A 279,914-nucleotide genomic window follows, 5' to 3' on the forward strand; every position below is an offset into this window, starting at 1 on the left:
AAATGTTAAAAATGGAAATTGGATACCCCTCTCTGTTCTTGATTCAAATCCAATACTTAAAATATCTGTAGATTTATATTTTTCTTCTTTTAAAGAAAGTTCTCTTGTGAATCCTAACTCTTCAGATTCACCCATATAACAAATATTTCCTATTAACTTTTTAAAATGCAAAAATGCATTATTTAAAAAAAGAAAAAAGAAAAAAAGAAAAAAGCAGTAGTCATATCTAGCTTAATTATAGAGATATCTGTTATTTGGGAACATGTAGCACAGTGACAGCAATAGATGACATTCAGCATTCTTCCTGTTTATACTGGTTGTGGGCTGAGAGCTAAAAACAGGCTCTGCCAACACGCACCCAGCATAAGACTATAGTTGGACATCTTCCTTTCTCTAAGGCTGAATCACCCACCTCTTAATAATCAATCCAAGCTAAGTAAGACTTCCAGTACTGGCTCTTACATTGCAATATGGTCACTTAATTCCCACAGGAATCCAAGAAGCAGTTGGATGTGCATAAGTGAAAACTAACTTCAAAGTAAGCACTTGTTGCATTTTGACAGGATTTGTTAGATTACCAGGATAATCTAATTTGTTCTATGACTCTAGTGATGGTGACCTTTCTGGCCTACCAGAAAAAAAAAAAAAAAAAAAAAAGGCATTAGGGTGTGTCTGCCTTGTACAATGCCCTATTGTACAGTGCTCTCAGAGTGACGATCCACAAACAGCAGTTTCCCTTACCCACACTGATTCCAAACCCTGTGCAGTATCTCCCTCCAGCACTATCCTGAAAGACAGACGTGATGTATTGAAGCTGAGAACAGGGTGGATAAAAGAAATGTGTATCATTACCACAGTACACCACTCCAGAGTGTCATATGCCAACTTTCTTCTACATTAAGGATACATTTCCAGTTAAAAAAAACACTGCCACGAACACATTTTCACAGAGACACATTAAGAGCGACGAATAACTGATACCTGCTGGTAAAATAATTCTCAGCACTGTTTTTTGCATGCTTACTGTTTACTGTAATTCATACAAAGAGCTAAATGGACTCTTCACTTGACTGCTGTAAGAGCTCCCTCTGTTGTTACGCAGGAAAACTACCAGAAAACCTATTCCATTATCCTCGTGTCTTTTTCATCTTCAAGTCGTGAATTATCAAACACTCCATCCTGTGAGGTGAGGACTGACACAATTTTCTGAGATAACTTTTCATGCTTATTTTCTGCACAGGTAACTGCTATCTTATTCCAGTCTTCCAAAGTGCTGACAGTGTCACTTAGAATAATCTTTTCCAAAGCGTCTAAAGGAAATAAAAATAATTAAAAAATTGAAGGAAAAGGAAAAGGAAAAGGAAAAGGAAAAGGAAAAGGAAAAGGAAAAGGAAAAGGAAAAGGAAAAGGAAAAGGAAAAGGAAAAGGAAAAGGAAAAGGAAAAGGAAAAGGAAAAGGAAAAGGAAAAGGAAAAGGAAAAGGAAAAGACCCTGCATTTGCCTCAATAAGCTTTGTATTAATCATATTAGGGATACTGCACAAATCAGATGGATCATTTTTTTCAGACGGATTATAAATTCTATGATTGAGTAAAGAAAAACTGATCAAATTAAAGGCTTTTAAGAAAAACAGTCTTTAATTTAAAAGGATTAAAGGCTAAAATCTTTGATTAAACTCAAAATCATTTCTGAAACCCAGAAGAGCAATAGAATGACAGAGAAGTGGCAGACACCAAAGTTAAGAGCAGTTAAGGGCAAGATACAATATATACAATAGATGGAAATAACCATTCCTGAATGGAGATAACCTACTTTGCAGAAACATTATCTTTAGATTTAAGCACTTTTCTTGGCTAAGTCTAGGCAAATAAGCATTACTTTCCCTGCAGAGTCTGCAGCACATTCTGCCCATGTGGTTTGTTGCAGCTCTGGGCCTTTGGCTTGAGCTCACGTTGCCTGAAGAGCTTCTGCACCTGGCATTGTAAACGCTCTGGGAACTTACAAATCTTACATCAAAGTAGGATTTTGGTTATTTCTTTTTTATGTCCTAAGCAGTAAATAAGTTACTGGTTGTCCAAGAGGCAGTCTACAGAGTCCCTGCTAGAAGCAAACAAAGTGCCTGCATAATTATTTCAGTGGTTGGGTTGCCCCAAGGGGTGCTCTGTGCAACAGCGAAGACTGAACCTGTGTGTGTGAGAGCAGGCAGGATAGGCTGTGAAATCTGACATGAGTGACCCTCATCCCTGTGGAAGCTTCAGAAGATGCAAGAATGCACAGTTCAGCTTGCTATGAAGGAAAAGCTTTTATTTAGTTTCCATTATAAACAAGGAGCACTGAATCCAAAGTAATTTATAGCCTGAAACTGGACTTGAATTAAAATGTCAAGTTTGAAAGTTTGTTATTCAAATTTTACTGTGCTTACTTTTATTGTTCATTTCCTCCAACAGCTGAAAGCCATGCTTTTTGTGTTCGGCCGAGATAAAAGACAGGATTGTAGCCCCCATTGATGAAAACGGTGGTTTTCTAATCCACTGTTGACTGAGACAGCGAATTAATGCAGTGCTAGGACAGTTTTCCAATAAGAAGTAATCATCTGAAAATAAAACACCAAGATTATTATAAATTTGCACATGGTCACCTCTCCCCTTCCTCACTATAAAAGAACACAAGGATTTTCCTAAACACTGTGGAAAAGCTAGTATGTGATTAAAATCTAACCTTCATTTACTTGGAAAAAAAATCTTTTCTGTAATTATTTTAGAAATCTCACAGAATGAGAAAATGAGCACACAGCAGAAAAGTACTTAATATTGAAAATCCACCTTTAACATGATTTGGAATATGGTCAGTGAATAAAATAAGAAAAAAATAAGAAAATAAGAATGAAAAACTGTAACTTAACTGAGCAATAACATTCAAAGCAAGAAGACACATAGAAGAAAAAAATTTCACAGCCAGAAGTCACAGAAGCTAAGCAGAAAGGAGCCTAAGAAAGAACATAGGACACCCTTCTTTCCTTTCATTGTTGGATTAATAAACTCATGATCCAACAGAGGGCTAAATCTCTGAGATTTCCTGCAGGCCTCCTACTGGGGTTTTGGGAAATCCCTCCAGTGATTTTCAAACAAGTGTACAAAAAGAAATTCCTTATTTCAGAAGATCACGCATTGATATTATGATAACGCTGACAGGGTCTTTTAATCAGAGTTCTTGAGGTCTACTTAAACATGATGACAAGTTCAGACTGATTCACTTCAAGTTCCTTCTGTACAAATGTGGTCCAAAGCATCATCATTAAACCTAAAATAAATAAACGGTAGAACAATCATCAAAGGCAATACAAGCGCCTTATTATTTACCTAAAGAAAAATGCTCCACTTGCTGAATATAATCCACTGCTCCAGCAATTCGGCCCTGTTTACACAGGCACAACGCAACTTTTTTGTACGCACCAGAATGACCATACGCGGCCTGAGCCAAAGCCAGGCATTCCAACATGTTGTTTGGCTCCTCTTTCCCATAATCATAAATAAGGTCTCCCACTGCCTCAGAAAAAGTTAGCCTGAAGAAGACAAGGCAATAAAACAGCATTCCTAATATGCTTTGTAACTTCAGAATATTTCAAAATGACCTCCAGCATAAGTGGATTGTATAGATGGGCATATTTCTGCACGTATAACTATTAAACTGTTCCCCTTCTTCTTTCTGCCTCTCTTGCAGCCTTAATTCTCTACATTTTAAAAAGTAGCCTCTTCCTTCTCTTTCTTAATGTCTCAACTGCCACAGAAAGCAATAGCAACCAATGGGACATGTCTTTTAGAGATTACTGCAATTCCAGGCTGTGGCAGCTGGGAGGAACATTCTTACATTCTTCCTGAACATGGGAGATTCAAGACTGCTTTCAGAGAAAGGGAAATGCTCACATTTCTGACATCAAGAGTAGAATGAAAGAAACCCATCTTTCAGTAATTACAGTTTTCTTAATCCACAGTACGGTGTGAAAACTTTGCATCTGCATAGTTTTAACTACAGCATAAGAGAAAAGAGTCTCAAACAAAACTGGGGTCTGCAGTGCTGCCAGAATGGTTCACAGCAACGAAACCAAAATGTGTTCTTCAGAACTTGCTGTTGATAACACTTATTTGACCTATGCTCATATTGAATTTAAGATTTAACAGTGAGTTTAACAGCAGAATCAAAAAGGACACCCACTGGTACTTTTGGCTGTGTTTTGTTTCAAAGGGTTTAGTTTGAAGAAAAAGAAAAGCCTCATGGACGTCAGTGCAGAAGAACCACATACCTTTGCTGTGTAACCCAATGGTTTACCAGGTTTAATTGCTTTTCAGACAATGCACATTTAATTGCTTCCAGAGTTACAGGTAAATTTGGAAGGCGTCCAGCTGCAGTACTTGCATTTATGAGAGTGTCAAAATACTTCAGCAAAGGCAGATTTCTTCCTTCAAGACAGCTAAGAGCTAAAGGGTTGAAAACAAAAGTCACCCAGAAAAGCACAAAGAGAAAAGTAACTTTCACTATTTAAGACTTCCTAAGTTTTAGTCTTTGTTTGCTGACACACGCCAAAGGCCTCTGACACAATCCTTAGCAAATCTCTGAGGTTGTGTCATATGCGATGCTACATTAATCACTCAAAATGAAGGTTGCTCAGAACTGAAGGCACAGGAATCATGACAGTATTTTACCAGTGACAGGTAAAGGTAAAAAAGGTAAATCTCAGGGGGAGAGATGGTTGGGTATTTAAGGCATATAGGTTTTCAGGTGAAAATGCATGAAATAACATTGTAAATGCCTTTGTACTGCTTTTGGAATATAAGATCTGCTAAGACTGATTTGTAATTCAGATCCCACATACTAGCTTATTGCAGTTCTTCTCTCTAAAATTGAATGAAAACCAATAAAAATATGCACACACACACAAAAAAATGTTGATCTTGTAAAGTTCGACCACGCCCCTATGATTCCTCCCAGATTAAGAATAAAATATTCAGCTGCTCATATCTCTGATACCACCAATACCACTGAATTTTGTATTTCCAAATACAAGGCAAAACATTGAGACAAAGACAAAATTATATAGACTGTTTTTCATTTACCTGGGAAATTTAAAATCAGCAATAGTTTTTATGTATCTTAGATTTCAGAAACTATTTTTAATGCAGCTAACTGGAATATTGCTTTACAGCTCAAAAGGCTAGGCTTAAGTAGTTAACACACATAACAGTCAAACTAGCAGGTGGACTTTTGTTCTTGTCTACTACATGTCACCCCTCAGTAGAAACAAAAACAATTTCAGCACAGCTTTAGGAACAGCGTTACACTAGACCTTAAGACCATGGTAACAGGAATTTATACTTCTGCAGACCCTGAGTCCCAGAGTGACGGAAAAGGCCTTGCCTGTAACATAATGAAGTCTATTAGCTAGTTGTAATTTCACCAGTCACACATTTTTGAAAAGCTTACATGACTGTTTATGTTCCATTCTTTTCCATAAACCACTGCTTACCCCAGTGCTGCTCCAACAGTAAAAACAAAAACAAAACAACAAGTGTTGTAAACTAGCTATCTCTTTTCCTGCCTTTCAGGGCATGTGCTTAACATAGAACAAAGGAGAAATAAAAAGCCTTACAAGTTCTTTGTATTCGATTTGGAATTTTAAATGCAAGCCTCAAACCCCCACAAAAAAATCTTGTTTGATAAATCCCAAGATCCTAAGCACTAAAACAACTAGCTTGACATCAACTAAGATCCTGTAAGAATGGATCCAATTATCAAGTTCTTACATTTAAGATTCTTTAGAGCCTCTTCATTACAGAGAATTTCTCCAGGAGAGTTTATTGCACAAGTTGCTGCAGCATCATACTGACCACTTGAAAATAATTCACTGAAACTAGTAAAAAGGAAGAAAAAATACAGAGTATATGCTATGCAAACACTAAATAAATACACATAAACAAAATGGCTGGCTTTAAATAGCAATCCAGTCAGGAATCCTAAACTTTAAGAATACACAGCTTAAAACATATATATTTTAACCTAGTACATCTTTATTGCGTTTTCCAGCATGAAGCAGCAATTTTCATTCCCTGCACATCCAGTTACGTTTCTTCTGCCTCACTACCTAGCGCTTTTGAAAACGTCCATAATGAAAATTGAGAAATCTAAGAGGGAGTTACCTGGACAATTGTAAAGAGAAATCAACTGCATTTTAATATAAGGCTTGTAAAAGATTGTGATTTAGGAGGGACTAAGAAAATTAATCAATTGCCAGAAACAGAAGCGAGTTACTTCTGTTTAGCAGTTACACAGCAGGCTATATGAGATCAGTTGATGAACTAATTCCTATTTTTAAGATCAAGCGGTTATTAAGTGATGAGATCTAGGCATCTAGAAGTAAATCTCTGCATTGGATGCTTTAGAAAAGTCCAGTAATGTCCAATTTCCTTCAGGTATCTGGACACTTTTGAAAAACCCTCATTTTCATCAAACCCTCAATTTTGAAAAAAAAACCTACATTTTCACTCGTAGGTACAAAACCTATAATATTTAAAATTAGCTTGTCAGCTTTCACAACACAAGGAAGTAAGCTAATCATACACCTCAACAGCTGGTCTCTTCAATGTCAGTCCCTTTAGAAAAAGGACCAAAAAGCCTCTGAAAGTGGACAAACCTTTGATTTAATGTCTATGTCTAAATGGCAGCACTTTTTACAAGCTCCAAAAGGGTCAAAAAAAAAAAAAAAAAAAAGAAGGACTGCATTCAGGCATTCAGTATGATATATTAGCTCCAGTGTTGTAAACTGCTAATACAGAGCACAATAACAATATTCTTTTTACCTTTCAAAATATTCAAGTGAATCCTCAGCCATTTTACTAGGGACATCAAGAGCTGGAATATAAGATATGGCAGTGTAAGGTAATCACAGTACTACCTCAACAAGCAAATCAGCATTAAAAGTGCTAAAGCATTTAAAAACAAAACAACAACAACAAAAACTATCAACTGATACATTTATATGAAGGCATATAATTTAAGCTGAAAATATTTTCATGTATTTTTAAAGAATTGAAACAATCTCCTTAAGTGCATGATTGTTTAAGACACACCTTTTGCCACATCAGTTAAACTCTAAAGACAGTTTTCCCACCAGTACCCTCAAAAATGAAATATCTCTCTGGAAAGATGGAGAAAATACTATCTTAAAGACCAAACTCTTAGTTCACTACAGCTGTCTACACTCACACTCTCATTCTTGACTGTTCTGACATTTTATTTTAATGACTTTACCTCTTTCATCATTTTTCGTGATCTGAGAGAGGACATTTTGCAGGGTGATAGTCTTGTCTGATTTTGCACAGGCAGAAATAGCATTTGCAACTAATGAAATTCTAGTGTATCTACAGATAGTTGAAGAGGGAAACAGGTATGTTAGCAGAAGAGTTACATGAATGCAGAAATATTCATCATAGGATCTGTGGTATCTGTATTAATAATTGATTCATGTACTGAGGCTTAATCTGTAAGACTTTAAAAAATGTCTATGTGACAGAAAGAACATATCAAAAGGAAGTGTTGCAGATGCTTGTGAACCTGAGCTTCAGCTTATCCCTCTTTGCTTCAGCTGTATCTCTTATGGCCAGTAAGTGCAAGAGTTCTTGTTCTAACTTCGTCTTTTTCTGACGAGGGACGTACTTCCCGTCCCCATCTTTTTTCAGTTCCAGCAACCGTCTGTCTAACTGAGAGAGATGTTTAGAAAGAGAATCCAAGCTGAGAGATTCCTCTACACTCAGACCTGTGGGAGAACAAAATGCCTTTCATGAGCTCTCCTTGCAAATCTCTTCCAGGTCTTTCTTTTGAGGAAGTCCAGCAATAACTCTGAATCATAGAATCATAGAAAATGCTGAGTTGGAAGGGACCCATACGGATCATCAAGTCCAACTCTGCTGGACTTTTTCAAGTCACGAGACACAAAAGATACAGAGGTTTGATTATATATTCTATTTTGTTCTCTGCTTCTCCTCTAAGTAATTCCTTACACTCATTTTTTGTTGGTTTTGGTTTTGTCTTTCATGGAGTTTTGCTTTCATGGAGCAGATGTGATGCTCAGTCTTACAAGGTTCTCCTGTTGCAATTCACACTTGGCTCACATCCTTGCCATCCTGAATACCTCAGCACCATCAGGAAAGATGATACTTTTTGTTTCTACTCTTCATTTCCTATCTTTTAAACAAATATTTATACAAGGAAAGACTTCGCTTCTTATGCTGCCTGACTTACTTCAAAGATTTACCTGATGCCTTTTGAAAAATCAAGGCTGTGTCATGTCACCCCACCCACATTCTTGTACCTCCCTTCAAAAAATGATGTGCAAAAAATGGATGGACTACCCCCAACTGTTGGGAATTGGCACAAAGGGCATGGACATGAGTCCGTGGAACAGTTGTTCAATCTGAGCTTGTCTTAAGCAACCAGGAGTAGGCCTTAGCAAATCCCATGGCCTGCTGTAGCTGAGCAAACCAAGCTACCAGGGCAACTATGAGAAGTTCCCATGACAGTGTTCCCACGTCGCCCAATTGAGGAATTCAGAAAAATATTGTTACCAGCAGCTGGCTTCAAGGACAAGGTCTACGTGACTGCTAATCACAAGGGGGTTGTTTTCTTGCAGGTGGGGTTGTTTTCTTGTAGTTGTTTGTCTGAGTGCTTTTGACCAATAATCGTGTGTGAAACACTGTCCACCCCTGTTAAGTTCACTATAAAAGTTAGGCTATTTGGGCAATAAAATGGAGGAGCATGATCTGACTCTACTGGTGTCTGTCGTGCTTTCGGCCATGCATCCTGTAACACCCAACCAAAGGTAATGTTTGCTCTTTCCAAACAAGCTGTATTTAGGCACACATCCACTTAGGCTGCATCTCTTATTATTTTTCCTGTTTGGACTTTAGTCTTGCAGATCTGTAATTCTCTGAATCTCTCGCATCCTTACTTCCAACAGGCATCAGATTTGCCACCTTCTGGTCCTCAGAGGACCTAGTCAGTAGCCAAACTGCATACTCCCATAACCATCTACTGAGAGGTGCCTATAAAACACCATAAAGCAACCCAAGGACACATTTCAATTGGTGTGAGATGGGGCCAGTTACATCCTTCTGCCTTGTTGAGTCCTTATTCCTGCAGATGCCAACGAGATCCGCTGCAGACGGGTTTAAGTTGGAGCTTTACAGAATGCCCTGGCTTGCATGAAAGACCAGAACAATCAGCTGCCGCAGATCCAGCAAGCACAACCAACTCTCTCTCTGCCTGCCCTGGGGTAGATTTAGCCCTTATAAGTCTTCAACTCCTGCTTGTCATCCCAAATAAGTGAGAGGCTGAGCTGGTGGTAACTCCCTCTTTTCTGGGCAAAAAATAGTAAAGCCGCCTGATGACAGGAACACAGGCTGATTGGCATCTCACTGATAAACTGCAGTATTCTGGGTGGCTTGCCTATTCATTTGGTAATCATTATTACTTAAAAACATACTTAATGTAGAAGAAATGCTCACAATAGCAGAACCTTGGATTTACCTGGGATGGGTTTAGCGGGATGTACTGTTTTCTCTTGTGTGCCAAAGGTTTCAGAGGGCACCTTTCCCATATTTTGAATTTTTAATATTTCATTTTCAATTTTTGCAGAATTCTTCTCAATAGCTTTTATTCTGGGAAAACAAATGAACAAAAACCCCAAGCAAACAAAACAGGAACTGTTACCTGGTCATTTTTAATACATCAGGCTGCAAGAATATTAGTTACAAAAGCTTCTGAACTTGCTTGGTCTCACACTGTTTTGCTGTTTTCTGCCCCCTTGTTTGCCATATTCTATTTCAGACTGCACATAGCAAGATAATTGGCTCTTTGCAGAATTCTACTAGATAAATGCAGCTATATAGTATCTTCTTAATATAAGACTGTAAACTCAGGAAAAGTTAGTAATTCACTTTCTTTTCTGTATTTCTCAGCATCAGACAATCCATTTTAGCAATGACTGTTCAGAAACATAAAAAAGTGTGAAAGTCAACTACACTTAAATTATTTACGTCCTAATTAAAACAACATATTTTGTTCTAAGCATCATGAAAGAGAGCTTACTTGTCTTCAAGCTCCATTGCTCTTTTCCTATAGTATAACAGAGCTGTGGACTCAGATTCCAGAGCTTTTAATCTCCCACGAAGAAAAAACACATTCCTTTGGCCATTCTTAATTCTTGTAATAAATGCCTCATATTCCTGTTTGATTGAAGTCAGGATGTTCTTGTACGCACTAACATACTCTATTATCTGTGAACGTATTTTTGGATGCAATATTTGTGGGAAGAGAATCAACAACAAAAATCTTTCTGGAACTTTCTAATACACATTTTCTTTAAAAGAAAATGGCTAGACAAAGCAATACGTCTTAGATCAAGCTTTACACCACCACATAATAAAAGATATTATTAACATTAAAAAACAAACAAACAAACAAAAAAGCTTCAGAAACAGGCTTGGAAAACCAAAGGTACAGGGGCCACATGTTAGTATGCTAAAATAAGTGAAGATGTAAAAGTAGACAGAGGAACTTTCATTCCTACTTATCCAGAAAGCTAGGTGTGCAAGGGTGCTTTATTTATTTATTCACGGCATCTTCCATTTCAGTCAGAATCTGAAAAAGGCAGATGAAGTCAGGCAGGAGTCCTTCACAAGCTTCAGCAACAACTTTTCAGCCTAACTGAAGAGCAGCTGATGCTCATACAGGGCATATGGGGCAAATGGGGTAAATGTCATGGGTCTTTATAGTCAAACAAACAAACAAACAAAAAGTTAAGAAAAGGGGTTATCAAGCATGAACCCTACTGTAATATAACTTCTGGTACTATGAATTCATCATAATGGTTTCTATTTGACTATAGTGTACGTAGTGGGCATAAAAGAAATGGATAGAAATGTACCAACCTCTGATCTGTGTAGCAATACCTACAGTTCACAATTGGTCTGTTTATGTATTCTTCCTCAGAAAACAAAGCAGCAAAGCACGCTTAGTGTGAGCTCTATTAGTCTTGCTCATTTACCTGAGAAACATGTTACCTTGTCAAAAGCGTTACTGTATATGATGTAGCGCTCCTCAGAGGGCCCTGGCTCAGCACAGCCCACTTTTTCAGTTTCTGTCAATATGTTTCCTCGAATGCTCTCCAGAAACCTCCTGTCCTTCTCCAAAAGGAAGGGAGGGTTTCTCTGCTGCCCCTCCATGGCTTAGCATAGCAACGTGGCACCTTTCTGACAGAGAATCTAAACCTCTCTCCTGCTTTATTTAACGTGTGCTTCAGGTCAAAACCTGGAAGAAAAGCTGAAAATGTTAAAATTGCACCAGGGATTTCCAAATTAACGTGACTCTCAGTACTTTTCCGTACCTAATTTACCTAAGAGTTTTCTAATTCTACGGATATTTGCCCAGCAAACGCAGGCGGGATTTGTCGGCGTTTAAGCTGCCTTCACGGAACTAGGAGGAGAGGAGGGCCCAGATTTCTGGGATTTCGCGCTGCAGCGCCGCCTTGTGGAAACACAGCTACCTGGGGGGAAAGGAAAAGAAAAAAAAAAAAAAAAAAAGAGAGAAAAAAAGAGAAAAAAAAAAAGAAAGAAAGGCGGTCCCTGAAGCGCCGGCTGTGTGTGCGTGCGCACGGCCCCGCCCTGAGGGGAGCTCGGCTTCGCACCGCCCCTCAGCCTCCCAACGGCCGCCCCGAGCCGTTGGCGCCCACAGCGCGAGAGGAGCCGCGGTGCATCATGGGGGCTGCAGTTCCCCTCCCCTCGCGGTCCCGCCCTCCGCCTACGACTCCCATGGCGCACTTCGGGCGTGGGAGGCGAGACTACAACTCCCAGCATGCCGCAGCGCGGCTGGCGGCGGCGAGGCACGCCGGGAGCCGTAGTCCCGAGCACGGCCCGCCCCTTCCTGCGGCGCGGCTGGAAACCCCGTGCGGGGCGGAGGGGCGCTCTTTCGGGGCGCCGCCATTCCGCGAGCAGGTCGGGGAGGCGCGCGGTGCGGCGCGGCGGGGCTTCGCCATGCAGATCTTCGTGAAGACCCTGACGGGGAAAACCATCACCCTCGAGGTCAGGCTGCGCCCCCCGCAGCGCGCACACCGCGGCGCTGGGGCTGCGGGGGGCCGGATGGCCGCGGCGTGCCCCAAATGGCTGCTTCCCCTGCGGCTCGTGGTGGCGAAGCGCGGGTGCGAGGTTGCCTCACGGCCCCGCTGCTCTGTCTCCTAACAGGTTGAGCCGTCAGATACCATAGAAAATGTGAAGGCGAAGATCCAGGATAAGGAAGGTGAGGCCGCGGTGCTTTCTGCGCGGTGGGGGGGGGGCGCGGTTCGCGTGCCTCACGTGTTGCTGCTCTGCCGCCCTCAGGGATTCCTCCTGACCAGCAGCGGCTGATCTTTGCTGGCAAGCAGCTGGAGGATGGACGCACGCTGTCGGACTACAACATCCAAAAAGTGAGTGGGAAATGCTGGGAGGAGCGCGGTGCCGGCTGCTGCTGAGCCTAAAAAGTGCTTCAAACAGATTGAAAGAAATTGACGGGGAGGAGGGGTAGCACTTCTCGCTTGGGAAGTGCTGATGCTAAGAGTAGAGCTGGCAGTGGAGGTCGTATCTTTAGGTCAGAAGGAGACATTTCTGAGAGTTGGCACTTTCTGATGAGCGATTTTAGGGTGGGGTTAATGCTGCTGACTTCGGTCAGATGAGCAGCAATGCCACCAGAAAACAAGATTATTTTTACAGTAACAAATTGGTGATACATTGGCTTAGTCGCATCATGAACCTGTATTCTGCAATTTTAGTCAAAACTGAGGAATACATTCACAATATTTTTATTAGTATTTGTACCTTTAAAGCTTTGGGATGTGACAGCACACAATTCTCTGGTGCCTGCTCATTTGCAGACTACGGAGTGAAAAATCCTTTAAGAGTTTTCCTAGTTGGCTGGAGGTTGAAATTCTGCTATTTAAGTATTTGCTGTAGATAAAAGGCATGTTTAAATACTACTCACGGCTTGTGAAAGCATTTTTAGTCTTTCAAATGGTATTCAAATTTTCTTACTTTACAAACAGGAATCAACCCTTCACCTTGTGTTGAGACTTCGTGGTGGTGCTAAGAAAAGGAAGAAGAAGTCTTACACTACTCCCAAGAAGAACAAGCATAAGAGGAAGAAGGTTAAACTTGCAGTGCTCAAGTACTACAAGGTATGTAGAACTAACTCGGTGAAGCTTGATGAATGCTTTGCTCTCACCAGGAAGGGACTAGTTACAGCTTACAAAGGCTGTGACTAGTCTGCATGTCACCCAGTGTTCTTAAAGTCCTTCTGTTTGCAAATACCCCATCTGTTAAATAAAACAGAAGTTTGACTGTTGCAGTCAGGCACTTCAGAACTTTGTTTTTCTGTCAGATTTTTGAAAGAAATCCCAAAAGCTGCTTTGTCAAAGAAAAGTACTTGAAAATAATTTGTGCTAAAAGGTGGTGAGTGTATGAGATGTTGCCTCTTGCCCTTGACAGGTGGATGAGAACGGCAAGATCAGTCGTCTGCGCCGAGAGTGCCCCTCTGAGGAGTGTGGAGCAGGAGTCTTCATGGCTAGCCACTTTGACAGACACTATTGTGGCAAGTGCTGTCTGACGTACTGCTTCAATAAGCCAGAGGACAAGTAAATGTACCAGACAATAAAAATCTGAAGTTCTGTACTGTTTAGAGATTTATTTCTGCACTGTATTTCCTCTTCACTGGTAAGAAAAAGACTTGTTAAGTCTTGTTCTATACCTCTTTTTGGGGGCGAAATTCTTTTCCCAAGGAAAAGGGGAAAAAACAGCTATGCAAAGACCGCAGGAGAATCCTTTTCAGAACTCTGAGTTCTGAAACTCATTTAACATGAATATTTAGTGATTTAGTACTTCAAATATGAACTATGCAAGCACCATTCCTATTTTTTTTTCCAAAAATATTCAATTCTCCCCAGTTACAGTCAGCCATGAAAGTCTGATTTCTGACCTGCTTTTCACAGCATTAGCCAGTCATGAACAAATATTCCTACAACTGTATAAGAGGGAAGCAGGGTGTATTTGCTTTTTTTGTTGTTCTGCCATAGCTAACTCTGACCTCTAAGCGGTCTGTTCTCACATGAGTAGATAGCACTGCGATTCTTATCAGGAAACCTGGGAGACCAACAAGTCTGAAATCATACACAGAATCAGCACTAGAGCAAAGGAGGGTCCCCACCATGAAGACCATATACTGAAAAAATAGTACCAGCACCCTTGTAGGGGAAGAGAAAGAGGGCTCAGCTATTTTGAAATCAATAAATTTGGAAGTATTTACACCTTGATGGCTTTACACACACAAAGTGCTTGCAGTTAGGGTCATTCATCTGGTGCTCCCGTGAGGTACGTTGGTTGCTTGATGAGGTTTAAACAGAGAGATGCACATAAGCTTCTTCATAAGCTCATTTAATGTAAAGAGTTCAAGGCCAGGAATAGTACATGTCCTTGCTGGGGATTCAGATGCATTTTAAAATCCTGGATCCCACGAAGTTGTCTGTTGAACTTCTTTTTCTTCATAACAGACAATTTCATCTCCAATATTGAATTCTATATGCTTGTCCAAACTTAATCCACAATCCATACCTGTTTTTATTACCTGGACATCATCTTTATGATGCTTCAGCGATGATAAAGATCCTACAGAGAGGAAAAAGAAAGAAAACCCAGTTGACAGAGTATAGATGTGTTTTGGTTTCCCCTTCTCACACAATTCAGGTTTCACCACATAGCTACAAAACAAAAGCCAGACAACCTGGAGATTGCAAGTGGCTGCAGCTGATTAAAGTCAAGCATCAGTCCTTTTCCATAGGCAAAGGCTGTGATAACTACTTTTCTACCAGAAAAGCGGGGGTTAGAAAGAGGTCTGGATAAGGAGAATGATGACATTTTACAGCTTTCTCTGCTTTGAATGATTCCATCCTAAACAGCACCCGTAATTAATTGCCTTGTGATTAGATGCACACTTTCTGCATTAATTTCACCGGGAACTAACTAGTCACGTTGTAACACTGAGCACAAACACTAGTTTTGCAGCTAGTTACTTACCTTTCCAAATAACATCCCCTTTACGGATTAACTTAAATTTCATCTTTTTGTCAAGTTGCCCCTTCTGTACTCTGCACCCAGCTACTGGAATTTTGCTTTTTCCTACTGTTACAGAGAAGATGTCAAGAACAGAAGCTGTCCCTAAAAGAAAAAAAAAACGTAGTAGAGTTCTAAGAAGTACAGGAGAATAACAAACACATAAGAAAAACCAAGCCATGCTCTTCCACCTGCTAAGCTGTATAACAAAATAGAAAGGCAGCTACAGAGGAGCATTAATTATTTGATACAGGAGGAACGCATCATCGGAGTGCAAACCTAAAGCCATACAGCACAGGAAAAATGTAATTTAATACTCCCTGAAAACTCACCTATTGTATTTTCCACCACAGATGGAGGCAGTCTGCTATTTAGCTCATCTTGCAAGTCTTCAATAAGTTTATAGATGACGTTGTGAAGTTTTATTTTTATTCCCTTTTTAGCAGCCAGTTTTTTAACAGTTTCATTGGCTTTCACGCTGAATCCATAAACAACACCTGGCAAATATAATAATCAGCAACTGATAACATAAGAAATTATTACACAATAAGTGAAAGCATTTGGCATCTCCTGAAATGTTGAACTTGCAGCACAGGTTAAAATTAGCATTACCAGTCAGCAATACAAGAAACATCATTTCACTACTTCCCTTTTAATGGGGGACCATGTACCTCCCCCACTATCACTGCAGTCAGCACACCCACTACTACTCGCCTCATATCAAAACAAATGGGCTCAGAACTCCTCACAGAAAGTTCCCTCATGACAGAGATGAAGTTATCAGAAATTACTGCATACACAGAGCCCACCAGAGTAGATGGCACCACACACACACAAAAAAAATAAAAAATTCCCCCATTTTTGGGCTGGGAAAACAATTTGGTTGCCCGGTATACGCTGGAAATGAACTTTCTACATTCTCATGCACTCGTGGAGCGTGTTAGGTCCTGCGACCCCCTCACATTCTAGAGCAGGTGAGAATCATGGCGCAAAAAGGGGACCAACTATTGATACAGGTGTTTCTTTTCAGTGACCTCCCCGAGCAAAAGGAAATTCTGTTGTGTGCTGCTTTTCTGGCATTGCCCTGCTCAACATCATAAAGCAACTTAAGTGAGAAGTTGAGATCCAACCATTATCTGCCATTAATAATTCAGTTACTGACAATGGCTGTCACAGTCCTATTTCTGTGATATTTCTAGCCTTCCCTACCTGCATTAGTATTTGATGTTAAAGGTGTTACTTGCTATTATTAATATACATAAGTTTACATTATCGATGCTGTTAATTATTAAAAAAAAAAAAAATAGTATGAGATCTACTGATTTCAATGGAGAGAAGTTTCTACTAATTGTACATTAATTTTAAAACATACACTCACCATTAAATGCTTCAGCAAGACTTATGTCAGTTTCGCTGATATCTCCCATTCCAAAATGGATGATATCCAATCTACATTCATCATCAGCATCATAGCTGTCCAGAATGTTCAGAATAGCTTCGACAGATCCATCCACATCACCTGGGTATATAAACGGTAGTGCTGTTGACTTTGTATCAATCAAAGTGATACTGAAGAAGAAGAATTAGGGGAATGAAAATTCCACATTATGCAATATAATCAAAAGCTTGGATATTTAGCATTCTTTTTATATTTCCAGCAGTATATTAGAAGACATATGAGAAGTCTTTCTATCACAAAAGTGAAGTGAATAAAGACAGCAGGACCAGAAGCTCCACATCTGCTGCCATTTCTAGGTCAAGTCTGCATAGTTTTTCACTTACTACTGCACGTATACCACTGAACGTAAGGTCAAACCGAGTTCCTCCTGCCCCACTTTAACTAATACACAGATGTTCTTTTCCTCCATTCTGCTAATGCAGTACTGCTGTTCATATAACTTACACACATGTGCACACATGCACTTGTATGGCTTTTATTCAGGAGTTCCTGGGTAAGGGTTTGGGCCCCTAAGATTTCATCTTGCTCTGACCCTTCTGGAAGCACATTATTCTGACCACGGGATGATTTCTGATGACTCTCCCGTTCCTGAGAGGCATTCGATAATTTGTTCAGTTTTAAATTGATCAAACTTCTGCCAACAACATTTTTGTTAATTATTTAGAACTACGCTGCAGACTGAGCATTTGAGAAGCACGGAAACATTGCAGCAGTAAACAGAACAGAACGGTACCTTTAACAATTACTGACAGCACGTTTTTGTCCACTTCTGTTCTCTCTTTAGGCTTTGAGAACATTAGATGCTTGTTGGTCTTGTAGAGCAATGCCCTTCTCTGTCTCCAGGTCAGATGGGCTAGCTGCTGTTGCTTCCTCTCATATTCCACCCTGTGTTCCTTTTGCTTTGCTTCAATAACTTCCCCATCTTTTCTCATCTTCTCTTGCTGTTCAACATAGGTTCTCCAAGCTACAACTTCATGTGCCCTTTGCTGGTCAGGAAAAAAAGAAACGATCTTGCAATAGAGAAGTCCACATTAACTCTCATTTACCCTTCTGTTTCTTCTCTACCATCCTACTCATTTTCTTTAGCATTTATCAATAGATTTTGCTGCTATGATGACAAAGAATCAGCACAATGACTTCCTCCCGTGCTACAACAGCACAACTCAAGGCATCTCTGCATCAGAGAAAAGAATTATTTTTTATTTTTTCAAGTGGTATTTGTCCAGCTCCCACAACACATATTTCAAGATAAATTTTTAAGCAGTCTTCTGTCAGAAACTAATTCTCTCATAAAATTACAATACTGATACTATTAAGTACTGGATTGTTCTCCGGGTAGGGTCACAGTAATTTATATATGAAAGTGAAAACAGCTTTTCGTGCCTTTAGAAAGGACACACATTAGAATGTATCCCAGGTTATCCCTGGAGCAGCCATTTAAGACTACATTCATTGCAAACATATCACAGAGGAAGGCATAATGACCATGAGAAGTAAAGGGTATGAACCAAAGGCCACTCTTTATCTCCCCTGGCAGCCTGCTTTCTTCATGTGATTGTAAAGTAGATTAATTTGGATGCCTGGAGAGGAGAGAAGAGGATGTAACAGTCCAGCAGGAGAGAGGTGGGGGCAGTGGAAGAGAAAGAAAGAGGCAACATGCAAATTCTCATTCCTCTTACAGAACACCTAGCTCAGGCATCTTAATACCCACGCTCAGCCTTCATCTTTCATCAGTTTACCTTGGTTACTTAGAATGAAATGCAATTCTATTGTGATTTACTTATTATTTTTAAACTTGGCTCCTTCCTTTCTACCTTACTGCAGTATGAATTTTCCATTAAACAGTGCTTTCTGTACCTCAGATTCTACTTCAAGGATTTCATCTCCCGCCGAAGGAACTTCCTTCCAGCCCATGATTTCCACAGGGATGCTGGGAGAGGCTGCATCTACAGCTTTTCCATTCTCATCAAACATGAAACGCACTTTTGCCCAGGTCTTCCCTGCAACCAGAACACAGCCTTTCCTCAGGGTTCCTCTTTGGACAATGGCTGTGGTAACTGGACTAGCAAAGAGCAGAGAGGAAAATAACAAAATTAAAGTGACCATTTTCAGGCTTAGCATAAGTAAGGAAACACAAAACATGATGTACTTGCAATCAATCTCAGGCACAATATTCCTGTGACTCATTCTCATCAGCATGCAAAGAAAATTTTGAAGTGCAAAAAGCCCCAAACCTGTACCGTACTCTTCATTTCTGCAGATCAATACAAAATTTGGCATCTTGAACCTCTCAGCAACAGACTGATTTCGCATGTTAAGTGAACACCCATTCCATTCTCCCCCCAAAATTTCCAGCCTTCAGTTCATTTTTAAAGAGGGCAGAACACGCCTTCTTCACAGAGGACATGCAAAATGGCTAAAATACTTTGAAGTGTAAAATGTCATGCAGTTTTTGATAAATTGTATCTATTTATTATATTATGACTATGAACTTCATCACCTTTACTTTTAAATGATGTTAAAAAAATACATCCATTCTAACATTTTAGAGTATTTCCTGAGCTTACAGGATTTCATTTCAGTGATATAACTTGTGTTGTATCAGTTTATAACCTCTTTTTCTGTACGTCATGCTGTAAAATAATGTTTTAACACTTTATTTACAAGTGCAGCAAAGAAACTGCAGTTTTTTATCTAATTCCAAACAAAAAAAGTACAATATTAAACCTAAGTACTACAAACCACGTGAACAGTATTGCTGCATTATTACAAATTGCTTCCTTGAAGTTGTAAAGACAACAAATAACTTACCCTTTCCCTTTGTCTTTGCGAGACTCAATTATAGTCCCCTCTACCAGACCTGTGTAGTCTGCCTTCAGTTCTAACATCTCTGCTAAAGCAACAGTTGCTTCTGCCAAAACCATCAGGTTTTCACCCTGTATAAAACCATACCAAACAAAAAAAAAAAAAAAGAAAGTGCCCAATTAAAAAAAGATCAGAAGTTGAAATCTTAGTGCCAACATCTCCCATTTAATTCAGAACTTCTAACAATGCAATACTATCCAACACCATGGATTCCTTCACCTTTTAAGGTAAAATGGTACTGAAGTAATGAAATACTACGACTGGTGGTCCAGAACACAACATAACATTAGCAAGGACAGTTTCCTTACTTTCCTCTTCACAGCATCATAGTTAAAAATGCAAATTGCAATATTCTGCTACAGAGGTGAACGGAGAAACCATTTTTATGCATAACTATTTTGAAAAAGCATAAGGGAACAACTTCAAAAGGTCTTGAACTTGGCTGAAATTTTAGAAGATGACTGATGGAATGCATGTGGAAGGACAGCAATAAGCCTAAGATACTGCTGCATTAGTTTGGCCACCATAAAACTATAAGCAAACATAGTTTACTTTTTAAGCTATCAGTTGTTCACATGATTTACTATGTTATCCTTGCAAGTTCACTACAAAACTATGTTCCTGTAATAAGGCATGTGTTATAAAAATATTTACCTTCGTTTGAATTTCTCTCTTCATACATGCCATTATCATTGACCTTGATTTTGCACAAATAAACAATCATGGAACATATGAGGAAACAAAAACTAGGATTAACCTGAAAACCAGCCACTACATTTCCCAAGGAAGAAAAATAGTTTCTAGTGCTCACTGAAGGGCTGAGCCTCAAAATACGACAGGATTATGTTTCAAATGATCCTGGTGAGAGGCAGCAGCACTTAGCTCATGGTAAGGTGTCAAATACCAGAAAGATAAGCATTCATATTCCAACCACCAAACAAAAATGCGGGTGTATGCACATCTTAGGCATCCATGAACACCATCATTTGTTTCAAAACTTTACCCTGAGTGCTGAAATATTTACAGCTTGAACATCCCCTCCAAACTCTTCACAGATCACATCGTGACCCATCAATTCCTTCTTCACTCTTTCAGGATCAGCTTCAGGTTTGTCACATTTGTTAATGGCAAGGATAAGAGGAACTAAAAGAAGGGAAGAAACATATTGTTGACCTAACAAAAACTTGGTGCTGCTAGAATAGCTGCAGTAAGATGTTAGAACAGCTTGTGACCACTTAGAACAAATCATCTCTCTTGGCACCTATTTCCTGAGCAACCTTAATTAGAGACTTGGCATTGTTATTTTGATATAGAAGAAAAAAAAAAAAAAAACAAAACAAAGCTACCTACACACTACTCATGCTTTTCTGGCAAAACTACAAATCCTGCAAAAATTTCTTAATATTTTTATGTACTAATATAATATTTGGTATGTATTTTCAGACACCTTCCTGGGGCAGAAGGAGGCAGGATAGGACAGCAACTTCACAAAGTCCATGGATTTTAATTCAAGGAGTTTCCTTTGAGAGGCGGATAAACAATTGCAAGGTGCTCCATATTTGAGCTGCACAGTAACACACATCTCATGGATTAACTTTATGCACTGGGCTTGCCACTTTGTTCCAAACGTAATGTTAAGAAGTCAAACACTGTACCTCCTGCGTTTTTAGCATGTTGAATGGATTCTACAGTTTGTTGCATCACTCCATCTTCCGCCGCTACAACCAGTATGACTATGTCAGTTACAGAGGTACCTCTTGCTCGCATGGCTGAAAAAGCTGCATGTCCAGGAGTATCAAGAAAAGTTATCTTTTCCCCAGACGGCAGATGCACTGTGAACAACACATTTCACACAGTTTTATTTGACTTGCTGTAAACAGAGCAGTCAGTTATTTTATGACTTTTTTATATATATAAAACAGATTTTTTTAAGGCAGACAGATAACTGGCATGGAGGTTAAAGGTACTTCTTCTCAGGGAAGAAAAAAGCACAGTAGAATCTTTCATAATCAAAAATAGTCTAAAATTATTTCAGTTGTACAATCCACTTGAAAGTTCCATCCACACAGTTGTAAAAGTTTGCCTCGTTTGGAGAAAGGAAGGCTAACTGCAAACCTCATTGCTCTACAACTTCCAGAGGAGGGGAAGTGGAGGAGGAGGCACTGTTCTCCTCCCCCCGGTAACCGATAACAGAACACGTGGGAACAGCACAAAGCTGCACTAGGGAAGGTTTGGACTGGACATTAGGAAAAAATTCTGGAGAGCAGTCCAAACACTCAACAGCCTTCCTTGTGAGGTGCTTGATATTCCTTAATAACATGCTCTACTTTTTGGTTAGCCCTGAAATAGTCAGGCAGTTGGACCTGATGATCTTGGTAGGTCCCTTCCAAGTGAACTATTCCATTGCAGTTATCACAAGTTATGCTTTCCTTTTTCACTGCTTACATATAAACCGTGTATGCTGCAACATTTCCCCCAATAAACTGTCAGCAAGTCAGCCCATTGTGTAAGAGAAAATTGCTTTACACACATGCACGTACACTTGGATCATACCAAGAAAAGCACCGATGTGTTGTGTAATGCCTCCTGCTTCCATTGATGCCACTTGAGTTTTTCGTAGGCTGTCAAGTAAAGTTGTTTTCCCATGATCAACATGGCCCATTATAGTAACAACTGGGGGCCGTGGGGTTAATAAAGCTGGGTCTGCAGGGGGTCTGCAATCAAAACAAAAACACCTTTCATAAATTCTAAAAAAGTTCACCAAGCCACCATCATGCCCAGTGTGGCTAACGAAAAACCATTTACCAGAACTCAGTGATGAAGAGGTAAGCCTAGCTTCTCCCCACAGTAACTGCAAATCCTAGCTATAACACAGTTTGCCCTCTTAGTATTCAATCTTCCTGCTGCATCAAAAGATAAAGTTGGCTTTTATTCAGAAAAACACATAGAAAAAACTCACCTAAAACAAATCACACCTGAACATCAGTTTAATGCACAAAAATCAAAACAGTAAACTCTACCTTATAAATATTACACTTTATGACCTTATCAGGTATCATCAACATACCATTAGAAGAAAGAAAACACAGTATATCAATAGCTGGTGCAGAAACAAATAGGATAAAAAAGAGCAAAAAAGAATAGTTCACAATTTACCGTTTTACAGCATCTGTATTTTCTCTTTCTTTCTCTTCTTTCAGTTTTGCTGACTTATACTTCATTCCTGATTTTTTAACAATTAGCTTGATATAGTCCTCATTTAAAATGGAATCTGGTTCTACGGAACCAAGATCAATATCTGTGTACAGCAGGGCTTCATAAACATGATCTAGGGAAGAAAGAAAGATACTTAACAACTCACCCAAAAAAAAACCACAACAACACAAGGGACAGAAACACACTGTTTGTTAATTGTTAAATACAATTTAAGATTTTGGGTTAGTAGGTTATATTGTAACAGTAAGTTTCATTCACAAAGCATTTTTGCTTTAGGTAGATTTATCTAGAAGTTGCTACAACCTTATTTTTCACTCAAATTTTCACAGCTTACTTTCCTACTTGAAACTCGTCTAAACTAAATAGCTAAGAAGTGATTCAAGGAGGAAGAAAATGTGATAAATCTGTTCATTTGTGACTTTCTCTGGCAGAAGAAATACGGGACAAATAGTCAACGATTGTTCCACACTGACTTCAGCACCATTACTAATCTCCCTCTGAAACATATAGAGACATGACAGACTCTTGTTTCTCTCCTTCCTACTGCGAAAGAAGTTTGCCAGAAAAAAATACATGGTTGAGAAGAAGAAATTGGCAATAGGACTGTTTTAATGGAACACAAATTGCTCCTGAACCCAACATCCTGCTCTCAGACAAATATCTCAGGCTGAAGCTCTTTTGTACCTTTTCTTTAGCCCCGAATTCTTTACGTAGCAGCTCTCACCCCGCTTCAACAAACCAGGGTGCAATGTTTCTCCTACCGCAATGTAATCTAGCATTTTGGGAGAAGTCATAGTGTCCTGTCCAATAATTTGGGTGGCCTAACATTTTTTCTCCTTAGACTGGCATCATGCCTACCCACATGTTCTTTTTCTCCAGTTAAATATTTTTGATTAAAGGAGTTACTTTGGTAATGGGCACAATCCACCTTGCCAAGGGAAGGATTAGGAACAACTAGTACCATCTCAGAACATTTTTGCCTTGACCACACATGGAAGCGTCGTGGCTGACTAAAACACAACAGTTAAAATACACCCCAAGTAACAAAGCAGGCTCCCACCTATGTCTTTGCCCATTGCTTGTGCAAGTTCCTCAACAGTCATCTGCTGCTTTATTTCCACTTCACCTTTGGTCAGCGGCAATTTCTTCTTGTTCTTTTTCTTCTCCTATATGGAATTAGACATGTATATAGGAACATACAGCTGGCATAAACTAAGAAATAGTAAAAACAATATTAAAGAGACAGTGGTCTCAAGCCACATCTTTTTGTCTATAATATGAATGAATTACAATAAATTAATGACTTAAAACATCACACTGAATATTTAAAATGTTCTTTCTGCCCTTAATTTAAATAAAAATTAATTCTGCCCTTAATTTTTTTCCCCATATTAGTTCAAAACAAGGGGAAAAAAAAAAAGTTCTCCTGCCTCTTCAAGATTCATGATGCTGCTGGTATAAATACTTCAAGTCAATATTTGAGAGGAGTAACAATGTAGTCTCAAATAAGTACATTTTGGCTCATAAACTTAGAATAGCTTCTGTAAAGTTCTCCTTTTTTGTCATAAAGCGCTCAAACTGATTTTTTGTACTTTGAAATTTCACACAGAATCAGAGATTATTGGATTTTATTAATTACCTCCTTTGTAGCTAGATATCTGTATTGAGATAAAGTGGCACTGCTTGATTTGTCTTTTTGCCAGAACCGTGGATACAGATGAACAGACCGTACGGGATACGCAGATGACTGCACAGGCCTCCATTGTGCTCTGTTGACTTTCCTGTAGGAAACAGTACGCAGCTGTCGGCAAGCACCACGTAACTGGACCAGATTTTCAAACTTCGCTATCAACCCTCGATTCATTTCTTCACTGAAAATAAAAAGGACACATTGAAATCAGTCTCAAGGCTGGAAGTTGTTCTTTGCTATGACAATATGCACAGGAAAACAAGGCATAAATGCTACAATGCTTCAAAGCAGGTTTTTTGATACTGACAATGTTAAACTACTTAGTAGATCTGCTCATATTTAATTTTCCTGCCACTGTCACTATTCCAGTTCAGACACACAGATCTACTGATGTTGTCATAACTTACAAGTCTTCCGCCTGTCTTTGCTGATCTTTAATGTAAATTACTAAACTCCTAACTCGAGGTTCTTTGATACTACCTCAAAGAAGTGACATCTGTACCGTACTGACAGATACCCGGTGCAACCTACCCGGTGTAACCTACCTCTCCCGCCAGTAAAACAAATTTGCAAAATGACACTTACACGAGCACATACCTCCACTAAGAGACTGCAGTATTCTAATGATATTGTTTTAACGATACGATTCCATGATAACAGTGTTATTGTGTGCACAGAGACGTTTTTCTATGCTAAGGCTTGGCTTAGCAATTAAGCTTTTCAAGACAGCTGTCAGATCCTCCCGCATCTTTTAACCACGTTAACTGTGTTTTGAGTCATTTTGCTACCTACCCTGTAGCAGAGTCTCCTGTTCAAGCTACTCTTCTCGTTCAGTTCGCTATTTCGTGGCTCCTATCTACCTGCATTCCCGGCCCGTTCCCAGTACCTTCTGTGTGCTCTCACAGGCGGTGCTGTACCATCCTCCAAGCAGCACGCGGGCAAGGCGCTATCCTCAGTCCCTCTCCACACGCCCACGGTCGCTTTAAAACCCCTCCACAGCGCCTACAGGGAGCGAGCAGAGGACGAAGTAACCAACCAACAACTCCTTTTTTCCCCCTTAAAGAGCGCTTTAAGGGGCAGAAACAGCCGGACACGCTCGCAGAGGACAAATGCCCTGAGCGGTAACCGGGCAGACGCCGGGCTCCCCTCACACCCCGCGGCCCCTCACGGCCGGGCCCACTGCGGGCGCCCCAACGGCCCCCAACCGTCCCCAACGGTCCCCAACGGCCCGCCCCGCCGTGCGCAGGCGCGGCTCGTGAGGGCCCGGCGCTTGCGTGGTGCCGGAGCCGGAGCGGGGCGGCCCCGGGGCGGCCATGGCGGCGGCGGGGCTGCGGGCGGCGCTGGAGCAGCGGCTGCGGGAGCTGGGCATCGCCGCGCTCACCGCCGAGCACCCGCAGGTACCGGGCCCGGCCCCCGCCGCTCCCTTCTGGCACCCTCGAGCGAGCGCGGACGCGTGTGAGAAAGGAACGGGAAAGGGCGCGGGAGCAGCGCCTCGCGTTTTATTCGGGTTCTTGGGGAATTTCTTCATCAAAAGGCAGGGTTTTGGGGCTGAGCGGGACATGCGGCGTTTGTTAAATATTTAACGAGCTGCCGGTGAGGCTGCCTCACACGACGCTCGTTGTGCTCCGCAGGTGTTCACGGTTGAGGAGATGATGCCACACGTCCAACACCTGAAGGGAGGGCACAGCAAAAACCTTTTCCTCAGAGACAAGAAGAAGAAAGGCTTCTGGCTGGTGACCGTCCTGCACGACAGGCAGATCAACCTGAACGAGCTTGCCAAAAAACTGGGCGTTGGCAGCGGAAACCTGAGGTTTGCTGATGAAAACGCCATGCTGGAAAAATTGAAAGTGGGCCAAGGCTGCGCGACGCCGCTGGCCCTCTTCTGCGACCAAGGAGACGTGAAGTTCGTGCTGGATGCCGGCTTCCTGGAGGGGGGCCACGAGAAGGTGTATTTCCATCCCATGACGAACTCTGCAACCATGGGCTTAAGCCCTGAGGACTTCATGAAGTTTGTGAAATCGACAGGCCACGATCCCATAATCATACATTTTGATGAAGACAGTAAATAGGAGAAGTTGACGTTTTTATTACTTGGCAAAGATTTTTATAGAGCAAAACTGGTTAATTTTTTATTACAAATACAATTTGAAAAAATAGGCATCCTCCTTCTTATGTTGTATAATCTGGTGAGGAAAAAATACTGCATTTCAGCTGTTAAAAGTTTTAACAGAATATTCTTACAAGGAAAAGATGATTGCGATGTACCTGTAAGTAAACAAGTAGAAATGGAATTTATGTTGTAGTGTTTATTAATAAAATGGATGAAGTGGAACTTTTTGTGTGTGGTAGTGGGCTTGAAGATCTAAATTAAGAAATAATGAGTTAGCAGGTCTAAACTATTTGTTGACACTTCTGTCCTATGTGCTTTTTTTTTTTTTTTTTAAACTATATCCATTTATCCCCTACTATGTTACCTTTTATTTTTTTTCCTTATTTTTAATCTAGAAAAAAGTAACTTAGTTGCACTACAGAAAATGTACTTGATTGTCTACATTTTTAGCTGCATTTTCACTCTCCCAGTATCCTCCCTTCAGGAACTAACTACTAGGTCTTCTGGTAATTCCCAGATGATGCGACTACTAGCGGCTGCGTTAGGGCAACGAGAACGAGAAGGAGACGTCTGAAAGCAGAAAGGGGTGCAACAAAGGAAAAGAGCTTTAAGGAACAGTGTTATTGCAGTTTCCTGTAATTGCAGTGTTACCTGGTGATTCCTGGGAGGAAAGTAAATACAACCTGGCACTGCATTCATTTTTGTGTGCAATTTCTACTGGTTCATGGGGAAGATGTGCATATTCTCTGCTCCACTGTACCCTTTTAACCAGGTGCCTACAGAAGTGGAAAGAACAGTGGGACAGCAGACATACTTGAGTTTCTCCCTTCAGAAGGGGACTGAACATGCAAACATCCCCATGTTTAAAAGGTTGTGGGGAGGTTGATTTTGCTTTAAATACAGGATATAGTTAGTATAGAAGAGTATCTACTATCACAAGAACGAGACCAGCACATTCTCAACATTGAATTTCTAATCTTTCTCCTCTCTCCTACCTAAACAAATAAAACTCCCTTCAAAAGACTTTCTTTGTATTAAGACAGAAGAAGCAGAAACTCCATGGAGTCCAGCAGAAATACTGTGGCAATGAGTACCCCTTAAAAACCAGACACAGGAGTTGTGAACGTGTGAAATTTGAAGATGACAGGGAAAAGGGCTTTTAAACACAGCCTAATGAAAGTGTCTGTTGTGCGAGAACAATGCCTAAAGGCAAGCAATAGGGTGAGCACAGAGAAAAATGAAAAAAAAAAAAAAAACACCACAAAACCAACCAGTCATATAAAAGGACTATTTGCTACCGTATCGTGCTAAAGGATGCAATACTAATAGTGATCAAGGGAAACACTTTAAATCAACAAAAGGCAAAAATCACCCAATTTGACTCAGTTTTATTATATATAGCTAAGGCAATTCTAGGAGCTGAGAACATGAACAGTTCTCCCAGGCCCCAGTGAAATCTTGAAAATTAATAACTTCCATTAACTGAGTTAATTAAGAAAAAAAAGCTTCTTCTAGGACAAGACAAGGTATTTCAAACATTGTTAACATGTTTTCCTTTATTTCAGAGAGATTTGGCACCTGTTCTCACAGATATGAACAGAACTACAGCATACTTCACGATATAGCAGTTTAAGTTCTCCTTGTCTACTTTGGAAAGACAGAAACTGATCCCATCTATAATGGCAGTTGGCTCAAATGAGAAAGAAGCGACCTAAAAATGCTGAGTAGATAGAAACCTGTATAAGAGTCACAAAAAGATGTCCAGATACACATGGCTGTATACTTTTTGTTAAATCAAAGACTAAAATGAACATCTGTTGTTTGGGAATACTGCGTTGATTAATGGACTGCCCGGGGAACTTTGGGTTGACAGATGTGTTACTGAAATACCTAGATATTAAGATACAGTCTTAGGTATCTTTAGAAGTGAAATTTATCTTACCCTCTGCCTGCCACTCACTCTCCCTTCCTTTCAGGGTTTCTTCTTTGTGCTACCCCCAAAATCCTTTATCACTTCCAAGAAGGAAAAAAAAAAAAAAAAAGAGTAAATGCAACTTGTCAAGTTTAAAAAAACAGAATTTAAATGTGAAAGATGAGTTTAAAAGACATGCACAATAGCAGTTTACTATGCTTCACGAATCTTAAAATCTGTACAACTTAAACTTTAACTACCTTTATCTTTAGAAGAGATTCTGAGACTTGTTCCAGCAAAAATAACGACCAAGCAAAACTAAAGCATCAAATACTGCACTTGGCAAATATGCAATGAGTTCTTATTGTATGAAATTAGTGTTGTGTTTTTTTTTTTTTAAATAATATTAAAATAATGTATAGTTAAAAGCTACACAGATTTTTACAAATAAGCAACACAAAAACAAACTACACACTGTCCAGAAAATTTCTGCTACAGTTTTATAAGTTTCCTTCCAGAAGAAATAGTCACTAAACACATTACCGTCAACAACGCCATTACTTAACACCAATATTCTTCCAGTAACATCAGTTTCCAGAAAAAGTGTGTATAAATGTACACACAAAATAAGAATAAAAATTATTTGGTTCGGCATTTTAATAACATCATTAATAAATGTATACAATGGCAAACATTAAAAAAATCAGTATGTAAAGGAAATTACAGTTTTAAATAAGAGCTTTTTAAGTTTTGTTTCACACCTAGGTACATTCCTTTAAGGCAGTTTTATTAATATCAAAGCATTATTTACATATACATTATCATCTACCTCTAAGAATCATACATGAGCTCCTTTGTTTAGGCTGCATCATGTCTTGGAAAAAGTTTAAAAATAATACACGTGGGAATGTTACTAAATCCTCAGCAGACTACCAGCAAAGCAAATGAAAATTACACATTGTACGGTATTAAAACATCTTTTGTAAACTTGAACTAACAGGGACACATTTGGCAACTCTTAACTCTTGCTGAAAACAGCTATGTACTCTTGTTGTAGGCTGCCCACCAGCTGCTGTGTTACTCTTCTGGGAGTCTGTGCTTCAAAAAAAGGGGTCGTGGCTCCCAAATTACATTGGTGGTTTTGTTTTTTTTTTAATTTTATGGGCACAGACTGGAAAGATTAAGTGCGTTATGTAAGTTTTGTACCAATTCAGAAAGGAAAAAAAATCATCATCATCATCATCAGAGCACAGAGAACATCCGGACAGCTCTTCTGCTCTGAAACTTCTCCGCAGAAGAAGGTGCTGGAAATATAACCCCGGTGCTGCTTTGGGATAATTCAGTCAACACAAACCAAAATCCCCTCTGCACTGATGCAGCCTGAGCGCCTTGAAACCTGCTTGTGATGGCGCAGATGGACACTAGCGAGGCCTCTGGCATGCAGATGCACCTACGCTAGGCTGACCTAGCAGGATGCATTCTGTTGTCTCGCCCTCACATTCATGCTGATTCTCTCAGGCAAGGAAGATTTACCGAGTTTTTTGGGTAAGGGGATTTCACTTCCAATACGTGCCATCAGTTGAATAGTAATTGTAATGTTTGTGACTAAACATCCTGGTTGTGACTGCATAGCCATTCTTTAAGATGTGACAATATACAAAAAGCAAGCGTAGGAAGCTGTGATGGGGTATCTTGGACAACTTCAGGAATATAAAAAAAAGCTAATAAATGAAGAGTCAGGAGATGCCCCTGTGAAGGAAATGGCACAGCCACATGTGAGAGCACAAGGTTACGTGTGTCCAACAATGTTCCCTGCAGAGAAGCGTGCTGTGCATCAGTCATGGCAACACACCTTTCTCTCACACATTCCCAGGGTCTTCGAGTACATGGTATACCTAAGCACATACAACTGCACAGATTCTGTGAATACAAAAAACATTTGGCACTAGAGGTTAAATCTGTTAATTCAAGATACATGTTCTTCTAAAAATAGTGATGCTACTTCAGTCAGGGTTTAATAGTTTGAAATGCATCGGTCCTCTGTTGTTGAGGAGAGCTTCTGGAAGAATCCACCAACAGTCAGACCCTGAAGCGAGCCTGAAAAGTATCAAAATTCAGAATAGGAGATGCTTTCCTAACATTTACCATATTTCAATTCTCTTTCAGAAAGAGCTGTGCTCTTAGTAAGGGCTACTGGCATTACCCATTTCATGTCTATGAAATGATGTAAAGGCAAGTGTCCCTTCAGAATCTATGGCTGTGCCACTACTGCAGTACAGGAATGGCACAGAGATCAGGCTTGAGACCAAGTTCTTATTGCTTAAAGTAATTTTCTCCTAGAGCACACCAGGGCTCCGCCTGGCTCACTTGGTACTGTGGGAGAAACTCAGCCATGCCCTGAGCTCTGAGTGCATACAGGAACACCCAAGTTACCTGCAGTACAGACGTGCCATGACACACCCTGCCTGTTCTGGCCACTGCCATACATCCCGCCTGCCCCTCTGGTGACATCTGGTAGCTGTCATTGCACAGTTTGGAGTCCTCTGAAACCTTCCCCAAAAGGTCATATTGCCAATTACAGCATGGGAAATTATTCCACGTGCAACTGAGCTCAGCCTGCCTACAAAAGCATTGTGGAACTGGATTTCAGGAATACTCTAGGCTTCAGATCACTCCTGGAGCTGCTGAACACTGTTCATACAACATCTGGACATGGAGAATAAGGGGACCAGAAACAGATCCTAGTATGAGTTGGTAACCAAAGTAAACTAATGAATTTAATAAAACACCAAAAACGTCTTTAGAGGAAGAATGGAAATTCTATATGGTGGAAAGCTGCTAAATTCATCCTATTTTCACTTAAGGGGGTGGGGGAATAAAATTCTTTGTGGAAACAATCTCAGGCTGAACAAAGTGTTTATACTGCAAAACCGATGTTTTGATCTAGACCTTTTAACACTGTCATAAAAAAGTATTTCAGAAAGAAGCTATTTAGAGGAAAAAAGACAAATTCCCATTCTAAAGCTTATTGAACTCTTCCTCTACCCCTCCCTGCTTTTGACATAATTTCAGTAAAATCCAAAAATGACTTTCCAATATGCTTTTAAACCTATTGAACTGCATTCTCTCTCCAGTGGAAAATGATTCGTTTTCAGTTGTTCCTGAAAGCTTGAGACGTGATAATGATAAAACCTGTAAGCCTTGAGAAAAAAAGTTATTAAGTTAAAGAAGTTGCAGTGGCTGTATCACACCACCTAAGCAGCAGTGTGATCAATCTCCAAGCAGTCTGCAACCCAATTTCTGTGAATATTCAAGCCATGCTTACCGGAAGTCAACAGAGAAAGTTGGAGGTGAACGTTTTCTACGCGCCTGTTTGGAAGACCTGACACTAGGAGGTTACACAGTTAACATAACCCTTTAGAACATAAATATGAATGTACCTACTGATTTGTAATATAATAGAATTACACTGATTTTGTATCTGTTACTAAGTTCATCTATGCTTCCTTTGAGCTCCCTGCAAATGCTTTTAAGACAACAAATGTATACAACTGTTGAATGTACCAATTACATTTGCTGACTTTAATATGAATCAATAATGAACAAAACTTATCTTACTAATAAAAGATAACCTTAAGGGGAGGTGATTGTAAAAATGCATGATATTATTATTTTTTGCCATCAAGAAACCTCCTAAGCCACAAACAGCTCATGTCAAAAGATAAACAATAAAAGAAAAAATTAGTCAATACATAAACATTGTAAGACAGTCTTATCCTGGAAATGCCGTTTGTTGAGAACAGCCTTATATTAAAATAGAAGTTACAGAAAAGTCATACCTGACAATTTCCTGTCAAGAAATCTGAACGTACATAGGCAGAATAACTTGGGAATGTGAAAAACACAAATGACAAACAATTTCAGTATAATACGATTATCCCATGACTCCCACTTCTGTTAGTTATCAAATGTTTTCACATATGTAAACAGATTTTTCTCTTGCAGTATGCAACAAAAAAAAAAATCAGCATAAACTTTTTAAAGAGCAATTTCATGCAGATTATGCTAACCAAATAAGGCAGTGAAGCGCCAGTAAGCTGTGAGGTTTTTGTATCTGTATATACAGTCACTTTCAACAAAATACAACAGCATTTATTTTAAATTTACAGAAGTAAATATAAACTGCAAGTTATGTTTTTTGGCTAAGTATTAGCAGAAGCTTAAGCAAATCAGTGGCTAATTTCATAAACAGAAGATTAAAAGTTTTGTTTTTTTTTTTTTCCTGGAGTAATTCTTGAGACCTTAAAATTCTTGGTCCTTAGGGAGATGAGAACTGTCCTTTTTTCAGTAGATCTTAACAGTGCAATGTGCAATAATTCCTAAGACCATCTACAAATTCTCGGCAGTAGACTCCAGTAGAGCTCCTTGATTCAAGGAAGGAAGGTAGGTAGGTTTTTATTTCTTGCCTGCTCTAGTCACGAAGAATGTAAAAAATTCCCTTAATTTTTATTAATGATTCCTACAGTCGCTGTCTTGTTTACTTCAGAAATAAAGGCTTCATACTGAGATACTGAAGGACACTTTTCTCTCTGTGTTCAGTTAAAAGGTAGAAAGAGAAAAGAACATAAGAAAAGCTTAAAGTTAAGAAATATAAAATACAGAGTTAAGTCACTAACAGAACTAACAGCACTAACAGCATGCATTAAAGATGTTTTAATGAAGTCAAGAGAAGGACAGAACGCCAAAGACAAGCTTTATAAAAAGGCAGTTTCCTCATACTATTGAATGCTTTATGAAACAAAAATGTTTTGTTCAACTATTCTTTTAGATTTATCTAAGAACTGATTTCAATATTACTTCTTAATCCAATTTTGTTGAACTTTCTTCAAGAGAAATTTAAAAAATAAAAATAAATGGCATTTTTACAAGCAAAAGGATAAACGGACTGAAGCTCCCTATCTAGATAGGCAAAATAACTGCTCTAAAACAACCTGTTCTGGCTTAACTAATAAGCAAGATAGATGCCAGTTAAGCAAGCAGTATTTACATCTGGTTAATGCCATGTGCACTTTTTCTTATATGTAATGCTGTTAGTTTGTTGTAAATGAAATTAATCTCATTTACATATTGGGCAGGAAACTCACCACTTGGCCCACATCTCATGTAGTGGGTAATAGAATTAGGAGCTTTGTTGCTCCCTAGACCTGCATTTTGAATTTCTGCTTTCTGGGATAGCTTCCACATCTGCAGAGAAAAGCATTTCATATTATTCATTGTGTTTATCAGGACATGAAAAAACCCTCATGCATTAAAACACATTCTACTTATTAGTAGAGCAAAAGGATATACAAACACTTTTTTTTTTTTTTTATAAGAGGAAAGGACAGACAAGAGGGACAGCAGAATAATTCGAAGCACCTACTCAATTATACTCATTAAAATTCATCTTAGCATTTAGAATAATCAGGTATTATTTTCAAAGCCACAATCAGATATACTTAACTGTGATATACGCTAACACTATATTTCTGTCTGTATGAAAAGGAAAAATATCATATTTAATCAAGATTGACTGAATTTAGCTGAGAACTGAACTCCTTCACCTTTTTTTTTATCTGCTAAATGTTTACAGAAATGCTCACATTCAATTCAGAAAAGCCATAAATGATCTTTGCATGCAACAGCTGAACATGCAAAATGCACTATCTCAATTTACTATTCACTTAAAGCAAAGCATCAAGCAAACATTTAACTGCAAGCAAATTATTGAACCTGAACAACAAAACCTTCTTTGGCTGGCAGCCACTATTTAGTGTTTATAATTACCATGCAAAGTCCTGACATCATTTTTAAAGGCAACAGGGACCAAGAAATGAGCAAGGGCATTTGGGTTTTACAGTTAGCCACCTGAATGGCCACGGAGCAGCAGTGACCAGATCTGAAAGGAATTTCACAGACCCTTCCACTACCTAGGCAGAAACCAACAGACATCCATGATGTATGTATGCATTGTTAATGTGTAAAGACCAAAAAACTGACAAAAAATAATCCTTGTTATACATGAGAATATTTCTTTCATATATAATAAACAAAAGCTGACAATTTTTTTTTTTTCCAGAGACACGAAAAAAGCCCATGCTTTTTGTGCTGCAGTGGTGCAAGTATAGGAGCACAAAAATTATTATCCTCAGAACTGAAATGTAATTCATTACAACTTTATAAAACAATTCCAAATAGTAGCTTGAGTTGGACAAGATTATCAAGAACTCCTGTAAGAGGACACAAGGCACCAGTGTTCGATGACACCAGCGTTCAGTTATACTGAAGCCCTTTGTATTAGTGAAAGCAGCTGTTTTAACGCTGCTCCCTCCTTCCCTGGCATAATGCAAGACACAGGCTTTAAAGGCATTCACTATCAGGTATAAATATATGCTATCAGACTTGTTTTGAGTGTGGAAGTTTAGTGCTGTGAAAAGAAATGAAACAATGCAAACAAGTGCTCTGTGAGCAGTGGCAGGAAAAAAAAAAAAAAAGAAAGAAAAACAAAAACAAAAACAAAAAACAACACTTTTTTGATGCCCTCAAAACAAGCTTTTAAGCATTCTCCCCATGAAGTTAAATTTCTCTTTAGATTGGCCTTGCTCATTACAATCGGGGACCAGGGCTTGTGCTGGAAAGTTAATAATAAACATGTATCTGGAGAATATTGCTATTTTTTGTAGCTGTGATAGTCTAAGGGCCTAAGCAAGGTAAGGCTTGCACACAAGAGAGAACAGCGTGCCTGAAATCTTAGCTGATTTCCTCAAACAGCAGCAACTGATTTAAATAGAAGATACTGTCTCTAGCTACAAACCTTGTTCTAAACATCATGAGAAGTTTTGCTGCAAGGCACAACCTTGCAATCAGTTAAGCCAAAAAAGAAAAAAGATACTGAAAGCGTGAGCTTATAGCGCGTACTGTCAGAGCTAAAAAGATTTTCTCTAATTTCTCAATTTATGAAATACAGTATGAATGTGTCACTTCAGATAAGAGCACTATTCATCTCAAAACTAATTCAAACACATCTGTGGATTAATAGAAATGAAGATGAATGATGTGACCCAAGATCAGAGTAAAATGCATGTGAAACTAAGATTCTGCTTCAGATCAAACTTTTTTGTTTGTTGTTTTTTGAAAAGGTGAAATAATTTTAGAGGCAATGATACAGCAGTGATTAGCAGCACATTGTGGACAATGATGAACTGAAAAATTTCTCAACCCAATAATAATGGATGCCTGCAAACATGGTAAAGGATAGCCGCTGTATTTTGAAACAATGAGTTTGCCCTTCACAGAACGTGTTTAAAACATTCATTTTTTTCCCCATCTTGAAAACTAGTTGAAGCTCAGGAAAGGTTTACCTCTGCACTTTGTTAACAATTCTGCTGTATGAAATGGAGAGCCTAGAGACTAACAACATGTACGTCTGCTGCTTTCCCTCCTTATTTCTGCAGTACTTCTATCCCTCCTTAGTTAAATGTGAAGGAATTGAAGTGCAACTCATGCAGCAGTACCATGACTGCTGCAAAACTGCTGGCAAAATAAATTCAATTGGAAAAAATCAGAATAGGATATTTGTTATTTCCAATTAAGTATTTTTCCTTTATATATATATATATATATTTTTTTTTCATAGCCCATATAATTTTGAACTGCAACTGTAAGTAACTATTTCCTCTCAAAAAAAGCACCAACATCTAAAACCTCATGGAATTATAACTTAAGTATGGCACAATTTTAATCTGTTGTTTGTATTTATCATTACAAAGTTTCTAGCAATTGCTTGAAATAGTGGCTTAAGTAATTACTTTTCAACATTAAATTCCAGATGACCAGCTAAACAGTAATGAGTTATTCACTTAAGCATTCTTATATTCCTATAATTGGGTAAGCAAATTTTAAATTATTTGGCTTCTGCAGCACTAAATATTTAACGCAGTTTCTGTTATTGTTGCACCTTGTTTCTTATTACATGAGTGTTACTTTGAGTGAGAAGAAAAAATGAATTTCCACCATAATCAGTACAAGTTTTTATTACCATACATCACCCGGAGTCTCAGATAACTGTGTTACTTGACTCCTACTGAACAGCATACCTCACCACATTTGTACAACAGACGTGGAAAAAACAACGCATATGAAAGGGAAACGGTGGAAAGGGTCATTTTTTCATTGCAAGTGCTGCACACTGTTTACCTCTTAAGAATTATCATTTATGTTCAGGATTATGAATGTTAATTGTAGTTACTTATTAAAATATTTGAATGTTAATCTGAACAAGGATGCATATCTGTTGGGCAAGGTAAGTCACTGAATTATTGGGATATAACTTGTTCCATGTGCGAAGTGACACAGTGGACGTGGCAGAAATGTTAAGAATGAGATCCTGAAATCTCTAAATGAAATGCTAATGAAACGAAGCATTTTTGAAAGAAGGAAAAAAATGCATTTCTACTCCAAATACATAACTAACATGTTACTGATGCATCTGAAAGCACGACCACAACTGAAAAGTACTGTTTTGGACCAAAAATTAATTCACTGTGCCGCTTTTGGCAATGCAGCATGCAACTGGTTTAACATGCATTCAGTTACATACAGGAAAAAAAAAAAAACAAAAACAAAATACTTGTAATGGATGACAAATTAAATATAGCTTGTATTATAAAGAATTTTAAAGGCATGCAAAATATACACAGTGCAATTAACGTTTCATGCAAACTTTGGTGAAATTACAATTTTACATTCGAATACATGCTAGAGTACACAGCTGAATTCTGTGTCATTGTCCTCAGAAAAAACAACAACCCATAGATCTAAAAGCAAATCACTTTTTCATCGTAGTGAAATTTTCTATAAATCCAGTGGACATTGAAAAGAAATCCTACATGTCACATATGATTATATATCTAAAAATACAATTTTCTTTTCATACACAACCATACTCATACCACACAGTTTTATTATCTTCAGAAACAAGCAGCGGGGGTTCAGCCTCACTAGTGTTTACACAAGTGGTAGGAGCAAATTCACTAGTTAGAGCTGACCGTAGGTCACTATGATCAGATTCCTGATTAGCTGAAGGCTGTTCTTGGATTTTCAGTACAGATCTAAATGTTGACAGGTTCACCTGATCAGTTTTTGATGCATACCTTGGAGGCAATCCACTTATATTACTAACTAATTCAGTGTTAAGGGATAAAAATGGATGAGCCACAGTAAATGATCTTGTGCTATCATTGCCAGATACACTGACTTTATCATTAAAGACATTTGTGCTTAAAGTTTTCTCATGAAAATTTGACCTTTCCATCCTTGAAGTCTTAGGCACATCAAAGTTACATCCTAAATTACGTGGTTTAACTGTATTAGTTGCATCACTTTGTGGAACACAATCTACTCTGTAAGCCACACAGTGCAAAACATTAGGGGATAACTGGTGTGCTGAGTACTCACTAGATGTTGCTGGAACACTTCTGTCAGCGGTGGATGGTGCTGGATCAACTGAAACAGGTTGCCTAATATCCTTAGACAAAAAATCATGAATGCTTGTCCTTCGAGTAGTTCCTTCTGCTGTAGAAATTACGCTGCTTGCACGAGGTAAGGTAGCATAAGGATTGCAATCTCTTGATTGTCGCTGTGATACAGTTGCTTGCATCTTTTCTTTAACTGATTTGGTCTTCCCTTGAGTGCCTGATGTAAATTTTATTGGAGAGCTAGTAAAGTAGGCATCCTCAGTTTTACGGAAGCTGGGCCTTACAAGTTGTTCTGTTTTAATGGATCGTCCATCTGAGAAATCAACTGTATTTTTTACACTTAATGACCTCACAATACCACAACCAGCAGATGCCTGTTTTCTTAGCTTTTCCTTTCCTGTCAGCTCAGCAGACTCAGATAAACTTTTCATTACTTCATCTAAAAGATTCTCTTCACTTGCAGATTTCATCTGTCAAAAATATGAAATGCCTTATAAATTTATAATTTCTAATTTTGACTTTTCCTTAAGCAATCTTCAAGGACATAAAAAAGTATTCTAAAATATTTTTAAAGTTCTCAGAACTATAAGTGGTATTATCACGTAAATGTTTAGAGTACACATTTATGAGTTTTCTGTACAGGTTACCTACAAGCAAGTACTTTGAAAACTAGGTGTCAGAGATATCATAAGTAGCTGGAATTAGCTCCCATAATACTGCATAATCCAGTAATTCAGAAGTTGAAAACTTCAAGTTCATCTTCTCACCCACTTTCCCTCTGCCATCACCAATCAATAATTTGCTAAGCAGATCTGTATGTGCTATTATTTTAACTTACACTGATAATATGAAGCTAAAAGTTTACATTCTCTACATATTCAAATAATAAAGACAAGAATCTTAGAAAGTAATACAAAGCACATAACCTTGGTGCCTGAATTTTGATCAGCTGGCTTTCCAAACCTCTCTTTTTGGAGAAAAGACTTCATAAAAAAAAAAAAAAAAAAAAAGTTGTCAGTGAATACTATTCACAGACTCAGAGAAAGACTTCAGTCTTTTTCAAAATGGTGAAGGTGACAATTTGGAAAAAAATCTTAAGCTAAGATTATTAAGGAAAGGCTCCAGCAGAAGGATGAAGAGAGATCTCTTGAAGAGCAGCCTACCAGCCTAAACTATTCTGTGATGCTATGAAAGCGATTTTGTGATTCCTGAACAGCAGTGGACTGACTTGATGACTCAGGTCGTTTCTTTCAGTTCTATTTCCAGAACTGTCTAAGGCTAACGGATAATAAAAGTAATAACAGTAATTCTCTTGCCAGAGAAATCACAAGCGATACATAATTTTAAGTAGCTAACAAAAAATCCAGTGACGTGTTCCAGATTCAAGTCATAGACTATGCTAATCAATTCAGCTATGAATATGTATGTTGCCATTATAATTGTGTAGTCAAAAATAGATGGCGTCTGATCCTTATTCTCGATAGGCCCTAGCCACAGTAACTAATTTGCTTTACCCTAGTGGACTTCTAAGCTTAGGACAGATCTGCTTGAGAACTAGTGATGAAATTAGAATACTGGCAGAGACACGATTGATTCTGAGCTTCTAACAAACTGTCAGTAATTTAGATAAACATCGTCTTATTCCTTCCAGATTTCAATCAGTTTGATGGTCAGCTGTTCAGGTGTTTTGCCAAACAGGGTTAAAAAAAATCTTTATCTGTACATATATCTGTATCTGTATATATCTTCCTTTCTGTAAATATAAGACAGATCTGACAATAGCTACTACTGAAATCAATGGCTGAACTGGAAGGTGAGAAGTGAATTTCCTTTGAGTTTATGGTCTTCCATCTAAACTCTGGTGAGTGTACCATACATCAGTACACCGGATAATTTGGTGCAGTGGAGATTGACTTTCTCACCTAATTCAGCATCCTAGAAAGAGTAAAGCTGCAAAATTCCAAACTGATATTTATGTAATACAACAAGTAGAGTTTATCAGGATACAGTGCACACTACTACTAAATACAGGCATAACCAGAATCTCTACGAAGTTTTAAAGCAATTCTACATGCTTTAAGTACTCTATTCATTCTGTAGCCATACATGGCGTAGGAAGTAATTTTTAAACTAACCTCGCTTGAGGTACTTTTGTTGCTTTCTTCTAAAAACTGCTGCAGGGTAACAACTTCACTTCCAGGAGAACCGTTTTTGATCTGTTTTCCACGACTATCCAGTGTTTCAGGCGTTCTTTGCTGGAGCACAGGACTAGACCTTGTATGACCTTTCAAATACTGAATAGGACTGCTGCTGCTGCTAGACCAAGCCTCGTGTTCATGTAGCAGACTAAATTCTCCACTGCTGTGACTCTGCGGCCTGCTTTGATTGTTAACCACACCTGCTTTTGGAGTAAACAGTATTAAATATCCAATAACAGAAGCATATGAAAGCTGTTAGTATAAGTTTACCCAAATTTGAACACTTTCACATTCAGTTAAAGGCAATTCAATTTAGAATACTAAAAAAAAAAAAAAAAAAAAAAAAAAAAATCTAGTTGTCTTATATTGCTCAAACCAAATATGAGTACAATTTCACTCCCCTGATTTACCTCTTACAGCTTTTTCAACGTGACAGAATAACTTTTGAATAAAAACTACCTTTCACTTACAACGTGAACCACTATCTACATAACATTGTATTCTGTGAGGCCAAATGTATGCCTCCATTCTTGTTCAGCGTGACTGTGAAGTACACATTTTAATGTACTATAAATGAGTTTTACATTAAATGAAATAAAAAAGATGGAATGCAAAACAAGTATTGTCTTCAACATAGTTCTTCAACAAGAACAATTTTAGAATGTTCCTTCTCCAACAGTTTCTGCCATTACTTCTAGTTTATTACAGCTGTTACATGAAGAAGGCATGTGGCATTAAATGCACAATAAATTCTACAACACCATTTCTGCTTATTTTTCAGTAATTGCCAATTGCTTAGAAAATGCTGATGAAAAAATCAAGTATTCCTACTTCGTGTTACTCCTACAAAATGAAGTGAAGTTTGAAGAACGATAAATTGTTTGCAGAAGTAATTTCTAATACTTTATATGAACTAGGGCATGGAGTACCTTAAAGAATTCTTTGTAAAAGGGATTAATCAAACAGACAGAAAATAAATGACTAAAAATCTTAAGCTAGCATTCACCTCTCAATTTCCAGACAGATATTGTTTAAAAAATGTAAATCACAAACATAAAATGGATCTCAAATTGGCAGCATTTTACATACAATGGTCTCCAAGTAACAGTAATTTTTAAAAAACTTGTTGAATGTCTATTACAAAAAAGTATGTCAAGGCTAATAATATATGATTTAGCAATATTTTCTAAATTTCAAGGAATGTTATTAATCTTTTAAAATAAAAACATAACCATTTGCAGGACAGTGTTACATAGACCATTTGTGTGTTTTGTGTTGTATACCATACGACTTTACAGCAGCAGTGCACAGATGTTTGGATGCTAGGAGAAAAAGCAGAGTAACTTCTCTGTTTAGAAATACAAGATTTTAACATAATTTGAGGGGGGAGTTCTTATTCTGCAAGATTGTTACTTGGTAAGCTTTGGCTCAAATAGTTTGAAAGTCACGTCAGTATCATCATTTGAAAATCTATTAAAAATCTAAGTTCTAATACTTGTATTCTTTCCTAATTTTGGGAACAAAGACTGCGGTATAAAAATGCCTAAACAAAAAAGCATGCTATGTTTTTTGTGTTTTTTTTTTGTTTGTTTGTTTTTTAACCCGTATAGACAATCCTACAAAGAGTAATGGAAATTAAGCATGTATGTAAATTCACCTACAGCATACCTTTGACTTCATGGAGTGAAGCATTGTTATTGCTATTGCTAGTGGATGTTCTGCCACTATCAAGGCTGGCTGGTCTGGAAGCTAAATGGAAAATTAGGAGACACCATGATGAATAAAATTTTAGCAGATGACACGGTACCTTTACATTCTGATCACAGAATGCTCTGAGGCAGGAATCATGCACTATTTCACAGGCTGAGCATGCCCATTGTCAACAAAGTGGTTTCTTACAGATCAGAAAGCGAAGGGATTTCCAGGCAGTCCAAGAGGACACTTTAGAAAAGGGCACTACAGGAATAGTAAGGTACAAGGGAGAGGAAGAGAGAAATAGAGTGTACATTTAGAATTGAAACAGATTGGTTAGTGGGAAACCAGGATTTTACAGATGGAAGGAGTGGCATGCAGAAAGTTGCTTGTGATTAGGTCACTTACAACAGATTTGGCAAGGAACCTTGCACATTGTTGAAATGCCACGAACAGGAGGAACAAGAGCATCTGCACAGTTAATGTCCTGTACTCCTATCCAATACAAGGGAAATGCACTGTTATTATCTTAAAAAATGTTTATTGCTCATACTAATTTCAATTATTTTTAGAAGAGTTAAAGCTTCACTTATTACAGCTTTCACTTCATAGCTTTGCTCGAAGGAACATATACTGTATTTTACAAAATCACGAGATGATAAATTTACATTTCACTGAACAATAAACATTGGAAAAGCTGGCCAGATTTCATTTTTTTTTTAAGATTGGAATTGTAATAACTGATTTTATTTTACTATCAACTCCAAATACATTTTTAAAAGGCAAAAAAATTTGATCCTGTTCAGATGCACTTCATAAATACTTTCTACTAGAGATATAGAATATCTGATAGTATTTAAGAAGAAGAAAAGATAGTACAAGCAATAATCTGAAGAAATGATGCTATACATTCAAGAGGTACGCAAATCACAGAAAACATGCTCACTCGTAATTAAACCATTCACGTTTTTTTAGACCTCATTCACATTCACATAATATATCCTTAAGTCATTTAATTAAAATTCACATCTTACCATGAACTCTTGATCCTGTACTAGAATCATCACTAATACCTTGTGGACTTACATCTTCAAAGGATGTAGTATCTATACACAGAGACATAAAAGCAGATGTAAAATAAAATAGATTATAGGCATATTTATTTCATTGTCTATAAAATATATTAAAATAATCGTCAGAGTTTTATTTATGTAACATTCTGTAGGAATAGTCCTGAAACATTTTGTAATTGCAGTTAATAAACCTGTTCAGTATCTTATCACTGTAACTCAATTATTCAGGTTGCCTTTTTTTTATTATATATTTTCATTTTGTAGAAAAAAAATAAAGTAAAATGAAGATTTACAGGAAATTGCTGTTACACATAGACACATCATGGTGCAAAAAGCTTCTACCTGTACCTTTATTATTTAGCAACTGCTTGGATCTGAAGCCTGTAGAAGAGTTGACAGCTGCAAAGTTGATAGCTGTAGTAGAGAAGGCCATAGCTCCCAATTCTTTTCTCCTTTTACCCGCAGATATATCATCAGGACCCTCCAGATGCTCAGAACTACCTGTCCATTGTCCTCCTGCTAGGACCATGGACTGCACCAGGTCATTCATGGCTGGGATGCAAATGAAAGCAAATGATCAGCATGGTCAATGTATTTGCTTTTGTTCTTATCTTGTATTGCAAAATGTTTTGACAGTTTTCTAAGCATTATAGCATATAGAATACTGCAAGGTACAAGCACAAGATCATCCATGTTATAACATGCAATCAGCTCAATGAATGAGAAGTGTTGTAAGTCAGAGACTTCTCTGAATTCAGTATGGTTCTTTAAACTGATTTTATTAGGTATAGTCATCATGCTTGTGCTGCAATGATATGCAATATATATGTTAGAAGCCTTGATATACTGTTTGCAATGATAAGATGGAATGAATAAGGATAAAACGGGCAAGGTGCTAACACAACTATGTCAACAATGACACGGGATCCTTGAACAGTGCAGGTTACTGCAGGGATATTGTATTTTACATAACAAATAAAAAGATCTGAAAAAGATGACTTCTGATGATATTCACCTTTACTTTGCAAAGACAGAGAAAATTATCCACTACTCTTGAAAAAGTAAAATAAAGTAAAACAAATCAATACAACATTTTGGCAACAACAACTGATGAATACTTGAAGAGTGACAGACCACCATACAGCCTTGCACTACTTTTTCTACACTTTCTTTAAACAAAAAAATTGCAGCAGTTTTTGAAGGCTTATGAAATGTGTAATTTAGAACTACTAACATTAACACAGTGCACTGTAAATTTATATACACAAATGTGTATATAGACAAATATGTATACAAATACATGTAATCACAATGCACTGAATATATATATGTATATGTGTGTGCTTGTGCATGTGAATGTGTGGGTACATGTGTGTGCACATATGCACATATATAAGGTATTCAGTGCCAAGGTTTAAAAAAAAGAAAAAGCTCCAGCTCCTTTTATAGTAGCAGGACTTGCACATTGCAAAATAGAAGGAAAAATAAAGCGCAGTCCAGGGAGAGGTTAGTGAAAAATTAGTAATGGAAGCCAGTGTAGCCATTTAAAAGAAGCTGAACTGTCATAAAGTCTTACACATGGAGCGACGGTAGAAGGCCTTCATTTTGTCTTTTTCCTTCGGTCTGTTCCTCAAAAAGGGCAGTCTTTTCAGTGCAACCACTTTTATGTCATAGCATGAGGAAAAACGGAAACAGGGAAATGAAAGAAAAAAAGGGAGAAGAACAGATGGAAGTTAAATGTTGAAACTAAGGACAGAAATGAATGTCTGAGTTTAAGCTATGTATGCTATGCTAAAAACTATCACTCTCATGCTTCTGTGTGACAATGAAATATGAAAACTACACCAAAATATGAAAACTACACTATGAAAACTTTAATATACTAAGAAATGCACCGAAAATAATGGTGAAGAGTGTAACACAGTTTGAAAGTCCTAACTACCATCACAAAAAACTAAACGCAAGTGCTTTGCAGATTATAAAAATTGGCTCTAATTATTTTTACTGTGAAAAATGTATTTCTTGAACGTAAAGAAAAATGTGAATCAGAAAAAGTTCAAAATGAAAGTAATCAAGTATAAACTATACTTTAAAATACGAACATTTCACTGTTTTTGAGACTAACTTTTGTAATTTTTTGCCCACTGTCTACAGCAGGAAATAATCTTCGTTTGTTGTATTTTTTCTCATCACTAATTTTGATCACTTACTGTCTTCTTGAAAAATTACATGGACCTCACACTCAAATAACTATGTTTACTTGCACACTGATTTCAGTATTTTACTGAAATATCTGTAAATCAAATCAAACCTGTAATTAGAAAAATAAAATAAAAATGTGTTGGCAGGAATGATATACACCAAATTTTTGACTGAAAGAATACCCAAGATTCAAAACAAAAAAAAATAGCAAAAGAAAATCCAAATGTGAGTGTTACTGTTATATTTTAGGAAGGATAAAGTAAAGTTAAAACAACATAATTATAGGAGTTAAAATTTTAAGTAGTAATAAAATATGGGGAGTGGGAAATCACAATTAATCTTGTCCTTAGGTTCAGCTGTTCTCCATTAGTAACTGATTACTGGCAGACACCTGCATCTGGAAGCATCAGATAAACGTGTCAGCTGACTGTGAAGTATACAGGAGCCACATGCAAAAAATTAGGATATAAAGATCCAGGAAGAAACAAAAAATGGAATTATTGAGAAAATTGTATTTATGCAAATGTGAAAGCAGTGTAGAACAATCTGTCAGCCCAGGAGCTGCTTATTTTACCTCCTTGAAGTGACTTTTCAGGACGCATGCTTTGTCATTTGCCTTTGTTTTCTACTCAGCCAACAGCTTGTTATACAGCCATTTCGATTTTACACAGGAGTACATATATACATATACATTTACGAGTGCACATGAACTACCTAGAAACAAATACCCCTCTCCATCACATTATTCTGTGTTAGCACTTAGAACAAGCAGACTACAATGCCCTGTATTCTTCAAGCAGCATCCAGTAGTCCAAGTCAAACCACAGCAATACCATGCTGGGCAGCCCAATATATTTCTATTACTTCCATGAGGATGCGATGTGTCTGCTACTGGTACTATTAAAAGACGACAGGCTTAGTAACAGCCTTAATTCCTTGGAATGCTGTTGACGATCTGAAACACCTGAAGTGGAAGCTCACAAAAGTAATCCGTTTTTCTCCACACAAAAAAAGATTCCACTTGCTTGCCTTGAGTTTTCTATGCAAAAACTCAGAATGGTATCCATCCCCTCCAAGAGGAAAGGCTCTGCAGAAAGCAGATGTCAGATCCACAGTATTCAGCTGATTCAATCACTGAATGCAGATGTGAAAAGCAAAGGTGAAACTCTGCAGTCAGGAGCATCCAGCATTCTCACTGCCTGCAGGATTTTACCAGTGCTGCAAATGTTCCCAGCCATACAGGCAGCCCCTCATTTGAGAGTACCTCTGGAAACAAAGAGCTTCAAGCGCTCTGTGAGCAGATGAAAATCTCAGGTGCTGTCTTCCTTTTTCAACAGCATAACCTGATCTTTGCACCAAGATCACCTGTCTTTCTAAGAGAACAGGTCTTTTGAAAACATCTGCATGAGAGTGTCCTGTATTAGGAAAACACTCTGTCTCCACTATCTGCAAAAGAAAAAAAAAATCTACAGATGTCACATAGCTAATTATTTGTCAGTTGTGGTAGCAGAGCAATACATTTGGACATCTGTATCTCCTCACCTCCTCTGACAGAGGGTAAGGAATAGGAAACCTGTATGTCAAAAAGATCATTAGAGGACAGAGAATAACAAAGCTTTTGAGACCACCACTGATTTGTGTCACTGGCTGCAGTCTGGGGAATGAAAATTACCTTCTCTTGCTTCCTGAAGGATATAGGAGGATTTTCCATCTCAACAGTTCCTGCTGGGACCACCTCCATTTGCAGACACAGATGATTAGTGTGGACCAGAACCTGTCCCTTCCCTTGGTGCAGACTGCCTTCAGTCAGTGTGAAAAGCTACAACACCTGAGTAGTTGCTTAGACAGGAGGAAACTTCCTTTCTTATAGTTGTTTGTTTTTTTTTGTTTTTTTTTTGTGGAGGCCACTACTTAGAGAATAGAAAGTGGCCACAGTTTCACAGTACTTAGGATTTACAATCATTCTAAAAGAAGAAGAAATAGACTGCAAAATGTGTGCCACTACTGGTTCTTTTCACACTAGTCCTAACTCCGTGAGACACAGACTGTCTCAGTAAGATAGTCAGCATTGAACTGGCACCTAATTTATCCAAATTCTATCCAAAAATATGGTTTCCGTGGTGACGTGTAATGGACGAAAGTTGGGATTCAGAATTAGACCAGCCCTTCCCGTTTGCACATAAATACATTGGGATTAAAAGGAACATCAACAAGGCCCATACAGTACAAAATTAATGAGGTCTGAACAACTTCAAACTTCTTTTGAGTGTTAGCCACTGTTAACTTCAACCTTGGCTCTAACAAGAGGAAAAGTGCTTTGAGTGTAGCAGCAGCATGCCCAGCTGCACTCTACAAGGTCCCAAGTATCAGTGCAAAGAATATTGTCACATAAAATCATCCTGACCATAAAATCGTTGATGCACCTGACCTGATCCAAAGCATACACACTTGTAAACATCCGCTATAGCTTCAGTCACTCCTGAACTCCACAAGACTTCCAATTTACGTTCCAAAAGCCACAGTTGTGTTTCTTTATTCAGAAATACCTGTTCTGAATCTTTACCAACCACCCTTAGGCTGAAAAATGTTAAGCTCCCCAAAACTGACAAGTTAGCAATGAAAGCAATAGTTTACCCTCAAACTTAAATTTTATTATTTAAAATAAATCACAAATCTGATTTAAAGTTCCCCTGAAATAGTGCTCTTAGATGCCTTAAAAGTTTACGTAGTAACCTTAAAAGAAAAAATACACCATAATAGCTTTAATCATTTTTAATACAGTAAATTCATACCTGGCTCAAAAATATTGATCTGATGTCTTGTGAAACCCAAGACATAAAGAACTTCCTATTGCATATTCAATATCAAAAAACTTCATCACTTATTTTTTGTGATGCTGGAGAAACATCTTCAGACAGAAGATCTGTTTAGGATCTGAAGGATGTTAGCACAGCCACGGCTTGGAAACCACTTTTAAAGACAAGGGGAAGGATGCATGCTGGGACAAGAGGGAGAAACAAAATATGGTGCTTGTGGTGGTATCCGACAATCTATACAAAATTCTGTTCACCTGATGCAGTAACGCTACCTACTTCATCATACCTTAGTAAACATATTTTGACATCTTTATAGCTGCAGAAATGCTAAAAAAAAAAAAAGATAGCATCTGCCCATACACTCGAGTCTGCATGAAGTCAGTATAAATTTGTCACTGATGAGAAAATCCAGGCTCATTTCCTAAAGACCTTCAGAATTAACTGTAAAAAACCTCGAGAACTCATAGGTTTTCTCAGCACCTTTTTATTTTTAAATAAATAAAAAAACATTTAGCTGAGAAGTATTAAAAGAGAATAAATGTTTTGCTGTACTCACTACTACTCTTTTTGGTTCCCAGGGTCTGGCCATCTTCAAGAGAATTTGAGCCCACTGAAGAACTATCTTGACTGTCCTGGTGGGGCAGCTGAAGAAATCCTTCACTGGATTCTGAACGGGTAGGTGTAAGGGTCACAGATTTCAAACGTTCTCGATTAGCATCCTTCTTGGATTTTATCAGCTTCTTCATCTTCAGAGCAATCCAGTTACCCCTTCTGTTATCAATAAGACAATACATTTATTGCATTTATAATACATTACTTAGGTCTTCGTACTTTTCCTAATTTGTATGCAAGAACAGACATGATTCTGCTCCTCTGAAGTTGAACAAAATCTTGTCTTTCAGCCAGAACAGAATGGGTAATCGTGCTTTAGATTTGTGTTTATTTTTATACAATATTCATCACTACCTTCTTGGTGGAGATGGCTCATAAAATTTATACTGATCCATTATCTTCTCTTCCAATTTCTCCTTCTGTCGCCTTAATTCGTTTAGCTTGTCACTGTAAACAGAAATTAATGATAATTTATGTTTGGAAAATGTATACGTAACATGTGAGTAACATGATCCTCTGGATACGTTACTCGAAAACTGTAGGTTTTCATGAGAAATTCTTCCGTAACAGCTGTTTCTTATTTGAAAAATCAAGAAAGTGAGATAAAGGAAACAAGCATTCTTCTGTTTAACACCACAATATATCATTATAAATATTTCCACTAGCTTTGTTTATTATACAACAGAAGTTTGCCTTTTTTTTTTTTTTTTTTTTAAGTAACAATGTGTACATAGGCTATACCAGCATCATTTACACAAGCATATTTTCTCTTCTCTCAAATTCACTAAAATGGTTACAGTTTTCAAACAAACCTATCATCTTCAAATGGGGAATAAATAACATTTTTATTAGGCATTTCACCAATAATGAATGCAGTGGCACTCATCTTTCAGATTTAAAAATAAAATGCTCTTAGTTTTAATTATCTGCTTTTCACACATAGTTAGTTATTTTAAGAAAAGAAACACATGCTACTTTGGAAACATTAATTTCTATATACAATGAAAATGGTTGGTTTTTTGGTTTTGGTTTTTGTTTTTTAATATTATGTAACTGCCCTAATCACAGTAATTTAACTGTTTTTAAAACTCACATGTACTGCCTTTGCTCTACATGGAAGAGATCCTTGCTTTCCATATTCTGCTCAAGTAATGTTCTATTTTGTAGCATTAATGTCTGAATTTGATCTAGTAGATGTCTGTTTTCCTCCTCCAGATTTCCTTTAAGCTGGCTAAGCAGCTGTTAAAATAAATGAAATGGTATGTACGTAAGTATATGTGAACATATTTCATATACAGATTATATTATCAAGGAAACTTAGGCCTACAATGTATTTAGAAAGTCAAATCAAACAGAAAACTTAACAAAATCATGACTCAGTGGGTAAAATCGTCTTTGATGCTTTAAATAACTTACAGTTTACCTAACACAAACTGCAATTTTTTTATGGCATATAAAACAGACAAATTCATTTGTCTTCAGACTCACGACTTTATCTATAATCTAAATGTCAAATTCTCAAGCACTTCATTTTTTATGAATCTGTAAATAAGCTTATACAAACATCGCAACAATACCAGTCCTAAAAACAGGATAATTGTCACGTACCTCACATTGGTTATTTAATTTGGTAGATGTAATATCCAGTTGTTGGTACTGTTCTCTAAGTTTAGAAAACTCAGCTTCTAATCGCGTTTGTTCTAGTTTGGAATTATTCAATAATGTTTTCAGATTCTTATGATCAGTTTGCAGAACTTCATTCTCTCTCAAGAGTTGACTGTATGTATGAGCAAGCCTGGAATTAAGAGAATGTAAAAGAATACACGCATGTAAAAGGAAAGGTATTCATGACCCCACACTGCTCCTGAAACATGAAACTTCCGGACTTTGATGCTACTTCACAAAATACACATAAGAATTTCTTGGTATCACATGCTGTAGGTAAGTTACCTGTAAATCTAAAATTCCTAGGTATGTATCAAATCTTTACCCAAGTATGGGTCTTCAGATTTTTAAAAATAATTAGGATTTCTAAATGTGGACATAAAAACTAGTTTTAAGATGCCACTTTTCAAAATATGAAGATCTCACAAAATAGCTAAGATTTCTTGCCAACACAAAATAGTAAGTAAATAGGAATGGTCCAAATCTTGGTAATTTCATAAGCTGTGTATGGACTCTTAGGTTCCCTTTGCTCCTACCCAGCTCTGGCACGTCCATTTCTAAAAACAATTTCCAGTTCCCACTAATTCTTCTCATACAACATCACAGGCAGTAGACATTTCATTGCAAACATCCCTACCAGATTAACAATTCTTAATGCCTCTTCTTCAGGTGGGTAAGTATTGTACTATGTAAATAGTAATAGTAATTTCAACCAGACTATTTAGGGCAAGCTGTACCTCAGTAGTAGGGATCAAACTGGCCTTCACCATCCACAACACTGAATTTCTACTCCTACCAGCGTTAACCAGTCATTCTGCCTCACGCAACTCACAGAGAATGGCTTGCTCCGTCTACAGCCCACATCCACACAGCACAGTGCATGGCCTGGCATTCTTAAGATGCTATGTGGAATTCAGTATAGTCAGCACGCAATAATTATGCTTTATGGTGTTCGTTTTTTGTGTTTTTTTTTTAAACTGTTCCCTCTTCAGTTTTCCTAAAGTAATTATACCATAGAACAACAGAGTGTGTTTCTGTAAGGTATGGATTGTTAATATTCTGGGGCACAGCATCAGGTTTCCAGATACATGAGAGGATGCAATGCTTATTTAGACTGCACCAGTGTTTTGCTTTACCTATCATTTTCATCACGAAGTTTCTTATATTCTACTGCTACAGTTTCGTGTTTTTCATTTTGCTGAAGCATTTTCTCCTGTTCTATCTTGAGCACTTTCTCCAACTCTTCCAATTGCACTTTCTGTTTCAGCAACTGATTGTACCTGCAAACAAGAATTGTATTTACATTTCTTTTTTTTGGAACAAGAAAACATGGAGTTTTTTTTTTTGTTGTTGTTGTTGTTTTTGAAAATGTGATCTTTCAAAGTTTTAAGATCTTAGTGTTGTGTTTCAGGAATACAGATTCTATTCATCATAGGTATACAGCATTTCTTGCTGTTTAGTGAGGATCAGTCTTCTAATTATAGTCATGCATATTAGTATTTACCTATCTTCTAAGTCCTTATGTTCCACCTCCAGATTTTTGTGTGCAGATTTAAGACTTCCATGTTTAGCAATCAGCGATTCATACTCAGAAGCTTGGCGCTCATGTAGGTGTTCCAGTTTTTCATGATCTTTGAGAAGTGAATCGTACAAGGATTTCAGATCCTCACGATCCTTGAGCACACATTCGTTTTCATTTTCTAGAGCAGACTGTTGGATCAATAGTTGAGCATTCTGATTCATAAGAGATGTACTTTGAGAATTTAGGGTGGAATTTTCAACCTGCAGCCATAAACATTTGACAAAAGTTGCACATTAATTTCATAGACTGGATCATCTTGTCTGTATCATTCTGTTGAAGGATTTCTTGAATGATCAATTCATTATCTCCGCAACCTTCTAATTACTCCATTATCTGAAAGCCTTGAATGGAAACACTTATTTCTTATATCCTTACAGACAACTCCAATTTGTACATGTTGTTAGATCTAACAGAAAGTATTCCTGTGGAAGAGTACCATTTCTCTAAGAGTTATGTCAGAACATTATTTACATCCATTAACACATTCAAGCTTTCAAAATATGACATATAAAAATCTTTAATTGCGCGCTTCTAGAAAAGATTAACATCATCTAATCCTTGGATATCTTAAGGAATTAAGGATACCTGACATGTTTGTCATCTGACCTGTAATAGTCTAGTTTCCTCCTCTTTCCTATTCAAAAAAAGGAGAAAAAAAAAAATCAACTACTAAGGCTTCTAATACCCTCAGGGTATCTGCTAAGGAGAAAAAAACAACAAAACTATCACTGCAATGCATGCTGTTACTAAGGAACAAATCCCTTTCTGTTGGAACTGCAGCACTCTTTGCTACAATGACAAAGCTGAACGTTTCACTGGAAATGAAGTAATGTCTGATGGCAAGTGTATACTGTAAAACTTCAGACTGAATTCCAAGTTCGCTTTAGTATAGAATTCCCAGTCACCCTTTAAGACATCCTTTCTCTTGTTTGTTCTTTATGGGTATCAGGAAGAATACTAGAATTACAGTTGCCTAAAAACAGCCTTGACATAGTCTATGTAGACTTTAGTCTTAGTTCACATTTCAGCTTTAGTTAACAGTCACTCTCATTTTCTTGAGCATACTTCACCTTTCATTTTGATTTAGAGTTAATAGAGAGGTGTCTTGCAAGTGGAACTCCCTTTCTTGGACTGCTGGGTGCAACATCCTCCTGTCATCCCCAGCAATTAAAATTACATTGTTTGGTGAGATTCACCACAAAAAATAGGCAGAAAATGCCTCTCCTTCTAACTCATTGTCCCAGTACTTTGACTTATCTATGGTTGTTTTATTCTCCAGCTTTATCAGACAGGAAAGGCCTCTGCTATTATGCAATCCATGAGGCAAAAAGCAAACTGCCCTAAGATATTCCTGCTATTTTGCCAAATATAATTACAAAATACTCAAAGAGTTCTGAATCCCAGATATATACCCTCATCTGTCTACAACAGTCAAGGATGCCCATGTCCACTAAATTTTTAACAACTAGATGAGGCACACTACGTGCACAAACGTTCTGTTTTGTTCACAGGCTTGCCAGACACAAAGGGGAGTACTGTGCACTAATTAGATTTCAATGTGGTAGATAGAAAGTGCATCTGTGGTACAACTGGGTTCTGCTTTCCAGCAAAAGACAGAAAGATGACTTGAGGCATTCATGAAATGCATTATTTGTTCACCCTTTTAAAGATTCCTTCACTCATGGCTGTCTGTTTTTCATCATTTTTGGCATTTTGTTTACTATTTGTGCTGAACTGTGGATTTCGTATCTCCCCTTTAAGTATTCTTACAGCTCCAAAAAGGATTTGATTCATTAACAAGAATATTTCATTTATCAGAGAAAAAAACATGCATTTGACACTGTTGAAGCATGAAGGATGATATATGAATTTTGGCCACGATGGCTGGAAGATTCTGCAGGCAAACATTTTTATAATTTCCACGGCCACTCGTTACCTTTTTTTCTACCTCTACATTATCTGAATTACATCTTTGCATATTTATTTTTATTCAATTTTCAACGTTTTTACCAACACTGTGTAATTACTAACATCTTGATTTTCCTTTTATGTATGATTTTTATCTATTTATTATTATATCTATAAAAATAGACAAAATAGATTTATTAGTCTCTTTGGAGGTGCTAACCGCTTTCCTGACCTAATTTAGAAATAAAAAAGAAATTGAAAAAAAAATCTTACAAAACTGGGTAACAGTCTTCTTTACTCCTGACTACGAAATCAAGGATTTAAATAGGATAAACACAAAGGATTAAAGCAACTTCTGGAAATTTTATTCTTTATCAGCCATCACAAAATATTAGACTGCTCGTAGTGCGGATTATTTGTATGTTACTTCCTCTTCCGTGTCTGTACCAGAATCGAAACATGATTTGTAGCATTTCTGTTAGCTTTAAAACTTTCACTTGAAAAAACATTAAATTAATTTTGTATTTAAAAATAAAATATTATAATATTACCTGAAGTTTAGCATTTTGAGTTTGTAGAGTTGTATTTTGCTCTTGTAGAGAAACAGTCTGTCTCTGAAGTGCAAGAATCTGAGCCTGCAGATTACTATTCTGTGTTTCAAGCTGCTTTAATTGTGTTTTCAGTGCTTGTTTCTCTGCCTGCAGTGTAGCATTCTTTGAACAAAAAAAAAAAAAAAAAAGAAAGAAAATTTGAGTTCATGGCTGTTTACTGAACTTCAGGTAGAACTGTTTTTCCAGAACAAATAAAGCAGCATGACAGCATGACTTATGCTACTATGATTCTTTATGCTTTACCTTCAGTAGAGAGAAAGGATTTAAAATATTCAGTTATTTCCAGAGGAGAACAAACTGTGTCACCTTATATAACAACGTAACATATAATGATACTGCTATAGATTGATTTAAAAAATGCGCAAGTAACATTAGACCTATGTAGAAAGAATAAAGAAATCTCAATTACTAATGTAAACAAAGATTATATAAGAGAGATTTGTGAGGTATCTGTGGATTCAAAAAGTCAAATCCAGGTTTATATTTTTTCCTTTTAAATACCGGTCAAGTGCTTTATGGCATCTGTCAGTGCAGAATCCAGCTGTATCATACACTGTATTTTATACAGATTATGCTTAGTCTATAAACTAGGTCATAAATTGCACACCTCCTTAAGAATATTCTCATTCGTATTACTGGAGCAGCTCACAACAATACTTAAAATCAGAATAATAGAAAAAGCACATCATCTTACATTCCTTTCAACTTCAATTAATCTATCTTTAACTTTCAGTAATTCTCTAGTAGTTTCCTGATTTTCTTTCTCCCACTTATTGACAGACTGATTCTCTTCTCCACTTCTTGGAGGAGAATTCTGAACCATCCTTTCCTCTTCTTGTCTTTGTTTGAGGGCTTCGTAGTTCTTTTTCACCTAAAATTATTTAGAACAACTTAGATTAGGTTTAAAATTTTCCATTTTCAACATCCTATTACATGACCGTGACACTTTTCAGAGAACAGAAAGTGCAATGTGTACATATCTTACTGTATTTGTAAAATTGCTTTCTGTATATGTTTGATGAGATGATGTACAAGTAACACATGGCTACTTCTAGCTTAACCATAATAAACATTTAAGACAGGTATGACTAGGAGACCAACAAAGAGGCCTCTAGTCTGTATTTTACTTTAGTGCTTTCAACTGTAACCCCGCAACTTTTATGAAGTCCTACAAATCAAGATTGTTTTTTTTGTTTGTTTGTTTGTTTTTTTAACCACTCCACTCAGGCTGTTTAAGGCAGACCAGAAAATGTGACTTACTAAATAATGACTATTGTTGGCATTCCACAATCAAATAAACTTCAGATTATTAATCTACCTGACATATTCAACGACCATTGAATCAGCTCCACCACACCTTTTCATGTGATTTCAACACCAGGCCTGTATTACTGAAGTTTTAAAAAGCAGTCATACTTTTGCCCTGCTTTATATTACTCTACCCCCCCGCCCTTTTTTTTTTTTCTCTTCCCTTTCATTTCTTAAAACTAAAAGGTCAAGCAAAGTATAGAAACAACAATAGCTGATATATGGATCATTTAATCTTACAAAAAAATGTCATTCTCCTTACTGTTTTAAGCTCTTGACGGAGTTGCTGGTTTAAATTTGTTGATTCTTCTAAACGAGCCTCCAAAGCAGCAATTTTTTCTTCTTTTATTTCAAGAGACTTCTTAAGTGTGGATTCTAATTTTGACTCCAGAAGCTTGTACCTACTGATCAATGACATCCCAGAAAGAAAGAAAAATAGTATTTTGGAAAATTATTTCAGGTATTTAAATTTTAAAGAGTTCTGAAACAGCAGCCCTAAAGCTACATTCAAAAACACACGAATGTTGACTATTCAAAAGCATTAAGACACCTTGGTATTAATACCAAGTTCTTTTTCTAAAGAATCACAGAATCACAGAATCACAGAATCACAGAATTTTCTAGGTTGGAAGAGACCTCAAGGTCATCGAGTCCAACCTCCAACCTAACGCTAACAGCCCTCCACTAAACCATATCCCTAAGCTCTACATCTAAGCGTCTTTTGAAGACTTCCAGGGATGGTGACTCCACCACTTCCCTGGGCAGCCTGTTCCAATGCCTCACAACCCTTTCTGTAAAGAAGTTCTTCCTAACATCTAGCCTAAAACTCCCCTGGCTCAACTTAAGCCCATTCCCCCTCGTCCTGTCACCAGGCACGTGGGAGAACAGGCCAACCCCCACCTCTCTACAGCCTCCTTTAAGGTATCTGTAAAGAGCAATAAGGTCACCCCTGAGCCTCCTCTTCTCCAGGCTGAACAAGCCCAGCTCCCTCAGCCGCTCCTCGTAGGACTTGTTCTCCAGGCCCCTCACCAGCTTCGTCGCCCTTCTCTGCACCCGCTCAAGCACCTCGATGTCCTTCTTGTAGCGAGGGGCCCAAAACTGAACACAGTACTCGAGGTGCGGCCTCACCAGAGCTGAGTACAGGGGGACGATCACCTCCCTAGCCCTGCTGGTCACGCTGTTCCTAATACAAGCCAGGATGCCGTTGGCCTTCTTGGCCACCTGAGCACACTGCTGGCTCATATTCAGCCGACTGTCCACCATCACTCCCAGGTCCTTCTCTGCCTGGCAGCTTTCCAACCATTCCTCTCCCAGCCTGTAGCTCTGCTTGGGGTTATTGCGCCCCAGGTGCAGGACCCGGCACTTGGCCTTGTTAAACTTCATGCAGTTGACCTCAGCCCATCGGTGCAGCCTATCCAGATCCTCCTGCAGAGCTTTCCTACCCTCAAGCAGATCGACACACGCACCTAACTTGGTGTCATCTGCGAACTTACTGAGGGTGCACTCGATGCCCTCGTCCAGATCATCGATGAAGATATTAAAGAGGACCGGCCCCAGCACCGAGCCCTGGGGGACGCCACTAGTGACTGGCCTCCAACTGGACTTGGCTCCATTCACCACGACTCTTTGGGCCCGGCTATCCAGCCAGTTTCTAACCCAACGAAGCGTGCGCCAGTCCAAGCCAAGAGCAGCCAGTTTTTTGAGGAGAATGCTGTGGGAGACGGTGTCAAAAGCCTTGCTGAAGTCAAGGTAGACCACATCCACAGCCTTTCCCTCATCCACCCAGCGCGTCACTCTGTCATAGAAGGAGATCAGGTTCGTCAGGCATGACCTGCCTTTCATAAAGCCATGCTGACTGGGCCTGATCGCCTGCTTCCCCTTCAAGTGCTGCATGATGACTCTCAGGAGGATCTGCTCCATGAGCTTTCCTGGCACTGAGGTCAAACTGACAGGCCTGTAGTTTCCTGGGTCTGCCCTCCGGCCCAGAAGGCAGCAGTCCAAAACATTTTTTAATCCTTCATTCTTTGAAAACATTAGGTATATAAAAAGCAACATTCAACTACAGCACTAGACTACTGGCTTTATCTGGATCATAAGCATGTGCGTGATGACAGCACTCTTCCTTCTGGCTCCACTCCAGTGAATCCTGCAGGGACCTGAACTAAATTCGAATGTGAAGTATTCAGAGAGCAAGATTTTCATCAGTTTCAATTTCCTGCCTGCTTAAATAGAGGAGGCAATAGGGAAGGAGAAGAACACAGCTCTTTGCAGGTGCATACTCATTTGATGCATGAATGTGCGAATTGCTCACTCGGCCCAGCTGCTGGGATTTTAAGACTGTTACCACTCCTGATGTGTATGATTCCAGTTTTTACCGTATTTACAATATTGTAGGGTACATAGAAAACCTAAACCACATATTTAGGAGAGAAGTGATAAGGATTTAGAATATATTATTTCAAAGCAGTATCTCCTGAAACTGTCTGTACAATATTCTAATGCATTATTAGTCCTTTAAAAAAAAATTACTTCAGAATTCTACACTCATTCATCACTTTTCAACAGTTCCATCACTGTACACGTGTTAAAAATTTGGAAAACATCCCACTTTTGCCTGCGGTAGGATAAAATACAACAAGCCATAAATATTCCCCTTCCTAATCTCAGTTGCCAAAGAATCTATCAGCTAAGTGAATAGATTGCAAGAGACTCCTGAACTGACAATAGCATTAAATCTAGGCAGGAACTGGAGCAGAAGACCAACGGTAAATAGAAAGATGTCCAAAAACATTATGTAGTAGTATGAGAATTCTAGATTTTAGGGTATGAAAAATAATTTTCAGGGATTTAAGAAATACAGGCATTCTACAATCAGTAGAACAGACACAATTTTATCTTAGTGACCTGAAGCATATATTCAGCTGCAAATGAGAAGTTTCGTTACTGCAAAGTTATACACTTATACAGAAAAGGAAAGAGACTAATAGCAGAGAGCCATTCTCCGCCTTCCTTTTAAACACCTGATTATAAAAAATGGTTACACTTCTAATCCCATTAAGACTTGGGCATTTCAAATTCAGGGTCAGAATCTGCAAATCTGTTTGTCTAAAGACAACAGCCATTTGAAAGATAAGACTAAATGAAGAACACCTTGAAAGTAACTCACCAAAAGTGGTTGGCTTAAGCCCCAGCAAAGAGGAGATTTTTCTCAATTTTATTTCTCTCCGAGAAAGAGAAATGGTGCTTTTTAAATTTGTCACCAAAATGAGAGAGAGAGACCAAAAATACACCAAGAAGTGATTTTGGTCATAACGAACTTAGCTTTCTACAGACCTGATCAAATAATTGCTAATGTCTCACCTTTTGGATACATGAAAAGTTGAGAACACTGGAAAGGCAAGATAGTCGCAGAGCACAAATTCACACCAATCAACCCTTCAACTTTTCAAACAAGGGTTTCCCACTCACAATCCTCCAGCTCTACATGCAGTTGTTACGGGTCAGTCTACATTTTGATTGTAGAAGGGTCTCAAAACAGTAGCTTACCCCAAATTCCTTCACATCTAGAACTATTTGTCATAAGCCTGAGCTGAGAAGCGGGCTTTAGATAATGTTCTGGGTAAGTAAGGTTCAAGACATAAATCTTACTGTACACCTTCCCACCAATCAGCCTGACCAAGGCCAGCAGAAAACAACCCAGGAACAAGTAATATTCATTATATACACAGAAAAAAAAAAATGCACTAACTCCTTGGAGAGAAAAAAACACCAAAGGGAGTATGGCAATTGAAAACTGTTTACTTGTGTAATTCCCACTCTTGACTAACATGGAATCACACACAGAAATGGAAGAGGTCACAACAGTGACCTCTTCTATGTTAGAAGTTCACTTCCAGTTTATATTTTAATTAAACCTGAATAAAACTCCCAATTCCATGGAGGTAAGATAACTCCAAATTTTCTTCTGAATTACAATTTATAGGTCCAATAATATCATGCTGTAAAATGTGGTGGAAACACTAGCTTTACATGACCCAAAGTCATAATTAATATAGCTGCCCAAAGCAACTAACCAATGAGAAGTGAACCCAGAACATCTGAATCTTCGGAAGTATAAGCACTTGCAAGAGACTAATGGCATTGCCTGAAATGTAGACGCAGATTCATAAATCTTTTCACAGAGTATAATTTCTAAAAGCACCTTTACAGAATAATACGTTTTCCCCACAAGAAGTCATACTAGTCAAAGCTCTGAGGGCTTTTTTTGAACTTCTCATCTGTGAGCTGAGAAAGGTAGATTAAAGACCCCAGCAAAAAACAAGAGGTGTCAACAGATTCTCCATACAGGACTTTGGCACCACCTCACTAACACAGCTCTGGCAACATGAAAGGAAAACTGAAGGGAAAAAAAATTAATTTGGTTTTCTTTTGATATAGAAGGCCCCAAATCAATCTACATGTTCACAACAATCAGTGGTAATAACAGATCATGACGCCAGTTTTTTTTTTCCCCCTTCTCCTTTCTAAAAAGGGCACAACTGAATAGCATCATGAAAGAAAGATTGGCTAGACGCCCATACTAATCTGCTTTCCTCCAGTCACAATTTTTCCCTAAATCCCTGCAGGATAAGACAGAACACAACATACAGTAAAGCAAACAGATGTCAGGATAGCAGCTGCTTTATACCGGCAGGTGTGGCAGAGTGATAGAGCCAGTATGAAGTTTTGGAGACACTCAAGAATTGGATACATCCCAGCATGTATAAGAGGGAATACAAGTGATTTCTTTTTTGGTAGAAAAAAATAGAAGAAAATAGCGTCAAGGAAAGCGTGAGAGTTCAAGCTAACCATTATGTGACAGAAGTGTAAATAACATTTCTATCAGTCAAAAAGAAATAAGCCTCACTACGGGCCTGTTTTCTTTTACTGCTACTGTTCCATTGCTAACTACAATATAAGCTTTAATAATATATTAACTGTATCTACTGACATACATCAAGAAATTTCTTAGTAGTAAGAAGTGGTAATTCATTTCCAGAGACAGAACATGAAAGCACATCAGCTACCTTATTAATTTAAAAGAATTTCAAATTCCCTTTTGGGCTTATTACGGTGCATTAAAACCAAAGCATATACACAGTAAGTCTGTAAAGCTGTTTTATTTTTATGAATATAAAAGACCCTCAATTCTATACTATTCCTTGAGTAGATAGGCCTTGACATTCTCACCTGTCATCACTACTCTGTTCATCATGCAAGAGACGCTCTTTGTTTAAGCCTATTTTTTCAAGTTCATGGGCAAGCTTTTCTAGATCATTGTTCATTTGTTGGGTCTTCAATTTTTCACTCACCAAGTCCTTGCACAGAAAAAAAAAAGCAGTGTTATTATACAGATATAATAATGCAGTCTTAATTTTCTTCGCCTATGTACAAGTCTTCTATTACTATGTAAAATTTAACTGTCATTAACTCTCCTTTCCTTCCAAGTGTTAGCTTTTAGCTAGCATCAGGCATTAAGTGTGATTTCAGCATAGCTCTTTACTCCTTTCCTCTCTGAAGAATTGCCCTGATTGGGTCTTGAGCATTAAGATCAAGGGGCAACACTGCAGCCAAAACAAATACTAAGATGAAGAATATGAAAAACATTAATTTAACAAAGGCTTCATGACTGCCTGTATGCATCCTTACAGATTTAAATGTAATGTGACTGCATTTATTATTATGTATTTATTATTATGTAACTCCATCCCTACTGTAACCACTGAAGACACGAACAGCATACACAGAAGAACGCATAATACCTTTCCCTCCCCCCCCAAAATACAGATTACATTAAGAATGGTAACTACTTTCTATTTACCTCTCGTAAAGTGACAAGGGTTTTCTTATCAATAGTAGCTCTTTTCACAAGTTCTTTATTTTCCTTTTCTAGTTCTTTCAGGCGAATGCATGACTCCTTATATACAACTATTTCTTTAAATAGAGATTTATTTTCCTTTTCCAGATTGCTTATTTTTACATTGTTTTCTTCTAAAGTACTATCTTTAATTTCTGCTTGTTGTCGAAGTCTTTTATTTTCTTTTTCTAACTGTTTCTTATCTTTTTCCAGTTGAGAAGTCTCTTGTTCTAACAACTTATTCTCCTTTTCCAATTGCTCTAGGCGCTTACTAGAGATTTTCAACTCTTCTAAGTTTTTCTGCAGAGTCTGATTTTCAGACTCCAAATCTTGTAATTCACTTTCTAGTTGCTGAATTTTCTTATTGCTGTTTTCAAGGGCTTTCTGTAACCTTTGGTTTTCTGTGTCTAGACCTTGGTAGCTGACTTCTAAGCGTTCACTTTTCTTAAACGAGGCTTTCATTAATTCAAGGCTTTTTTTAAGTTGTTCCTTTTCACTCTCCAGTTCCTTATTTTCTAATTGTAGTTGTGCCACTTTAATGCTTGTACACTTCAAAGATTCAATTGTTCTTCTTAATTCTAAGTTTTCTTCGTCAAGTTGTGAGTTTTCCTTTTCCAAGGATTCTAATTGAAAAGAGAGATTTTTTAGGCTATCCAAAGTCTTTTTCAGCTTTCTGTTTTCCGTCTCCAGGTCTGAGTTTTCTTGTTCTAAGGCCTCTATCTTCTCACAAGTAATTTTTAAGTTAGTAATTTTTTTCTGTAATAATTCATTTTCCTTCTCCAGATGATGCAGCTCATTCTCAAGTTCTTCTGCTCTTTCCCCTTTCTCTTTATAATGTTCCAGTTCTTTTCTCACTTGTTTTTTCTCAAATTCAATCTTATTTAACTTACTACTGGTTTCTTTAATAGACTCATGAAGAATTTTATTTTCTTTTTCGATTTCCTTCATTCTCGCTTCAGCACTGATTTGTGAGCGTTGTCTTAGAGAAGCTACAGTTTGATTCAAATGTTCATTTTCTTGTTCTAATAGCTTAATCTAATTTTGGGGAAAAATGTAAACTCTGGTAAGCAACATGCCAACAAATAACCAATTCCATATATAAACTGAAAGCTACTAAGATTACTACGAAGATTACAACATATTTCCCTTTTACTGTAGGTTTTTTAATAGGATTTTCTCTTCTTACACAACTGATATTTATTTGCAGCCTTACAAACACTGCATACGAACCCAAGTGAGAGTTTGACAGTAAAATCCTAAGTCAATGTGACTCCTCAAACACTTTCCTCTTGGACAGAAGACGACACAGAAATAAAACTAACAAAATATAAAACAAAATGAGGCTGTATCTATTTGTTAGCTTTATTTCCTTTTCATTTGTGTTTATTCAGATCTAGTTTATTTTCCTTAAACTCTGTAATTTCCAGAGTGCTCTCCTAGAAACATATAAACAAAAAACAAAACTGTCAAGTTCTAAACCAAACTTCAGATGAAAGGAGGTGAGAGAACTCCAAAAGTATTATTTTTATTTCACTTGAATAAACAGCGCTGATCTGTGGGATATGAAGGCATCCTGATCATAGTAAATCACATTTTGGGAACAAACACAAAGCTACGCTCATTTTTCAGTTAAGAAGGGACATACTGCTTCAAAACAGCCTCCAAAGAAAGTTAATCATTGATAGGACTCAATTATTTTCTTAGGAAACATATTTCCAGACCTGCTTTAAGGACAAATGTAGCTTTTGTATCTTGATTTTTTATCAGGAAAAAATTTCCTGGTTTTTTATCAGGAAAACACAGATCACGTATCATAAGGGGCATTTCAACTGCTTTGGAGAAAAATGAAAGTGCTAGCTGCAATGAAAAACAGCAACCGAGAAAATCATACACTGTTCTTTCATATTTAAGTCTGAATATAGCTATTAATAACAGGATTTGCAATTTGGGTCCTGGAAATGGTCATCTGTTCTAAAATTATAAAAAAAGGTGTCTAAGCCCACTTTTTTTTTTTTTAACGGTTCTTTACATAAATTACTATCTTAGTGAACACACAATTACTTTCTATGAATTCAGCTTCCATAATTCAAACTTAAAAAAAAAAAATCATAATCAGTGCCTCCACGTTTTTTGACAAAAATCGAATGTACTTCAGAGCCCCTCCCAAGAAGTTTCAGCATAGGATTTGTAAAAGACACAAAAGATGCTGCTAACCCAGCACAGCTCCTAAGTACATAATTAAAATAGAATTATCCCCACTGAAGTGTCAGTCCTGCATCAACACATTGAAAACACCATGTGTATCCTTAATAGTTGAACTGGGATTTACAACTTATTACAGTATTCTATAAAGTTTTAGTCCCTTTTTCCCTGGAATACACTTCAAATATGATGTCTGAATGTTACGATTACTGTAATAATGAACATCTAAACAAGACAAGCTAGTTTTGCTTTCAAGTTATCCCCACTTGTCTTTAAATGAATGTAAAGCTTCGATAATGAGCATTTTTGTTGTTGTTAGGGCTGGAATTTGATTTTTCTGATTAAATTGGTCCTGCAAAAATTTTCAGAATTTTTACAATATTCGGTATTCCAAAATAGTGTACTTTTAAAATTTTAAGTTCAGCCCAGAACTGTTGATCTGACCAAGAAATATCAGTAGAATTCATAAAAAGATAAATATACTTCTGAACTGAAAAAGCTCTATATTTGTTATGTAGTGAGTGCAGACATCAGTGACATTTAGTACCTCCCAAATACAGCCCAAATCTTTTACAAAGACACAAATTCCTATTTCGGACAACCAAAATAAATTCTGTCATCTACCTGCAAGTCTCACCTAGCAAACATTCTAATGTAAAGGACTGTCAGGAAGGTGCCTCAGATAATTTTGAAGGTAAGTGGCACAGCAGTGGAACAGACAAACCAGCTTGGATACACTGGTCTTTCTCAGGTCCCTTCAAGGGACAGGCTGCTGTAGTTCTCAGTAGTACTCCAGCATTACTTCAAACACTGACCATCTGCCTGGAATTTGTTTTCCTCCACTGAGAGGTGTTTGGCCTAACTTCAAAGTTCCCAATTTTCTGTTTTGGCTGTGCTACAACCTCTAAGCAACTACAACAAATGCATAGCTCATGAAAACCACAGAAGCGTTACTAAATACTAAAAAGTCCTAAAACTAACAGTAAAGCCTCAGCTTAAAATGAGTCATGACTCTCCCTGGCTGCAGGTCTTATACAAACTATTTTGGTGCAGGTAAATCCTTTTGGCAAATCTGCTACAACTGCAATCCGTTTATGCCTATAGAGAAGTACAAAAGGAGAACAATACAAGGCTGCATTAACATTTAATTCTGTTACTCACTTGTCGCTCTGAGTTTTCTCGAAGTGCCTCAAGTGTCTTTTCAAGCTGTGTTTTCTCCTTCATCAAATCCTTACTCAAATTTTGACTGTTCTGCAGACTTTGTTTCTCTTGGCTGATTTCATTCTCTAGTCCTTCAAGCTAGAGGAAAAGAAATAATTTTTTAAAAACCTACTTGAAAATGATCATAGGATTACTCTTAGCTGGGTTGAAGGGAGTCTTATAAAAATAAGTTTAACAAGTTAAAGGAATGAATAACACGAAACCTTCTATTCTCTGAAACAATCTCTTTTAGCAAAAAATTACTTCTAACAGCATTTTCTCTCCTGGTTTAGAAAAAAAATATATCTATAAGCAACTTTTTAATTTAAAAAAAAATGGTCAGATTTTATTAGGATTGGGATATTTCCCCAAGCATCCTTTTAAAAAAGAAAAAATATATATTTCAGTGAGGCTTATGCTGCTACTCAACCTCTCTTTCAATTTAAAAGGGCTGAGCTGAATGTTATTTCATCTTAAACACTTCAAGAGATACTTATGACTTCAATACACAGGTTTGTTTTGTCAAATGGTTACAACTCCGGTAATGTCACTGGACAGCAAAATTGTTTACAGGTGAAAGTCACCAAGTGTGATTTTTCTGTCACATCCAAGTCAAAATTAGTAACTTGGAAGCAACGTACACATTAAACAATCATCTGCTGGAAAGATTATATTCTATTTCAACCCACACTCCACATTTCCCAATGCTAGAGGAGTCCAGACGTAAACCATACTACGAGCAGGGCACAGTATTTCTAGAAAGAAATTATCTAAATTATACCTTAACTTGCTGTTAAAAAATAGTAAGAAATAAACATCACAGAAAGATGGCAGAATAGAATTTGTTATTTCACAGAAGAATTTATTGGTTGCAAGTAGGCAAAGAGCACATCAGTTAAGTCAGAACCTAAAGGGTTTTGCTTAGGATGAGAACACTAATGTTTGACCAGTCTTCCACTTCCCTCTCCCTCCAAAATTAAGATTGTCCTGATCCCTTGCTTAACAGAGCGATGCATCTTTTACGGGGATATTGGTACCTTCGTTGATTTTTTGCAAAGGAGAAGGAACTGGCTCAATCACCTAGGCAGAGATGCAGTCAGACACCCTGTGGGAACCAAATTTATCCACAGACTGTCCAACTGTCTCAGTTGGTCTGTCTGCTAACTCGACACCGAGGGTAGAGTTCCTGTGGTCACTGTGTCTAGCTCATTTTAGTGTGGTGTAGACTCTGTATTAACAGTTTGCTTGAAGAGAAAGCACGTCCAAATAGAAACAGACTATGCACAGAAGATCCATAATAAACATTTCATTCAACTTCACACATTTTGCTGAAGTAGTCACAATGCAGAACAATGTTTTTTAGGATCAGCTGAGAAAAAGGACGTGTTGCCAGACATCTGAAGTTGTAAGAACAGTATCAGACTATTATGAAGACTTACTACTGCTTGTTTCTTAAACCTGTTCCCTTCCTTTGTACTCTCCTAACTGTCTTCCTTGTATTATACAAAATCTCAAAGCAGCACACAGGCTGCTGCTGCAAAAAAGCATATTTTTAAGAAATTAGGAATAGCATGAAAGTATAAAATAGAGATTTTTATTATTATTACCACCTCTTCTTCTATCTTCAACAATAATCTAGTGTCTGACATCGGTATTTCAAAAACTTCAGACATTTCACTCCCCTGTAGTCTCTATTTTTTTTTTTTTTTCCAATTTTTATTCCCTATAATAATCATTGACTGAATTATATGACCTGATATATGATTTGTAGAGTAAAATACTGTAGACCAGCACAGATATATCTGAGTAATTTTCTTCATTCACTTGCTCATCAATTGCCCATCTTCTCTCTTTTCTCAGTAATGCACAACGACATGACCAAATTTTCTGCATAGGTGAATACTGGCTGATATCTCTATGTAAACACACTTTTCCCTGCTTAATAATTACAAAGTTAAAAATAATTTTATCAAGCGTCATAAAATATTCTTATTATTCACTGTCCCTACATTAATACACCGATTTTCTTCCTTAGTGATTTAAGCGCTTTCTGAATAAAGTGATCATGTATTAATGAAAAACAATTAAAAATAGAAAAAAAGATCCTGCAGAAGTTGTATTCTTTTTTACTCTAAGTTTATAAGCACCATAACACTATTTAGACACTAGCAATATTTGCTTTATTCAAAATAATGGCAATTTATAAAGTTACCTGTTAGAAGTAAAACAGCAAGCAACATTAGGCAACTAACACACGATAATTCAAACATACACTGGTGAGTACCTTTTTGTTAAGTCTTTGGTTTTCCTTTTCCATTTTCAGAATCCTTGAACTACTGTCTTCTACAGAACCCACTGTATTTTGTAATTCTTCCACTGTCTTCAGCAAACTTTGGTTTTCCATTTCCAACTTCAGTAATCTGCTTGATGTCAGTTCATTCACTTCATGACCAAGTGATTTCTGTGGCACTATTAAAACACCATTTAAAAAAGTAATTTAAACTTATTATTACCTGGAGTTCTTCACAGACAGACTTTGAATTTTTAGAGTTAGGGGATTTAGAAGCCTATGATGATCCTGCAATGCTTTTCTGTTGAATAGGGCTAGTTAGGATCTATGACCCATTTTCCTTACCCAACAGATAATACTACATACGCATAGAAATAAATGTCCTACACATCCTACAGCTCCTAATCATGACAGAGATTTCCTGCAACTGAACATATCTTCCCGAATTGCCTCAAATCCTTTGTATGCAATCCAGTTATGACCAAGCATTCTATACTGGAAGGGTCAAAATTTTTTCCATAGATGTTTCTGCAAACAACTACTCCGAGAAACCTCAACAAATCTTTAATAATTTTGAGAATAGTAAAGCAAGAAGATTCCCAACCTGTACTACAGAGTATAGATGCTTGAATGGCAACCCATTTTAACTCCACGGTTTTTATGGGTTATACATCTCTGTTTAAGTGAACAAGAATTACAGGAACAGAAATTTTTAATTTAGTGTCCACCTCCATGGATATACATGACTGAGTAAACAAACAAGAACCAACTAATCACAACAAAAAAAGATAACAAACCAAATGAAACAACCCTAAAACTGCCACCTTTCTCCAGAGGACAAAAATCCTGTACTACACAGATCAGGAGCTGTAAATTCCTAATACTGCCCCACTTCTATCTTTAAATTTTTTCACCTTTTAGCAGTTTGCAAGTATTACTATGCTTACCTTCAGAAATTTCAGTAGTCCTATTTATCTGTTCAAGTTCCCAGCCGAGATGCAACGATTCATCCATACTTTGTTTCTGAGCCATTTCTAGAGTCATATTTTCCTCCATGAGTTCTTCAATCTTCTTTCTGTCCATATCACGCTCCTTAAAAATTACGTCAAGTGTAACTTTAGAAAAAGCTATGTCTCAACATGCACCACTTTTTATACTATCAGGTATACCACAGACAAATGCAAAGTGATTTGTTAATGCACAGTGAGACAGGGAAGAAAAACAAAATTATGGAGGACCTAGAACAACAGCATGACAGTGAAGTAAAATATGCAGAGAAGAACTTCTCAACATAACCTATGGATATGACTCCATTTGGTCTTTTTCAAAGTTCACTTCTCTCAGAATATTAGGAAAGAAAAGTACACATAATAAGCACAGCTTTGTAGCACACACAAAAAACAAGCACATACAGAGAAACAAAATTTAATCTTCTCTAGACTACCATAATACTACTATAATACAAAAAGCTGTAACAGGACTAGGTCCACAATGAAAGAGTCTCATCCAACTCTTTCCCAGTCCCTCTCCCAATACATGCTACTTTTACAGAAACTAATTGCAGCTATAAAAATCTCAAAAATTCCAGAAAATAAAAGCAAATAGGGGGTGGCAATCTCTTGACCCTTAAGAAAAACTTATTAAACACAACTACAACAACATACAAAAATAAACACCCACCCACAAAACTGGCAAATCACAATCCTGTATTTTACAATATTTAATTCTGGTGGAAGAAAGAGTTAAAAACAGAAATTATTTTGGGACAAGCATTCTGAAAAATATGTCACTATATTGCTAGAATTTGGAACACAAATTATCTCTTTTATCCAAGTATTTAAGTGACAACAAACCATCTTCAGCTCCAAAAGATTTGATCCCATCCTTCTTACTAGTGAGTCTCTATATGCCTTATCATCATATTTTAGCTATCTTATTAAACACTGTATTGTCTTTGCGATTTTTACCTCCCTAGGCAGAACCAAGACTGCTGTAGGAAAGCCTATGTGAAAAATGTTTAAATTAGGACAGAACTTCCTCTTCTCCCACGCCATTTCAACCACAATGCCTTATTTTATTAAAAGTGCAAATAAACTGCATAGAATATCAGTGGTCTTTTTCATCCTCCATTTACACTTACCATCTCCATATCATGTAATTTAGCTTTTAATTGTAGATTCTCTTTTTCTAACTCATGTAATTTATCCGAACGGGCTCGTGTCCCCTCCAGCTGATCTTCCAACATTGTCTTTGTTTCTAGCAACACTTGATTGTCTTCCTTTAGCTCCTAAGAGAGCAACAACAACAACAATTAACATAGTTTGATGCTACCTGGTTTTAGAAATGCTGAAACATTCTTTTCAAAGCTGTAACAGACACTTTAAAAACAGATTTACAGCAATTTCATATAAATGTAGCTTACAGAAAAATTTACATAACCTGAGAAAAACAAAAAAGAGAGAGAAAAGCACTAAGAATAAATAAGCTGTCAATAATCACAATCGAACAATCTACTGGGTGGCATCCCTGCCTATGGCAGAGGGGTTGCAACTAGATGATCATTAAGGTCTCTCTAACCCAAGCCATTCTATTATTCTATGAAACCATAAATATCTCTGTGATTTGAGATGTAACCTGGAAAGATGCACTGCAAGTGCATGGACTACAACTAAAAGGCTGACTTGAAATGAAAGTTAAAGGTCTGAGGTTTAAAAAAAAAAAAAAAAAAAAAAAAAGCAATAGAAAGTATTTTGCATACCACATATTTGAATTGTGGAATTTATTGCCCTATGATTGCTAAGATGAAAAAGCTTACATGTGTTGAGAAGTTATTTAATTTAAAGAATTTTCTAGGTTGGAAGCGACCTCCAAGATCACCTAGTCCAACCTCTGACCTAACACTAACCAGCCCTCCACTAAAGCATATCACTAAGCTCTACATCTAAACGTCTTTTAAAGACCTCCAGGGATGGGGACTCCACCACTTCCCTGGGCAGCCCATCCCAATGCCTCACAACCCTCTCAGTAAAGAAGTTCTTCCTAACATCCAACCTAAAACTTCCCTGGCACAACTTTAGCCCATTCCCCTCGTCCTGTCACCAGGCACATTGGAGAACAGACCAACCCCCACCTCTCTACAGCCTCCTTTAAGGTACCTGTAGAGAGCAATAAGGTCGCCCCTGAGCCTCCTCTTCTCCAGGCTGAACAAGCCCAGCTCCCTCAGCTGCTCCTCGTAGGACTTGTTCTCCAGGCCCCTCACCAGCTTCGTCGCCCTTCTCTGGACTCGCTCGAGCACCTCCATGTCCTTCTTGTAGTGAGGAGCCCAAAGCTGAACACAGTACTCGAGGTGCGGCCTCACTAGAGCCAAGTACAGGAGGACAATCACCTCCCTAGCCCTGCTGGCCACACCGTTTCTGATACAAGCCAGGATGCTGTTGGCCTTCTTGGCCACCTGAGCACACTGCTGGCTCATATTCAGCCGACTATCCACCAATACTCCCAGGTCCTTCTCTGCCAGGCAGCTTTCCAACCACTCCTCTCCCAGACTGTAGCTCTGCTTGGGGTTTTTGTGCCCCAGGTGCAGGACTCAGCACTTGGCCTTGTTGAACCTCACACAGTTCATCGATAAAGATATGATTGGGGATATTGTATCATACCATGGCTAGACAACAGATCTGTATGTTGAAGATCTGGAGGTTACCACAGATCACAATGTTTTGATCTTGCTTCTTGAGTTTTAAGCAAGGTATGAATTACGACAGAACCCAGAAAACAGAAAAACACACCTCATAAGGCAGAATGCTGTAGGGCAGTAGAGCATAAAGAAGTAGGAGAGAGGACATGTGACATGTCTCAGTCTTCATGTGACATGTCTCAGTCTTCAGAGAAGAAAAAAAGTTGCTATGAAAGGTTGTGGATACTTCACTGCTCAGGTCTTAAAAAACAGATGAATGCCAAGCTTTTGTTTGGAGTGGTAGAGGTATATAAAAAGTATCTAATTTTTTAAAAGCTGGACTGAATGAATTCCTGAGACACCCATCCAACCTTGTGACTCTAAGAATCCACATTAAATGTAAAAATTGCATAAAATAATATTCTGCAACTTTGCATTGTAGTTTAGCCTAGTATCTTGTCTGCTTTTGGATCATTTTTTCCCTAAAGAAAGATCTTCAAACTAGTTATTATTCATACCAATTATTTTTTCCAATAAACATTCATTTCAGGTTCTCCCCACTTTTCTAGGGGTCGTATTCTTTAATACACATCTTGAAATTTCCTTAAAACTTTCATTAGCTTTGACTACCACAAGTAATTGTTTCATTCCCAAATCCTACCATCCTCACATTTGCCCAACAAATTTGCTATTTACAGACAGAATGAATGCCTAATAAAACCCTGCATGTTGATGATTTCTTAATTAATTCAAAACGAATTTAACGATCTCCTGTCTGGTCAGTGCATCTTTTTTAGCGTGCTTATCCATAGAATGTTGTCATTCTATACTCATTTAGTATTTGCTGAGCCACTATTTCTTCAACACTTTATTTAGAAATCTGCCTTGTGTGAGAAGACTTACACAAGAGAAAAGAATTATTATATTTACAGTATATTGTTAATCAACTCCCTCTCTGGCTTCCTCGTCATGTAGTATATATCATAAACTGAGGTTCTCTGATTGGTCTTGCCAGCTTGGAGTTATGGTGAATACTGCTGATTTCAAATGAAACTGCATGGGATTAGACACAGGGGTCTTATGTAAGAATTGTAATTTATGATAAAGACCAATTATTTACATATCCCAGAGTAAGAAGCTATGAAACATTGGGACGTGGAAACAGTATAAGTCATCAAAGTAACTTTAAAAAAGCCACAGGAAACAAAAAATATGGCTATTCAGTATTTTCTGTAATATACCTCCACTCTAGCTTTGTAGAATTCAATATCATGCAGCCTCTCTTTATACCGGCTGACTTCACTTTCAAGCTTGTCGACTCGAATTGCCTTCTCACGAAGAGCATCTAATTCATCTCTGTACACTCTGGCAGAACGGGCCTCTGAGAGTAAATTCATGTTCTAGAAAACATAGAAATTAAAGAAGAGTATTAAACCCCATAAACATTTTCTCCATGCTCATTGATACATGGTTAGACCCTTTACCTCTTCACAATGCTTAAAAGTGTTTAAAATAGCACTGCTGTGGTCACAGAAATATACAAGTACACAATTCTAAAAATCCTTTGAAGATTTTGATAAATTTCACAGACTTGACTGCTGTTATTTTTTAACTACCATTCTGCACATGTACTAGAAATATATAAGCATGGAGTATGCTTTTACTTTAAATGTATTACATTAAGAACTAATATTCGTAATGTATCTTGCATGAAAAAGACTTTCATCACAGCAATTGACTTTTACCACAGCAACTTCATAATTTAAAAAAGTATCAGTATCTCTTGAATACTGACTACAGGCTACTAAAGCAAAGCAGGATTTTAAAAGTCCATAAAAAATTAGGTAAAAAAAAAAAAATCACCTTTGGTAAATAGTGTTATAACAATCAACTTTTATTAAGATTTAATCTTCATAAATCTAAATCTCTGGAATATTTCTCTATGAAAACAGAGAAAAATACTTGAGTGCAGAACTGTTATTTTCTGTAACCATTGTTTACACACATAAACAATAAAGTATGTTACCAAGCTGAGGTTCACTAACATCCCAGTGAGGTCATTTGCTGTACATTATGTACAAATTTTTAATTTTTAATTTAATAATAATTTAATAAATTTTTAATTTGTACATAATTTAGGAATTCAGACACAGAACATTTCTACAAATGTTTTTCTCATTGAAAGGGAGATGACTATTTCTGACTTCCTGTTCAAACCTCAGGTACCTGCATGGAGAAATTCTAATCTCTAGTTGCTCAATAATTAAAGATGAGTATTGACCGTCAACCTGGATGAATATTTATTTGTCAAATAAATGTGAATCGTGCTGTCCCTTATTACCTACACAGATTCAAAGTATAAAGAAAAACAGCCAAAATTTGAGTGGACTGTTTTTAAGAAAAACTACGCACACGTACACTTACAGGATATGGTAGTGGTAAATATCTTGAACATGGAAATTAAAAAAAAAGTTAGAGAAGAAACAGTAACCCAATTCAGAATTTTCTACCAGCATACTAGTCTAAATAAATTTGGAAATTATACAAGCTCATGTTCAGAGTATAAAGACAAAATATATTTTTAAAAAGCATGAAAACTACTTCTTAATACCATATATGATAAAAGAAACAAATAATATTGTTCTGGAAGCGGCAATTTGTTTTAGCCCGCATTTTTTTTTAAAAAACAAACAAACAAACAAAAGATTTACAAAGCCCATACCTCTTGCTGAAGTCTCTTTAGCTCGGCTTCCATCTGTTCAAGTTCTTGTTTACAGTCAAGCAACTGCTCAGTCTTTTCCTCACTAAAAAATACGAAACACAGTTAAACATGACTGCAAAACTTCCTAACTATCACCTTGTTTGAGAACAAGGTATGGGATTAAATAAACAAAGTCTCAGTGAATATTAGTATCTCATGGACATCACGCTTAGGTATGCATTATGCTGCAGGTATTCTCCAGGTTATAGCCTATATCTAATCTTTTTAATTCAGACAGGTTTTCTGTAGTTCTTTAAACTATTCACTATTTCTTACTTATGCAATTATTTTTGTGATAAGGAATATCTTTGTTTAAAAGAAAAAAAAACAGGAGAACACAAATGAGTGTGCACCAGGAGATTCCAGAAGTAAACTCAGAATAACTTCAAAATACGTATTCAAACAGTCCAGATATTTTTCTAGCAGCACCACAGTGACCACCATGCCACAGATGAGGTAAATCAATCCAGTTTTAAAAAGCACTTTTATACTTCTGGTTTTTTTTGTTTGTTTGTAAAGAACTAAGCTTTTCAGGTGTCTTTACTCACTAAAAATAGATATTGCTCAATAACCTGATTTTATGAAAAGCAGCCTCTTTTAGAATGAATTTCAGTTTTATGGAAACAATGCAGTGTTTGGACTCATATTCTTAACTTCCAGCTAATGCTAATTTCTCAATGCTCAGAAAATGAGTTATTTAAACAATGAGTAAATGCAAAAGAAATATTTAATTATCTCAAGGACAGAATAAGTAATGTTCAATATTACAGAAGTAGAAAATACAGAAATACAAAATAAAGAAGTAGAAAAAGGGGAAATAAGAATTTAGTAAATTGAAATATATAATACAATCTAGAAGTATCCCTGTCAAAAAAAAAAAAAAACAACAACACTTGTTTTAAACAAAACTGAAACAATCTGGCTTGGAAAAATAAGTCAATCTCACAGTGAATGACCTTTTTGCAACCACGCATTATTTCAAAAAGGTCTTTGACAGCCTATAGGTATGCAGAGGTTCATCTATATATAGCTCACTGACTGCAACATCAGTGTCCACAGCAGTTATCAAAGGTCTTCCTCTACACAGGTGTTCAGAAACAATAAAGAAATATAAATGCATTCCGTATTACCTTAGGTTATTATAGCTTCACTATTAACATTCATGGTCCAATATTATTGTTTTATATCAAAAACCACAGGACTTAATACAGAAAATTAGCTGTGTTAACTTCTAATTCTGGAATTTCTAGACCACAAGCCTCAAATCACTCCATGCATCCAAACATTGTATATGGCATCACAAAAAAAACTAATCTCTCCAGATTTTTTGTATGAAATTGTATTAGCTACAGTGCATATTAAACCAGATAGGAAGGATCACGGCCAAAATGATGTTACAAGTAAATTTTAAGCTGACTATTTTTCAACTCTGGAATGAACCTATTTTTAAATGTATCAACAACACTTAATAGCAAATGCTACAGACAGAATTTAATTTACCAAAGTCTAGTATTTTAAATGTACTGCTACACATAAAGGAAATTTATTTACGAATTGAATTCAAATAGAGTGCAAAATGTGAAACGTTCCGAGCCATCACTGTTGCCCTAATTGCATGCTTCAGCTACAGACTAGAGAGGATTGTACTAAATTATACAGAACATACCAGTGTTCACTGTTTAGGCTATCTATTAACTGTCAATCAAACTAATAACAGCAATTTTTTCACTAATTTTCTTGGTGCAGCTGTTTATAGAATATCCTGGGCGGGCTCATTTCAGTAGACACATAATAATACAGACATCAGGGGGAAAGAAAAAAAGCTATATCTTTTTGTCCTCTATTCTTCATAAAAACCAAGATGTAGTGGGGGAAGGGGATTCTCTGAGTAAATCAGCCAGATACTTCATCCAGCCAGCTAGAGATTATCTGATCAACCAACTGATAAGGGCAGACTGATGAGCTGGTAATTTTAACTTATGTTACTTTCAACTCTTAATTTTACCTGTCTTGTCTCCCCACTAGATGCACTGGATTAAAAATCTCTAATTAGGCTGTTTCCATTCTATATAAGTTACTTACATACACATTAAGTTTCTTTAAATTTAGCTTCTGTAATTTTAAGTTTAAACTGCACCTTTCATTCTAGAAAAAAAAAATATATTACATATTGCTATATGGAAAATCAAATTCTCCCACTCTCCCACTATTGTTTTTCTCTTTAACTCTTCCCAATAGCTCAGGTTTGTTCCTAGATTCTAAGGACCCTGAATCTGCTGTCTTCGTAAAACAGAAAGAATAAGAAGGTTTTAATTAGAATACGAAAACAAGGAAACAGATCTTTGTTACCGTGAGACTGATTTTTCTCAGTACTTGGACTAGGCGAAGGAAGGTGTAACCCCTTGGCTAAAGGGTCACCACCAGAGGGAGAAGGCAGCACTCCCTAACTGGATGAACCTAGCACGCTGGAAACTAAGAAACTCTACCTAACCCCACCTAAAACATTTACTCACATTGCAATTTATATCCTCCATTGCCATAAATAACCACTTCCTGACACTGAACTCAAAGCTTGTTCTACTGTTTAGGTCTGCAGTGGGTAAAGAGGTTTAGTGGAATTAGATTTGCTTCATTTAATTTGTAGAGTGGCATGCCAGACCCAAGTAAGGAACATTTATTGAGAGGCATAAAAAAAAAATGGGTTGTGCAGACAACCACAGAAAAAGTCTTCCACACAGAAAGAAATGAAGAGAGTAGGGACTGGAAATTACTCTAATGAGTGATTTTTTACTATCTGCAACAAATTAAAATGTTTTGTAAAACATGAATGAATCAGGTGAGTATTTCTTACTATTTTTCCAAAAACAAACAGGTAACTTATTTATGCTGCAAATAAGCAGCATAAACACTACAAACACTACAGCACCATCTCCTTTTAAGTATGATGTTTTTGCTACTATTCCTTGAGCAATCAAGGACACAGCTCTTACTTTCAGTTCTTACTTGCCTGCCCCCTAAAATATCCTTGCAAAAATACTCTCTTAAAAAACATATATGCGTACAGGTACATTAAAGCCACAGTCAAACACACATTACTGACCCAGAAGAACAGAGGAGGCACACAGAACTTGCCTCTCAAACAGTAGGGACACTACGTCTAAAAAAAAGCAATACCGCATTAGATTAGTTGTGCATTGTTAAGATGCACTCAGATGAAAAGCTGCGTTTGTCACAGTGGTCCACAAAAAAAGCTTACATGCTAGAAATACACATTGTGGGGTGCAAGAACTTAAAAAGGCATTCTAAACCATAATTTAACATTTGAAAAAATGAAGAATTTATTTGTAGAGCATTACTGTTGCATGACAGAAGCATTTTAAAACTACAACTCTCAACACGCATCTGTACCCTGCATATACTCACAGCTCTTGTCTAAGCCTTCTTATCTTTGCTTTGGCATCTGCTAGCTCTACTGACAGGTGCTGCCTGCTTTCGGTGCGTTTCATGCCAGGAGATCCACAAGGTGACTGTGCTGCTGATGCATGAGGTAGAAAACGGAGGGAGTCCCGTTCTTCTGAGAGTTCTATGATAGTCTAATAAAGTAAAATATTAATAGAAAAATATGAGTTCTGCAATAGAAGAAGTTAGAAGTCCTACATACACCTCTGTACCTAAAGCAAGTCTTATATAGTCACAGCTATTCAACGCTAAGTTTGGGGTATTCTTAAACTAATCAAATTTGGACTTAAGCCCACAAAAATTATCAGTGCCCAGAATGGACTGGGCAATGAAATAGCATGTATTCCTTGAAAAAATACCAATCTCTAAATAAAGAATAAACATAAAGAAACTGGTGTTATTCAGTGAGCACCAGCATCCTTGCCAGCTGAATAAAGCATCAGACATATAGGAGTATTCCTATTTGATCATATAAATAAAGGTGTTATCCTAAAATGAAAATCTCTTCTACAGTAAAGCTACGGGTAGGGTTTTGAGCAACCTGGTTTAGTAGGAGGTGTTCCTGCCTACGGCGGGGGGTTGGAATTAGATGGTCTTTAAGGTAAGTTTCAATCCAAACCATTATGTGATTCTATGATTCTGTTTCTCCTTTGCTTTGCTAAAAAGGATTACCACACATCCTCTCCCCTTGTTTTTAAGTTTCTGTTTTACTGTGAACTGGACAAAATTGGTAACTGTCACAGAAGTACTTGGAGTAATTACAACATTAACATATACCCATGCTACCTACTGTGAGGCAAATCTGAGACCCTGAAGATGAATCATAACTTGTACTTTTTTAAAAAAAATACAGTTCAATTTCTTGATTCTCACACTGTACAATGACCACTTCATGATAAGCTTGTGAAACCTCCCCTCCTAGTATGGATTCTGCTCCAGTTCACTCCAAGTTGTATGACACAGTAACACAACAGGCATCTCTCAGTGACTGGCATGCAAACAGATAGGTTACGGATTCATGGAGTCTTCAGCTGCTACAACTCTGGATTTTCTGTTTATAACCACACGTGAATGTTATTTGAAGGTGTCTCAAACTGTTTATCTGACAAAGATCATCTGCTACTATCTCTTCTAGTCTGTCACAGCATTCAACAGCCAGTATGCATGCACACTGTAACCACCTGCAACAACTTTTTGGCAGTACGGAGCCCTCATTTAAATACACTAATGGAGTATACATTGATTTATTAGTTCTAAAAATAGTAGCTTTATCATTTTCTAAGTCATTTTTTGTATTTCACTTAAGCAATAAAGCACATCTGTACCTCTGAGTGCTTATCTCTTTCATCTATAAGTCTTTTCAAATGTAATGCCATGTTTTTCAAGAGAGGTTCAACATATTCTTGTGTCAATACAATGACCTCCATCCACTGCAGATCAAACACATTTTCTTGATTATGAGTTACCTGCACAAAACAAAGTGGAAGAGAAAAAGCATCCTCTTTAAAACTCTATGGGTTAAATTCCCAGACAAGGTATGGAAAAAAATATTTATGAAGCTATTCCATTACATTCAGTTTATCTACATGAAAGATGAAAGCAGTAATCGTACTTCTGGCAAAACAAAAAAGCAAAAGGTGACTATAACATACTGCATACATGAGATTAGAATTATTATATCATTAGAATTATTATTAGAACAAATGCAATTAACCTGCTCACAACACAGTATTCTACCGCTAAAAAATAGAAAAGCACAAAAATGACTATATACCTCTTGAATATGGGCTGCAACAGCTGCTCTTGTGTCAAAATCCAGACACTGGATACTTTCAATGAATTCTTCTTTTTTCTGACACTAAAAATGAATATACATCTATTACATATACACACATATATATTAAATTACAAGTGGTTTCATTCTTCATTTGTATTTCTAAGAGCTAAATATAATAAAGCTGAAATTTCAATAATGACATTACTGAATTATTATCCAATAATTTTCTTGGCCAGTAAAAACTTGGTTTATGCCACATTGTAGTAGTTATGATGACCTTCAACATGATAAAGAAAAAACAGCTACGGAAATGGTGGCCAGGAAGAAGTTTCATAAAATTTGAACAAGTAGCTATTTTAAGACAAAGTGTTCCGCAAATATTTTTTCCAGTGACCTCCTTTAATACTCACATCACTGATCTGAGTTGTTAAGAATGTATGACTGATCTATTTTTTCATTTTAATTAGCTGAATGGTACCAACCTTCCTAACAAGAACAGCAGTCCATCAGAAAAGTTTATTAAATACGTGATCATAGGAACAGAATATCTCAGACAAATTTCCACCTTGTCATCTATCCTTCACTGATCTTACTGTCACTTGCTCAATGCACAAAGTAGGTTCTCTCACTGAGAGATATAACCTACTTCCACAAAGAGTTATTACTCAGCTACTATATAGGATAGCTCACTTACAAATTTCCACCTTATCTGCCTTGTGGCCTACTCACTCACCAAGCCTGCAAAAAAGGTGTAACACAAATCCTCACACATAAGCAAATCTTCAAAGCCTAGGCTAGAGTCGTCTAGAAGGTAAAGTTTGCATGGTCATGACCTATTTTAAACTGTAATTTTCCTAGCAAAACAACACAGAGAGCCAATACTGGAAAGATTTGCTTCTTTGCTTGATATGACACACTGGAGTAGTCTGACTAGGGACACTCATACAGTTCAGATGCATCCTCATACAGTAAAGATCACACACATACATCTCTTCCACACCTATGGGAACTAGCAATATGAGCAATGAAGGTTGGTTTTGGTTCACAATTCACTCCTCTTATTTTTGAAATCCTAAGCAAGCGAACAGTTATTGTGCAGGTTAGCATTATGGACTTGGAATTTGTTTCCGAAGACTTAAGTGGGACCGCTCCTAGCTTAGGCCCTTGATCATCAATTCCAAAACAGATACAAAGCAACAGTAACCCCACCAAAATACTCTAGCTCTAGACCTCAAAGGTCTTAAAATATACAACCACTCTCTCACTCATTCATCGTGCTTACATTATAAATTGAAGTCATCCACAAACTTTAAAGAAACAGAGTAGGCAGAATTAATTCAAACTGTTTCAGTAAGATAAAAGAAAGAATTGTTTTTTTACTATTTTATTCCTTTGTTTACAGTATCTGAGGTAAATTAACAACATTACAATTAATAAACAATTAGAAATCCTACAAAGTTTGCCATATTCCTACAGTAATACATAAGGGGTATATGGTTGTAGCCATTTTAACTGACAGAACATCCAGATTTTCAAGGGTATTACCACTAAAGAAAGAAAGGTCACAGTTACATGCAACCTCTGATATTAAAATAGTAAGATTAGAAGTCATTAACACTTAAACTATTCCAAACAAATGTAAACGTAATTATTTAAACTTACCTGAACCGCACACCCAAGTAGCAGCAGGAGTAGTTTTTTTATTTCTTCAGTACCTGGCTCTAAGTAAAGAACAAGAATAAAAAACAGTAGATGTAATATAGCAATTTGAGCGCTTCTTCCTCTACCCCTCAGAAAGCATCATTTTTTCATCATTTTCACATAATTTATGTTAACTCAATTTAGAAAATAAAGACAAATAAAACCCCATCTTTCCAGCTTCTGACTTAGTCCTTTTTGCCATTTAATTGCCAACTTTCAGTGCTTACAAACAGCTTAACATCCAGAACAGAAAAAGCAACATTTCAGCCCATCACACAGCAAAACTCAAGTGATATTTTCAGAAGTGTTATGGATACCTACAATCAAGTTTTCAACTGTAATCTCATGTATCTCAAGATATGTGCAAAAGCGCTTAAATTATTTGCCACCCCCGAGCTGTAATAGTTAAGTGACAGGTTGATTTAAATTATTTCATAAAGCTTCATGAGATACTAAATTGGATACTCATGTGCACATCTAAAAATGAAAAAGTATTGCCAAATCTGGCCTTAAAGCATCTTAATCTCTTAAAAAAGGCTTAAACCAAAGAACTCTATTTACAGGTTAGTAAAAATACATTTTACACTCAAAATATATTATAGCCTGCCATAAATCAAACACTTTAGGATGGCGAAATAGCTCAGACTACTTGGATTAAACTCTACAGGGCCATACATCATTTTGCATTACTGAAACATTAAACACTGTCCACTGAATTATTATTATTTTATTATGAATTAAAAATATTATGAATAAAAGCATTTCACATCTTTTCTATGATATATTCTGAGCTTATTTTGTTCTTAGCTAACAAGACAGAAGCTATGCTGCCACACATCATAATGCTGGGTTGGGCTAGAAACCTAACTCTTATTCCACAGGGAAGCTCTGCAACATAGCTGGTTTAACTACCACAGACAACAACAGATTGGCTTCAAATAAACACTATGGTCAATGTCTAGGATGTAGTAAGGTATGCATACACATCCTTGAACCTGACCTAAGTTACATAAATCCCATTTTTAAAGGGCTCGGTGATCATAGATGATCTCGTATGATCATAAGATGGTGATAATCTTGGGAAAAAAAAAAAAAAAAAAAACTTGATCAGAATCTTCTTTTTGAAATGTTGCCCTTTGATTTGATCCACTAGAGCATTTTGTAGGTGGTACAAATTTTAAATCCTTCTTAAAAAGTTACAGATATGAGGTAATCTTCATCAAATGAGGAAATTAAAAAGAAATCAAGAAAAAGCGAAAAGGATGCAAAACCCTTGAGAGACAGATGCTAAGCTTCTCCAGTTCTCTGTGCACTATAATACTAAGAGCTTTCTCCAACACTGACTCAACCTGTTTCTTTTAGAGGAAGACATGTATAATCCCAATGAAGAGGTAACGCTTACATTTTTCAAAATCAAAGGTTTGTCAAGTAGATATATGGCAAAGAACACAAAGTCAAGCAGGAGATCATTAATCATTTGATAGACTTCTTGTATCCCAAAAATTTGAGCTGTGAAAGTCTTTTACACAGAAAACACCAGTGAACATGTGTCATGAGAAACACACTAGTTCAGCTAAAGAAGCGGAATTCCACCTGGCTGCCTATTTTAATCAATAAAGGTTGAACAGAATATTGTGATAGAAGGAATTCACCTCATTGTCTCACACACTAAGTTCATTTATCCTAATAAACTTATCTCACTTCTTTCAAAGCAATTCCTGAGCTCCTCTTAGATGCTCATTTACACACTGGCTCAGCATCTCTCACTGGCTTTTAAAAGCCTACCTGAAGACTGCTCCCACATCTCTCCCCTACATTCCCTGAAGAAACACAGCAAAATACTGAACAACCCCAGCTTACCACTGCTACCAACCATTCTGTATGTTTTTCTTCCTTTTTCTCCATCACAAATACAGACGTAGATCATTGATACCTCTCTTCTAAACCCTCCAACTTGCTGCTTGAACTTTGTCCCTATCCCATCCTTTGATCTTCCCTACGCTCAATCTTATTTGTGACTTTTCATATCCTCTGCAGCCTTCCATCATCCCCTAGTTTGCTACCTCAGAAATACAAACTGGTTTCAGTCTTTCCTCTTCCCACTTTAAAGAACATTCACCTCTTCATTATCTCATTTATCCTCTTCCTCTTTAATTTAACTTAGCATTTACAGTCAGAGCCTGTAGCTCATCTCACCCAGGTTTCTTCTCAAGCTGGCAGCTTGCCATTTGTCTCAGCTAAAATGTTTCTTGATGAAGTCTCTGATGACCTCTTTTTAACCAAAACTCAAATCCAGCATTCTATCTGCATTTTCTTTGATTAGCCAACTGCCTCTGATACAGTCAAAAATGTTTCTCTTCCTGATGCCTTATCTACTCTCACCTTCTACAATGTCATCTTCTAGAATTTCTCTACTAATCATTCCTTACGTGTAAAGTACTGCAAGTGGGAAAACTGAGACGTTTCTAAGAGAAGCCACAGCTACAGCCTAAGCCTTAGTAGACAAAATCTTAATCACTGCCAGAGAATCTACTTTTACAGTGGCAACTTGCCTTGATGCAGATTTAGAAAACAAGTCTCTCTGAAGGTCACTGACATTTGATTTTGCTACACTGTCCTGCCAAAAAAAAAAAAAAATCCCTATAGGGATGAGGTCTTCTTCAAGTCAACCTGAAGGGCAGTCAACTTGAAAAGGGAAAACATTTTGGATGAAACCCAAAAGAATGGCTCTACCTTTGGTTTCAGTTAAAACTCCATGATGAACTCCAGCAGGAATTTGAAACATCTTCTAGAATCCTGTCCATATACCAGAATTTCTTACAATATGTAGGTTATACTACAGTAAAGTCCGTATTTTCACTCAAATACAGTAACTTTGCCAAAGGAAGCAATACATGCACCAACAGAGATTCTAGCTACCAAACCCCAAAAGCTACAATAGACTTAGCTGAGGTCCTAAAACAGGAAGAAGCTTTCATAAGAACTAAATCATAGATTTCTATGTGTATGTCCGAATACTAAATTCTTTGTGTTTTTGTATTGTTTATTGTTTTTTTTTTTTTACTAAAATTTCCTATTATGATACACAATGTTAAAATATATTTTGTCTCAGCATCTTAAAGAAAAAAAGAAATTTCATTAAAAAAAAAAAACAGCATTATAGTCTGTTGTTGTTGTTGTTGTTGTTTGTTGTTTGTTTTTTTTTTAAGTCTGCTTTTCCACTACATCTGATTTCTAAGCAAATCCGTGGATTCTTTTGAAAACCTTGGGAAAGTCTGGAATCAAAATATAAAAGCTTTTGGAACAGATGAGACCACACTCGCACTCCTTGGTATATATGACAAATTACATTATCTACACACAGAAAAACTGAAAAGGCTGCGACTTTGGAAGCAAAAGCAGCAATAATTAAAAGCAGAAAGTAAACATCAAGTAAATTAAATCAAGATACCTACATAAATGGAATATATGCAGATGTGATATGGAAAATACCAATGCTATGAACCCTGGAACTGAAAACTGAAGTAGCACAGATGGTTCTTCTTGTCAATGAGGAAAATACTGTCTCACGTACACTGATGCATGGCATATAAAACATATTTGAAAATAAAAAAAATAAAGAAAAAAGAAAAAGAAAAGCCGGGGAAGCTACACAGCCTGTTAGAGTAGTTCCTAACCTCTCTGCTGAGGTGTTAGAACATCAGAAGTAGAACACCTGGGACACATTAGACCCAAGTAAATAAATTCTGCCCAATCCATAGTGGCTCCATGCAGGCCAGGTGTGTCTGCTCCGTGCTTCTGGAATTGAGAGCATGGTGCAGAGATTCCCACGTGGCTGTGGAGAGTCAGCTGGGTCCATACAGGCTAATTTTCTTGGTCTGAAAATTTCAACTCTCAGAGCTGGAAGCAAAGAAGGTGAGGGCATGAAGAAGACAACATCAGTTCAGGGGAGAAAGTAAGAAGGTAACTGTAGTATTTTTCACGTAATGATGAAAGAGAATTTTGGGAAAGGAAACAAAGATTAGCTTTTGGACCAAGTGGGATGCACCGAACTGTCACATTTCTCAAGTATAACTTAAGTAAAGATAGTTGAAAAATATATTAGCTGGGAATACATGAAACATACACTTTGTCCTATCAGTGACTCACTGGTTGCCAGGAAATACACTTCATTTCAGCATGAATCCTAATGACAGCCAGTGCTGAGGTTTAGAAACAACACATTTTTGTCAAGAAAGGACCTTTGGTGTGAACAAAGAAAGCGTTACTCATTATTAAACCATTTGCTAAAAGCACGTATATGATCTGTTGAAAGACTCAACGTTGTATTAACTTTATTTCCAGTGAAATATCACACGTTATTATATTGGTATCAATTTTCACCTTATTTAAAAATAAACTTACCAGAAAAAGGATTTCTGCCTATTATTAACACATTTGGTAAAGACATCACGATCAACTGCTGCAAAGTCTCCTATAAAAGTTAATTAAAATATTATTTAAGTTGTATGTATTGAACAAAAATAAACATCAAACACTAAACTGAAATTAGTATTACACAAGTAGTTTTAAATTACACAGTTCTTAATACACGCATATCCAATACTTACTTATTTGGACTCCAAATGAAAAGCTTGCACTTCTATTATAGAAGAACTACTTCTATTTGTTTTGCTGGTTTGCAAGATCATCTCAACATAGTGAAATCCTCTTGTGGTAAGGAGGTGGCGTACAGATCTTATGCCAACTAGATCTTTTGTCTTAGAATGCAGCAAAATTCCTTCAAATTACCAGCGTTTATGTTTCTCCGAGTAGCTTATTGACAGGTGTTTATTTTGTTTCCTTTAAGTTTCATTTATACAATGAATGATTAACTTCCTCTATTTCATGCCCATTGTCTCAATACCTGGATGTGAAAATTACAGCTTTTTTGATACATTTATGCTGTGACAATCCTGAAGGTACAAAATCCTATTTGCCTGATCAGTCAGTGTTTTAGTTTAAGTCCCACACTCAAGCAGCAGCTTCGCCTATCTATTCTAGAGATTGTATCAATGGATAGTTACTGTCAGCCAGTAATGGCTGTAATCAGGTCAAATCCCCAGTCTAGACAAAGCCTAATTCTTCTGAAGCAGAATAGTCTTCCTCCTGTTCCCAGATGTTTACTCACAGCAGATACCATCGTATCAGCAGCTCTACTGTCATGCTTTTTGTTTTTCCACAGTGATAGACTTATTAGTATCTAAAATGCTCATCTGCAAAAGCAATACTGGAGTTGGACTTGATGATGCTTGGAGTGATGCAACGGAGAATATTCTATGATTCTATGAATATTCTGTAACACTGCTTTACATCCCAAAGACACACAACGTGTGTTCTATAATGAATTTAAGTGTAACAGCGTAACAATCAGCATTAGAAAAATCTGTTTGTTTTACGTCAAATCTGTGGAAAGTATTAGCTATAGCTGTACTTCGAAGTTCTGACCGGTTAACATAGGACATGCAAATATCATCTAAATTGGTTAATACTAGACTGAAGATACGTACTCTCATTACACATGCCTAGGGCAAATTATAGAGTTAGGTAATAGCTTTGGCTTACTCAGATATCACAAATTACAACCAACCATAACTTGTATTTCTGACACCTTGATAAAGATCATTTTCAAATATTAAAAAAGTGAAGTGTACCACAGGAAGTTTAAATCAATAAAAGGCATATAAAATAAGGAATTTTGTGATATTTATAGCTACTACAAAAGAAAATTACGTACTTTAAAAAGTGCAGGTTTTGTGGCTTTTCTGTTTCTTGTTTTTCCCTTGTAGCTCAAATAATTCCATGATGCTATTATAAAGCTATTTTTACTGTGAAACAGAGTACAAGAAGGGGTAACCAAAAAATGCATCCTCTGGATTAATGAGATTATCACCTCTCTTCTTACTAATGATATCTCTGCCTTGTTTCAAAGACATCCACCACCTTTTCTGTCACACGGTGTTAACTTCAGCAGTGCAGTTGCTCTCAGTTTGTGTTTACTTTTGAAATAACTGCTTCTATTAAAAGCCTGAAAAAGTTGGATCTTGTGCATCCCAAAATCCATGTATTTCTTTTAACTGTTGGTTAACCTGCAAAAATAAACTAAGCCTATTTACAAATTCTGGCTTTTAGAATTCATAAAAATTATTTTATTAAATACTGGTACATCATCTGTCAAATGAGGCTTATAGAGAAGCCCATGGCAGTCATGGAAGTACACTGCATTAAACCCCTCAACCCCACCAAAACTTAAAGGGTATTTGGTTCTCCTCAATCAGTTGCTGAGAACAAGCCCACAGACTTCCAGTAAGTCAAAGCTATTACCTACCTACCTACTTCTGTGATGCTTTAGAAGGCAGAGCAGCTGGAATGAGCAGATGCAATTGTAATTACAGAGTAGAACAAAAACAACACAGGAACTAAAAATCTTTTATAACCTTATATGAAATTTTAAAATTTGAGTGTTATGTTCTAACAATGTAGGTTTTTGGACAAGTACATTAACAGTAAGTCAACAAAGTATTTGCTACGTCAAGAGATTTTCCACAGATGTTATAAAAACAAATGGAATAAACCAGCACAGATAATTTCACAGTAAAAAGTTTTAAGAGTTTTAAAAGTTTTAATGCTAAAAGTTAAAATTCTTATATTCATTGATGTCTTACTCTTAATATAACATTCCAGACATTAACTAACCTTGTATGTCAATAAAGTGATTACTTCCCATTACTGTCAGATCTCAGGCATCCCATTCAGAACATCCACCAAACAAGATGCCTGTTCAGACAGCTGTCTGAAACAATCAGGTACGAGGGAGGGCTCACGCCTCTGCCAAGGTGTACTCCAGGCACCAAGAAGCCTCTCTGACTTGATTCCAAGACATCCATTAAGCACAAGCTTCTCTGCCTTGGATAATTTCACAGGTGACAGGACCTATAGTGACCCCTTTCTGAAGCTGTCTGCTACGCTGCCTTGCTAACCCATGCGTAGGCTGCAGGAAAACACCAGCTGCCAGGCTGCACTAAATTTGTGAGGAAACAAAAACAACACACCCTTCAAATCCCGAACAAATCCCAGCATTAAACAACCTTCTTTTTGGAATTATCCCCATGATCTTGGAGCCAGGAAGCTTTACAACTGATCTATGTGGATATATGCAGATGGGAGTTTGAAGTACTGGGACTCCTGCTGAAGCCCACACCAATGCCTACTGCCACCCCAACGATATCTGGACAGATAGTCTGGAAAGCCATAAACTAGATAATAAATTACATGGTCCCCTAAGTTATCATCATTATTAATTATATGTTTTACATTTAAAACTAATGAAGAATTGACCCTCAACAGCAAGGAATTTTAGCTGAGGAACAATATTCTGGGTTGACAGATACAGTCCCTAAAAACAGGACTTAGAGTAAAATCTCCTTTGTTGTTTCAGTATTGTGTACACATATTGATTACAGCCTTATTTGGAAATGATGAACCACAGGATAAATTGGATATGACAACTATCCTCAGTACAGGATGAGATGTACTGCTTTATTACATGTTCTTTTTAATTTAATCTTTGCTTCGGTTTCATATAAATTGAATGTGAACAAATGATTTGATTTACACACACTTAACGGGAACTGCCTGCTGTTTTGAGTAATAATAGAAGATGAGGCTAACAAAGAAGAGGGGATAATTTGACAGGTTCTCCTGGTCATCACTGCCTCCCTTCTGTGCCCAGATTTCAATGGTAGCTTACCTTCCATGCATTAGTTACAGAATCAACTGAAATTTGAGAGTTTAATATTAAAAGTAGCAGTACTTTAAGTCCAAATGCTAGCTACAATGAACAGTAACTTCAAGCACTTAAATAAAATATATTCAAAAATAATTCAGAAAGGAAAGAGAATGGGATAAAAATAGCATCTGAGAAAAAAAAAAAAGTTTCTATCTCAGAATAAAACATCAACCATAATAACAACCTTTTGTGCCAAATGGATTTACAGAGTGTATTCAAGACACACGCTACTCAGTGAATGTTGTCACCAGACTATATAATTGGATTAAAAATATAGTAATAACAAACATGAATTTGAGACAGAAACAAAGAACTCTGCAACAGCTTCATCTGGAAGGGATAGTGTAGAAATATACAGGGTACTGAAATACACATTCCTTCTCATATAATATAAAATATGTTCTTTCTCACATGCATGTAAAGCATGCATATACTTTATCAAGAGCACAGAAACTTTTGCTTTTGCAATATTAGTGAAATCAAACTACAGCTGACAAAAAGGCTAAATATACAGAAGTACATAACACTACTGTAATAATTGTTCCTTTTCCTGCAGTTTTGATGCTGACAGTTTTTGTTTGATTTACTGACTTTTTTAAAGCAGAGATGTACAATGTACATTTAAAACATACACCTGTAGATTGTAATATTCTCTACTACAACTGTAACTGTGTTGTAAATTTCAATGTATGTTTCAATTTGTGTAATAACCCATTTCAGTTGTTTGTTTACATCCACACTGTACCACATCTGAGGACTGCTGGAGCAACATTCACGGGGCGCAGATAATCCTGTGCTTGACAATGCCCAGCAGTCCTTCCAGCTCAGTTTCCTCCGCAGATCCTTTCCACACTTCCCCCAACACCTGCAGAGCTGCCTGCTACTCTTAGACTAGGAGCCCTGCACAGTTGTCACCCACGCTGAAGTTACAGGGCTACCAAGCTTCCTCACCACCTTCCCAGGAGCTGTGTATGAGCATATGCCAATCCTTAAAGGGCAGGGGAAGCAGCATTTACCGATAAGCTTAATGCCCAAGCCAATGCCTTTGCAGGTTCTTGACAGACGAGTGTCACTAATCAAGGAAGCTGCTGGATGAGATCATGACAGGCAATCTCCGCAGGAATGAAATCCTGCCTGGCCTGCTCACAGCTGGACTAGCAAGGCTTTCTTTTTTTTTTTTTTTTTTTTTTTTTAGTGTCACAGCTGGAGTAGCATACTTCTTTCTATCTTTCTTGTTGCCCCACCTTGCCCAGTTTCCTCTTCTTTAATCAACCAGCGAACAAAGACTTCTCAAAACTAATCTGCTAGTACAATCCTAATTGTAGGACAATCCTGTCCTACGGTAAGAGGAAAAGACTTGGGCAGTAAGTCCTTCTTGAGAACCAGACTTGTAGGGACTCAGAAACACAAATGCCATGCTTCCACAAAACCCAGCAAAGATCTCAAAATGAAGAATGGCCAGAAAGAAAAAAAAAAACAAAACAACAAAAAAAAAACCAACACGTAAATTATTTCTAACAGAAAGGTTTGAAGCAACATTAAAAATCCTGAATCACGCAAAGATCAATTACCAAAAAGGAAACAGTTGTGCATTATACTGCTGCACTAGGACTGACTGATAATGTAAGGCCAAAGAAGCACAAGGAATGCTTTGTTTTCAAATAAAAACCATTCTTGTCATCACTGTATTTTCTGTTGCACCTGTTAAGCGAAACACTAAGATGTGTTTGAAAATGACCACCGTTAGGAAATGGACAAGCCTAGAAGTACAAGCCAGCAGCATGTATACCCACATACAGTAGCTGCCAAGAAAAGAATGATGCGAAGTAGAAAATGCCCAGTGGTTGGCCACTGCAGGAAACGTCAGCTAGGAATTCTCACTGTACGATGGAGTTTTTAAGAACACACAGTATGTGTGTACATGTGAGGAAGTACAGGTTCTGCCATGATGCACTGTTAGAGGCAGATCAAAGGAGATCAAACCAACAAATCATTGGGGGTGTTTCAAAACGTTACTTTTATTACCTTAAAAGGTGTTACTGCAAAAAGTATACTTAGAAACAACTATAAGCAAAAGATACTAGAAGAAACAATTACTGACCTGATAGTAAGTTTTTATTTGCTTCACCAAAATAGACAAATTCTGAATCCTTAGTGATGTATCGTTGTTGACTTTTTTGTTTATCCTCTGATTAGCAGATTTTGGATTACTGCAAAAAAAATGAAAATAATGAAAAAATTAAACATACTGAAAATTATTCTTTAAACCTCTCTATTTAACAAATGAGATAGTTAATGTGTGAGCATAACAACTTCTTCTTCTAGTAATCACGCCATTTTGTCCACACAAGTAAGGAATAGTGGAAGTGACTGCAGAGGCAACGTGTGTTCTGAAATGTGTTCTGAAACGAGTCAGGTTAGCACCCAAATGTGTTCAGGCTAATAATGTAATGTGTAATTGGGAGCACCCATCACAATTACAAGAGAATGTATATAAGATTTTTTTTTGGTCTGGACAGACACAGCTTTCCACTTCTCTACAAGCAGCCCCATCCCTGACAAATACAGAAAGCAGAACACAGCTGTAATGTAAATATTCCAGCACACGTTACAGACATCAGTAATCATTCTTGATGATGCAGACAATTATGAATAGCAGAATTTAGACTTGCTACATTAATGAATGTCTATACACTAACAAACTTTATGATGCTATTTTACTATCACAAGGCACAAAATCAGAATTAAGTTTTAACTTTTACAACGAGGAATATGAAATATATATATGAAATACACTGGTTTATCTCTGTTTCAGATAGGAAACTGATCCTTTTTTCCTTCAAAAAGTTGTGAGGATCTTAGGAAATGCAGATGAGTCACCTTTTTTCAACACCTCACAACATACCATGCTGTTAAGCACATACAACAGAGTGTAACAAACAGTCATTGTGATTTGTCAAGGAAAACAATGCAGAACCAGTGCAACTCCCCTGCAACACCCTGTAAAAGGCTTAGAGAATTGCTAGGAGATGGCCAACGTGAAGTTTCTTAACTTTCACAAAGATACCCGCTCAATACAGTTGCACAATGCAGCTTACGATATTTAATGATATCATTGCATTGTTTAACGGTATTATTGCAAGATGAACGTGCAGCTAGCTGGAATACTGCACTTGAACAAGAAACTACCAACTTCTCACTGTCAAACTGGAGGCGCCCGCAAGGGCATGTGTCTGCTGGGTCTGGTTTTATTCAACATTGTCATTAATGACTTAGACAATGGAATACCAGAACTGCCATCGGCAAAAACCGGGAGGAACAATAAAACAAAAACCTTCAAAGAACACTGTGACAATTGAGCATGATCCTGATGAAGTGCAAAAGTAGTCTGACAGCAATTTAACAAAATTCAATAACGTGTACAGGCAAAGGGTTATATTCAGGAATCAAGTGCAGAAAGAGGAGTAACTTGCAATAAAACAAATTATCTGAATAATGTAGTGAACAAAACCGAATACTAATGAAAAAGTTAAAGATTTTTTAAATACAAGTGAGGTAATTATCCAATGCATAGTAGAGCTCATGCTACAATTTCTACAATTACACTTCAGGGAAGGTCTCTGTGCGTTTTCACAGGTGATCACCTGAGTACTGAGCAGCAAAGGGTGCTCATCACAGGCCTGCCCTCCATTCCTTGGGTGTCCTGTATTGCCAGAGACAAGTACGTCTGTATTTGGGAAATTGGAAGTGCCTACTGACACGTGTATCCTTCACACAGAGCAGTCCTGAAGAGCTCTTCTGGAGACGGAATGCAGCAGGTTAGAGGTCTGTGTGAATCGTCCTGGCAGGACACCTAGGACCTGTAGCCTGAAAGCCAGGTTCTACTGATGCAAACCGAAGGCCGTGCAGAGTACACCAGAAAAAAAATACTGTACATCATACAGAACAGATGTGTAGTTTATTTAAAGGAACTACATGTAACAGTCTACAAGACTAAGCCTGTAAGATCATCGATAGACACGGGGTCCATACAGACACTCAATTCAACTGTAGTATGTAAGTGTAAACAACCTCTCAAAAAGGGCTATTCCCCCTACTGCCCTGAAGATGACAGTATCATGAATTTTAATGCAGCTCACCACTTCAATTGGTAGTTTCATGTGTTCTTTGTACTAATACGTCTGCAGGCAAAATTTACATATTTTTCATATAAACTTAAGTTACCTTATTTGCCTTTTAATGTTTTCTTTGCCTTTTTTTTTTTTTAGCTGTTTATAATATTTGAAGTATATATATAATTTGCTGTTCCTTTGGTTTATTGCTATCAAAACTTCCTGATTTGTAAGCATGAATGGAAATATCATCAAAACACTGCTGCAAAGAGGGAGCTGGATCACATTTAAAACACACCTCTAACACAATCATTTTTAAACACAACAGCAGTCTGCACAGCATTTACTTCCTTGTATATACAAATAGGAATCTACAAAAATTAGGACAGATTTTTACAGGGGTAATTGCTTCATTCCTAAATGCTCATCATCATATTCCATAAAAGGCTATAAACAATTAAAGTATGCTACAGAATATATTATCCAAAATTATGCTAAGATGTCACATTGGATTTATTTGAGTCAACCTGTAGCTGTAAAAAACTAAGTGAGCTAAAAATGATTATGCCTTGTGGATGTGCAGAGCTGAACTCCTTTCTAAACTGAATTCATTCAGATTTGTTGAAATCAGAAAAGAAAATCCAGGATAAATCCTGCTGACCTGATGGTATACAGAGATCAACTGAAGTCTCTTACTTCAGCATTCATATCTCCAAAAGGCCGATTTGGGGCTTTAATCTTCACCTTTAATCTTAATGACTATCGGATTATCTACAGGCTTTCTCATCATCTTCATCTGCATTTCTACAGCTGTACATTTTATCTGAATCTCCTATTTACAGCATCCAAAACAAAGGGCACTAAAGTTCCCTGAATATCATCATAGTTGTTATTTTAGTACCAACATAAAAATAGTGTGCAACTGCACGAATTTAAATCATGCATGACATAAAACCTCAGGCTGTAGATTTTGTCATTTCAAAAGGCAGATCTTGGAAGAGCTAAAAATGTAGAATTTGCATAGGACTGCTGGTATGATGTTATTCAAACAATCTTTACACACTTTTAAGATAAATAAGTCATTTGTCTTAAAACAATCAAAGATATCTGTGTGGAGGAGGAAAAACATGAGCAATTAGAGTCCAAGATTTCTTAGGATACAAGCTCTTAGTTCCACGCCTGCGTCAACACTGCTATCTTCATGTTTTATCGTAAAATATTTCACTGCTGGTACTTGCATATACCAAAGATATGGCGCACGTGCTTTGTGCTTTATTGGATGATAAGAAAATACATTTTTGAAACCAGAAGTCATAACATAGGCAGAATCAGGAAAGAGAGTGTTGTTATACCCGTACCTTGCTCCTGAATACCAGCATTGCTCCTCACAGTACAGAAACGAGGAACTCACATCTCACACGAGATGCCCTATCAGACACTAATGGAACTGGAGCATTATTAGAATACCGTAGCTGACACCTCAACAGCGGTACTACAAGAAATCATTCCTATCTTTCATCTTTTCCATCTTGATCCTTGAAAATCCAACAGCATACAGATCAACTCTGACAAATTAAACATGAACAAAGATAATCAGAAATTCTGTGGCATTAGTCTGGTGTCAGCGTTAACACTGATGCATGTCAAAGGTTTTTTGAGTTGTTAACTCACAGACACTACTACTGAAAGCAATGTGACATTCCTTTACTTCCACCAAATTACCCCATATACCTCTCTCCCTCTCTCTGATGTGATTCACATCTTCAACTGTCAAGACCAACTCAATGGCTGACGCATGCCTTACATTTTACAGAAATTCCTGCTTTTTGATAAAAGGTGTACCACTTGGGGCGAAAACGTTTCATTTCTGTTTCTTAAAATGGAGAGCATGTAACTCAGGGTGTGTGGAGGGGTCTTTCTGGGGTAGGACATGAATAGCAAGAAACAGTTTACTGAGGGGTTGTTTTTATTTTTTCTGGGGAAACTTGGGCCACATGTGCTCTGGGCTTGTATCTTTACTGCTGGAGAAAATTCACAGCTCAAGTATGTGATCCTCTGCTGGTGCATACAATCAACAATTGAAGTCCAAATGTCAACCTCAGGACAACGTGGTGCAACAAACAAATTTACGTCAATAATCTTCAGTTTTCTCAAAATATTGTGGCCCCAGTCCAAACAGAACCCCCAAAACCCAAGGATTCTGTAACATTTTAAAGCAAAACTCTCAAACACGTTATGGTAAAAAGAACATTTTCAGTAGCTCTAAAGATCAACCCCTTGCTTTTGAGGATGGATAAAATTATGTTACTTAAATACACTGAAATACTACCACTATTAACCTCTGCCAATCATTCCAAATTAAACGCATAGCCTCAACAACTCACTTAGCTAGCAGAAGTTTCAAAGTGTATTTCTTTGGTTGCTTTACCGTTTTGTAAAGATTGTCACATTAGGCCATTATTCTTCAAACAACAGAGCTAAGTGTTCTTCGACACTCTCACTCAATAAATGCTAGCAATGACTAGTATGTATGACTGCTACTGGGAAAAGGTTGTTTCAAACTCTACTTGGAATAAAATCCTGTCCTCATCACCTTACAGTCAAAATGAAACTTCGCCTCTGTATTGCAGTTGTCTTTCTAACCATAGTATGTAATTAAATTATTATATTTCAGTAAAACAGAAATATTAATAGGCTACCCACTAAAATGACGTACACATTGAAACTTAGACATTGAAGTCAGAGGCTGCTTGGTAAGAGGAGAATCCTTCAGCATTTAAACTTACCAATGTTCCCTCACATTCAATCACTGACTTTCATCTTTCAGATTCTGTTTGAACTGTCAATTTTGGACTTCAAAATACATTAAAGAGCCAAGAAGGGGCTTGACAGTTCACTTTTTGCATTGAACACCGTGACTGAAAGAACTGTGATGAGGTCCTTCAGCAGGAGCTCCATTATTTAAAAATTAAACCCAACTCCCTTCCCAACACTGATAACCACGACTCATTCTCTCAAAGCCTCCAACTCTAAAACTCAGTAGTCTCCCTGATCCACACAACAGTATTTTAGATAATCTTCATTTAGTCAATACAATCCATCTTCTCAGAAAGGCACTTGAAGTACTAACTCCTTAACTTGTTCCTCTCAAAGCAGAAGTAACGTAGTATGATATTAGCTGTTATGTTTTCCATTATATATTGCTGTTATAACGGTTCACTGTCAGATTGCTGCAAGCCAGAAATAGATACATAATGTTCCTACTAGCATTTTGAAATAACTAATGAGAAATACTAATAGAACATACAAATATTTTTCAAGCAGAGAGATAAAATTCTAAATTTTAATCTCTGAATTTGTATTGTTTTCAAAAGTATTCATTTTCAAATTTGTTTACAGCTTGTTGCAACTAATTTATTACAATTTCAGTCAGTTAATTATATCAGTGTTAAATACTTGCTATTACTAAAGAAAAAACTACATCAACTGATTTTTTTTTTTTTTATTAATACTGAATAATTGTGCAATACCACTGAAATATGGTAAGACACGCTGTTGGGAATACAACAATATGCAAGGATGGAATTTTGAAAATAAATCAGTTCTAAAACTGACCTTTGTAAAAGATAGCTTTAAAAAACGTGTTTTTTTCTTTTTAAGAACATAAGATTCTTGCGGCTGCTGCGCTAGTTACACCGTACATATTTTTAAGGCAAGACATGCCTGGAACTCTGAATTGCTTCTTTTATTAGGTGGAGATACTAAACTGCTTCAGTGGCAAATAGCCTAGCAAAATAGGGCAAATCTGTCTAGAAGTCAATAGGAAGCAGAGCAGTAAAAGATACCCTTAAGCAATTTTACATTTAAGAGCAACCTACTTATGACAAGATACATTAATTTCAATAGCAGTAAAAACAGACAAGAGCATCTATCCCAGTATCACATCAGTTGGGAACTACTGAATACAGAGAAAACTTGGGTGATTTTGAAGCATTACCAGTGCCATGAATTACAGATTGAGACCTCATATAATCAGGGATTATGTGTCTTTAATTTTTCATTGACCAAAATCTATTAGAAATGGGAATGTGATAGCTTAATGGCTTCATGCTTAAATCTATGCAGGCTGCAAACCAGTTGTGTCCTCTCTTGCCATCTGTTCCTTGACAGTGCTTAATCATTATGTCTAATATTATAATGGACTCTAACTTTAAATATATCATTGAATATATTTGTTACATACAGTGAAACGCTGAAACAAGCACTTTGGAAAATATTCTACACAAGTGTACAGATCAAAGGGAAGTAAATATTGACTGCTACTCTATCCGAGTTACAGGGTACAGAAAGTAGCCCACTATTCACTTTTACACATAATTGTTGCTTGCCTAATAAAGTTATATTGTCAACAAAGTCCCTTTAGTTAGGATAATGAGGCTTGCTTTTGCTCCATGCCAAATATTTCAATAATTATTGATATATTGTTTTGGATAGATTTCAAATAATAAAGCAGGACTGCTATCAGCAAGAAAATAATAAGCATGTACAAACAGTGTTTCACAAAGGAATTTAATCCAGCAGTGACCTTTTATTGTGAAAGTTAAGGTAAAATCTAGGACTTCACTGGAGAATAATTGATACTCTCATATTTGTTTTAAGCAGCACCAGACAAATCAGTACAACAAGGTGATGAAATTATCAGAAACACCTCTGCGTAGAACAAAAGGAGCACTGGCCTTCAATGTACAGCCTGACCAGTCTTTAAAATGGTTATAGTCAAAGGGTCGGTCCACAAGAGCCACAGTACCAAACAATGGGGCAGATTCAGAAGCACGTTATTCAGTCAGTATCTGAAATGTTTAAACAGGCACTTTCTAGAAACATTGGTACAAGATGGCATACTTCAAACTCCTCCTGCATCCATCAGTATGATCAATTTTTGCTGCTGAAGAGAATTTCCAGGCTAAGCCTAACTAAAAGATTAAGAAAAAAAAAAAAAAAAAAAAAAAAAAACTCCTTTTCTATAGCTCTGGCACATGTTTAGCAGGATTTCTATATTCATGGAAATAACAAACAAACAAAAATGGTTGATACAGATTACTCCACCAAAGAATAATTCATGCCTCAGCCTGTGCCATAACTCAGACACTTCTTACTTGAAAAATAGATTAAAATAAGTAGTATCTTCCCACCTGTTAGAGAGCATTATGCAAGCCATGCATGTGCTGAGGCTGCAATCTATTGACAATAGTGACAGTGCAGACGTGACAATGGCAAACAGAAAGCCACAGTGCAACTGGCTGAAGAGCCAGGGCACATACACTCTGGAGCTGCTCAGGTGTCCACTTTTGAATCTTGCTTAGGCGCTGGATCTTTGTGCACTTATGTCCTAATTTGCAATAAGTGAGCACATGTTCTCATTTATACTAACCACTCATTCTCCTTTGCCTTTCTAGTGGGCGTTTATGACAACCCACCTCTTGTAAAGCATCTGCATTTCTACCTTGAGACAACATTTCTCAAGCAGCAATCGGTGCACAGTTACATTTTCATACAGCTCCCAGAAAACCTGCTCCAACATCTAAAGATTATTACAAATGCTGAGATACCCTTTACCACAACATGAGGTGCGTATCTCAGTTTAAGGATGCTTTGCTAACTCTGCACTTTGCAAAGTCTGACCATACACGCCAAAAAAATCAACAGCTGTGTCAAAGTTTTTTTTTGCCTCATGCTAACTTGAGTTTTATGACGCAGGTCTAACATCAAAAGCCTTTTGGCCCTTGCACAAACCCCATTTCCTAGGCACATGTCCAACACCATAAACTATTAGGAGGCTGAAGCCCCTATGCTTGCTTACTTCAAAAAACACAACCATCAACAAATCAGTTGGCTGGGGGGGGGGGGGGATCACGGGGAACAATTCTGCCAAGAACATACACAGGGAGTATTGAGCCTAGGTGGTCAGCTTCCCTGCTTGCAGCCTTTGCTCTGCAGCACCCACCCAGGCTGAATACTTGCAGGTAGCTGCACGGTGCCTATGCTCTGGCTGGTACTCACAGCAGAGGAGCCATGAGTAGCGCTTTTAGTTGCATGAAGAGGCATCCCCTCGCATCTCAATATTGCCAGGTTTACAAGTCAATGGAAGATGCACTACACTTGTGTGGCAACAAGCACTCCGTACTGTCTTCATTAAGACAATGTCACATCAAGACAATATGATATCATTCTGAACTGTCTTCAGTCTTCATCGAGAAACAATTAAGAAAGGCCAAAAGAACAGCTAAAGACACTAAGATAAGATGGAGAAAGAGGGCATCTACCCAGTTACACAGCAAGTTAACTCAGAGTAAGAAAGGATGGCCAGCCCTCTAATATTTTGGTCGTTTACTGAAGAACACGTAAGAAAAACAAACCTTAAGCCGAAGCAGTATCGCTGTGTACCTGGGGATGAGTATAAAAGCTATTTACTTTAGCCAACATTCTTCAACTCAGTGACAAAAGTCAAGCTTTTTTTTTTTTTTTTTTTTTCAAAAAAAGTATGAAGTAGAATCCCACTCAATCAATGTCTGTTCTGCTATTTGGTGTGCTTGAAAAAGTCACTCACAGAAAAAAAAAAAAAAAAAAAAAAAAGAAAGCAAGTGGACTTATGCAAGTCTTATGTAAAATACTGGGTTTTGTATCCCTGCCCTTTCCATTAATAAGACAGGCACATGGGTGAACAAGGTAGAGGTGAAAAAGAGGAAATAAAACAGTTCACCTTTCACTTACTAAATACACACTTGCATAGCTGAATTAACATCTCCCCCAAATCATTTCTTAGCTTACAAAGCCAACAGCTGTCCTTATCATCACAAAATACAAAACAACTTTAGTACTGTTGTTTCAACTTGACCATGAGATATACTCTTTTCTTACCACACTGAAAGGTACTATGTTTAAAAAGAGAAAACAGCAGCTTTCAGCCAACAATGCAGAACAGTGCACCTAATTAGCAGGGTGAGCACCCCACCATAATCAATGGGACCACAGAGCAGATTGGGACCTGCCTGTGCTCCTCAGCCAACAAAAGGTAAGCTGGCTTCCTCCACATTAAAACGTTGCACTGACAGAAAGGAAAATCTCCACAGTTCAGAGCATCCCAGAAGGCTTAATATTGTCACAAAAAAAAAGAAGCACTCCTGGGTATTAAATAGAAAAACTTGACAGACAAAACATTGTTCAAGCAATCAGGTGAGAACAAGACAGCCAACAACCACAGGTCTCACAGTCAGACGTCACCTTAAGAAAGAAACAGAAAATCCACAGGTCTGTCTCTCTCTCTAAATTCCTGCCAAAGCAGTTTGCCAACAACTCACCATTTACCTTCCCATTGCTGACAGCCCACCAGTCTACAAGAAACAAATAAATCTGGGAGAAATGTACAAAAAAAAAAAAAGCTACCTAAAATTAAAAATATGTTCCTATGCAAACAGAGTAACACTCACGTTTCCACCTACATTTGCAGACACTTTTTCTGAAATACAAGAGCTTTCAAATCCTCTAGAGCAGCTTATACCACAATGACTAAAGTTTTTCTTTTCCGTGATCTTTAGAAGTCATTTCACTGGCCTTCACACACGTGCAAGCCACAGCTAAAAGCTACTGCTTACGAAACATTGACAAATACTGAGCTAAATCCTTTATCAAACACCTGGGATTCTGAACAGGAACATAAGCAAATATTGTTTGAAAAGGTAGTAAACCATACAACTTTTCCCTAGCTTCATCTTACAAAACCCACTGTGACTACAGTTTTACTAGACTGCTCTAGTACTTGCACCGAACTACTTTCCAAACTAAACTAACCCAAAAAGGCAGCACAGGCAGCAAGAGCAGACAGACCTCTAAGAAGCAGCAAGGATGGAGATGGACACACCTGTGAAACAAATATCTGAGGATAATGAAGACTCAAGTCTTGCTTTCTGCTTTTGAGAACTGTGTATTTTTTGCCCTCTACAGGTCAACAATTTTTACTTCCTGTCAAATGAGTTCAAACTTTAAGATCTGTTTGATCTGATACGAATGAACAGCGTAACCAAACTACTTGACTTTGTGATTAAACTCTCAACATAACTGACCATTAGAACATTGCCAATGTTCACACCCACAATAACCTGATGACAGCATCAAGATTAGCTGTGCATAAGCATGCGCTCACAGATCTGGATCACAAGATGCAGCATGACTTGATACCAACCGTCAGAGGACATTAAAGTGAGAAAATATTTTTACAACCTACCTTGGAAAGAAAAGCAAAAAACAATGCTTGTAGCAAATGATCTTTGTGGACCTAATAGACTTTCTACAATTTAAAATATTACTGTAAGAGAAAATAACTTATGTAGGATTCATAAGCAATACACACATATCCTAGTCTTCTTTATCTGAAGCTAAAAAAAACCTCTTAAGAGATTTATGTGTATCAAATTTGTATATAGTAGCTTTCCTCTTCTACCCTAACCAGCTTCCAACACCACAGTAGTATATACCTTGCTTTATTTGATAACAACATCATTATCAACATTAATTTCTCCTTTGGAAGACTTAGAAAAATGCTCATTTTACTTTGAATTTTGCTGAAGCTATAAATTCTCAAAAACAATTATTCAGTACCTCAAAATAGTCTGACCACAGGCTAACATCTCAGCACCGTGAGTATTTAACAAACGCAAGAAATGCTGATGTGAAATCAGCCTAGTGAGCTGACACCAAAGCTACCTGAATACTGCAGTCTTAGTGACTAAAAAGTTCGTAAATTGTGAAGATAGTGCCACACAAAATTCAGTTAAATATTTTCACTTATAACAATATGACTTGGCTCTAGAATTCCCTTTATTATGACAAAGTACAATAAACCTTTCATAAGTAAAGTATTAACAATTAAATATACATATGTGAAGAATGTAGACCTTTAGTTGGCATAAACAACTCTGTTTTGGATAAACATCCAAACATACCTATCCTGAAGTAGAATCTTGGCCCAGATCTTCTGCAAAACTTTAGTTGGTTTTAGTAGGGTAAACATTTAATCCAATGTATGCATCTAGATTATACAGAATTAAGTAAAAAAGAACAAAGTGCAGTTCCACATTCTGCCAAAGAAATTGGAACATAGGAAATTTGTTTTGTCCTATTTTCCTCTCAAAAAAAAAAAAATATGGAAGACTATTTCCAAGCAATACAAGATCTTCACCTTTTCCCACAGTGACGTTCAGGCTGCCAACTGACACACCTGAGCCCTTTGTACAGAAAATTCCAAGATGAATTTGTACACAAGGCTCTTGGATATAAGGGCATTTCCAAATAAGTAAGTTACATTTGCTGTAAAGATTTTGTCCATGTCAGCAATCTCACTGCTTCAGCTGACTAACTGAAACGTGCTCCAAATTTTCAGTGCACATCAATAAATGTACAACCCCCCTACCAATTTAGATAAAAATAGAGCGGTACACCAAGGACCTTACCCCTGTTCACCACCCAAATCTACAAGCTCAGCATACATATAAGGGCCTGTAAAAGAGGTGCATTCTTTTCATCTTAGCATATTAATATTAATATCCTTGCTAAGAAGCGAATCAGCACTAAGCATAACATTTGTCTACATTTTTATCACATATCAGCTAGCATGTGTATTTTTTTTTATTATTATTTTTTTTTTATCTGGCACACACAATACTCTATATATACAGTAAGTATCTTCCCAAGCTACCAGGAAATTACACCAGACATTTTTTTGCTCAAGGGTTCACTTAAGAAAAACAAAGATACCGCACAAACAAAAACTAGAGCAAATTTCTCCCTGCAGCTTAAAATACGATAAGATTCTGTAAGAAACCTAAGTGGATTCTGTCCCCCAGTACTATAGAAAAAGAAGCACATTTCTGAGCATATCCAAATGCACAACACAGATTCAGAGATTCAGTGAAGAGCAAGAAACAATACAAGCTACTTATGGGTTCATCCCTTGCTATTTCCCAATCCAGAAATACATCAGAAAACTTTTGCTTTTTCTTCAGAGCCAATGGGAAAGCAGACTAATGGAGTTTAGGTCAAGCAGTAGCCTTGCTTTCAATTCAACGCCTTAACACCAATTACTCCAATGAAACAAAGGGGGAGCATTTTGTAAACACTGCTTAGTAACAACCGCCTAAGCAGCATGCAAATTCAGGCCATGCCTCTTTGCAGCATCTTAAGGTATAAATATAGAACTCTTTAAAACAAACAAACAGAGGCTTCCACATAGCTATTACCGAATAATCTCTGACCACTGAAGTCATGTGCTCTAACAAAGCAGCGTTCTGAAAAAATGTCTTGATCCCCAAATAATTACTACATAGGGAAAAGTGGTACAGTAAGACACAGCAGGCAAAAAACTTGTACTTAGTTTAGGAAAAAAAGAGCAGGAAACAAAAAATAAGAGGAATATATGAAAGAACACAAAGCTAAAAAAAAAAAAAAAAAACAAAAAAACAAAAAACACTCTCCCTAACAGAAGAAACAAATGAGGGAAGTCTAGAAGTAAGCTTCTCAAATTTAGCATAGGATTAGGATGTGCTTGATTTAGCAACCAATTTGTCAGTTAGCTAGATTAGTTTTCAGAAGAAAGATTGGAGCACAGAGCTGCTCCTCAAGGGCTTGCGGTGCACAGATCCCAAACAAGCCATGGAACCAAAAGCAACGCAGCCTTGCCAGGGAAAGACGGCAGCTGATCAGCCCAGGTAAGACATTTCTAGCTAACCTAAAACTTTGGGATTTATTGCTGCTATACTACCATCAAATGCAGCAACACCGTAGGGCAGTTCAATGTGTCGTGGCAACCTGGGCAAACTGAACTTTCTGGTACAAACACTCGAGCAAAACAAGCTGTGTATTGCCTTTCCTTACAACACAGGGAGCAACAACAGTGGCAGCAAAGAAGAGATAAAAAGCAAAGTCAGCCCAGCAACCAGAAATACTTCAGGCAGCCACAGCTGGAAGCAGGAAGTTCACACAGCTCAGTGGTGGCTGCTGCTACAGGTGAACAATGCCTCCATGAGCCACCTGGCCAACAACCCAGAACCACTGAACCACTGCTGCCAGTGCTGACATGAAGATGCCTTCCTCTGGCACAAAGACAATTCACTGCACGATCCTGTGACTTCGAGCTAAAGCCAACTCCACCTCGTGCAAGGACAGTTCTACCCAGCAGTGCCACACTGCGCTCCGTGCCTGCACCCTCTCCGTTAGCTCGCTTGGCATCTCTGCTCTGAAGCCTTCACAAAACAGCTTTAACTGAACTATGTTACAGAAGGAGACAGTGTGTCAGCATACTCTTACTTACCTTTCCGGCAATAAACGAGACAAAATATACACCCAGAAAGCTCTTACTAACTTAGTAACATAATTTTTGTACAGTGCTTTGAAACAACATGCAGAACGTGAGTGAAATGAGAAGTACTCTCAAAGTACAACTGGAAAGCCACGGTGAATATAAGCTGTTTTACTGCCAGAACGTTTTCAATGCTGAAACAAGTTATTCTGATCCTAGATGTTTCAAGTGAAAATGCTATTTACAAAACACATAGACAGACTCAGCTTTTATCCCCCAGCCTCAGCTACTGGCGAGGCTAAGAATGGGGTAAGAAGTCCAACACAAAAAGAAATAAGGAGCCATAATCAAAGAACAGCACTGAAGACAACCCATGAGGAAGAGAGCAGAGAAGCAGACACATACATGCAGACAAAGATTAGACCAATTGCTTCCTAAGCTTCAAAATACTGCAAATAACAAGAGCAAACCACTGCACAAAAATTGGAGGAGACAGGATGAAGGAAAGTGGACCTGAAGTGTGGAAAAGGATACAAACAAATTAAGAACCTGTAAAACAGAGACATTATCAAAGGTTAAACACTTAAAGGATTCCACATCCAATCCATACTTTTTCTCCCCTTTACCTATCAAAAGCCCAGGCACCACAGAAGCCCAGGTATCAGCCCACGTTCACTTCATTCACACAATTCAAAGCTCACTGCTGGCAGGTATTTAAGTCTAAAATTAACCATCATTACACTATAAAAACCTTCCATTTTTCAGTAATCTAAAGACTTCAATTCCAACAATCTTAACCATGGTGCACATTCTATCAAAGCATTTACTGAACAATTTGCTTCTCTACAAAAGCCCCAAGTGTTATAGATTCTGATTTCCTTACGACATATTTTGGGCCCTACCTCTAAGCCTACCAAGAGCCACTGTTAAGAGCAAAAGCTCTCACAAATGCCAGTGACATCTATCTGCATCTGTGGAAGCCTGACAGAGCAAATCTCAAAACGTGAATCAAACCCATTCACTTGAAGAAAGCAAGAACGGTACAGACTTGTTAGTATTTAACATTTTTCTAAAATATCGTATGCTTGCATTTTTGCTGCCAAACTCACCAATTTAATTTTCCCTAAAATGTTTTCCACCTCCCTGCCCAGCCAGAGCCTGCTGAAGCTGCTTCTTCCTCTTTGGTCTTCACAAGAAAGAGTTAATTGGCTTGAAGTGCACGTTCCTGCACTCTTTCACAGAGCCAGGCAGCTGGCTGAAGCACTAGAGATGGAGGCCAGTTCTCAGCAAAAGATATAGGCAAGCCAGAGCTATGGGCTGGCAAGCTCAACTGTTTGGAAAAAAAAAAAAAAAAAGCACAACTAAAGACTGAGAGCTCAGAAAAAGAGTCAATGAAGCAGTCTACACATTCAAGGCACACACCACCAGAGCAGTGGAAGAAAACTGTCAGTCGGTCCACCTGGAAAATTCGATGGGTGTGGAAAGCCTGCAAGGGGATCCAGTCACTGAAAAACTGGGTCTGAACAGTAAAATGGAGGAAGACAGGAGAAAAATAAAACACTTCATCCTTTGATGTAGTTTTCAACATTTTTTGATGCAATGACTAGTATAGGTAGCATCAATGAATATATAGTCAATCGAGACAGCTATGAATGGAACATGGAGAAGAAAGCAGACAGGTCTCTAGGCAGTGAATCAAATCAACTCAAATCCAGTTTGGTTCTACACATTACCCATTCTGCACGTGGTATTTGTCCAATAGTTGCTTTGAAACATTCATTTCCACCAACACAAAGTACAGTAAAATAAAACCATTGAAACTCAAGCACACTCCCAAGTCTTCATTACATAACCAAATATTAATTGTGGTGCTAAATGTAATAAAAGTCCCAATCCTCTAATTACTTGCAGCTGGGCACTTTTATTCAAAGGAACTGGTAAGACCCTTGTCAGTTTGGGAACCACAGTTTGTACAAGACTTTTATGGAACTCATGCATTTCTCACATAATCCTGTTAGAACTCAGTTAACTATCAGAGAACAAGCCCTATCAGGGATGAAAACAAAGAATACTCAGAATATTAGATATATATATATATATATTTTTAAGAACAGCTTCGTCTTCCTGGATCAGAGGAGCATATATATAAAGAGAATAGTATTAAGACCAAAAAAATAAGATCTTGTTAGTCAGATTCTGGAAAAGCATCTCCAGGACAACTAAGTATTACTTTACTGCGATTGCACCCAGACATGCAACAGGTGACTAATCTGGGGAACTATAGTGGTTTTAGTAGCATACACAATAAACATTATTCAAGTACCTGGGTATTTTGTAATATTAGAAGCATTTTGATATAGCATTTTGAAGTATAGTAAAGGCATAAAGCAGTCTCGGTGTGCTCCTCCATTTCTCTGCTGTATCAGAACCCCATTACAGTGATCTGGCTCCTGATTTCTTCCCAAAAAGCCTAACTCCTTTCTGTATCAAAGAATACGAGAATGAAGGCTCAGATTTAGAAAGACAGATGGGTTTCTATCCATGTATCAGATACCTACCTTCTGCTAGGATCAGTCAGTAACTGAACACTTCTGAAGAACTGGACTTAAATTTGAACAGGAAATGAGAGACATTCTCTAGAGTTAGGAGCTAATATTCAAAGATTGGAACTACCCTTCATTAAAAAAAAAAAAAGAAAAAAAAAAAGAAAAAAAAAGAAAAACAGAAAACGAACAAAGAAAAGCACATGCCCTTTAGCATCTCCAGTAAAGGAAGAGCTCTTCAGACCAAATCAGAAACCAAAAGGAATCTGCAATTTTCATGTATACTAAAACATCCAATAAGTCAACAACAAAAGACATACAGGGAATGTGCTAAGTTAGTTTTCCCCTTTCTGATGTATTATGTACTAATAAAGTTAATCCTGATTTAAAGAATCACCTATCCCAGTACCACTACCCTGCAACCACTCCAGCACTGGCATCTATTTCCTTGGTCTGAACCCTTACAATTGTTGAAAACACATTTGGTCTAGACAAGCACAAGGAAAATAAATGCCATACTAACAAACTGTCACTTGTAGCTGATGGAAGGCATGATTAACTCTTTTTAAACAGAACAAAAAAAATCTCTAAGTAATGAAATCACTGTTTTGATTGTATAATTTTAAAAAACATACCTAATCCAATATTAACACTCACAGTTCTATGACACTTTTGCTTTTTCCAATATTTGGCAGAAATAAAATATGTATTGAAGTATAAGGACAGCGTGACCACAACACTCCTAACAGCCTCCACTTGCTCATGCTTTTAACTCCCTTTAAAGCATCCAATGCTGCAATGGCTTTCCAAGCATAGGAACCAACCTACAACAGCAACACAAGTTCTTCCTGACAGATGCTCACTAACAGTTATCCTCACATCAAAACATTAGCATCCTCATGTTTCTCAAAAGTAACGGAAATAATAAGCACCATACAACACAACACTCATAAAAAAGTAACTTCCACATATTTATTTCTACACATGACACTCCTGGTGACTTCTGCAAGAGCAACACTTTATTCCTCTAGAATGTCTATGTGTGCCATAGCTCCTAACTACAGATCTCTTGTTCTAATGTGAAGTAAGTCATTGAAACCTTAAAAAAAAAAAAAAAAAAGAAATATTTTGCTTTTGAAGTCACATGATACGTTTTCTGCCACATTTCCTCAACATATGTTGGTTAAGACTGAAAGAAAAAAAGAGAAATACTAATAAAATGGAAAATACTGAAAATTTGCAATATTAATGATTAGTTGAAGATGAATCTTTCAAAAGTTTTTACAAATGAAGATACATTTTTAACATGTGGCTCTTCAAAGTGAATGGGACTGGAAGTTAACACAGGTTTCCATTGTGACTTCACCAGAGTGTCTGCAAAACATGACACACTTTTTCCTCTTTCAATCCTGGCAAACCAAACCAAAACAAACAACCCCCCTAAAATACAAATACAGTTCTAGAAGCTTCAGCTCTATGTAGAAATCAATCATAACACATTTCAACGCCCTCCAACAATGCATTTAAAAATGCACCTTCCAGTATAGTTGCATGTTTATAAAATGCATTTTGTTTGTTTGACAGTCCTTTTACATGCATCCCTAATTTAAGGCAGTTTGTAATGGTTCTGATTACAGAACTACTTTAGATTTACATTTCCCCTATGTAAACAACAACCACCAGAAACACAGACACACAACTCCTCCCAAGTAAACTACAGTCATCAGAGTGTGTTGTCAAAGATGCACAAAACTAAATTCAATGCAGAGTGCCTCAAGTGTGGGAATGTTTCTGCTCTACAGCTTTCCATTTTACATACATATAATACCACATATATATGAACCAGATTATACATTCTTAACACGGTAAAAAATTGCTGAGAAAGCTTAATTTCAAGATTATATTCCTCAAAATCACCTTATCCCAGTACTAAATTTGCCTTCAGCTTTCAGCTCTCATACATCTTTACTGAACAGAAGCTCTGCAAGCTCAATGCATGGTCATAATTTACAATCTATTTAATTTATATATAATCCAAGAAAAAGTAACTTGTACCATAAAAATAGAATGCTTCAGTGAATGCATCACTTACAATTCTTAATTATAATGTGCTGGAAATACAATCCAGTTCCAGTAATTTTTTTTTTCTGAAAGTTTGATTCCACCACCATGTTTTCAGATATCATAGAAGTCAGTACTTGGAATTTTAGCTGCACAGAAGTAGGTGACAAAGAAAACACTGCTTTCAAAAGAATGAGAATTCAAAATTATATGTGGTTGAGTTGATTTTTTTTTGCACAGATTAGTTATGCAATTTGAATACCACCAGCAAAAGCTTTTAAAGTACTTAATATGAGTAAAAACTGTAACTGGAGTAAAAGGATGCCCATCAATGAGCAGTGTTTTGATGAACAGCTGTCACCACAAGCTGCTCATGCACAGTTTTATCTATCTAGTCACCCATAAGCCTGCATTTTTTCATACCTATGCAAGCAAAAGATGTATTTCTGTGTAAAAACTAAAATATTAAAAAAAAAAAAAAGATTTTTTTTCCACTAGTAGTATTTCTATAATGATATCACCATACACTTCACAAAAGCATTACAGTCTAGCATTATAGTTTTGACTGGAATATCACCCACTACTATGATTAACCAAAAAAAAAAAAAAAAACAAACAAAAAAAACCAACAACTATAATCAGAACACATGGTTGTGTATTCCAACGTTTCTCTGACTGGAACTTTTTGATCTCTGTGTCTTCTAAATAGCAAACTATGCACTTCCTGATCTGGGTGATTTTATACCACCATACTTATACGGATTTTCTTTAGCAGTGTTCAACTGACAACTTAAAAAACTATGTAAGGTGTTTCTTCTGTGGTTCACAGTAAGAAAACATTCTACACTCTCAAAGTTTCAGCTTTACTGCGCAACTGCTACCTACTCAAATTTTGAACTGTAAAGCAGAAAGAGTTAAAGGACAATCCATTTGCTTAGTAAACAACATTATTCATTGCATGGAAGTTGTATGTCACAAACTAAGATATACATTAGAATTTTATTAGCCAAACAAATTTATTAAAATCTTATGATCATGACTTGCTGCAGAATGAACCTTTATGCTTCTCAGAGGAAATCTGAGAAACAATTTAAAAGGATCCAATTTTCCAGTAAGTTCTAGATATCATGATTCAGCCTGTATTGCACTTTACATCCTGGAAATACATCACTCTGACATTAAACTGTGCTGTGAGCAGATTAATGTTTGCTGTGCTCTGAAGTATCCTTGTAACTGACCACATGACTACGTAAAGTATAAAAGAAAGAAGTTATTTACTAACATCATTTCTGAAGAAAGAAGCAGCTTTCATAAGAAAGCAAAACACACACGAGAAACGAGACAACAGCAAAAACTAAGCCCAATGCCCAAGTTGCACACACTTACATTTGCAGCATGACTTCATTCAGGAACACGCCATCCACTAGCGCCACATATTCCTCCAGGTTGGTCCCGTTTCTTCCAGCTAACGGTCCAAACGTCTTAACCTAAAATACAACCACCATCACCATGACACCAACTCCACCTTATTCTCAAACGATCAGCGAATAAACGAATAACGTGCGAGAGAAAGATGAACGCTTACCCAGGTGACAAGAGGGCTAGACATGAACTGCTCCAAGAGGGGTGTGAATATTTCGTTCTCCATTTTACAGAAGAGAGGCTAACATCAACGTAGCTCCTCTGCCGCAGAAAACGAGAAGTCCTTCGCTGTGGCAACTCTTAAGGCGCTGGGAGGATTTAGCTGGAGTCGGCGAGCCCCATTTTCACAAAGCGACGCAACACCAGCAAGAAAGTCGATGCTCTGGCAGCTGGGGTTTATCTTCCTCTTCTGAAGAAACAACGGGTTTGGCCGCCCATCTACGCGGATCTCAGCCCCGCTATCCGTGCCTCTCCCCTCTGCGTGCCGGGGAGGCGGGAGGCAGGCAGGGAAGAAAGGAGGGAGGCTGCCTGGCTACCGGGATTCTGCATCAGACAAAAAAAAAAAGGGGGAAGGAAGGAAGGAAGGAAAAAATCAGCCAGAGCGGCAAACAGCTCCTCACAGCGAGGCTGCAGCGGGGCTGTGCGCGCCCCCCGAGCCCCCCGCCCTGCTGAGCCGCCGCCTGCCCCCCTTCCCTTCCCCGACCCCCTCCCCTCTCTAACCCCATCCCTTCCCCGACCCCTCCCCTTCTCCGACCCCTTCCCTCCTCCACCAAATCGCACCGCGGGGCCGGCGGCGGGACAGGCACCCGCCGCCTCGCCCTTCCCCCGGCAGCGCCCCCCGCTAACGGCCACCTCGCCTCAGCCGGCCCCGAGCCGCAGCACCGCCCCCCCCTCCGCTACCCTCCGGGCGGCTGCAGCCCGCGGATCCCTCCGCCCGGCCACCCCGCGGATCCTTCCGCCAGCGCGCTCTCTTCCTCTTCCCCCCCCCCCCCCCCCCCCAACCTCTACTCAGCGCGGAGGCGGGGCCGCGGGGGAGTCGCCGCTGCAGCGGGGCTCGTGCCCGGCGCGCGCTCCCGGCCGTTGCGGAGGGGCGCGAGCGGGCCCAACGGCTGCGCCGCCTCAGCTGGGCTGGGGGCGGCTGAGGGGGGGAGCCCCCGGGAGCAGCCCTCGGGGCTCCTCTGGGAAAAAGGCGGCCGCGGGGAAATAACGGGGAGTTGGGGGATAGAAGGGAAGTAAAAGGGGAGTCGCAGAGGGCTTTGAGGGGGGAAATGGGGGCTGGGGCGCTCGCTCCGCAGCCCCGCCACACGGGGAGGCGAGGCGAGGCTTTCTCTCAGAGGTGAAGCCCAGACACACCCACGCTAGCACAAAATGCCGCTTTCTGGAGGGCCTTAGCGCAGGGAGGGGGGGGCGACCTGGTAGCAGGAAGGCGAAGGATGACAGGCAACGCGCTCGGCTGGGCTATTGTCCTCCAGCCAGCTCCTGCCACTTGTGCGTTTCTAACCGCGAGGGCTGCAGTAACGCGCGGGGCCGTGTCTGGGGCGTGGGCTATGCAGATTATTGACAAAGCATCTCAAATTCTTAAATCCAGTTTCTCTTCCGTGTAATATTTTTCCAAATACCTTTAGTTTTACACACACACTAAAGAGCACAAAGCAATGCAGTCAGGTGCTGAAATGAAGTCTTTGGAAAAAAACACATCATAGCAATAGCCACAGATTAGGTTTTCTAACCCAAATACTGGAGGCAGTATTTGTCCTAATTGTCCAAGGTTAGAGAAAGTCCCCTTTGTGACCTTTTCCCCATAGATGAAACTGAGGAGGAAGTTTAAGTAAAAGTAGAAAAAAATATGTACCTTGAAATATTAGTATGTAATTCTATTCCAGGGGTGATTTTTTAAAATAATGGAGTTGAATGATTTACATATTCTAAATAATAATCATTTGCTGTTTTGTTTTGTTTTTTCCCAAAGCAAGGTCTTTGGAGTGAATGTTACAGTCCTCCTGTAAAACAAAGGTAAAAGTGCAAGGAAAAATCTGTGGTTTTGGAGCAGAATAATAATCCGGTGATCCATGGGTGAAATAACTGCCAATAAACTACTAGCCCTTAAAGACAGCTACAAAAGCATTTTTATAAAAGTCTGAATAACCAACCGATAGTTTGCCTGTATCTGGCAACAGTCCATAATATGCAACTGTGCGTTCAATACTATGGAACTTCCCTGGCCCATCAGTTTGTTTCTTGTGGCTCTAAAAAGGCAATAATGATTGTGGTGTAAAGTAGTTGCTAGGAATTAAAGACTGGCTAGAATAAGTTGATAGCCAATGTAATAGTCACATGCAAATAATGCCAGCTCGTTAATGAATTCCTGAAAAATATTTTATACTGAGTTAGCATCATATTGAGATAAAGATTTGATTAAACATTTGTAGGTCTTTTTACTTGCATCCACACAATCCAGTTTGTGTGCATTCTCAGCATTTCTATTGGTCACTATTCCTTCAATCAGACTATTTGGATAAATATTGTGTAATGTTTTCATGAAATATTTTGTAAGCTGGTTTGTCTCAGATGATTGTCACTTCCTCATAAAGAACCTGAAATTAACACAAGAAAAAATTCATAAAAGGTTCCCAGAAACAGTCCTGATCCTTATCATTTTTTCCTCATTTTAGACTAACTGCACTAAAAGTGTGTGGAGGAGCTTCATAGTTTCTGCAGCTTATGTTTTGTCAAGCCAAATGTAAGATTATTTACCTCTTTTTCAGGTGTATACTGCAATCAGAATGAATTGCCAAAAGGAATATATTTTACTATATTATACTATTACTAAATGGTAATAGCTACAGGGAACTGAACAAGCTAGCAGTTCTTTGGTTGCCTTTAATTACTGTTCATCACCTATGCACCTAGCTGTGAGTACCAGCAGGGACATGGATCATACCTACTGGCCTAGCCAGGCCTGACCAATTGCAGCTCTCCTGGACCAGCTCACTTATTTGCTGAAGCTCAGCTGCCATGGTGCGAGCTGGTTATTTAAAATGCAACCATCTAAGAGGGGTGAGACTATTTGTCATAGGACAGGAAGCTGGTGTTGAACCTGTGTTTGTTTGCCTTTTTTTTTTTTTTTTAGACCACGCTTTAATTGAGATTATTTTTTTTTCCCTTTTGAGTTTTCTGAGCCCAAGTTGAATATGAACAGCTTCCATCTTTACCCTGTCTTGAGTCTTGATCAGTATTAATCTAGGCAGTATTTAGAAGTCATGGTTCCACTTTAGGAGGCTAGGCGACATCACTATAATGTGCAGCTTGTTAAATTTTTGGCTGCCTTATTTTAGTACTGTTTACCTGGTGAGACTCCTAAAAGCAATGACTACACTTAAAGTAGTAAATCCAGGAACCTTGTTCAGTACCAGCTGAGTAAGTTGGCAGCTTCAGTTACCTGACCCAGAAATAGAGAAGACTGGGAACAAATGGTTGCTTATGTCTCAGGAGATGAAATCTGACTGAAATCTTCCTCCCACCATGCCCCCTGTCCCCAGGATGGATCTCACTCAGGAGTCTGGCAAGGTATATGCACAGACTGGTACTGCTTCCTCAATTAGCAAGCCAGCAGGCCACCTCAAGTTATAAGAACCCATCTTTGCCTATCCTCTCAGCACTGTACCCCTCATAAAGATCACACCACAAGCTCTCAAGTGTAACTGAGATATGTTTAGTTCTCCATACAGTGTGGTAGACTTTGAAATTTCTATTTTCTCCTTTAAGAGTAAAATACTGTATTTTGGTTATAATAGAACTGGAAAGATAGTTGGGATGATTCTTTGACTTTGAAATAATAAAATGTAGAAACATTAAATAGCTGTAATTGTTTCAAGTATTCCAGGAACATGTATTCAGTAATTTTTCTGGAACTGTAAAACTTTATACTTTTTGTAATGTCTAAATGCACAGGGAGAAAAACCTTGTTTTTTCACATTTTTCATGATCTAAAACAGACCTGTCTTTATGTAATAGCATGTGGCCTACTACTTTTGAAAGAAGAGATTTAGAGATTTACCTTTATACTTGAAGTGTTGTGTTTGTTCTTGTACAGGTAAAGTATTTCTGTCTCATTTCCATCGCATCTCCTCTGCTACCACATCAAAGGTTCTACACAGAGGACACTGAAATTATTAGAAACAAGGTCTTTGTGCCTAGACCCCAGTTCTGCAGGTTACAGAATTGTTTCATGATCTCACCTTTTTTTTTTTTTTTTTTTAAGCATAACTTTCTATGCCAGTTTTTGCAAATTGAAAAGAACAGGAACACAAAGTAAAGCCTCAAGTCTGCAGACAGCATGAAAGCATAATTGTGTTTACAGCCCCATTTACCTCGTCAGAGTTTGTCAAATGATTTGTGGTTAGCCCTGCCCACACTGAACTAAGGGAAGAGACCGATCTGTGACAAGAATGTAAACGTAATTACCCATCTTCAGCTGCTGCATGAAACAGTGGTTTTCTCTTCCTCTTGTACAGAAGCAAAGGAAAGAGGTGACAGAGAAAGCTCTTGCTGCTTTTTTTGGCTACTGATCTGCACTGCCAGGTTGCTACATCTTTGCAGGGCCTCATGACGAATACAAAACAGGAATCAAACGTGGATGATTGGGACACACTGCAGGGTTATAAATGTGCAGTCAAAATTAGAATTTTCTGTATCTGGGATGATTTAACAGGACTGTGGTCATTGGAAATTGCAAGCTAATGAGAAGGACAGTAACCTTACCTGTTCTTACATGTATGTTTGCTCCCAGAGAAATCTGTTTCCCTATCAAACCATGGCTACAGGAATAGATGGGACAATACCAGAGAGAGCAAGGCCACCAAGAGTCCAAGTCTAAGTATGGCTAGGAATTTCCCAAGATCCCAGAAAGTACACTAGACTAAAAGTTACTTTTCGTTTCACAGAACTGGAAAGAAGGGGAAATCCTTCTGTGGCATGAAGAATGAAGTGGAAATTCCAAAACAATTCATGAAGATTTCTTCCCCATGAGTGTGTCAGCTTCAATGTAACTGAAATTTCTGTCAACTTTGAGGGAACTTTCCGAGTAAGTACCATAAGTAACCTCAGAGTATTTTAATAAGAGTATTTTGAGTGAAACAAACAAACAAAAAAGCAGTAGGGACTTGGGAAGAGTGGATATTGCCCATTTATTTATTTATTTTTAAGACAGACATTTTACAGCTTATGTCCAATTACACCAAATAGCAAGCAATAGGTATAGAAATGGCAGAAAGGGAATATTTTGTATGGATATCCATGATACCAAACAGTTCTCTGCATCAGCCTCAATGCAAATTCATTAGAACATCTTAGCAGGCAGAACACTAATTGCAAAAGCTGATGTTTACCATTTCCAGGCGTCTCTAGGTAACCCATCCACATCTGATTACTGAGCCATTTGGATATTTCAGATGAATTACGGTTAAAAGTACCATCCAGCAGATTCACACAAAACTAGCAGTGACTGCCAATAATTGTTTATTAAAAACAATGACTATAGTTATAATGAATTCCAGATTTAAGTACTTAACTATATTTTTTAAACATATTAAATTTTTTGAAAATGAAGAGAATTTAATGCTATATGTTGACAGGGGTAGAACTGCAATGTCATTTGAGAGCCAGATTCTGATTCCTGCTTTAACTCACTGAATTGTACCCTAGATAACTTATTCTATTTCTTAAGTATAAATTTAATCTAAAAACTATGTTGATACTTAAACTGCAAAGCATTTGGTGAAACTACTATAGTTAGTATTGCTGTTCATCTGAATAGAGAGGTACTTAGGATTTTTTGTTCATTTTCAATTGGTCAGACTGGCAGGAAGGATGTTATTGTGGCAAGTTATCTGATCTGATCAAAAATAGACAGCAAAATACCTTCCGGTTTTTAAATTTAATTATTATTCTTAGATATTTCCATAGGTTTAGACACCTAAGAATGTCCAACAAATATTATCTTAAAAATGCATTTTACCTTAGTATTATATTCATTTAGGTCTTTTTCCTACTTAGCCAATAAAACATTAATCTGTGAACATTTAGACTTTCATCTACTTAGCTACGGTCTACTAATATCATCTCTCAACTTTCTTTTGCTACACACAGAAAATAGAATTTTTAATTTTTTTTTATTTTTTTTTTTTAAGCAAGGCTTAAACATTACAGCAAGAACACCAGTTATCTAGGACAATAGCTTTGGTACTAACTTCTGGTGTGGCCAGTGGAGTGAGACAGAGCAAAAGCTCTTGCTGACTTGCCTTCTGTCAAACAAGTTCCTGCCAGTATGAGTAGTGTTTCTTATGAACTGGGTCAGAAAAATGAATTACAGGGCATGCTTTGCATCTCCTCTGAAAAGCAGCAAAGTGCAGCCCAGTCTGATAATCGTTAGCAATTACAGCTAGCTGTGTATATGCAGATAGGTGCCTAGAAAGCAAGACAATATATCAACAGCACTATGCCATCTTACATCCCTAATGCACAGAAATGTTGATCTGATTTTCATCTCTAGTGTTTACCTTCAGTTTAGAGCACACTCACCATTCAGCTTCACAAAGCAGAAGAAGTCTTGTACCCCTGGTGAAAAACTCATTTACCTTATCAAAATCCAATTCCATTTTATTATGGCATTGTTTACTTCTCTTCACCCAGCACCATGTTACTAGTTAGTTGCCTCCCTATCCTTTGCCTTGGACTGGTACCTCCTTACTTTCAACGTTTTCACGGCCTCAATGTCACTTGACCCCACTAGATTGGGCATTGCTGCCATGAAACCCGTATTTATCAGCTCAGCAGAGGTTATTAGCTTCCATTTCACACAGAGCTTTGTGTCACCTTTAATGCTAGCCTGTCTCATTAGAGAGGCATTCCTCACCATCTGAAGCTGCTGTTTAGGATCTTCCTAAGGTCAGTAAATAATGAATTGGATGGAGTACTTTGTGCTTGAGATTTCAGTTTCTTTCAGACTTTGTTATGCCCATAAGAATGAAAAATACACAACACTGAGAATATAACTGTACTAGAAAAATACTCGGGCCAAATCTGTTCTGAGCTCTTTCTTATGAATATTTATCCGTTTTCATGTCTGATTTTACCCCTGGGTATATGTCCAATTATTTACCTGTGAAAACAGCTTTTTAATTGTTTCAGTAGAATTTCATACAGAGAAAGCTTTTAAGTCGTATTTTGCCTTTGGGAAATTCTTTCAACGTGCTTGTGGAAGAGGAATACACAAATTATTCTTTTACATCACTACATTAAAAATACATTAAAACATTTGGGCTAATTAATAGAAAAAATAAAAGGTCAAGAAAAGATAACTACTGGTGAATAAAAAAAATATTGGTAATTGCAATTACTAGATAGCATTCCTCATCAAGCTTCTTGCAAGGATGGATCACAAGCCACATAAAACTGGGAACAGCCTACTCATTCACACTTCTTTCAGAAGCCACTGTTAACTGCAAGAGCCCTTTGTTTGAACATTGAACATCCAGATGGTTTAATTCACTGGGATACCAGTTTAATTGTGACTTTAGTTTAATTGAAGGTGAGCACAAAATTGGAATTCTTACCTATTCCTGTTCATGTCTGGAAAATATTATGCCACAAAGGTTTGTAAAGGCTCCTCATAATTCTAGACCATTGATTCAGAGTAGGTTTAGTGAATCACAGTACATTCTAGGGCTGGTTTTAGTAGCACACAATTATTGGCACATTCATATCATCTTCTCTTATAATAAGTCTACTGAGTGACCTAATGGCTTATAGTAACAATACCCAAGTTATTTTCTATAAACTATTACTAGTCTTGAGAAGGAAATCCAAGGTTCATATTTTATTCAATCAGTGTGGTAGCTACCATTATGCTAAATATTAATGTGATGTTATGCAGAAGTGATGAAAAATAACGTGACCGTATCACATGTTAAAAAAATCTAAACTTCATTGCTATTTCCCTCTCAAATTCTGATTATTATTTTTTTTTCCGTTTTTTAAATCCAAATTTACCCTATTTTTAAAAATTTGTACTCAGATAATTTCAATGACAATTTTAATGAGCTAAAATCTAGTGATCCATTTACTCATTTTATTTAGGCTTTTCTGAACCACTGTCATTATCAACAGCTGCTTCCTGTATATTCCTTTCCAGTATATAATTTTTTTCATCTTCCTTGTGTAGATTCTTCTTGCATGCTTGATATACCCACAAATTCCTTTTTTTTTTTTTTTTTTTCCCAAACTAAATTGATTTTACAGTACTAAAGTTCTTAATGATATTTACATCCTGCTCTAACAAAACGTGTGATGTTATCTGAGTAAAGGGTATAGCATAGTGTGCTGGTGGCTTAAAGGTCAAAGAATGGTTTGGCAGGAGAGTAATTTCTCCCTGTAATTTCAGGCTTATGTTGAGATGTCAGGTTTGTGGGTTTGTTTTCGTGAAATTGCCTTTGAGTATACCAAACTACTGATTTTTCAATGCCTATAATATTAGGAATAAAAGTGATTTTATTTTATTTTTTAATAACCTGGGTAAGATTCCAATTTATATGTATATTGGTCTTGATTCCAATTTTATAGTTTTTGTGGGGGCCAGAAAGGGTTTATTTTTGCTTAAGATTATTACTTTTAAATATTAGTAACAGGAGAAAAACGTGTAAAATGTTAACCATAAGCAGGAGGATATTGTGGCCCTTTTCACACGTCATTTCAGAACATTTTGTGTGAAAAATAATGCATAGCTGGAAAGAACTGTTCCTTATTGTTCCTTTCTGCTCCTATGAACTATATTTTTAATCATATAAGTAGTCCACCTTAACAGTCTGCCTTAAAAAGATGAGATTATTCAGCTTGTTAAGTCTGTATCTCTGTAAAAGGAAAACACCTTAACAAAGAATGGTTTGTTGCTGACCTGCAGCTGGTTATGGTATTTCATCTGAAAGCCTATTTAAGTCCTTAATGGTAACATTTATTCCCTCTCCCTCAGAGGAGTATTTTACAAACAAAATTAATTAACAAATGGGGATAGCCAATTTTGTACTATAGTTTAGGCTGACAGTCCCCCAAAAGGGGTGGCAGCACTAATAATAATAATTATCTCAAAGTATCAAGAGGTCTTCTGACTCTGATGAGATCTCTGCTGGAGCTGAAGCTTTCATCCTAGGGTGGTGCATGTGGAGCACAGAATAGATAGCAGCTGGAAGTATAGCAGAAGCTGTTGCAGAAGGCATGAGTACTCATAGTGGAAATAGCATAAAAGTAACCTCTGACTCAGAAATTATCAGCATCTGAACCCTTGATACTTTATTCAATTCATCTATAGCTTCCATTAAAAAGTGATTGACATGCCTCCAGCTTGTGAGGCTTTTTTTTTTTTTTTTAAATGTGTAAAATGTTTTTTTTAAAAAAAAGTACACATTTCAGAGTGGATCCTTCCACTGAGTGGATATATGCTTTGCAAATGATTCACATTGACTCAACTTCATAACTGCTCTGCTCTAGGCTCGGATCTTTTGCTCTGTCTCGTTAGTTCTTTCACTGGTTCTGTCTTTCTTAATAAAGCCAAGCAGAAGCAAGGAACAGTGAGGTATTACAAGTGCTATAGTTTCCTTTATAGCAGCATGAACAGTGTTTAAGAAATTAGTGAGGCATTTAGGAACTGCTAATCCTTTTTGTGAGGAATACAAGGCTTGTTTCTTCGTAGGATTTTCTCACTCCAGGGCCCTGGATGTAGTTCAGTTTCATCTACTAAATCCTCTTGCAGCAAGACAGTAATAACAAAAGTAAAAATTGGGGTTTCATGTAACCTTTTTTCTTTGATGCTATTTTTTCTTGTCTTGCTTTCTGATGCCTAATGCTATAATGCATAATGTATTTATATGTCTGCTCTGTGATGTACTAATAACAAACTCAGTGCTTAATACCAATGCAATAAAGGAAAAATCCAGCTGTTCCTCAAGAGGTAGTAAGAGAAAGTAGCGTACAGTTCTAGGAATAAATTGCAGTTCATTTAATTATCATGGGTTTGGGAAGCTGAAGAAGACACCAAGCATGAAACTCTGTCTACATTACCAAATAAATTCTTCTGAGATCCGTTGCCTTCTGTAAGATTTTAACTGGGTTTGAAAATCATTCTAGGAAGCTCCTTAGCCTTTTTTGTCAGTGTACTACAAAGATAAAACAAGACGAAACTGCACCTACTCTATATTGTGCTTAAACCAATAGTGCCCCCTTGAGGAGATTCTTTTATGTGTGTGGGAGTTAAATAGCAGATGACTGACTGTTCAACTGCAAGGTAAACTAAATGTATTACTTTTCTCTAAAAATAATGCCCCTGTAAGTTGCACATGTTCACAGTATTTCTACAGACTTTCTGTTAAGCTACTGTGCAAGCAAGACTTGTGGCTCCCAAACCTGTCTGTAATGTTGCCTGTGTGTAAATATGTGTAGCAGAATTGTTGAATACAACAACTATAGGACAGACTCTGACATTTTATATTGAGGATGATACTTGTAGGACCATTAACGTTGGTGAGGCTCTCAGACTCAACCCTGTGTGATCTCAAAATTTTGATAAAATGCCATTGCAGATCCTATATGCCTTGTACTTGGGCCTGCTAGCACTGAGAGACTCATGGCAGTCCAGGGATACATCTGGCTGCAGACTCCACGAGCAGCTGCAGCTCAAGAAGTTCTGTCCAAACTGGAAACCAGTAGACCAGTTAGAACATTAGCATCTTAGCTACAGTGATTCTGGGTTCATCTGATCCCCTAATGTGTTTGCACAGCCTACACTACTGTAGCTAAATTTCTGCTAGTATCTGAGCAGACTCATTTAAATTTATATCAGTACACATACACAAGCTATAATTACGTCACCAAATAACTATGTATAGATACCAGTAGAAGAATTCAGGAAACAATCATTTAGAGCAGTCTTTTTCCTCCACTTGCAGTGTTTGCCATGCTGTGAAATATAAGACCTAAGATGAAAGGAAAAAAAAAATAAAACATTTTCAGAACTGAATAACACTCTAAAATGCCAGCTTCTGCAAAAGCAATGTTCTCTTTAAAACAATGAGAAAGAAGTCCGATGGATCTTAAAAATAATGGTGCTGGTTTGCAGTAAAGACCAATATTAAAATTATTTGCTTCAAAAGATGACCATGTAAAACAAAATCAGAGATTTGGGCAGATAAGAAGGAGGTCAGAAGAACAGGCAAGAAGTATCATGACATACCAGAATATTATAAGAGAAGGAAACAGCATGCCACGACCAAAGTTTCCTGATACTGGAAAAGATACAAAGGGAATATGCTTTTGGTAAAAGCACGAGGAATTCTGAAAATGTCGTATGTATAAAATTTAGTAAAAGACTGATAGCTTTAGAATCAAGAGGAGTTGCAGTTACAGGGCCTGGCTACGTGGGGGAATGGAACAAATTAATTGTACTAAGCTCAGTTTTTACTTACAGAAATGGTCTGCATCCACATGAGGCAAATCTTAGTTTGCACTAACTGGCAACATATTGCACATATGCTTCTGTTAGAAAGTAGTTATTTGATCGCATAGCAAGTTGGTACTACCTTTCATGTCGATGCCTTAGAGGTAGTATGTTATTCTACAGTCCTCTAGGTGCCTTCCCACACAACTTGTCTCCTCACAAAACCATCCAGTTTGCTTTGGGGACCTAGTGCTATGATTAGAGCCCCACTGTCTTTTGTGCTTATGGGACTCATTAGATTCAGATATCAAAGAGCCTGCTACGCAAGAGACCGTCTGAAACCTGCAGGAGAAGCAATGCGCTAAAGTAGACCCTGATAACTAATCTTTCATCCCTTGTATCAACCAGCTTCCAATTCCTATGCACACCCAAACATCCTGCCCTGCAGTTGAGACCTTGGCTTGTTGGCATTTACCTTATAACTCATTACACCTGCCATTAGTGTTAGACTTATGATACAGACTTAGTACATGTTTTCAAGAATCATATCAGTGTTTTGGTTAGATGTGAGCTAACGAGTTTTTTTGCCCCCTCTAATACGGGCACAAAAGTGGTGACTGCAACGAATCAGTCTTACTCTGTGTATCTCAAGTAATCTGCTCCTAACCAACCAAACCATCATTCAGCTTGTCACAACCTATCACCTTATCTTTTGGAGCTCCCTGTCCTGACTTCTTAGTGCTAGACCTATTCACTCATGTTGTATTCAGTGGTGAATGCATGGGAGGCCTGGCATGCACAAATGCAAAAATCACTACAGTCCTCAGGATTAATTAGCACCTTTTGCTCAGTGACTTAGCCACCATCCCATCCTTTCATATAGATACACCTTCATAGCCTGCTACTTGAAGTACTTCTCTTTCCCACCCATGATATCCTTTGGCATCCTAGATTTCCTGGATTTACAAATGGAAATCCTACCACAGAAAGCATTCACTGGGTATATGGCAAGGAGCTAAACATTTTGTGAAGGTCAGTTTGAATCACTCTGTCACGTTATAAATTAGTATACAGCACAAAACACCCCATGAGGCCTTCTGGAGGCATTTTCCCAGTGAAAAGTATTGCATTTCATCTGTACAAAAGCTTTCAAGACATATTTTTCTCATATAAAATTATTCTGGCACAAAAAAGCATACAAACAGCAAGGAGCCAATAATATTAATACCAAACATGTTAAACTGTATTTATTTCACTGAAAACCATGTGTATTTCTGCAGGGAATGTAGAATTGAATTTTAAGTACAGGAAGTGCTCTATTACTTTCTCTGGCATTACAATGCAACGTTGCTTTGTTTGCTCTAAAATAGGAAGCTAAGCCCATCCAGTCAAGTAAAGTATCATGAAAGAGTTCTGGATCTGTAGCAGCAAAGTTTATCTTTCTGGTCTCTTGTCAGCTTTCCTAAACAAGCATTTTTTCCACTTTATTGCACTGAACACAAATTGCCAGTATTAAGACTCCCAGCAGAGTCTCACATGCAGTTTCTAACCTCCCCCCAATGCTTCTCTTCCATCCAACTCCCTTCATGGCCTAAAGTCTTGCCAGAATTTCTGCAAGAGTGCAAAAGCAGGGATTAACTTCACCCCATGAGCCTCAAAGCCCTGCTTGCCAACCCACAACAGTAATATGCAAAACAGCAGCAGACCATAAAACCTTGCAGAGAGCCATCTACCACAGCCAAATCACTGCTAACATCTTAAGAATGAATATTGAGCTCTGAGTAGCCTTGCGTGCAAGAGTACCCCAGTACTGGGACATGGCTAAGAAAACATCATGAGCCCCCCTGCCAAGAGGGAAGGAGTTGCAAGCCTGGTCCTAACACGGTCCTCAAAGCCTCTTCATGTTGGGAATAGCAATTTGTCTTGACGACTGTCCAATCAACCTTTCTCCCAACATGCTATTAAAAACAAGTTAGTAGCTGACCTCTGATCTCTTCAGCTGAAAAGCAGGATGGCTTTGTCTTGTACCTTTGAGTAAGTATAACTATGACTAGAAAGAAAGAAAAGGACAGAGCAGAAAGTGAATACCAGGAACTTCACACTGCCTGCTTTGCACTGTTACATTTGCAAGAAATCACTAATTTTTGTGCCATACATTCCGCTTAATCTCTTGTCTTTGCTTACTACAAAATCTAAATACCCTGCTTGTTCACACCTTTGTGAAAATAGTGTTTAGTTTATTAATGTACAGTAGAAGTTTTATATACTTGTCGTACTTCAGAAGTTTTATAAGCTAAATAAGCATGAATAAGACCTACATTGGGTAAAATAAGTCCTACATAGTCTCAGCATAGCTCCCAGCTTTGAGTTCTACCATGATGCAATCCATGATACAGTCACAAAATAACCCAGTTACACACAGGATCACTTGACAGTGAACATTCCATAAAACCATAGTTTCCAAACTGTTTTTTTTTCCAAGTCATACCATTAAAGCACAAGTAAAAAATCCTATATCCTGAATACATAGTCCACAACTTTAAACTACTTAATAAATAACTCATGGGGCTTTCACAGAAATCAACTATGAAAAGTTACACAAATTTTAATGAAAACCATGCATGTGCTGAAATTCAACATTCAATCTGTCCTCCAGGAAAGAATACAAGCAGCCCTGCTTATGCTACTACCATTTTGTCTGCTTATGCAGTGGTGAAAGGCTCCACTTCATCTCCTGGTTTTGCTTTGTTATGTCTTCTTCTTCCCACACATATTGGGAAGGCAGTTGCGTTGGTGTATTCAGGGATCTTTCTATTCCTCTGGTTTATACCAGTTAGATATAACTAACGCCTTGTTAGGTAATACCTTAGCAGAAAATAAAAAGGAAGTTGGGCAAAAGCAAGGTAACAACATTGTAACAACACCATTCTTCTTCACAGTGCTATCTGTGGTGGTAAATCTTTCCAAAGACACTAGAATCAAATAGTTTTTCCTCACCTGACAGTATTTGTATTAGGTGATGTTGGTTCACAAGTAAACCTCACCAGAGTCAATTAGCAGTGTAGCAGTGTCAATTTCCTGCTTAAAGACCCAAAGGCCTAACATGAATAGTGGGAGAAGTAGAATTAGGAACAGTGATTTCAACTATTGTCCTAAGCAACTGAAGAGCCCCATAAGATACCTTACTGGCCAGTGCTCATCAAACCTGCAAGCTTTCAGGAGGCCAATTGCATCTGAACTGTGATGAGAGCTAATGTGGTGATGCAACAAGTTTGTAATTTATGAGCTTTTATCAGATCTCTAGAAAAGTCACCCTGAACTTCCAAGTGGCTGATCACAACTGTGGGCTTCCACAGCTAAAGCATTAATCATCAGTATGAAATCTCCTCTACGCCTGGAAGATAGGTAACAGGCACTAGCAAATGTGATAAAGTTATGCTTCCTGGCATATGTAATTTACTAATCTACTTTGCGTAATTCTTCCAATGTCTGACTTGTTACAAATTCTATGTATCTGAAAACTATGAAAAAGGACAGACTATGTTCTGTTCAAAACAATTCTGTCTGTACCTCCACTGAAGTATTTCTTTCGTATATATCCAGTCTGTTTTTCTGTTTCAGAAGTATGAAGCACAGACAGTTTCTTTAAAGGTCTCTAACACATTGTCTTTTTTGCTGTTGTTGTTTTTCCTGTATTTTATGATCAACAATACAATATGATTAGCCAAAGTTCTTGGGGGTAACCGAAACATGTGAATAATAAAGATCAGAAATGCAAGCTGCTTCAATTGTTCCAAGCAGCCCCCAGAACCAGCACTTTTGTCTGTGCAGTACTAAATGTCTTCTTGAGAAGATTAAATGACTGAAAGGCTGAAATTACTCAAAACAAACTCATGTCCCTAATCCTTGCCTCTGAAATTCTTCTTTGCACTATGCAGGCTACGAAACTCCAAAGTTGGGCAGTCTTCATGTTTATTCTGAAGTTTCACTCTCTGTATACCCTCAGGCAACACTACAGTGATCCTAATATTGAGTGGCCTTTTCTTTAGGGAAGTTCTGAAAAGAAATTCAAGTGCATCTTTTCTGAAATGTTAGGAAAGGAAGAGAGAATGAAATTGGTATGTAATAGAAGTCATTCTGCATAGTTTACGTGACACTTGGTTGAAGATGTTAGAGAGCTGGGACTTGTATAGAATATTTCACAATCTCAAAACCAAACAAGATCTTTCCCAAGAATTCATATATGGCTTCTAAGGCTACAGATTGTTATTTTTTAAATTATTATTGTTAAGGACTTGTGGCAATCATGTTCTCTCAACTCTCCTTGCTATTATTCTAGAATAATAAGAATGCCCTAACAGCTGGCAATGTATTCATACATTCTTTATAATTGAATTTGGGATAGAGTTAGAACAACTTGGATCAATTTATCTTCTCTTGAGACAATGAAAAGCACAAGATTTCTAGTTAGGAAAAAAAATAAATCAAAAATAGGGTCATGCCTCTGTCTGCTTTGAAGGAGTTTGAACGTCACTGTGTTGTCAGTAAGGCAAACAGTTCAGGCTGTGACCAAACTACAGCTACGTTAGTTACTAATTCACTACAATAGAATAAAATCAGTACAAGGTGTTGAGAATACCTTATATACAGTTCAGGAGTTGTAGCTGAGAGTAGTTTTAGGCTGGTCCCCTAGACCAGCTCATACATGGTTCAAAGCCACCCCAAGGACCAGCCATTGGTTGGAACTTTTTAAGAAGTGGAGGGTAGTTGGTGCTCAGCTGTGACAGACCTGCTGGCTATCCAAACCAAAGTGACATGCAGTAGGTGAGCAGTCTGGAGATTCACATCAAACCTACAATAATACACCAAACCACTATGCAGAAGAATTAGGCTGTATAAAAGACACTTTCAAATGCATCACACTCACTTTTCTGTAGTTCTACTCTGTTGTTTGTGTTTTTCCCATCAGAGGGAAAAAAAAGAAAAAAAAAACAAAACAAAACACCAAAGAAACATGTACATCCTCAAAAGAATTTTGTCACTGTCTGTCACTGAGCCTGGAGCCTCTCTTGCATACTCACTTTCTGCTCTAAGCTGCTTCTAGCTACAGAGCAGCAAGGAGCAGCTCACCTCATGGAATATGTGAACAATGACCACTTTTCAAACACTGAATGAAATTATCCTTGTACGGTATGGTTAGCTTGTAAAGCCATTCTGAACATTTTATAAGGAATAACATGCTAGTGAGATACCAGGAAATCAAAGTACAATCTCCTTTGTAGTAGTAGTCACAAATATGGTATCTATGAATAATACTCGCTATAGACTTATTTAGATCTTTATTTTAGATATACCTAAACCACAATCAGTGAGATACAGCCTAAAATTGATCTCAGGTTGCAAGATATAAAATTATTTCCTTGAAATTGGGCACCCCAGCACAATAACTGAACATACAGGTGTTAGGGAACATCAGAAGCAGGGCCACTTCAGAGAAGCCAGCAACTAATTACAAACAAACAGTAGGCAGGGATCTTACCAACCAACCCACAGTCCTACAGCAGTCGAGCAGGGCAAAGCTGGTCATGGCACCAGGTGTTTTCTTCAAAAAAAAAAAAAAAAAAAAAAAACCAACTCAGGTGTAAGGATGAGCAGAACCAAAAAGTCTACAGAGCACTTCAGAACAAATCATAGCCAGCATACATACGTGCTACAGCACAACTCAAACAAAGAGCAAAGGCCCCTCCCTGAGCTAATTAAAATGGGGGGCCCAGACCAGTCAGCAGGGACCAAGTGAGGCTGGAAAGGGTGGTTAAGGGTCCTGGCAATCAGGACAAATCAGCTGAAATCAATTTTATCTACAGTGAAATGTATTTAACTCTAGAGGATATTTAACAACTGCTAAATACAAAATTAGAATATGTGCTATGTTTCCCTGATCCTGGGTAAATAAAGGATATTTATACAGCCTCAGAAAATGAAATCATCCAGGAAAATCTTAGATATGGTCATCATAATACTGCATTATTCAAATTAATAATGGGGTTTGGGACAAAAACTTTGGTCTGAAAAATATTAAAGTGATCTAATGGAGCCTGGAGCATCTTCCCTATGAGCAAAGGCTGAGAGACCTGGGTCTGTTCAGCCTGGAGAAAAGAAGACTGAGAGGGGATCTCATCAATGTGTATAAATACCTGAGTTGTGGGGGACAGAGGGATTTGGCCAAATTCTTTTCAGTGGTTTGCGGGGACAGGACAAGGAGTAATGGCCACCAGATAGAGCACAGGAAGTTCTGCGCCAACATGAGAAAGAACTTCTTCACGGTGAGGGTGATGGAGCACTGGGACAGGCTGCCCAGGGAGGTTGTGGAGTCTCCTTCTCTGGAAGGAGAAGAATTCAAGGCCCGTTTGGATGCCTGCCTGAGCAGGCTGCTCTGAGGAACCTGCTTTGGCTTTGGTTGGACTCGATGATCTTTCGAGGTCCCTTCCAACCTCTACAGTTCTGTGAGTTTGTGATTCTGTAATGTTGTGTTCAGACTATTTCAGTTACAGAACACATATAAATAGATGTTAAGTTATGTATATGTTTGCAATATGCTAAACTAGACAGTTTGCTAATATTAAAATTAGTTAATCATCAGAATTTGGTAAACTACTGAGTTAGGCCATCATACTGTGCTATATCCAGAGACTGTTGATCTCTGTGATGATTTTCGGTTAAGATCTCCTCCCAAAACTGACTCAAATAGTCAACTCCAGTGTAACAATGATGCCATGAACAAATTTTATCAAGAAAATACACAGTTTCTATATAACCTCAGGATTCTTGTTTTATTTTTTATTAAAAACAGCAAAACAGTTTGAATTCCCTGTAGCAGCATTATCCTGCTTCCACTAGATTTGGGATGGACCTGTGACTTTTCAGGTCCTGAATCCCCAGGGGCTGCAACTCGTATCATGTCTCTTTCTCTTGGAATTCTCTGCCTACTTTTACTGTGGCAGAGAAAAATAGATTCTCTGTCTTAGTAAGTCAAGTTCTTTCTGAAAGAAGCAGCACTCTATGAGAAAAAACACCCTGTTTTAAATTTAAAGTGTTAAGGAAAAATCACAGATACTATGTGTGCTTAAGATTTATTTTCAGCTTGCAAGGAAAATGACAAAACTCCAGTCAGTGTGACATTCAGAGCCCTTGACTGTGTAACTCATTACACAGTAATCAATCCTAATCTAATTATACTGATTATGTGAAGTTGCTGGTGAGACTGAAATACAGTGTTACCTTGTAAAGAAGGTCTGCACTATTTACACTGCTATTTTACAGCAGCCGTATGGAGAGAAATACTACTAGTAAATGCCAGGAATGCCTTGAAGCCCACTAGATACCTTGCTGCATGCCACAGACTTTTACCAGCTGTAGCAGAGTGCATGCAGAAGATGCTTCTTCTGCTTGTGTGATACAAATGCTTGGCCCAGGCCACGTGGCTTTTTTTTTGTTGGCAAGAGCTACAACCCTTTGTGCAGTCAGCAGCAACGTGCTATGGCTGGAAGGTGGAAGACACTTCTGACCTCCAAAAATGCCAGGGAAGCTCTTCCACTTGTAGTCCAATTATGGGTCATGTCTTAATTTGTAATTAAAAGTGATGAATCACGAGGGAATGGTTCCCAGCTTTGTGAATGCTTGATTGAGATCAGTTACTGGCTGAAAAATTAGACCAAGAGTAACCTTTGCAAAAAAGAACTCATGAGGAAAATAAAACACTCAAAACTGTTATAACAGCAGTTAGCTTCAACTCAATGTATTTCTGGAATTTAGATTTAGACTTGGCCATGATTATACACATTTTTAAACTTCTAGACTGGAATATGGCAACAGCATAAAGCAGTGAAAACACTGATGTTGGAAATGTGTCTGATTCATAAAACAGCCTAGTGTCACAACTGCAGGGTGAACTACTTACTCATTTGTTCCATTCTTGGCCTCTGGCTGTAATTGCAAGCGTGCCAGCTTCCACACCTTTCCCCTTCCACTCTCATGACTGCCAGCTTCAGTCAGAAGAACTCTTGGACAATTTAAAGAGCCATTTCATAATTTTCCATTGAAACAACTGGAAGATACCACTTTGTTCAAAACTCTCATCTTCAATAGAGATAAAGCTTCAGCAAAGTGCTCTCTGGTTTAGGATGGAGTTTCTTATCAAGACAGGTGAGAGATCCTATCTTTTTGGTAAAAATGCATTCCAGAGCTGTAGAAAAAAAAAACATCTTTCCTGACTTAGTGCAGGGAATTTGAACAGCCGTGGCTCAGATCTTTTGTGTAACCCAACTGCAAAGCTATTGACTGTATTTGGCTGGGTGTTTCCTGCTGGACCTATTGTACATTGCAGAAACAAGTAACAGCTGAAGTGGGGCCGGAACCCTGATTTAATGATTGCTGCTTTACAGGTCCCTGAATTCTTCTGAACATATGACACATGCTTTAAAATGTTAGTCTATAGCAATCTTTTTAATTGTTATCATTCTTAAATCTTCATTTTCAAGCTCTGGTGAATGTCAGAGGTTTGTACATGCATGTGTATGTCAGGTTTTGTCCCTGGCACAATTTCCCAAACCAGCAGTTTTGCCATATTGTCTTAACAATGTCGGTCGTCTGTAGGGAGGACAGGAAAATGGAGAAGGGAGAGGTTGTGAGAGAAGGCTTATTGTGATCTGTCATTCTCAGAGTTGATCTTTAGTTGTACAGTCTTCTATCAAATCATTTTATGTACTCAGATAGTAACAATTGCAGTAACCATCATAACTGAATTTGTTAATTTCCGAGGATTTCCATTTCTGTCACACACAGGGGACAGATGGAAGAATAAAGAACATGTATATGTTCTGGGGTGGTCAATTTCAGCATTTTGCTCCAGGTTCCTAATCACCTCACACACGTACTGCCCCTGTTTCATGCTCCATAAGTAGGGCTTCCCTTGCTATCTTCTTTTATGGCTCAGCGAAAGCATCTACTTCAAAATGAAGCAGACAAGGCCTTCTCTCTCTCTCTCTCTCTCTTTTTTTTTTTTTTTTTTAATTTATTAGCTTGCTCATGGCTGCAAAGCTCAGTGCCAGAAGTGATTAGAGTGTCAAACCTCGCAGGCTTCACATCAAGCCATAGAATTTGCCCTGCCCTAGTTTGTCTTCCCTCTATAAGTCATGTGAGACTGGGCAGAAAAATAGTATACGTGTATGTGTGAATAAATCCTATTTTTGCTAAATGAAGAATAAAATTTGCTTAAGGAAAATATATGAAATCAAGTGTATGGATAGATTTTTGGATAAATATATGGATAAAGTGTGCACAGTCTACACTTTGTGGTAAGTATATAAATGAAAAATATTAAAAGGAAATAAATGCATAGTCTTGTACATTCTAGAGCCTTTTATTTCCACAGATTATAAGGTAAAAGCACTAGGTGTTAGACTTCATGCTTTTAACATTAGATATGTTAAGAAGCATTATCATTACATAAAAAGCTTAAAATATGAATTCTAATGGCTCTTACAAATAGAGGTTGAGTTAGCAGAGCCAAGTAGTTTCTTATTTAATAAACTAGTCCATTCATTTTTTGTAAAAATATTAATTTGTCATTTCTGACATTTTTATTGGAGAAGACAGTTGAAAAATAAAACTGGATTAAAGAGAATATGGGCAATGTTAGAAACGTTTATGGGTCTCTATTAAACGCTTCTTTTGGACTCATACACAAATTCAATAGAAAGAGCTAAGTTGCCATCCCGACCCCATGCTAATGGTGGAAAACAGTTTGGGTTTCCCCTTCAGCATCCCAACAAAGGGAAGCTGTGGGTAAGCCAGCATCACAGGAGAAATGTACATGCAGCAGGATTCTCATAGTGGCTTGCTCTGCCTTGGGGCAAAAAGGAAAAAGTGGTTGGATGGTGACGTTCCCGAATCTGCTCCTGCTCTGCCTTTGGAAAAGGAATGGCATCTTATACAAGAGGAACTCTAGTGAGTCAGCCTTACATTTGCACATAGCATTCAAGTCACAAGAGAAAAGACAAGCTTTATAAAACAAAAGGAAATAGCCTAAATAGGAAGATCTTTGTAAGTTCCTGTAGGGGTTCAATATCCCTAAGGGGGGGAAGAAGTGAAGATAACTCAAATGATTCCTTGTTTGACTTCATGTACTTCTTCAGTGCATTTGCTTTCCTTAGAATCAATTTCATTTCTATTTCATCTTTTACTAAAGTACAGTAAAGTCACTAAGCTGTACAATATTTGGCAAAAAAAAATCATCAATAACTTAAAAAAAACAAACACAAAAAACACAAAACAGACTGATGAGAATTTGAAGTTCTTGCCTTTTATTCAAAAGTCACATTTAACTCTGCCTGTTAGACCGGAGAATATTACTAGCGAAAAAATGAGAATGTTCACGTTACATTAGGTGCCAGAGACAGACTCTGTAAGTACAAACTTACTGATATCGGTAAACAGCTTAATTAAACATTTTATGTAAGGACTGCTGAGTACGAAGCACTTTCCTAAATGCATGTTACATGGTGTACATAAACCCCCTCACATCAGCTAGAACATACTGCATTTCTTCCTTGTGAAAAATTTAGAAGAATAAAAATATAAACTTACAGTTTTAGTATCTTCTTTGCATGCGTTCTTGTGTACACAAAACAACAATGCAACAACCTGAGAGTTAAAAATATGTGCAAGGAATGTCCAGGGAGTATATATGTTGACATTCATGTAAGACCTACAGATGATAAACGGGAGGCAGAGCTTTAGCTCTGACCATAATTCTTGCCCAATGAATCAAAATACATGTGAGAATATAGTGCTTGATAGATAATTTTTCACTGTTTTATATAAGCATGGATTCTTTGGGAAGAGCAGTCGTGCTGCCATAAAGCAGATTCCCATGCTTGCTTTCTTCACATAGTAAATATTCTGCAGCTGAGTAGTGAAGAAACGGACCCTGACTGAGGTCCCAGACAAAGGATACGTGCTAGTCTTTAATCCTCTGGCTACTGACTGCCTGCTGCTTTTCTCTGGAGAGGTCAGATAGAAGATGAAGAGAGAGTACACACACGTAAGCATGGAATCTGAGCAAGCAAGCTTGCAGTCACACGGCGCAAGCCTTACAAGCTAATGCTGAGGAGAGATACCTCACTGCCGCCATAAGCTCTGCCCATCTTCCCATGGCATAGCCCTGTGAGTAAAGGTGCAGGCCTGCAACTTGCAGATCTGCTCATGTTCCACTGCAGTAAAAAGGACAGCTTAAACATTTTTGAACTGCACAAATACAGAGGCCCGAAGAAGTCACAAATTGAACTTGAGTTTCTGTATAGAAATTAAAAAAGTAACACGGGAGAATGTCACAGTATTTTATATATTTTAAATGTATATAAAGTAATAAAAAGTATGAAGTGTATAAACAATGTAGCTTCCCCCCACCTTATTAAATATACAATTACACTGTTACCATAGCCTTTCCATCAAATCCAGTAATGCTGTATTTGTGCATCTAGTAAGAAAATGGGGAAAAGATTGAATCTCTCTATTAGAAGTTTTGAAGAATAAGTTAGATAAAAACATGTCAAGGACAGTCTAAGTCTACCTTAACTAAACAGAAAAAGAGGAGTGCACTATAGCTTCTCATGGTCTGCTGCAGCCCCACACGCCCATAGTTTCCATGAAGAAAAAGGGATTTATTTGCAACACACCTTTCCAGAAGATAGCTTCAGGTCAGAGTTCTCTTTGTGGTCAGATTTATAAAACAACACTGAAATTTCCTTTCAGAGATGCAATTATTTTCTAAAAAAAAAAAAAAAAAAACAAAAAACAAACACCTCCAAAACAGAAATTTATAAAAACAAACTGGAAAACATGAGATTTGTTAAGATGGAAATATTTATAGCTGTTACAGTTGTAAGATTATTTTTTAGATAGTTCAAATTAGGTGAGCAGAAGAAATAAAGCCAGAGCAAAGGAGTTACAGTAAGACTGTTTACTGTAACTAAATCTGGGTATTGCATCTTTGTCAACAACTTCAAAAGTGCTCAGACATTAACAAAGTTAGGCACAGTGAATAAAAAATATCTTTGTTTTGGAATAGTCAAAAGCTCATCTGCCTCACTTTTTGTCTCTTATTTTTCAAATTCATTAATTTTGACCATCAGCAATAAACTTAATGTGTTATATGTATGGGTATACGTATAACTTTCTTAATTACCAAAACTAGCACAGATAATATCTGGGCTGCCTATCCTATAAATATCCTTGGGATCTCACTCAATATATCCAATAGCACAGAACAAATACTGTGAAATTATGACTGATAAAAGAAGGGGGATTGATTTTTTTTTATTATTTTTTTTTAAGTAGGAGAAAGTTTAACCTAGCCACTTAATGCAGGATTCAGTTGTGCTCATCAGGTGCAATCCAGGATTGACAGACTATATTTACATGTAGGACTATATTTTGACTGTAACTGCCTAATATTTCTGTTCTAAGGGCACACGAAACAATTGTTGACAAGCTTAATAGTATATTTAACACATTAGGATAAGAAATAACTTTAAGAAGCTATTAATAAAGTAATATAAATGATATTGTAGCATATTTTTCCCAATAATTGTGTGGGGGGCAAATGTAGCTATTAGTGCAAAAATTCTTTCATAAAAGAAACTGAAAACAAGATACGTTATACTTTTTGTGATTTGCTGCATGATGCATATGAGTGGAGCCTACTGGAGGTGAAAAGAATTGGGTACTGACATAAAGAATTCAGTGGTATGCAGAGACAAATTTGCTTGTCAGTATATATATAAAGCAATGACCCGAGACTGTCAAAATGTCTTACAAAGTAACACGTACAGAGAGGACAGAAAATTAAGCAATAATTGTTCTTTTATGAGGCAGACAGCAGGGCATTTCCTGCTCTACCTTTTGTGTTATTAACAACAAAGAAGACAAAGTGCTAACTAAAGTGTTCCCCCGACATCTTAGAGCAGAATATAATAATATTTGGCAGTTTCATATGAAGTGAGAAAATGATTTTAATTATAGTGGACAGAATTGCCCCATATTCATTACTCTAGCAATATTCAGAAATACTTTAAATTTTATGCAACAGAAAAGTGAAAAATAAGGTTACCCATGCTGAAAGAATGAATAGATTTTTCTCAGTATCAGTGCTGTGCATTAGAAATATGAGACCTCAACAGAGACAAGCGTCCTGTTAGCATTAGCAAGAGAATACGTTTTTAGCATGTCATGTAACACAGCTCTGTGCACGGATATGTGCAGTGTTGTGTGATGCACACCACGTTTGTTTTGCATGATGACATCTTTTTTTGCAATGCGTCTCAGTAGCGGTAGCTTTTGGAGAAATTATGAGATTTGTAAGATTTCAAGTTAATCCTGCTAAATGAGATACGTTTTGTGAACTCTCTGGTACAATGGATAAATCACCCCATGTCTTGAAATGCATACTTTGTTTTTTGTGAAGCTACATCTGAATGTTATCTGAATGCTGTTTAGTTTCCAAGCATATGTTTCTGTTATTTTTTTCTTACCTACATCATACAAAGGACGAGAAATACATGAAACTACAGGCTTTTTATGGTCTGAGTCCTACCTGATTGCCTTCTAAAGTTTTCCAGTCATTTCAGCTTGGGTCTTCATTGCCTCTGTCTTGCAAAGTTGCCATCAGTAGGGATTTGCTGGTGCCCAGGTGGGTGGTGAGAAGCACAGATGAGGACTGCAGGTGTGCAAAGAGCAGTGAGGGGATGCCATGACATGTCCTCTCGGTTACCTGACACTTCTGACATCTGTGCAGACAGCTGGATGGGATGCCTCAGTCATTGCCTTGAGAGGAGTGCTAAGGGAAGGGATTACGGTGGTGGAGAGACTTCAGGTGCAAAATGCTGTTCACAACGCAACTTAATTTCTAAAGCTGTTAATTGTTCAGCATTGCAAGACCTGGAAAGGGCTTTAGAGAAAACAGAAGAGATTGTATAAAAATAACCAAGATAGAAACATGTTTTCTGCCTGTGTAAGTAGAGCTCACATAATCTGAAGTAACATCCTCTACAGTCATCCATAGTGGAATGCATATGCAAGAGATGAATAAACTTGACAGTTGTGTAAGCCTGCATTAGTAATTAAATTATGTCAACAATCAAATTTGAAGTAGCTGTTCCACAGTAGGCACATAACATGTTTATACTACAGGTGGTCTCAGGCCACAAAAGCTGTAGAAAGAAATGGAAGAACTGGTGGGGTAAGGGGAATTAAAGTGATACGCAAAAGGAAAAATTAAAGCTTTCCAGTGCAGCGTCCTATTAAAATAATGAAATAAAGCGTGCTTATCAGCCATGTCTCCACAGCAATGGCAGCATGGAATTGGTATCGAACTTTGAGATGAAAATAAGGTAGCGTACATGCAGCACTGTATCCTTATGTAGGTAAAATCTCATCAATGCCTACAAGAGATACTATTAAGCAAAAACAAAAGTAGAGTCCAAGGTAACTGGAATAATGACAGTACTTGTTCCTCACTTTGATAAGAAACAGCTATCAAACAAAAAATAACACAAATGCATTTACGATTTTTTTTTTTAAATATGCTTATCAGTGACACACAAGAGCAGCTACCCAACATTAGGAGGGGAATAAATTTCGGCATTAAGAAAACTTGTCAGCCTTTCAGCCACGGCTCAGGCGAGGACAATGACAGAACTTACATTCATAGTAGCATAAAAAGGAAGGTGCCCCCGGCTGGGCAGCAGCCCCCTACGGGCACGGCGACCCCAGGGTGGCCCCGGGCCCCGGCCCCGGACCTCGCGGGCCCCCGCAGCCCCCCCAGACCGCCGCCCGCAGCCCCGGCTCCTCCCTCGGCGGCCGCCGCGGCGGGAGGGCGCTGGGGGCCGGGCCGGGCCGGCCATGGCGGCGGAGGAGGAGGAGGGCGAGGTGGACTGGGTGGTGGACACCATCGCCGGCTTCCTGCGGGGGCCCGCCTGGGCCGTGCCCGTCCTGGAGTTCATGGAGCAGAAATGCGAGGGTGAGCGGCGGGGCGGCGGCGGCGGCGGCTGGGCGGGGAGGCCGGCCCCGGAGGGGGGCCAGGCGGGCGGCGGCTGCCCGGCAGCGCGGGGAGCACCGCGGGGCCCGGCCCCCAGGGGACAGAGCGGGCAGCCCCGAAATGCGCGGCCCCTAGGGCTGAGCCCGGGCAGGGCCGTGCTTAAACTGCTTCCTGGCCTAGCCGTGCTGCAACAAGGCGTGTTTTAGCTTCAGAGCGAGGCATTTCTGAGCAAAAAGGCGATAGGGAGGGAAAAAAAAAAAATCTTTCTAGTTGCTTTAAGCGACCAGAAATTGAGCAAGTTGTTAATAGCCTCGATGAAGACAGCTCGGCTAACAGTACGTGTTGATTTATTACTGGTGCGTGATTTTTCCCCGACGAGTTATACTGCAATGCTGTGTCCAAAACTTAAACATTTTGAGTGAAATTAAGAGGGCTGGACGTGTCCTGAAATCATCCCCCCCCCCCCCCTTTTTTTTTTCCAATGGAAATTTCAGTTGAATAAGAAATTTCAGTGTGTGCGTGGAAAATCCTTAGTGATGATGAAGATATGTTGTAGAACAAAAAACTCGGCACCGGTCATCTCTCCTGAATTATTTAAAGTGAAATAAAAGTGAACTTTTATTTGAGGAGATTGATTTCTGACCTTGTCAGTAGTTTTAACTTTAAAATACTGAACTATGACACAGAGGCTTTCAAATACATCTTCTTTCAAGGAGTTCCTAACACAAAGCTCACAGGACAGACCTTGCCATTCACGTGCTCTACCTGCTCGCATTTCGCTTTTCTCCCGTCCATCTGCAATGGTCGGCCTCTGTGGGGCAGCCCCGGACCTTTGCTGTGCTCTTGCTGCTGAGGTCTGTTACGAATTTGTACTTGATGTTCAGAGTGAAACAAATGCATCTCTCATTCAGATCACAGCTTCCAAGCAAGGTTCTTCTCACTGACCCTGAATTGTTCCCACCCTTTCCAATCTTTTTTTGAAGGAAGATCACTGTGACTACACACACTTTTCCTGCTATACTGTTAAACAAGACAGACAAGACAGGTAAAGTTACTGCTCTGCAGTTAGGAAGTGAGAGGGAAACCTCGGCTAGACGTTCTGTCAGGGGAAGTCTGCCTAAACTCTTTGTCCTTCGAGCATTTTGATCGCCATGGAAATGGGCTGCATAGGGCTGCCTCTCTTGTTTTAGGAATCAGGGGAGCTCATTATCCCTCTCTGGAGCAATGATCTCTCCTTAGAAGGTTGAGTGGAATTTACTGGCAGTAAGAAGATTTATGGAACCTCTGTAAATTTCCACGTAGCGTGAGGCAGGCTTATATAATGGCCTCCTGCCAGTTTGTTTCTGTGTGAGAAATTAGAGCAGCAAAGTAGAGACATCACTTATCGCAGGTGGTCTTCCAAGGTATCATTTGTGCTACAGAGTTTTGTTGGACAACTCTCAGCAGCTATTGAGAAAAAAGAAAAGGATAAAGAAGTGTTGCTGCAGTCTTAGGGTTGCTAAGAAGCACAGTTAAAGACATCTGAAATTTTAGTTGCAGTTATCTGTGCTGTTTGCTTTTCCTTTCAATAAATACGCTGTGCTATTTCCATTGCTGTTCCCGAGGTGTTTTGTCAGGACAGAGTTAATTCTCAAAATATTTAAAGCCTTTGGACCGAACAAGCAAATTAGGATAATTTTGATTAACTGACAGTAACTTCTGATTCCTCAAAACTAGAGTTTGAGTTTCGCTAATAGGTATGTAAGGCACTGGTTTTGGAACTGTAGTCAGGAGTCAAGCACTTGCATTTACAAGAGTCCTCATATTTATAAATGCTTATAAATGATTCTACTGTTTTTGTATCTGTTGATATTTTCTCTCTTTGTGTCTCTCCCTCTTTCTGTGGACTTGACTAATTTCTTGTAGCTTCATATATTGCTTATATGTGACTGTAAAATGAAGTTAAAACTGTGGGTATGCCTTAAGGGGAGGGGTCTGTTTGAGGGGTGCTAGCGATGGTTTTCAACTTTAACAGGAAAATGTTGAGTTTGACTCTAAGGATATTGGGGTCCCCTGGCTTATTGTGAAGCAGTGGGTTCTTCAGGTCGTTGTTTTGCTGGGTGACCAAAGACTGAGCCAAAACCCGAAGGAAAAACAATCACTATGTGATTTAGGAGTCCTAACGTGAGAAAATCCAGGATCCCCATTCAAATACAGAACTCCTTAATGCCACTTAAATCAGAGGCGATGCTGACTGCAGCTTGCTTTGTTTGGCACTTAGCTCCACTCTTTTTGTTCAGACCCTGAGAACACAGAGCAGTTTGTGCAAGCTTTCCACTCTGCTTTCCATGTCATCCTGAAGCTGTGCGAGGAGGAGGAGGAAGGACTTGGAGGCAATCCCGTTGACATGGGCAGGAACAGTCAGCCCTCTTTGGGGGTTTAGGGAGCGTCAGAACAGGAGAAGGTAGAAGGGAACAGCCACCAAGACAAAGGTTGGGGCCTGCAAGAGCTATAACAGAGGTCCCCCAGAGGGAAAGAGATGTAGAAGACAATAGAGGCAGTTAAGTAGCTTCACCCTCTTGGATTTAGTAATACTGTGGCCACCACAGAAGCTGATTTTTTTTTTTCAATTAAGATTTATAGTACTTTTTTGTGGAACAAGCATTTCTACCATTTGAATGTATTGCTATATACTTTTAAAGTCTTTTCAAAAAAAAATCCTTTCATTAGAAAAAGCTTTCCCTTATGCAGAAAAGACAGAAAAGCAAATGTTGCTTTTCCAAATTATGTCACTTAAAAAGAAAGTTTCCCTTGGTTACTTAGAGGGCCTGAATTGTTTGATGGGATTTCTATACTTGCACTGCTGTTGGTTGTTACAACTTGATGCAGGTATTTTCTGTTGTAGGAACAGCCATCTTGCATCCCATCGAGGTGCAGTGACATTGCCTCAGCATTGTCACAGCTGGAAAATGCTTTCTAAAAGGCCACTCTGAAGCCATGTGACCGCTGGAGTAATTCCATGCACATGAACAGCATCTCCATTGGAGATGTCATATATGAAATAAAAATCACACCCGCTGACCAATTTGTTAGGCAGAACTCCCATTCTTCAAATGACTTCAAAGCATGCAAATGAGAAGGGACTTGTCCAACATACGGTGGCTAATCTTGACGGGTATTGAGGATGTCTCACTTCTAAGCCTCTGCTTTAATTGCTAGGTTTTACATTACCTCTTGCTCATTGCTGACGTGATAAAAATGTAAATGTTTCCAAAACCCCCTAGGTTTCCACACAGCCTTCATTTAAATGTATGTAGAGAAAAACATCCTGATTCATGTGTCATTTGCCATATTAGAACAACATTACCCAAGTTCACAGGGTAGTTCTTATATTAAATCTTACTTTTAAATGTACCTGTCTGCTGAATCCTCAGCTCGCTTAGAAATCTGCTTCTGTTATGAAGATGTGTTTTTCTGGTATTAAATTGCAAAAGTTAATTACAATAAGTTAACAAAAGTACATGGTTAGCCTGAATGTGTGGAAAAATATATTGATCATGTCCCTGATTATTGCATGATTAAATATATTAACTTGTAAAGGTCTCTTAGAGAAAGTGAAAAATGAAATACATGCCACAAATTAATGTGCTAGTACTTAAAACACTAACTCAAAAATGTTTGTTTTTAAGTTTTTGATGATGAAGAAGAAAGCAAGTTGTCTTATACAGAAATTTATCAGGAGTACCAAGCTTTGGTGAGCATTATTCACTATTTGTGGTAGATTTCTAAGAAATAATTTGCAATATTACGGTTGGAAATTTAGATAAATACTACTTTATTATCTTTGTTATTCAGAATTTTATACTGTTGTTTGGCATAAATGTTTAGATGTTCTTGAGCCATAGCTGTCATACGCGTTTTTATGCTTAAACACCAAATACACGGAAAATTTATCCCTCTTACGAAGTTATTTCTTTTTCATTAACATCAGTATATCTGCTAGATAAAATACTGTATTAATAAGCTCAATAGTCTGTATATTTTCTGGCAAGTTAAAATGAGAAATAGCACAATGTCAGAAAACGTGTAACTTGTATTTTGTTCGCTAATGAGTCTGGTAAATCTTTTGAGTGATTTCAAATATTGTTTCCAAAAAACTGCAGAATATTTTTGAAGCGTGCTTGGAAAACCTATAGATAAATGCACACAGTTTTCTAAAATATTTTCTTGTAACAAAGCTTGGTCATATTTGGTGTTGAAAGTAGCACTTGAATGAATACAGACCAACATTCATTTTTGCCGTGACTCTGAAAACTACTGTGCATGCAGACTGGAAACAAACAAGCAAAATTATTTACAAAGGAAAAAGTGATGAATACTAGCCAAGAGTCCGGGGAAAAAGGTAGAGAGGAGAGATTCCTGGAAATTGCAGAGGCTAAATTAAGTAGTAACCGAATTCAGCAACAAAAATACCAGTTAATTTAAAACAGATTATCAAAGCAAATCAATCCCGAAGTATTGCATCAATTTTCCTGTGAATTTAAGAAGTACAATGGCAGCAGAAAAGAATGTACAATATGTACAATTACAAAAAAAAAAAAAAAATGTAGGGAAAAGTCTCTTAGAAAGTAAGACTTGTATTTTCTTACAGGTTGAAAAATTATTAGAAGGTTATCTTAAAGAAGTTGGCATTACTGAAGAGAAATTTCAAGAAGCTTTTTCATCTCCTCTTGCAAAGACACATACTTCACAGGTATATTTTCCTTTGTTACAGAATCTATAAATGTAATTTTTAGTTTTGTATTTTAACTAATATATTAGGGCAGAGATGTTTAAAAAGTTTTTTGTGTGTGTTTGTTAAAGCTTGAATTTTCTAAAACCTAATCACAGAATCATTAAGGTTGGAAAACACCTCCAACATCACCTGGTCCAAGCATCAACATATCTGTTTGTACTATGAACTCTGATCAGCAAAACATGCATCTTTAAAATAAAAACAGATACTTGTGTGGGGTTGGAAACCTTTTGAGATTTCTTCCATGCTTTATATTTTTTTAAATCAAACACATAAAGGTATGCCTGACACCTTTATTTGCATGTTTATCAGCTTCACATTCGTCTTCGGTTCATCTGCAGTAGTAGACAAATTCGAAGATTTAAAAAAACATATATTCTGTAAAGGTAAGGATGTTTTCCTCTGATTTTGTAAAGGCAAAAATTGGTCTTGAGGAGAGAAGGCACGATTCTGCAGTACTTGCTCAAAGATATCTTTCAGAATTGTCTCGGGTATATGAGGCAGAGAAGTAGAAGCTTCTACTGCCTGTGTAAATTGTGCTTTGTTGACATATCTCCTCCTTGATGTGCAACAAGATTCTTCAGAGCACACATTCCTCACACAAGCTTACAGATTTGTTCAGGAAGTCAAACAAGTTGTAGTTGTAAACTTACGCTGGGAAACCCTCCAGGTCTTGTGATAATATTTATGTAGCCATGATGATCTAAGGACATAAACCCTCAAATTCTTTTCTTGCCTATTAGCTCAACTTGTACAGCTGGTAAAAGTGGTCAGATAGGAGAAGGAAATACAGTTATTAAAACCATGCTCCACAGAATTTAAATCTTAACATCATTTCAAGCAAACTGGGATGGTTATGATTTCTGTAGTTTAATTAGTTTGTGCAAATCTTCCCTCCCACAGGCGATCTTGCAAACAGTGCTGGCAGCAGAAGATTTCAGACTATTTAAAAAAATGATGGTACAAAAAAATATTGAAATGCAATTGCAAGCCATTAGAATCATGAAAGAAAGAAATGGTAAGAAGTGGTAAATATGGGGTTTCACTTCATCTTTGTAGTTTGTGCTTGTTTTCTTTTTCTAAAAACTATGTACTCCCATTCATAAATGAGTATAGAATACTGGTCCAGCGCAAGTTAAGGGAGAACACCGTTGATTTTGCTGGGACGAGGATTTTAAAATTTACTTCTTGACTTGTAATCTCAGACACAACTATCTATTTTCCTTTCTAAAATAACAGTGTCAGCTCTGTAGAGTTTCCTGTGAAATTTGATTTTTTCTGTTAGAGATTCTTGTTGATAATTGAGTGTTAATTGTATCTTTTCATTAACAATGATAATACTTATAACTGAATTAAGCTATTTGCAGAGCAGCAGTTGCGTACCATCTGCCATGCCTACCTTGCAGTTCACACTGTACATTTATATTTGAAAAATCTATATACGCAGCAGAAGTTAAGGCCATCATCATTCTCACAGTTAAATTATTTTCTCTTCTTTAAAGGCACTTATCCCTTACTCTTGCTGCTCCGTTGATGTTTCTGAAAGGATTTTCATCTACTCACTCTTTCTTCCGTCTTCAATTTTACTATTTAGTTTTGTCTTCCTACTGCATATGTTTTGTTTTTCCGGAGACTTTTTTTAAATGTCAAGTTCGATGTAACACTTAGATTTGAAAATGGTTTAGTAAGCACTGGTTGATTTGCAGTCTATAGGAAATACCATGTAACAGCCAATGCAGAGTATGGTTTATGCTGTACTTATGCTTAGATATCAAAACTTTTGTGTTTCACAAAGCTTTGCCTTTCTGCTCCTTGCAACTTGATGCTGAGGATCTAGAATCTTTATGTAAACAGCTTGTAGCAAGGAAGAATTAGATGTGTCTTTTCTTTCCTCTGCCAAAAAAAAAAAGGTTTCTTTCTCGTCTTTGGTTTAAGACTGATGCCAAATAGAACACAAAACAACTTTCTTTGGAGTAATGCACACATCTTGTTATTTTCTTTTGGTAGGTGTATTGCCTGACTGTTTGACTGAGGGTTCGGATGTGTTCAGTGAAATTGAACAAGAAGAAATGAAAATACTCAGGGAGGTTCTAAGGTAAAAAACAAACAAAAGAATCAATCCTACTTTCCACCACATTTTAAAATAAAAGTATATGGAACCTAATTCTTCCAGCCTTTTCCAGGAACCTACCTTCAGATTACATGAACGTTTTTGTCGAAATCCTATCTGTGAGGAAAAACAAATGGTACTTGACAATGGGTGTGATCAGGGATATTTAAAAACATAAGGATTACCACTCTGCCATAATGAACTGTCTTGGTGATGCATGGAATGATATGCAACTCTAAAAGTCTGCAAATCCTGAGTTAGAACTGTATCCAATGACTCTGGACAACGGGAGCAACATTAACTATAAACTGTTCTGGGAACATCCTAAACACAGGTCCAGAGAGACAGGATCAACACTGTAGGTCTGCTTAAAGCGGCTTTATTACTCCTTAGCACTGCAAGAATTACATGCTCTGTTCCATATCCATTAAAGCCTTGGAAGGGCAAATTCTGCCTTTGCAGTAGTTCTTACTCCTTTCTAAAGTGTCCTCCTTAGTTGTCAGCAATGTCTCTTGCTGTAATCTAAGATGAGGACCAATACAGCTTCTACAGATTCTCTTCCACTCCCAGTTCTCACACACACAGAATTATAAACGAATAATAGCAGATTAACCCATTCCCTGTATATTAAATGATGATATTTTTCCTCCGTGTTCTGGAAATACTTCCCTTCCTTTAGCAAATGAAACAAGGGATGGATAGATAAGCCCTGGAAATCTATACACAATTATTTTTGCACAGGGAAGGAAAGACTGAGGGCTGAGATCTGTGTGTTTATCATAATTCTTTCAAGAGCACATTTTCATTTAAGTCATGAAAGTATTTTGGATGCTTTAATAAATTCATATTGTCTTGCAATTGTTCTGGTATTCCTCAAGTATTTAAGCAGTGCTAAGTTTACATAGAAGTCATTAATACTTAAGAATTCTTGTGTATTTACTTGCATTTTATGTTACAGAAAATCTAAGGAAGAATATGACATGGAGCAAGAAAGGAAAAGGACTGAGGAAGTGAGTATCCTGTCTTTCTAGGTGGTTTGTGCTGATGATTAAGAAATACTTTGATATTCTCGTCCCAGGCATTAACTGTGTAACTTCAAGGCAGTATGTACTACCCTCAGCAAATAAAAGCTATCAGGAAGGTCTTTATGAAAGGTCTGTTCTGTTGTTTACATTTTTCTTGATGGTATCACTGATGTTAATGCTATATATATTACAACGAACCATCAGTTGTTTGGTGCAGCTCATAAGCATATTTGCTCCTCAGTATCCAAACTCCAAGATTCTGGCAATGGGTATCAGCCTTTCAGATTTAGAGAACATCTGAATTACCAATATTGTCAAGATCAAAGACATTTCAAAGTATAAGCTTCTTAGTGACTACAGCATTCATAATCCTTCAGGAATTTTAAGGATCACTTCATAGACAGTATAGTTATTCATTAAGTCAGTACAGTGCTGCCAGAACCTAATTGCCAGGAACTAGAAATACCCTCCAAGTTAGGCCATCACCCAGTCTCTGCCAGAGTAAACCACGTAGAAAGGTACTGCATGTAAGTGGGGACTGGTTAAAGTGTCTGTTGTTAAACAACTGAGAAACAAATAGAAATCTGAGCAAGGTTGCTGTGAGGAAGCAGCAACAACTACAGTGGCTATAGTTTTTACAGTGGAAATGTGGCAATAAGGCTTCCCTTCACCAGGAAAACAAACAAAAATAGGATTGTAGGCTATTTCAAAAGGGAGCAGAACTGCTTTTCTGTTTCTGTCATTAGGAAATTGAGCCTAGTAAGTTTGAAAAGGGAAAGAACTGCCTATATCTTCAGCCTGAACTTACACAGGAAGCTAGCTGGAGATCAAACGTAACTACTGAAGTGGTGGAGTCACCATCCCTGGAGGTCTTTAAAAGACGTTTAGATGTAGAGCTCAGTGATATGGTTTAGTGGAGGACTTGTTAGTGTTAGGTCAGAGGTTGGACTGGGTGATCTTGGAAGTCGTTTCCAACCTAGACGATTCGGTGATACTACAGAGGTCTGCATTTCAAATCCACTCCTAAACTCAAACCCCTAGTAGGTGCAGATGATAGTTATGCCACTGTTATTCCACCAAATTAACCTCTCCCATTGTCTGGCACTTTAGAAAAGTGGTGACAAAACTCTGTTTCTCATGTACATGTTTCCATGATACATTCCAGAAAATTAGTCACCCGTTTCTTACTAAACAACCTGGAAACTCAAGCCGTGGCTCATTTTAAGAATTTATGTTCTGTCTAGATACAGACTTACCCACATCTTCATAGACAGCCAAGAATATCAATATTCTTGATAAATGAGCCAGATTATGGTAGCATTGTAGTGCCCAATTCATTTTTTCAGCCTAGTCTCTGAACAGTTTCTTCTTGGCATAGAAATGTGTGCATGAAGCTGTAATATCTCATAAACTGCATTCTAAGAATTAACAGTATCTAGTTCCGTGTAGTATTTCTTTTTTTAAGACATATTCCCAATTAGTTTGGCAGGCAGAATAATAGATACTTAATTATTAGAAGATGCGACGGCGTATTTCATAAAGATAAAACTTAGCACTTCAGCATTATTTGCTCAGAGGTGGAATTTTCAATCTTTCTTTTCGTACAAAGAAAACTATAGCAAAGAGCACGTGGAGAATGCTATTTAAATTTACCTTAGCGCAATTGATCCGTTCAGGATGCCTTCTGCCACTCCTGTTCAGTTACAGGACCAGACCTTATGAGTTTAATGATGCAAAACTTACTTGGTAGGCATTGACAGGAAATCTGGCTGCAGAAGTAATATGAATTCACTCGGTACATCAGTTCACCTGGACAGAAGAGATGGAGGGTTCCAGCAGGAATTAGAGGGTTGATGAACAGCATAGACTTTTTCTGAGTAAATCCCAGCTAGCCTTCGCTTTCAGAGGTGGATTGTGTTGTCAAGATTTCTCACACAAGTGTGGAAGTAAAACAGTAGCATCAGAAATTATCCAAGCCTGTTGTTTCCATTCAGCTGATTACTTTCGTTTCTGTGGTAACCTCAGTGTATGCTCCTAGTTCTCTTTCTACCTGCTGTATTTTTATGGTTGGTGGAGGTTTGTTTGAAAGTCTCATCAGTGTGGAAAAAAAGACAACACCCTACATTATCTCTTTGTAGATGGGAAATAAACTATTTTTCTAAAAATAAAAATAAATAATATTCTTAATTTTGATTGTTGATAAGAGAACGTTATGAACCGAAATTAAAAATACTGATTTATGACTATAAGCTAGTATGAACCCTACTATCAATAAAGCAAAATAAGTATGCTTTGTTCAATTTGACAGTGCAATACATGGTGTAAACAAAACTATTTTAACTAGAAGTTGTTTGAGGAGGTTTTCTTTGAGTTGATAGTTTAATGCCTGAAATGAAGTGCTAGGAAGTGTAACACTTGGTTTTGTCTGCTTTTTTAAATTTAAGGCACATACCCTTAAATCACCAGATGTGACCAGTTTTCCAGGAGATTCAAGAGAAACTGTGAGAGCTAAGGAGTCTACTGAGGGAGCTGATGTTTCTGAAGAAACTCCAAAAATTTCATTAGGTAATATTTTGGGAAAGCTCAGTACTGAGTATGCAATATTTACGTACACACAGACAATCTTCATAAACAGGTGGTGTTCTCCCAGTGGGATCTACTCTCTTAAGGGTTAGTGAAAAATGTGTAGCTTTATAGTCTAAGGTCAATTCAAAGAATATACTTCAAACTTCAGGAAATATTTTGGACGTTTTTTTTTCTTCCTGCATCTAGTATTTGTCTTTGAATGCATTCACACTAAGTTTTCATATCACAGACACTTGAGCTGGATACTTTTAGCCTTGATGGTACCTGTGGGCCATACTTGCTCTCTTCTTTCCATGTTACAGGTGTTAACACATGAAGTGGTTGTAGGACCCTCGATTCTTTAAAACTGAATTAGTGTCTTTCACATTAGGAAATTTAAAAGAAAAAAGTGTTACCTTCAAAATATCCTTTTTACCTTTTGTATGCTTCTTGTGAGGTTTCATTACATTTATTCAAACTCTTCTTCTCTGCTTTCCACCCTTGGAAATATGCAGAAGGCCTGCAGGTATACTTGCATTCTTCTCACAGCTTGCTTTTAATCCTCTTATTTTTGCATAGCTGTGCCACCTTGCAATGGCACCATTAAATTATGCCTGTCTGCAGGACTTAATCCCGTGTTTGAGAGACAGGATATCTGAGAGCCTGGGAGTCAAGACTTCTCTGCAGTGAGCGCAGCTCTTCATTGCTGTCCATGTGCCTGCTCAGCTGATGCTGAGCATTCCCATGCTCCTTAAAAGCCAAAGAAGAGGGAGGTCTACAAACAGCTCTTTTAGAATCTTCTTCAGCCTCATAGAACTGGAACTGTGGGACAACACGCCTGTCCAAATAAGCTAGTAAGAAAGTTTGCCACAACTTATCCTCCACTACAACCATGAAAAAGTGGTTTTAGGTAGTAAAGGCAAAAATCAAGAACATTCACTGTGAATCTTCTCACAGACCCTTTTCACAACCAGAACTGAGGACTGGCCACCAGACTAGTCCGTTAATACCTACCTCCAAAACATGGGTTTCCAACTTAAAGCACCATCTTGGATAACGGGATCATATCCTCTGCTTGAATCCCTTCCCATTGGTACCAGATACAACTCCAGGAAAGGACACAGCAGCAACTTTAACAGTTTGTGCCTCTCCGCCCTTCTCACTGCCCTCACTGCCTTCCAGATCCTCCCAGCTTCTGGCTCTGTGTTCTCACTTGCAGGGTCTTGTTACTGCAGAACAGAGCAGCTCGCCATTCTTGACCTGAGTATGAGGAAGAATCCCATACCTAGGGAGTATTGGCTGCCTTGGTAATATGGCCTCTTGCGTGAGCCAGTCTTCATAGCCAGGAAGAAGGACTCCCCCAGCCCCTTTCTGTCAGGCATATATTACTTTTCCTTCAGCTATGCGGCTTTTTCGTTATCCTTTGCTATTTCCCTATCACCTTGAGACCCACAATTTCAGTTTGTGAACCCCTTACAGTTTTCCACTGCATACTAAATCTGAAACTAATGGCAACTGCCTTAATTTTCCTAATTTCACTTTGGTGAGCCCCTCATGAGTAGTTTAGGTACTGCAAAACCATTCCTCCCGTATACTGACCATCCAGCTCCTTGCACTACTAGGTGCAAAGAAAGGTGAATTTTCCAAAGACTCTGAAGTAATTGCCCACATCAAACAAATGCTGCTTAGTCACCCGCAGTACAAATGTACATATAGACAAGTTCTCAAAGGAGAATAGAGGTTACATACCAGTAACTGTAATTCTTTGAGATGTGTTGTCTATTTGTATGTTTGCTGTCCATCCTCCTTCCCTTGTCTTCTCAGTATCTTTTCAGCTTTGTGGGTTAAGTGAAACTGAGGGTCTTATGATCACATCCTACAGGTACTGCTAGGACATAAACATCTCCAGCTTGAGTGTTTGCAATATGGACAGCAACAGTGTAAATGTACATACACACAACACATTTCAAAGAACTACTTTCTGGTAAGTAGCTTTCCTTACTTACAATGTTGGTTGTGAGGTAGGTGTTCGGCATGCAGTGTGTGTTCTTTGGATTTTTTTGCCCTGCTTTTTAAGGAAGACAGTCCTGGCATGAGGATTTTTTCTTAGCAGTTTTAACTCTTAATAGTACCTCTGAGGACTTTTATTCATCACAACAAGACATTCTTTGGAGCATCTAGACTTCTAGCAGTCAGATTTCAGTGACATGGAAATTCTTCAACTTGACCTTTATTTTACGTTTCTGTCCTAGTCTGTTTTCCATACTTGAAACAACATTTCCTCTTCTTTCCCCCCTACCTTTTCACAGTTAAACATAACTTGTAATTTTCTGTACTAAAGAAAGTAGCAACACTGAAGAGCTAAACGTACATTATGTGTGCTAACTTTAAAAAAAAACAAAACAAAAAACAACAAACCTCCAACAACAATTTAGTGTTCACTCTGCACTACTTTCAGTGGAGCTAGCCTTTGCTGTCTGTTACGGTGGTCTGGTAGAGGCCAAAGAAACTACTTGTACTTGTAATACAAGTTATTTCTCAATATTACTGCAAAAATCCATAGTACAACGCTTAGAATTATAATTACCTACATTCAGTTACATCTCTATTCAGGTATCATGGAGAGACCCAAACTGACTGAACACACTAGAAGTCATATTGCACTATTCGTATTTTTGCATCTGTACTTTCAAAAGTACTCCAAAGCCTCCTCACTTTTAATAAAAATATGGTAGAAGCAGCAGCTTACCTTACTCAGGAATAGTTTGTAGGTAAAGTCAAGAGAAGTCTTTGTAAAGTTCTGAAAACACTGCTTTACAGTCCAGTGACTGGAAGAACTTTGACTCCAACCTTAGAAATCATCATGCCGTCCGCCTTAGACACACAGTGGAGTTCTGTGGAATTGCAAGGCAAAACTGTCCTTGGTACCTGTAGATATGAAAAGCACAGCTGGAATCAGTGCAGGATTTAATAGCATTCATCTCCTCTGGCACCCACTGACCAGCCCATCTGGGGCTCTGGGTGCTGCCAGGGTCAGAAATCAAGCACGTTCCCATTATATTCTCATACAGAGGCAAGACTGGGTTTGAAGATGAGATACTCAGCTGTATACGCTGACTAGGCCATCTTCCAGTTCTGGTGCCAGTGTAATGTTTTGCTCCTCTTGAGGTTCACTTCCTCCCCTCTCCCTTACAAGTTCAATCAAATCCGGTATTTTCTGATTCCTTCTGCTGAAGCTGAAAGCTAGAAGAATACACTTGTATTTGGAGTTGGCTAACGTGCACCTCATAGGCTGCTGATTACTGGCTCTGCACAGTACTAACCCAAAGTGGAAGTGCAGTCTTGATAGAAACTGTCCATTGAATATGAAATTACATTCCAAGTACTTAACAATAATTTATAATTATTTGCAATAGAAGTACTAGAGGTACTCATTTTAATGCAAAGCATTATATATATTTTTTTATGGTGCAATTCAATACTTAATATGCTTTTTGAAGGTAAGTTTATGATTAAAAATCGTGTTTTTCACCTTCTTAAGTTTTCCATTTCATCAGATGAGATATCTGGATATTGAAAGAAACACCTTTTTATTTTATGCTTTTTTCCCATTTAAAATTGCTGTTTAGAGGAATCCTGCAAATCTGCAAGGGAAGACCTAAAACCAGTACGCCCATTACAGAAAGGAACAGAAAGCTTACCTCAGCCAACCAAAGGCAAAGAAGATATTAAGAAGAGAACATCTGAAAAGCGTTCAGAAAATGCAGCACAAAAAGCCAGGATAGAAGGACCTGTAAGTTTAAGACAAGCAACACCACCTCCCACCCTCCACAAATGTAAACTAGAATGAGAGAACTCAGCATTACATTTATATTTTCTACTATTGTAATTTATTTTTAACCAGCATGCAAGCACTGTTGTATGGTATTCAGCAATTCAGTTTTCTTGAAGTTCAGATCACCGTTCCTGTGTTAGACTAGAATTCTAGAAGTTAGCATTCAGCCTTTACCCTTGTGGTGATTTCTTAGAACACCACTGTGGCTTGAAATTTCAGCTTGGCTTATGAAAAGAAACTAGTAATTTTAGAGGCAAGATGGTGTAAATGCTTTTATTTCACAAATACATAATGTATATACCAAAAATTAATTTCAAAATGTATTTCAAAAAATCCAGAATTTATCAGAAGAGCAGCAGCTGAAGCAAAGGGAGGACTACCTCAAGAAAAAGAGAGATATGCTGATGGCTACAAAGAAGGAGTCAAGAAATAATGTGATACCACCAACAAACACTGACCAGAAAGAAAAGGAATTGTCTCCTAAAGAGGTGAAGGATTCAAGTATTTTAATCATCCCCACCACTTCATAACAAATAGACAATTTCAGTGAAGATGTGAATGCTGCTGAATACAGTAGCAACATAAAAGGAACAAGCAGTGGGGGTAGAAACAAAGTATTTTCTAATTACTGCTTTTGCAGAAGCATACAGGCTAAAAGTTTAACGATCGTTAGCATTTTTTTCCTACTGTATTGTCAAATCCTCTTGATTAATTTAAATTTACAAGCCACTACATTGCTGGCTTTCTTTTAACCTGTGACCAAGCGTTTGAACTGAAGAACTAAAAGGCAGCAGCATTTGGCTTGTTTCAGTCCCAACGTACTTGTTAGTGTTTCAGTGGATTGTCCTCTCACTGCCAAACCATCTTTCTTCCATTCTGCAGCATTGAATTTCTGAAAAATGACAAATGTTTCTCACAGTGACTAATCTTAAACTTTTTCTGGACAAATTTGTTGATCGTGAGACTGCTTGTCATTTTATTTATAAGTACAGTGCAAGGAGAAACACCTGTGATAATAGCAGATGCTCTTGTGTATCAAATTCTATTTATACTGAGTTTCCATCGGGCATATTTGAAAATAAAAAAAATAATTAAAGATTTTTACCCAAGTCAGCAGAACAACCTGATAAGTGCTCTAGCTAATTAGGGGAGAATGTCAAAACCAGGGAGTGTTGCTGGGTTTTTCTTCTCTGACATCATAAAGGCCTGTTCTGCTTTTCAGTCTTTCAGGCAAATACAAAATAAAGTATCGCCACGTTTAAAAATACGTAGGTATTCTGGATCATGGAGGAAACTTAAACTCTATTCACTGACAAATACCTTCCTTAGCTGATACATTCCTTAGCTTATAAGAAGTGCTAAAATCACAAAAATTCTTGCATAATGGGGATGATAGAAAAGTCTAGTATGGGAACAAGAAGTCAATTATACCAAGAAAAAATAAATCATAAAACCAGAATCATGTAACAGGCTAAAGCCAATTAGAAGACATCATAAAAATAGAAACATCTACCTTTTGTTATTCATTGTTCTGGGTTAACATGAGTGCCACAAATGATAGATGGAAAGAAATGCTTGAAAACTCGCAACATAGATAAGGAAGGTGGTAGAAGACCTTAAAAAACAAACAAAAAACATACAAGTCATTCCATCTGCTAAAAATCAGAGGTTTTGTGTTACCTCAGGAATGCCTCAGAATTGCCTTTCGTTTTATTACATTCAGAACATACCTAAAGTACTATTGATTGGGGAATTTCTAAAACAGCTAAGTAGCACCTTTTGAAGATGAGGTTAGTCCTCTTTCAAAAGGACTGGTACAACAGCGCAGGGGGAAGAAGGCAGATTTATATAGAGGCAGTCCTCCGCATCCTGGGATCCACTCCCCAAGAAATAGAGTAACTTTGTAAACCATTCTGGGTTGCAAGCAATTTGAAGGCCTGGTCTGCAGCATCAGGTTTGGAAGTGAAGTTACTTGGCTGCTCGTTGTTAGAAAAAGTTGTGCACCAGCTACCTGCTGGGGCTTAGGGACCTGGTTAGCATCAAACATCATGATACATACCAGGAAGTCAGGCAGTTTATTGCTATTTTTTTTTTCCATTTTGTTTGTAGGAAATTTCAGAAGAGAAGCAAAAGTTACTGCAGAAGAGGAAAGTGCTTGCAGAAAAACTAAAAGAAGAAGTTATTAATAAGCGGTAATGTTAAGAAGCTCATTGCAGCTTTCACTAACAATAAGCAACTTTAAAAAGAATAACCAATAATTGAATGGATTTGTTTTCAAATGTTACATTTAGTTTTATAGAACTTTCAGACAAGCAACTGTACTTATATAAAGTCTTTGAAATTACACTCAAAACAGTGAAAACAGATTTTCCAGAATGCTGTAAACTCATTGATTTTCACTGGAAGGTACTCAACAATGAGGCAGTTTAATGTTAGCTCAGCACACAGATTGTGTGGACTACTGGCCTCAGTCACTTAATAGAACAAAAGCAAATATTTATATGTTAAAATAATAATGTAAACACTTTTGAATGAGTTATATTATTATTATTTTTTTTAAGAATAGGGAACTTGGATCTTTTCATTAGAATATTACAAATAAGTTACTATTTTTCAGCTGTAAAGTATAATAAAATTTAAGTTCACAAAGAAATGTTACTATGATTACCTTATTTTTTGAGAAACAGATAACACAGCTTGAAGTCAGGAGTCAAGACATCCAGATTGTATTATTTTACATTCTTTTGGAGCAGTTTACTAGTATCTTAGATTCAAGTTTGCTATGAACACAAGTTGAGAAAAAACTTTAGTTGCAAAATAAGAACTAGAGCCATCATAAGACCAATTTAGTTCTAAATCAGCTTTTAACAAAACAAAAATCATTTAAATCTCTCAAAGACAAATGTAAAGTTGTGCAAATTACAGCCTCTGCTGTGCTTCATTTCATTACATCGTTGTCTGTAACAGTAATTCACATTAAAAGAACAACCCAACTACTTCATGTTCCATGTAGCTTTTTATTAAAATAGCATTTATAACTGATACATGTTGGCAGATGTTCTTTGCTTTGTCAAAAAGCCTGGTGGCAGGAGGGCCCCAGGCAGAGGAATGCAGCTGCCCACCAGCAGGACCACGCAGCGTGGACCAGGTCAGATGGGGAAGCAGCTGCGGGAGTGGGACTGGCGGGCTACAGCCACAGGCAAGAGCCAGTTAGCGTGCTGCCTGTTGTGTTCTACAGGGATTTAAAAGAAACCGAACAGCACAGCTGATGCAGCTTCATACAGTTTTTCTAGTAACAATAAAAATTCACCATACTCGTTTTTCATTTTTGAGGAAAAAGACTCCTGTTGGTCTGAATTTATTATTATTTTTTTAAGCGCCTGACAGTACTCTGGGAAAGACCTGGAGTGGTGGGGAACATAGAGCAAGAACTAACATGCTTCCATCAGACCCTCAGAGAAGTTGCCTTGGGTAGCTGTTAAATGAAAAAAGATCAGGACAGCTTGGGTCCACAGACAAGATGACAATTTTTCAGCCTCAGGTTAGTCAAGGCACATACTGTGCAACTCTGCTGTCTGAGTAGCACATATAGTACTGGAGGAAATTAATCGTCTTTACTGATGGAGAGAAAAAATCGTCAAGAAGAAAACAATGATGATCGTTAGCAGGAGAACAAGCACATGCCCGTGACACTGCAGCTGCACTTCACCATTAATTCCTCAGATCTTCTGCAGTTGGAGCTGACCAGGCACTTCATCATGGGTGAGCAGTGAGGAGTCCCACGCCTGGTTGCCTGGAGCCCACAGGAGGCAACAGCGTCATCCCCAGGTCCACACGCACAAACCACCGGCTGCCAAGAGTGCTTGGGTCTAGCTTACGGGTCGGTAGAAGCACACACTGCCTTGGGGATTTCATCTGGTGGTGTAGAGTTCCTTTTCAAACTGCACAGTAACTAATTTTAAAGAATATTCTAAAATGGCCACATTTAAAATTCTGAGTTAACTTACCATGTACAACAAACCAAACAACAGCAATGGTTATGGAATTACAGGGTCACATTTTAATTCCTGAATTTTACAGTTCAGCATTAATATCACCACATGTATACAAATGGTGTAAAACAAGTACAGTGGTATTTTTAATACAAAATAAACTTCTGTTTTATGGAAAAACTATACTTCATATCTACACAGACAGCCCATCTTTTTCCAAACAATAGCTAAAATTAAAATTAACTACAAAATCTCCAAAACAGAGAAACTGCTTCAGTTTAAACTATTCCAGGAGAAATGGACCCATAACACATTACAAGAGTGATCTATGTGGTGGATTGCAGCTGTTTTCATATTTTTTTAAAAAACATTTCTGACATCAATTGTTGGGAAATTTCCTCTTAATTTTTTCATGATCTTAGATCACATATGGGCAAACTAACATTAAAATATTTACAGTTCACTTCCTGCTCTTGAAAATAAAACCTGGACTGTTTGCCTCTATCAACTTACCTATTTTTCTTGCAGTTTGTTTACCTATGTGGAATGTGCTTTTATTTTTAAAAAAGCAGCTTTCATCTTGCACCCAGATTTAGGTGCTGCTTGTTGATTCTGCCTCAACAACTGGTGTCCTGCTAGTAATAATTTCATCTTGGTCCAAAATGAGTTTGATGTTAAACACCACTAAATTCATCACTATTAAAAACCTGTTAGTGTTCCTTATTACCACCTCAATTATGCGATTTAAACTTGCAAACAGGAAAATCCCTTGCTGCTTTGAGAAGAGACAGCTCATTTTAACAAAGCGGAAAGTGATTCAAATTCGGCACAACAAGAAGCCGACAGCTATTCGAGCGTGCCGTGTAAAGCACCAGTGTGACACAAGCAGTTCCTGGAGATACTTTGGAAGCAGTCATTCCGTGGCATAGATATTACTGGATATCTAATTGAAAAAACAAGCAAAACCATCCATTTTGAATCCAGCTTCCGTTTTCTCCTCTTTAAAAATACAAATTAAAACTTACTTTTTTTTTTTTTAAACTGTTTTAAACAACTCAACATGCACTATAACTGCAGTGTCCCTCCTTCCTACCATGAGAAATTCAATTTGTAATAAATGGTCCCAAAATCTGGATTGTTCTTATGCAAATACAGTTAGTTTTCCCTTATTTTTTTATTTATTTTTTTATTTTTTTTTAAAAGAGGCATTGCTAAAAGAACACAACTGACAGCACCATTACAAAATTAAGATTACTGGGTTCAAAATTTAAGCTTGAATTCTTTTTCTTAGTTCTGCTTAACACTGGGGAAACCCTGCAATATTTAAAAAGAAGTTTACCTTACCTTTCCCTCCCCATGCCCTCCCAACACCTGAGACTTTCCTTGCTGAGAAGCCATCATCCAGGTTCTGTGAATACTAACCCACTTTTTTTTTAGTTTTTATTTTTATTTTTTATTGACAGCCTGAATGGCAGCCTCCTTATTTACTAGAAAGATATTAAGTTCCTCAGAAGCCTTGCGTTTACAGAACTAACCCTTTCTAGCTCATATACTGAGTTTCTTTTGCTACTCCTTGTGTTATCTTACATACTCATGGGAGAAAGCTTTCTGAATCAGATTCGTTTTAGCTCTTAAAACAGTTGCAGCATTTGAAACCCCGTAATAAAAGTTTTTATTCCAAAGTTTTGGTTTCTTTTATGAACCCAGACGAGGTCTTTTCCTTGGAGATGTCTCTTCCTCTTCATCATCATCTTCATCATCAGGATAGTCCACTAGACCAACTAGACTTCCCTGCCAATTTAAAAAAAGAAAATCTTGTATTGAAAAAAATACCCAGGAAGGCATAATTTTTAGTATATAACCCCCAATGAGCTTGTCCAGGACACACAAGCCTGCAGGTCAAGTCTGTCTTAGGACAGCACTCAAATCTGCAGTTACTTGTTTTCAGAACTTTTCATAACCAACAAATAATTTCCATCTCTACTACTAGTGTTATTTTTAAGTCAGTGACTACATATTTTAATCCCGAGGGTTAAAAAAAAAAAGCATGGAGCTTCCTTGTTCCTCTGCATCCTGGCCTCAAAATTATTTCAAATCAATTTAAGCTCCCAGCTGGACTGCCACAAAGTCTAAAGCATACACGTGCATTTTCCTGGTCAGTCTTTCTTACCAAGTCCCTGACAAGGTGCTCCACTAACACAGTTTAGGAAAAAAGCCCAAGCGTATCTCACACAAGCAACTGGACAGTTAAAAGTAAGTTGAGGGAGGAGAGCAGCTGAGTTATGCAGAAGATGAAAGATCGAACGGTGCCCATCAGGTTACCAGCAGGTTTCCTTTCCTAATAGTTCTTTAAGCCTTCCCCCACATGAGTAAGGGTTTAACTACACAGGGCTTCAGCTGAACACACGTCAATGAGGCCCTACACAGAGGCTAACGCTATCCGTACTGCATTGCGGCCCGTAAGATTTCATTATTACTGCTCTGCTCCCCGAAGCTGGGACAGCTGCTTTGTATAAGTTCTCCCACCTTCGTGGCTGTCACGGCTGTGGTCAGGGTTGCGTTCTTTGAAGAGGAGCCATTGGAGCTTGCTGGTGATGTCTGAGCTGCCACAGATTTGCTGTTTGTACTGTTTGCACCATTGGCTGCGCTGGCTGAGTGGGAAAAAGTGAACTTGAAACCCCCAGCTGAAGTCCTTTTGGGAAGATTCTCTTTGTCTTCACTCTCTTTAGCTGAGGGACAAACATTTTCATGCTTCAGTATCAGCTGTATGCCACAAAGCACAATCCACAGAGCATCACACGGGGCAAAAGCAGCCTCTTTTAAATTTCAACTTAAATGAAAGCTCACTCACTGCCCTCATTCAAAGCACAACAGCATTCCAAATGAGAATGGCACAACTGCTTTGGACATGGGGACAACACCATGCAGTATACACAATTTTGTAGAGATTTGGCTTTGGATACCATTTCAAATTGCCCTAGACATGTACCTAGTTAACTCATTTTAATCCTAGCCTGGCTTACAAAGACAGGTTGGGAATTTGCTACTAGAACACTCTTACTCCTGCTTATAGTGCAGAACATGAGCAACTGGTTTGTTTACGACACTTCACTGATCTGGCATACAGCACACCCAGAGATGACAAGCTGAAGTTACGTAAATACCTTTTTTAGTTTCCATAAACTTTTCATAGCTATCTGGAAAATCATCCTCAGGTTTTGACTTTTCAACTGGTGGTACGACAGCTTCACCTTCTTCCTCTTCATCTTCATTGAACCACATTTCTTCATCCTCCTCTAAGGCTCTTGCATCTCTGCGAAATCTATTGCTACGCAATATAGATGGAACACTGTAAGAGACACACGACAAGTGATGCAAGTTTTGTGTGCTGCTTCAGAATCAGACAGGATCAGAAATGGCTTCGGTGCTTTAAAGTAAATTCAACAGTTTGGGAAGGCAGCCTAGCTGCCCCTTGTTCTGTCAACGTGAGCTTCACCAAAACCGCAGCTGACAAGAAGGGGGACTGAATCCTAACTCTGAATGAAGAAGATTCTGCTCTTCATAAGCTGAAAGTTTTCCAACTAGCATTTAATGTATTCACAAACTGAACTGTGCTAGCTAAAGTAAGCCAATGATGAAAGCCAGATGCAGGTTTATTCTAGTTGACATTTTCATTGTTAATAAAAAAATAAAATAAAATACAAAAAACCCACGGCCTTCTGCTTTTTTTGCCCTCTAGGAAAGATTAAAAAAGCAGTAAGGTGATACTACATAACGTTGGAGAAGGCTCAGAATACATAAAATGCTTAGTACCTGTTTAGTTTCTGGTTTTGCCGGTCTTTTTCTTGCTCATATTTTGTCTTCAATCCCTTGAATGTCTGAACGTATTCAATAGATTCAAGTGCATTATAAAAGTTTTCAACTATATGTGCAATAAGTGACTTAATATCTTCCTGTGTAAGAAGAAAATAGTATTTAAGTCTCATATATTAACCTGCAGAAGTTCAGAAAGCTTTAGAGTTGATCAAAGAGTAACTAATTATCCAGAACTAAGACATTATTGTAAAGAACAAAAGTGAAATCTGATTTTTCATAAATAAAGCTGAAGTCTAGAACTATATGGCTAGAATTTCTCATAAACAACCAATATTTTTACTACTGTACCAATCCTATGTATTTCATTAAACCATGATGTTTGTTATCTTTACGGTCTAGGCCTTAAGAAAAAATTAGTTGAACCATGCCCAGCTCTCCCCACAAGTTTTAGTTCTCTTTCTAGCGATCAGTAGCTGCACCAGCACACATGGAAACAAGGCACTTTTTGGTCCCCTAAAAGTCTCACCGTATCAGGCAAATCCGATAAACATTAGTTCATATCACAAGGGTATAAGTCATCTGAAAACACAATGCATTTTCCTTTTTGCTGGAAACGACAGCAGCTACAATACCCTAGGACTAAAAAGTGCTCTTCAGAGACCACAAAGATTCCCTGAGAAGACTCCCACACACCAATGTATTTGCCCCAAGTAACTTAGGAGTTGTTTTAAGTCCCCATTTTCTACCCCAGCAATACCAGAAACTGAGTGCTCCTGTTTGTCCTGTCCACGTATACACCATTCCCAACAACGCCGACAGTGAAGAGCTACTGATTCAGAGCTGACACTAAGAAAGCACATGTAAGATTTTCAAGGACAACGATCACTAATTTATAGTCAAATTGTGTATTACCAGATCTGAGACTAGATTTACTCGCATATAACATGCTTCACTTAATTCTTCACTTCGAAGTTTGGTCCGAGACAACCCAGTCAGCCACTTCAGAGAATTTCACCCCCAGGATACTATCTTACATAGACATACACACACAGAGGGCCTCTATGTGCTCTTGGAGGGGATGATCAAGTAAACCAAACAAGCAACAGCTTACTGGCTCTCTTCTACTTGAATATCTATCTCTGGGATTGTTAGTTTGTGATTTTAATTATTAGCACACTATTTCACATGAAAGGCTTTGTTTTGTTTTTCTACCTGTGATGACACACACACACACACACGTAAAAGCAGAAGCAGCTGCTAACGTACCACTCTGATGAATTCAAACAGTTCGATCACAGCAGAATTGAGCAGATTGTACCTAGTTCCATTATCCAACAGAGCATTTATAACTGGTTCGAACAGATTTCCCTTGGTGATATAACGGTTATAAAATTCATCTTTTAGGCCTATTATCCTCCTCATAAAGCGAAGAGCACCTACACAAAGAAAGAAAAGAAAAAAAATCAAATAATTTAATAATTACATATCAGGACTCCAGTCTACTGCTCTTGGAAAGAGCTGAAAAAACACACACAGAAATGCTACAAAGAGAAAGAAGTGCCCACAGAACAAAGAGCACTGCAAAGTGCTTTGTCCAAAGTTCTAAATAAACATTTGCAGATAGTTAACTTTTTTTTTTCCTGAATTCTTTGACATTTCTGTGCACGTGAATCTGATCAGGGCCCATTAAGTTTTGGAAGTATAGCAGCAATAAGTTTTAGCACACAAGAAGTTAAATTATGAGTACATTCCTGTGCTTCTGTATCTGCTTTCCAGAACCAGCCACTCTTCCTTAAATACCATGGATCACAAAGTCCATTCACATTCTACAAGAAGCACTACATTTATGAAGCTTTTAGAGATGATCACAAATGATCCCCCCACTACCACATCAAGAGATGCAACCACCTTCCACCAGAAGCTGCACTGGTCCACATGAACAGACACCTGCCAACTTTTTTCCTTTTTTTTTTTTTCCCCAAACTTACTAAGCAGCTAGTCTGCAATAGGAAATTAACACTAATTATGAACTTAGGTATACACTTGTATTTGTTACACGTTCCATGCAGTACATAAAACACCTTGAGGAAAGAGGTAATGACAATTCCATACTCACACAAGGCCAGAAATGTATGTTTTGAATTCATCAAGACCAGTACTCTTCTTAGCAAATCTTTGTTCATAATGTAATTCTTGATGTGATACGTATGATGTTCCACACAGAAAGTAAGCAGCTCCAAAATTAAGGCAAGTAGTTGTGCCGTTTGATAATTATCTACGAGAAAAAGTCAGGCATTAAGACACACTAAAGAAGGGGGAGAAAAAAGTGCTGTCAGAACAAATCACCACCGCCTTCAGTTGCTGTTATGGTTCCTGACGTTTCAGCATCACACTGAAGTGCTTTAGCAAGCAGGACACTGCATCAGAACAAAACAAATACTAATTCAGCTTTGGGTTTTTTTTTGGTTTTTTTTTTTTTTTTCCAGCCATAAAAATCACCCTGAAATGGCAGTAGGGCTTCTTCCATCAGCCAGTTCCTAGTTACAGGTGCCCAGAGTAGCAGTGCACAGTAGCACTGTTAGTCTTTTCACAATGCTCTTAAAGAACCCTGAACAGAAAAATCAAAACCATAAAAGTTCAGCTATAACTACTTAGCACATACTCTACTAAGAGTGATTTTTCAGAAGTAAGGTAGACTGGGACAAACAACAACAAGAAAACAACCACAAACCAAACACAACAATCACAAAATTTACTTAGAAGGAGATGAAAACGTTCTTTTAGCTTCCTGCTATCTCAAATGAAACCGAAAGCCACCTATTGCAATAAAAACTTAAAAACCAAAAACAAACAATATGGACATGCCTTGTTTTCCATGATGCTATCTTTTTATTTAAAAGAAAAAAGATTCCAAAATTCAAGTTCAATTAAAACTTACCAGGACAAATTGTATTACTCTTAGTGGACCCAACTACTGCATCTGATAAACAGAAAATAAAAGCACTGTAAATATTTAACAGATAGGGACAGGTAAATGATTGAACCAAACTTTTCAAACTTTTAATCAACTCAAAACTTTCTATAAGGGAAACTTTCATAAGGGAAATATAAATACAGCAAAAATTATAGCCAGCTGACATTTCATTCAACTTATGTTACAAACTTTTAAATGCAACTATGTGAGAATACATAACCTAGTACTTCAGAATTATTCCTACATAGCTAAAAGAAAACGCCTAATTTCTTCAGTGAATACTACCCAGTACTACAGATATTCTTCAAGTTTTATTTTCATTTAATACACTTTTTTCTACTTAACGTTGTGAAAACATGGATAAGATGAAATCAAACGCTTCAATACACATTTGCAAAACCGTTCCTTTCATCCCTTGAAAGAGTACTTAAAAAAAAATCAGCCTGACTCAGAGGCTGTCGTGATACTACATTTGTTTGTAAAGCATTAAACTAGTGAGTGTTAATTATGTGCCACTTCCTTTACAGTTGCCAAGCTAAAGAGAAGAAAAAAGGTAAAGGAGTTCCACATTGTATTTAATTGAAGAGACTTCTTTCTGCATTTCTACACTATTGCCAAGTGAAAACTAGTCTTTGGGATGGATCACCTGAGCTGCTGATGACTACTGAGTAACGTCACAGCATTTTTGCAAACTTCTTTTCTAAAAAACAGCTGGGAACTACAGACACTCCGTTGTGCAACAACTATTTTCTTAAACCTTACTGGAAAAAGTGTTTTACGATTAATGATATAACTATATATCATTATAATATTTTTTATATATACATATAGTTGTATGATGATGATATATATGATATATATCATCATATATATGATGATAATATATCTGATAATGATATATATATATCCATCATCAAATAATGTTTTAGAAAGCACAGCACAGAGGCGTTCTCATTCAAAACCGCAATACAGGGCAAGACTGCTCACAGAACCCCTACAACAGAAGGAACAATGGATTTCAGGACACGTATTCCCAGCTTGCATCACAGCTGTTACCAGTGCTGCAGGTTCAAAATATTACAAGATTTTTAAACAAATAAACAAAAAAAACATTACCTTTTTCACATTTATCTTCTGATGTATTAGCCAGAAGTGGTGCGGTAAGAACATGCATACAATGGTTGTAGAAGAAATTGAGAAATTCACTTTTTTCTGTTTTCTAAAACAAACATAACTTTATTAAATACTGGCATTTGTATACAGCCTCTTAAATAAGAAAGGGTGGTAATATAGAAGACATCCTACAGATAATTCTGACTCCCTATGGGCTGCCTGCACCTTTTTGATTGGACTGCAACATTATCCTCACTCAAAATATATTTCTTCATTTTGGGAAGAGATCTGAGACACCAAACCAACTTAAATAGCACCAAAAACCCACCATGGACACAAAACATCCTGAGAAGACAGAAGTGACTCAAAGTGCTACACGTTCTTAAAGGCAGTAATTTTACCATAGTCACCTTCACCACTTTACACCAAAACACCTGTCATCTTGTCCTTTTCCCTACATTGCATGTAATACACACCTATCAATATGCAAGCAGGATTCCAATGTGCTTTCTTGTGATTTGGCTCAACACTGACCCCCCGGCCTCTCTTCTCCCAGTATTTATCATTCAAGCTACCAGGAGTTATAACTGAACTAGTATTGTTTCACCAAAGAACGGGACTGCTTGTGTGAATAAATACTTGCACAATGCCACATACCTTTTGTTATCAAAAAAACCTTTTGTTATCAAAAGTTAATGGAAGTTTATTTTCAGCTTGTTAAATTTCAGTATCAGACCACACATGACAGTGTCAAAATACTTTTTTTTTTTTTTTTTTTTTTTTTAAATCCTCTGACCAAAACAACAGTAAGAAAATCACGCTTTCTATTTTGCTGAGACAGTAAAGTGTCTTTACCCCTTTGTATTTTCTTACATTAGCTGTGGCCAACATATTCTCTGGATCTATCAAAGTACGCAAGAGCCCCATTAACTGCACGGCTCCCCCAAGCTCCGGATCAGTATCGCAGATCATCTGCTCAATGACCACGTTGATGAGGAGGATATCCTGGAAAAAAAAATTATACACAGAGTTTCAGCAGTGGAATGACTTCCCTAGGTTCTATATTAGGGTGCTTTGTTTACTATTTAAAAGCAAAAATAAAAAACACTGAAATGGGAAAACTGGAAGAGCTGCATTTAAACACTGGAGTTCTGTCAGGCACCACCCACCACACAAACGTCTCTGCTAGGCAGAGCTACGATTTTATTACTGTACATACATGGGACAACAACATGCTCAGAAATTTTTATATCTCAAGTCTGATTCTCCTTATGTTTCCACCATCTACATTTTTGGATTAACTACATACAAAACGCTGAAGAATTTTTTTTTTTGTCATCGTTTTGTCTTAAAACTAATATATTCAAGCACATTCAACAAACTCTAACACACTTTTACTTACGTCGTCACTCTGTTGGGCCTCTTGCATTACAAATTCTCGGACCATAGATGGACTAAATTCTACCAGATAAGAAAATATATCTGTAGCAGCAGATCTAACTTGCAAGTCATCCATCCCCTAGTAAAAATGAGATCAATTTATTGCAGAACCATTTCAAACAGAGTTGCAAAAAGTCAGGGAGTTACAAGTTTTGAGAACATTTTATTACAAAAAAAATCTACAAGAGATGCAGTAAACAGTGACAGGAGAAAGACAAAACAGTAAAATGCTTTAAAGGATAAAAATAACGGGGAAAAAGACTGCAAGGATTTCTGTCAACTTGATGAACCAACTACGCCAATTAATTTGTCTGAGTGAGAGAAATTTTTGTACAGCAAGAATTATTAATTTTCTTTAAGGTATGTAACTTTTTCCTTCTGGTTAAGTGCACAGTTTCTAAGCCTAGAAAACCGATGTAACAGGTAACACTGGGACATGTCTAGGCCTGGAAAAGAACCATGAGACTAGTTTGTCTAAGCAATTAATATTTATATTATTTTATATTTACATAACAGTCGGTGTCCCTTGGTAACCTCACACATTGTTACTCTAGAATATTAAAAAACCACAACAACAGAATATACAGTTTCTGAACAGCAGCAGCGATAATTTGCAATGGTCAAGCAGCAATAGCTGCTTCAACAAAAGGAGAGAAAAAGCCAGGTTTTCACACTGCTGATGGTGATAGATTAAATTGCTTTATACCACTGAAAATGAGATTAGGATTGGACAGGAACAAGTAACAGCCCAAGGTTATCTAAAAACACTATTTTAGCACTGCTCCAATAACAACAACAAAAAACAAATTCCAACATGAAGAATCCTTCCAAATTTTACCCCTGTTATCAAGAGGGCTTCAAAGTAAATGCAAAGTAAAAACAGTAGGAGTGATAAAGTTGAGCAACTTCAGAAAATCGGAGATCTTTCGGATTCAGGACGTTACTATAAGCTAAAGCTTTCAGAGGAACAACGTCCCATTAAAGTCACAGAAAGGTGTTTAGCACATCTGAAAATGTGGCTAAATGGCTTCTGTTTTTGCCTCTTACTAAAATGTCATTTTCACTTACCATTACAATTTCAAGAGCTGGAAGGATTCCCAACTTTGCCAAAGTTTTAAAAAACGCGTCTCTGTTCTGAGGCTGTAATGTCTGAGAAAACGCGCAGAACTCCTTGAAGAAGTTAACCTATAACAAAGGGAAAAAAACAACACAGGCATTTGATTCAGAACACTCCAGAACACAAGTCAGAAATACCTATGATTTGTATCAGTCTGTACACCAGTGAGTATATGCCTTCCCGTAAAACAGACTCATCTAGCCCTCTCCCCTCCAACGTGCAACAGCAGTTGGGCAACGCTAAGGGTAGAAGTAAAAGGAAAACAAAGGCAGTTAAAAACAGATGAAAAAATCCATTAAGAGGCTGTGATGGACCTCAGAGAAACACAGTCATTTTGTAGCTATTTTATCCCACCTAACATAGGAAAAATTTATACTTCTGTCTGGCTTGCCTTTTGTCTGAAAGAACAAAGATGTTTTCTGACAGCACACACTCTAGATTTTTATAAGGCAACTTAAGCTGATAACCATATTCAGAGATAAATAATGTTTGTAAAATATACACCAAGGGACTGTTGTTAACTCTCAGTCACAGGACTGAAAGGCCTTGTTGAGTGAGTAAGATACAGTGGGAAAACAAGCACCAATTGGATACAGAACATTAAAGAGTACTTAGAAGAAAGTACGTTTTCAAGCCTAGGACTCGAGCTTAGCACTAGCACTTTCTCAATAGTAAAACAAATTACTTAGAACAAATAAATGAGAGTTTTACCTCACAAGAAATATTGTCCTAGGGAGCACAAAGACTACGCTGCATTAGAAATGACTCTAGCGTTAGGGAAATACCTCAGTGACTGCAGAACCAACAGAACACCTTCAACATGAAGCGCTCAGCCACCTACTGAGTGCACCAACTCACCAATTCACATCGTTTGTCATCATCTGTAGCTTCATCTGTTAGTTGTGCAAAAACTTCAGACAGAAATTTTTCATCTTCCTGTGTAACAAAAGGAAAGTGACTTAGACAGCACATCTTACACATTAAAACTCGTTTTGACAGGCTCTGACACTGTATCAAGTCAGACTGAAGTTAACTGTCTGCTTACTTTGTAGAACCAAAAATGTGCACTAGTAGATTGGGTAGAAAAGCTTTTTTTTTTTTTTTTTTTTTTAAATAAACACAGTCACCTGCATTTTATCACTGAAAAGGAAGTTGCAGCACCCGTTTGAGAGCTGTTTCCAACACAGTCTCAGCACCCGCTCCGTACGGCAGGGGCAGCATTACTGGGTCCGGTCCCAGAGAACCTCTGGCACTTGTCCTCCACCTGATGGCTCGCATGCCTACGGCTCTGCCCTATGACCCGCAGGCTCACTGCGTGGTTTTCACTCACATCCAGGCATCACAACACCATAACCCCATCCATCTGATCCGGGCTCCCTCACCATGGCTTAACACCCGAGAGGGGCACAAAACCCAGGGTGAAGAGCATTGCCTCCCAGCAGCTCAGGCATGTCCTGCTCTGCACACCGCTTCCCTGCACACCCATGGAGGAGTGCTGGCATTCCTTCACGTCAAAGTGCCCATCACCTGTTGAACATGGTGCAAATCTCAGAGCCAACAGCAGCATCGTGCTACTACACCACAGAGCTGGGCAGCTCTGCAGAGATTCACTGAAGAAGCACGAAGGGACGCAGCAGTGGTGATAGCCATCCATGCTACGTTGCATGCTTCAGACAGCAGTTACTTCTATACTTTGCTTCTGCTGTTACTAAATTCAATGCATTTTATTAAGCTGAAGTACAGAATTATTATTATTATTATTATTATTATTATTATTATTATTTACATTCACCTGAATGTTGGCCAAAAGGTCACTTTTTTTCCTGAGAATTTTAAGATGTGAGGAAAAAAAGTGCTTTACAAGCACAGGGTACCTGAACCAGCATCCGACAATGCAACTTACACAGACCTAACGGTTTATTTTTAGCCTTACTGATTTTAACAGCTAAGTTAAGTCTGTTAAAAAAAAAATCCTATCACAACAAGAGGCCAGAAACTCCCCACCACAGACTACTTGGCAACAAACAGATCTCTGGCTTGTCTAGAGCTGCAGCCCGGCGCAGCCCTGATGTCCTAAGGCCCAGAGTGGATCTAGGTTTGTTTTCTGGGCTTGCTGCGTTTTCCACACGCCTGCCCTTCCTCCTCAGCAGTGCTGGGTCTGCTGCTCCATGTCACATCCAAAGGGCTTCACTGCAGTACCGAACAGCTCAGTACTCCTACAAATTGCACTTCCTAGGGAGCTTTACCGATGTATTTAGGGTAACAAGACCTCTAATTCGTCCACCAAGCCCAAAGGGGCTTTAAGATTCTCGTGCCGCAACAAAAGCTGATTTACACCAGCAGACTGGGAAAGCGGTCCCGAACCTGATGCCCACACTCCAATGTAATTTTCCCCATGCACAGTAGCCAGCAACTTCTCTTCCATGTGTGCTTTCTTTGTCACAAATCCGAGGCAGGTCAACTGATTTAGCTGTCAGTACTTCTTGTAAATCAGCACGCTCGTCTCAGTCACAGTCTCAGACCAGACGCACCCACATGCCACACGCTCGTCTCAACTATGGCAAGGCTGGCAGCGACCGAGCAGCGAAGAACTGACAGAACTTCAGAGCCTGCTCCAGCGAGTACTACAGGTGAGAGTCACAGAGCCTCTGCTCTCTGCTAAGGTGCAAGTAGGCACGCAGTACAGTAAAACTTTGGTGGAAAATAAAGAACTTTACAGAGTTTTAAAGAAAATATCTCAATGGAAGTCATTCATTTTGCTAGCAGGATTTACTTTCTAGTTTCTTCCTGCTACTCAACCGAAGTAAAAAAGAAGCCCCAGAGTTTACCCATGTAGTTTTCTTTTTTTCCCCTCCAGTCCTCTGCTGCAGTCTTATAACAATACTGCTTCTCCACTGCCTATATCTTTCCACAGTATTAATACTCTCTTCTTCACAAGAAAACAGGCATGTTTGTGAAGTTCTGTTTCACACACACATGCCATTTCCCTGAGTACACGGACTAGAAACAGAACGAAAACATTTTGGTAGCCATTAGTTTGCACAACAAAATATGAAGCGACAACAGCCCAAACGTCAGCTAATGCAGCACAGGGCTCACACCAGGGCTCTTCCCGCAGCCTAGCTTCTTCGTGACAGTCGGCTACTTTTAAACCTGCTTCAGACTAGGAACCCTTCAGTGAGCTTTTAGAAGCTCACTGATACAGGAACATTCTGGTTACCTATCATTACTTTGGGTTATCAGTATGAAGAGAAAATGAATTCAAATTAATTCATTAACTACTTTATACTACAACATGAACATTTGAAATTAGTACAGTAAGATAATTGCTTACAATCCATTAAAAAAATCTGTAAATAAACTCACCTGAAATCTATCTTTAAAAATCAAAAATAAAATGCAAGTTTCAGAAATAAAGGGAAGCACAATGCAAATCACAGTGTGCGTGATTACTTTAGACGGTGTTACAGAGCCATAATCAATTTAAAAACTACACCTAGATGCATCTATACATAATCCATCTATACCATATTAAAAACCACTTACCTGTAACATACTGACAATCTCAACTTTGTTGAAGAAAATAAAGGAAGTAAGGGTAGAAAGAAAATTCTCTTCAAAAACAGATGGTGTCGGCAAGATGATGTCCTGAATATACTGTACCCTGTAAGTCTGGTGGATTTTTTGCCTGAGTTCAGAGTCTGTTATAGGAATAACCTCCTTAAATTTTGCTGTTTTGGTCAAGAACTCCCTGTGCCGTTTTGGCTGAGCCAAAGAAGGATCATACTCAAGGCATCCAACAACATCCATAATACACTCATCAGAAAACATCACCTCAAACAGAGTTGCTTTATTGAGGAACAAAATTCCTCTAATAATTTCATACAAATGATGCAAGCCTTCTGTGTTCTCTAAATTCTCGCAGACTTGGAAAAGCTGCAATAGTTTTTTAATGTAGCCTTCATTCTCCAAGGCCAGCGCTAGCTTTTCTCTACGGATGGGTGAGGAGAGAACAGAGGTAACTAGGTCAGCAATCTCTTCAAGTTTGTTGAGTTCACAAGAAGGAAGGTCGATCAAAGGACTAGTTTCAGGCATTTCTTCTATGTGTTCCTCTTCGGACTCGATAAGGTCCTGTGTGACTTCCACTGAAGGATCCTTACCCTGAACCTAAGAACACAGCATGCACAGTTACTGTCTCATCCCAATACATATGCAAAAGTAAATCAAGTTGATAACACATATATAAATCCTTCCATACCTTCAGTTGCCTGGAAAATACCTAACCATGAAGAGAAGGAGTAAGTTTGCTGCTTGTGAATCCTACAGAAGTCACTACCATTACCTTGATAGGTATTTCTCAAAAGGTGAAAAAAAAAAAAAACAAAACAAAACGCAAACCACCAAAACCTAATGACATCTGTGAAATAAAGTAGTCTGAAGCACTTTGAAGATAAACACAAAACATACTAGGAAAAGAAAAGATGGGCATAACAAAACCTTCTTCCAGGGTCTCAAACAGAAGGGTATGAAGACTTCAAGTCACTATAAGAGCCCACAGGTGTGCTACTGCTACACGAACCGTAACAAAAGGCCCAAGAACAAAAGGCATGAAAGGGTCATGCCCCAACTGAACAGGGGAAAAGGGATGCAATCATCTCATCTCCTGCTCTGCAGCACTTTCCTTCTGCTCTGTATGCCCCTCTCATCTCCTCAGCCTTCTCATGCACCCTATACTTTTTATGCCTTTCACTGATCCAACCCTAAGATTCATAAATTCCCACTGGACCTCCCTCACCAAGGCTCACCTGCTCAGACAGCAGTCTTGAAGCCCTAGGAGTTTTGAAATTCAGTGCAAGAGACTAAGGGGAATGGTTTGCGCTGTCTGACCACAGAGACCTCCCTCTCAGACAGGTGATCAGCTCAACCCCACGTGGGACCAGTGTAAAACCTGGACTATTTATTAGACACATGTACTTGCAATTACTAGCATTGGGTCCTTTCAACAATGGTATCTGAGAACTGGCTGAGAAGACTTATAGCCTAACGAATGCTAAGTTTACGAATGCATCTAAATTGCCTAGTTTGTTCAAAGCAAACTGCTAGAAAACCTGAGTTCCAAGTACCTCTAGTTACAGCTTTGCACTTTTTTTTTTTTTTTTTCACAGTTACGATATGTCCTGACATGAAAGCCGGGGTTTCTTCTTTTAAGTACACATTGGTACAATTCCACTGACTCATTAATTCCAGAGCTGAAAGTGTAAGATCTATACTCTGTTTCATAATAACGAAGATTGAAATATCTGTAAGACATGGATAATAAGACTCAGGCCACGATGAAAAAAATGACTGAGATTTTGAGCTGTGACAGCAATGCCACTCTCACAGAGCAGGATCTGGCTCCTTGTGTGCTACAACAGATTGTTAGTTCCACACTCCAACTAGTTTGCTCCTTGCAGATTGGGAGAAGGACAATTAAAATCTGGCACTCCAAAAAAAAAAAAAAAAAAAAAAAAGAGAAGAAAAAGAAAAGCACAGAAAATAGTGATGAACATATGCTTATTTTCCAAATAGATTTTAAAATAACAAACCATATATGTGAAGCCACAGAAAACACTAAATCATTTGGAAGAAACCGAGTATTAAAATATAACCGTACCTGGCAGATTTTCTCCCAAATTTCATCACAGCCAGCTTTTTCTTGAAAACTCAGTGCTAAATCATAATTTTCTGCTTCTGACCAAACAATCAAGGTGTCCTGTACAACACACAAAAAAAAAAAATAAAAAAAAAATTTGTTTGAGACAGGTTAGATCTACACATCTGTAGACCACATCTGTATTCCATTAAGTCATGCCTAAAGAATAAATGATAATTACACTTGTCAAAAGAAGACTATAAGCTACTGAAATATTAAGTTACCTGTTCTGCTGTAAGGGCCATTTCTTTTTTGCTTTACGAACGTTCTCTTACATATAATCCATCTATGTATTTTTTCCATACCAGAAACATTTATAATGGCATTTTTCTGCAACCTAATTCCAAGCTGAGGCTCTTGGTTGTGCATGTGAACGCACACATCACAGGAAATTAAGAAAACTTGCAATATAAAAAGTTAAGTTTTCTCATATTTAAGAAGCTGAAAACCAAAGTAAAAGATTAGTGTTTCTTCCTCAGAAAGGGTTTAATACAGCTGTAACAACGTGAGAAGCAAAGCCTCACATATTACAAACACGTGTCTTTTTCCTGAATTCAAAGACATACACCATGGATTATATAAAACTTGTAAGATACTACTAAAGCTACAAACATCCTGCCAACAGGTATTTTCACTTGAGCAAATTTTCTTTCCCTCCATTCTTTTTGCCTCTATTAATTCAATTTGTACACTTGCACAATACATCTAGGAATTTGCTGGAATTTCTGAACAGACTTTTTTTTTTTTAAATCAAATATTATTAGGTCACTTGCTGCTCCAAGTTATGCATTTCCTTTCAGCAGATATCTAACAAAATATTATATGACTTATTTCACTATGACACTACTACTATAGAATCTCTTATTCTGAAATACACGTTAACTACCTCATTCAGGTTTGAATACGTCCTAGACAAGGGGATGCAAACACACACTGAATAATGGCACTTGCACAGAAAAACTGTGTGAATGCAACTTAACTGGCTGGCAATGAACTGCAGTATATCTATTTTTTCTTTCATTTTAACCCCTTCCTTTAAAAGGAAGAGTCCGCCCTTGGTGGAAAGCCCTGAGCTCACTGCCCTGTGACCTTAATGCTGCTTAACGATTTGTTTCTTTCTGCAACTTACACTTTTGTGCTCCTGCCACAAACATTAATAGGTTAATATTAATAGTCTGCCTGCTCTTGGGCTCTGATTCTCATGTGCAAGTGGCACAGCTTCATACAGCTGACATTGTTTTGCTTACAGCTGTCCAGCCTCATCTCTGGCTCACAGACAGCTGAACCTGTGGTTACGGTGTGCAATGCTGGAGCTAGCAGTTGAGTTGGCCTTCAAGTAAAAAACAACTGAAAACTGCAGGGACTGAAAAGCCTGATGGGCTCCCTGGCCTCGTTCAGAATGAACTGGCACAGAAAGCAGATATGAGGAGAGCAGGCCCTCAAGTGCTCACTCCGTATTGCCGAAGGCACTTTTTATTTTGCAAAGCCTGAAAATCAAAACACACAAGTTTTCGCTACTGTATTTTATATAATGTTATTAAGTATTTTGATGTAGGGTTTTTGAAGAAAGTTTTGTATCATTTCCATTCAAGTCCAGGTATGTTGAGCAATGCCAGTTTGTTACCACTGGAAGACACTCTACAACATAACAGGAACTCAAGTCAACAGCTTAAAACAGAATGCCCAAATGATTTAAAGATGCTATAAATTAGCAGCATCAACTTGCCTTTCACGAAGCACCCTCTCTAAAGAATGCTCATCTACAGGTTAATCCAAAAATCAGAATTCTTAAGTACAATTTTATGGCAGTTACTCATTTCAGTTTTTCTATTTTTGTATCTGAAAACGTTCTATAAAATTATGGATGCCTTAACACTCAGAAAATGGATATGCCTCCAGGTAAGCTAAAAACCAGAGGCCTCTCGACAAACAAAGACATATACATGAAGAAGTCCTGTTTATAGCCCAGAATCATTCTGCTAACAGGCCTGCTGCAGGAACTCAGATGACTGCGTGCATCCATAGAGACTGCACTTCAAATTTTTAGTGACAATTCTCGGGTTACTGAGTAGTACTTGTTACAATCTGTACTGCCCACACGAGCAGAAGTTATGTAAGTTTCTCCAAAAATATTTCAGAAGGACTTCTGAAATATAAACTGTCTGAAGTGTCTCCAGTGAACAGGCACAGAGGAACTGCACGGAACATCCAGGATCCTTCCTGATCCCTTTCAAGCACTTCTGCTCGCTCTTACCAAGCAAGATGCTGCCTATTTAATCATCTTTATTAAAAGGTAGTTTCATTAGAAAATAATTATCTGACACCAATATATTTAGTCAGCCATGCACTTCCTGCGTGTCCCAAGACGACTCAAGATCAGACAGATATCCTCCAGACCTAGCTCCTTCCCAAGACTGCCATTTCGGCCCGCTTAGATCAGCGACAGCAGCGTGCCTTCATTCCCTCACACAACACAAGATAAAACAAAATAAAGATTAATTCAGAACAATTTGAGCTTTAAGAGGGCAGTTCTAACCCCTCCTTCATTGTCAGTACTGGTTTGTACAATGCCTGCTGCTCCCTCTCCTGGTTTGAGCACCAGCCCCTCATCCCCCTCCTATGCCAGCATAGGTGTGCTGTGCAGGGAACCAGAGCGAGGACAAGAGACAAACAGAAATTAAGCCAGCAAGAAGCTGTGTTCCAGTGGGATCAGTTCCTACATCTAACCTGCTGCATGGCTACGTGAAGACTCATGCTGGCACGATGGAGTGAAGCAGCCCCCCAGGTAACTGCTCTGGCTGGTGATAGCAGCACCCCTGGAAGTCTGTAAAATCCCAGCCTCGAGTAACTCCACTGATTTTGCCTGAAGCAAATTGCTCTCTTGTTGCTTGAATGATGGCAACTGTGTTTCAAGAGCACAGGTACACATTCTTCATCTCAGATCTGAAAACAGATAGAGCGTACCTGAAGGAGAGTTAACATCAGAAGGCGGTGTTCCTGATGAGAGTTTCTGTAGCTTTTTACCAGTCTTAAACCCATGCAACTGGAAATTACCACCCTTGTTACAAAGCTGGAGAAACAAAGCACACCAGTGGATCCATCTGACTTCCACTGAGGCACCCGTACATGCTCCTCTGCCCACATGCTGGGGAACAGCAACATCAAGGAGAGGGCGGAACAAGAGGCGGGTGTGGTAACACCCTGAAAGCGCTCCTGCTGCAGCCTCCAGAAGGTACCTTGGGAGCCACGGCGTGCTCAGCGGAGCCATGCAGTTCTCAAAGCCCATGCTCAAAATCCAGGGAGCTGCTAAAGCTCTTACACTCCTTGGTGTCTCTTTGCATACGCAGCATCAGGAATTCTTTCAGGCTGAGCAGCAGGGCACCCACGTCCAAGTCCTCTTCCTATTGCAAGCCTAGCACTGACAACGCTGAATTCCGCACAAAAGCCAGAGAGCCCCCAAACACGATTCAAGAAGGCAGTATGTGCGGTTAATCAATCATTGTAGTACTACTTAGTGCAAATATTGGGAATCATAAACTGATGCACAGCAACTAAATATTGGATATATGTCCTGGTTTCAGTTAGGACAGAGTTAATTTTCTTCCTCGTAGCTGGTAGGGTGCTATGTTTTGGCTTAGGATGAGAAGAGTGCTGATAACATGCTGATGTGTTAATTGTTGCAGAGCAGTGCTTACACCAAGCCAAGGACGTTTCAGCTCCTCACTCCGTCCTGCCAGTGGGCAGGCTGGGGGTGCAGCAAGAGCTGGGAGGGGACAGACCCAGGACAGCTGACCCAAACTGGCCAAAGGGGTATTCCACACATCTGGGGTCGTGCTGAGCAATAGATGGGGGTGGCTGGCCAGGGGGAGGAGGGCCAGACTGCTCAGGGTTAGGCTGGGCATCGGTCAGCGGGTGGTGAGCAATTGCATTGTGCATCACTTGTTTGTACACATTATAAGCAGTAGCACTATTATCATCATTATTGTTATTATTATTACTGTTATTATTATTTTTCTGTCTTAATAAACTGTCTTTATCTCAACTCACAGGCTTCACTTTCCATTTCTCTCCCCCATCCCAGAGAGGGAGGGGGAAGGGTGAACGAACGGCTGTGTGGTGTTTAGCTTCCAGCCAGGTTAAACCACAGCAGTCCTTTTGGTGAGTCCTTGGTGTAAGCACTGCTCTGCAACAATTAAAACATCAGCACGTTATCAGCACTCTTCTCATCCCAAGCCAAAACATAGCACCCTACCAGCTACGAGGAAGAAAATTAACTCTGTCCTAACTGAAACCAGGACAGTATTTTTCCACAGAATGATGGTATGCAAATCCAAACTTCAGTGGCAGCTATTCCGTGAGTCAATTCAAGTTATTTTTGAAGAGACAAAATACGTAGGCAGGGCGTGTTTCCTTTTTGTCAAGCTGCACCATGCTGTGGCTTTCCCCAAACCCAAGAAGATCAGCACCTTAATAAAAATCTGCACCTACGCTCCGAGAAGTCACTCAGCTACAAAAGCACCTGTCCTGGACAGATGAGCACAGCCTCCAAGCCTGCAGGCTACCTACCGCACAGCAGACTTCAACACTTGACTAGGGACACCGAGACCACCTCTGTTCTTCTCTGGTTAACCAGAATATTTTGCCTAATTCTTTACACCATTTTAAATAACATCTTCTCTGAGGCACCCAGGTGCAAGTACTACAATCTGAGCCAAGGCTGAAGTTTCACAAACTGCAGCACAGGACTGCTACACAAAGTTTTGATCTTTGCTACTCCGCAGCACATTACATTCAAAGACAAAGCACTGTCAACTAAAAGCTGTATGAGCTCAGAAACCAGACAGAGCTAGAACCTGTCTCTGGAAACCATCCATCATTATTCCTCTTAAAAACAATGCAAAACATCTCCAGAAGAGTGAGAAGTGAAGCAAAGATTCAGCCACAAGGACACAAAGCGTTAGGATTGGTAATAAAAGACAACCCAAACAAACTTCAGCCTAAGATAAGGCTTTTGGAACTACAACCTAGAAAGTCTTTCCCACAACAACAACAAAACAACTTAATCAAGCCACTTGAAACTGCTCAGTTAAATCAAGAAGGTTTTCAAGTAAGCAGTTGTATGAAGTTTCCGAGTATAAGCTGCAAAAGGAAGCAATTCTAATTTTGCATCAGCACAGTCCGTGCTTGTATTTTGTTCCGCAGTAGCTTCCTCTACTAAACAGGAAGCAGTTCAAGGCTCTCGCCCTTCAGAACCCTGCACAGCTCCCACAGCTCCTTCCTCAGCGGCCCACCCAAGAGAAGCCTACAACCACCACCTGACCAAATACACCAGTATCTACTGAGTAAGAAATGGAAACCACAGAACACAGCCTTCTGAAAAGCTAGGCCCACGACTGACTCACTCCAGCCAACCTGTGCTCAAGAGCTACACGCGTCTCTTTCCCCCAGTTCTCATGACATAGCTTATCACCTTTCTTTCAAAAAAAAAAAAAATCCAAACCAAAACCCTTATTGATTTCTCTCTTCATCATTTAGGAAGAAAAAAAACAAACAGTTGTCTAGTGCTGAAACACTTCTGGATACCATAATGATGAAGAGCAGTATGAAACACTGAACAAAAGAAATAGAGAATCTACTGCAGAACAAAGGAAGAGGCAGGGAAAAAAAAACATGTAATAAACCACGAGAACAATGAAGGCAGACACCAGAAATGAATGCAGAAGGGAAAAGCAATAAAAGCAAGAGATTTAGTAAACTAAGTTTTGTAGTGCATTAAGCAAAGATGACCTATTAATGTAGCTCCCAACTGTTTTACTTCTTTGTTCTGCAGAAGCCTTACCCCCAGGAAAGGCAACTGTGCAATTAAGCCCCACCATGGCTAGTCACTTTGCTTAGGAGAACAGAAGGTTCCAGGGCTTAAAACAAAAACTAAACAACAATAAGAGAAGTCCCACAAAAACAAACTCCTTCGTATTACTTACAGAGGAGAAAACTCAGGAAGTAAATACAACAGAATAACAGAGCTGGCTGAAATTTTGCCTTCCTGACGCATCAATTATTTCATGCGAGCAGCTTTTGTCTCCCACTCAAGGCCATATATGTTTCTAACTAATTTTCATATATATATGTATATATGATTAAGACAAACATGTAGGTTTCTGGAATACAAATCAGTGCAGCACCACAGGCTTCTAAGCAAGTTTTTCACCTCGATGAAAAAACAACATTAACAGCTGTATGTCTCGCCGCTTAGCCCTTTTTCCAGAAAGCAGTGTAGTCTTAAGCTGGAGAAAGCTACGGATCTACAGTGGAGAAACCTACAGTCACTTGGAACATAAGACAACTCCTCAGCATCAGTAATCAGAAAAAGAAGTAAGGCCTAGTAATGATACTTGCCTGCTGCTTTTGATACGCCGTATTTGGATTTATCTTCGATTCTAGCAGTAGCGAACCTGAAAGAGTTATGAAGATATTTACTGAGTTTAACCAGACAAACATTTCCATGGCTCTTAGAGCAGCCGCCCGCGCGCCAGCCAACATGTGCTCAGCCTAATCCGTATCTTCCAGAAAGTCCTGGAGAACGATCTTCTCTAAACATAACTCCCGACAAACAAGCCAGGTAAAACAAAACCCAACAAAAACACCCACGTGAAGGCGCTTTCCTCTGCTATTTGAGACCAAAATTCTCTGCAGCACAGTTTTCTCCTCATGAAGCCCAGTGTGACAATTAACTGCTTTAAAGGCCACTGGACGAATCCGTACCAATGTGCAGCAGGTAGCATGCTGCACAGCATCCAGATGTATTTGCCCACACAAGCCATGCGGGCCATTTGCTTTTATTTCCTTCAACTGCCCTTCAGAAGCGAATCACCCAGATAGCACGAACCCAGAGCCTTGACTCTGTGTATGCGAGCAGTGTATGTATCCTGGCAACAGCTCCCGAGCCGTTTATACCAGTCGGAGGTGGTTTATTTCGCACATTAGCACCTGTCGGCTGACCGAGCGGCAGGCGGGCACCGCGCAAAAGAAGAGAGCCTGGAGGTGACTCCAGGGAGCAACGGGCCATAATGGCACAGCACCTGGTGTGCCTCGGAACGCGATTGGCAAATTTCTCAGAAAAACAACACAAAGCCACAGGCGGAAAGCCACCGCCGCCGCCGCGATGTTCCTGCGGTGGCGAGGCGAGGAAAGGGGCGCAAGCAGCCCGCGGCCCGGCCCGGCTGCACCCCCGGCCGGGGCTGCCCGCGGGCGCGGGGCTCTCACCGTCCGCCTCGGCGCGCACCAGCAGCGACATCCCCTTGAGGCGCTCCACGTAGGTGGAGGAGACGTGCCCGGTGCCCCTGTCGTCCCATTGCCGGTCCTCGTTGAGGGTGTACACCTTCACCCGCCGCCGGGTGTCCGACATGGTGCGGGCCCGGGCCCGGCCCGCGGGGAGGGGGGCGACGGGCGAGGGCGCAGGGGCGCGGGGCTCGGGCTCCGCGGGCGCTCAGGGGCTCCGCGGGGCCTCCCCGTTGCCGCTGCCCATGGCCGCCCGCCGGCGAGAGGGCGACGCCGCGCCCCGGCTCGGGCCCCGCTGGCGCCGCTCCGGCAGCTACCGCCGCGCCGCCGCCATCTTGTCGGGCGCCTCCCGCCGCCTTTCTCTTCCTCCCCGCCCGGCCACGGGCTCCCCTCGCAGGGGCTACGGCGGCCGGCAGGAGCCGCGGGGCCGCCGCGGGACGGCGGCAGGGGGCGGGCGGCGGGGCGGGGCGGGGCCGGCGCCGTGAGGGGAGCGGGGGCAGCGCGGCTCCCGCCGGGCGCTCTGGGGGCGTCTCCTCCTCGCAGCCCGCCCCGGCAGCTGGAGCAGCGCGGAGCCCCCCTCACACGCAGCGTGCGCCCAGCCGGGGCTCCTGGTGCCTGCCCGCAGCCCCCGAGGGGCACGGTCCCGTAGCCGTGTACCGCAGCTGAGGCAAACCCCGCACCCCTGTACCAGCTGTAAAGCTCCGTTCTCGTATTACAGCCAGCTCCCCCTTTCCTCTGTCCCAAATCATAATAATAATGGAATGTAAAGCTTCCTTTCTGCCCACCGCAGCCAGAAGTAAGAGCAGCGAGCACCTGCTGCTCTGCCAGGGGAGCGAGGGCTGTGCGTGAGGCCCGGGAGCTGCAGCACTTACACGGGGAAGACGGAGCACGCAGAAAGCCAGCAGCGTGAAGGGACCGCGGGGAGAAGCTCCGAAGCGTCCCACAACATCGGCCATGCTCCGAAGGGAAGGGAGAGGGCAGAGCGAGTGCTCCCCAGGCCAGGGTGTGTCTCGTTCCCAGACAAAGCGAGGCTCTTTTTGCTCTTGCCTAATTGCAAAAGCAGTCACACCAGTATAGCTCTTACTGAAAAGACTGGCATTTCTCTGGTTTAAGTTCAACCTTGTTCCAAATAAAGAGAAAAAGCAGTTTACTGAAGAATACGCCACCATACGTAGCCATGTACTACCGTTCCATATATCAGAAAAACCTTCACTGGGCAGACAAGACAATATTGAGAATATTTACATCTACGCAATGATTAAGTCTTGGGTTTGTAACAGGCCTCTAAGATTTACCACCTTTCAACACCCAATATTTGACAGCCACCAATCCTTTCTCAGGGCAGCCTTCAGTCAGCCGAACAGCCAAGAAGTGCAGCATTACTCCACCTGTGAGGGAGTGCACCTGAGCACTGGCTCGCCTGCTTATTTACTCTGTGAGAAGAACCCTTACCAGTGTCCTGGGGAACTAGGGTTCAACCCCAGTCAAACCTGTATTTTTGTCTTTAACAGGGGCCACTGAAGACACAATCATTATCTTTTGCAAAAGATAACAAGATACACCTCTGAGAACAATCACATACGCTTATCTCGAACATACTTTCCATGTGCATCATATAATTATGGATAACTAAGTCAGTAACTGTACAAAAAAAAAGGCCATGTTACCTTTGTAGTTTCACCAGCCATGGTTTGAGGATCACAACAAGCAGATAGGGTCCCAGCTACATTCTTAGTGGTCTTTTCTATATTACATGGTTTGATCCTCTCAAGGTATTACACAAGGACTATTTCTGCACCAGTGAAAGTCCAATAAGAAGAAGAGAAGCACGTGAAAACAAAAAACACAACAGCCACTGCATACTGCTGCTTCAGGACATCTGCCGCTCTTAAACACCAGCCTTCTTCTGCAAGATCTCTATGCATACTCTAATTCTTCAAACAAGTGTGTAAACGTGTGACCTCTCCTTCTACAGTTTAAATATGACACTTATCCAGATACACACAATAGCGAGAAACCACACTAGAAGATTCTGGAGCAAATTCTCATTAGTGAACAACTACAAAAGGAATAGGAAAAATGCAAGCCAGAATCAACACACACAAAAATACTTCTCTGCTTAAACGGCAAAATAAGTCTGTGACCACTCCAGGCATGAAAACAACCTCTGTGGAAAACATCCTGAACAGATGCAGACATTATATTCCCTTGGTCACCAGGCTCCTTTTTGCAGAGAACAGGACTCTGCTGCCTGGGCATGGTTTGGCTGGGGTGTACAAACTGCAACATGACCTTATCTATTCCACTAAAAATTGAGTCAATTGTGGGAAGCTCTGCTTTTAGAAATTACGCAAGCATTGGCCCAGCTGCTTTTATGAATTTGATTTAAAACCAGAGTAAATACAAAACCAGGAAAGTAATACATGGAAGTTCTACATCATGGGGCTCAGAAACAGCAATACAGCACTTTTTAATTGAGTTGTTGTAGCTGTCAGTAGCTCACCTACTCGTTATCACAGAGCAATATGCTGTAGCTGTTGGAAGTTCTCCATTCCTTATCAAAACAATAAATTTTGATAGGATGGGCTGCGTACAGAGCAAGTCATCAGTTTTGACAACATGGAGTGGCTCTAATTTCATTTATTCATTTCTATATCACCTAAAAGTTCTTGAAGTTAGACTGCATCATTCCCTCTGGCACATAAACCCAGAAGTATGATTAGGTCAGTGCTTACTTACATTTTTACTGTACATGTAGTATTTATTGAAAGCATCTAAAAACACCTCAGCTCCTAAAACTCTGTGCCTATGTGAAAGTTTCAACTTTGCCAAACACAGGTCTAGCCCTCAACAGTTACAAAGATACAGCACCAGCTTTGGTGTGATAACAAGTTTCCACAGTTTAAACAGGATAGAAAACAAGAAATTTTGTTTACATGCAACAATAACAAAAAAGTGATTTTACAGAGACACTATTACCTTAGTTTCTGTAAACATCACCTGCAGTTCTCTACAATGTTCAAACACTGCTCTAACTGCAAGCTCTTCGGAGCAGACCAGTTTTGCTTGTCTGATGGTAGTGCAATGATTTTCCAGATTTCAATATCTTAACACAACAATGCTAAGACATCTCACTTCTCTGAAAGTTTTCACCAGTTGCACAATACAGCTCTGAGGAAAAACAGCCTAGACTCTGCAGACTAACCAATTTAAACAGCATACTTTCACTGAAGTTGCATTGTAAGTCGCTCTCTCCATGCTGAAGTGTAAGGAAAAAAAAAAAAAGTATTCACAGGGATTTAAGCTTTTTTTTTTTTTTCTTTTCCTCTTAGCAGTAACACATTTTTGCTTGCTAAAATATTATTGATTTGGACACTAGCTGGCAATATAAAAATACACTAGGTAATGTTATTCTTACATTCAGGTGGAACAATGGATATAGAACCAGTTTTCCAGAGTTCTCACACAGAGGTTGGACTGATCACTTGCTAGATGCAAGTATTTCCTTACTTTTTTTTTCCTAAGTATTTTTGATTCTGAGATTTAATGCCAGAAAAATAAACATGCACAACTTGAACTCTATCTTCTCATATTAGAAGTGCTTAGAAACATATATAAAACTTCCTTTACGATACTATAAAGTTATAATGGTGAACTAGAGAAATTCATTAACATTTATTAATGAAGTTTCACTTATATTCTGTTACCAAGATAGGGTTCTGAAGCCTACCATTTGTTTGGAAGAATGTAGTTTTTTTTATTGCTAACAGGTAATAATGGGTAACAATTATTTTGAACCTTCAGGATGACAACGTCAGCCTTTGAATAAAACATTAAGATTCTGATTTACCATCATAATCAATGCAAAAAGCTCAAGTTAAAAGCAAACAAATAAAAACAAAGCAAGAAGACTGCACCAGCTTAGTGCCTGCCTTAAAAAGAGACTATAGTGGTAGCTTTCATTTAGCACAGAAAGAGGTATCTCAAATACAACAAGTCTTCCTCTCAAACTTGTCAGGAAGCTTATACTCTAACTGGATAACCTTCGTTAAATTGCACCAAGAAATGAAGCTGTAAAATACCAGGCTGCTGCCTGGAATCCTTGTTATGCAATGCTGCTTCACCGAAGTTCGCAGCAGGCAGTGTAATACTGCAGCTGCCCAACTTCATTTTCCATAGCAATTCTCAGTGGCTCCATTTAAAGTGATGGGTCATTACAGAAGCTAATCAGCTACGGCAACAGAGACAAAAATCACTATTTCAAACATGAAGAAATTGCTACAGCAACAGGGCTGAGTTTGCTCTCAAGCACTAGGAACCCACCTGTTCTCCAATTAATGCCGATAAGCTGCGGAAAGAGTCAAGCATCTCTCACACCATGCCCCAACCTGCTGTTACTGACAGCTCCCAGATGAACCCTGGGTGCCTCCAGAAAGGTTCTCACTTGCTCGCACTTACACAACTCCTGGTTCCAGCTGAGCTTCTCTCCTCAGAGGTGAGCAGCTGGTTTGTGCTCCTCCCATACAGTTCCCAAACTTATATTCTTCCACCCCTTCCCATAGGGCCTAAAACTTGTTACAAGCGCAGACAGTCAGGTTGACTGTACAGGTTCCACCACAGGAACACACAAGTATTGTCCCCCACTATGCAAAAATCCTCCAGCACCCCTAACAGCTTAGTTAGCAAGATCACCACCTATCACACAGACTAACAAATCATCAATACTGCTGTTACTATGAGTGAGAAATTACAATTACAACTTGTATCAAACATTTGAATCTGAAAATTAAGAGACCAAAGAATCTAAATGCAACCATGTGCCAGCTAAAAAGCTCCTAGCATTAGTATTTTAGTAACTATGACACCCTTCTGTTTACTACGAAAAGAAGCTTTACAGAAAATTGTCTATAATAAAAATAAGCTAAGCCTTGGAAAACCAATTAAGATTGCAAAAGTCAATTTCTGAAAACAGTTCTGAGAAATGAAAATATTTCTGAGCTTCCATTCAGAAATTTTAACATTCATCACTATTTCATTAACACTATCCAGGATGATAGGGAGCAACCAGGCTACCAGCCATTTAAGTTAACTCACAGGAAGCAAGGACATTAGAATTCTTACCAAGAAATACAAGGCTACAGTTCTCACAGAAGAACAAAGATTGTTAAGGAAAAATTTTTCCATTTTACATAATAAAAGACAGACAACAACAAAGAAGGGGGCCAGTTATTATTATTATATTTTTTAATATTTTACGTCAGAATAAAAAAGACAAAATAGTTTTTACTATACATTCATATTTCTCTTCTCCACAGTTGTTTGTTTTTTTTTTTCTTTTCTTTTTCTTTCAGGAGGTCCAGAGCTGACTTGCCATTAGAAACTTGATTTTCCTACAAATTTGGGTACACCAGAAGGGATACCTCACTGATTTTTAAGGTCTGGAATTCCAAGACTCTTAATGAGGAAGTTTTGGCGGAAAGAAACATCACATCATTTGTTTATTGTAAAACAACTATTTTAATGTTTTTATTATTTATCTTAAAACTCAGTATTAATGAACCCAGATAAGTGATGTTGTTTCAGGATGTTTCTTCATTTTTGTCCCCCTCCTGCTCAGATACCTTAGCAAGTCTGAACCCTATGGCAGTTATTATGTATTTATCTGAAAGAGTGCCCATCATGATACAGGTGATAATTTGCAAAGTTTCCACATTTTGCTCAAGATTTAAGTCTTAGACACTGAAAAGCCAGTAAAACTTGGACTGGCCAAGTACGCCTTTCAACCACTGTCATACCTCATCAACCAAATACACAGGAGAACTCCTCCCAGGACGTACTTCTAAGTTCTTGCCTTCCATCTTTGCATTTTCATCCTGAGATGGCAGCAGGAAGAATCTTAAGCACTGAAATGACTTGAAGTAGTCTGCTCTTCAGTCTATGCAATTCCACATTCTTAGATTCTCACCCATGCTACACAATGTAAGAATATTGGTTGTTCCTGTTTCTTCTGAACAATGCTTTAATCAGTTTGAATACTTTTAAGTTCTACATCACCTTTAAGTGTGAATACCATCTATTTTAAAAATATGATTCACTACCATCCACATACAGATTCTTGTGAAGACATCTGCAGATTCAAGCAAAGGTGGCTCATGTTTCCATGAACTACCAGGCCTTTTTTCCTGAAAGAGAAAGAAAATACTGTAACAAACTAACATCAAGACATTAAATTCAGAAACACTGTTTGAAAGACTGTAATTCTCTTCAGTGAATTTTAATTTCTTCTAGCATTGTGAATCATTTGTAGAAGATTGCCACAGATCGCCTTAAGTTATCATGGGTGCATTTGCAACTCCATTTGCCAACCTCGTTGCACAATTACTCTTAATCTTATGATCAGATACCTTCCAGCTCTAGCAGCTTCCTAAGGAAAACAGAATACACACAATAGATTTGGGAAAAGTTGAGACAAATCTATCATCAAATGCATGCTTGGAAACTAGTTCTAGAGAAGAGCTTTTGGCACTCCAGTAAGTGAGTTTCAGTTTCAAGAAAACTGAAAAAAAAAAAAAACACAAAACAAACAAAAACCTCACCTTCCCCTACCCTGCCCTTCCCTCTACCCCAATATAAAAAATGGTGGTAGGGTAGAAAAGACAGAATATTTAACAGGTATTCTAGATTAACAGGTATGTTGGTTTTGGAGAAAGTTCACTCTCTAGAATGACTGAAACCGTCAAGGAATTTGTATTCTTTTTACAGCATCAAGCTCTTCAGAACTAAATGATACAGAAGGCAAGGTGCTACCTTATGATAAATTGTAACAATTGGCAAGCAGCATTCACACAACACTGAACATCAGCTCTACCGTACAAGAAACAGACTGATAGTCCTATGCAACAGTTGTAAAGAAGGCACAGTACTGAGCTGTCAGATGTTTCCTGTGGCCTTACCAGTTATTGAGATGAAGTAGACGACTGTGGAACACTACCTCCCATCATAATGCTGTTTTTGTCTGTGAGGGTTTTAAGCACAGTTGTGGCTGGTGACTGCAGAATTTTACGTGAAAGCCTCATTCTACCATCAGTTGGATCACGTCCGAAGTATTTAACCTGTTAAGAAAACTTACCACTTTAAGCCCACCACACCACTTTCAGATCTGATAAAGTTACGTTAAATCACCATATGAGACTGATCAACTTAAAGATAGAACTAGCTTTAAAAAAAGAGAGGAAAATGCTTAAAAGAAAACAAAAAAAATATGCAAAACCACATACAATAGACACTGCTTGGTCAGGTCAACATGGTACCTAAGATAGCAAGGGTATGACACTAACTCTGATTGGAGGTGATCAGGCATTTAAGCAGCACAGAAAAGCAATCTCATATAGCAAAGTATTTCCTTCAGAAACACAAAACAACAAAAAAAAAATCAGAAGTACTAAAATATGAACAGCAGTTTGTTATCATTTTAAAGTTCAAAAAATTTACCTGAATTTCTTGTCCAACTTCTAATCCCAGGGCACTAGGATGTTTAATCTAGAACAGAGGATTTTTCAGAAAAACTCAGTTTTCAGGAGGGAAAAAAAAAACACAAACAAAACAAAGAAAAAAACACCATACAGATGTCTTCTTGCTACATCTCAAGCAACCACGCATGGACTAAAGTGGCTCAATGAACTAGTCAACTAATGAACTACAAACTTCTACGTTACATAGAAAGGGTATTAGACCAAAAGATGTGATGTCCATAAAAGTATCAACAACACGATGATAGCAAGCATGCAGTGAGACTCCTTGCAGCTCTAAACACAGGGCAAGCAAAGGTTAGACTAGCTGCATTTTCTTGTTTAAGACAGCTTTTTGTGTTACAAAAATAGACTCTAGACTCTAGTATGTGTGTTATAGCTGATGGAGACTAGGTTAGTTAAGAATTCATTTAAAAACAAAAAAAAGTGTTTTAGAATCTCTAGTTTACACTTGTTTAAGGATGCATTACCTTTCTTTGATCAAGCTGTGAATTATGAAGTAACACTGGTGTCATGTTTGGATACAACTTTATCATCACTCCAGAATCTCTGAAAAACAGCACAACAGTCATTTCAAAAATACATTGATAGAAGTCTGTATATAACTTGTGTTGCAAATTTATTCCAAACACAAGCATCATCCTTTTTTTAAATTCTCCTCTCAACCATGGCTATGCATTTCTCCTTAATCTAAACCGGATGGAAACTACACTGTCCTAACTATTTTAAAATACAAAGTACATCCAAGAAGTGCTTGCCATTTCAATCCAAGATTTGTCCTTTCAAAAAAGTGAAAGAAAATTCCAATCATCTCTCTCAGATACAAAGATGAAAAAAGACCTTCAAGTTTGTAATTAAAGGAGACATTCTAATAACTAAATAGCAAAAAGCCTTATTAAGAGAATGTTTTCAATACAGCAAAATACTAGGAATAATGCAGGTGCCAACATCACCATCAGAAGTTTGGCTTTAAAAACCAATTTTATAATCCTATCAGAAATATATCTATGTAAATAAATTCAATTCAATTTCAGAGCACTTTTCATACCTTATTTCAGTAATTGTGGCTGTATAAACTGCACCAAATTCCAAATTAACTTCCTGCTGTAGGGAAAAGAGGAAAAAAACATTAAGACACATACTCAGAAACTGCAAACTGAAACAGCTAACAAGAAGTCTGTCCTTACATCATCTTTGCAGATTTCACGGATGAACTCTCTTGCTTCATGCATAGCACTAGGTGTGGGAGCAAACACAGAATACGTCTCTTCATCCAGCTGACTTAAAGTTACACCTTAGAAATAGAATTTATTAATGAAAGAATCCTCACTGAACATTCCTATTTTTTCAGCAAGCAGAAAATTTGCACGTAGTAAAGACTTGCATAGAGCAAAGTGGTTTTGCATAGTCTGACAAAGATCTCGAGTCATCATTTCAAATATTCTTCAGATTAGGCACTGGACAGCTCTACATACAACTGTATAGAAACCATGTCACAGGTATACATGCCAAAACCTGGACGAACTTGTGTTCCACATGCAACCATCTACATTTGCACAATCGTTGCTTACTATAACCCTGCTATAAGTGGAAAAAATCTTGAGAACTTAATTTAATCTTAGCTTTTTTTTTATTAATGTTCAGAATTTAATTATTAAACTGTAGCTTTCATTAATAGCTGATGGAAATTAAAGTTTTTCAGAGCTAGAACATAGTAAGGTTGCACAGTAAAATTCTTCACACCTCTCGACTAGTTTTCCATCCAACAGGCCACATATGCTTGCAGTCAAAGTAGCATAATCTCTTTTCTCCAATCCAGTCCCCTAACAAGCACTACCTGAGCCAACTAGATTATTAAAAGAGTTCCAAGTCCAAAGCAGCTGAAGCAGAACATCTACTTGATACGCTATAAACATCAAACATTTTAAAAATGTAGTTCTCTAAAAATAGGGAATGTGTAAAATTTTGCTATATTAACCAACGAAAGAAAGAACCTGTACTTACAGATAAGTGCTCAGAAAAATCTGATATATTTAATGGTATCACAGCAGAAACACCTCTGTCATGGCTGAACAGTGGCTGATTATTAGCTTCATCATGTTGGCGAGGTGTAAAGTTTGGATTAAGTCTAGTTTCACTGGTTTGAAAGTAACGAACAAAGTGCAGCCTCTCAAATACCTACAGTTCTTAACGCTTTAAAAATTCTGCCCACTAACTTCTGAGGCCAACTGCAGCTATTGGTCTAATTTTGACCTCCATTAGTGCAACCTCTACCAATGCATCAGCTGCCCTATTTGGGAAATGGCAGTACAGAACCTTGAATTTGGCACCTAATGTCAAGCAGAACAATTTTTTTTATAAAGAAATGTAACGAGGTCACTAAACTTCTCCCACACTACTTGTTACTAGTTTAAGCCCCAGTACACATCACTCCCGCAATGTGATAGTGAGCTCTATTTCTAACATTTCCCAGCATGTTAACAGCAGATACAAACTCCTCACAGAGTCCTAAGAAAGCAGGGCAAGAGCACCATAGAAAAGAGCTCCGTACCTCTTCCTAATCAAAAAGCTTTAGTCTACAGGCAGAAAGGCTACATATATTTGATCTATACTGCAACATGTTCGTAATGTATCAGACCTGCTTGGCTTCACCACTCATTCATGTGTGCGCCATACTTCTGGAAATTCCTGCTGCAAGAAAACCTACAAGCACTTCTGCAGAGAATCTACACAACAGAATAGCCAAAATGAGCTTTATCTATTTGAAACATTGGAATCTCTTATTTATTGAGCCTTTACTGTACGTTGATCTGTACTGAGTATTGGAACGGCTAAACATACTAGTCTAAACACTGTTAGACAGGCTGCAGTATAAAGCGCCTTCTACACTTAATATTTCTTCCTATATAACTTGCTACGATGTTTCTACCGAAGCACAAATGCCCTCAGGTGTTAAACAGAGGTGTTCTACAAAACAATTTGTAAAGTTTAAGCTTACCTTTGTCTAGGTTCTGAAAGGACATGAAAGGTAGCATTAACACTTAAATTACTAGCACAGCTACTGTTATGTGCTACCAAGTTCCACTAATTAAAACCCCATACTAGTGATTTTTGTACAGGGAATAGAAGCTATTAACACATAAGGATAAATGATCACAGGAAAACAAAGATGTCTTACCTGTCTGTGCTTGAAGTTTTTTCAAGTTATAGGCCCCAGGACCAATGAACCTTAACCTTTTTGATAATGGCACATGGATAGTTTCTGAAAGAACACATAAACATACTTTGAAATGCTAAGCATGATGATGCTGAATACCATCACAAAAGTCCTTTTTTTTTTAAATGGCTAGTTATTATACGCTGAACACTGATGAAATTATGTTTAAGTATTAGAATTAATGAAAACTTAGAACATAAGTAATTTGAGTGTAAATTACCTTAAGCCATTCCAATGCTTGCATCTATCTCTATTCTCATTTTGTGAGTTCCACACAACTTCAGCTTATTCTGCTTTCTAATGTGCAATGAATTAGAACAGTATTGCCCCACAGGGCAATAAAAAAAATAACAACTCCCCTCAGAAATCACAAAAGACAGAAAAATATGATACGTTCATTAAAAAAGCTGCTTTAAACAGTAACTTATTGTTATAAACTATAAAAAGACATCAATTCATATCAACATGCAACTAATAATTACCTACAACCGGTCCATTTTCTTTTCTGTTAGGTCTGGGTTTTGCCAGTGTTTGGTTCATAATTTGCAAAATCTCCCTCTTTGCAGCTGTAGAGGTTAGGGAAAAGGAAGAAGAGAAAAAAGTTTTGCATAAGACTATAACAAAAGCAAAATAAATTTATATTAAAGTAGATAACTTCCATTCATGAAATCTACCTCTTGCCTAATTTAACAATATATCACAGCAATATGACACATTTTAGGTAGTGTACCTTTGTTGGAGTAGGACCTTCTGCTCTGTGTACTAGTTCTACACCTTCAGCACATGTATTGACTTTATGCAGACCAAAACGTTAACAACGAAGCACAGAACTGTATGCTGTTATTTAAATAAATTAGAGATGATGAGAGCAACAGGGTGTAGCTTTGATTAGCTAAGTTATGATATACTGGCCTGAAACTTTAACTGATCCTCTTGAAGTGATACACCTTTGAACAGGAATTACTAGTTCTTCTATTTTAATAAATGTTTTCTTGTTAAAGTATTGCCACTACAGTTGAGTGGAAATTTCTTACAACTAGAAAAATCCTTAATAATGCTTGTACCTTCAGTTTTCATATGGCTCAATAATATTTTAGCTGTACATGCCAGAATACAAACAGCAGTAAGTTTCAATAGTAGGTATATTTGAATTTATGATAAGCAAGAAACAGTTTGCTGCTGTTTTTGATAGCATTATTCTGTTGGATTTAAAACAAACATGGAATAGAGTGTTTGTTAACTGTATTAATAACAACAAATACTTAAATAGCAACTAGGTGACTCTTGCCTCTCCAAACTTTCACCTATCAAAAGCAATCCAATTTCACTGCCCAAAGCTGCACTTCAGCCTTCGTTACCCATATTATTTAAGGAGTACTGAGCTACTACATGTTAATGATGAACTTCCTGAGATGTCAAGGACTTTTAGCCTACCTATTTTCCCCCCTCCTGTTTGCTCTACCACAAGTTTCACCGCATTTTTTTCCAGAAGTTATACATTGATCTAAATAGGTCATCATTAGAATCATACTATGTGCATTAAGTATTTTTTTGTTCTCTTAACAAGAACGTAAACCTCTAGGAGCAGCACACACTTTCACGTACACTATGTACAACCATATGGAACATAACCATGCTGGGAAGATTATTTTTTTCTTTCTTGAAGACTAAATGCTCTCAAACACAAAAGTTCGTTCTGTATCAAGTACTAATATTCAAGCATTGCATACAACACTGAACTTTTTTTTTTTAAATCCCCATGCCTATCTTAGCCCCTCCCCCCTCCCCCCAAATAAAATATTTAAATAAATAATTTAATACATTTTAGAACTTAATATAATGGGTGCAAATCTTAACATGGACTTACCAGTGCCTTGCTGAATAGCTTCCATGACAATTTTTATTGGTATTCCTGGTAGTTTTAGATCAACCTAATGTATACAGAGTTAAGTAGTGAGTTAAGTAGCATCAATACACAGGGAAATCTTTTTTTAGACAGACATTCCTGAAGACTGATAAAATGAATCTTTCATGTTACAATACCTGCAAGGCAGTTATCCCTTTATTAGTACCCGCCATTTTGAAATCCATATCACCATAGTAATCTTCAATTCCCTGTCAGTACATGGAGAAAGAAAAATTGGAGTAACTATGTCTCAGTACCAATTCTCATTACACCAAAAGTGCATTCTAGGCTTCAGTAAGCCAAAGTAGACTAGGAGCCCCTTGCAGACTTGGTGTCACTTCAGATTTGTATCTTTTTTTTCCCCACCCTTACTTCACCATTCCTGATTAACACAGTTCCCTTCAGTTCTTACAAGCTGAGAGCTTTTGTGTTTGTGGACTAGTTTTTGAATAAATCCCCAGTTTACTTGGTATGATCACCAGCTGCCACAGGAAGCAGCAGCATGATCACGTGCATTTTTCCTCCCCAGCAACCTTGCCAACTGCTCTCCTTCCAATATACCGTGCTTTTCAGTAAACTACTGATTCCAATCATTCTGACCCTTTCTTCCATTAGAGACAAAATTTGAAATAGTACACTTATCAGAGCTAATAAGTAACAACTGAGTAGTTACACAAAATTAACATGACTAGACATTTTATAGATTTTTTTTAAATTGAGGCAGCTGCAAGACAAAACAGAAGACAAAACTACTAATATGTCCAGTAGTGTATGTTCTAGAATTAAGTGGGTAAAAATAATGTTACAAAAAGGATGTAGAGGTATTTTACAGAATTGAACATCAATAGAAACCACTGTGCTACCAAAACTCACCAGGATGTCTGTCAGCAAACGATAGTCCTCAAGATCTCCTTTTTCTGGACTGTATTTGGTAACGAGACCCACTGCTACACCTGCCACTGCACTCGATACTGGAACTCCTAATAGTGGTAATTAAGTGTACATTTATTTTTTTTTAAATAAGCGTTGGTTACTTCCAAATCCTTTAACACACTATCATATGCAGTTCATCCTTTTTGTACCTGCATCCATTAATGCCAAACTCCCACCACATGCAGAAGCCATTGAAGATGACCCTACAGAGTTAGAATATAGGAGAAAAATAGTATTAAACCCTGGTAACAAGCATTCGAAACGAGACTAGCTGGTAATATTGTTCACTGACTGTTGGAAAATTAATGTTCTGGTAACCAGAAGATACCACGCAGCCATACACATACTACAATAAATAATTTTACCAGACAGTTTCTGTAGCAAAAGCACTTTAGCAAGAAACTGGTAATAGTTTGAATCTTTTGTGATACTGAGTAAAAAATGATCATCAAGCTGGGGAGTTTGTCAGCTGCAAATGGGACTCATTCCCTTTCCTCAGTAACTCCTTCTCCCAGACACCAAATCTTACTATACTGCTAGGAAATTGCAGGTTGCTCTCATGGAACTCCTGTCCACAAAGCAGAATCTGCAGAAAGGTGAAATCAATAGCTTCCTCCCAAAATGGGGAGATAAAGAAAACAGGAATTATCTGTAAGTCGGGAAGGTTACCAGCTGTGGTTAAATAATGAAGAATGGATTTCAGTACATGTTAACATATTCCTCACTCTGGAGCCACCAGGATTAAAAAGCTTAAAACTGAAATCTGTTGTCTACAAAACATCTATATGTAGTTTGTCAAAGTTGTTTTTTTGTTTAAGAACAAATTATCTCTTGTTTCTCGAAGAACAAGAAAGCCATAATACCATTTGACTCTAAGACTTCAGAAGTAACTCGTATTGTGAAAGGGAAATCCTGAGGAATAATTGGTTTCAATGCTCGCTCTGCCAGTGCGCCTGATAAAATACAAATAAAAGCCATAAATAAAAGACAATCAAAATATTAGAACTTACAGCGTAAAACAACTTCTGTAGTTTTAACCTACCGTGTCCAAGTTCTCTTCTGTTTACACCAGTAACTTTACCAATCTCATTTGTTGCGTAAGGAGGAAACTATAGAGCAAAAAAATAGAAGCACACATAGAGGAGATTAACTTGTTTCTTTTTCATTTCAAAACAAACACTTTGAAAAAGTCTCTTTGAAGTTTTGGTGCATCTCAAGGTAAAAACAACAACAAACAACTAAATATTAAACAACCACACAACTTCTACCAGTCACTTAGTTTGCAAGTCAGGATTAGTTGACAGCGTTTATTTAGTTCATGCTTTAATTCCCCATAACAAAAGAGAATAAAGCAGCTGCAAGGTAGCCAAGGAATAGGACAACAGGCTTACTCTAATTAAACTTGTCAAACCACATATCAGAAATCTTGTTTCTGTCATACAGATGACACAAATACATCTCTTGCCTGTACAAAATACTTTGGGCAAGTTCCAAAGGCTGACTAAGACTGGAGATGTAAAAGCACTTATTAACTATTAGTGTAGCATGTCAGCTGCACACATTAATTTACTAAAAGTAATTGAGCAGGTTAATCCTGCCTGCAGTAGTAACCTGTCTTTGAGAAACTAACCTGATGTTAAACTATTAGAAAGGCTGCATAAAATAGCAGCTTATAAATTATGTAGTGCTTTTTAGGAAACCAGCATTTCTGTTGATAAACTACAGGATAAATTCATAGATAAATTGTAATTAGCAAAACCTAGCAGATCTAGAGATAATTCATATTCTTGGAATTAAACAATTTCAATTCTGAAAGCAAGACATGAAGCCCTTATATAAATCATGCAGAAAGCTGTGGAAACTCACCTCATAATGCAGCATGAAGTTTTTATCTTTAACTCCACTGTTAAAAAAACAAGACCATGTCAAAAAGATCAACCAAACGTGTCCTAAATATTATATGTAGTAAGATTATATTCAACTCTACCTAGAAATTGACCAAGTAAATCCTGCAGATCTGCTGATTCATTAACACCCCCCCCATTTATTTATTTATTTAAGTAAATGAGTTAAAAAACATGGTCTCAGTTAACATGCCATGTTTGAGTTAACATATGAGGGTTGTATCTTTGTAGACATTTAAACAGCTTTCCTAGCTGTCAGGAATAGAACAGGCACTTATCAATGCTTTATGCCAATTTTGATGCAACATACAGCAGACAAACCTTAAAAATGTCAGCACCTTACTGCACACACTGCAGTACACTCCAACTCCACACATGTCAATGGAATTAATGTTTTCTTATTAACTGCAACTTTTATAAAATGTGTTTAAGTGCTCACACTCCGTTAGTACCACTGACAGAAAACCATATACACATACCTCACAGCTGTTGAAATAAGATCTGATTTTACACTTGATTCTATGGAGTCAAATGTAACTGTACAGAGAACCTAGAATAAGGGATAAACAAACAGCTCTTAGACACTTCTACATTTTACAACTTTTCATACTGATAATGAAGAATAAAAAAATGATTTCAGCAACAAACATGATACCATCATCAACCACTTCTGAAAACCTTCTTCTCTCAAATACTCATGATTTATAAAGATTATACAATCTTACAAGTGATCACATTTAAAAATACTGATTTTATGCCTCCTACCCTGTCAGTAGCAGTTTGTTCACTAAAACTGAATAAACTCATTTAAAAACCAGGGATCTTAATTGTGCAGACAGCACTGTGTGAAATAGCAAGCCTGTTTATTACACAGACTTCCAGCACGCATTATTCTTATCAGGATAGAATAAGGAAATTTAATGTTTAAACAAAAAGTACAAGCCTTTTGGCTTCTGATACATTATATTTAGAACTTAAATAATTTAATAATACTACCTGTGTTTGACCTCTCTGAAATAAGGCTGATCCATGAAGCATTTTAAACATATTCACTTCACATTTAATATCTCTGAGGGAAGTCAAATCTCTTCCATCACATCTAAAGTTAGGAGCAGAAATTATGAAATCAATGAAACTATGGTATCGGAGAAAAAAAAATGACAGAAATAATTATACAGTAAGGATTTGACATACTTACCTTCTATATTCATTCAGAATAAGATTTCTAAAAATATCCTTAGAGACCACATTGAAAGATTCCATGATTTCATACGGCTCAGCCTCTGGAAATTTTTCTGGGTATAAAAAAAGAAACCGTAACTGAAATTAGGAAATGAATCTCAGAGAACTTCTAAAATAGCATGGCCAACAAACAGCACACTGTAATTTTAAGTACCACTAGTTTGATATAAGCATTTTCTAAGTACTAAGAAAGCATAAAATACCTTTCAGCTGCTCTTCTGTTTCAAGCCTTATTTTGTTAATTGCTTCATCTCTAGAAATCTAGAAGACAGGATTTGCAACCAGTTAACTCTACAGAGTGGAATAACAGAAGCAGCTTGGGTTGTTGGGTTTGTTGTAAAGTTCTGTAAGACCCAAAGAAAAATAGGACTTCCACACAATTTCAAAAAGATCAATTATGTATCACAAGAAATTAGTTTTGGCAGATAAGAATTTACAAGACAATTCATTACTCTTACACATACATTCAGATGAGAAGAGGTTAGCATCAAGAAATTAAGTCTTACTACAATTTCATTATATTAAATCAAATCACATTTGAATTGATTACTTACTTTATCATGGCTAGAATCCGTGAACACTGCGTAGATCTTGTTAAAAGCAAGTCTTTTGGAAGAAAAGAAAGAAATTTCGGAAATGCAATTACACAAATAGTATCTTTTGAAGACTAGATGTTTGTTTTTTGAATGAAAGCACCAGACTGCCATTTACAAACACTAGTCTCAGCTGTCCATCCTGCCTGCTGCTCTCCTTCTCCTCATCACCTCCATGACAAAATTCATGAAAGCCAACATAACCCTGGCTCCTCATGTCACCATTCCACAAGAATGGCACATGAGCTTGCAACGCTTTTACTGTTTTTGCACCACTTATTTTGCCCCGTCCTTCCCACTAAGCATAAAAGGAGAGCTGAAGGCAGTGTCCCTAAATTTCTACGGAAAATGTAGCAAGAAATTCTAAACATTGAAAACATTTTCTTGAACAAGATCCCAAACATTTTAATCACAAATGATTAAATAATCATTAATAAGTATTTCTGAATCACTTAACAGAAATTAGGTCAAAATTGTTTGTTCTGAACTTACTTCTTTGCACATTCCACAATCTCCTCAGGAGCAACAAATAACTTCTGAACAGTTCTCTTGACAACACCTTGTTCTTTCACTAGCTGTTGAATTCCTTGAATTATGTGCTGGGTATGCTTCACCCCTACTTTGATGGCATGACAGAAATCTTGTTGCAATATATTCTCAGCAGTTGCTTCCAACATAACTACCAATGGAAAGTCAGAAACTAGATTAATTACTATTTTATTTTTCAATAGCAATCTACAACTCAACCAAGACAATATAGGTTACCTTTAAACTGCATAACAACGGAATTTACTCTACCCCAAAGTTATCTAGCAATATTGTTCATTCCTACTATTGCCTAGAAACAGAAGTTTCAAAGATTTGAAAAAATATCTGTAAGAAGTGGCCTACAATTTTCAAACTGAGCACCCAACAGGTATTAATAGTTAACCCACTTACCAACTTGATTTTGTGGGGCTCCAGCAACAACTAAATTTAAAATGCTAGAAGACATTTGTTTTCGGGTCGGATTGATAACAGTTTCTCCATCGATTAGTCCTACCCTTACTGCACCTAGAAACAAACTCCAGAAAATTATTATTATAATAAAAGTTCTTCTAAAGGTATCATTTGACTCTCACAATTATACATCTAAAAGCAATAATTAAGGTAAGGATTTGTTTTAAAATATTAGCATGTCAGCTATACATTAAAAACAACTCTATAAAGCAAGATTATTTATTCTTCAATTTCTCTTTGGCAGTATCACTTTGAAGCACTTATGTTCTTTATTTTTATAAATAAAGATTTGCAGTGACACAGTTCTCATAACACATTTGCAATGGCAAAGTTCTTCTTGAGTTCCCAGAGAAAAAGTATTCTTATACAGCTACTTTTTCCACAATGCTTTAAGTTTCTTTAAAAGACAAAATTCAAGGAAGCTGCTGACCATTGTATTACAATATTTCTGGATTATAAATCCTTATATAAGCATACTTAGACCAGAAAAAAATGCTGCTGTGAAGCACAACAATTCTATGCATCATAAAGTGAATTTCAGCACATTAAACAAAAGATAGCAGCCTTTAGACTCCAATTCTTCTTAGAAGTAAGAAAATGTTGTCTAATTTGCCTATTATATTCAAGATACTCAGGATTTCAGAATATGTACTTACCTATAGGACCATTCCATGGAATATCAGATAAGGCAAGAGCTGCAGAAGCTAGAATTGAGATATAAATCTATTAGCAAAAATGAATTATATTAAAATCACACAAGCAATAATTTTGAGTTTTCTTACCTCCATTAATTGCCAGAATGTCAGGATCATTGACACCGTCTACTGCTAAAAGATTACAAAGGATCTGGCATAAGATAAAAGACAGTGAATAATTTTGACCTATAAACTTTTATTAACTGTCAATAGAAAGCTCAGGACAATAAAACAAAAACATTCCAAATTTTTAAAAGCTAAAAAGGAAAGCTGGTTCAGGTGCTTAAGCCAGAAGGCTTACGAAAACACATGTGAAAAATATAACATGTAACACTTATTAACCTTTTCTCTCCCCTGTTGTAACAGAGCACTTTTGAATTTTCTCTCTGTATCTCTGCAATACATTTTGAGAACTAGCATGTAATAAAAACATTGTAAGACATGCAAATGAGAAACTAAAAAGTAGAATTACAGAATTAGACTTCTTCAAACTGTAAAGCCATGCTGGATGCTAATAAAAATTGCTTTTCTATCACTTATAATTTTCACTGGACATGCCCAAATCTTCCACTCTAAAGGTAGCTGCAGTTAAGGACAGTCAGCACGACCTACCTGTGTATCATAGAAGTAGCCTACTGGAAAGAGTGGTCTGATTGACCTATCTGCAAAAGAAACATTCAGAGTGTAAGCATTCAACAGGCAGTCATTATCCAGTTTATCTTCTAATAAACCCCACAAGAAACTGACAAGATAGTTTAAATGAACAACCCAAACAAATGAGAAGAGAAATTTTAGCATGAGATGTAATCAACTCTAAAATTTCACCAGCACTCAGAGAAAAATAAGAGGTATATATGGGTGAGTATATCCATCGTCTCGTAACACAGAGTAACGAGCATTAAAAAATGTCTTCTACGGTTTAAGATACAAATGGTCTATTAAATAGTATTTTACCAGAAATGCCTCCAATGAAGAGACATAAAAGACAGGAATGCTTTTACTGATTTTCTTTGAGGACTGTGTGCTACTTCTAAGGTGTCTGGATTTACCCCTAACTTTGTCTGAAGTGTGTAGAACTCTGACAACCCAGGCCTTAAAGGATGTTCTCTCTCAACTCGTTTCATGCAGTTAAAACGTTGACTTTTTGACATCAGCTTCATGTACACATTGAACCTTAAAAGCTGTTATCTTAATCGTGAAAGTCTTAAGCCATGGTAGAGAGGTTAAGCCATGGTTAAATCGGTTCTTTCTTCTGCCTCTCCAGGCAGATATGGAACTGCAGAAGTAACATCTCATGAAGGTGTGATCTTAGATACACTAAGGTGACATGGAAGTTCTTGAGACCCAGACACATACATAAAGGACTACGCATACAGCCCCAGATGACTGAAGTTTTTACAATTAGCCCCAATAAACTTCAAAAAGTGCAAGGTATGTTTTCCCTGACATTGCTGCAGAAACAATCAACCTTGCAAGCAACAGTTGCAAGTTACTACCTCTTCACAGAGGCTCGGGAGGTATTATGTAATATTTTTAAAATATCATAAATAAAATGATTCAGCCTACCTATTACTCTGCTTGTAAGAATTTCTTTGTCAGTAGTACCAAGTTCTCTTCTTAAATAGTTTGTAGGAATTCTTCCTGCTGCTGCAGCTTTCTGACGATAGTCGACCTTTTAAAAAACAAAACCAGGATTCCTGAGGACAACAGATCAGTAATTACAAAGCCACATAATTGTTCAAGTTGGAGAGGACACCTCAGAAGGTCTATACTCTTATCTCTGACTCAGAGCAAGGTCTATGCTGAATCAACTGCGCCCTGCGTGATGACCAAAAATTCCAGGTCACTGACACAAATATTAATCGGGCAATGTCTGAGGATAGACCCTCTGAGAAAACCACTATTATTCAGTCTTAAGGTAGAATAGGGATCGTTAATCCTTAACACTTGTAAACCCTTTGAGCATAACACTGAGGCCATTTTTTCCACACAACTAAAACACAATGTCTGAAACTTGGATGCTGTGGGAGACATCCAAGTTCACAAAGCTCTCAGTAGAGAGCATACCCACTGACACCACTTCAGAACAGACACAGCAATGAGAACACCACACTAGAGAACACCACTTCATCCACAGATACAGCGATGCTCTCACAGAACATCTGCCGTTCTGAGGTCCAAGCTCTGTACTCTGCTGCTCGTCTTCCTCTCTCCCCTCAGCATCTTGAGCTCTGCTATTTTATAATTAGCACAGCAAAGGCTGTCACTGATTATCACAAAGCAAGTTTTGTCATTAGTACTTACCACTAGTGGCATGAACTGAGATGTAGAAGGCTTGGTTTTACTGACTGCTGTGACCATTACTGCTGTGTCACCTAGCTAGATCAAGAGGAAAAAAAATAAAAAAAGATTATCTGCAACCAAAGTATTAACTGAAGTCCTACACGTATTCATATATTAATACTCCGGTTCCCAATACTCTCTGCAGAAAAACAACTGCATAATTCTCTGATTTAGGCGAGTTGTTGGAAAAAAAGCCTGTCATTGCCCCTAACAGATAGCTGCACTTTCATTAGGGATTAAATTGCTACTTGAGACTTGGCACAACTTTTTTACAGGCTAGAACACATCAATGATGGCTGCTCACACCCAAAAGCTGTGAAGTTCCACAAACTCTAGGCTCTTTTTTTTTTAATTAGTATTATTTATTACCTGAACAACAGCAGATCCATCAGCAAACCTAGCGAGCTTTCCAGAAGACAGCTCCATCTTCCTGCGGGAGAGAAACCATCTGTTACCCACAGCGATGTCAACTCTCCGCTGCCTCTTACGCTCCCCTCCAGCACCTATCCTACAGGGCAGCGCCTGCACCTCAGGGCGGATGTGAAAACCCTCATGACACATGGAAGGGGGGAGCTCCACCCACACAAGCAACTCCGAGGGGGTTTTGCCCCAGGGTTCCCGATCCCCTCAGCTCGGGGGAAGCCTCCAGCCGCACAGGGTGCCCGTCAGCCCCACACGCGGGGCGCCGCCAGCTCCAGCCGCCTTTGGGCGCCGTGCAGGCGCTGGGCACGAGGCGGCGGTGCCGATCCCCGCTCCCTCCCGGCCCCCCGGTGCCGCTCGGCCGCTCACCTGCCCCCCACCTCCACCGCCACGGCCCGGCCGGGCCCGGGCTGCGCCGCCAGGCCGCGGGCAGGAGCCATCCGCGGCCCGCAGCCTCCCGGCAGCGCCAGGCGCCGCCATCGCGGCGCGACCCGGCCGCCAACGGCCCCAACGGCCCCCAGGGGCAGGGCGCCCAGCGCGGCCCAGCGGCGGCTCGTGGCGGCGGCCATGGCGCCGGGACGGGGCGGGCACAGCGGCGGCCGCCGCGCCCCCGTCGGCTGCGGCGTCAGCGCGGCCCGGAGCCCCACGGCGCCCCCTGGCGGGGCTCCGCCGGGCAACGGCCGCGCTAACGGCCGCCATGGGCGGCGGGGCCGTGAAGGGAGCGGCGGTGCCGCGGTGGGGTCACACCGCCCAGCCCCGGCACCCAAGGCGTTTTGTCAGCATTTGTAAAAATCACACCCGCGGGCCTTGGGGACAGCCCAAGGAATAGTTTTCCTGCTGTGCCCACGAGTTGCTTGTCTTTCTGGCAAGGCAGAGCAGAAATAAAATGATCTAGAAAGTCGGGGGTTGGCCTGGGTAGAGCTAAGAGCTTCGGCCAGACCCAGAGTTCGCTGCTGCAGTTTTATTTGGGTGCAGAAATACATCAGGTGGCAGATGAAGAACGTTCACCAGGCTTTCGGCATTCCTGTCTGCTCTGCTGCGGACATCCTGGAAAGATTTGTGTGTCACTTGATTAAAATTCTGAATGCCTACTTGCTGTGAGCTAGGAAGCTCTATGTTAAAATAATGCATTTGATTTTGTGAGAGGAGAGAAAGGAGTAGTTGGAAACACATATAGAATGCAAAGGTCACAAGTACCACAATCATATCTTCAGCTGTTAAGCATAGGAGACAGTTAGTTAGGGCTTTTAAAGCTTAAATGAGACGGAAGCCAACACACATAAAGCAGAGAAGTGCATGTTAAAAGTGACAGGCACAGAAAAGGCAGCAGGGTAGCTTTCACGGGAGGTGAACATAAAGCAGGAGTCTGTTGAGGTTGAACAGAACGATGTTGGAGAATTGAGTAAGAAGCATCATGAAGGCCTGGAGCAGAAATGTGTAAGGATGATTTAAAAGCAATCTAGAAATTAAGCTCTTCTAGAAGGCACCATCCATCCCACACAAGGGACAAACACACACAAAATTAGTATGAAGTGTTTCTCATGAACGCTTTACTTGTCAAGAGTAACCAGCATACAACAAACATTTCCATTAGCTCCAGATGCCTGACGCTTCATCTCAATAATTTGTATGTAAAAGAAACTGTGACATCCTGTTCTTATAACTTTGTTGATCAATAATGCTTAATAGTCAAAACTTGTATTCTGACATTGTTCTGAAATCTTTCTTAGAGAAATGCCGTCACTTTCAAACTAAGAAGTGGTCATGCAAAATGTATGCTTCAGGAAGAAAAAAAAAATGTAATTCATACACATTACTTGTACCAAAGAATGAATTGTATAGCTGAGATTATGTATGGTTGTAAAAAGAATCCAGAATAAACATTAGAAAAACTATTTTTCAGATGATGCTTTTGAGAAGTAATGATCGACCTTGTCATTTTTTCCATTTGAAAATGCATTAGAAGACTTAAACAGTTCACAAACAACAGTAAGCATTGAAAACAGATCTTTTGACTTAAACCAAAATTATTAGATAGCTTTTTCCACACTCACCAAAATGAGAAGCCTTAGGTTTACGGGCTTCATAACTGTCATGGGCTAACATGTTAAGGCCATACCACTGAAACAGAAAAAGGACAAGAATTCAGAGTTACCTCAAGATAGTAGAAAGCAAAGAAAATTCATGCTTGATCACGTGAAAAAGCAAGAGTACAATTCACTTATTCAACACTTTGCCTACATTTTATTTAAATATTTTCCTCTGGTAATTATTCTTTAATATTCTATAAATTTCCTCTGGCCACACCTGAAAAGCATCTTTGAATTGGTAAGCTTATTTTAGTAGGATTTGTAGCTCTCAACCTAGCTTTCTAAAACAGCCTTAGAAGAATACATTGAAATAAGCTTTTACAACAACTTATTTTCTCTTTTACTTGGTTCCTCCCCCCCGCCCCCATTCTTTTTTGTCTTGGCTATCTCTTCTTTAATACTGTACCATTTCTTTTCTGATAGCTTTAATGTGCTGCTAGTTTTCCTTAGTTTGCATTAATTGAAATAATTACTGGAGTAAATCTCCCTACTTTTTTTTCAGAAAACTTACTTGGATGGACTTAGTAATCAATCCTTCCATAGCAGATGGATGCTGCTCTTCTTGGGAAAGCAGTGTGTTGCCTTGGTACTTGGGTGTCTTCATTCCAGGAGCAGCAGATGGTTGCAAACAGGAGATGTGGGTAACTGCTTTAGCTCTGCAGTCCTTGGGCATCTCTATTACCAAGTAATTCTCTTAGGTAAAGGTTGAGCGCAGAAGAAACAGTTGAGAATGTGGATCTCTCTTTCCTGAATTAATGCTGTAATTTCTGAAGTGAGGTACACGTTTCTTTTGTTCCTGTTTGTTTGAGCCTTGAAGACCCTATGAAGCATGAGTAACACAGAGGATGGAATGGTTGCCAGAGGAAATCTCTTTTGTTTCTTCTAGGTTTTTGTTTGTTTGTTTGTTTGTTTGTTTTTTTCTTCACTACTTCTAGTGTTAAGAAGTAGTTGTGTTTCATTTTGAGGTGATGGATAAAATGTGATTGCTACGTGTATATTTACTTACAGTGTGTAGGCCCAGTAAATCCTTCATTTAGCATTTGAGCTTCTGTAAATATTTCTATTAAATAGTTGTAGATTCTTGAATTTGCTAAATGTGCTTTGGAGGTGGGTCCTGAGCTGGAGAGTGAGGGATGTTCGTGGGATTGGGCAGAGCACAGCACTGAGTAGGTGGACCTAGAATACTTGTTCTTCATTTGTTGCATTGTCATAAATGAGGGCATTTTGGTTGGAAAAAGGAGGTATGGGGATAGGTATTGTTGTAATAAATGTTGTAACTTGTGAAATCTGGGCAACTAACATTAGATGTGAATGTGGGAGCACAGTTGCCTTGATCTGAGAGGCAGCAGCTGATGGAGTTGGAAATAAAATACTGAGAGGAAAGAGGGCTTTCTTGAAATTCTTGCAAGCAGGGGTGAGGATCATCTATTAACTCACAGTGGCTGTGGCCTCATAGGTCTGGGTTTATGCCATTGTGTGTTTTGCAAGGCCCCTTCCATTGCTATCCCAAATTCTGACTGAGGGGATGCTCCTCAGAGCTCAGAGAAAGGCTTTGAAAACCACTTTTTGTGGTGAGAATGTTTCTTTTTCCTTAAGATGTCTTTTATCCATGGTGAAGAAATTGAGAGTACCCTGTGAAAACTTGCAGAAAGCTCCCTGAATGGAGGAACATCCTACAATGAGCTATTTCGTACACCTTTGCCTATTTAATCTTCTGCCATGCGATGGCACTGGTTAGCTGACCAGGGGAGATGGTGGTGCAGGCCAGGCCAAAGCAAGTCCTGCACAGCGTGGCTTCTGCCCACACGCCCCCACTGCAGCTTGCTTGGAAATTTGATGTGTGTGTGCACCGAATATTTGTGGAATAATAGAAACCAACAGTTTGCTTTTCATTACATACTACTTCGCAGGGCTCTAATCCTAGAGATGAATCCACAGCGTGCCTATTTGGTGTCATCAAGCAAAATACTCATGGGTAATTTTTAACTTGTGGGGATGAATGAGTGGCACAGGAGAAAAATAAAAGTTTTATTTACTTGGAGAGAAAGGGAACATTTGGAGAAATTAGGAAAATTTACAATTTATTTACAAGAGATTATTAGTTGACACTTGTGTGTGCACAATGGGAATACTAAGGAGCTGTTAAACCCATAGTTTAAAAAGGAGAACCCTGAGGTGTAATTTTAAGCCTTTTCAGGCATTTAAATGAATTCTGAGCATTCAATACTTTCTTAAACAAAAACAAAAACAAACAAACAAAGCAAAACACACACACACAAAAAGAAAAATAAAAGAAAACCAGGGAAAAAGCGGTTTAACAGAGAAGTATAAAAGCCCTGTGGCTGTATGGGATGATTTTAGTTCTCTTCCCAAAACTGAATTAACACTGCTTCTCATACCATGGAAGACTTCTGTATTCACACCCAATGGATGAGTGAAACGTGGTAATTAAACAAGCTGAGGGGGATGGAGGAGGGCAGCAATGAGGACTGATGGTGTGGCTCAAGTGGGCAGTGGAGTGTGGGGTGAAGGTGAAATGTGATTCATCTGTTCATCAGATCTTGATAGGAAAAAAATTGAAAAGATAAACTTGGAGCTTTTCTAGTCTATTGAAAAGCTACTTATGACTATGTAGCTGTGGATAAGGCATTTTGAAAAAGCTATTTAATGATCAATTAAGCTTTCATATAAGAAGAGTGCTTGAACTTGGTGTCTTATTTTTTTAAACACACTTTAACAGTTAAATCATTTTTATATTTGTTGTCTGTGAAATGCAAGGCAAGTCTTTATTTTTTTTAACTGGCTAGATCGAAACTTTGGACACTGACAAACTTGGAGTGTGCATCAACTCTATGGGCATGACGGAAGGCACGCTTGAAATAAAGCAGCAGCCTTATCCATTCCCTCTCTTTCCAGTTTGGCATGATGGTTTGCATTTTTCTCCTTAATTTCAAAGTAAAACTATAAATAGGAGTTGGAAACTGTGTGGATGTGGTGATTGATATGGGTTTTGTTTACTGTTCTCATCCACTTGCCTTAAAAAGAAGGTCTAAGCTTAAATTAAGAGCTAATGATCCAGCAGTTTGTCATCCAGTGCTGTATCCTTGATCCATTTCCAGCATGTCGGCTCTACCCTCTCACTATGACATGTCATTGATTTTGGCAGGGCTGGGTCAAGCAACTGTAAGGAGCTTTCTCATTTTACTACAAAGAAATATGATTTGGAATAATATAATTTGAATTGAATTTGAATCGGAATAACCTTATTTCTTCAAAATGACTCCTGGGAGTCCCTACGTGTTTATGTTCACTTTTAATGTATTTTTCTTAGGTGAAAAATCTCAGTGTTAGCTTTTGGGGTATAAAAAAAAATACTACAATTTCATCTAGGTCTCCTGATTAGGAGATAACATGTACTTCTATAAAAAGGATGAAAAAAGGCAGTTTAAGGTTAATTTTTTGGGGAAAAAATTGTCAGGGATCAGTTATAAATCCCATCATCACTTACTATAGTTATACTTGCATGTTACTGCATTGTTGAAAGCAAGGTTTGTAAAGGAGTTAGGTATGTGCTGTTCAGTTCTTGTGGTTACTTACACAAGCTGCAACTAGCTCAAAATGCCAGAATTGTTAGTAAAAGTAGTAGAGTGATAACTGTTGATAGTCATAAGGTTTTCTGCTCTTTAAAACTAAGAACAGTCAACTGCATTTTGGGATCTGAATGTGTAGAAGGATATACGAAGTTTTTGAACACAGCAATAGCAACTGCAGCAGTCGAAGTACAGGAAGGACTTTGGATGGAGGAAAAAAAAAAAAAAAAAGCCCTGTTCTTAGAGCACCCTGAAAGCCCCCATGTAACCCTTGTATGTTGTTTGCAACTCTCCTTATAGTGGGTATAAGGAGCATCTGAAGGAAAAGCAGAAGTTTGTTCATGGTGTGATGATTCTTTGATCTGTGGTGCTGGACTGATTTCTAAAACAGCTCTGAGGTGATATTCCCAGGATAGGTTATACTCTATCCCTCTGCCCTTGGTTTCAGAGTCTACAGCCCAGCTTTGAAGAAATGCCTATCATTAAGTGATTTTTAATTGTTACTGCTATTTCAGGATACTTAAATGGCCATGTACAGGCATGTATAACCACATGCACGCAAGCTCATGGCAGCCATATTCAGGACGTTGTCAGTAATGTGTTCTCATTTAATTCAGCTTCCTACATTGTTTTTTCCTTTAGGAAAATCATCAGGTGTGATTTTTTTTTTTTTTTTTTTGACCTTTGGAAGGATTTAAAGCCTGGGTGAGGCAGAGCAGGATAAAACAATTTCTTGACTAATGCTGCCAGGTCTGGATATTGTTGGCCTCCACAGCCAGGCCAGTGTCTCGGTGCCTTGCTGCTGTGGGATATGCTGTTGGATTGCAGTTTAAAAAGCAGAAAACAAACAAACAAAAAAACTGCTGCAGGTATATTTGGGGTGTATGTTCAGCATCTGCTTCTTCCAAGGGTGTGGGCTGGTGCGTCCTGGAGGGGATTTCTCCTGTGGCTGCTGGTGGCAGCCCTTGGGCAGGTCCCAGAGGCTGGGCCGGGCCCTGGTGAAGTCCTGAGGTGGCAGGTGGCTGCGTGTCCCCTGGCCGGGCTACTTGCCAGCATGCTCCCCTCATCAGCTGTCCTGCTCCCCCCAAATCCCCTAGATGACATGAAAATGTGCTTTTTGTTCACATTTTGTCCCAGTTAGAGGTGGGTGAGGTGAAGCCTGCCTACAATAGTGCTGTGGGAGTTTGAGTTGTGTCTTGTGGTGATGAACTCTGCCACACAATACAGAGTTTTAATGCTCCTGTCTTCATGAAGCTGCTTAAAAACCTTCAGCAGGTGTTTGCTGGTTTCTGAGATCTTCAGAAGTCCAGGAGTGGAATTTCATTGTATTTGATGATCAAGGTGCTAGAGATGTGTGTGAACCGGTGATGTGTATAGTTATTGTACAGGTTGACATGCAGATATTTTACAAAGCCTTCTGGAGCAGCTGCTGTGGAGCCAGTGCCTCTGGTCTCACAGACCCAGCCAGTCAGCTCTTTTGTGTGGAGGAATTGATTGCAGTTCCAAAGCTTTCTCGTAACTTTTAAAATACATTTCTAACACCCATCAGATGCAGATTCAGTTATAAATGCTTATGCATTTAGAGGGAGGTTTTTTCTGTGTTACAGGTAGACAACAGCCTCTAGTGGATCCAAGGTGCAGCTTGGTATGAACTGGTTGTGTGGGCAAGATCTGTATATAATTGCTGCTGTCTTCCTAATTTTTTGTTTCCAATCTTTGTCTGGATCCCAGCAAACAGTGTTTGAGTTTCAAAGCCCTGCTTGGAGCTTCTTTAATGGTGTTGCTTCAGCTGGTGTTTCAGTTCATGGCTTTGGAGCTCTAGCTATGCCATGTTGTGGTACATTGTGAGCTGCCTTGTGAGTTCCTGTGCACACCAGTACTGTCCATTTATGCCTGTTCATCTTCTTGGTGCATTCAGAAATGTACAGAGTAAAAGAGATCTCCTTGAAATATATTTACTACTCTGGCTAGGCAAAAATGTGTGTTTAATTGTTTGCAGTTTGAACATGACTAGTCAGTCACACTGGTAACTGATTTCCCCATAGCGGTAACTAGTGACAACCAGAGGCATTGATCTTTATATTTGATCTAATTTTTGCCAAAACTTAAAAAACTGGCTGATGCCTATGTAGCATTCAAGGTCAACTGTTGACAGAGCAGACTTGGGAATGAGGTCTGGCACCTGAGCAGGCCTGTGCTAGATTGAAATTGTGTGCAGTCAAATAAGTAAACAAATAAGGAATTTTGAGACTTTCAAAATTATTGGGCTTTTTCATCTGGTATCTGTCTTTCATGTGGAGCTGACCAAGATGGTCTTCAAATTTATGCTTTTAAGATTAACAGCTCATTTATTTATTTCTAGGTTATGTTATTGGCACTTTTAATAAACAAGTGGGATTTAATGAACCCAGAAGTGTCTCAAAAGGTAAGAAGCATGTTGTGGAGTGATGGATGCATCTGAGCAAACAAGATCCTATGTGCTTTGAGCTGAGTTGCTTGGCACTGAGGGCTTCATTCTGCATGTGGGTGAGGTGCTATTTTGCTGAGTGATCCTTTTGATATTTTGGAGCCCTGGGGAGAAGCATGTGAGCTTGTAAATGTGAACAGGTGCACTTGAAGGGGGTGAAATGAGGTGAGCAGGAAAAGAGGCAGCACATGAGCTGCAAAATGTCAGAAATGCTCAAAACCTCCCATGTGTAAACTGAAGTGGCCTCAAGGTGGCTTAATCTTACATGGGAGGAACTGGTGTAATTTAGAAACCGAGCAGCAGCTGGCCTTGGCAGCTGTGGTGCCCATGGGACAGGCTGGTCTGTGCAGTGCTCAGGGAGCTCCAGCCTGTTTCACCGCTGACCTGGGGGACATGTCTCAGTACTATCCCCTCCTGGTGTCCCTCTCATGGCCATCCTGAGCTGTGCTCAGTGCTGAGCTGGCCTTGGGAAACCAACCTGTGAATCCCCATGCTCAAGTGGACCTGAATATTTTGGCCTCTTGGGGGGCTTGTGATATTTTCCTGCTGGGGTGCTGTGGTGGGGTTTTTAGAGGCAGAGTTGGAATCATTGTTGTTCTGCATGGGTTTTGGTGCTGAGGAAACCTGGAGCTCTTGCAAAATGTTCCTCATCCCTGCATTAAACACTGCTGTAGCATCAGACCTCACTGGATTTTTGGCTCCAGGCGCGCATCCGGAAGTATTAAAAAGCTTGTGTTAGGCAGGAATGTTACCCTCAATATAAATTTCCATATAAAAACCTCTACTTGTCTTTTCTCTATGCGTTCCCCCTGTTTGTCTCACTCTTATATTTTTTTATTGCTCTTTCTGCTTGGCAGCCATGATCCTCACTGTGTCAGCCTTTGAGGCAGCTGCTGTGGGGCAATGCAGAGTGAGCTTTTCTTAAGAAAATGTTTGTAGGCTTCCTGTGAGCTCTCTGGGGCTTTTTGCCCACTTGCCTGTGCCTGGTGAAGGAAATACGTGAGCAGTGGGATGGGGCTGTGGTGGGGGAGTGACAAAGGACATGAGGGGGGGCCCCGGTGCCCTGTCCCCCCCTCGGTCTCCCGGCCTTTCCCTGGTCCCCCCGTGGTGGCATTTACACCTCCCAAAGCTCGCGGGCTGTGCGCTGTCGAAGGGCCGTGTGGTTGTTGGCTCTGGCCTCTGCGCTCCAGGGCATGGTTTCAACCATGTCTATGGAGACCAATTTTCAACATCAAAACAAACCAGTCTAAGTGGAATTTATATTACCTTTTAAAAGTGCGAGTCAACAGAGCGGAGGGCTCTGCTTCGAGGAAGCCTCTTGGGTTTGTTCAGGGAATTACTACAAATATTTTACATCCTTTCTAGGACTCCAGGCAACCTCAGGAAGCAGCTGTCAAAATGCCCCATTTTGTGTGGCTGATCCAGGGTGATTTTGGGGCCTGTGACATGAGAAGGACCCCTGTCACCAACTATCCCACATTGCCTGAAAGCATCATCTAATTTTCAGAGCAAGGCTGATCTTTCTAAACATCTAGACAGTATATTTTCACCCCGAAACACTGGTTTTGGCTTGGGTGATGGTGGTGGAGAGCAAAAAACAAAACCCTTGATCCCAAGTGTGTGCAAATTTGGGTAATGCTAAAGGCTAACACTTCTTTTGTTCTGCTCCATAGAAACATCCCAGCTGTCCTGAGATGGAGATTATCCCTGTAGCTGTGTGACAGCAGTGGAGGGACTGAGTTCAGGTAAGAGAAGGCTGCAGCAGAGGGTGTGGTGGGGTGTCTGCAGCCCATGGGGGAGGCAGCTCAGAGATAGGTGATGCCGGGCTGGGGTGCTTTGTCCCCCCCAAAAAATGTGCCTCAGATTATTTGAAGAGATAAGTAGCAACTTCACTGATAGTTCTTGATAGGAGAAGGCCAGGCCAGCGAGCCAAGCTTGTATATATACAAGCTTGTGTATATAACATCTTTCAGGGGGGCTTTATCACTTTTGCCATGATGTGAGCGTGGTGCCTCTGTTTGTTACTTTGCGTTGTTTGCATGCAAGCAGGTTTTGTGCAAACCACAAGTTGAAGTTGTATTAGTGCCATGTCATCACTGCAGCCTCATTTTAATTTCTGCTATCTCCAGAAATGAAGGGGGAATCCTAAACTGAGCAAGGAAACATTTCTGAAAAACGTCTGAGATGGAATTTAGCAATTTTCAAGCTTCTGTGAAGTAAATTGTAGCAGCCAGCAATGCCCGTGCTTCACAGAGGGGAAGAAAGGGCTGTAGGAGGGGGCAGCTTCCTAATGCCAGCGGGAGCTGAGCTGCAGATGGAGCAGGCTCACAAAGCACTGCTCCTGCAGAAGTTTCAATGCGGTTTGTCTCTTTCCCAGTGCTAGTGGGGAAAATGATGCACGAGTCTGGTTTGCACTAGGACATAGGCATCTGTCAACTTGATCCACTCCATGTTTGCAGAGAACAGAAGGAACTGCGGCCTTTGTGCAGTAGAGGGACTATCCAACGGTAGTCGTTTCTAATGAAATCTTAGTGCTCTCCTGGAGATGTTCACTGTATAATTTGGGTCTTCCCTCCCCAGCATACCAGAGCAGAGGCAGAAATCTTCTGACCCTGCTGAGGTCTCACATTACCATGTTGATCCTTGGGGTTTGGTTTGCAATACAAACGTGCTGACCTCGCAGCAAGCGCTAGACACAGTGCTTCATGCTCCCCCCTGCCCACCCACCTCTGCCAGCTCCTAAAGCCTTCATGAAACACAGCAGCCCCAGGAAGCACTGAGGGCAGGCGTTTTTCTGTGGGGAAAGGCAGTAAGGCAGTGAGGAGGGGACGGGTACTGGGGTGAATGTGGGTATTTGTTCCCCAGGAGCTGTAGAATATTGCAGTTGGCTCTTTTCCGTTAACTGGAAATGTCTGAAAAATAAGCAGATATTAATGTGAAAATCTTTAGCAATTGTGGGAAATGTTTTTTATCCCCCCATTGATACCTCTGCAGGAGCTAAGCCTGTTCTTTAATTACTACCTTGAAGTCCAATTGTGTTGAATCAAGATCTTGGTACACTGTATTTCCTCCTTTAAATTCAGAGCAGATTAAAATTTTCTCAGTTTCACGTTGTTGGGAGCCTGAGGGAGAGACAGGGGGAGAGAGCAGCGAATGTAAGCTTTCGGTGTCAGGCTCTGAATCACTTTGAGGGTCAATTTGTGTCTAACGAGTGTGTCCAGAGGTGCCTTTCCTAGAAACACCATAATTTGCAGTGCTCTGGCTCCTGCTGCCTTCCCGCAGGCACTGCCTCTCAGCTGGGCTGAATTTTCCTCTTGAAGCTGCTGTTGTGGAGGAGTCGATTCGCTGTTCCTTCTGTGCAAAATGCCTTTCTGCTTTCCTGCCTCGAAGGAGCACTTTTGTTTCCCTTCTTTAAAATGGTGGTCCTGGGGGGAAGCGACAGCCCCCGCAGAGTACGGTCTGAGTTGGCTTAATGCTTTTGTGGCTTTGGCTGAGCCGGGAGCGACCGCTGCTCCCCAAACGTGGTGCTGATGCAGATGATGGATGTGGCACCCCCTGCTAGTCCTGGTGCTGCTTTTTGAAGCTGTGGTTTCCACCGAGCTGTTGGAGCTTGGTGCTGGCCTCCCAGGCTGCTGTGGCCAGCTCAGGCTCCTCCGCTGCCCACTGAAAGCTGGGGTGGCTTTCCTCATGTGCATCGCGTTACATTTATCCCCTTTGGCTTTGTCTGGGGCTTATTCCTTGCTCTGTGGGAGCTTTCCCAGGCTGTGTTTCCAGGTGTGCTCCCACTGCCCCAACCAGCTGGATGTCACTGGCGGGACTCGCTGCTCCCCTTCTTGCATCAGCTGCTGGGTTGGCAGCAGGTCCACTGGTGCGCTGCCTGCGGGAAGTGCTCTGGCACAGCGGCGTTGCCCAGTTCCTCCTTGGGGACACGATGCAGCTTCAATTTGGTTTTCTGCTCTGGTGTTGTCTTTTTTTCTGATCAGCCACCTCTTGGCCTCCCGGGAGGCTCCTTACCTCTGCTGTGCCTGGACAAGGCTGGGTTTGCCAGTCCAGGCACTGGTGAGTCGTTCCTTTGGCCTCCTGTTTTTTTCTCATTCATACACAGCCTCGGCTTCGCAGAGGATGACTTATTGATTTTAATAATGCCTTTTACCCTGCTGCTTTGGTATGTTGGCTTCCCCTCTGCAGCCCTTGCTCTGAGCTTCCAAAATCTGTTTGTTTTCCTAGTTTCCATGCCGCCTGCGAGGATTTTGCTCTCTTGACTTCCCACTTGGGTGTTTGTTATATATGTTCTGTATAGGAAACATTCCTATATGTTGCACGTGGATACTACAGAAACATTCAAAGCGCAAGAAAATGTGACCCTCAAGAGGAGGTGGTTGCAAATTCAGATGTTTCTTGAGTTGCACCAGCAGGATTTAGACCTTGAGGTGCCTGTGCAACTTCCATGGTTGTGGTTTCAGAGTTTAAAAGCATAAATATGTTCCCTTTGTCCACCCAGCTGGCAGCCTGTTAAATTTGAAAGCCTTTCTGTGTCTTTGTGTGGATGGGGATGGTGGATCCTTTGTAGAGTTTTTCTGGACCAGAATTGCGGAGGCTTTAGGTGATACCTCTTGGCTGGGAGGAGGTAGAGGGGTGGAACGGGTGGTTCATTAAGCTGGGTGACAAAATGCATCAGAGCGTGCTTTTCGGACAGAGGCTGTTTGGCTGGTGCTGCTGCAGTGCTGTGGTTGTGCCTGCGAGGATGGGACGGAAGCTGGGGCTTGCTGAGAGCCGCTCCTGTCATTTCTGGGCACTGGGCTGAAGCATGCTGAGGAGATGCAGGGCACTGCTGTCTTTTCTGGGACTGTTGGGGTTTGGGATCAGGAAGAATAATTTGCAGCTCAAGCGAGAGCAGTCTCTGCGTGTGTGTGTGTTACAAACAAACCCTGGAGCGTGTCTGAATCCAGGTCTGTAGGATGCAGTGCTGTTTCCCATCCACAGGGCCCCTAATCCTGCTACCGAGGTGTTTTCTGAGATAGCAGGGGACACCTTGCCTGCCTCTTTCTCATACTGGTGCTGTAGAGTGGTTGCTGTAATTCTTGCAGCTTTTTCTACTGAGTGAATATATGCAATGAATCATGATTTAGTAAGAGTTAACGGAGAGCTTATTTCTTTTAAAAAAGATCACTTGCTCAACGTATGCAGCCTACATCAATATAAAATAGGAGTGTATTTTTTCCCCATGCAAAAATAACAAGAGCTGTTGCACTCTGTCCTTCAAATTTGCTTTGGCAACTCTCAGCCATCTCCATTTTATTAAACAGCTCTCTTTCCTCCTAATATATACAGAAATGTTTGCTGTATAAACAACTTAACTAGACAGCTGCCTCTCCCCAGATACAAGATGCAGTTAACTTTTTGCCCTGTTTCTGTTCACCGGGGCTGATAACTTTCTGCTGGCCAGATGAAATAAAATTGGGTTTCGTACCAGATGTGGTGGAGCTCAGTGCTGTATTACGCAGGTGTTCCCCCAGCTGGGGAGGGTGGAAGCGTGCCATTTTGCTGAGATGATGGTGAGGTTTAGAAATGTGAGGGCGTTAAAAATAATTCTCCGTGTTAACAGTGGGCTTTGTCCCTGGTGGGCTCCATATGCCGAACAGCTGACTGGGGCAGCAGCTGTTCTATATTTTAATAGGAGAGTTATAAAGTTAGAAACATGGATGATCATTCAAAACATAAGCAACTCTTCGCAGTCATGGAAACAAGATTCAACAATAAACTCGCATTTGTGAGCCTTCCAAGCAAAATAATCCCACTGCTCTGTGTTCAGGTGGTCTCAGGGAAGTGAATGAACTGTTTTCTGTTTCCCTGAAGTTCTGTTTACTCAGTCCTATTTCTTTAAAACTTTTTCCTCCCTCTTTTCTATTTCTGAGGAGATATTAAACTTTGCATGTGATCCCGATTTAAGTTCTTCTCCAAGTGACAGCAGATTTATATGAGAAACTTTCCTGAAGCGTGTTACTGATAACGGTATTGCTGTAGCAAAGGCTGAGTGCCTTCCCTTCAGGTCCCTCCTTGGGATTTCTCTGTTCCTTTCAACCCAAGCAGTTATTTAAGCTCTTGTAGCAGTTTTGCTGGGACTCCACAGCCTTAGGATGGGATGAACCTGTTAACCACACGCACGTTTTCTGGCACAGCGCTGCGCACAAACGCTCTCCTTGCTCAGGCACCTTCTGCTTTTGCTTATGGGCTTTTTGAATATGCATAGGCTCCATCACACACCACATGCCTATCTGAAACAACACCAGTTGCCCTCTCCCAGCTCCTCAGTCCTGCCCCAGTTTTGTTTTGGAGGGGCTGCTGCTCTTCCTGTTCCTGTGGGAGTGCCGTGGTTCCTGTTGCATGGGTCAGCGGGGCGCACACCCAGCGGCTGTGTCCTGGGCTCGGCAGGCCCACGTCCAAGTGCTGGTAAGCAGCTGGATCCGTGCTCCTGAGCTGCGTGGTAGCCCCTGGCTTGGCTGCTTTGGGTTGCAAGCTGTCTTGTATTGACCTGAATATTGCAAACAGATGGGGAGCAGGGTAGTTGGCAGGGCGGTTTGTGCAGAAATAAATGGTTTATGTCAAGGCCATGAGCATGATGAGATGTGGAGGAATGGGCAGGCTGGACTTGCAACTGCCTTTGTTTTTATGCCATTGGATGCACGTGATACGAAGCTAAGAACGTACATGTATGTGGTTCCTGCAGTATGTACAAGCTTCCTGGGTTTACCAGGAAATCCAGGTAAATTGCCTGGATTTGGGTATTGTCCACCGAAGTATGTTGTATTTATGTACACATACATAAATGATCAATCTGGGGTCATTGTCCGATAAGCAGAGAATCAGAAGGGAAATTACTCAAGCGCCTGGTGTGCTGATGGCATTCTAAAGGCCCTGTGGATTTGCAGCCGGGCGAAAGCAGCGTGCTCGGGCTGGGGGAGCTGCAAACTGGAGCGGATCCAGCAGCCGTGGTCCTGGCCAGACCTCTCACTGCTATGGGACGGCGTGGTTGTGGGGCTGCCACAAATGCTTCTCTGCCTTCCCAGTGATTGCAAGTGAGTGCTGGTGATAAAACTGGTGTAAATAAGCAGCCTGTTTGTGTTGGCGGAGCTTGAAGGCACACTGAGTCCTTGGGGCAGAGCGTGGCAGTGAGGGGCACGCCAGGGATGGTTTGTGGCTCTTGAGCTCGCAGCAGGGGCTGGCCCCGCACTCTGTGGGTCCCAGGGCTTAAGGAGGTGAAGCCATCTCGGCTCTGCTGGATGTGGGAAAATAGCCCTTTTTTAAATCTAGAAACAATAAAACTAATTCTTTATTGGAGTGGGTGATGCTGTATTATGCTAGTTATGAATTTAAATACCTGAGGTGTCTGCCTTCCCACTGGGGTGGGGTAGGGAGCTACCTGTCAGACCCAGCAGGTTTGGAGAGATGAGTGGGGAGAGGAGGGAGCTTCCTGTGAGCCAAACTCTGCATGTCAGAGGGCATGGTGAGTGTGTTTGCTGTGGAAAACTGATTAAATGCCTCCATCTGGCTTGGTCTTGGTGAGCTCCTCTCTGTGGAGGAGGTTGAAGGCTACCTGTGGTCTTACCCCACAGCCCTGGGGCCCCAGGCAATGACAGCATGACCCTGTGCCAGCGCTATTTATTTTTCTGGCCTGTGCCACAGCCGTGTGCTCTGACCCTGTTGGCAGCCAGAGTATTTGCTTAAAGCCACAAATGAGTGCCTGAAGGAACGATTGCTGGGTAATAGGGTCCTGCTCTGCAATTTGTCTGAGCGTGGGGGACGTGTTGCCCCAAACCGGAGCGGTTGTGGCCGATTCCAAGTTGTATCCTGGAGCGTGGTTTGCTGTGTGTCCTGGGACCTCTGGATGCCGGATCCTCCAGCCACATTCGGTGTGTCTCTTTGGGCACAGCCCCTGGAAGCCCTCACCGCGGGTGACTCAGTCACTCAGTAAATCTGAATCCCTGGGTCTCCACCACAAGCGGGTTTTGTGTGTGTAATGTATCCATTATTCAAGTATCTTCTACAGAAAATGAACTTCAAGTAGAATAGAGATTCCTTCCTTTAGACCACCAGCTAACTAGTGACACGTATATCTTGGTATGTTTTTCTTTTTAATGGCATTAAAACTCAGTAGGTAAAGTTCGTCCTTCCACAAAGGCGTTGCAGGACTCGGGGGGCCTTTGCTGACTTCCACAGTAGCTGAATATTCACCCCTCTAATGTGATTATGATTTGGTAAGACAAACAAAAAGGAGGAAATACATTACGGTAAGAGATCTTTATTAAAAATTTTGTACATCGAAGGATTAACTGCTACATTTTAAACAAGAAATAAGATTTTACATATTACAAAAGATGCTATTAGTTCTTGAATTAGAAATAAATTTTATGAACACTGTACATGATGCATCCAAATCATAAGAGCAGGAATAGGACAGTGCCTGAAAATATATGATATAACTTAAGCAAATGCACGTAATTTGTAGAATGCAACATATTTCTGGAAAAACGGCATGTTAACTTCTGTCTGCAAGTGCTGTATCCCTCTAACCAGTAACCACCAGCAGTGTTCTTGGGAGCAAGCACTGACGCAAGTGCCCAGCGTGCTGTTTTTCCATTTGGAGTTTTTCATTGTCGGAGAAACTTTCTTACTATGGTCTGTTTGTCTTGGAGACAGCAGAATGGCACGGTTAACACAATCTGCATATAAAAACCCGATGCAAAACACTTCTTACAACATAACTTTACCCCCAACCCAGATTAGAAAAACCAACTGATAGCACATAAATGTCTACAGAAATAGATTTTTATTGACTTATTTTTGTTACAAAGTTAGTTAAAAAGAAATATATTTTAGCTTATCAGATAACCGTTACTTTGTGTATCATTCATACTATATTTTTTTCCTCTTGAGATTGTCAGTAGCTGCATTAGAATTTAAAATAAAAACAACAAAAGATCACCTTTAATTGCATGACCTATTTGGCTAGGAAGGGTGTGAAGTTTTACAGGAGAGTACGAACATACAGTTCTCATACGAAAGTGTAGTATGTATCTAGGCCAAGTAAGGTAATAAAAAAGATTGAAATCTTTATACAGAAAGTGACAATGCCCATGTTATACTATGGAACACATCTACTAATTTTGAATTACACGTGTAATGTGTGGATTAAAGATATCACTTTACTAAACAAATAAAAAAAGAGCAAAATCTATAAATAAAATAGTAAGTGCTTTCTTTAAGATAATATTCTTTGGCTGCTTTAAGTGCCAGCGGAGGGTTACTGGAACCCCCTAAAATGCGTAAGGTCCCACTATTATCGTTAGCCTCAACACCGAGCTTGTACGGTAATTCAAGCTGTTGACTGTTAGCATCTCCAGATCCACGATGTGTTCTCTTGGTCCCGATAGGGATTTCACCAGCACCAGCATTGCACTTACGGCACTTGTTTGCTGAAAGAAAGGAGGGAAAAAGTTTAATTCAAATTTAAAAAGATTCCCTAGCTGTGTCAAGGGACTGCTTGTGTGTAACTGCGCCACAAAAATGCTCTGTCTCAGCGCAGAGATGCACAATGTAAGTATTATTTAACATTTTTAAATGGTCATGACTAATCTCACACCTGGCTTTGCTGGAGGGAAAGCTTTACCTGACTAGGGCTCAGAGGAATAAACTGCGCTGCAAAATCTGTTCCTGGTTATACTGACTCTCCTAAAGGATCTGAAAAGTGGTAATCTATCCCAGGATGTTTTTTTGTTTTATCCCCATCTATCAGCTTTTAAAATACATGAAGAATAAGTAGACCAAGAGAAACCTAATGTATTTAACAGTGATGTAGCTTGTTCAGTGGAGGAAACTCTAAGTCCATGCCATGTCTCATACTCCAGAAGCTGTTTTCCCTGAAAAACTGGGAATTCTTGTAACTTCTATGCCTGTTGCTGCCCTTCTTGTAGCCCCCTGAGGCTCTTTCCAGGCTGGGGTTGTGCTGCTGGTGCTGTGACGTGACTGAAAGATGGCATGTCACTGGCTTGTAAAAAGGCTTCAAAATGTACAGATGATAAAAAGGGTACACATCTCTCCCTTTACCTGTGATAATTTTTTCCCTATGTGGACTGAGTAGGTTAAACAAAGGAATCCATGTCCAGAGACCTCGCTCAGACTTGACTCAAACAATGGGAATAATTTCTAGGCAAGCCTTTCTTTACTGCGGTGCTTTGGCAGGAATAAACACATGCTTCCTTATTTAAGGCCTGTGATTGCTTGTTGGGTGGCAACAGAAGATTGGAATTGTCAGTCTAAAAGTCAGTCTGGAGGCTGGGTTGGAGTCCTACCCTACCTAGAGCTGGAGTGAACTTGTTCTTAAGAGTTGTCGACTTTAAATAACAGTTGGTGCTTTGGGAGTAGGCATGGGGTTTTGATGTGCAATAAATCCAGGGAAGAGAAATCCAGGGACGAGCACTGGCTTACAGGCAGTACCAGAACAAGTCAGACAAGTGAGGAGTTCCTTGCTCCCATCTTGGGGAGACTTGGTGTAAAGAGGCAATGCCATATCTTGGTTTACTTTTCTATTGTACTATTAAAATACTGAAATCTTTGGATTTGTAGAAAAATAGATAAATGAAAACTTTCTAACTAATAACAGTTTTAAATTTTCTGGGCTGTTTCTGTTTTACTGAGTGTAAAACCACACAAAACAAAGGATTTTCTAGGAATTTGTCCATATTAAGCTTCCAAAAAAAATCTGATTTCAAAAATCTTAAGGTAGATGTTACAGACAGTTTCATTCATGTGTATCTACTCGCATTTGTTGTACCAGTAGGAAATACTGCTGCCATAAGTCACTTGAACTTCTGGTTTTCTGAAACTGCTGCAGCACTGAAGAAAAAGTTCTCGCTCAACACAGTCTTGGTTGCAAGTTTGTCTGAATTTATCATTTGAAATCAGCACTCCATCCCAACCTATTCCTGACTTAATTTCTTTTTTGTGTATGGGGAATTAAAAATGTACAAAGAATCTTTCTATGACCCTCTTCTAAATACATACACATGGGACATTAGTGCAGGGTGAAGAGCAGAGCTGTTGTGATTGCTAAATATTCATGATTGTTACTGCTGTTCTTTTCAAGTGACTACAATGGGTTGATTCTCAGTTTATAGAGTTACTGGGCAGAGCAGGTAAAAGCTTTTCGAAGTCTGTAAACCAAGTCCGTTCAAGAAGGAAATATTAAAAAGCTGATAAACTTTCTATGCTGTATTTCTCTTACAGGAACGTTTGATGGAGTTGTCAAAATGGCAAGGCACTCTAACACCTCGGCAGCACCAGTGGTTTTATAGCCCGCTCAGGGTCTGACTTCAACCAATACTCACTCTCAGGTAAAATTCTCCATTTTCATTTCCAGACTTGATCCGGAATGTGTTAATAGTATTAGGATAAATAGTGGTTGCCTGAATCTGGAAGATATCAGAGGGCACTGTTCTGTCTGAACGGATGCTCATGTATTTGTACACAACAGAGTAAGGCAGCTCTCGGCAAATGGCGTTTGATACGGGGCAGACACAGCGGCTGAAAAACAAAAATGGATAAACTTGATACTTGAAAACATGATTTCTGTTGTATTTGATTGTGTTGCCTGTTGAGAATAACCCTAAAAAAGCTGTCTGGCTTTCTCTTACTTCTCAGATGTTAGGACATAAGGCTCTTGACAAGGATTTCTTGGGTAACAACGAAATCCTCCATGGTAATTCCAGCAAATTTCATCCTCTCTGCATTCATTAGTAGTCTCACACTCATTTATGTCTATGAGGAAGAAAAAGGAACTGTGTTAAAGCAGAGTTAAATCGAGTTTGCTATGAAAAACAACAACAACAACAAAAAAACCCACCACCACCAAGCCACCTGCTTGTCTACTGAAACTCAACAGATGTCTATGTTATTTTTTACCTGCTTTTCCAAGGCCTTGCTATAAAGGATTTGGAACAGTAGAAATGGAACAAATTTGTTTACCACATCTTAATCAAGACTGAAGGTCTTTAGTTGACTAAAGAAACACATTAGTCATAGTACATGTAATGCAACTGTAGAAACCCTGAGTTCCTAGTTGGCAATGAATCATTTTCTAGCACAAGGTATCTTACAGGCAGAGGAAAGAGGCTTTGAGAAAGAAGTGTGATTTCATGCTTTTTGCAGGATCTCACTTAATTGCTTAGGTTTCATGGTCTAACTAAATGCTTAGTTAATATTTATAGCTGTAGTTAAACTAAAGTAGCTTTGGAAGAAATCATGATGTGTTTATTTTTGTGTGAAGTAGAGCTTCCTTTTTTTTTCTTTTTCTTTTTTTCTTTTTTTTTCTTTTTACCCTGGGAAAATGACCTTGAATAGAAATGGGGACTGTCAGCTTTGTGTAGTATTGATGCTCTGTTATCCTGGCAGTGCCAGACCCAACCCCCTGTCTATCCCTATGCTTGCCTGAAACTAACCCAGCCCCAGACACATGAATAAACCAAAGGGTTTATTCAAATGTAAGCTCTGGGAAGGCCCAAACAGATTTATTTATTTTTTTAGGTGGTCAAACTACCCACCCCAAGATACTCAGTATCAGTTGCTATTCTTAAGAGTGATAAGAATCTACACTGATTTCTCAAAAAGAGCCACCATTACACAACGCTTCCATAAACAATTTATTTCCTCATCCCTTTCTGACAATAATTAGCACACCTATTTCTAAAAATAAAGATTGTGAAATCAGGTTCTGGATTACTAAGACAATGATTCTGGCACTTTTTCTGTAACTGTAAAGAGACATTTAGCACCAGTGAGAAAAATAAACTTTGCAGCTGTGATCCCGGTATTTGGTGGCACCTAGCTGTAACTGAACAGCTGACCAGAATGTTTATTTTCCAAACACAATATAATTAATCTGCTCAAAATTCTTGCTTTTTTTCCTCCTGTTATCAGAAAGAACATATCTTTCATTTCTGCTCTGTCTGCGCTTAGAAACCTCTATAAAAAGAAACAGATACAAAGCAATGCCCAATGTCTGTAATAAATGATCTGATTTTTTTCTGAGATATTTATCTCTGGAACTTAGACTCACCACCTAGACATCCAAGACCAGCTTTACTTAAGGATTACGAAAGTTGAAAATTTTATCCTAAGCATCTGAAAAACTTAGAGTTTGAGCTGAGAGATTCAAATAAAAGGAATTAATATAAAATATACCATCAATCATCAAATGCATCAACATCTTTTGCTAGCCTAACACTGTCATGAAATATAAACACTTAGATAAGCATTCTTAGGCTTGTGTGAAATGGTGTTACCCGTAAAGCAATATTGGGACTGTCAAGATGGGGCTCTTACCTTGACATGTTCTGCCTCCTACTACCTGGTAACCTTCAGGGCAGACACATGAGAATTTTCCTGGTTCGTTGACACACTGATATTGACATATGTAACTGGAAGTTCTGCATTCATCAGTATCTGCAGAGAGAAGAACTTAAGCTGGTTGTACTTTTCAATTGTTTTTAATGATAAATTTTAAATTTTAAAAAATGAGAAATGCATTTATTTGAGGAAGTAGAAGGTAAATTAAGACTTCTGAACAAGTTTGGGAAAATCTCTGTAGAGAAAATCCATAGTTTTAGTATTCTAGACGTGATTACTTCCACAGAAAAGTAGATGTGAGATTAGCTAATGTAGCAAAACTATTGTCTTTGTGCGCTAATGGAGCAGCTCTTTGGGAAGGAGGCTAAAGTCTCTTTTTAGTCGTCAAATATTATTTGATATATGCTTTTCTTGTTCTTAATCCTTGTGTAACCATCATCCCCTTGCCAGAGAATTGTAGCACAAACCTGATTTTAACACTGTTGTTACGCAGAAATTAAATTAAACCAATGAAAACTAGAGAATGGCTTGGAAAACAGTGTACTGCCCTGCTAGTACCTCTGAGCCTTGAGCCCAGCTCTTGATTTTTGTCAGAGATTATACTGAAGGCTGCATAGTTGCTACTCCCTGTTCTGTTTGCTTGCAAGTAGGATTAGCTTAAGAAGCTTGGAGAGGGAGCATCTGTAATAGCTCTGCTGGCTTGTTCGGGAGGGCAGTGGTAAACCAAAAAGACCTCTTTGGCTCAAAGACTGGTAGAAGGGATATAGGCTTTACGGGTGAGATCATCGTGTCCAAAGGGAGATTAGAGGAATCCTGTGGAGGCACTGGCAGAGGAAATAAAGTGTTGATTGTATAATCATCAGGAGACATGCTGTTTGTATACACAGGCTTGAAAGCACCTCAAAAGCACAATTGTTGTTTCCTTACAGTCAAATTTAAGGTCTTTATTTTCAGATGAACCTAACAGCACACAGAATTTCACTTGTCTTTTGGTTTGCATTCCTTTCCAATTCATTTAATGGTCATCAGCATTAGACCACACACAATTCAAGTGTTTGTGAAGTAAATATTCGGAAGCCTTATTCTCTCTCATTCTCTCTCCCTTCTCTAGTAACATCTGTCCTGTTTTGTACTTACAGTTAATGAGACACCTGAATGCAGCTGCAGCTACTAAGGTGTGTTATCAGCAATGGTATTTTCAACATTAAAATAAAATTTAAACGCCTTAATTTTTTTTTGGCTACAACTCACTCCCACATTGTCATTCCACTTGAATTGCATCCCCTAGTTCACAGAGGCTTCTGGGAAAATAAATCAAAAATGGTTGCTCTTCTAAGACAAATAATTGCTTACCTTCACAGTTGATTCTGTCACTGCTTAACTCAAATCCTGGGTTACACTGACAAATGAAAGAACCCAGTATATTGTAACACTGCTGTGCGCACGGGTTATTGGCATCACATTCATTTATGTCTGAAAAGAAAAATTACAGATCTTTATCTTTTGCACCTAGTAATTAGGCTGATTAAGTGGATTAAGTCTGGGCCTAGTGCTTAGCAGAAGCTCGGTTGACTATATCAATACAGGTCTGCAGTCACTGGAACAATGTCAGATTATGCTTTACATTCCATGTAGAAAAAGTATTTTTCCAGGAATGAGAGTTATTCTAATGTGTAATGAATTCTTCCAATAATGTTTAGTGTGGCTATTAAACCTCACATTCCAGCGTCTTTTTTCAGGTATGAAATGCCAAGTCTATAAATAATTGATATAAGGAACACATACAGATAAGACCTCTCAGCATGCAGTGGTTAAGATCTGAGCTATTTATTACTCCTAAAATTTGTTCTTTTAAATTCCATTACAATTATAACATGAGCCTTTTAAGCCAGTATAGTTTTGCAATGCTCCAAGACCTAGACCATACAGGGGGGGAGGCAGGTTTCTGTGCTAGATTTTTCATCGTGTGCCATCCGAAGAACATATATGAGAACACGGCAAAATAAGAGAAGCAATTTTAATGCAAGGTTTATGTAAGTGTAATCACCTCTGCGATTTACAGTGCTTATTTTTATAGGCTGCTAATTATTGCTCCTTTGTCATACGCTAAAATCTACAGTGAATTTTCCCTTGTGTGCCTTCCCTGCATATTTTCCATTCATTTGTGTTCATCAGCTATACTCATTAGTAGAGAGCTGCATGTTAAATAATTTTTGAATTCATAGCTTTTGCAAGTACATATAAATGTCAGCGACACTTTTATCTACAGATACAACTTTTAAAACTGACAAAGATGACTAAGATTTGGCATTCACAAGAACTAAACCAACAAGGAGGATATTAATTATCTCTGTGATCCTTCTCTTTATGATGAATGGTAATAGGGGAGAAATGATTACCAAGCATTTTTCGTTCTTTTAGTTGAATTCTGGCAATGGTGTGAAGAATGTACATCATGACAACGCTACCAGAAGGAATAATAAGCTGGCCAAAGCCACAATTCCGTTTGTTACCCTTCCAAGAAATATTGACCCACTTTCAATATGTGCAAAAGTTGTAACAAATGTAATCGGTACAGCTGTGAAGTATGACTTCTGCCAGATGACTGTTGCAGATGTGAAAGTCTGTCTTGATGCAGCAGTCGCTCTTTTACAGATTTTTGCGTGAAGATTTACTTTACCTTTTATGGTGGGGGTGTGACTTGCTGGGCTGGGAGGCCAGCAGGAGTCAGAAGGGATTTCTTGGTGAAGCACCTAGTGAACTTGGAGCTTCATATGGAAGTGTAATTGAAAGAAAGCACCTTACATTTGAGCCGTGGGAAGGGGCAAATGACATAACTCATCACACAGTTACACTGAGTCCACATGCAGTATTTCACCTATTTGGTGAAAAACAACGAACGCCTGTCATCACAGTGCTATGTAGTGTGCCTGCCTGTGTATATATAGCCATAGAGAACTCGCAGCCATCTCCATCACCAGTCTCTTGATTTAACGTGGCCACTCTCCCATTCCTAGCTGAGATCCCAATTCTGTTAAAGGCAACAGCCAATTATTGATTTCCCAGGAGCTGGAATTTCAGATCCAAGAGAGTGTTGCATGAGAAGGGAAATTGGGAAGTTTATGCTCCTCTGATTTAGTACTCTGAACATGAAAGGATTTAACCTACCTTGATGTGCAAGTTGCTAGGCTACATATCTCCTACTCTTCCTAAAGCCCTCTGCTTGGAAGCTTGGAAAAAACACAGGGCTAAGCAAAAGTTAGCTGGTGTTCAATATGGCTATTCTCGTGCCTTAGCCAAAATCAGGAAAGCAATCGTCTCACTTCCTGCCTAGTTTTATCCCAAAAACATGGAAAGAAAAATGAAATGGCAACACAAGTTTTGTTCTTTATAGTCATTCTTAACAATGCTCTTGCCTTTTTAGTAGTATCACTGAGAAGTTTGTGTTCTGGAGAATTATCAGCTTTAAGAAATAGCATCCTTCTCCCAAGTATGTACATTTAATATGAACTTTTTCAGTACCTTGCACTTCAGTAGACAGTTTCCTTTTATTATTACCATCTCTAATTGCTCTAGATCAGATCTCTTTTCAAACTTCGCAGCAATCTTCCCTTAGTGCTTTATTTTAAGGGGATGAATGTGGCTTTCATAGTGACCCCTCAGTTTCATTTGTAGTAGTATTTTCCAGAGATTCCTGTTTGACATGTAAAAGCTTTTTCATCACTACATTTATCGTGTGCTGAGGATAATTACACTTAACTGTTTTGTTCCCCCTGCTTTCCATTTCCAGCCTCTGTTGTAAAACTGGGAATTATATCATGAAAGCAAGTAACACTGAAAAAGCAATCCACCAGAGCTGAAAGAATAATTAAATCAAAGATTAAATAATGAATGTAAACTTCCAGAGTTCAGTTGCCAAACTAGGTGCTTCTCAGAAACGTATAAAATAATGTGTTTTCCACGAGGCTCTGATTTTCTAATTCACCAGTACTTCTCAGATCACTTGCAAGACAGCTTCTCTATACAGCAACTAGTGTAACATATTGGTTGGAATTTATTTCCTTCAGTAAGTTGGGATGGAGACACTTAAATCACAACCGTGGCAAGTCATGTGTCAGTATTTCTCTACAGCAAGTGAGCTCGTGTAAGTGCATGCAGAGAAGTTCTTACCCACGCAGGTGTGGTTGTTGGACGCCAGCTGGAAACCAGCGTTGCACTGGCAATAATAGGAGCCGGGAGTGTTCACACATCGGTGGTGGCAGTACGGAGGCAGGGTGCATTCGTCTATATCTGAGTAATGAAAAGAGAAATTAGCTCAGATGGCACCTTGGAAGTTCAGTGCTGCTGTCTTGTCCAAAGAAACTGTAAAGTTAATTGAACTTGATTAAAAGCAGAAAAAAGCTTATGTGGGGTAGATGTTGCTTAAGACTTAAGGCTGACCAACAGAGTGACTGTAACTTCTACCTCATTTAATCAAAACTTCACATGCAGCACGCTTAGCTTATACTAAATCTTTTCAGCTCTGTTAGGACAAGTCCAAATTTTCCCTGTGAGGACAGAAGATTAGTGGCCCTGAAAAGGAAACAGATGGCTGTGCTTCCACAGGGATCCCCCAGAAACTGGCTGGGCTCCCTGGGGGCTGCTGTCCCTCCTGCAGGCCTTTGGATACAGCAGCACCAGCACCTTCTGGCTGCACTCTGGTGCTGAGGAAGGCGAGCAGCCCGGCTGGAGCTATGCTATCTCAGGCGGTATTAACTTTCCTCAGACTCTCCTTGCAGATTAGCCCTGGTTGTGAGGTGGAGCAGACTGCCTTTCCAACTTTCAGCATTCCTAATGTGCACTGGAGCAGGGTTTTCACCTGCAATCCACACAAAATGTGCAACAACTCCCCCCCCCCCCCCTTTTTTTTTTTTTTACCTCTGCATTTTAAAAGGCATCCTTACGTTCTGGAGGAGTTTGTCTGCAATTTTTTTTAAGCTATGCCGCAATGCTGATCATGCATGTATGTGCAGCAGTTGTCTTTAGTTGTGGCCTGCTTGATCTTGGTAGAGAAATCCGTGCCCTGTTCTGTACATGTACACAATGTGACATTTCAAAGGCTCAACGCTCAGACAAATAATACCAGTTTTCACTGGAACAAAGAAAGGCACTTCCCATATCCATGCCAGATCTTGAGTTCCCTACCTCCAGCTGTTTCCACCATAGATGTGTTTAAAAAGAGGCCAAGATTTTTTATTTTTTATGACGAGGAAAGTTTATTTTAATATCTAGTGAAAAAATAATTGTTAGAAGTTAACTCTTTTTCTGTCAATTTCGCAGTTACTTTTTGGAGCTAAACTTAGTGAAGTGTTTTGGATCAGTTTGAATGAAAAGGCTTACGCTGGAAAAACTCCTGGCTATCCGTACAGTAGAGATTGTTGCTGTAACTCTTCTGTTGCAGGGAAAATCTGAAGCAGAAATTGAATACATTAGGAGGCACAGCAGACCTCTTGCATCCTTGGCTTTACAGGACCAAGCTCTTACAAGTTGCTGTTTGAAAATCTGGTTAAACAATATAGGCATAGAAGCAATGCTTTACTTTTTAAGCTTTGTATTTATGCATGTAAATGCTTACAGGATCAGACTCTAATTCAGTGGGAATTCTCCTTGCAGTATTAGGCTCTTGTGCACATCAGCTCCAAGCAGATCCAAGGGCTGAGTGTAATATAATCAATTCTGCCAAATCTTCTGTTTGAACTAATGCTGGAAGACAACTCATTCTATCTTCAATCCTATGTTTCAGAAAAGGCTAATTTTGTGATAGGTGAACAAGCAATTTCTTTACAAAAATTTATTATTATTTTTTTTAATCAAAGAAATGGTTAGTGCATTTTGATTAAAAAAAAAAAACAACAATAACAATGAATTGTTAAAAATGAGTCCTTTTCTTCCTCCAATTTGAAGCCAAAAAGGTCTGGAAAAATTTTGTTCAAATTTGAGAGAAACATTTTCTCCCATATGGAGAACCTCTATCAAGATCTGGTCCCAAGAACGTTTTCTGGCAAAGTTGTTAAAAATAAATAAATAAAAAAATCCCCAAAGACAGTGTTTATTCTGAAATGCTGACAGTGTGAAGTGTAGCGATGTACTGGTAATTTAGGTCAGTGTGTAATACGTAACACAGGTGTTATTCTTGGTTTTGACCTAAATAAGAGAAGGGAAATCTTGCTTTCCTGACCTCTTCATGTGTGGATTTAGATGCATAACTGTATTCACATGTAGATAGAAGGCTGTACCATCCTGCTTCTTTTGAGAGGTGTAACATGTCTGGTAGGGCTTTCAGGTAGTCTTGGTATTGATATTAAAAGTGCTACTGCACAGCAGTAATACACTGTTCTAAAAAATTAGATAAAAAATGTTTAAAAATAAATATATCAGTGACCTGTCAAAGTTATTCTTGTGCCTACATTCCCAAACGACTTATCCTACTCTTGCACAGAGAACACGTTTTTCTGTGAAAAACAACGAAAAAGCTTTTCTACTAGGCTGCATAAAATCAGTTCTGTGCTTAGAAGAGGTGGTCTTGAATGTCACCTGATGATGTATACATTTGATTCTCCTACTTCATAATTGTTTTCAATATCCCTGACAAACTTAAGGCTTAAGACTGTAGTGTCTATAAAGCCATTTTATCCATTGAAATTGTGATTAAAGAGGTGCTAAAGGCTGAAGAAAGACTGCAGGAACAGAGTAATGGCACTTTCACGTTATGTCCCCAAATGAGGATGGAATAGGAAAGATGCAGTGTTTATGCTGCACTTGGATTTAATTTAATGCTATACTTGTATAGGTCCCAAAGGTGCAGACGGCTGCTTTTGGCCCAAGGAATAAAGCATAGTGGTTTATAAGTTGCAAATATCATATACCTGCATTCAGAGTTTCCATCTCTTCCATTTCTACTCATAAAACTGAGACTGAAACAGACTGTGCAAGGGGGCTCTGCAGAGCAGGGATTAGGGCTGTGTGAAGGTAGGGCTTTGTCCTGCAGATCTGGATTCAAATCTCACTGAGGTCAGTGGAAAGACACATTTTACTTCACTGCTGTAGAAGACTTCTGACTGTATCTGGGACATTAGGCAATACCCCAATACAAATAATAAACACAGTGGTAACTAGTAAGAAAATTAGTCTTGTGAAGTTCAGCTCTGTGTTGATTATACTTAAAATAGTTTCTAGTTACATGTTTTAGTGATTAATCATTGTGACAAAGCAATTATTCCATTCCATTTTAAAAATAATCAGCTATTGTACAGTATACACACCTATGCATTTTGTTATAAAAGTTTGCAACTTCAGGTAATGAAAGAAAATAATTTAGTCTAAAGCAAGACTTACCAACACATTGCTCCCCTCGTTTCTGATACCCTGGAGGACACTGGCAGCTGAAGGACCCTCTTAGATTGACACATACTTGGTCAGCTCTACAATTATGGGTTCCTGTTGCACATTCATCTATATCTTTATAACAAGAGCAAATGCACTATTAGTCATAGAACTTACTTAGAGTTAGTTACCTGTTGAAATGCTTTCCCTATTTTCAGGCTACTTACAAATGAAGGCAGCAAATTTGAAATACACTCAAGAAGTAATCTCAAAGTTATTCCATTTGCAGGATATAAAATGTTACCAGATCTCTGTTGGCTTTTAACTGCATTTGAAAATGTATCAGATACGGTTATTCTAAATAATCATTTTTATTTGACAAATACCATTATTATTTGTACTTATCATTATAAAACTTTTCATAGATGTCTTGCAGCTTTATACTACTTAAATCATTTAACTTCATTTCACTTTTTTCCCATGCTGATTGTTTGTTGCATGCTGAATTACTCTGGAAAACTTCAGCAAAAGTAGTTCATCTGTTTCTCAAGAATGAGATGACTTCTTAGTATTAGCACAACAAAATATTTCTAATACCAATCCTTTTGCATGGTTCCCATACCCCATACTTTGGAGAGGGACTTGGAACTTGGTGTGTGGTGGCCTTCTCATCAGGAAGAGATCTGCCTCTTGTCATTCCCATGAAAATTCTCCTAATTCAGTCAATCTGTTAAAGTATTTGGAAATAGTGTACATCTGCTTGTATTTTAGCAGTACAGCTAAAAATGCAAAGACTGGACCGATACTTTTCTGTGTAATTCAGGTAGCTTTTCATTCACACCAAATGCAGGCTTATACAAGTATAAAAACATCTTGATTTTGCCTATTCATTAGAAAATGCTGGAGGTACTTAAATATAATTAAAGTGCATGTGCTGACAAATAACTTGCTTAAAATGGAATTGCAATTTGTTTTCTCATCCGAACATCCAAAATGTTAGAGAGCTTTTTATTGTAACCTGACACAGTACAGTGAAAGGACTTTTTAATTTTGGCATTCTACACAATTTGGAGACTCTAGGCTGAATAAACAAATTCCTTAAAACTTATGATCTCTAGTTTACAAATCTCAGCTGACCTCTCTATTTGTATAGGCACTTGGGACGTTAGAACATCACCAGTGGCAGATTCTGGGTGGTGCTTTGGAAAAAATGATGGATTCTTTCACATAGCAAATGAAAACAATTTTGACCACAAGATTCAATAAAAAATAAACCATCAACAGTTTGAATTGATTCTCAATGTTTGTCCTTCCTCAAATGCCCAAATATTTTACATACATTTTCTTTATCTGACAGGAAAAATGAAGTCCTTTTATGTTAGCCTGCTCTTTGCATTTCTGCATAGTAACAGTCCTAAAGCTGCTGTGCTGCTGCAGGACTTGCTGACCGCATTGTTCTGCGGTGACAGCTGAAAAGCACATTCTCAGGTGTAGAGATTTTCAGGGACTAGATCTGGCTGCCTCATACCAGCCTGACACATCATTAAAAGTTTCAGCCAAAGCACAGTGGAGTCAATGCAAGTCTTTGCAGGGACTTCGCTGGGCTTTGCATGTACTCCTACTTTCTGCAGAAGCTGAAAATAAGAGGGCTATAATGCTCATACAGTTGAAATTCTTTCTTAAGTACACACACTGTTGCGGATTGTACAGAACAGAAAATTGGATCCATAGAAACGTCAGATATGAGTGAACCTAACATAAGCGAGCTTTTAAGGTGGGTTAGTTACAATACATTAAGTTGTTGTGTAGTCATTTGCATCCGTGGCTTGATTTTCATTTAGTTTATTTTTCTATGGAATAATAAGCTACTCAGCTAAAACAAAACAAGCTAGATTGACTTATGCACTCAGGATCTTTGATTTCTTTCCCAATGGTAAGTTCAGTTTGAAAGGAAAACAATTGTTCTAAAGTCCTGTTTGCCTGCTAGCCGCCTCCTCACTCGGAAACTCTCAGAGGACTTGATGCTGTTGCCACAAAGGTCCGTGTTTATAGTAACAGCCTTTTCATGAGGCTTGTATCAAGGAGCCCTTTAGGGCTCTCCCAAGCTTCTTAATCCAGTCCTGAACTGGACTGCAACTCAGCTCTGGCTTTCTATGTATGTCCTGTCTGCCTTCTACATGTCATGAAAATGCAGATCAGTATGTGGAATATGCTTGGTGGATTTTATCCGTGCTTTTACTGTGTGCTGTCATGGTACTTTTTGCTATTTTGGCTGTTTTTCTTGGATGGCTTTTTTTGAGATAGTTCCTAGGCTTGTTGGGGAAAGAGGTACATGGGGGAAAAAGTACTGATGGGAGCCCTTTGAGAATGCCAGGCCTCTTGTTTTGTGGCCTTACCTGCACCTTCCCTGAACTGCCTAAGGTGGGAAGTGAAGGCGGACAGGAGAGGAGCTTCTGGCCTTCACTGGGGAAGGGCAGCAGCGTGGCCTGCTTGGAGCACCTCTGCTCGTGTCTGTGCTAAGGACTTGCTAATATGAAGGGAAGGCTGATGGCCTGAGGATTGTGTGTCAAGGAAAATACTGTGGGAGGAGAACAACAGGCAGCTATGCTAGGAGGGCTTCAGTGCTGGAACATTCAGTTCTGAAATCTCTAGTATTGCAATAATTACAGCCATGTCTACTATTGTGATTGATACAAGGGTGAGGAAGCGAGTGGAAGATTTCAGTACTGAAAGTGGTGCCAAATGTGAATTGTATTGGTGTGATACCAGAAGCAGCCCAGCCCTTGTGTAAGAAAGAAGCATTGGTGGATTTTGCAATGTGATGTTGCTGCACGGACCTCTGCATCTATGCTCTTAGTGAGGCCCAGAGAAATATTAAGCTTCTTGGCACACATCAGTGTGACCTTAATCATCCTCCACTAGAGAAACATTTTTTTTATCTAATTGTCCTGAAAGTTATTCAAGCAATGGGGCAGTGGAAGTCATAGAAGGAAGCTACATCAATGCTTGGGATGCGGTAGATCAGCACCATTTTTCTCAGGGGTGTTATTACCAATAGATACAAACACATGCTTTTTCCCCCCATATGAAGTAGCATAATGTTGCACTGACATGCCAATATTGACCTGGGACTTGCACTTCTGTGTTTGTTCACGGTTCTTGAGTAGGTAGACTGCCTACATGCAGTTGCTTAGAGGCTCACTGAACTCTAATCTGAAGCTTTCAGATTGTTTTCTCACTTATGTCCCCACTGTATGAAAATCGGTAACTCCTAGGTTGCCTTTTCATAATTGTAAGAGCTTGTTTTTCCAGTTCATATCAGTTTTCCAATCTGTTAGATTCCTAGCTTATTTATCACAAGTTGCACAGTGCCCTCTGATCCTGACAGGGATCTGGAAGCTGCATCAGTTCCTACTTTAATCTGTATCAAATGCAATAAATACTGGGAAGAGACAGTGATTACACAAAGCATGTGTTTTTCCTTAAATCTTACCATCTCATTCCATTTGATCTTCCTTGACAAAATCCCTGGACTTAAATGAGACAAGTAAATGAGGATATTGGGAAGCCATCCTTTTGGTTTCCACCTATTGCAAACACCCATAACCAGATTGATTTGACGTCTGTGAAGGCATAGCAAACTGGGGCAAGGCTATGCTAGAAACTCCTATAGGAACATCACAGAGCTCACCAGCTTTAATCCTAAGAGCAAGATAAATTTGTTTGACCTTTCCTCTCTAGCATGAATGTTTAATAATGTGTGTACGTGCATGTGTGTTTATAATAATTAAAAAAATTAAAACAAGACACTCCACTGCACACACTTGTCTCTCTGGGGAGAGGGTGAGAGAACAAACGTGACAGATGTTTGTCATGTTGCTTAATGCACTACTGGAAAGCACTCAAGATACCACAGTGATGAGTGCAGCATAAGAAACAGATCTAGAAAGAAAATAACGGGCTTTTACAAGCTCATTCTTGAGCATCTTTCATTTGCATCCTCTTTTCCAAATTTAGTGTCATCATGATAAAGTTTGTTTCTGTGTTTCAGCAACTGATGCTATAGCTGAAGCTTCTATTTCAAGCAAGTACCTTGTAATCTCTACATTGAAAACACTTTCAACTCGTTCCTTGACACCTCCATATAAATATCATTTCTACATATTATACATCTGCTCACCCAGGTAGGCAATTCAAATTACATTGGTAACACATTGGTAACCTGTAATGAAAATGATCTTCTCTTAGCATCCTTCTTTCTTTATTTCTTCATATTATTTAATCTCAACTAATCTTTTAAAATTTTGTGCTGTTCACTATGGATAAACAAGAGCTGTAGGTTTGTATTAAATTGTTGAAGAACTTGGTTGGTATTTAATCACTGATGCAGGCAACACATGAAATACGGATGAACTCTTAAACTCAGCGTATCTAAGATGTTGCTCAAATAATAGATAACTACTCTGCTATTGATGCTGTGACCACTTGACATTTGCTTACAGAAAAGACAAATAAAAAAGAGATGTAAAAGGTTGAGTAACTGAGCTCATGACAGCAAAGAGCACTGCTGGGCAGCTGACCTCTCTGTTCTCTCTGACCAACCATGCCTGAACAAACACCACAACTAGGGCTTCTCCTCTTGACTTCACTGGTTGCTTCTCAAGTATGAAAATCCAGGGGCCTTTAAGGGAAGCTATCATGAGACAGATGTTGCTTTGAGCCTATGAGTTCTAATATAAGCTTTAAGGTAAATGCGTATTTTGTGATAGAGGTTTAATTCATTCTCTTGCATGTCAAAAAATTGCAAAGCGAATCTTTACATCTCTGGTTTGCCAGGCTACCTGGCCTGACTGCAGGGGAGTCAAGATGCATTCAGTTGTGGCTAAAGCCATTTTATTCCTGGACAGTTGTTCTCTGGGCAGTCACAGCCTCTGTAGTTGAACAATTTCCTTCAAAATAACTTGGGTGTCTCTATCAATACTTTTGCAGATCTTACGTATTTGAAAATTGAGCTGGGTTATCTTCAGCATCTTGATCATTGTAATAATTGAACTCAGATAATTATATAGCCTTTCTGTAGGCCACCTGAGAGTGAACTGGTCTTATGGGGATGTCTTGCTACTTTAAATAGGTATAAATTTTAAAAATATTTATTACACTGGTATTGGGATTGAGTGCTTGAATCTCCCTGTGTTGCTTATGGGTGTTACATCCAGAATACTACCCTGATAGAAGGTTACAGTTTCAAAATCAAGTATTTCGTGAACTAGAAATTTCAGAATTTGGATTCTCTGAACAGCTGTAATTTAGATCCCTTATATATAAGCATTATGACAGTCTTTGTATGCATCTTGCAGGCTTGCTCTCAGTCAAACCTCACTGTTCCTCAAGTGGGTTAGTTGGTACAGTACTCTCTTCTTGAGGAACACTGCGAGAGTGCAGGAATTGCAATGATTACTGCTGCATAAAAACTTTAAGGTAATCTAAAGAGTTGGAGTCAGTAGAGAAAGGGGCAAGGAACATTACAGTTAAGGAGACTGGTCTCTCAGTAAGGTACACTGCTCTTTCAGAAACGTTTATGGAAGTCATTGACTGTACTTTGGTAAATATGGCCATCAGACCCCCATGACTCATCCTAATATAAATAGTGCCTTTTGCAATAATCTCCAGGCTCTTTGGGAAGGTGCATTTTAGAAGACTTTGATATTGATAACCATCTGCTCATTAAGATGACACTGATTTCCAGAAGTTACTGTTTGAATTTTCCACAGAAAAAAATGTGAGAACCACGGAGGGGTGCAGATCTTGTTCTTATATTCCTTCAAAATATAAATCAGCTTGCATTTCATAGTTTTAATTCCACAAGCCTCACTAATAGCTATACCCAGTGATTCCCTCATTTTCCAAAAATGTACCCACACTCCCTCTTGAAGTGATTTACACAATTATGTCCTTCCATTGCTGACTTTGGCAGTCTGCTCTGTATTTCAACCACTAGTTGTGTACAAAAATTTTGCTTGACCTGCTTTTAGCTATAGCGTTCTCTAAATCTAGTGTATGGTTCCCTGCTTTAGAGCTAGTTAGTTTTTCTACTTCTTCCCTGCAATCCATTCTGTCAGGCTCTTATCTACATCCATAAAATTTTTTCCTAGTCTCTTTCTGAGCTACAAACCTGGCTCAATTCCCTTCGTGCTGTGACTCATTTTTCCCAAACCCCCTGACTCATGCTGCTTGCTCACTTATGCAACAGCTTAATCTCCGTAATTTTATTCATATCATTATGAGAAGTACATAAATCCATGAGATGCATTTCATTAGTGCTTCAAACTTTTGTAGAAAAAATCCGGTCCACATCTATCCTTTGTTTGATTTAAGCCACTTAAATCTTTTCTATCTCATACCTGCATGTTGTGCTCAGAGCTGGAGACCTGTATTCTTAACTAGCTCAAATATGTTTTACTCTTGGGACTGGGGTGCTTGGCTTCTTGCTGCTCACTGGCTCTCGGTGTACCACAACTGACTACATCATCTTCATGCTCTCCTTGTTTGTATAGTCATCTCCTCAAACCAGTCAGATAATGTTTGTGGGTCTCTTTCTCTGTTCTGGTTTGTAGCAATCCTGTAAGCAGAATATTCCACCAGATCAAAAAGACACTTCTCTGATGAGCTGATGGGATCCAAATTTTGTCCTTGCTGAGCAGTGCCAGCGAACCAGCTCCTGAATTGTTTGTGCAAATCTAAACCCAGAATAACTCCACCAATGTCAGTGTTGCACTTGTCATTGTCAATGTTTTGAATGTAAATGCTAAATATTTTGGTTAATCAGTTTAAATTTTCTGAGCTCTCAGTGCGAGTGAGAGCAGAAAATGACTCAGTCTATTTTTCTAATAGCTACATCTGAACTGAAAACATCGCCTCCCACGGAAGCAATGGCACCAGTGAGTCTGATATCAGGCATACAATGATCTCCACAGCATTGCAGGTATCTGGGACAACTTACTTAGCTTCAAGCTGCTTTAATTCCTTTCACTTTGTCCCTTTCATTAGCTTTCCTTCTCTGCCTGTTAGATGTTTTATGAGTATTTCTCAGAAATAACAGGTGACAGTAAAATATTTGAAGAAATTAGAGCACTACAGTTCTTCCATTAGCACGGGCTTGCTTCATTTTACCAAATTAAGTATTCGGTCCCTTATTTATGTTTCTTATATTGTTCTTGCAACTGAAGCCAAGCTCACTGCTATGTCGTTTCCTGGATCCTCCCTGATCCTTTCTTACACATAGGAACAACATTAGCAACCTCCAAATTCCCTGGTTCCCTCCCCAGCCTTAGCAAGCTATCAACAATTTCTGTCAAAGGCTTTTCTATTTCCCTTGCTACTTCCTTCAACATTTGGGATGTTATTCATCTGGGCTGGATGCCCAGACAACTTTTAACTCATTGGTGTTGGGAGGCTGCGTTTTGTGGAGGTAAATACCAGGAGAAAATCTATTACATAACATCAGGTGAGTAGGTACCAAGAGACCAAATATTTGGAGGAATTTCTCACTTCTGGAGTGGCAGAACCTGTTAATAGCAGAGACCTGTGCTGTAACAGTGCACTCACTATCCACTGGTGTCATGAGGTAGCGTCTATAATTCTGTATAACACTGTAGCAGCCCATAAACTCCCTTTTTATTGCTGTTTTTTCTCTTTCCCTTTTAAATTTTCTTTTGGCCCTTTCATGTTAAGTATATTGGACCGATTGCCCTGGTAACGAGCTTTCACAGTTGAGTGAAGGTAACCTGCACAAATGCTTGTTTGCACAAGAAAAACATTTGCAGGAGCCAAGACCTACATTTAAGCATATATGTGAGGTAGAATGTTTAAATTAAAATGATTTTCATGAAAAATGGTGTAACTTCTTTTGGTAAGCCGAAACATTCCCTCTCATAAACTTGTGTGTACAGCAAAGTGAGCTCCTTGTAGATTTGTCTTTTAGTACTCCTGGACACCATGGCATAACAGACTAGGAATAATGCAAAGTATTAATGTAGAAAATGTGGTGTGTGTGTGTGGAGGAAATCTAATGCAGTGTACTTCATAGTTCCTTGCATGATTTCTATATTTGGGCTGAAAAAGTGCTAGCAACTACTATGAATTTGGGATATTTACCCAACCACAGTGACTTCATGAATATGAAGGTACAGGAAAAGCATCCTTCCTCTATTTACTCAACAGAGTTAACAAAGGATAAAGCTGTAATAATCAAGTCTGGACTGCAGTACTTTGTCACAATTATGTATTGTCTTTGGTATGTCCAAACTGAATTGACTTATCACATAGAACAGCTAAATAAAGGAGTGAGCCATAGCTTTCAGCGCTAGAACATCTCCCACATGTTTATTTGGGAGTGGCAGGCAGCTGAAAAAAAAAAAAAAAAAAAAAAAGGATGAATGAAGCTTTGAATTGATGCATTACTTCCTTTCTTCTCCACTTTGCCTCCATCTGTGGTGCTAGCTTCCTTCTCTAGAAGAGTATGCCAAGCAGTCTGTAAATTGCAGTGCAAAAGATAAGCTGCTTTTGATTCTGCGATTACTTTTGACTACGATCAAGACTGAGATGCCATATGCAACTGAACACGTTTTTTTCTATCCTTAAGAAAATATTTAAATTATCACGTTCAGGACAGCACTTCAGTGGTAACAAGATAAGGGTGTTCAACCTGAATCAGTGCCCAAACATATTCTGCTCATATGTCTTCTGCACGGTAGCTGTCCATGCTGGAAGTGGGATGGGAAGTTAAAAAGCCTAGGACTGTACTGTGACTTAAACAACTCCTGCCCTGGGCTGGATACTTCTCCAGGCCCCTGCCAGTACAAACCATGTCTCAACAAAACCTGTAGGAATGTGTTCTGCTAAAAAGAAGTACTTTGCTATCCAACCACAAACATACTAAATTAAATGAGTGCTACATGTAAAACATCATTCAAGTAATAGTAATTAAAGTGATTGTTATAATTAAAAGTAGTATGGCTAATGTGACAACAACTGTAGTCTAATACGAGGCCATAAATAAACTATTGCCAAGAGACAATAGGTTTTTCTATCCATGGTACTTCAACCTATATTTATAAAAATAAGAACCACAGGTGTAACATACATCTGTGTTTAAAACTTCTCAAAGGGAAGAGCACTTTTTTCTTCAATAGAACAAAATGTTAATTATTACTCTCCCTGCTCATTAAAAAGGCAAAAATTCAATGTTTTTGATCTATATGTACTTACAACTTGTATTTTTTTTCTTATTTCTAATGGGGCCATAAATGGGGGCATGCTTGCTTTCAAGTTACAATCCAATAATTCAGTGCAATGCATCTGCAAGTCTCAAAAGTGCTTCAAAATGTGAGTTGTCATAATGGTAAACCTTTTGATTTACATTGCAATAGTTTATTTTTACTTTCAGTAGAGTATTTCCTGCTGTTGCTTTCTTGTGATTTTGTGCTAGAGGTCTAACAAGTTGTGCTTTTTGGTTCATGCCTGCCTAAGTGAGGATCACCCACCCATGATGACCAATACACTTGGACTATACTCAAAAACAACAAGGGTGGATTAAACTATTCCATTATTGCAGATGAAAGAGTTCTCCCCGACATCTGGCATATCATCTTCAAAACTGATATGGAACATTTCCATAAATTCAGCTTAACATTGTTTTTGTGAGTGTTCCAAAGTATTTTTAACATGAAGAAATAGCATGCAAACTAATTTCCTATTTGAAAAGTAAATGTCTTGTTCTTATTCTTTAATTCATCCAGTTATTAAAAAAAAAAAAAAAAAAAGAAAAAGATGTTCACTTAACTTGAAGCATACTGTTTTGTTTATTCAAGTTAATGGAAAAGCTAGTCAGTGTTTGATGTAAAGCTGCCCCCTTGCTTGAAAGAAAACCAAACAACTGGTTATGAATTATGAATATCTCCTAATAGTTTCCAGAATTATCTGAAGGATGTATTTTTTTTCTTAATTACATACACTTAAAAGTTCCAAGTTCCCTATTCATTTCCATTTTGTTTATTTCTCTCCTTGGAAACCTCATAAGCATTTTCCTTTAGCTAGGCTTGACTGAACAAAATATTACTGCTACAACCTGTAATATTAGGGAAATAAAGGCCTGAAAGCTTATTGTGGTTTTTAATTAGGAAGTTGAAGAATTGCTTATTAAATCTGTGCAAGCCCTTTCACAGCACTTACAGTGGTAGCTGCTGGGTCCCTGCAAAGGAAAACACTAAGATCCTACCCAAAAAGTGTGCTTCAGAGCACACTTCAAACCCCAACTTTTTTCTGTGTGGCCTCAGAATATCAGTTCCTGCAAAAATCCTCCTTTCTTTTCATGCTGGCATGTCTTAAATTGTTTTAGTCCTAACCAGACTTGCGTTTGTGAGGAATCAAGTGTCTCCTTACTGTGAGGGAGGCATCTCCTTGTGGGAGTTGCTGGCAAAGGCACCGCAACAGGGGATGCAGTCTGGTGAAAACCTCATCTGTCTGTGTGATGCTTCCATGGTATGCATGGCCTTCCAACAGTAAAGCAGCTAGTTATCAACAGAACAACATCTAATTAATGCAGCAAGCAAACTGATGCACTGAGCAGGAGTTGTGATATCATAGAATCATAGAATATCCAACCCTATTCTGAAAAACAGTAGCCTGATTTTTTTGGTTGTATGGACATAGCTCATGAACCCACACCTGCCCTTTGCTCATGTAAGAAAAAGTGGCCTTAAAATATAAGGGACTTAAGATAAAAGATAAGGAACTGAAGATATTGGATATATGGGATGAATTTTATCAATAAAATCTTATTCTCCTTTTGCCTTTGCAGGCTGAATGAACTGTTTTAGGAACTGTAGTCCTCAAGTTGAGAACATTTAAGTTCAAGTCGAGTTCAATAGCAACTATCAGAAGGAGAAGGCTTATCTAAATGATATTGTTTTTAGCACTAATCATCCTATCTGTTGGCAGTACCAACACTCTGCAATCTCCACAGCTCCCTACGTAAATAAGCAGATTCCTGATGCTGTTCCAACTTCAGAAATGCCTTTGAAAGCACTATTTAGTTATGAATTTTTCCTACATGTGTTTCTTTTAGTGTTGCTGTATGCACTCACAGATGCTCTGTTTTGGAGAAACGTATCCAAAACTTAGCTATTTTTAAAGTATAAGCAAAGGCCACTGGCCTGTATTTTACCTTCTCATGAAATCAAAATGAAACGGTTAAAAGAAATTCACTTCCATGCCTTCTCTAACTTTTGAGTGATAGAATAATAAAAGCAAATTATGGAAATAGTACTTAAAAAAGACACATCACTTGATTCAGTCCAAAATATACTCTAGGGAAGGGAGGGGATTGGAAGAGCTGGGATAGAAAAACACAATGTTCAGGTTGCACAGTTCAAGTGAAGTGAAATGGATGTGCAGAAGTTAAGATTGCTGTGACAATGTTAATTTGACTATGCTACAAAGAAGTGGTATTATATGGTATTGATCTAACAAAACCACCAAGAACTGTCTCTTGTACATTTCTGTCTGCCTTGCCTCAAGAACCTCACATTTGCATTAGGTGGCTCTCCATTTAAATTTAAGTGGAAAATCCAATTTTTCATGTAATTCTTAACATGAAGAAGGCTTAAAATGAAATTTAAAAATCGTCAGCTTGAAAGAGAACATACATCAGATGAAGCCAAGCAGGATCAAAAGGGGGAAAGGCAGCTGGGAAAGAGAAACTTCCTCTTTGAAGGTAAAAGAAAATAAAAGGCAGAACGAATATTTATGAAGAAAAATGAACATAAAAGTTAAAGATGCATCATGATATGGGGGGACTAAGTGGAAGCTAAGGAAAAGAATGGGGAAGGAGCAAGGCACATAGATAAGAGCCCCACTAATGCAGCTGTTTTTCACTTACAGAAGTAGTGTTTATTAAACACTATTGATGACCAAGGTGCTTCCATGCCCAATTTGTGCCTGGAGAGCTGGTAAGTCCCTGTCAATGTGTGTCTGTTTTGCTGCCATTTTTCCAACTCAAAGTATAACTTGAGCTGTCAGAAGAATGAGGAGATAGCAAGCGCTGAGGTGGCACGTGTAGTGCAGCAGAATATGTTCTGCTGGGCTTGTATGTGGCTGGGGTGTGGTGAGAGCGGGATGGGAACGCAAGGGCAACTGCTGTGGGCAGAGCGGGGCCGGACAAGAAGGGTGCCTGAAATGATGCTGCAGGGCATGTAGTCTACTGAAGGCTGGAAGTTGGAGTGGTGCTTGGGAAGTATTTGTTGTTCTTTTAGGATTTTTTGTCAGGTTTTTGAAACTGAGAATTATTATTATTTTTGGATCTGAGCTAAGATTTTTCTGGGGTTTAGCCACATTTTTTCTGTGTTTGGGAACAAAAAAGAAAAAAGACGCTGAAAAATACTTTGTTCTTTCAATGAGCCAGTAATAAATAAAAACTAACATTTCCCAAGGAAACTTCTGTTTTTTAGAGAGCTATTTTTTCTTCCAAATTACTTTGCATTAAAATTGCGATCAACTCTGCTTTCAGGCTAGGGATCTGACTGCCCAGCTGCCTTTGCACAATCAAATAGAAGTAGCAACTGGGACAGCTTTTCCCTTTTCTTTTTTTTCTGGTCTTTGGCTGGGAAGTTGCCTCGGAATAGATGCTGTGCTACCATAATCCTGGCACTTTCACTGACAATGAGATTTCGGCAGTATTTCCTAGCATAAGCAGAGTATTCCTGAAGTCTGTTCACGGGGCTGTCGGGATGGTGAAATGCAGCAACCTTCTTTTGTTTGCTTGAGCATGTGATTTCTTTTTTATACCTTGTGATCTTCACAGATTTCTGGCGAAGCTTAAAAGGTTAGTTGGAAGAGGGAGTGGCTACCATTTGTTTAGAAAATAAATAGAAAAAAGTAGGCCAAATACCAGTAAAGTTCCAGTTTTAAAATATTAAACTAACACACAACATTGCTGGCCTGGAAAGGTCAGATGAAGTGGGAGAAAGGATGTATTTAGAGTGATTGCCAGGCAGGACGTGGGATCTCTCACTGACTTGGCAGTAGATACTTCAGCTCTATTTGCTATTAGTGCTGTTTCTAATGCTCTATATTTGCTAACTTCTTCAGTTTGACAAGATCCATGCTTTATTTTCCAGTATTTACATGGTATTAAGCAAGTGTGCAAATCCATTCAGAGAGTAACCAGGGCCTACACAGCCTCCCCCCCCCCCCCTTTTTTTTTTTTTCTGCTGGTTGGTAGACAGGATGCTCAAAAAACGGGGAAAATGGAAGTTTTGAGGGGTTTTGCCTTGAGGTGTGCTATCAGAAAACAAAGCTATTTTGTGACACGCTTAAACTTGCTAAATAAGACAGAATAGGGCCCTTTGCTTCCAAATTTATCAGTAGGAATGAAGAAAGAAATGAAATGATTTCTTAAACAATAGTAGAGCTGTTACAATTTCTTCCAATGAAATGATAAGATTTAGTGAAAATGCAAATAGTCCTTTCTATGGACTGATTCTAGGGTACTTGGCTAGTGGAAAGCAGAAAACCTTCTGCAGCAGCTAAATAATTGCTGCCACATCATCTAAGCACATCATTATCACTGCTGGATGAGATGAAAGGTATTTACAAATGAGAGCCTGCCAGGAGAACACAGCACAAGCTTGATCCAGCTCCAACTGTAATCAATAGGAGCCTTCAACTTAACTAGAGCTTAAAGAACAAACTAACTACTTTTTGAAATGTATTACACTCTGAGTTTTGCAAAATTAAACCTGGAGCTCATCAGAAGGGAGGTGGACAGGGATTTGTTGCCTAACAAAGCCCCTTGTTTTACTTCATGTATTCTTTGACGGTCTTCAAAGCTGTGCTTCCCACTCTGACGACCCAAGCCCTCTTTTTTTCCTCTGCCTTAATTCTCCCACTTTTACTTTCCTCCTGTTTTTCTTTCTCTATTCCTCTGGGTTCTGCCCTTCTAATTTTTCAAGGCAGAGAATGCGTCTTTGTTTGTGAAGAGCAAAGCAAGTTTATGGCACCCTATTCATTATATTTATGAATCATATCTAACTGAATTTTTCCCATAGCCCGAAGGTGGCTGTTTGCCCAAAGGCACTGCTCTCAGTGCCTGTATTTTCTATTTATAAGGTGTATTTTAGTTTACATCAGAAGCTGAAGGAAAGACTTCTGCTTGATATCACTTCTGCCAAATGAAACCCACAGAGAAGCTGCGGCCAAAGGAACTCTGTACAAAAGTTGTCTGGGCTCTGTAATTTTGTTCACGTGGGTGCATGGTAGTACACATTAGTTGCCAATAAAAACAATCTAAAATAGATACAGCACTGTGCAAGTCTCGGGATGATCTTAAAAAGTACAGAACGCAGGTAAGCGAGCATTGAGAAACATGCTGTCAAAAGAGTTTGCTGAGAACACCAGCTTTTGCAAGATGGTTGTGAAAGGACAAGAAGCTCCTCTGAACATCCATTCTACTCTGCACACTGGTGAAATTCCAGAAAGAGTAGTTTACAACACAGTTATAGAAAATTGTTGTTTTTGAAACTATTTGTGGTTGTGACAAAGTGTAGGCGCTCCCCAGAAGATGTTGACATTAAATAGGCAGTATAGCTGAGGATAGCGAGGAATTAACCATTTCGGTCCTCAAGAAGCACACTAGTATTAGCAGATGCTCAATATGAGGCAAGTCTTTCTGGCTCTGGGTCACTGGTGGGCACTGAAAGCACCAGCAGCACCGAGCCTAGGATGCATGTAGGAGGAGGTCTCCTGTGAGACAGCTGCTCATACAGATGCCCATTCAAACCAGGCTTTTTGCCTCCAGAGACCTGCAGGAATAAATAGGAATTGTTTTTGTAGCAAATATGGGGAAGGGAAGAAACAGGCCCTGACAGATTCAATATGCTTTAAAAACAAAACAAACAAACAAACAACCCCCACAACTTTGTGTTGTAAGATGTTTCTCTCGTGGCCCCAGAAAGAAAGATGTGCAGGAAGCTTTAGACACCTTCCTTGACAAGGTAGCTGCGAGGCCCTCCCCCCATTTTTTTCAGAAGGTATTTGGCTTGGTTTTCAGTTAATTCCTTCCCCTCTCTGAAAGGCATGTGGTCAAAGATTCTCATTTTCTTGCAACCTGAGTGTATGAGCTAACTGGCAGGGCTATGTAGCCTGTCTGCATCTCAGCGTTCTGAGGGATGCCCAGAACATTATCAGCACATCACTCTGCATAACTGTTTCAGTGCCCAGTTGTCTCTAGCACTATATAGACAGTCATAAACGTTTGGTTAACATCTAATCTAGCCTTTCCATGACTGTTGGAGAGGTTAACTAATGAGCACAAGCCTACAGGGGAACATAAGGGCCTCATATGCTGTTGAATACAGGCCAATATTGGTTGGTCAAAATACATTTTGCTTATAACTTCTTGCAGGGTGGGAGAAGAGATTTCTCAATTTAAACTTCCATCAAAGCTATTGGAAAAAGCTGTCCATCACGCTCAAGTTTTTCATAGATGTCTTGCTGCTTCAAATACCTTCCAGATGGATTTAATTCCAGTGACTGATTGTCCACTTGGCTTTGCAGCTGTGCACTTCAGGGGAAAAGTCCACACCATGCTCATTCACATGCTGGATGGCAAAAAATGACTTCTGGCTCTTTTGTCATTAAAGTGCTATTTTCCAATAACCGATGAGGCTAGAGATGAACTAACGGAAGATCAATCTAGAGGATACTTCTTACTATCCAAATAATGCCAAGAGCAAAGAATACAATTTGAAAGGTAAAGCAAGGAGATAGGTACCTATGTATTAGTGAGGTGGTTAATTTATAGTGAAGGAAAAGAAAAGCACACATTTACAAACATATTAATTTCTTACAAGTAGGACAGTGGGGAGAATTGCTTACAATGCTAAAGCAAAAGCATTTAAAAGTGATTTTTTTTTCACTAATCCTGTACTGTGACTTTTGTTAACCTGAACAATCCAAATCACCGTCCACAACACTTGCTCCCCTTTCCAAGGCCAAATCAAAGCCAAACATTGTATAAGCTTAAGCTGTATAAGAGGTCTAACATTGTATTTTACTTCTTTTTGCTGCTAGCTTACAGGAGCTCTAGTCACAGATCAGGATTCCACTGTACTGCTGTTGGACAAACTCTGAACCACAAAAGTACCACATTCAATCAGCTCACAGTCTAACAGAGGGGTGAGTGGAGGATTTCACAGGATAGCAAAACCAGTCTGGTAGGTAACAATATTTTTGGCCTGTAAAGTATTTAAAAAGCTTTTGCAAAAGACAGTATTTCCAGAAAGTGACTACGGAAGAAGATGTGAAGTGTTTTAAAGGATTGCAAATAATGTGGGCTTAACTAGTTTGAAAACTTTTGAGTATAGCACCCAACTAATTCCATTGATTTAGGGGCTGCTTTTAATTAATCATATGTTACTGTACCAATAAATATGCAAAACACTGATGGAAGACCAATGACAAGATTTCTAAATTCCTCTGTAGCTAGATATATATTTAAACTTAGGCTTTAGCAAACTATTACCGTATTTGAGAATTTTAGACACACAAAACCATTAATATTAAAGAAAGAAACACCATGTCCCAGATAATAAGATAGGATATTCTGAACTGATTTCAAAGTTTCAAAAACACCTCAGAGAAATGAAAACTAAGTCATGAAAGCTCTTGTATTCTATTGTTTTCAAAAGCACTGGAAACTATTCAATGTTTTAGGATCAAGTCCAAATGATTTTTAAGGAGTTAAGTCTCATTTTCAATGAAAGGAAAATAAAAAGGAAGCAAAGCATAACAGATAAGTAATGGCTGAATACGTATTAAGAACATAAATTATTTCAAAGCAAAGAACAACAATCTCTTAGCTACAAAATGTTCAGTAAATAGGTTAATTCTGAATACCTAGCTAAAACTCTTGAGCTTGACTTCTTACTATTTTTACTTGTGCAATTGTTCTTGTTAGCTACCCCATAAGGCTTCATACCTGTTGTATATATGTGTGCTTGCTCATGCCCTGTTGTGGAGACCAAAACCTCTTGTGCCAAAAAATGTAAGTGAGAAGTTAATGAAAAAAATTCTATGAGATACAGCCACATATTCTGTCACAAACCACCACTGATACAGGGATAATGTCTACTGGGATAATGTCTACATCATTCTACTCCTCGTAGTGAAGAATAAGTATCTGATTTTCAGATCATAAAAATTTTGCAACTGAAATTCTAGAAGAGAGAATATTTTACAGAGAGGATACTGAGGAGATGATTATTGTAGTCAAGCTAGGCATCACTCTTCCTACAGAAGTGGCATGAAGTATCTAGTTAGCAACTGACAATATTTTTACATCTGGCACTGTAAACTATGTTCACAATCCTATTGAGTCATCATAAATTGTAAGTTGTAAAGTAACTAGTTTCCTAAAGTAACAGCTTTATTTCATTAACATCTTGAAGCTCACGTTGCAATGTTGTTAATTGTATAGTAATTTATCCAGGATCACAGCGTGAATTGCTGTTTTCAGTCAGTTTTTGGCACTTGTTGCCACCTTAAGTAAAGAAAAGAGGAAGAGAATAAAGAATTCAGAAGAAAGAAAAATTACATGAAGAGCATCTAAAAGGGATTGTATTGCTAGATTTGTGACAAGCTGCGATATTCTGAATTACCTGAAAACTCTTGCCCATAGATGTAATTGCAAGCTGAATAAACAGCACTGTTCCTTCAGATTAAGGCTACTCCCTCTGATACTTGCAAGCATTTCCTACCCACCTGTGAATAGGATCAGTCTGCACTTGGTATTGCGGACTTGCTCTGGCAAGTTTTTTAGTGAGGGTTCTTTAAAATAAAAGTTCCTAGCAACAAGGTGAAGGACTAATTCAGGACAGCATTCCTATCCAGGATAGCATTAAGTAATTGTGTAAATTTAGGCATGTGCAAAGATGCCAGTGAAATTACTGGGATCCAAGCATGTGCTTTAAATGTTGGCACCACAACTAAATGTCTTAATATGACACCTCAAAGTACAAGCAGTGATTCTGTTTATTAAAATCAGTCTTGAATATACTTTCAGTACTTTATAAAAGGCTTGGAGTGATTACTAGCTATGAATAAATCTGCATTTATTCAGTTTTTGCACAGCGAGTAGCGTAGATGCTGACTAGTGAAATTCTACATTTTTTCTTGGCTTGTGAGTAGATTTTTTTTTTTTTTTTTTTTTTTTAACAGACAAACTGAAAAAGCTGCAGAAGTTCATTTGTAGCAAGAGTCAGGCCATGGGAGGCTGGGAATGACATTCAGCTTCTGGCTAGCCAGTCTGCTTTCCATGAAAATGTTTTTGCTACTCAAGGCAGCCTCAGAATTGCTACCTTCCCTTATAGAAAGCATATCCTCGCCTTCACCTTTGCAGGGAAACAGTCTTTCCCATAAATGCAGTGCGGTTTTATAAAAATTTCAGTTCTGAAAAGTACAGTCAGAAACCGTGGTAGGTAAAAACCAAGAAAGTTGTATAATTAAACTTTATGGAAGAAAACACAGAGTAAAGCAGGAAAGCAAGCCAAACATTAAACAATATGAAAGCTGAAGGTTTTCTTGGGTAACCTGCCGCTGCAGTTTGTTGCTACATCTATACATACATATGGTGACTTCCAGAAGAAAACTTTCACTGGTGACTGGCACCCTCGGTGTGCTACAGCCAAATGGAGTAATTTAACTAGATGGATAACTAATGCTGAGGGACCGGTGCAAACAGGCTGGAAATATAATGAAAAATGGAAAGGAGGAAGTCTTTGCATCTTTGGCATATTCCTGCTGTTGGTATCTATCAGCCTAAGGTGAGTTGAAACAGTGGGGTTCTGACTGGTTAGGAAAAACCCTCCTCATCATTAGGGCAGTCAGGGAGTGGAATGGGTTGCCCAGAACTGTTGTGCACCCTCCATCCACAGAGGTTTTCAAGATGTGACTGGATAACCTCCCTGTCTGAGGGTCTGATGAACCTGATCTGACTGCAGAGCTGACCCTAGTTTAAGTCCCTTCCCACCTGAGTCTACAATCCTGTAAATACTCTAAGTTATTAAGCAGAACAAAGAACTGTGCTGCTGCTTTCTGATTTCTTACAGATAGTGTTGTTCAGGCAGCAGTTGAGTCTAGTGAGGTTTCTGATTAGAAAAAAAAGAGGAGGCTGAGTCAGATTTTTTTTTTTTTAATGCAAAGTAAGCACCAAACTGAAATTCAGGACAGCTGTGAACTGAGAGCAAAGAAGCTGTAAGGAAACCATTTGGTCATCACTGGGCTAAATTGTGAAATTTGTGCTAAGAATAGTTAACAATGGGACATAAGCATTTAATTTTTCAAATTAAGGACAAATGATAGGCATGGAAAAACCTGCATATTATCATTCCATTTTTTTAAGGGCTGTTGTCTATCCAACCCATCCCATTTGCATCCCAACGGGACAGTAATGCTTTCTTGAATCTGACTGTGTGACAGAGACCGTTCTGTAACTTTATGCCATAAAGCTGGAGCGTGCTTTACTTGGTGCGTGCAAGAGCTTCTGCGGTGTTCTGCAAGGACAGTCCTGAGCTGATCCAGGCAAATCCTGCGGCTGTCTCGCTTGGGACGTTACAGCTAAATACAAATACAATACAGCCAACATTTGTGTCGTCTTTCTGCCATTTTTCATATTTTTAGATGTTTAGGATCATTCTTTCTGGCTGAACCCCCTGAGCGGCCATTCAGTCTGTGAAAATCCCAATTGGTCCCATTGGTCTCTTTAATATTGTGCTTTCAGCCTACTGATCATAACTGTCGTAGGAGTGAGACTCCACCCTGAGGACAGGGCGCTGTGAAATGGCTCCTCAGCCCCTGTTTGGTCACAGATGAGGCATGTGGATGGAGCCCCCGGGGCTCCCACAGCATCGTAGGAGCCAGAAGTTGCTGAGGCCAGTTTTTGGCTAGGTTGGACAAGACAGACACTAACACAAAGAATCAAATGCAAAGAATGATATAAGAAGCTGCTGCTTTTGTCCCAAATGGAACATTAAACACAGCAATAGCGTTGTGTAAAGTGTGCACTCGTTAATGTATGCAACTGCATGCACTACTAAGCTGTTTACAGCCGGACAGGTTCATACATATTTATGTTGTCCAGAAAAATGAAGCCTATGTAGGGCCTCTGAAAGCCACAGCAGTACAAAATGTCACTGAATTCCAGTATTGTATGCTTTTCTTGCAATAACAAACTGATTCCTATGATGAAAGTGTTCTGATATCAACTCCCGATATCTTTTTGATATAGAAATATTTTCAGTTCCTCAGTTCCATTTGATAGCTAATGATTAGATCAGATTATTGGTACATCAGTCAGAATTCGAGAAATGTATGTGGATTTTCCAATGTTTTTAATTTTCAGCAGAATTATACAGGCTTGCTCTCTTTAAAAATAAAACATAAAATCTCTACTTTCTGCAGGTCATAGGGCAGGGAATGGATACTCAAGATCTGCTGTCCACCAGAAAGATTAAAGCTTTGAGGAATGAGCTTTATGCTTAGCACATAGGTAGGAGTCACTGCAAAGATGGAAAATTTGCTATTGGAACATACTGCAGTTTTCAAACTGTGAAGCAGGAGATATCTCAAAGAAGGGTACAGATATTGCCACTCTAGCTGCCAACAGCTAACCTTATCCTGAAACACTTTAACAATTATAGATTCCCTTGAACATATTAGGTTTGCCATCTGTTTCATAAAAAAAAAACTCTTTTTTTTTTTTTTAACTCCTGTCTCGTCTCCCTGTACAAAGCGTCCAGAGCTTTGTTTAATCAAGTTCTTGAATTCTTGGCCTCACTTGTATCCTACAGCAGTGAGCTCAGGAAGTGTTTCCTTTTCTGGGGTCGTCCTTCTATACAACCTTTCAGTTTCATAAACAAAGTCTGAATTGTTGTGTTGCAAAGTGGGGAACAGAGCAGTTGCAAGGTTTCTTTCGCTAACCCCTTTATTTCTTCTTTGCCATGCTTCTCATCTCTTTTCACGGTCATTAAAACCACTCCTTGCTCCCTAACTACTACTCTTGCTGTGAACTGCTCCTGTTTCTCAGTATTCTCCTTGAAATGGGATGAGCAGTATTGCAAACAGCCACGTTCCTCACAAGCCATTTGCTAGGTAAGAAAATCAAGCAAGTGAACTGTTTCTGCATCACGAGCAGCCACTTGCACAGCTCCGGCTTCTCTGCTGGCTGGGGAATCCCCCAGGAAGCTTTCACAAGGGTGGAGAAAGCGGAGACAAGATCAAGACCAGTGCTCTAAAGCTGTGCTTAGGGGAAGAGTCTGAGGGTGTTCGAGGGTGTTGCTGGGTGGATCTCCTTGGCTAGTTTCTGATTTTGGCTTTATTACATGGCTGTGCTTTCAATTTATTTCAAAGGTGCCTGGAGCCTTATAAATCTGCATACATAGTAAGGAAGAGATTCTCTTAACGGTAAATACAGAAATTTGAGTCTAATCATAATGGAGAGAACATTTTGATTTAAAAACAACGAAGCAACCTCCTCATAATGATACAGTCTAGAAATGGAGAACTTTCTCTTTTATAGCCATATGGAGCCACCATTTCTGACAGGAATAATTTATCTTGGAATTAAAAAATAAGAAGCAGCCCTCTCCTCAAAATCATCCATGCACTGGGTAACATTAAAATTTTCATATGTTTTTTTGTATTGTTTAAATAATGGTCATTAGTGTTTATGGTGGAAAAAAGAGGTGGTTTTCTCCTCTATCCAACTTGTGGCACACCAGCCTGCTCTTCCAGCTCAGGATCCTTAGAGCTGTAATGCTCTGCAAGCCCCAGAATCCACCACTACTGGATTGCTGACTGAGACCTGCCGTTTTTATCTGCTTGTACAATGCTCTCTGCGCTGGGCCTACAAGCATTGGCAATATCTTTACTTGAAGTCTTGCTTCTATCCGTAACTTCTTCTCTACGCAAAGAATGTACAAGGAGTGAACCAGAAAGAAAATCTGTCCCAGTCCTACAAATCAAGCCAAGATTGTGGTACATCTAGACACAGAGTAAATGCAAGCAGGATGACTTTGGATGGGAATTTTTTTTCTTTACCCTTGGGAATGACTTTTGGATTTTGCACACCTTCCTCATTTATTTTCCAACAACTTCTGGAAGGAATAAAGAAATAAAGTATCTTTCACAGCCTATAAGGCAGATCAGCGGGTACTCTGAAGCTTTGCTTATTTCGGATGTGACTGTGCATTGACTGCAATGCTGTCTATTGAAATATTGTGTTTAACTAGTCCCAAGTGTGACACTGTTTCATCTGGTTCACCTCTATCATCTGAAAACTATGTAGGAAACTTGTTCCTGATAAGAAAGTCCTTTGAGAACACATTCATCTACTGAGAAAGCTCTTTGAGTACAAGAAGATAGCAAAAGGATAAGGGAGATATTGTAATATAGGTAGCAAAAAAAAAACCTGTAACAAACTGATGAAGAACTGCTTTGAGGTACTTGACAGAGATTATCTATTTGTTAAAACAGTGCTGTCTTCACCAGCATAGATGAACTTCCTTCAAATACTGAACTGTATTTGTTGCTTCTAAATATGTATTTAATTCCAACTCTCTCCTAATGCATCCCAGATACACAAACTTCTCCGCTAAGTTTAGATGAGAAGATTGCTTTTCCCATTGTTTTGATTGAGATAGTTTTATAACCTAGGTCAAGTTAGCTAAAATCACACTTACCCTTCTGCTCATTTTGCTATGTTTCATTCATTTTCCTCTGTACAAGTCTATTAAATGTTAGCTTACAGGCAATCTCTTTAAAACCTAAACTGTCACCTGTCCTTGCATTTTCCAATTCTAACTACGTCTGTTAGAACAGGCAACTGTTACAGCATTGATAAAGACTTCTTTTTAAATTGTTAATACTAAAAAATACTCAGTAATTGACTCTCCATACTACTTTTCTCAAGTATTTTTTTTTTTTTTTTTTTTTTTTTATCTAATGTCTTTTAATTCTTGTGAATTTGAAAAGCAAACTTCTAAATCTTCCTTGTTATAGACACCTGCTTTATACAGCACTGTTGCTACCAACTTACCAAAATTTTTCTTTTCTATTGGTGCAGATCACCGGTGGTAGTAGAAGTTAGGTGTCCATACTATCAAAGTAGATGAGATTATTATTTACTCAGAGGAGGCCAGCAAAAGTCTAGTTCTCCCTTTTAAAAAACATCTTTCTGAATTAAGATTCATGGGGGGACAGTCACCAACCACTTCTAAAACTCAGGCTGAAGAATTTGTTGGACAACAAACATTCGTTAAGCCATTCAGGCTCAAAACTCTGAAATTGCTGTGCTCTCCCCTGTTTTCGCTACCTACTGAGGTTTCACTGCACACATTGTGACCAGTTACCTGTTAACAGAAATCTCATGCATGCACATGAAAATTCTGGAACAAGTTCTGCTTCTACTCAAGAAATTACATGGAACATCTGTTCAGACATGGACTGAACACCCTCAAGTGCAGTGTCACATTTGCTTATATCATGTTGTACCGGGTCATGCAATAGAGTAGAAATTTACCCCAGATTAAATCCAGTTTGTAACAGAAAGTCATGTCTTCTCCTTTTCAAAACTTTTTCAGATGGGTTTATACAATGCCTAGATATTTCCCCTCAAAGGGCTGAATTTGTTTTATCAGGAGTTAATAAAGACAGATTCAGAGCTTTCCAAAGTAAACATCCGTTCCTGAGTGATGCACCTTCATACACTGAATCCTCTATCATCTTATTTGAGAACTTTAATTATTTCTGTGCTTAGCCCTCTACAGTCATCACCACTGTCCTTGACCAAGCAAGCAGCATTTTTCCCATCTCCAGAAACTATTGTTCTGACAATAAGAAATGAAGATAAAACTGCCTTGGAAAAACGAAAACAAAAAACAACATACACAACACAAAAAATGCTTTGAATTGCAGAATGAATTATTAAGCAGAATAGTTATGGGGCATTTTTCAGTTATGTTAAGTTACTTATTAAGATACTCAGGAACAAGTAAAGGTCTACTGAATAGCTAATTCTAAAAATGGTTAATTAAGAGATTAGGATGTATTATGCCAGAAAAGGTCTAATTCATTTCTGGGCCTCAAGAACCTTTTCTTTGTAACGTAACTTACAAAACCATGTCAAATGAATATTGCTTTCTTAGTATCTTTTTCAGCTTCAAGGCTTCAGATTTTACTATATAGATACACAAAACAGAAATTAGACATTTCTCCACTATACTTACAACAGAACCAACTTTTAACATGTTTTAACATGATTTTCAGATCAACAAATAAAATACAAAAATGTGAATGAGTATAAAAGGTATTTTATAATAACTACATGCATACTAAACTGTTTCATAACTCTGTAATTTGCAAATCCCTCCTGTATTTTTCATAAAGTTAAAATATAAATGAAAGAATAGATAAACAAGATTCTTGTGCATTTAGCGTTTTTTTTCCTGGTTAAATTTTGCTTTGTATTGAATTATGGCAAATAGCTTATTCTCTAAAACTATAGCTTTCTGATAGCTTTCTGGCTACTAAGAAAAAGCTTAGCAAATTAAAGATGAAAACAGATATCTCTGAAATTTCAAGCTTGTTATTCATGAACCTTACACAACTGATCACCTATTCCATATATTCTTGTCACATACAGAGAGAAGACATCTTGCTGGTCAAGTTCAGATTTGTGGGTCCTGTGAATAGATGCAAGTGAACTTTGACAGGTATGTGGCAAACTTCCCTTTGATATGAGAATCTTTCTGTCAAAAGGATGCTTAAATTTGTCTGAAGTATTCTAGAAGATGCGTAAATTATAATAATCCAGAAAAAAATAGCTCAGAAAGCCTCACAGAGTGAAAACGATAAATATTCTTGAAGTGTAATGAAAGGAGATGGCCAAACTCAACTTATATAAAACCATGAATAAAATGTAGAAGTTCCCGCTCAGTTAGCACACACAGGACAGAGGAGTTGCCATGACAAAATGCTGTACAAAAATAGTCAACTATACCACAAAGTATGCAGAATGTTTAGGAAGGAACCTAGTAAGGTGAACTCCAAATTACTCTTTCATTGTGGTTTCTAGAAGACCAAAAATAGCTAACTGGTACAGTCCTACAACACCATGTTCTCATTGTCCTGGATGATTGGGGGGTGGGAGGAGGACGCAAAATAGCAAGCCTAAACAACACAGTGAATTAGTTCAAGTAGCTATCAAGCCTGGTTCACTTGGCTGTACTACAGCAGATGTTTTGTTTAGTAAAGGATATGCAGAGCAACAGAGGCATCACTAGGTCATATAGTGAAGAATCAGACCACTTTTGTATCTGTGGGTAGCTTTGTTCTTCCTTTAGGAATATTTTAGCACATATAGAAAGGCAAATATAAATAGTAGCTATTTTCCTTCTTTGCCAGCATGAAAAAGAAACGAAGAAAATCACTTGGAAGTAGAATAAAATAAGGAAAATAGCAGTTCTGAACTTCAGCTCTTGAAGCTAGTTCTCCAGCTTGCTACATTAGCATCCCATCATTGGAGATGTGTAGGAAATGTCTTGGACCTTTAAAAAGTATCCATCAGTAATGCTATGATCTTTCAAAAATGTTCTAGGGTTAGAAAAGGTGACTGGGTATAACCCAAAATTCAAAAATGAAAATACAACATAACACTATGAAAACGCTGTAAGTAATCTAACGCAGGAATCAGGTTTGAAAGTAGAAAAAAATGTTGGTTGAGAAAAAATTACCTTGAGCTAACAATAAGGAACAAACACAAAACCTTTCTCAGCAGGCTAAAGAACTATAATGTAATAGTTTGGGATGAAATAACTGCAGGGCTGCTCAAAGCAAACAAATAAACAATGCTATAATTCTTCCATGAAAGTATGGGAGAAAGAATCTATCCAAAAAGTGACAAGCTCAAAGCTAGCCTATGTTCTCACTGATCATTTTTATGGTCCCCAATGCTGTCAGATGTAACAGATGACAGGCATCGGAACGATGTAAGGTTTACTGACTTTTAGGATGCTTTTAACTGAGTATTTGCAACAGATACAGTGAATTCCTTGCAGTGAGGTATAAATACCGTGTACCTTTTAACAGGGTAAATATACTGTGATGCCCAGTTAGGATCAGACATAAAGCATGTTCCTCCCCTTTGCTATCTGATGTTACTCCTGATCATTATGAAAAAGACCTCCAGCTTGGATCCTGAAATTCTGAGGAAGGACAGATGGATGAAGATCTGGACTTTCTTCATGCCTTCTGAATACATTGCTATGTTTTGTCTGTCAAGGTATCAGCCTCCTCAGAGCTGATTTACAGTCAACAAATGAAACCCCAAAGTATGAAAGTCAGTGTGGCCACTCTACATTTCCATTTTTCTTAACTAAAAAGTCATAAGAAGTGCTAGTGAGTTTACTTAACTTGAACCTGAAGTCTAGTAATTGCTTACATAATCACAGTTCAAGAAGCTAAGGTAAATACAACTTTCGGAAGCTTGCCTGAATCTGACATTTGGTGTGATTAGCATATGGTGTGAATCTTTAGTGGCAATGTACTGAGCATTTTCTTGCAGGGGTCAGAATAATGGAAAAGCAGTAAGTAACTAAAGGAAGTGAAGCAGCTGCTAGTATTTATGCTTGTGATGGATGTTCACAGTAAAACGGTCAGACAGAACAGAGGATATCTATCCAAGGTCTTGACATGACACTCACAGCTGTGCAAATAGCACAGATGGGAAGATGATTTAGAGTGGCCAAATCTTGAAAATGCCCAAAAACAGGCCCTCGGGCCTTCAAAACAAGATGTTTTTTTGTGACCTCCCCTCTGGCCCCTCAAGACTATTAAAGAGGTGCTTCAGAAAGGACTCTTTGCAGCCATTTCACAGATTAACAGCTTGAACAATTGGTTCAGGATGGGTTGATGAAAGATGATCTCTGCGTGATGTACCCAAACGTACAAGAAATTAATTGTCTTCTATGAACACTCAGTACAAAGAGCTGTGAAAACGTCAGCTTGTATCCTTCTGTGGATTCTCTTAGATCTGCAAAATTCCTATGGCTTTTCCAAGGAATTAGTATTCAAATGGCACGCGTAACCAGGTCAGTCTCTTAGGGTGGCTACTGCTAGCAAAGAGTATTCTCCACTTGCTGAAGTACTGCAGCAAACATGTACAGATGAACTTCCCCTGAATAAGTACTTTGATGAACTAATGGCAATTTTAAGAGTACTCTTACTTTGGATTGTCTTCCTACAATAGATGACTGCACCTTATTTTTTTTTCTACCGCAACCTTTCTCCTCACCCCACCCTCTGACTAAAGAAACCGTTCAGAGTAACAACTCTGGAACTAAACTCAACTCAAGCTCTATAGTCATCCTGAAAGTAATTATAGAAGTATTCCTAAAATACAAGAAGGGAGAAAACTTGGGATGCTGCACTCAGGATTCCAACTGTGGGCATCATTTTACAAAACACTGCCCAGAACATTTCTGGGGCTAGCTTAAAGTTATAGCTGTATTCTTGTTATGTATTTTAGTTATTATTAGCAAACAGTCCTGGCAAATGGGAACAAATGTGAAGTTGATGCAGAGGTTCCAAGGCCCCAGTCTTCCTTTTTGAGGGCATCCAGGCTCTTTCTAGTTTGCTTCTAGAGTCTTCACGCTCAGTAGTAGCTGTGAAGTATTATCAGCACTCCTGCAGTGTATTTCAGGTTTAGTTTCCTCTGAACAGGATTGGGTGTGTGTATTCCAAGACTGCTCTGCAGGGCGACTCAAAGCACAGTGAGGGGAGCTCATTAGAAGGTGTGTTTCAGAAGCTTGCTCTACCCATGAGCCAAAATGTCAAGGCAGAGTGCCCTGCTGCAGGCACGCCCAGCCTCTCCAGCCTGGCCTGGTTCTGCAAAGAGCTGGACTCAGTGAACCTGCATTTATCCCAGTTGTAGCTTACGCACTTTGTCTGCTAGTTACACATCCCTGATGCATGTAAGTCTTATGTAAAGTAATTTCTGTATTGAAAACAAAACATCGTGAACTGTTTCCCCTTGTCCCTCTCCTCCCTAAAAGAAGGCATCTAGAGTTGCAAAATTTAGACTCATTTAGACTTACATAACTTCTTGAGGTAAAAGCCTAGATTGCGTATGCTAAGTTACTTTGAAAATTAACAGAAAATTGAATAATAAATCCCCTGAACCCTACTGATGAGAAGACTCCTAAAACAAATTAGCAGGAAAAAATAACTTTTTTTGTGTGCATGCTGTGGTTAACTCATTTCTTTCTCCTACAAAGATGAAAAAAAAAAAAGCAAACATTCACCAAGTCCAGGCAGAATCATCTGGAATGTGTCATTTTTTTCCATATAAATGCATTGATCATTTTGTTACAAGCTCTCTCCCTTGTACTCTACAGTTGCCCAGCACAAAAATTTACAGGGAAACTCTATAAGGCTGCAGACTGTATATAGGCAGCTAAACTAGCTGAGGCTGACCTGAGGAACCAAAGAGCTTGATTACTTTATTGCCAGCATGATTGGAACAGGGGTGGGGAAGTAATCTTTTCCTTTCAAGTTCACATGTTACTTTTTTTCCCCACCTCCATTTAAGTGTCGTGACATTCTAGGGAAAGCTTGCAGTTTCTTCCAGACTAGATTTGACAAAATTGCATTAATTGGGTGACTGTATTTTGATTTCAATAAGAACAGACTCAAATCACAGGGCCAAATAATGATTCAGTCCTGTATGCAGGCAACAGAGTTCAGGTATTTGTTTATTATGAGGCAAAAAGTGTCTGAAGGTATTAGCTAACTCAATAATTTATACATAAATATTTCTTACTGTTTTTGGCTTTTCCCAAATTGAATGATATTCTGACATTGACAGGTGAGAATGAGTTGTTTTCTGAGAATGCTGGCAGGTGCCACAAGGGAATCTACCTGGTGACCAGTTTCAAGGTAAAAGCAAGTACAGAAGTGACAGTGAGGAAGAAACTAACTATAAAGAGCTGGGGTGGAAAGGGAGATTAAGGTCAAAATTACCTTAAATTCTTCACTTAAATGTTTTTGGTTGAATCAGAGTTAGTACATTTTCTATGTAAAAAAATCTTCCTCCAAAGTAACATCCCCTTGGCTTTCTCATCATTTTTGGAGGTTCCTACTACCTACTATTCAGATACAGTATGCTGAGAATTTCCCAGAGAAGCTTTGCTACCCACACTTCTGACAACTACAGTTAAACAAGACAATGTTTCTGGCTGATATCAGTTATAAAAGTGACTTTTACATATATCAGAGGAAGCTCCAGTCATTTCTGTGAGGTGTCTTCTGCAAGACAGTGTGCTTTGTTACCAGTTTGCCATGAATGCTCTTAGTCTGTTACGTGGTCTCTAGTAACTACAGGTATGCATCGGAGACAAAAAGCTCTAAGCATTGACAAATATTTTAACTTTCACTTGTTTTCTTCTGGTCAGAGGTGAAGAAGGTATTAAATCTCTCAGGCACATAGCCATGTTTTGTTAGATTAAGAAGCACAGAGACCCACACACCCCCCTGACTGTTTCTCGTTCCTCTCAATAGAAATACAATCTGGCCATGCAGTATCTTGCCTCACCTTATGATGAAGCTCAGCACATCACTGAAACTACTTATGCATAAGTGGCATTAGTCATGTTTGACTGTTTATTTCAAGCACAGAAACCAACTTGTGCGTTTGGCCTATCGTACTCTCACTATTCAATGTTTAAAAAGGGAGTGGACAATATATTATAACAGAAGGCCCCTAATACACTAGTATGATGTCAGTAATATAGCTCCTCAGAGCATGTTATTGTTTTAAACAGAGGTCTCTACACTTTCACATTGGTTATAAAATACTTAGTGCTGCTGGACTGGAAGGAAAATGTCATACATCTGCAAACAATTAGAAGGAGCTGGACTTCATATTTGATTTACTAAACAATAAAACAAGCTTAAGTGTGACTATATGTGTAAGTTACACTCCCTAGGAGCCTCAAGCAGTTATCATAGCAAAGTCTTTTAACCATAATTAAATAAACCCACAGTGGGATCATTGCTGATCAAAATTATCTTTTATAAGATATTTTCAGCAGTGAAGATCACGAAGTTGAATGCATGCTTTAAGTGCTCTGAAAGTCCTTCATCCTTTCTTTCAAGCACACTATCCACTACACTTTTTCCAGCTGGAATTCGTTCAGTACAATATATTTCAGCTTTTAAACACCAATATTTCCATACTTTCTGCATTTAGAATGAAATTTTGGCACAAGGAGATTAGTAGCAAAACTCTGACTCAGTAAAGCCTGAGATTTCACCATAGTTTGTGTGTCTGTTAGTTAAAAATTCTGGTACTATAACAACAACAGTTAGTTGTTATTATAAATTAACCAGAGATTTGTAAATTGAATATAAATATTTAGATGCAAGTTTCAAGAAGCTAAAGCATGGAAAAAAAGATTATAATAACGTATCATAAACAATCTTCTCAACAAAACAAAAACCCTAACCACTTGTCAGTCTCTAAGTTAACCCCGTTTCACAATTCAGAATAAGTAAGGCATTGGTACTATTTGCCATTAAACTTTCCTTTTTATCACTTATTGGAGCACCTGAAGCCACCACAGCTAAAGTTATGTTAATGCTTGGAACTTTTCTAGCATTATTTTCAAATGCTGTAAAACATCAATATTATGTGCTCTAGCAGAAGCAGTTTATCACAGTTCACCAGGGAAGATAAGCATCACAGTACTGCAGTATCACCTGGTGGGGGGAATGCTGGATCAAACACAGGAGTCTCGTACTCTGTTTTTGGTTCTGCTGCTAGTTTGTTAAGGTAAACTGAGAAAAAATAATTTGTCATCAAGGAAAAAATTAATGCCAAAGATAACTTCAGATGAACACTTGGGATTAAGAGGATATCATTGGACTGACTTCCTTTGGCAGGCTCTTTACTTGACATTCTTGAATTAGAGCAACAGAAATACTGAATGTTATCAGATGAGCCAGAAATGCAACTCTGAGGCTTTGCCTATGAAAATAACTTATCCAATCTCCATGATGATTACTATGCTTCAGAAGCACCGGGCATTTACTTACTAGTGATAAATAATGTTCTGTATACATGAATACCAGGGAGAAAGGAACTACCACTGTATAATACAGCTTGCCCTGATTATAGTCACTGAAGTACTATTTTATATGATTATACTGTTAAGGGCCACAAAAATGGAAAAGATGAACGATGGGGTCACATTTTGCCCTCTGTTTGCATGGGTATCCCACTGACATGCTTGAAAGCCAAATTATGAACAAGGAGTAGAATATATTTTTATGAAAGAAAACAAAAACAGTGGACAAAACATTTGTTACTTCAGCAAGTATAAGAGTAAACTATTTATATAAAATAATAAATGAAACAGTCTTAGTTTACAGTAGTGCTTGTGGGTCTGGTTCCTGAATGCATACAATTAACATTGCTAATACCCTGAGAATTTTGGCACAGCGTGCAGTGTATGTACACTCAAATGAAAGGTCTTCATTGCTATAGTTTCAGAGCCTGGCTAGACTATGACTGGAAGTAAGCTGGCAGGGTCTCTGTAGGATTGCTTCCACAGAGATCAGAAGAGCACAAGATGTTCAGATGTTTGGTTCCTACTGCTTGAGAAGTATCCCTCATACAAATCTGATTGACATAAAACAGTGTATTGTTCTGCATTAAAATCTGATATAATCAACAGCTCATATAATGTTTTTTTTTTCTGTTCCATTCAGCATTAACTTAGTGGAAAATACATAGTTTTGCAAATCTTTACAGCTTATCTACACTATGTCCAACTATGTTGCCTACTTTTTTCAAAGCACTGCCTCTCCTGGACATGTTTGACTGAAGTTGGTTACTTGCGTTAAGGTTTTGTTTGGTTTTGTTTTTCTTTACCATCTACAGACAACAGAATTAATTGTACTCATTAGCCTGAAATAGATGGAATAGGTTGCAACAAACTTCAGGTTCTGTTACCTTGAACAATAACATGATGCATGTATTTTATTTAGAGACCTTTAGGAGGTGCATATGGCACACCTCCAATTTGATGGTGCACCAATACATTTCTAGTAAGTTCAAGTTAGAGGCTGTTATTTTCTAGGCATTAGGTTTGTTATCACATACGCTCTGGTTATACTGAAAGTAAAACATAGGGCAGTTTGCTTACCTTGGCACACATTGTGCTCACTTTGCTCATACCCAGCTGCACACTGAATTTGATGAGTTGGATTTGGAGGGGCACGGTGAGGATCAGCTGGAGTCCGTCGAATGACATTGTTTCGACCACTAGTGGATTCAGCTGCTGCTTCTTCTCGCTCATTTACAATAATTTGGGCTGTTCTGGGTAGACAGAGGTATCCTCCATAGTGGTTAACACATTTCATTCCACCTTTACATGCATCTGGGACTATTTCACATTCATCAATATCTGTGGTTAGCAACAACACAAGTCATGCTTTTAACAGTTGAATCCTCTGCAACAGCCATTAATACAAGTAATGCAATGAAACATGCAAGCACACTCCCTTGTCTAAACCAGGGATGTGAGAACACTGAAATAATTCCAACAGCAAGTTTTTGTTTGAAAATGATTTACTGTACCTTTGCACCGTTGCCTAACAGGATCCCATTCATAGCCATCTGTGCATTGCTATAGAGAAAAATGGGAAAAAAAAAACACAACAGTAAAATACTATGCTAGTCAGGAATCTTTATTTTGGAGAAATAAGCATATTTCAATGATCTCAAAGTTTTACATTAGGAGAAATGCAATGTTTCTGTAACTTGGAAAGCTAAAAAAATGATTATTAGTACAGCGTTGCTGCGTAGGTAGAATGAGAAGCATGTAGAGATACAGCTTCTATTCTCAGCAAGTTCCTAAGGTATTGTTTGCTGAGTAGGTAGACTTTAGTGGGGATGGGGAACAAAGTGAAAAAAGCATCTGCCATTGGTTACTGGCTGACTATAATTTTATTTATTTTTTAAACTTTGTTCTTGTTCACTGCTTTCCAGGAGTGGAACATCTTTCATTCTTTCATTCCAGGGGCTTGCCAGAGGGACTAGTGGACCTCTGTCCCACCGTACTTCTTCCTCTCTCCCATCAGCACACTAGCAATGGGGAAAGATCCCATGACAGCTGGAAATTCATTCACATGCTTTCTAACCATGTGACTCCAGGAACTGCAGTCTAGGAAGAACAATTTATATTGCAAGACATACAATAAATGGTTAGAGTTTATAGCAGCAGGACTACTTATATAAATAAAACTTGACAGAATTCAAACAAGACTATACTCAGCAACTATTCATATCATCGTAGACGGGTAACTTCAGAAATAATTTTAAATATTCTGCCTGGCAATTGAGGCAAATATCTTCATTATCTCTCTGCCCAAAAGCATTAAAACGTCTACAGTTTTAATCACAGGTTATAATTAGAGAAACTGATTAGTTAAGTACAACAATGGTGCCAACTACAACAGACATTTAAAATATCAGTGAATCAACTGAGCTGTACTATGCGGGTGCATATGCATCCTGCACTGCTTAGGATATTATTTTAATGGCCCCACAGAAAGGAAAGAATTGAGTCAATTAATGTAATTAGCCACAGTTAAGCAAGCTAAATCTTGTTGCAACTCCTCCACTGTAGAGAACTGTTTAAGTAACAAGTTTGACCTTCTGGTGCTGAGATCCACTTGTTCCATTTACAATGCTCAAGTTATTTTGAGAAACTTGTTACAAACAGACACTGACTCAGCAATAGGATTGAAAATATGTTCTTCATTCGCAGGTGACACCAGTGATCTGCCAGATGTAGCAGCGAGTTGGAAGAAAAAGCCTCCAATGTTACAAAGTGGTAAGTGGACAGCAAATTGTATTACAATTCTCAATCTCTGAAGGAATGACTACATGCTGAGTTGACAACACCAAAGTTACTGTAGCTATGAAAACGCAAACCCAAAGGAAAACAGCTAATTCATGCATCTACTGAATCACCCAATTCCTGTTAATGCACAACAGAAGTTCTGTCTATTTAGTAGTAAGGAGCCAAGTTCAACTATTACTGCAGCTGAAGGAAGTTTTACAATAGAAAAGGATTTGGCCCTAAATGAATACAATGTACGTATGAGAAACAGTAGCATCCTATGGGTAACATGTCCAAAAGCTACGTTTCATTGTTAAGTTTACATGATTAGAAGACTGATCACTGAAGCACCTGAATGCTCTTTGAAAACATATTATAGGAACCCAGATCACACAGGCATGCTAGAAATCTTGTATTGTCATAAAAAGAAGTGTGCAGACACATCAGAAAAGCCCTATTAAAAAAATAAATTGTAATAAGTGCTGAAAAGGATGGGGTTGGGATCCCTATTTAGTCTAGATCTTCAAAATGTACTTATTTCTTCAGTTTCTGCTTCTGTATAGGAACTTAGAAATATTTCTGAGGGCCTCTAAATAGAAGTACTCCCAACCTTCAGAAGTCTATTGCCTCCAAAGCCTAGTATTAAAAGTATTTTATGACTGACTTCCTGATGTTCACTTGAGGCTTCTTTGAGCCCTGTCTTCTATGATAAGGTCCAACTCTGCAATATTTACTTGCCTGAGCCATCCCACTGACTTCAGTGGGATTACTTGTATAAGACACAATCTCAGCCTTTGGCTGTGGTTCTCTAACTTTTTGCATGTGTGCAGAATTTTCTGCTTGTGTGGCATTGCGCTGATGTCTGTACACATATTCAGAGGTCCACCCATATGAAGCAAGTTGCAGGGATTACAGCTGTAATCAGATGTGAAAACGTGGGTTTTTCACCAGCCCAAGCCAATGTAATTGCCACTCCTTCTATGACACGCATTATGCGAGCCAAGGAGTGAGAACAAGCAGATTAAAACCAAAAATTTACAAGAAGGCCTATAAATCTCCTACCCCATCACCTGGTTGCAAGCAGAACCTATTTCCAGTATTCTTGTAGAATTTCATCAAGCTGTGCAAAACCACTGCTCAAAACCAGCTCAAACCAACATTTGTGGGAGCACTCCAGGACTTAGATGCTTCATTAAGAGCACTGAGTTCTGGAGTACTTGCATGTTGTTAAAAACAGCTTGAAACATCCAAAGGAAAACACTGAAGAATGTTTGACCTAATTATCTGTCAAGTTCCATGTATTTCAAATGAAGGTCCTAGGGACCTTTTCTTTAGGAAAAGGGATTAAAAAATAAAAAATTAAGCTTCCTAATTTTATTCAGTTCATCAGACTCAGCCCACAGCTAGCTTTTCAGAACAGAGAGCTGCAGCCCATTCTGCTCAGTCCTGTAAACTTCAGCTTTCACTGTTTCAGCGTAGGAGCAGCTTGTTTTACAGTTAGCATTCAGACTCAGAGAGCTCTGTATTGCATGCTAGACAGCGGCAAGATTTTTTTTTTTTTTTTTTTTTTTTTTTTGAAGGGTCATTTCGAAGAACCCCTGCTGCAAAGCAAAGCAACAGCTATCCCCAGCTCCACGAAGCCTTACCGTGTACGTTATGGTTTCCTCCGTTTCCTGCGAGTGCACCGTAATGAGGATGAGCGCAGCCAAGAACATAGCTGTCAACATCATGAACCTGGAAAGAAAGAAAAAGAAAGAAAGAAAGAAAGAAAGAAAGAAAGAAAGCCCAGTCAGCCACCGGCCCCTGCAGCGCCGCTGTGCCAGCGGAGCCGGGACAGGTCCCTCGCTACCTGGCGCCGCGGCAGCCCGGTGCTGCCAGGGGGCGGCTGGGCAGCGCGGGCAGCCCGAGAAGGAGCCGGGCACGGCGGAGCAGCCGGCTCGAAACCCCGCGCCGAGGCTCCGGGAGAACGCCCGCGGGGCCCCGAGGAGGCAGCGGCGGCACCGGGCACCTGCCGGGCTCGGGGCCACCCTGCCCCGCCGAGCCGAGCCGAGCCGCGGGGCAGGGGCAGCGCCTGCAGCCCCCGAGCCCGCTCCTACCTGCGGCGGGGCCGGCGGCTGCTCCCGGCGGCGTTCCCGCGGCGGCTCCGGCCCCGTCCGTGCGCTGCCTCCGCTGCGCTGCCGGCGCCCGCTCCCCCCCCCGGGCCTTGGGCTAAATAGAAACGGGCCCGGCTCCTGCCGGAGCCCCGGGCGCCCCCTACCGGCCCCGCGGCGGCCGGAGCCCCGCTGCGGGGCGGGGCGGCCCGGGCAGCACGGCCCCTCCGCCGCTCCCCGCCGCCCGGGGCGCCCCGAGGCGGGGCAGGAGGCCGGGGCTGCGCCGGGGGAGCGAGGCCCCTCACGCCGGGCACGGTCCCGGTCCCGGCCCGTGCCCTCAAGCAGCCCGGCCGCCGGCTTTCCACAACGCCCCGTGCGGGAGGTGGCTGCCATGTGCGGGCTGAGGGCTTCGACGCCTGGGGCGTGCTGAGGGCACGCTGAGGAGAAGCAGGGTGGGTGCAGGAGGCACCGCGCCATCTGCGTGTGCCTAGAGTTAAACCCAGCATGGAGCAGAGGCCGCGCACGGAAGGAGCTTTCCTGGGTGGTTGTGAGGAGCTCAGGCTGGAGCGGGCCACGCTGGGTGCTGATAAGAGCTGCTCCAGCAACAGAAGCCGCCAACGCTCACCCTGAATTTGGTAAATAAAATACACAAGGAGCCCCCTTACTAAAGGACAGCCAGAGTGGCTGCTCCAGTGAGAGCAGGCAGAGATTTTGCTGGAGGTGGGAAGGTTCCTCTGGAAACCAGTTTCCCCAGAGGAAGCTTTGGAAGAGTTTTCAGGGTGGGCTCGTAACCCAAAGGAGTCAGAGGGCAGAAGGTAAATGCAAAAATCTGTCAAAGCCTGAGGAGTTCTGCCTAAGAGCAAACTGGTTCTTCAGATATTTCTGGGCATGATCTCTTGTATGTGGAGAATACATATGTATTGTTACAACTGCATACAAAATCAAAATGTTTCCATGAATCTTCTTGTGCGGGGAGAGGATGAGCTAACGCCCATGGGGCTGACCATAGTCATGTTGTGCAGCTGAATAACCCTCAAACATTAATGACATTGGTTGGCTTTAGGTTGACTACATTTTTAGGACATTTTGCATGTGCTTTTGTATGCTGATGTATTTAACAAGCTATCTTTTGACGCCTACTCTCCTGCTCAAAGAAATGCTCCCTTTAATCCGCCCTTAGTCCGTGTATCATTTTTTAGCAATACAGGTTCAAAGTGTTAGATTGGCTCCAAATAAAATGACTCCTATTAGTGTAAACTACACTCATATTTATGACACGCCTCCAATTATATTGTGAAAATTTGCTGTTTCATGTTAATAGAAAGCAGTACAGATATTCCTAATGCTCAAAATAGTAATATCAATTGCTTGTCTCTGCTGGCAACTATGGTTACTTTTGAATGTACTGTCAAAATACCTGCCATGCCGAGAGACCTGAATTTAACTTGTTGGCTTCTGGATTAAGTCAACCTTTAAAAATGTTTTGTCTTAATCTACTACCTAGGGAGACATTGCCTATGTTGCACTCTAGGAAAACTGAATCAGAGAATAACAGAAGCATGTATGAGCACGGGCTGAGCATAGATCCTGCGCTTGGCTTCAGACGGTGTTAGACATTTGCTGAAATATCATACTCTGCCAAGGATAGTTCATGGTCCTTTAAATGGAGGTGGTAGACTCAGCTTGTGATTTTGTAGTTCAGATATTTCCTACTGAGGCAAGTGGAAATTTGCCTCATGAAGGATAACATGATTTAGACCCTCGGAAATGTTGAGGAATGTGTGAGGTATCTGGGTGAGAATAGCTTCCTTACATATCTACATGTCCGAAGATGTCTTTTATGAAGTGGTCAACCCACCCGTTGTGTCTTGCAGACCATGTAGCATGGCATTGCTGAGGCCAGCCCCTTGCAGCAGTTGCTGGTGGTGCTTCTGATCGAAGCAGCCCTGTGAGGCTGGCCCCTAATTGCTGCCTCTTGGCTTCTTCTGTAAATGGTGCACTCTATTCCCTATGGCTTTAGCGAACTCTTTGTCACATCTCAGTTTTTGCTTCCTTTAAAAACTGCACTTTTCATACATTCTTGTTGTGTTTATGACTAAATGTTCACATTTTTTTTTCTTCCTGGCAGGACATGTTGCCACCCCCTTTTGTCCTGAGAAACCTAAAGACAGGTAGGCTGAAGGAAGACTGTGTGTGGTCAAAATGTCACTGCAGTCCAGCTAATTCTGGCTGCTGAAACTGTCCCTGGGGGCAATAGACAGCTGCACATAATTTAGAGCAGGCTTAGATTGATACTAGAGGCTAGCCTGAAAATAAGGAAAACAAAATTGCAGTTTAATCTCTTCTACTCCCAGATCTGACCTCCTTTTCCTGTTTCAAGCATAGCTCACTAGAAAGAAAATCAAGCACAGCGAATTTAAGCAACTTGTATTTGTCAACTCAGGAGACTATCAGTGTCAATATAAGATGATTTCTTTTCCTGAGTATGTCATATCAAGTAACACTGGAGTTGTCTAAACTAAGAGCTGGAATGGTGGAGATGTTATTTTCATGTCGGACTCATAGGAATTTTAGAACATAAATTATTTTGATAACATGGCAGGCTGCCTTTCTGCCACACTTCCTGCAAATGTCAAAATTTTTTCCACGTTTCGACTTGGAAATGACATAGTGTTGGTGAAGGATAAATTGTGAAGAATTACACGTCTGACTTCATTGCTGATTAAATATGACAAATGTTGAACTTTTATTTGAGGTAAGATTTTATGAACTTATTTATCTTCAAGGGAACTATCGTGAACACATTTCGTATGGCATAAGGTGTTACTTTAACATAAACTTAATTTGAAAGAAGAACCGTGTTAGCAAATTACTCACTTTTTAAAAGAAAGCTAACAGTAAGAACCTTTCTCTAACAGAAGAACATTTCTCATATTAGAGAAAACTCCTTCCCTGTAAATCTTGCAGTTTGGAGAGGAGAAAACCACTGGAGCTGGATTAGAAAATCTAGTAGCCTTCAATTTAGGCCTTTATTTTGCTGAGGTTATCTCATCTGTGGGAGATGTTGCATGGTCTTTGTTGTGTCAAGGCCTTTGGCTAATTTAGACTAACGTGTGATTTCATTTATAGATGTCTACAAATTCACTGAGGGTATTAAAATGTAATATTGTTGCTATATATATTTTTTTTAACTTTTACTGAAAGTCAAGTGTGCAGTTTGTATGCAGTTTATCAGGCATGCAATTTGCTTTTCTTCTGCACTTTACAGAGATGTGATCGTATATTTCTGCTTCTGCAAACTCCAGCAGAAGTGTGAATGCTGGGAGAGGGTGATGTTGTGTTCTCATCAAAGTTCTTTGATAGTAAAAGAAAATGTGAGTGTGGGAGGGCGGGTGACTGAGAATGGAGCCCCTGCAGGAAGCTGTTCATCTTTTTCATTGGTCCAGCTGTGCAGCCACACCGAACTAGAAAATTAAGGGCTTGAGAAGTGTGATACAGCTGAAAGTAACACGTGAAATGAGGTGTGATAGTGTGGGAGAAGAACGAGTGCATTTTACTTTCCGCGTCTGGTTCACCACCTCTTGTGTCTTACAAAATTAGTGTTTTTTGTGCCTGTCAGTCAGTCCTGTTGCTTCTTAGGTGTGGAGCTAATTTCAGGCTTCTCTTTGCAAACCGAGGTACTGTGGCTTACAGGTGCTTTCTCAGCATTTTCAGGGCACAACTTTGCAGCTCACCTTAACAAAATTAACTCGGAATTGTACAATGCCTATTTTTACGGACAGATTTACTTAATGTGGTAAGAATTTCAGGTGTCACAAATCCAGGCCTTAAATTGCACTGCTAATGCTGAGAAGATTTTATTTTGCTAAGCAATTTTATCTGGAATTGAACAGTCTTCCCACCTTTTGCATGTATGGGTACTTCTAATTCATTCAGTCTCATTCCTCTGTGTAGCAACTCTTTTCCATTGCTGTACCTAACAGGGATTTCTCTTCTCTTGTTCTTCTCTACTTTTCCTCATATCAGATAAGAGCAGCAGCACTGGGAAGCATGTATTGATGTAGGTATGTGGCCTTTGTAACACTGGAGCCATCACTCCTTTCCTTTTTCTGGAAAACCAGCTTTGCTGCATACAGGAGTTCAAGTCTGACACTGGACTAGGTTTCAACCAGTTTGGATAAAGTGAGGGCTGCCTAGAAGCTTTTCACAGAACTATAATCCATCTGAGGAACAAACAGCCTTCTTGATATTCAAAATATTAGCTGGAATATATAGTATTCCTCTGATTAAACTATGTCAGTGCAGTTCCTTGCTCTGGCTAAGAGGCAAAACAGAAATGCCAGAATTCAGATCCAGTATTACCCAGAATATTTTGGAGTTGGTTTCATATCTAGCTTTGGCTTCTCGTGAAGCTTTGTGCAAGTCATTTAATCTATTTCTTGGTATACTCTTGGTCTGTAAAATGGAGAAAATATGTGATGCTTGTGCAGGGAAATGGGGGGAATACATTCACTTATGTATCGAGGATTTCCAAAGACATTTAACCAATTTAGATACCCAGAGCCCTTTCAAAGTCAGTGGAATCTGGAGGCTTGTCTGTGAGGCTGATCTCAGGCCTGCTGTGGCACCTTGCCACTGCCTTGAAACGTGCATGTTTCAGAGAGAAGGATGAGTGTGGATGAGTAAAAACTCTCCAGCATCTCGGTTCCCTCTGTGTAGGAAGTGCAGTTTGCCTTCCCCTGAGGGTAGGTGGCTCTTTTTGTCCTGTGCTGTTGTCCACGTTTTTGAAAGGTAAGTGTGAATTGCCTGGAATCAAATATACCTGTGTGACTAGCACAGCTTTCTAACAGGCAGGTCAGCTTCAGCAGATGGGATGTGTAAGCTGTTAGTATGCCCTAGTTTTAATTTTGCAGTCAGTATTTCTTTATAGCATTTAGCAGCAGATTTTCAGAAGGTATTTTGAGTGCTTCTGAGGTTTATGCCTTCAGATAAGAGGACAGAGAGTACTCCTGATTTCAGAATGTGCTTACACCTTCAAGGCAGACATCCGTAAAGGGAGCCCTTTTTGAAAACCTTAACCTAGTGCTTCCTGCAAAACCTCCTGGGCCAAGAATGGAGTGTGACAGTGTCCTGGGTTTTCAGCCCAACAAAAATGAGGCATCTCAGAAATGCTGCAGCGGAGGGGGACCTCAGAGGAACAGATTTGTGGGCAGAGCTCTGGCCAGTGACTGTTCTGCTTTTTAGAATCCATAAGCATCAGGATCAGCAGACATTTAAAAAAGTAATTTGGTTTCACAAGTATCTTCTGAACTCCGAGTTTGCTTTTCTTTCTTTTTCTCTTTTCAGAAAAAGTTATTAATACTAGAACAGGAGCAACATTTCTTATTAATTCTGTGGGGGGTGAACTTGGCAGGCAACCCGCCCAGTTGACCTGTTAATCATTCTGCAGACTCAACTTTTCTGGTGAATATCTGCACAACAGTGCTAAGGAATATATGTCAGAGCATTTTATTTCCTTTGAATGTTAAATTTACTTAGTGCTAGTCTGTGTGCTGCCACATGGAAAGCAGAAGAAAAATAACAGTAGGGATTTTCCTTTCCGTGAGATTATAAAGGGTTATCCTCTCACCCCTTTTTGCAGATACATGCGGTTGGAAGGCATCAAAATTCTGGAAGAGGCTGGAAGATGATACAACCGAAAGCTGACACAGAAGAGTCTATATCCTTGCATGCTCCCAAGCTGTTCTCAATGAGAGTTTCACCACATCAGGGAAGAGCTCAGCTCTGGGAGGGAGACGGAGGGAGCACTGCTGCTCTGAGTCCTTGAGGTATCCCTTTTAAGTGGCTGCAGAACAATACCGAGCATTTCCTCTGGGTAATAAACCAACACATAACTTGCAATATATACTCATTTTAAATTATATGTAACTTGGGGATTCTTTTTATTAATCGGTTCAAGTTCCCTTTCCCTGGAAGCCCAAAGCCCTGAGAAATTAGTTCCTGCTCATTCATGATTTACTGTGCTTTAGGGGCTATTAAAATTTGGAAGACTGCTAACACCAAAAGTGATAAAGGCCCCAAATAAACCGATCGATACAAAGAAAAACAAATACCCTTCTCTGCCCCTGTCCAGAGCAGCCTAGGGTTGTTCAGTTAACGTGCTTATGTCACTCAAGAAACCTCAGCACTCTGTTTTGCCAACAATAGGCTCAGTGTGTACGGGGCTGTGGGCCTCTTTGGCACCACAGCTGCAGGTCATAAATACAGTTCTGCAGATTAAAATATTAAAGTGCCCCTCTTTGGAGGCTGCAGAACAACGCCTGGGGTATTGCCCCCTGCCTCCGAGGCAGCCCGGCCGCTGCGGGGCTGTCAGGTGACCGCATGGAGCACACTCAAAGAGGTTCCCACATGTGGATTAGCTCTTCTCAGAAATGACATTCCTGCCATTTCCTGTGTTAGCCAGCGAGTGTTTTGTACGCCCAAGTTCCATTTCCTGCAGAAGGCTCCTTAAAGGTGGTTAAAGTGGTTCGCTGAACGTGAAATCAGCATGCCTAAGATGAAGTATAGGTACATGCTTTAAGGGAAGCACTAGTTACTCTGTGCGGAACATGTTACAGCTGGAGCCCCAACCTGTCCTCTGGTCTTTCCGTGTGTTTGTAAAATAGTAACAAAGAAAAAGGGGCATTTGGAAAAAATTACTTGCATCACCGGAAAGGAGAGGGGGAAGGAATATACTTACGTGGGTCCTACTCAATGCCTTGCTAGTACTTCCAGACTCCTTATTTATTACCTTTTGTCCCATTTTACGTAGAGGAGGTTTGCTTTCCAGCTCCCTTACGCTTGGAAAAAAATGTGCCTCTCACTGTAATGTTTGACAGCACTTGAAACAGTGAACTGTGGTTGCAGAAATTTTCACTTCTAAAAGCAATGATTAGAATGTGTCAGAATTTTAGGCCTTGGTCCTTTATGCTCATGTTCATCAATCATTTTTCAAATGTGTATCTTTAAGTGAGAACAGGCTTTTATCATGTAAATTCATCCTCTGCAAAAGGAAAAACAAAAAACACAACAAACAAAACACTGGAGCAAGAAAAGCATAATTGATTGAGCCTGCCTGCACTTTTCTCAAATCTAAGGAGAGCTTTTGGTTCATCATTTTGTCAGCAAATTGTGGCTGAGTTATTAATTATCTGTCTCTGTTATTAAGTACCTGGAATTTATAAATCTTTCAGGAAGGCATTTAATATACAAGTCTATGAATGTTGCTGGATCTCCACACTGGTGTCTTTAAGTAAGCTGTGGATGCTAAGAAAGATGTCATCCTAATGATGAGGGAATTAAGCCTGTTAGAGTAGGTTGCTTGATTGTAAAATAGCTTCTTTGGCACTTCTTAGTTGAGGAACAAGGGTCAGATTCTTTCCTTGTGCTTGAGACTCATCAAAACTCGTGTGATCTGACTGCTGTGGGTTTATGGAGCCTGTTACGGTTCTGTCAGTAACTGTGCAGAATGGCTTTGGGGGACAGGTTGAATAGTTGCTGCTACCTGGTAAATTCCTTGCTGCTTTAAAGGGGAGGGTGCAAAACCAGTGGAGGGGACTTTAGCCTTCAGATTGTGGCACTGCAGTTTATTAAGGAGGACATCTGCCTATTCCTCACTAAAACTTAAGACTGTTTCCAGGAAACTGTAGTAGTTATTGAACTTAGCACTAATTCAGAATCAGATCTCACCCTCTGTGGCATTAGGATGTAACTGGTGCGTGTGCATTTATAGCACAAAATCAGTGAAAACTGAGGGGTTTCAGAGTAACAGGTGATGTATCAACAGTCACTGTCCAAGTACTTGAGACTACTCTGCTGCTGTGTCCTAAGCTCTTCTACAGGGACATATCTTATTATAAAGAAGGCAGTTCTTTGTGTTTCATATCATCTGCTCAGTTGGAAGGTCTGCAGAGATAACAGTTCTGCCTTTTTCAATAGTGGCTTTATGAGGACAGCTAAATTTCATGAGTCGAACTATATGAAACTGAAAAATTGTGTAACAACAAGAAAAAAATCCTATGAGAGAAAACTTTCTAATGGTACCTGTAAGGAGAAGACTGTAAAAAATGGAACGTGTATGTACAGGTCATGTAACTCTGAAGTTGAATATAGCTGTTACTTAACAACTCTTCTTCCTATAACTGCAGCTTGTCTTTTCGTTCTTGCCTTCCACCAAAGATTTTTCTTTTTTCTTCTTTAATTAGCAGGAAAATTTAAAAGAGGATATATATATGTGTGTGTGTGTGTGTGTGTGTATTTCTCTGAAGGTAGATGGCCAAGAGGTTTTGCAACATTCCCTTAGAGCTAGTAATGTTTAAAAGTTAACAGTCACATAACATTCATTTTAGAACAAGTGTGTATAAAAAATGTGTATTACTTTGGGTGGGATTACTCCAGATTCTTGACAAGCTTCATCCAATTAACTTCAGTTTGCATCTCCAACACGGCTGTTACTATTTATTAAAAGCCTTCTATTATGCAGGAAATGTAGCTGTGATGTAGGCATGAAGTCCAGCTGGCTTCTGATGTTTAAAAGTTGACCCCTGTGAGAAGGGTTTTAATTGCTAAAACACACTTCATTTGTTGTGTCAGGCACACTGAGCATAGGTAGGCAAAGTGGTAAGGATAATTTTTTATTTCCAGAACCAGAACAAATAATTACTTGGGGCAGATTAACAGTTTCTCATTTTTAGGAGATACTTTGTAGCGTGCATTTTATAAAGGAGCTATTAAAATAGTTCTTTGGAGTCAGAAGACCTTCCTTCACTGCACTGCTGCCTTTTCAGACTGATTCCCTAGTGTCAGGCAAGGAATATCATGCAGATGTGAAAGAAAGTAGGATAGATTTATTTGCAGTAACGGCTATTAGGGAAAAGCTCCTTCATTTTCCAGGAGGAAAAGAAAATCAAACACACACTTCCTTCATTAAAAAAAAAAAAAAAAAAGTTGTTTGTTTGTTCGCTTGCTTGCTTTTGTTTGGTTGGTTGGTTGATTTTTGCCATCTTGGGACCTGAATGAAATATTTATTTCCAGTTGGCAATATGTTACACAGCATACCTTTTGTAATGGAATGGGCAAACGACTAATAATGTGAGTTTATTAACAGCAGTAACAAATTATTTTACAACTCTTAGGGATTCTCAGCAATTTTACTAACTTGAATTTAGAAGTAACTGAACAGTGTAAATGAATTATAAGACAATACTAAATAGAGATGTTTGCTCACAAGTTAACTTGTAGCTCTTAAGCTATCAGTTGTTTACTGGTTTGGACCAATGAAGTGCTAAAAGCTAAATACTGTGAAATGTTAAACTTTGATGAAAGATATGAGGAAAGAAACTGTTTCTTTTGCCAACACTGTGGTCAACAGCAGTGCCCTGACCTGATTACTTAAGCTGATGTTTTTCCTAAATCTGTCATGAATCAGTAATTATCAAGTTTTGCAATACTCAATGATTCTCTTGTGAATAGCAAAAAGATTTGTTATTGTAGGTTGGTATTTTCTAAAAGAAGTGTTCAACTCTTGCATCTGCAAGCTCTATACAGTATGTTTTGCTTTTTGCCTGGAGAGCTGTGGAATGCCACAACAAATCTCCTGAAGAGTTTCACAAAAAGTGAGGAAAATTCAATATGGCCTAATCTGCAAGTGACCCTCCTGGTGTCTTTTAAAATGAACTTTCATGTCAGTGTGTTTTTCCATTCATGGTTGGAAGACAGCCAGTTCAAGTACTCAGTTGTAGGGCTTGACTTGTAGGGCTTGTAATAGGAAAAGGAACTTGTACAACGTATTATTGTTAGCAGGGTGTTTTCATCACATTTTAATACGGTACTTCCAGAAAAATTCCCCTTTTCTGTCGCACCAAGTGCTGCGCAGCAGTGTGAGGTGTGTTGTGGAAGGGATCAGAGGAGGGATTCGGCCCCTGAATGAGGCTGGAAATTCAATCCATGCTTCTCTTGAGTGTGGTGGCATAACTCTTAACAGCTGGCTTTGAAGCCCCAATAATCCTCGCAGCTCATGGCTGAGTTTTCTGAGGAATAAAGGACCAAAATTAGGGGAACTTCTCAGTTAACAGGAACAAGAGATGCAGTAACATGATATGTTGTTTGTTGAGTCACTTGAAAAGGATGGGATGGCAAAACCTCTGTGGGGCTTATTGAAAGGACGCTTTTGGTTTATGTCCATGCAGATCTGTGGTTAGAGCCCCGTGGAAATCAGACGTCACCTCAAGCTGTGTGTGGAGCTGCTGCCGTCCCCTGAAGCCTGTATAAGGAATGCAGCTGAGGATGAGGTAAGTGGGACTGCGCTCCTCTTGTGGGAGAGCTCCTGTGGTCTGACTGACAGCAGTCACTTGTTGGCTCAGGCTAGATGAGCCTTAAAGAGGAGAACATACAAGCAGGCAAATATACAGGCAAATCTTAAATGTCCTAAATGTTGGTTTGAGGGCATGGTCTGACACTGGTGGAGATTTATACAGATGACAGGGGACTTGATAGCAGAAAAAAGAAAATGAAAAAAAAAAAAAAAAAAAAAAAAAGAGGAAACTTGAACCAGCCAGTTCTTTGCTGGTGAAAATTGCTTAACATAGATTTGTGGTTTTAAGTAAACGTGCACATTAAAAGAATGCTGACCTTTAAAAACATGGTTTTCAATAAATTGTTATTGTTGCTTTTAAAGCATATGGACTTACAAGCAGCAGAAAAATACCATAAGCCTATGAGATAGGAAATGCACCATGGAAACAAACTGAACCCTGGCAAAATAAAGAGATGTTTCCTGAATGGTGCTCTCCATTAAAAAGTCAACTCAGCATAGTTCCTTCAGAAATCTGTGTATAAGGGTACTACATACTTCCTAAATCACACTGCATGATAAACTGGCGATTCAAATGACAAGCACTGTGTTTTGCTTTAAAACAAGGAAGATTTTTGGAAGATTCTTGAGCCAAAGTTCTATGTTGTGCATCCATTGCTTAGGAATGCAACAAAATTAATTCTTTGAGCTAATGAAAAAGATCAAGAAATGTACAGCTGCCCTCTAGTGGTAAAATAGCAGCATGAGGTGTGTTTGTTCACAGTGGTGAAGCCGACTGTTTACTGGAAGGTGAACAAAAATGTGCAAATATTTTTAAAGGAATTCTGTAGCCACAGTTCAAATGTCAGACCAACAATGGAGAAGATGGAACATTAGACAATAGAGCAGAGGCATTGTGTTCTCTGGGGAGGAGGTCTTTCACAATTCTCACGCTATAGGATGTAAGAAGAGCTCCACAAACTTTATATCCAGAGCTTGTTCCAAAAATTCCCAGTGTGTTAAAGAAGTTTTGGATTTGGATATTTGCTTCAGCTTATTTTAGGAAGAGAGATATTCTCTGAAACTGGGATATAGCTTCATACTTGAACTTTCCCTTGTTTGGAATTGTTGAAATTGATGGCTTTGTCCTAGCTATTCTCTACTAGATGAAACAACTCTTTCCTGAATGCTGCATTGATCCTCTTCACCTCTAGTTTGCACAGAATTCTGCTCTGGTTCATGAAGTGGAGAAAATTGAGCCAAAACTATGAATCCTCTGAACAGACTTACCTTACAAACAAAGGCAATGCCTTTTTGGGGAGTGCCAGCTTATTCTAACATAATATATGCAATTAAACTCATTTTCATCTTGTTTAAAATGGGCTAATAACTAACACTCCCCCATTTAAGTCAATTTACTTATTTAAAATTACATGAAAGAGAAAAGAATCAGAGAAAGTTATGTTAGTGTTGTAGCAAGCTGTTATGTACAAATGTTATGTCCTTTGTGAGGCTTCATTTGGTGCTTTGTCAAAGAAATTAACTTGCCCTGTCTGGATACAGTTATTTGGGAAAGTGTTTGAATTTCTGTAATCACTGCAAAGGTAGCTTTCCATGTGATGTTAGAAACAACTAGACTGGTTAAAAAAGATTAAACTTTTCTGTCCTTGTGTTGTATTTTCTGAAGCTGTTGCTGTGTGATCATCTTTGCTAAATGTGATTTCTGTTGCAATTCGGTTAAACAGAAAGTTGAGCAAGATGAATTCAGGAAAAACATATCAACCTGTCAAGATCAGGAATCCTAAATCCAATTATTTGTGTTAAGGTTCAGGTCCTGAATAGCAGACTGTTTCAGGTTCACAGAGAATACAGCGCAAGAGAATTTGGCAGTGGCTCCATTGTGCCAGTGTATTTTCTGAGATGACTGTGTGTGTGTATGTGTAAGAGTGAGACACAGAGAGAAGGTCAGGAAAGGCTCTTGTGCAGAAGTTTCTTTGTATATATTAATATCAGTGCAGATAAAAGAAGAAGTAAAGAGAATATTGATTGCAAACAGTTTCAATCAATGTTTACTGCCTGTGCAGAGTCTTTGAAAGATTAAAATGAGAGGGGAGACTTCTGCCCAGGGAAGTCAATGTAATAAGCAGAGTCTAAAGAGTGTTGATGAATCAGGTTTTCCTTTATCCACGCTTATCGGGTACATCTCCCTCCTATTCATGTTTCTTACAACCTCTTTTGTTTTCCTCTTAATGAATCCAATGCTTCTTAGAAGGCAAAAATCAATTTCTCTGGGTGCAGAAGTCCTGGAATTATGGACAGACCTCTGAACACAGACGTACATGCTGAAAAACGTGCACACATGCATATACACATAGAACACATGCTGCTGGTTAGGGACTTTCTGGCAGCGTCTGCTATATTTCTCTGCATGGGTTCTGTAGAGGCTTCTCTGCGCCACTCTGTGTAAAGCAGGTTTGGAGAAAGCTGAAGGAACAGGTAGCTCAGTAGGGCCACTCCTTCTGACATGATGTGAACCAGAATTAGTAAAGGTGATGGTGCTTCAGGTTGTCTGTGGGATTAGCAGCTAGAGGGAGTCCCTTGTAACCTGATCGTGGTGTACCTGCGTAACTGGGGGGCCATAAACATCTCTCTCCAGACAATCCTGGTCTTGTCTAAATTGCTGTAAATGAGGCAAAGTCTTCTCTTCCTGGGGGGGGACTGATGTTGGCAAATCTCTGCGACCCTCCAGAAGAATGTTCTCTTGTTTTTAATGTAAGAGTGGACATCTTGGCTCAGAATTAGTCAGCTCCAGAGGTCAGAGTGTTCTTTGATCTGTCCTGAATCTGAACGAAGAGGCTGGCTGTATCTAACGCTGATTTTTGATGTGGAGACATGCAGATGCTCCACTGAAGTGGCTTAGTGATTTCATAGAGACTTTAAGGTAGGCATGGGATAGAAACTCCAAGGGATAACTAAGTCCAGTTAGACTCTGTGGTGTGGTCAGAGAGTAGAATATCTGTTAATTCATTGGCAGTAATATTCATATACATGTCATATTCTTAAAATAACATCATGAGTCTTCAAAATTTATCAGACCCCAGTGCCTAGGAGATAGGCCCAACCACCTGACAGCTGATGCTAGTATGTATGCTTCCTTAGAAACAACACCAGTGTAAACAGTGCAATGATAATTTGATGGTGTTCTGTTACCTCTGGCCCTTTGTGTGGGATATTTTGTTTCCCATTTGCAGTGCAACATATCCAGAGGTAGGTCCTGTTTTCCTTGCTTTTCCCATCTGTCCCATCGCTCATGCCCACTTCTCTCCCCAGGGATCAGTGTTCCCCCCTGCTACCATGGTTCAGCGCTCCTCATTGATGATAGGTAAGGATTTAGTTCACGGTATCTCAAACAAAAGAGAACAGGTGCCAGAGGAGCAAACAACTGCTTTGTGCTTGGGAACATCCTCACCTTTTATCAGGCCTTCCAGCACTATGCTGAGAGTGGACCCCAAAGTGCTTCCTTGCTCCTCTGGGGCCTGTTTTCTTTTGTGTGAGATACTTGATACAGATTATATTTCCATCAGACTACCTGTGGAGATCAGTTTGCATGAGAACATTTACAATATCCTTCAGGTATATGGTAGAAGCTGCAGTCATTGAGTTCTCTAGGGAAGCTTATATTCTTCTGTAGGTACACGGCCAAGAATATAACTTAGATTCCCAGCAAAGACACACTCTTGTTCCGGCATTCAGCAGGGAGTATAACCTCCGCAGTGGTCCTCCCTGTAGTTCCAACAGTGAAAAAACTGTAACCATCATGAACTGCAATTTGTTTTCTGAAAAGGCTTGGCAAATTTCCATGAACACTAGGTATCTGTCTAACTAAATTTGCAAGTTCCGCCAGCTGCCCTGGGGAGCTTGTAAGTTCCTTGAAACTTACTCCTGTCCACATAGCAGTTACAAGATGTGACTGCTTTGCCAGCAGAGCTGGTAAATTCCAAGAACCCTAGATACTGGATTCAAAGAAATTACAACCCTGCTGGCCACAGTGGTCAAGCTAGAAATGTTTTTGTGTTTCATGATCCTTAGCTGTTTCTACATGTAGTTCACAAGTTGCAATTGTGCATCTACGTAAAAGACTTTGGCAACAAAAAGCTGGAGTTCTTGGTGGTAGCAATTTCAGCCAGCACAGTGCATCCACGGGACTTGGAGAAGTTGCAGAGCTGCTGGATTCACAGCAAAGCTTCTAAACCTAGTGGTCTCTGGGCAGAATGTTTCTGAGGCTGTCCTCCAGTTGGTTTAGCAGAGAAGATACTACTCTCATGGCCCTCAAAATTCAGGGATGGGTATAATCAGTCACATCATTAAACAACCTTGTACTTTGCATGGAGCCTAAAATTAGTGATTTATAGAGATAACATATTCTGCCTCTCAGCTGGCAAGTTTGGAAACCTCTCTATGTCTTGATTTGAAGGAAGATTGGGAAAGGCCAGTTTTCAATGAATGAGAATACAAATTCTTTGGCCCTTCTATGGGAAGTTTTAGCTGAGAAGAGGTTTCTACCTTTTGTCAGAAAGTTTTCCTTTGGTG

At 38.9% G+C, this 279,914-nt stretch overlaps 9 protein-coding genes and 3 long non-coding RNA genes across 31 annotated transcripts; 4 read left to right on the top strand and 8 right to left on the bottom strand.

Moving 5' to 3' along the window:
* Positions 1 to 1,006: 1,006 nt before the first annotated feature.
* On the bottom strand, positions 1,007 to 11,591 carry CLHC1 (clathrin heavy chain linker domain containing 1). Of its 2 annotated transcripts, XM_084514532.1 has the most exons (12): positions 11,443 to 11,591; positions 11,111 to 11,369; positions 10,137 to 10,324; positions 9,576 to 9,706; positions 7,605 to 7,806; positions 7,302 to 7,411; positions 6,851 to 6,902; positions 5,798 to 5,904; positions 4,300 to 4,474; positions 3,359 to 3,561; positions 2,422 to 2,592; positions 1,007 to 1,310 (listed from the first exon to the last, which is right to left on the bottom strand). In XM_084514532.1, exons 2-12 carry the CDS (start codon positions 11,270 to 11,272, stop codon positions 1,120 to 1,122), a joined length of 1,692 nt encoding a protein of 563 aa, XP_084370658.1. In that variant the 5' UTR covers positions 11,273 to 11,369; positions 11,443 to 11,591; the 3' UTR covers positions 1,007 to 1,119. The 2 variants fall into 2 exon arrangements, with proteins under 2 accessions (XP_084370658.1, XP_084370659.1); XM_084514533.1 differs by lacking the exons at positions 7,302 to 7,411; positions 7,605 to 7,806 and having other exon boundaries at positions 11,111 to 11,357.
* Positions 11,592 to 11,954: 363 nt separating this feature from the next.
* Positions 11,955 to 13,744, top strand: RPS27A (ribosomal protein S27a). Its single transcript, XM_084514090.1, has 5 exons — positions 11,955 to 12,127; positions 12,287 to 12,341; positions 12,422 to 12,507; positions 13,120 to 13,251; positions 13,562 to 13,744. Exons 1-5 carry the CDS (start codon positions 12,080 to 12,082, stop codon positions 13,709 to 13,711), a joined length of 471 nt encoding a protein of 156 aa, XP_084370216.1. The 5' UTR covers positions 11,955 to 12,079; the 3' UTR covers positions 13,712 to 13,744.
* Positions 13,745 to 14,487: 743 nt separating this feature from the next.
* Positions 14,488 to 25,426, bottom strand: MTIF2 (mitochondrial translational initiation factor 2). 3 transcript variants are annotated; one of them, XM_084514087.1, is made up of 14 exons: positions 25,295 to 25,426; positions 24,358 to 24,589; positions 23,779 to 23,884; positions 22,659 to 22,830; positions 22,056 to 22,216; positions 21,158 to 21,334; positions 20,506 to 20,645; positions 19,449 to 19,573; positions 18,495 to 18,699; positions 17,371 to 17,623; positions 16,557 to 16,697; positions 15,511 to 15,675; positions 15,143 to 15,283; positions 14,488 to 14,734 (listed from the first exon to the last, which is right to left on the bottom strand). In XM_084514087.1, the coding sequence occupies exons 2-14, from the start codon at positions 24,580 to 24,582 to the stop codon at positions 14,565 to 14,567; spliced, it is 2,181 nt and encodes a 726-aa protein (XP_084370213.1). In that variant the 5' UTR covers positions 24,583 to 24,589; positions 25,295 to 25,426; the 3' UTR covers positions 14,488 to 14,564. The 3 variants fall into 3 exon arrangements, with proteins under 3 accessions (XP_084370213.1, XP_084370214.1, XP_084370215.1); XM_084514088.1 differs by having other exon boundaries at positions 25,201 to 25,344; XM_084514089.1 differs by having other exon boundaries at positions 24,358 to 24,499; positions 25,201 to 25,343.
* Positions 25,427 to 25,672: 246 nt separating this feature from the next.
* Positions 25,673 to 26,740, top strand: LOC311434146 (prolyl-tRNA synthetase associated domain-containing protein 1-like). The gene is made up of 2 exons (XM_084514091.1): positions 25,673 to 25,805; positions 26,040 to 26,740. Exons 1-2 carry the CDS (start codon positions 25,722 to 25,724, stop codon positions 26,475 to 26,477), a joined length of 522 nt encoding a protein of 173 aa, XP_084370217.1. The 5' UTR covers positions 25,673 to 25,721; the 3' UTR covers positions 26,478 to 26,740.
* CCDC88A (coiled-coil domain containing 88A) lies at positions 25,698 to 110,862 on the bottom strand. 15 transcript variants are annotated; one of them, XM_084514076.1, is made up of 35 exons: positions 110,788 to 110,862; positions 110,051 to 110,430; positions 109,852 to 109,952; positions 90,501 to 90,609; positions 84,976 to 85,045; positions 80,533 to 80,591; positions 78,868 to 78,951; positions 78,419 to 78,559; positions 77,058 to 77,227; positions 73,596 to 73,677; positions 72,115 to 72,273; positions 69,341 to 69,487; positions 68,148 to 68,292; positions 67,195 to 67,379; positions 64,872 to 65,009; positions 61,473 to 62,543; positions 60,842 to 60,969; positions 55,875 to 56,016; positions 54,999 to 55,175; positions 54,245 to 54,406; positions 51,708 to 51,985; positions 51,340 to 51,483; positions 50,147 to 50,333; positions 49,632 to 49,777; positions 48,893 to 48,985; positions 48,483 to 48,697; positions 44,485 to 44,568; positions 43,257 to 43,460; positions 42,870 to 42,941; positions 42,244 to 42,330; positions 41,812 to 41,892; positions 40,081 to 40,343; positions 37,926 to 38,415; positions 33,575 to 33,674; positions 25,698 to 33,019 (listed from the first exon to the last, which is right to left on the bottom strand). In XM_084514076.1, exons 2-34 carry the CDS (start codon positions 110,111 to 110,113, stop codon positions 33,610 to 33,612), a joined length of 5,742 nt encoding a protein of 1,913 aa, XP_084370202.1. In that variant the 5' UTR covers positions 110,114 to 110,430; positions 110,788 to 110,862; the 3' UTR covers positions 25,698 to 33,019; positions 33,575 to 33,609. The 15 variants fall into 15 exon arrangements, with proteins under 15 accessions (XP_084370202.1, XP_084370201.1, XP_084370208.1 ...); XM_084514075.1 differs by having other exon boundaries at positions 40,081 to 40,346; XM_084514082.1 differs by lacking the exons at positions 25,698 to 33,019; positions 33,575 to 33,674 and having other exon boundaries at positions 37,105 to 38,415; positions 40,081 to 40,346; positions 55,875 to 56,013.
* A 20,845-nt stretch (positions 110,863 to 131,707) lies between these two features.
* On the bottom strand, positions 131,708 to 136,118 carry LOC311434749. The gene is made up of 2 exons (XR_014691706.1): positions 135,021 to 136,118; positions 131,708 to 133,195 (listed from the first exon to the last, which is right to left on the bottom strand). It is a non-coding gene; the product is annotated as an uncharacterized lncRNA (long non-coding RNA).
* A 174-nt stretch (positions 136,119 to 136,292) lies between these two features.
* Positions 136,293 to 153,768, top strand: CFAP36 (cilia and flagella associated protein 36). The gene is made up of 10 exons (XM_084515130.1): positions 136,293 to 136,445; positions 140,132 to 140,196; positions 141,094 to 141,195; positions 142,141 to 142,255; positions 143,245 to 143,332; positions 144,306 to 144,357; positions 146,817 to 146,937; positions 150,567 to 150,730; positions 151,111 to 151,260; positions 152,882 to 153,768. Exons 1-10 carry the CDS (start codon positions 136,328 to 136,330, stop codon positions 152,966 to 152,968), a joined length of 1,062 nt encoding a protein of 353 aa, XP_084371256.1. The 5' UTR covers positions 136,293 to 136,327; the 3' UTR covers positions 152,969 to 153,768.
* Positions 153,769 to 154,809: 1,041 nt separating this feature from the next.
* PPP4R3B (protein phosphatase 4 regulatory subunit 3B) lies at positions 154,810 to 178,554 on the bottom strand. Of its 2 annotated transcripts, none has more exons than XM_084515129.1 (16): positions 178,183 to 178,554; positions 177,316 to 177,371; positions 170,881 to 170,979; positions 168,771 to 169,391; positions 166,083 to 166,160; positions 165,176 to 165,292; positions 164,070 to 164,186; positions 163,541 to 163,672; positions 162,671 to 162,773; positions 161,519 to 161,560; positions 160,697 to 160,855; positions 159,847 to 160,016; positions 158,578 to 158,717; positions 157,929 to 158,092; positions 157,291 to 157,493; positions 154,810 to 156,555 (listed from the first exon to the last, which is right to left on the bottom strand). In XM_084515129.1, the coding sequence occupies exons 1-16, from the start codon at positions 178,322 to 178,324 to the stop codon at positions 156,460 to 156,462; spliced, it is 2,439 nt and encodes an 812-aa protein (XP_084371255.1). In that variant the 5' UTR covers positions 178,325 to 178,554; the 3' UTR covers positions 154,810 to 156,459. The 2 variants fall into 2 exon arrangements, with proteins under 2 accessions (XP_084371255.1, XP_084371254.1); XM_084515128.1 differs by having other exon boundaries at positions 157,929 to 158,113; positions 178,183 to 178,551.
* A 4,902-nt stretch (positions 178,555 to 183,456) lies between these two features.
* On the bottom strand, positions 183,457 to 200,562 carry PNPT1 (polyribonucleotide nucleotidyltransferase 1). 2 transcript variants are annotated; one of them, XM_084514317.1, is made up of 29 exons: positions 200,348 to 200,562; positions 199,928 to 199,988; positions 199,520 to 199,594; positions 198,782 to 198,887; positions 197,828 to 197,877; positions 197,303 to 197,366; positions 197,177 to 197,224; positions 196,461 to 196,574; positions 196,014 to 196,200; positions 195,483 to 195,534; positions 195,132 to 195,189; positions 194,885 to 194,981; positions 194,683 to 194,785; positions 194,166 to 194,236; positions 193,649 to 193,685; positions 192,825 to 192,891; positions 192,646 to 192,735; positions 191,932 to 191,985; positions 191,723 to 191,829; positions 190,987 to 191,058; positions 190,811 to 190,874; positions 189,426 to 189,509; positions 188,905 to 188,988; positions 186,914 to 187,020; positions 186,775 to 186,830; positions 186,197 to 186,275; positions 185,689 to 185,736; positions 185,151 to 185,309; positions 183,457 to 184,379 (listed from the first exon to the last, which is right to left on the bottom strand). In XM_084514317.1, the coding sequence occupies exons 1-28, from the start codon at positions 200,545 to 200,547 to the stop codon at positions 185,154 to 185,156; spliced, it is 2,391 nt and encodes a 796-aa protein (XP_084370443.1). In that variant the 5' UTR covers positions 200,548 to 200,562; the 3' UTR covers positions 183,457 to 184,379; positions 185,151 to 185,153. The 2 variants fall into 2 exon arrangements, with proteins under 2 accessions (XP_084370443.1, XP_084370442.1); XM_084514316.1 differs by having other exon boundaries at positions 199,520 to 199,590; positions 200,348 to 200,362.
* A 243-nt stretch (positions 200,563 to 200,805) lies between these two features.
* Positions 200,806 to 202,702, bottom strand: LOC311434873. The gene is made up of 3 exons (XR_014691791.1): positions 202,580 to 202,702; positions 202,033 to 202,099; positions 200,806 to 201,025 (listed from the first exon to the last, which is right to left on the bottom strand). It is a non-coding gene; the product is annotated as an uncharacterized lncRNA (long non-coding RNA).
* An 11,793-nt stretch (positions 202,703 to 214,495) lies between these two features.
* On the top strand, positions 214,496 to 264,672 carry LOC311434150. The gene is made up of 7 exons (XR_014691292.1): positions 214,496 to 214,575; positions 219,409 to 219,515; positions 240,829 to 240,896; positions 245,017 to 245,159; positions 253,643 to 253,712; positions 262,830 to 262,895; positions 264,485 to 264,672. It is a non-coding gene; the product is annotated as an uncharacterized lncRNA (long non-coding RNA).
* Positions 216,409 to 265,046, bottom strand: EFEMP1 (EGF containing fibulin extracellular matrix protein 1). The gene is made up of 11 exons (XM_084514092.1): positions 265,001 to 265,046; positions 264,551 to 264,638; positions 261,638 to 261,686; positions 261,204 to 261,464; positions 228,901 to 229,023; positions 225,697 to 225,816; positions 222,880 to 222,999; positions 221,503 to 221,622; positions 219,816 to 219,939; positions 219,510 to 219,705; positions 216,409 to 217,598 (listed from the first exon to the last, which is right to left on the bottom strand). The coding sequence occupies exons 2-11, from the start codon at positions 264,632 to 264,634 to the stop codon at positions 217,440 to 217,442; spliced, it is 1,356 nt and encodes a 451-aa protein (XP_084370218.1). The 5' UTR covers positions 264,635 to 264,638; positions 265,001 to 265,046; the 3' UTR covers positions 216,409 to 217,439.
* Between the last annotated feature and the right edge of the window lie 14,868 nt (positions 265,047 to 279,914).

The sequence above is a fragment of the Aythya ferina genome, assembly GCF_964211825.1.
Source record: "Aythya ferina genome assembly, chromosome: 3".
Taxonomy (NCBI): Eukaryota; Metazoa; Chordata; class Aves; order Anseriformes; family Anatidae; genus Aythya; species Aythya ferina.

Bases quoted from the DNA above. Each gene is read 5' to 3' on its own strand.
- CLHC1 (XM_084514532.1), bottom strand. From the start codon at position 11,272: ATGGAGGGGCAGCAGAGAAACCCTCCCTTCCTTTTGGAGAAGGACAGG. The intron at 5,905-6,850 runs GTAAAAAGAATA...CCTTTTTACTAG, and splicing joins TCACTTGAATATTTTGAAAG to TTTCAGTGAATTATTTTCAA. The intron at 4,475-5,797 runs GTAAGAACTTGA...TCAACCCTTTAG, and splicing joins GGCTCTAAAGAATCTTAAAT to CTCTTAGCTGTCTTGAAGGA.
- RPS27A (XM_084514090.1), top strand. From the start codon at position 12,080: ATGCAGATCTTCGTGAAGACCCTGACGGGGAAAACCATCACCCTCGAG. The intron at 12,128-12,286 runs GTCAGGCTGCGC...GTCTCCTAACAG, and splicing joins GGAAAACCATCACCCTCGAG to GTTGAGCCGTCAGATACCAT. The intron at 12,508-13,119 runs GTGAGTGGGAAA...CTTTACAAACAG, and splicing joins CGGACTACAACATCCAAAAA to GAATCAACCCTTCACCTTGT.
- MTIF2 (XM_084514087.1), bottom strand. From the start codon at position 24,582: ATGAATCGAGGGTTGATAGCGAAGTTTGAAAATCTGGTCCAGTTACGT. The intron at 22,831-23,778 runs GTGGGAGCCTGC...TTTCTTCCCTAG, and splicing joins AGCAATGGGCAAAGACATAG to ATCATGTTTATGAAGCCCTG. The intron at 20,646-21,157 runs GTACAGTGTTTG...CCCTTCTTTTAG, and splicing joins ACATGCTAAAAACGCAGGAG to TTCCTCTTATCCTTGCCATT.
- LOC311434146 (XM_084514091.1), top strand. From the start codon at position 25,722: ATGGCGGCGGCGGGGCTGCGGGCGGCGCTGGAGCAGCGGCTGCGGGAG. The intron at 25,806-26,039 runs GTACCGGGCCCG...TGTGCTCCGCAG, and splicing joins TCACCGCCGAGCACCCGCAG to GTGTTCACGGTTGAGGAGAT.
- CCDC88A (XM_084514072.1), bottom strand. From the start codon at position 110,113: ATGGAGAACGAAATATTCACACCCCTCTTGGAGCAGTTCATGTCTAGC. The intron at 49,778-50,146 runs GTACGTGACAAT...TTATTTTAACAG, and splicing joins AATTAAATAACCAATGTGAG to CTGCTTAGCCAGCTTAAAGG. The intron at 41,893-42,243 runs GTAAGTGACCTA...TTTTCCATTTAG, and splicing joins GGTTCCTTGCCAAATCTGTT to CTTCCAGACCAGCCAGCCTT.
- CFAP36 (XM_084515130.1), top strand. From the start codon at position 136,328: ATGGCGGCGGAGGAGGAGGAGGGCGAGGTGGACTGGGTGGTGGACACC. The intron at 146,938-150,566 runs GTAATATTTTGG...ATTGCTGTTTAG, and splicing joins AACTCCAAAAATTTCATTAG to AGGAATCCTGCAAATCTGCA. The intron at 150,731-151,110 runs GTAAGTTTAAGA...CAAAAAATCCAG, and splicing joins AAGCCAGGATAGAAGGACCT to AATTTATCAGAAGAGCAGCA.
- PPP4R3B (XM_084515128.1), bottom strand. From the start codon at position 178,324: ATGTCGGACACCCGGCGGCGGGTGAAGGTGTACACCCTCAACGAGGAC. The intron at 162,774-163,540 runs GTAAGAAAATAC...TGTTTGTTTTAG, and splicing joins ATATGTTGGCCACAGCTAAT to AAAACAGAAAAAAGTGAATT. The intron at 157,494-157,928 runs GTATTTACGTAA...TTTGTCCCTCAG, and splicing joins GTTTATGGAAACTAAAAAAG to CTAAAGAGAGTGAAGACAAA.
- PNPT1 (XM_084514317.1), bottom strand. From the start codon at position 200,547: ATGGCCGCCGCCACGAGCCGCCGCTGGGCCGCGCTGGGCGCCCTGCCC. The intron at 197,225-197,302 runs GTAAGAAAACTC...TCTCAATTCTAG, and splicing joins CATTCTGGCAATTAATGGAG to CTTCTGCAGCTCTTGCCTTA. The intron at 194,786-194,884 runs GTAAGTATGTCA...TCCTAACTTTAG, and splicing joins ATTCTGAATGAATATAGAAG to ATGTGATGGAAGAGATTTGA.
- EFEMP1 (XM_084514092.1), bottom strand. From the start codon at position 264,634: ATGATGTTGACAGCTATGTTCTTGGCTGCGCTCATCCTCATTACGGTG. The intron at 261,687-264,550 runs GTAAGGCTTCGT...TTTTCTCTATAG, and splicing joins AGGAAACCATAACGTACACG to CAATGCACAGATGGCTATGA. The intron at 223,000-225,696 runs GTAAGAACTTCT...TTTTCTTTTCAG, and splicing joins CAACAACCACACCTGCGTGG to ACATAAATGAATGTGATGCC.